Source organism: Salvelinus namaycush, chromosome 32 (assembly GCF_016432855.1).
Source record: "Salvelinus namaycush isolate Seneca chromosome 32, SaNama_1.0, whole genome shotgun sequence".
In the NCBI taxonomy this organism is placed as follows: Eukaryota; Metazoa; Chordata; class Actinopteri; order Salmoniformes; family Salmonidae; genus Salvelinus; species Salvelinus namaycush.
Genome location: NC_052338.1, coordinates 13903799 through 14192156, shown reverse-complemented (window position 1 = coordinate 14192156; position 288358 = coordinate 13903799). Strand labels below are relative to the sequence as shown.

The following is a 288358-nucleotide window of genomic DNA, read 5'->3' as shown; positions in this document are numbered from 1 at the left end:
AGTAAGTAATGCAAAAAGTATCAAGAATGCAACAACAACAAAAGAATTACGTAAATGCCAAAGGTGTGTGAGTGCTCAGACGCTAAATGCCAAGTGAATTTAAACACATTTAATTATCTAGGATGTCATCCTCTGTAAAATCTCTCCACGGAATTATACATCTTCACTTAATGCCTGAGTGCTGTCTGCATTATAGGTGACAATTGTTTTATTTAAATGTTTGTCTATACACTCCCCAGTTTGAAAAATTAGACGGTAAGACTAACAGACATGCCTCAATGTGATTGGTCTCAGCATTTGAGGCAAATACTGGGTAGCGCTAGAAGTCTGAGTGGCCACTAGAGGTCAGCATTTACCTTCAGTTTGTTTCTCAGGCTCATTCTGTACTCAGCATCTTCATATCTCGCTGGGATGCGTGCCAAATGTCACCCTATATGGTAGGGATGTGCATCTTTCCCTTTCAAAACTATCCGGTATGTACAGTTGAAGTCGGAAGTTTACATACACTTAGGTTGGAGTCATTAAAACTCGTTTTTCAACCACTTGTTAACAAACTATAGTTTTGGCAAGTCGGTGAGGACATCTACTTTGTGCATGACGCAAGTAATTTTTCCAACAATTGTTTACAGACAGATTATTTCACTTATAATTCACTGTATCACAATTCCAGTGGGTCAGAAGTTTACATGCACTAAGTTGACTGTGCCTTTAAACAGCTTGGAAAATTCCAGAAAATGATGTCATGGCTTTAGAAGCTTCTGATAGGCTAATTGACATCATTTGAGTCAATTGGAGGTGTACCTGTGGATGTATTTCAAGGCCTACCTTCAAACTCAGTGCCTCTTTGCTTGACATCATGGGAAAATCAAAAGAAATCAGCCAAGACCTCAGAAAAAAATTGTAGACCTCCACAAGTCTGGTTCATCCTTGGGAGCAATTTCCAAAAGCCTGAAGGTACCACGTTCATCTGTACAAACAATAGTACGCAAGTATAAACACCATGGGACCATGCAGCCGTCATACCGCTCAGGAAGGAGACACGTTCTGTCTCCTAGAGATGAATGTACTTTGTTGCGAAAAGTCAATCAAAAATCAATCCCAGAACAACAGCAAAGGACCTTGTGAAGATGCTGGAGGAAAGAGGTACAAAAGTATCTATATCCACAGTAAAACGAGTCCTATATTGACATAACCTGAAAGGCCACTCAGCAAGGAGAAGCCACTGCTCCAAAACCGCCATAAAAAAAGCCAGACTACGGTTTGCAACTGCACATGGGGACAAAGATCGTACTTTTTGGAGAAATGCCCTCTGGTCTGATGAAACAAAAATTGAACTGCTTGGCCATAATGACCATCGTTATGTTTGGAGGAAAACGGGGAGACTTGCAAGCCGAAGAACACCATCCCAACCGTGAATCACGGGGGTGGCAGCATCATGTTGTGTGGTGCTTTGCTGCAGGAGGGACTGGTGCGCTTCACAAAATAGATGGCATCATGAGGCAAGAAAATTATGTGGATATATTGAAGCAACATCTCAAGACATCAGTCAGGAAGTGAAAGCTTGGTTGCAAATGGGTCTTTCAAAATGGACAATGACCCCAAGCATACTTCCAAAGTTGTGTCAAAATGGCTTAAGGACAACACAGTTGAGGTATTGGAGTGGCCATCACAAAGCCCTGACCTCAATCCCATCAAATGTGGACAGAACCTGAAAAAGCGTGTACGAAGTAGGAGGCCTACAAACCTGACTCAGTTATACCAGCTCTGTCCAGAGGAATGGGCCAAAATTCACCCAACTTATTGTGGGAAGCTTGTGGAAGGCTACCCGACACGTTTTGACCCAAGTTAAATCATTTAAAGGCAATGCTACCAAATACTAATTGAGTGTATGTAAACTTCTGACCCACTGGGAATGTGATGAAAGAAATAAAAGCTGAAATAAATCATCTACTATTATTCTGACATTTCACATTCTTAAAATAAAGTGGTGATCCTAACTGACCCAAGACAGGGAATTTTTACTAGGATTAAATGTCAGGAATTGTTCAACTGAGTTTAAATGTAGTTGGCTAAGGTGTATGTAAACTTCTGACTTCAACTGTATCTAGATATATGGGCTCCGATACGATACATGAACGACTCGGTTTGATTAAAGGAACAAATCGTTCAATTCGAAGCACTAACATTTGTTGCATAAACGTATAGATTTCCTATTCTAAATTAAAATCTGATGGTGCTCATGAGCTGGGCCTCTCTAGGATGGATCTGTCTGAGCTGACCTCTCTCTCTGTGTAAATTATGTATGTGGGTGTCTGAGCGGTAAGTCTAACGAAGCCAAATGTAGACGAAAATCAGCGAGGGAAGTCTGGGGAGGTGCATCTGTGATGTAAAGCCGGACACTAGTGGTTTTCTAACAGCAAAGCTCAGATCAATATGGCGGTGTCAACATACAGTGCCTTTGGAAAGTATTTTTACCCTTTTACTTTTTTCATATTTTGTTACGTTACAGCCTTATTTTAAAATGTATTAAATTGTTTTCTTTCCTCAATCTACACACAATACCCCATAATGACAAAGCAAAAACAGGTTTAGAGATTAAATAGAACACGGAAATATTAAATTTACACAAGTATTCATACCCTTTCACTCAGTACTTTGTTGAAGCACGTTTGGCAGTGATTACAGCATTGAGTCTTCTTGGATATGATGCTACAAGCTTGGCACACCTATAATTGAGGAGTTTCCCCCATTCTTCTCTGCAGATCCTCTCAAGCACGGTCAGGTTGGATGGGGAGCGTTGCTGCACAGCAATTTTCAGGTCTCTCCAGAGATGTTCGATTTGGTTCAAGTTTGGGCTTGTCCCGAAGTCACTCCTGCATTGTCTTGGTTGTGTGCTTAGGGTCGTTGTCCTGTCTCCCAATCCCTGCTGCTGAAAAACATCCCCACGGCATAATGCTTCACCGTAGGGATGGTGCCAGGTTTCCTCCAATCGTGACGCTTGGCATTCAGTCCAAAGAGTTCAATATTGGTTTCATCAGACCAGAGAATCTTGTTTCTCATGGTCTGAGAGTCCTTTAGGTGCCTTTTGACAAACTCCCAGCGGGCTGTCATGTGCCTTTTACTGTGGAGTGGCTTCCGTCTGGCCACTCTACCATAAATGTCTGATTGGTAGAGTGCTGCAGAGATGACCAAGGCCCCTCTCTCCCGATTGCTCAGTTTGGCCGAGCGGCCAGCACTAGGAAGAGTCTTGGTGGTTCCAAACTTCTTCCATTTACGAATGATGGAGGCCACTGTGTTCTCGGGGACCTTCAAGGCTGCAGAAATGTTTTGGTATCCTTCCCCAGATCTGTGCCTTGACAAAATCCTGTCTCGGAGCTCTACAGACAATTACTTCGATCTCATGGTTTGGTTTTTGCTCTGACATGCTCTGTCAACTGTGGGACCTTTTATATAGACAGTTGTGTGTCTTTCCAAATCATGTCCAATCAATAGAATTGACCACAGGTGGACTTCAATCAAGTTGTAGAGACATCTCAAGGATGATCAATGGAAACAGGGTGCACCTGAGCTCAATTTCAAGTCTCATAGCAAAGGGTCTGAATACTTTAGTAAATAAGCTATTCCTGTTTATTTTTAATACATTTCTAAACCTGTTTTCGCTTTGTCAATGTGAGGTATTGTGTGTAGATTGCTGCGTATTTATTTAAAAAAAAATTAGAATAAGGCTAACTTAACAAAATGTGGAAAAAGTCAAGGGGTCTGAATACTTTCTGAAGGCACTGTAGCTGCTATTGTTCATGAAGGTTTTTCTGTAGAAATAAGCTTTTCTATACCTCATATCACACACTCACGAACTGAAAACATAACGTGTGTTCAATTAATTGGTTAGAGAGGTCTGAAATATAATTTGTATCCAGAATACTTTCATTTGTATCCAGAATCGTGGCAAAGTTGGCTCATGTTTTAGTCACGTCTTTGGCCAAGTTCGCGTGGGTCAAACAAACCACCCTAATGTTTGGTTGACAAATAGTGACTCCTATGTAGTTGCAACACACTTTGAAAAGTGGTCACCGACTTGACAAAAGTGATCCGCTCGAACGTGCCCAATGTCTATTTAGGAAGCTGAGCCATAAAGGGAACTGGAAGTCTACCACCCCACAATCAGTTGGGGCGGGCGGGCAATGTTTTGATCTGAAATCACCATCACCCACTAATTAATTAGTTGTTTTTGCAGATTAAAAGTGTTAGAGCTAGTAATGTATCAATATTTATTTGAGTTAGTATATAGCACCACTTTTGCTTTCACCCCCGTCTCATAATCAAGTGGTTTAGACCGTTTGGAAGTTTTGACAGACTGAGTGAGCTTCTCTTCCATGCAGTGCGGTTAGCACAAGTGACTGCTTGTCCTCGTTACGAAATCATCAACTTTACCCTGTATATTTAAAAATGGACATATACTTATGATTGTTTCAAGTAAAACTATTGCTGATGGTGAACCTGAATAATCATAATGTAATGTGAGCCCCGATCAGCATGTAGCCTACCTATAGCCAGATTAGTTGTCTCTGATGGTAGCTTTTATTTCAGTAAAACACCATTTTCAACAACAAAATAACATAGCAAAATACATTGGTTGTCACTCAACTAATAAAGCTTAATATTGCGCAAGCCATTACAAACATTTTGAGTTCTAAAGGTGACGCGCAGATGTGCCGGATCAAGAATAGGCCTGCCTCTCGTTAATCAGCGTGCAAAGCTGCACACAGCGTACAATTTGACTGATATCGCCTGGGGTTGTTCGGCATGCAAAATGATTTGTAGCTCAATGACTGTCAACATAGTTACATTCTTAGTTCGACACAGGTGAGAGGAATTTTCGGAAGATGGAAAGTAATTTGAGCAAAAACATTTTGTGAACCGGCGATTTGTAACGTTTGAATTGATTTTCAGACTGATGCATGCTACATTTGGGTTGGGTTCCCTCATACCGATGCACTCATATCTTAAACATTTGAACATATTGGTGAATCGTTACATCCCTACGATATAGTGCACTACTTTTGACCAGAGCCATGTGGGCCCTGGTGCACTATATAGGAAATAGAGTGGAATTTGGGATGCCTCCTCACTGGTCAGTTTACCAGCCTCTCACAGAGAATAATATAGCCACCTCATACTCAACCTTACTTTTCACCATATCTCACTTTACATTAAGTTATAATGAAAGGTTGAGCATTTTAGTCATCTAAATATCAGCATTTTGGTTATAGAGATGAACATTGGATCTTTTTAAAGTTTGGAAACGATATTTCGCTACCAATTAGAAGTTATTCTATAATGAATGTAAACGCAGAACGTTGGAAGCAAATAAATAGTGAGTGTGTAATGTAGTACTTACCTCAGTCTGTGGAGCAGAGAGGTCACTGTATCTGTCTGTTTCTCCATGTAGATGGGTTTGTGTGCTTTAGTAGACGCCTGCCCTCCTGCCTGCCCTCTTCTCTGGGGTTTAATAGCAGCCAGGTAGCAAGGTGTTTGTTGTGAAGTGGGGATGTCGCTGCTCCATCAAAGCCAGGCTTTGTTGTTCCTCCAGACACACATTATTCTGCAGCTTTTAAAGAGGAACTGAGAAGACCCAGCTTGCATTTAGTTCTCATCTCAAAGCTTTGAGGTTTTAATGAAAGCCTACTGAGTATACAGAGATGTCTCACAGCGATGCCTGCAGTTTCATTTGAGTTCAAATTGAAAATTTTGTGTAACAAAACATGAAAACGTCCAGATAAAGAAAAAACATGAGAATTGTCTCTAAATGGACTCAAAACCTGTTAGCGTTGTTGTTGGACAGCTACCCTGTGTATCGCCAGGCGGCCGGGGAGTAATGGAGATTGGCGGTTCGGTAAAACTGCGCCTTTACTTTTGTGAATACATCCTGCTTTTCCACAGTGCTCTTTTAAATAGGATGTCTAATGTAGTTTCTCATTCTCTCTCTCTGTTTCTCGTTCTCTCTTTCTCGTTCTCTATCTGTTTCTCATTCTCTCTCTCTGTTTCTCGTGCTCTCTCCTATAATTTATTGAGTCCATTTTTAAGATGTTTTTCTTGTGTGTTTCTGTGACTGTAGGCTTCCTGGACCCTGAGATGAAGCTGTTCTCCCACAGGATCCTGTCCAGAGACGAATGCATCGACCCCTTCTCCAAGACAGGGAACCTGAGGTCAGACCTGGCTCTCTGTCTGGCAGAGCTGCTAGCACACACTGCTTTATGAAGCCCACGCATTACACGTTGACACATACCAGTAGCATCTTCCGCCAGGACATTTTCTAAGAAAAATCTGTCCAATATGAAAAGGACACCGCTGATATGTTATCTTTAATTTAGACACTTTGGAGAAAAGGCATTCATTCAGTCAAGGAGAAATTGATTTCCACTCAGCCACTACTGCTGAAGAATTCAACTTAGAGAATTCCTGTAATGATTGGAGCTACTAGACCTTAGTGTTGATTAAAACCTGGCATCAGTCAAGTCATCTGAAGTCACTTGGTTGTCCCCACAGACAATACGGCACTGTAAAACTGAGCCATCCAGCTCTAGCATGATGGCGCTATAGATGAGCGGAGGGAATAGCCAATAGCCATGCAGTATTCCTTCTAATCAGTGACTCCTGTTATAGAAGCCTGCTAGAACATCATTCTCTTATTAAATCAAAGTCCTAATGGTAGAAAATGTGCTTCTTGTATAGTTATGAAGTTCAGATAATGATTAGTAAGCGTGACAGACAGAATTAATTTCTACCCTGAAGGGATTCTGAGAGTTCTTCCCAAAGGGCACCCTATTCCCTTTATAGTGCGCTACTTTTGACCAGGGCCCATAGGGAATAGGGTTCCATTTGGGACGTAGCCTATGACTGGGAGATGGCGAGAGAGCATAGCATTGTGCTCTGTTACTGTGGGACTTTGTTATTCCCCAAAGACACACTGCCTAGGGTGTTACACGTGTAGGGAGTGCCAGTTTCACTTATATTTAACTCTCTTTCTCTCATTCTCGTTCTTTTCTACCTTTACTCTCTCTCCCCCTCTCTTTCTCTCCCCCTCTCTATATCTCTCTCTCTCATCTACCCCTAAGGAATCTGTTCCCGTGTGGAGACTCGATGGTATGTATTATAGATGATCGGGAGGACGTGTGGAAGTTTGCTCCCAACCTGATCACTGTGAAGAAGTACATCTACTTCCAGGGCACAGGAGATATCAACGCTCCGCCCGGGTCTAAAGAGGCCCAGCAGGCAAGGAAAGGTACTGTATACAGGGTCTGAAGACAATGAGCTTAACATGGCACAGTGGGCACTGTTTTGAAGTGGTCATTACATGACGCACGGTGATCTATTAAAACAACCCTATGACTTAGAAAAACAAGCCCTCTGAAAAACAGTCCTCACTCCCTTATAAGGGCATTCAGTGTTTTGTCAGTTTTACACGAAAGAAAAAAACACTACCTTCTAAAAACCACCGCGTGACCAAAGTTCAGAGAGGAAGAGGGAGTGGTTTGATGGTTACTTCAGGGATGTGACCTCATCCTGGTACTCTGGCTGCAAATGGAGTCTCACTGTTTTGATTTCATTTGCATCAACCGATGCACCGCTCTCCTGCGTGGCAGACTGCAGCACCGCTCTCCTGCGTGGCAGACTGCAGCACCGCTCTCCTGCGTGGCAGACTGCAGCACCGCTCTCCTGCGTGGCAGACTGCAGCACCGCTCTCCTGCGTGGCAGACTGCAGCACCGCTCTCCTGCGTGGCAGACTGCAGCACCGCTCTCCTGCGTGGCAGACTGCAGCACCGCTCTCCTGCGTGGCAGACTGCAGCACCGCTCTCCTGCGTGGCAGACTGCAGCACCGCAGAGGGAGGGTGAAGCTTTTTAAGAGAAATGGTTGTGATATGTAAATGTTATGATCCACAACAGAAGGGGTGGCAGGGAGGCAAGCGAGTTTTAAGTTTGGTAGTTGTGACGTGTTGTTACAATCCTCTCAACACAGAGGTGAGAGGCAGGGAGGTGACTGGGGGACCTCTCTGTGAAAATAAGGTCCAAATTTAACATTTTAGAACCGTGTCAGGCAAATGATCGTCCCCAAAGGCCAGGGTTGACCAGAATCCAAATACTACATTTATCAATCTGATAAAGATAGAATTAGAGCTACCAAGCCTTAACAGCACCTCATCATCATCAACACCTGATTCATACTCCGACACCAAGCCTGGGTAGCCATATTGAGATTGGGTTCATCTGAACCGTGATTACCCTCTCAGGCTTAGTCTCAGGAGGGCGTGGGTTCTTTTCTCTCAGAGAGCCTCTCACAGTAGAGAGCTTTTTTTGATTAGCAGTAGAGACAAATAGGACAAGCTACAAATGAGGCAGAGTACTTCTATGGGCTCCCAGGAGAGAATGACACACAGGCTGTTAGATCAATTAGGGAAGTGCTGCTGATTTCCGTGACATCACATGGACAGCTGCCAGACCCATGTATTTCTTTATTCCTAAGAGTTTGTAGATGACCTGAGAGGATAAAGTGCTATGAAGAACATTGTTCTTGTTGAGGCATGCACCATGGTTTAAACAGACCGTGTTTTCAACGCTGATTCAGTGCCTCAGTGGCCACAGGTCAACTTGCCTTCATTCGGTTACACCTCCAAAACAACTTCAGTGAAATGTATTCACAGACACCCTCCAGTCTAGTGATTTAAGTGACAAAATGTCTGCTCATGTGTTTTAATGTGCTAACGAATCTTCCTGTGATGTTGCTTTACCCCAGCCGGCAGCCAGGCCAGCCGACCGGCAGAGGCCTCGGAAGCAGCAGTAACGTCAGGGCCTACAGCGTATGGGAGGTCGTCTGCGTCAGAGGAGCTGAGTAACGGCCGTAAGAAACAGCGGGCTAAAGACCACAACGGAGGGAGGGTGGAGTCAACAGCCCCCTCAGCCACTCAGAAAGCAGCAGCCAATGAACGGACTCAACCGGGCGAGGCTGTGGAGAAGGGTCAGGGCGTGGGGGCCGAGGCCAGCACGGCAGCACAGGTGAGCGACAGGACGAATGTGAAAAAGGCGGTGCACGGAGAGGAGGAGGATGGCAGCAGGACAGTGGGCTCAGGGGAGGAAGCTCCTCCTACATCCTCCACTCCTCCAGACCTCCATGAGCCCAACAGCAACCTGGACTTTGACCTGTCCAGTGACTCTGACTCTGTTACGCGTAAACCACCCTCATCAGACAGTGAGGGGGAGTACAGCCAGACCAGGAAGTCCAAACAGGAAGAGGCGGAGCAGGCGGCAGTAGAGGAGCCATCAGGCAGGGCTGGAGGAAAGGAAGAGGGGGGTATTAAGCAGAAGTGCACCGGGGAGAACAGCTCCGAGGTAGGAGGGGAGACGTCTGTGCTTGTCCTCCCTCCTGAGCAGGAGAACGGGCGCTCAGAACGGAGGAAGGCTGAGACAGAGTCCCAGAACAGTGAACAGTCAGGAGTCACCATGGAGGAGGTGGACAAGGATAACCACCTCATCTACCTACAAGAGGTGTTGGAGCGTATCCATAGGGAATACTACGCCCGCTACAACGCCTTCCTCAGGAAGGAACGCCCAGAGACGCCTGATATCAGGAAGATCGTCCCGGAGCTGAAGGCCCGGAGCTTGGAGGGCACCACCATTGTGTTCTCTGGGCTGTACCCCACCAACTACCCCATGGACAGAACCAGGGAGAACTACCACGCCAAGGCCCTGGGAGCAAAGATAGGAAAGGACCTCCTGCTCAGCTCAAAAGACCCTTGCAGAACCACACACCTCATTGCTGCTAGAGCAGGTGAGTTACTACATACATTGCCTTCAGAAAGTATTCACACCCCTCGACTTTTTCCACATTTTGTTGTTACAGCCTGAATTTAAAATTGATTATATTGAGATTTTGTGTCACTGGCCTACACACAAAACCCCATAATGTCATAGTGGAATTATGTTTTTAGATATTTTTAAGTTAATGAAAAGCTGAAATGTGTTGAGTCAGTAAGTATTCAACTCCTTTGTTATGGCAAGTCTAAATATGTGCTTAACAAATCACATAATAAGTTGCATGGACTCACTCTGTGTGCAATAATAGTGTTTAACATAATTTATGAATGACTACCTCATCTCTGTACCGCACACATACAATTTATCTGAAAGGTCCCTCAGTCGAGCAGTGAATTTCAAACACAGATTCAACAACAAAGACCAGGGATGTTTTCCAATGCTTCACAAAGGACATCTATTGATAGATGGGTACAAAAAATATACCTTTGAGTATGGTGAAGTTATTTATTACACTTTGGATGGTGTATCAATACACCCAGTCACTACAAAGATGCAGGCGTCCTCCATCTTCTTTTTATTAAGTGGGGAGCCAATTAGCTTTCAGCACTTATTTCCATGACTGATCAACTTGATTTCTCATGGCTCTCTCTTGTCCCTCTGCGGTAGACCTATGGTGAGCAATGTGTTTGGAATATCAAATCGCAATAAAATCACAATACATATGGAATCGCAATACTTATCGTATCGACACCAAAGTATCGGGGTAATACCGTATCGTGAGGTCCCTGGAAATTCCCAGCCCTACTGGTTATGCCGTTGTTAATGGAAGTCTGAGTGGTGAGGTAAAACTACAGGCTGAACACCACACAGATGGATTAAATAATAATTAGTCTCTGTCAACACAGGGAGAATCTCAATTGCATACTCCTTGCGTCCTCGTTCCTCACCTCCTCAAAGCCCATTGGAGGAGGTCAGAGAGGATGGATTTTTCTGGATCTTCCTCGTAGCCTGTTGATCCAGCAGGTCAGAGCAGCACTAGAGGGCCAGCATGGTCTGACTCATTACATCCATAATGACATGATGATCACCTCTCAAATGCATCAGTCTGACCCCGGTTCATGCCTCAAACACATAAGAGCCTGTCCCCATGGTCCATACATAATCCTCTCAATCACATAAACTATCCCATTTTTACCGGTTTCCGGTTCACTGGTCCAGGTCATTTCGAACGTCTGTTTATGCGGTTGTTAATTGCTCGTTTGGCAGAATAAAACAGTTGGCTCATTCACAATCATTATCAGATACTGACTGGACTACTGAGAGAGAGGACCTGTGTACTCTGCCAGGGTGCTAGGTCTCGGTTTGTCTGTTTCGTTGGGTCCTGAGACCAAACAAACTAGAGAAGAGCAGAAAAAACAGCCTGAAGCATTATGTTTTCACTTGAAAGTGAAGTGATTTTCCTCCCCAAAGTAAATAACCATTTGCAAAGGAAAAAGCTGCTAACAGCATTGCGCAACTGTCTTGTTAAGAAACATCAGGAAGAAGAGTACAGTATAATGGTTGTTGCTGACGGAGTAAAATCACAATTAAACAAGGCAACAAGTAAACATGTCGTCCCCCACGAATGATGCATTGTCCTCTTTAGGCCAATTGAGATCGTGTGTGACTGACACATTTCAGTTCGTTACTATAGGTCCCACCTCGGGCCAATCAGTGTCATTTTGTTAATGCCGGATCTCTATTGCAAGACGCGTCATTCACCCAACTTTCGTCAAAATAAAGCCAGTGCTATCTGAGATATTTTGTGTGACGAACGTACTAACTGACAGAGACAGGTCCACTGTACCCTCCCCAGTTTTCATCACAATACATCAACATAATAGACCAGTGGTAGGCAGCCCTGGATTACCGCAGGCACTTCATGTTTTTGATTTAACTGACCTGGAAGACCAGGTGTGTTGAATTCAGGCTTGATCACTGAGCTGATCAATTAGCTCAGTTGGTCAGGTGTGGTTCCTAGTTGGAACAACATCCTGCAGTACCTGTGGCGCTCCTCCATGAACAGTGTTGCCTACCTCTGTACCAGGCTATTGATCCCATCAGGCATGGATGCTTACATTGATTTAGACGCGGGTCCTGAACTGCTCTGACTGAAAAACATAAACTATAAGATATTAAACTCAGTCGGCGTTCCAATTCTGCCCAAAGGTGTTCGATGGGGTTGAGGTCAGGCCTCTGTACAGGCCAGTGAAGTTCTTCCACACCAATCTCGACAAACCATTTCTGTATGGACCTCGCTTTGTGCACGGGGACATTGTCATGCTAAAACAGGAAAGGGCCTTCACCAAATTGTTGCCACACTGTTGGAAGCACAGAATCATCTAGAATGTCATTGTATGCTGTAGTATTATGATTTCCCTTCACTGGAACTCAGGGGCCTAGCCCGAACCATGAAAAACAACCCCAGACCATTATTCCTCCTCCACCAAACTTAGAGTTCGCACTATGCTTTAGGGCAAATTCATCCGTCGGACTGCCAGATGTTGAAGTGTGACTCATCACTCAAGAGAACGCGTTTCCACGGCTCCAGAGTCCAATGGCGGCAAACTTTACACCACTCCAGCCGACGCTTGGCATTGCGCATGGTGATCTTAGGCTTGTGTGCTACTGCTCGGCCATGGAAACCCATTTCGTGAAGCTCTCGACAACCTGTTCTTGTGCTGACGTTGCTTCCAGAGGCAGTTTGGAACTCGGTAGTAAGTGTTGCAACCGAGGACAGACGATTTTTACGTGCTTCAGCACTTGGTGGTCCCGTTCTGTGAGCGTGTCTGGCCTACCACACAGCTGAGCCGTTGTTGCTCCTAGACGTTTCTATTTCACAATAACAGCACTTACAGTTGACTGGGCAGCTCTAGCAGGGCAGAAATTTGACATTGACTTGTTGGAAAGGTGAAAACCTATAACAGTGCCACTTTGCAAGTCACTGAGCTCTTCAGTACGGGCCATTCTACTGACAATGTTTGTATCTGGAGATTACATGGCTGTGTGCTTGATTTTATACACCTGTCAGCAGCGGGTATGCCTGAAATAGCCGAATTCCACTATTTTGAAGGGGTGTCCACATCCTTTTGGCCATGTAGTGTATGTACTGAATTTCGTGACTTTTGGTCAAACTGGGTGAGGGGCATGACCTTTCAAAGTTAGCATTTTCATTCTCTTGTAGAGCCACCATCTGGCCGATGTGTCATTTTTGTAAAGGCCGGATCTATGGCAAGAAATATGATTCACCCAAGTTTCGTCAAAATCGTGCCAATGCTGTCTGAAATATCGCGTAGGAAAAACATACAAACGTACTAATGTACTGAGACCAGATCCACAGTCATCGTGGGGGACAATTGTGGTTGGAAACTAATTCAACACAGTGTTCCGTTTAAGGTATCAGGTTTCTAATGGGGAAGGCAGGGATGTGTCCCAAATGGCACCCTGTTCCCTTTATAGTACACTACATTTGACCAGAGCCCTATGGGCCCATTTGGGACGCAGGCCATGTCGGGAAGAAACAGGCTGGAGTGGGAGGAGAAAAGACTTCAAACTGCTCCAGTGACATCATCTGCTCAACACATTCAACCTCAACATCTAGCAGAGAGTAGGGTTTTAATGGGATGGCGAAGTGATACTATGATGTTTTCTCTCTTCCCTATTAAACAGGCCAGAAGACTCTGTCCTCCATCACTGTACATCTAGATTCTCTAGCGAGCTGAACCATCACGAATATTAGGCCTACTTAAGTGATGAAACCAGAGAGCCATATAACCTACAGTACATATTCTCTCCTGAATTTAATCCATTAAAGAAATCCAAACAGAGACTAGCCTAAGCTGTTTCTGAATTGCTTTTCTCATCTTTAGCTTTCGCATATTCCGGTCCCTAATGGGTGTAGATGATATCATGCTTTGCTATTAGAGACATTGCACTGTCATTTGGATTGTAAGATGGATTCTAGTGAAACGGATCATCACACTGAGGGTCTATGGCTATTGAATCTGTACATGGCTAGTTATGGCTTGCACAGTGAAGCCCCACAGTGACCAAGTATGCTGTACTATTACCAAGTGTTTTGATGAACACGTACAACTATAAGACAGACACCATTAGCTTGTCGCTGTTCCATTTCAAATTCTGTCGCTGTGTAGCCGTGGTTTCAATTTGGCCTCGCTAAGCACTTTGCTGGCGTTCAATCAGATGGCACTGTCAGAGTTCCTACTGACTGAAATGAGGTCTGGTTTGAATTGCTAACATGACCCATTCTTCTAAAGATAGAAGCCCATTACCAGGGTTCTCTTTTCAGTTCTAAAGGGGTGAAGATTCCATTAACAAGACCTAGACAATGAATACAACTGTGTTCTTAGATTCTCCTTTAACATTCATGTACTTTAGGATGGGGGACTGGTTTCACATTTCGAGTATGCAGAGTGGCAGACAGCCCCTTTCAGTCCTATTTTAAATGTAAATCACACAGGCACCTCTCTTCAGCCATTAGAGACACATGGACGGTCTGAGAGACACAGGCTTTATAGGGTCACCTTACCTCCTGACATTCCAAATGACTTCAGTGATGCTACTCTGAAAGAGGAGCAGGGAATAATTGTCTGGCTTGTGCCAAACAGATGATTACTTCCCTTCCATCTTTCAGAGGAGCATCATTTAAGTATGTGGGGCTGTCTGACTGGCAGGCGAATGTCATGTCTCTCTAAAGGAAGGCGCAACAATAGCCCAGCATGATGCTGTTTCTCATCCAATCCAACGTGCCCTCAGACAGCAGGCAGTGTTGTCGTGGAACTGGCTCTCTCGGAGCTGCACTTTGCAATCAACGGTCCGTGGTCTGTATGTCAGAACCGGACAAAATTAACCACAGAGAGAAGGAGCACTTAACGGCACAGCAGCATACAGTAGCCCACTTCATGTGAAGAGGCAATGTTAAGAAGCAGCCATTGTGTGGGCTGTCGGTACAAGAGCATAAGACAGTCTGGCATTCATTGTACTGGGATTTATATAGCTTCTTGATTAGGTGATTGGTTATTTTAATTGCATCTTAAGACAAGTCTGGTGGTCAATGGTCAGAACCACCATGCCATGAAACACCACAGTCCTGAGTCTCCCCTGTTTTCTCAGCATCTCATTTTTTTTTCTCCCGCTCAAGGGGACAAAGCCACAGGGGACAGTATGTCAGCACTGTAGACAGCAGTGAGATTAAGAGCCTTCACATGGTTGTTCCTCTCCATCACGCTGACATGCCGCTGATCAATACCTGTCTGTCTGAATAGCCTACATGTCTGTCTCTGCTGGAGGGAGAGGGGACATCTGACTCACCACTCAGGTAGCGCTGGGAGGCTGGGAGGCAGGCGAGGCTGGGAGGCAGGCAGGCGAGGCTGGGAGGAGTTCTCTGGAGCAGCCAGCTGAGAGCACGCACAGCATGAATAGAAAAGCACTGCTGGTGGCCTATGGGAAATGGTTTCTTTTGTAGTGATTTAAAAAGAGAAAATGGGGGGGGGGGTCGTCGGGCTCACTTGGGATGACAATGTCTTATAGTGATTGTCTTGAAGGTCTATGTCCCTAGAGTTGAAAATGTGTGATAGCAGTGCAGCAATGGCAGCTTTCTGTGTTCTCACTCTTTCTTTCATCCCTCCATCACATTCATTTTCCCCATAGGGATATTCCCATATGAAAATGTCATTATACAACAAGTAATTGCTCTCTTACAGTGCCTTCAGAGTATTCACCCCTTTTACTTTTTCCACAATTTGTTGTTATAGCCTGAATTGAATTGTTTCACTCATCTACACACAATAACCCATAATGTCAAAGTGGAATTATGTTTTAAAAAAGCTGAAATGTCTTGAGTCAATAAGTATTCAACCCCTTTGTCACTACAAAGATACAGGCGTCCTTCCTAACTCAGTTGCCAGAGAGGAAGGAAACTGCTCAGGGATTTCACCATGAGGCCAATAGTGATTTTAAAACAGAGTTTAATGGCTGTGATATGAGAACTGAGGATGGATCAACAACATTGTAGTTACCCCACAATACTAACCTAAATGACAGAGTGAAACGAAGGAAGCCTGTACAAAAATATTCCAAAACATTCATCCTGTTTGCAACGAGGTACTTTTATATACTGCAACAACAACAAAAAATGGATACAAAGCATTATGTTTGGAGCAAATCGAAGAGGAAAACCAAGTTCTATCTGCTTTCCAACAGACACTGTGAGATGAATTCACCTTTAAGCAGGACAGTAACCTAAAACACAAGGCCAAATCTACACTGGAGTTGCTTAGCAAGAAGACATTGAATGTTCCTGAGTGGCTTAGTCAAACTTATCAAACAACATGTAAAATGTATCAGGGTTTCCTTTTTAAAGCAATTTATACAGGCAATTCTGATATGTCAAAGTTCTGTTGACCTGAACATTCTGGAAATGTCTGATGGATAGCTGTGAATTATAAGCTTTCCAATGATATATGATCAAAGGGTATACGTGACCAGTAACTTGTATACTGACAATGTTTGTCATATTGTAAAATTCCTATGGGGGGAAATGAATGGGCAAAAGGGAGGAAGCTGCCATTGCTGCACTGCTATTGCACATTTTCCAACTCTGGGGACAAAGACCAAGTGAGCTCGACCGCCCAAATTGTGGCGTCCTGCTCACGGACTAATGTATTAGCTTGTATCCATATATTTTTTTTTATTTTCAGTCATCTCAAATTTCAGCATTGCCTGTCAGATCATATTCAGAGGATTTGTTTGTCTGGTCGCTGTTGCTATGCAGTCTCAGGGCTGACCTCTTCTTGTTCTGGATCCCTGGCTTATCGCTACAGTCAGAACAGAACAAGCCCGTTTCAGTTTCAGACGCACCAGATACATTTGGGGAGAAAATAAGGCCAAAAAGGAAAGGCTGTTGATGTGCAGAGCAAGGTCAGTACTTGTTGCCGTGAGATGGGCTAACCTTGCGTTAATTGGGTACGGTGTTCTGATGAGGTACACTGCTGCTCTTAGATGCAGTTCTCTGTGTCTGTGTGTCAGACATCAGTAGCCCCAAGTCAAGTGGAAATTGCTGCTCCCACCCCTCGTCTGAAGTGACGTAATGCCAATAAAACAGAAACTGATTGTCAATGGAACCTAATGGTTTGGTGAAAAATTAAATGCTTCAGGACAATTGTTAATTGGCTTTGGATGTATGATGGAGGCTACAGCCCGACAGTTGGTTTTAACAATAAAATCTACTTCCATTGTCATCTGAGAGTTGCTGGATATTTCTCTCTTCAGTTTGCTCTCTCTGGATCAAATCCCCGAGCTGACAAGGTAAAAATCTGTCGTTCTGCCCCTGAATAAGGCAGATACCCACTGTTCCCCGTGCGCCAAAGACGTGGATGTTAATTATGGCAGCTCCCCCGCACCTCTCTGATTCAGAGGGGTTGGGTTAAATGTGGAAGAGACATTTCAGTTGAACGCATTCAGTGTTACAACTAACTAGGTATCCCCCTTTCCTTTATTTATGCAGCTTGGGTGTTAAGACGACAGACAGTATTAATTCCTCTTCTTGATTGGTTGATTGATCCTTGCTCTCCCTGTCTCTCTCCCAGGTACAGAGAAGGTGCGTCAGGCCCAAGGCTGTAAACGTCTCCATGTGGTGAATCCTGACTGGCTGTGGGGATGTCTGGAGCGCTGGGAAAGGGTGGATGAATCACTGTATCCACTGAAGGAGGACTACACCAAGACCCAACGGTATACACACACACACACACACACACACACACACACACACACACACTTGCACATTTTATCTGATGGTGTTTCTCTGTCTGTCTTTAGGAGCAACAGCCTAGCCACGTTCCCTGACCACCAAGGATCCTTCCAGAACCCCCTGTTACCCCCCGCCCCCCTCCACCTCCCCCCTCCAGCTGCCCCTGAGGTGCGGACGTACGACCCGGTTACGGGGAAGCTGATACGCCGCGGGCTTCAGGCCTCCAGACCACCATCTTACCTCCAGGCCTCCATGTCTGCTGCCCACGGTGACCAGACATCCCTGAGGTACTGACCTGGCTATTCAACCGTGTTCTCAACTGTGCGTGACGTGTACTTTTTTGGCTTTGTAACAAAGTGCACGCATAACATTCAGATATGTCCTCTTCTTCTGTGGCACTCCTTCAGATATCAATATATCTGGGATAGACGGTTGGCTTTTCAGTGCTTCTAAGTACCTGGTAAGCAGCTCCTCCTAAGTCCTCTTGCCCCCCCCCCCCCTCATACCTAGATGAGCAGGGACACCTGGTCTCGTACCAGTTAGAACGTTCTGGAACGCAGCTTGTGTCTGACCTGTCTATCCTGTCTGCTCTGATGGCTACAATAGGGCGGCAGGTAGCCTAGCAGTTAAGAGTGAATACCTGAGCCGACTAGGTGAAAAATCTGTCGACATCCACTTGAGCAAGGCACTTAACCCTAATTGCTCCTGTAAGTCGCTCTGGATAAGAGCGTCTGCTAAATGACTGAAATGGAAATGTATTGCCTCACCTTTTAGTAGACATCGGCCCTGTAGACAGAAGAGCACTGAAAACCCTGGCAATGCTTACAGCTGTAACATAGAGAACAGCGTCTGGCCTGTTAAGCATATTTCTATTTGGAGGCCGGAGACCACCTATCTGTCTAGCAGCAGAGCAGCAGCCGTTTACGCTGCTAGGCAGCTCCCCTACCGACCTGGCCATGCTCCCTCTGAGCTCTGACCCAATCATTTAGAGCTGTGTCGAAAGGGAGAATATATTGTCTGCTAGAGGGAGAAGTGCCTGTTCAGCACTGCAACTCTGGAGATGCATGTATATTTCTATATCTAATGCCCTGGTCTGAGTGGCCTATATGCTGTGTGCGGCCTTTCCCTTCTTGTGCCAAATTGGATTTTCTCCTCAAATCCATCTATACATTAATCTCAGGCTCTAAATAAAAATGTGAGCATCGTAAAGTCAGGCGGGCGTTGGCAGCTTTTGGATTGTTCTCCTGGAATTAAATGATTAGCCGATTTGCTGCTGGAATTTCTGCCTGTTCACTCTGCTATACAGCTAGAGGTGAAGATGAATTAGCATGCTAATGCTGGAATGGAGGTGATATAAAACAAAATAAAAAGCTGGGGCTGTGATGAATGTGACGGGAAACGGCTCGTAAGTCAGCAAGCAGCTACAAGAAGTTGTAGTTGTATTAACTGAGTTCTACTTCCCAGTCCAACGTGAAGGGTTTATTACTTGCGGTGTTTGCACGTATTTCTGTTTTCAGTAGTGTAGGTAGCTTCTTTACCCAGAGTTTGTTGAGATTCATTCTCTCATATTAGAAAACCCTCTGTCCTTCCTATGTGAGTCACCAAAAGCATATCTGTCACACCTCAATTGCCAGGTACAAAAAGGTTAACATCCTAGGCTTGGTGATTGATTTCCTGATTTCCTTTTGAGCTGGCTCAAAATGTTGTGAAAAATGTTTTGTCTCTAAATTGTCTGGCATCTGTTTACCGGACGATCTCTGCCAGTGGCTCCATAACTTTATGCTTTCAGCCAGATACTTTTGTGTATATATAGTCTTTGTGGACAGCCCATCAAATTAATGGATGTTGCTGACAGGTGTATAAAATTGAGCACACAGCCATGCAATCATGACACACATTGTCAGTAGAATGGCCTTACAGAAGAGCTCAGTGACTTTCAACATGGCACCGACATAGGATGCCACCTTTCCAACAACTCAGTTCGTCAAATTTGTGCCCTGCTAGAGCTTCCCCGGTCAACTGTAAGTGCTTTTGTTGTGAAGTGGAAACGTCTAGGAGCAACAACGGCTCAGCCACGAAGTGGTAGGCCACACAAGCTCACAGAACGGGCCACTGAGTGCTGAACCCTGTAGCATGTAAAAATTGTCTGTCCTCGGTTACAACACTCCTTAGAGTTCCAAACTGCCTCTTGAAACAACGTCAGGACAACAGTTGTTCGTCGGGAGCTTCATGAAATGGGTTTCCATGGCCAAGCAGCCACACACAAACCTAAGATCACCATGCGCAATGCCAAGCGTCGGCTGTAGCGGTGTAAAGCTCGCCGCCATTGGACCCTGGAGCAGTGGAAATTAGTTCTCTAGAGTGTTGAATCATGCTTCCTCATCTTGCAGTTCGACGGACGAATCTTGGTTTGGCGGATGCCAGGTGAAGGCTACCTGCCCAACTGCATAGTGCAAACTGTAAAGTTTGGTGGAGGAAGAATAATGGTCTGGGTCTGTTTTTCATGTTTCGTGCTAGGTCTCTTTGTTCCAGTGAAGGGAAATCTTAACGCTACAGCATACAATGACATTCTGTGCGCTCACATTCTGTTATTCTGTGCTTCCAACTTTGTGGCAACCGTTTGGGGAAGGCCCTTTCCTTTTTCAGCATGACAATGCCCTAGTGCACAAAGTGAGGTCCATACAGAAATGGTCTGTCAAGATCGGTGTGGCAGAACTTGACTGGCCTGCACAGAGCCCTGACTTCAACCCCATCAAACACCTTTGGGCTGAATTGGAACGCCGACTGCGAGCCAGGCCTAATTGCCTGACCTCACTAATGCTCTTGTGGCTGAAAGGAAGCAAGTCCCAGCAGCAATGTTCCAACATCTAGTGGAAAGCCTTCCCAGAAGACTGGAGGCTGTTATCGCAGCAAAGGGGGGACCGACTCCATATGAATGCCCATGATTTTAGAATGAGATGTTCCATGAGCAAGTGTCCACATACTTTTGGTCATGTAGTGTATGTCATGTTATTAACATCACAATGACGCTTCGCAGCAGAGCATGGTGAGCCACACGGAGGAATAGTTTTGGTCACACACACACACACACACACACACACACACACACACACACACGCACACAGTGAGGCAGAAAGCTGAGTTTTAGAGTGGAATCATCACATGAAGCTCCTCACCAAATTGGAGACCGCCAGGAGGAAGTGCTGCCGCCTGCAGTGCATCCTGGGTGATGCGGAGTGTAATTCACCACTTAATCTCTCAATACTTACTTTCTCAGTTTCTGAGAAACATTCCTCTCTACATCACCACTCAGAGGGCCCAGCCAGTCTCATCTGTTTATCCTCAGCTAGATACACCCCTGTTCTCAATGAGGTCCTCCAACATGATAGTTGTGAGACGTGCCAGTCTTCCTAAAGAGCAATTCTTTTTTTTTTTTAAAGCCCGACTGGTGTTTCTTTTGGGGTCGGATTCCTATTTTTGCGGGGTACTAAAACTTACCGATATCTGCCGATACGATGTTTTACTGCGGGGAAATTAAAAAGCATACTTTCCCCACACCGAATTCTCATTAAGTTGCTATCCAAAAGTGCAATTGTCCAGTAACCATGCTTCAAATGTTGATTTCATACGTTGTGACAATAATGACACATCATGAGAATGGCCACTAGTGTTCAGAGCCGCATGAGATTCCCTTTTTTCATCCTAGTTTATTTGTTATTGGTCGGGCTCTAATTATTTTCCCAGCCTCACCTTGGCTCCATACACAGCCTCAGCTTGGCTGTCCTAAGATATCCTATAGCCTAAACATTTAGCAAAACATGTTCTCTAAGCCTCGCTTCTCAGGAGCTCCTTGTAGCTTATTCAAGGACAGGCCGCTTCTGGGTTCTCCTTTATCTGTATAATGCGAAACAGTAGCAAATACCAGCCATTGGGAGAAGTGGCTGTGATGTCCAAACGTCCTTCACAATGTGACTGGCCAGGAGGACCTTGCTGAAATAGACCAATCAGGTTCATCAATGAAGGGCTATATTATTATTTTGAGTAGACTTCATTTAGAACATGTTATGTATCCTGCTTGGTGTAAAATGAAGGGAATATATCTGTAATTTCCTACAATCCCAGTAGATCTCTCCTCCCTACTTGTTCTCCCCCTCCACTCTGTGGTACACATCACAGATTGTGTGTCCTGCTACGTGTCGACGTTGTCCTAGATTAAAAACGGAAAGTTTAATGGGTAGCATCTGTCTTTTTGATTATATGAATGTATAGTTTTACTGTATCCTTCCTACGTAACACCTGTCCTTGACTTTCTCCCATATCTTTGGAAACGCACACAAACTTGGAGACAAATGGAGTTGGGGGGTAGATATATATGTGGCCGACCACATTTCACCTGCCTTTTAACAGGACTTGTATAAATGTCTAGTATGGTTGTATATTATCTGTATACTCCAGCTACCCTCTAAGGCCGTAAGCCTGAGCCTCTACTAGGAGTTGAGAACATAATGGAAACGTGTGTCTGTTCTGGAGGCTGAATGTAATTATAATCACACAAAGGGTGTTTGTCTCTTCTTCTTTCAGACCACCAGTGTTAAGAAGGCCCCAGTTATCTCATGGGGATTCACAATGAGTTTATGGCTAATTAGGTAATAGTTGGAGATGTTTGTGTCTGGCTGATGGTTGTTTGTTGTGATGTGACCAGGGGGGGTCAGAAGGACCAGCAGGGGGAGACGGCGGGTCCCTCCAGTCGAGACGAGGAGCAGCCTGGACCCTCCTGCCGCCGGAGGGAACGCCAGCCCAGCATGTCAGAGACCAACCCTCTCTACACATTCTGTAAAGAAGACCTGGACAGCATGGATAAGGAGGTGAGGAACACACACACACCCACACACACATATATATATATATATATATATATATATATGGTATATACTAGTGGCCATATATATATATATATATATATATATATGGTATATATATGGTATATATATGGTATATACTAGTGGCCATATATATATATATATATATATATATATATATATATATATATGGCCACTAGTATATACCATATATACACACACACATTGTACCTACCACAATTTAAAAAAAGATGTATGCACACTGAATGAAATACTTAAAGATCTGGTTCGAAGGACCATGAAAAATACATTCTGCCATGAACACTACCTGTACTGTGTCTCACAAGGACTCTGTGACAACAGATTCTATAGTCTCCTGGCCGGGTTACAGCAGTGCGGTGGGCTCTCTGCGCTATGTGCTAATCTGAGCTTCAATATCTGCCATACAAACAGAACTATACACACACATATATACACACACATAACTACACTCAGACATAAAAACATCAGTGCACCTTTTGATGTTCCATCTCTCTCTTTAAGGAAAGGATACACGCATACACACACACACAGTGATTATAGTGCTGTTTTTCCTTGTACATCCACTAATGTGTGCAGGCTGTGCACCTCCAGCCTCGAAGCTAGATAATGGTGTTTAGTGACGTCTGATGGCTGCTAATGTGTCGGGACAGACTCCTGGGTCCTCTCCAGCAGCTTTCTCTTTTCAGGCTGTCCAGAGTCTGCCTGAAAAAAAGAATCGGTCAGTTCTCTGCTTGTTCAGAAAATAGAGTAATAGTAATGGTGTCTAACTCTGCCATGGTTCGTTGGACAAAGCATATGAGGAAAATGAATGCCGTTTTTGGATAAACGTGGAAAGTCTGTGATAAACACAGGTGTAGGAGATCTTATACATTTTGTTCTATGAGAATCTTCATCAGCTAATGCCACTTTGTGAATTTTGAAGAGTTTATGTAATTATAAAATGCACCAAGCATATCATTCATAAAGATCTGCTATTATCTCATAGGACAGAACATCTCCTAAGCCTGTGTTAACCTCGGCCCTTATTTCCTGCGTTTATTCCAAAACCCTATTCATTCCCCATTCATTTTTCCCATGGAGATGCCTGAACGAATCTGAGGTAACTTATTTCCGGGTTTTAGGACTACAAGCTGGCGCACTCTGACAATGGACAATAAAAGTATTGTTCTTCTAAGTCAAGTTTCTCTACCTCCGCGTTGGTGCTTATGTTCTCTGCTCTCTCACTCACTGGTCTCGTGTGTTGTAAGACTCTGCTGATTGCATTGCTAATGATTTAAATTGTATTTTTATTAAACTTTTTAACTAGGCAAGAACAAATAAGAACAAATTCTTATTTACAATGACGGCCTACTGGGGAACAGTGGGTTACCTGGCAGAACAACAGATTTTCACCTTGTCAGCTCGGGGATTCGATCCAACAACCTTTCGGTTACAGGCCCAACGCTCTAACCACTAGGCTACCTGCCGCCCCAAATGATGACGGCACCACAGAGTTTAAATTGATTCTCCAGGAAGCCCAACTCTCAGTCCTCCTACATTTGGCTGGCTGGTAAGAGAAGCTCCTCGTCACCCAACACGTTTTAACTGAATGGGCTGTTTAAAACGGAGTCTGTTTGATGCCTCGACGTCTGTTTTTGAGGTTGAGCTGTCTGGCATTCAGCCATTATTATTGACCCACACACAGTCAGACAGAAGTAATTTGTATATAAAGGCTAGTGTTTTATTGAGCTGTTCTAATCGGTATTCTGTCCCCTTACACTGGCTGAATGCCTCTTGTCATTTTGTGGACATGTGGCTTTTCAAGTTATTTGGAGAGAGACGAGGTGAAAGGAATGAGAATCTGATGAATGATGGGCTGAATAAAAACAGGAGCGACGCTCATGATGGAAATCTGTGTGACGTTGACCTGGGTTTTATTATTGCCATATAGAATATGACTGAAGGCACTTTTATGATACTCTTCTTTTATGAAGTTTCTCTCGCTCTCTCCCTCTATCCTTCACGCCACCTCTCTTTCTCTGTCCCCCTGACCTTGACACTAGCACAGGTCAGACGGCTTGTCACGACAAATGGGTTCCAGTTATGAGTTTGGATCTGTTTTAGATGTTACTGATTGGTCACGCTGTGATTGATGAAGGGCTTGTTGTGAACCAGGAGACTGCAGAAAGGGATCATGGCTGTGTCTAGAATAGCACCCCTTTCCCTTTATTGAGTTTGCCTTTAGGTACGTCATTGAGAACACATTCTCTTTAGAGGGGTACCCTGAGCTCTGGTCAAAAGTAGTGCACTACATAGGGAATAGGGTGCCATTTCAGACACGCATCAAGAGAGACTGCAGACATTCACTCGGTCTGTTTATGAGTTCAACTGAACGACGATGTTTGGCAACCCTGGTCGCCACGGGCTACGGTTCTCCACTGCTGCTGCGTCAGAATCTTCCATGAGGAGATCTTTCTTTCTTTCGTTCTTGTCTTTGGTCTTTTTTAGTTTAAAGTGTTGAATGGAGGCTCAGGCTGCACCACAAATAAAATGCCAAATCAAAACCAAAAGCTCTTCTTACTTCTGTATTTTGGATTGGTACCCCTCTGTTTCTGTTTTCCAGTTCCTGTCTAAATCTCCTTTCTGAGAAGGTGCTCAGAAGGGCTGTGTGGGGATGTGGATCACTGTTTTCCACAATGTTATTACATTACGTCTATGAACCATGAGGCCTTCCCATCAGTACATTTTGCTCCTTTTTTGTCACATGCTTTTTGCATGTACAGATATCAGTAACAACTAGATGTTTAATGGTATATTATACATCCCATGTCCAATATCGTACCATGTTCGTTCATCTCCATGTCTCTGAAGTCATTTCAGTATGGCGTTACTAACCCGTTTTCTCCTAGTTCGCTGTGTTATCAACCATCACAACTTTCACATTCCATCCTTTTAACTGTTGTTCTAGTCTGTTATCTAACATCACTGTTATCTAACATCACTGTTTTCAGTGTTCTCTCCTATCGGGTCTCTGAACCAATTGGTTTGTTCTTATCAAGCTTCACTGAGCCTGTGTTAGAATGGTCATTAAGCCTCTCCCATCCTTCTTTAACGTAGCCGTTTTCTCATTCAAAGAATATATCACCCTCCCTACAATCAAACGCAGGGAGGTTTGATAATGCTGTGGCGTTGCTTTGCGGCCTCTGGAGCTGGGAGCCTTGAACGTGCGCAAGGCATCATGAAATCAGCAGATTATCAGGTATTGTGTAGTCCGATGTTTAAGCCAGTGTCTAAAAACTGGGTCTCAATTGACTGTTTTTGGTCTTCGAGCAAGACAACGACCCCCAAACACACGTAAAAAAGCTCCTAGGCATGTTTAGGAATAGTGGCTGGACTGTTCTGGTGTGGCCAGGGAAGAGTCCAGTTCTGAATCACATCCAAAACCTATTGCGAGATCTGAAAACAGCAGTTGGTGGAGGGAACCCCTCAAATATTGAAGAATTAGAGCAGTTTGCTGCCTAAAGGTTGGTCAATTGTCAGTAGAAAGGTGCACCAAGCTCATTGATGGCTACGAAAATGCATTTGTCTGCGGTTATCGTGGCCAAAGGCTGTGCAACCAAGTACTAGCTCCGGGGTGCCAATTTTGTCCATGACATTTGTCTTTTCAAAATGTTTACAATTAAACTTAAGTTTACAAAAAAGAAAATTGGTTCCGCAATGTTAAATCCAGTAAGGTGTGGTGACCAATTTTAGTTTTATAAATGTCAGCTTATTTTAGACTTGAGTCCTGCAGGAGTCCCGATTTGAATATCAGTTAGTGTTTATAGCAGGTAAATGAGTGGTCAAAAACATCCATATATCAGGAAGTCTTGGTGCCCTGTCACTGAGCTACCAGCCATTTTCATTACTGTCAGTAATCTGCCTGCATTGATGTGTTAAATATTAGTGGTTGGCCTGAGGGAAGTCAAACTTTTAATGATGAAGTCAAATCTTACCTGATTTGACCAGACTTGATGTTGCCAGGGAAGCATGTTAGTGATCGATTACTACAGCCGAACCGAGAGGAGGAGAGTTTTATTAAGTCTGTTCTCAGCAGCATATGGCATCAGGTCTGTCAGACAGGCTGAGGAATGGGCTTGCTAATGTGGTGATCACTGATCTACAGGACGCTCCTACAGAGAGACGGGTACTGAGATCCTATAGAAATGGAGAATGAGTAACGGGTCTATCCATCTTACACCATCTATCGTTCCTTAACGTGGGAGACGGTCAAGAAGCAGGGCTTGGTTACATGTAACAGACAAAACAAAAACATGTGCTTAGGATGTTCAGGTTAATTTGCAATTAATTTACTTGTGTCTGTATGAGACAGGCTAACTCCCACGTGTGACTTGAGTGGAATAAAATATTTCCCCCCCTATATCAAGCATTCTGGGGCTTTTTGCTACTTTGGCGGTCACCTAAAGGTTTTTTCATGGTAATCGATTCCATGGCGGCATTAAAACAATTGAATGGTCATTCAAGAGGTTCAGACCTGCCGTTGATTTTTCTATTGTGACTCAAAGGCCAGTCTTATCTGCTCACAAACCTCAGTTATCACTGTAGATGGAGTGCTGTGATTTGTTGTGTGATGGCCCATGAACAGGAAGGAATGTGGGTATTGTTTCCTAAAGACCAGCGGTGTTGTTGTGTAAATGTGACATTTTGGATGGTAGGACTTAAAGCTCAGAGGGCTTTAGAAGCCAAACGCCAGAATTGTAGCAGACAGACACATTCTCCCAAACCGTAGCTGCATTATACTGTATATTTTTCAGTCCCTCCAGGATTCTGCGATTGCATAATTCAATGTAAAATCAACCAATCCACACACATTATGCGAGAGCTCGCAATTTTGACCAATCACCACACTTTTACCGCATAAAATAGTCCAATCAAAAGAGGGTTTGCAATTTTGAGCACTGTTACCGTGGGAAACCACCCAATCAAACCACATATGAACAAAAGTTATTTTCCGCATGTGAAGCTGACATTTGATGACAGGCAGAACAATGAACAGGAATCCATCTCATTTACCAACAGTTGGCACAGCTGAAGACCGTGCAAAACTATTTCCAAATGTTTTACATCAGAGATGTGCAATTTGGAAGGAGGTCGGGTCCACAAAAAATATGAACTCATCTTGAGGGGCTGCAGTGGTTCGCGGGTCTGCAATTCTACACGTTTTGTCATGGATCGGAGAAGACTTTGCAATTGTGCCACTAATTTTCTGAAATTCTACAAATTGTTCTATATGGAGGAGAGAAAGAAATGTTTGCAGTTTTTAATATGATATCTGAGTGAGATTGACTAATGTAATCGGCATGACTAACGGAATCGGTAATTTGACGACGATTACTACAAATTTAGTCTAGCCAGCTAATTTATCAATCTAAAATTATTTTAGCTGACATTGGTAATTGAGTGACATAACGAGAGAAACTGCTTATGCACAACCACATTTACTATTGTAACTCTCAACAGTAAGTGTTGTTTTTTTTCACCTTTATTTAACCAGGTAGGCTAGTTGAGAACATGTTCTCATTTACAACTGCGACCTGGCCAAGATAAAGCAAAGCAGTGCGACCAAAAACAACAACACAGAGTTACACATGGGATAAACAAAAGTACAGTCAATAACACAATAGAAAAATCAATGTACAGTGTGTGCAAATGGAGTAAGATTATGGAGGTAAGGCAATAAATAGGTCATAGTGGCGAAATAATTACAATTTAGCATTAACACTGGAGTGATAGATGTGCAGATGATGATGTGCAAGTAGTTCAGACCCTGACTGAGTTTGGAAATTGATCCGCGTGCCTACAAAATGGCGGCTGCCAGTTGCCCATCCCTATTTTACATGAAAGTGGGGGCGAATTGTTGTTCAGGAACACAAGAGGAAGTTCGAATCAGCAAGGCATGTGCAAAGAATGTCCGTACAGCCACCACAGCAGCGGAAGTCGGCAGATAAGCATGGCCAAAGCGATAGCAGGGAAATCTGTGGTAGGGATGTGCAGTTTGCAAACGATTCATTCTTTTTGAACAACTATTTTTATTGACTCGAGAATAATCATTTCTTTTTTGTTTGAACTGCTGGCCGCAATGAATCAATAAATCACAATGAAGGATTGAGCCACGCTCTCCGGCTGAGCACAGCGGCTTCAGAGACATTTTGCTGGACCCCAGGAAGAGTAGCTTCTGCTTTGGCAGCAGCTAATGGGGATCCATAATAAATACAAACTGTCTATCATATGTGCGTGCTAGAAAATTGATCATGCTGCAGACAGCATCAAGACATATTCTGCTTAAAATCCTACTAGAACTGAGCACATGACTTTTTATTGCTTTATATGAAATGAACATAATTTTTTTTTTTAAATGTAAAACCACTGCAGAATCAAGCATTATTTGGAGCATATATCACACAAAAAACATGTCAACATCCTGGAGGTACGAAGTAAATTAATATCAGCTCCTTGTGGGTGTGGCTGGGTGAGTGTCAATTCACATAAGTGTATTTCTCTTTTTTTTTTATATATACAGGGAATGCCTGTGTGGCAATAATGAACATGGAGTGAACCAAGGTTTACAAGAATGTCTTCAACCTTCAGCCGTGTGTGTGTCATAAAGAACATATGGCCTAACTAACGTTCTCTTCGAAGTCCCTTCGAATCTCAGTCTGATGCTTATTCTGTCCCCTGTGTTTTAGCTGTGTATTCTGCTCTGTATTAGATTGGTGTCCCTTAGGAGGTACTCTGTGTAGAAAGTGTCTTTCATTGTTCAGTGGTACTCTGGTACTTTTTCTTTCAGCAATATTTTTTTTTAACTGGATTTCAAAATAAAAATAATGGATTTATTGTGAAGGTGTAGGCTATATTACATGGATTTATTAGACTTTAATTAACGGTCAATTACCATGAGACTGACTATTTATTTGCTTGACAATCACCGGCTGACAAAATTTCGTAACGTAACAAAATGTGGAAAAAGTCAAGGGGTCTGAATACTTTCCGAATGCGCTGTATACAGGGTATAGGGTGCAATTTGTGACGCACACTGAGTCTTCTCTGTCAGGTAGGCTGGCTGCTGACTCACATTTAAAATGTCAGGGCTGGTTCCATCCCTGGATGTCTCAGTTTACGAGAAGCAGCCAAATGTATACGGTTGCCTGGTGGTGTGTCGTATGCCAACTGGGTGACCTTTACTTTAGAACTCATGCAGCCTTGTTACCACTGTGATTAGCGAGGCTTTAGCATTCTGCCAGAAACCCCTGCTAGCAGTTATGCCGTCATCCGCTTTAGCCTATCTATCTGGAGTAGGTGAACTTTATGTTCTTTGACCATTCAGCCTTGTTGGCTTCTTAGCGGTTTAGTTATCCAGCCCTTTAGCATTACGCCACAATTTCACTGTCCTTGTGGTTTGTGTCCGCTCTGAGATTGGAAGGATGGGAGTTCGATTCCCGGCCGAGTCATACCAAAGACTGTAAAAATATGTTCCGGTGTGTCGCTGCTTAGCACTCAGCATTAAAGAGATATATTTGTGGTAAGGCCCTGCGATTGACTGGCATCCTGTCCAGGGAGTGTGCTTGTACATCAAGCTGCCTCACGCTACAGAAACAGGAGAAAGGCTCCTGCTCCAGTAAGTCGTTCCAACTTGCACAACCCAAGGCTCATGGAAGACTACTTAGCATTATGCTATAGGACACTGCTTGCACCTCCCGGCCATAAACTCCTATAACCCGGTTGGCATTGTGTACCTGATCAATCCTACACTGCCTGCGGTCATCCTATCTGATCTGATAGGGTGTTTACTGGCGTGTAGTCATGGCTGATCAGACATTTGTTTTATGTGTCAGTAAAAACCAGAGGACAGACAGGATTCATCCCCCAGTGTCTAATTGGATCAGGAGGTATTCACATTTATTTATATAGCCCTTCTTACATCAGCTGATATATCAAAGTGCTGTACAGAAACCCAGCCTAAAACCCCAAACAGTAAGCAATGCAGGTGTAGAAGCATGAGATGTAAGCATCTCACCAGTACGTGATGTCTCCGTGTCCTCAGAAGCTCTTGGGTTGAGTTCTAATCTGATTTGACTGGCTACAGCAGCAAGATTTCAAATACTATTTGAACCCAGGTATTTTCCCTCTGACTAATTAGAACTGTTCTGGACTGAGTTGCAGTATATCCTATGTTTTCCTCCAGTCAGCCATGTCACTTGGCACATCTTGTACTAATGAATGCTAACGAACTACACTGTCGTTATGTCCTTCAAGGCCAGAGTTTCCCTTTGACTTACTGAGTGTTCAGTCCCTTTTGACTCCCTCAGGAGAATTGACTGTTACTGGTCGCATCACATCAGTTACCCAATGGTGAGTCAAGCTGCTCATTAGTCTGTGTAATGAGGGGTACAGTTGAAGTCGGAAATTTACATACATCTTAGCCAAATACATTTAAACTCAGTTTTTCACAATTCTTGACATTTAATCCTAGTAAAAATTCCCTGTCTTTGGTCAGTTAAGATCACCACTTTATTTTAAGAATGTGAAATGTCAGAATAATAGTTGAGAGAACGATTTTATTTCAGCTTTTATTTCTTTCATCACATTCCCAGTGGGTCAGAAGTTTACACACTCAATTAGTATTTGGTAGCATTGCCTTTTTAAATTGTTTAACTTGGGTCAAAGGTTCTGGGTAGCCTTCCACAAGCTTCCCACAATGAATTTTGGCCCATTTCTCCTGACAGAGCTGGTGTAACTGAGTCAGGTTTGGCGGCCTCCTTACTTGCACACGGTTTTTCAGTTCTGCCCACAAATTTCCTATAGGATTGAGGTCAGGGCTTTGTGATGGCCACTTCAATACCTTGACTGTGTTGTCCTTAAGCCAGTTTGCCACAACTTTAGAAGTATGCTTGAGGTCATTGTTCATTTGGAAGACCCATTTGCAACCAAGCTTTAAGTTCCTGACTGATTTCTTGAGATGTTGCTTCAATATATCCACAGAATTTTCTTGCCTCATGATGCCATCTATTTTGTGAAGTGCACCAGTCCCTCCTGCAGCAAAGCACCCCCACAACATGATGCTGCCACCCCCGTGCTTCACGGCTGGGATGGTGTTCTTTGGCTTGCAGGTCTCCCTCTTTTTCCTCCAAACATAACGATGGTCATTATGGCCAAACAGTTCTATTTTGATCCAGAAAGTACGATCCTTGTCCCCATGTGCATTTGCAAACTGTAGTCTGGCTTTTTTATGGCGGTTTTGGAGCAGCGGCTTCTTCCTTGCTGAGCAGCTGTTCAGGTTGTCGATATAGGACTTTACTGTGGATATAGATACTTGTGTACCCGTTTCCTCCAGCATCTTCACAAGGTCCTTTGCTGTTGTTCTGGGATTGATTTGCACTTTTCGCACCAAAGTATGTTCATCTCTAGGAGACAGAACGCGTCTTCTTCCTGAGCAGTATGACGGCTGCGTGGTCCCATGGTGTTTATACTCGCGTACTATTATTTGTACAGATGAACATGGTACCTTCAGGCTTTTGGAAATTGCTCCCAAGGATGAACCAGACTTGTGGAGGTCTACAATTTATTTATTTTTTTGAGGTCTTGGCTGATTTCTTTTGATTTTCCCGTGATGTCAAGCAAAGAAGCACTGAGTTGGAAGGTAGGCCTTAAAATACATCCACAGGTACACCTCCAATTGACTCAAATGATATCAATTAGCCTATCAGAAGCTTCTAAAGCCATGACATAATTTTCTGGAATTTTCCAAGCTGTTTAACGGTACAGTAAACTTAGTGTATGTAAACTTCTAACCCACTGGAATTGTGATACAGGGAATTATAAGTGACAATTGTTGGGAAAATTACGTGTCATGCACAAAGTAGATGTCCTAACCGACTTCCCAAAACTATAGTTTGTTACCAAGAAATGTGTGGAGTGCTTGAAAAATGGGTCTCCTCCCTTATCAGCTTTGTTCCAGGTCGCTGTCTGCCTCTCGCCTTTCACACCTCAATACGAATTAGACAGATACAACTGCGCCTTCCTGTGATAAGCATCAGACAGACACAGCCTCGCCCACCCGGTGTAAACACGGCCCACCCTCCCGGTAATGACCACCACTGTATAGTACTCCCTCTGATCTGGAGGAAAGGGAAAATTTAAGCCACAATCCACTTTTCCCCTCGTTTATGCATTTTGTTCCCCTCCCCTTCCATCTTCTTCACGCAACAAAAATCTTTCCGACTGTCTTGAATAAATCATGAAAGGGAGAGCCAGACAGCCGAAGGGCGTAAATCTGCTCTGCTCCCAACAGCCTAACTTTCAGACTGCGTGCCGCGACTGATCAACATTAATCAACAACGCTACACAGATTGATATTCGCATGGGCTGACTACTCATACTTTACTCAGGGATTTTTGTTTGTGATCAGAATTGAGATTATTCCACCCCCTCCATTTAGTCGTGGACAACAACAAAAAAGGCTAGAACCTATTGAAGGAGTAGTTCACTATTTTACAACATGGTAGATGATTCCTCACCCTGAAAGTAGTCTATGGGTCAGGAGAAATTGCAATCCATGGCTTGGTTTTTCTTAAACAGCCACAACAAACTTCAGCTAACTATAGCCACCGCTAGCTAAAACTCAATGGTAATGATGGGGGCATTTTTTTAATGGCCAAATCACCTTTAAGAAACATCCGAACCATTATATGGTGTTGATTTTGCTCATGGGGAATCACATGACCCAATCCCTTCCATAGGTTTTTAGCTAGCGGTGGCTAAAGTTAGCTGAAGATTGTAGTGTCTGTTCAAAGAAAGCCAAACTATGGATTACAATTTATCCTGCCCCATAGCCTACTTTCAGGGTGAAGAACCTGACATCATGTTGTAAAATAGTGGCCTACTCCTTTAAGGTATATATTTCAGTGTTGAAGGTGGTCTTAGCATAGGGCATGTCTTTTTGATTCATCTTGAACTTATACCATGATTGCTTAAATGCACAGTATCATGACAGCTGAATGTACACTAATGTTGTGGATATGCAGTAGTTACTAGCTACATTACAGACATAACAAGATTATTACCATTCTTCTAATGGTCTCTTATAGAGGTAGGGGGCTCCATTCACACATCACTGGGTTCTCACTATACCCTGTGCAACACTGTTGCAATTCTTTACATTTATTTAAACAGCTATATTACAAGACATGGATAGTTAATTTTATGCCTAGCCAGTATTGCCAATTTGTTTCAGATTCTCATCAAAGAGCTGATGTTTTGATATCATTTAACATATATTTGAATACTTTCCTGATTTAATGTAGTTTCATCATGTAAGCCTGTTACTTGTGTTAAGTTATAATGGCAATGATCAAAAGCATGAAGTCTAGATATGTAAATTGCGTGAGTGCAATGACAAAAAAAACGTGGTGACCTTTGAAGAGATACTTCGGGATTTTGACAATGTCTCTGCGTCCAGTATGAAGGAAGTTGGAGGTAGTTTTGTGAGCCAATGCTAACTAGCGTCAGCTCAATGACAGGAAGTCGATGGTAACAACTAGCATGCTAGCTGTTACCATAGACTTCCAGTCATTGCACTAACGCTAGTTAGCATTTGCGCTAACGCTAGTTAGCAACTTCTTTCCTTAAGATGTGGTTGTAAAGTATTGTAAGTCCAGTGATGATGCTAAGAGACTTCTTTGAGACCTAATAGCACATCAACATCTAGTAGAACTCATCGGTCACCATGGTGATTCATGCTCACCCAATGATCTCAATGCTCCAGGTTATTGATCACATAGTGACCAGATCAGTGGGGTCCGACCCTAGTGGACAGCCGTCTGACCTGAAGGAGAAAGAATACGGTCGCTACTTCACAACCAGAAATAACCCAATGAAGGCTAGATGCTAAGATGGTTTGCTATTAGCAAAAATAAGTTTAAATGGAGAAATGATTTTACACTGCTGCAGTGCTATGGGAGGGAATGGACATGACACAGCTCTTTCTTTACTTTGATTGATAGAATCACATTATGGTTGAAATTAGCCAGCTAGTCCATGCTCTCTGCAATGAATGCTCTACCAGAATACTTTCTGTGTACGTTTTTCGGAGGAGAACTAATTTTGTCAGTGTGAATCTGTCGGATGTTTGATTACACAACCAGACTTGATAATGATTCTTTAGAGTTCGTCCTTGTTTCAGTGGACGGCCAACTCCTCTTTTCAGCTTTCAGCCCTCGCCTCTTCAAACCAGCACAAAAGCCCAGCATGACTAAGAGAAGAGACAGCCTTGTGAAAAATAAATGAAAAACATGACCAGTGCTCAGAATGCCGTGTCCCCGAAAAACTGACACATCATCTGGCTCCAAGCGAATGAGAAGCCTTTATCTTTGAGATTAGGCTCATTGTATCTCCTCTCCGTACAGAAGAGAAGGGAACGGGGCAGTCAAGGAATGTCTCCCCCGGAGTTGGTTGTAATGAGATGGCCATTGTGTCTCTGCCTTCACAGGATAGAGACAGAGAAGCTTTGGAGATTGGGCTACTGTCTTCCGCAGATGACAAGAACTGAGCCCCGTGCTTCCCCTCGCCTCCTCTCTTTTCACCATCCCCTCTTTTCCACGCTACCAACCGAGTAGGAGGCTGCCAGAAGAAGACATCAATGTATCACATTTGACAAGGGCCAGTGGGGGGATACAAATAATTCAGCATGGATCATCCAAGATTTCCATGTTTCTACAATGGGAAGAAAAAGCTTTTTGTCTGTGAAAATGTGTTGTTTCTAGCTTTCTGAGTAATCTCTTTAATCAGACATAATGAATGCCTGTGAGTGGCTCTCCCTCCCCTTCCTGGTTGGCTTTGTCCCAGCTGGACTAGGTTCAGATTGTTCCAGGATTGGGCTGTGTTCTGAGTTCCGGCCTAGGGACCAAGCTAGGCTGTACCAATCAGCCTATGCCAGCCAACCAACCTGTCAGACAGGCAGTGGGAAAATCTTGATCACTCTGGGTGCCTCTGACTGAAACAGGTCCCAGGTTGTGGGTGGGGAATCGTAGCAAAGCAGAAGAGTTTCCCATCACCTTGAGAAAAATGGCAGACGATCCATAGACCAGTCGCCTGCCTGTGATGAAGAGTTTGAGGCTCTGTTCATTTGGTTTATTTGCCTGCATGCAAACAGGCTGCTTGGTTTTATTTAGGTGCTGGTCTAAAGCCTCCCTCTGAACTGACCAAGCTGCCGGGGCCAGATAAGAGAGGCTGCTATTCGATGTGTAACGCCAAAGGCTCTTTAATCAATGGGTGTCTTTTAATATGTAGTTGTGGCGTGAACTGTCCTATGGTTGGCCATGCAGTGATGTGGAGAGGATTGCCTTGCAACTGAAGAGCAAGATGTGTTTCTCCATTTTGAGAGCTTAGTCAAGAAGTTGTACATTTTACATCTTCTTCACTATTGGGTTTATAACTAGCAAAGAAATAGTCTATGGAAAAAGGTTTACTGATTTTACAAAACACCAACCAACCCCTCCTATACACCTTGTCTTATTGTATCCCAACATCAATATTTTCCTATCAGTTTCCAGTCTCTAAAAGGACAAACCCAGCCATGACAGTCTCTCATGTTGACCCTTAACATCAAGCAGACAGACTTCACAGTGGATTAGAGCAGAGCCGATGCTAAAATACCACACCACTGTATGTCTCACCCCATAATCCTTTTGTGTCTGATCAGATTGAGGTGATGGTGTTTGCTTCACTGCTTGCTTTGTTCCTAACTCATTCTGACCTTTTTCCTTCGTCCACATCAGAAATCAGATGTCCTTTTTTAGGACTGACTGATGTGTGTTCAGGAGTAGATTTGTAGAGGTTTCACTTTAATCTGTTTCCCTGTAGGTGTTGGCTACAATTCTTATCTTCTCCACCTTCTATTGTGTGTGTGTGTGTGCTGCAGAGAGTTTAAGCACAGATGGAACAATGAGAGATATTTCACTGGATGTATAAATGTGAAGCATCCTCTTGGCGTTTCCACTCACTACCAAATATGGTAGTGAGAGGAAGCCCACTGGCGGGCAGCGGGAGCTGATGGAACGAGATGGATTTGGCCGACATTCTGCTCATTTTCTTACCTATGAAACATTTGCTCTCAATACAGTTTTTTGTTCCCAAAACTATAATCTGCTATGAACAGAGTGGACTAAGTGTTTTTGTAGACTTTACCCTTTGAAAAAGTTTTTTTAAATTGCGCTGTGTAGAAGGAGTGCAAAGGCAAATTGAGTTATTGGACATGTGCACTTCACAGAATAAGCGTTCCTTCATGGAAATATACAGACGCATGCTAGAACGCGCCAATAGGATTCTGCTAGCGCGTGCTTGGCTCTGCCCATCTCCTTGCTTGTTCTGCCCACGATGACTCCTTTGTTCTCATTGGAAACGACAGGCAGTGGTCTATCTTGGTTTAGTTCTAACTCTGTGGTATAAGTATTACTCTCTGATGAAGTGTTGATCTCGCTGTCCAAGGTGCTGAAGCTGGCCATACAGGGTTAGCTGTCCTCTCACAGACTAATAACCTCACACCAGTCTGAGTTATGTGAGGTTTGTACTGTAGGGTCAGTTGCCGTCAGTGATCAGTAAATTTACAAAAGTCCCTGGGCCATTCCAGGCCACTCCATCACCAGGGGAGCGACGCTGTCATCTGTCCCAAAACCTGGAACCATGAATATTCCCTCTGATCAGTTCCTCATTTACACAGTCCTTGGCAACCTGACAGCAACACTAACAGTCACTCAACTGTCTGTCCGGGCAACATACTAGGAGGTGGGACTGTTTGGAGCTGTTACTTGTGAGGAGGGAGAGGAGATGGGCATGGAAAGATGGCCCCTTTCAATATTTAGATGTTCATATTGGTATCTGTTTTAGTAGGTGTTAGATGTCAAGTGAATTAATCCTTGTCGGTTACATCTTTCTTTTGATTTTCTACAACTTTTGATTTTCACATAAACCATATTTTGGGATTTTATCAGATGTAACAGTCCTTGCTTAACCTATAGCACTGCAGCTGCTTTCTTATTTCTCTTGGTAAAATGGAGAAAATAAGTTGTCCTGTCCTTTGCTGTTCATCTGTGCCTCTTAACAAAATCCCATCAGACAGCGAGGCAGAGTTACATGCCCTTTAATTTGAGATATTTGTGTATCTCTGCACCTGAGAGCAGAGTCCCTGTGAGGGTTGGACTGGAATCTAAGAGCAGACAGACAAGACGATCCTGAGCTGCTTTGAAGATTTAACTTCCTTCTGGGGTAATTGCTCCGATCAGGATTGGACTGGCGCCAGGCTGCTCTTGGCTGTGTTACAGAGGAGGCATACCGCCTTTGATCTGACCCTGACCCCGAGGAGCACAGTGAGAAGACTGATGGAGAGAGAAGTGGAGGTCTCTGTCTGTCAGAGAGGCTCAGCTGTAGCGTGGGTGTCTGTCACCTCACTAGTCTCACTCTACCTCAGGTACATTTTCTTCTTCTCTTCTTTCTCCAGTATGTACTTGTTGTGACTGACAGGTGGTAGTTAAAACTTTCCTGAGTTTGGGGAAGTGGACAGTGAAATCTATTAAGCGCCCTTGTAGTATCTAGTGTGATGCCCCTGCTGGGACAAGCTCTTTCTGTCTGTCGTTTGGGAGTGAACTATAGGAGCTAAACAGAGAGACTGTGGGAGATTGTTTTTAATGAGTTTACGCTGCATGAAAGAGTTTGATTATCTACGATAATTGTCTAAGCTGGCGACTTGCAAAAAAAAACGTATGTTCTTTCCTTCCAGTATTTACTGTTTTTCTATCAGTAATCTTCTCCATCACTGCATTTGGGCTCTTCCCCTGCTCACATCAAGCAACCAATCATCTGGGCGGCCAGTGAAGGTTGTATATTCCCCTCAATGAAGTATGTTGATGTTTACATTTCCCTTTTAGACTGCTCAGGGCAGAATCTCTCTCTAATAACCTAGAGCAAACAGCAGTGGGCCAGGAAGTTGAGCTCTGATCGACTGACCCTCCTGAATTCTCCTTGGCCAGTGTCAGTCAATCAACCTCTACCCAGTCAGTCTATCCACCTTACTATGTCTGTAGGAGAGTTCAATCTACCTCTACCCAGTCTCTCTCGGTCTTTGTCAAACCTCTGCCTCTAGCAGGAGTATTGCCCAGTCTGTGTGTAAATGGCTTAGCCAGTCCAGTCTCTTAACAAATAGCAATGTTTTTATCTCTCAGCCAGACTCCACAGTACTTCAGATTACCTCCTGAAGACATTGAAAACATTTCCCTCCATCTGAAACGGTTTCTTTTCAACTCCAAGGACAGCGTTTTTAAAGATGGTGTTGCTTTTGATTTGAGCCCCATTGTGAAGGAATCTCACCACCGCTGTTGAATGGATAATGATTTGACTTGCGTTAACGATGTGTCCTCTCTCTGTGGCGCTGTACAACCGTGGCTCCTTCCCTTCAGCACACTCACCCCCCCACCCCTTCACGAGCCGAAGTTAGACATTAAACTACACTCTCTCTTCCATCTTGAAGTTTATCTTTACAGTCATCCATATTTCTATTGTAAATATAATGGTAATTCATTGTGCTTCTTTTGAAAAGCAAAAGTCTGCCAAGACAAACTGAGCCAGGGCTTCTGCCTTTAAACTAGAACCGCTGGGCCTTGAGGGACCCTTCAAGTGAACCAGCATTCAGACTGGAACATTCTAACAGTGTAATTAATACATTTCATATATGCTATTGCTAAAATAATAATTTGCTTGTGTTCATGAAGGTGTTAAGTTTCATTAGTTTATGTTACTGTAGGCTATATGTAAAAACAAAACACTAGAAAAACCACAAATTAAACTGTTCAAATGTTTTTCTTTGTGGAGTGCTTTTGTTACAGTATGTTTTCTGTTTCATAGTTGTATGTGTTGGAACATGGTAACATGGTAAATCAGAGCAAAGGTGCTTACATGGTGTGTGTTTTCACGCAGTGGCATCAGTTGGATTTCATTTAGCGGTTATCCCTTGTCCGAACAGTCGACACATCTTCACCACTTTCACTTGCATGACACACTTCCCACGAACATGTCGCTTGCAGGTGGTACAGGTCTCTTGGTTTCTGTTCTTTGTGCGCCTGGCACTGTCTCCTCCCCTGGAGCTGTGTGCAATTTTGGCTCGCTTGGAATCTTTGCTGCTGCCTTGGCCCTGGTTTCTCACGTAGCCCATATGCCTGACTCATGATGAAGTCTCTCCTGGCCATGGTTTTGTTGATGCACTGCTTGAACAACACTTGTGTGTTGATAGCAGCCAAGTCAAGCTTGTTGTAGAACACCGCAACAGGCCAGCGGTGGGTGCCTCCTTTCAGAGTACAGCCGTGCCATCTGATCCAAAACATCCAAACCAACATATGAAACAGAATAGAGGAGAAAACATGAGGATTATTTCCCCATAGGAAACCAACACGTGTTGTACAGAAGAGCATAATGCATTGCAGAGCTGTATCTATATATGGTAACGCGTATTATGTACTATTGACATACCTTTGTTTGGTTGTAGTTCATAATAGTGTCCGTTTTTCTTTGTGTCCCCGTCACCGGCAACTATCGTATGCGTGGTGATCACGATCTAAACGTTCTTTCTTGCCTTGCATTGGTAAAGTGTGTTTTTTCATTCTTCAGCACCGTTGTGGAGTGCAGGTGCCTTGTTTTGCGCAGAGGGAAGGAGCTCGCTTTGTTCATGGTGTCAACTAGGCTTGTTTTATTTGTAAGAAACTTGTTTGCCAATGACAGTGAAGTGAAGAAATTGTCCATGGTGACATTTCTCCCCTTGCCATTGTAAGGTTCCACAAGCCTCATCACCACATTCTCCGAGACTTGCTCACCTGCTGCCCAATGTGGATCCCAAACGTTGCCGTCCCTTCCCCTCCTGTCTCACCGTTTCATTTGGTGGTGGCCCGGGTACCTGCTCGGTGTGTACCGTTTGGACGTTTTTGGCGCTCAGTCTTCGGGGGGTTCAGGCTGAGGCTCAGAATCAGAAGAATCTCATCAGAGATGTCATGGTTAATTTCTTCCCCACCATCTGAGTCGTTTTCATTTGGATTTTGTAGCAACGCTAACGCAGCATGTGCATCCATTCGTCTTGGTCTTCTTGCCGTTGTAAATTCTGCACGCTCTCACTGTGTATGTACTCCAAGTTGGCCAGAGTAGACTGATAAAACTGCGTGGATTTGGTGGACTGATATAGGGTAAATACCATTATGAGATTATAACTAGAATATATTAATACAATAGCATGGCAAGCCCTGTTCTTCATTCACAATTGGTGATTACATAATTTATGCATCGTTCTTCCTCTCTCTCGTCAACGCACCCATTCTCCCCCTTTCTCCCCCATCATACTTTACTTCATTTATTTAATCTGTTATATGTGTGAAATTAGTTTAGGTTCAGTTTCGAGGCAATTATTGGGGTTATTATCAACTGGGCACGGCACCTTCATGTCGGGAGAAGGAGCGGAGCAGGCCCCACTGTCGGGAGAAGGAGCGGAGCAGGCCCCACTGTCGGGAGAAGGAGCGGAGCAGGCCCCACTGTCGGGAGAAGGAGCGGAGCAGGCCCCACTGTCGGGAGAAGGAGCGGAGCAGGCCCCACTGTCGGGAGAAGGAGCGGAGCAGGCCCCACTGTCGGGAGAAGGAGCGGAGCAGGCCCCACTGTCGGGAGAAGGAGCGGAGCAGGCCCCACTGTCGGGAGAAGGAGCGGAGCAGGCCCCACTGTCGGGAGAAGGAGCGGAGCAGGCCCCACTGTCGGGAGAAGGAGCGGAGCAGGCCCCACTGTCGGGAGAAGGAGCGGAGCAGGCCCCACTGTCGGGAGAAGGAGCGGAGCAGGCCCCACTGTCGGGAGAAGGAGCGGAGCAGGCCCCACTGTCGGGAGAAGGAGCGGAGCAGGCCCCACTGTCGGGAGAAGGAGCGGAGCAGGCCCCACTGTCGGGAGAAGGAGCGGAGCAGGCCCCACTGTCGGGAGAAGGAGCGGAGCAGGCACCACTGTCGGGAGAAGGAGCGGAGCAGGCCCCACTGTCGGGAGAAGGAGCGGAGCAGGCCCCACTGTCGGGAGAAGGAGCGGAGCAGGCCCCACTGTCGGGAGAAGGAGCGGAGCAGGCCCCACTGTCGGGAGAAGGAGCGGAGCAGGCCCCACTGTCGGGAGAAGGAGCGGAGCAGGCCCCACTGTCGGGAGAAGGAGCGGAGCAGGCCCCACTGTCGGGAGAAGGAGCGGAGCAGGCCCCACTGTCGGGAGAAGGAGCGGTTCTAGTGTTGAAGAGACAGACCATATGGGACTCTGAGACACGTGGTACAGTACAATAGGTGCTCCGTCCTATCTGGCACAAGACACTGAATGATTAGGATAAATGTTTCAGGTTCCTGTTCTCAGATTACTATTGAGGAAGTACTTTATCAAACACATTTCATGGCGACACCTCACCAGTTCTGCTTTCACAAGGTACTACTGGTGACACCTCCCCAGCTGAAGGTATTATCACAATGATAACGCTGAACCTGGAGTTCCCTGCAGCTCCCTGGGGAGCCACTTGTGCCCCTGTTGAGCATCATGATCCATCAGAATCACATTCACTTCTGCCTATAGCAGCATATTATACGCTTTCTAAGGCCTTCTTATAAGCCTTCATTCTTCTTCTATACCGATAAGGGCTTGGTTAAGTGCTTGTAAGCATTTCACCTGTTGTATTTGGCGCAAATAAAATGTGTTTTGTTCTTGCAATTCAATTCTGATATGAATTAGAAAGGTGCATTATGTGTAATGCGGTCAAAACCGAGGTGACAAGTCTCATAACTCTTTGTAAAGCCATGCTGTTTCCAACCCCAAGGTTGTGTAGCAGTTTAGACGGCTCAGGTCACAAACTCAAGATCTGCATGTAGATTCCTATGAGTAATTTGCTTTGAATTTCATAGCAGGATTTTACATTTAGCCTTGGGTGGCGATTTTTCTATATCTGCCTCCTCATTTGACTCTTAAACATATATTTGCAGCTCTCGTGTCTAGGAGTACTCTGTGATACTTTTCCTCTCAGTTTTGGGTCATCTCAGTTTTGGGTCATTGTTCCTGTTAACTGAAGTTCATAAAGGAGACATGGACAGCGATGTGTGCCTCAGCCTGCTCTCGTCTGCCTGTCTGTCAATCACTCTGATTGACATGTCCTCCGACCAATAACTGACCAATAACTGTGTCACTCGCATTACAGGTTTGGCTGTGAGCCTTCCCAACTTTTTAAGCCCAATCGCAACACACTAGTAGACAGTGGGTGGGTGCGAAATAGCACCCTATACCCTAACTGGGTCCTGGTCAAACGTAGGGAATAGGGTGCCATTTCGGACGCGACCAGTGTTCTCTAAGGGATAGATCAAAGCGATGCAGTGTTGTCTAGAACATGTTCAGCTGATGTAGTTTTCTTCTTATGGACATTGACGGATCCAACTGATCTGTTCTGCTTGTGTTTCATCAATACACATCCATCCACACGTCGACTGCTTTTCATTCACGTCCTTTCATTAGAATTCAAGCAGACCGAAGTGAATTGACTGAAAGGAAATCGTAATGAGTCCAAGGGAGAACGAGAGGCGGGAAGAGCTGTACATCTCTTTGTCTGTGTGGGTGTCAGATAATTCTAAAGTCCTGCTGTCAATTATCATGTCTGTCCCTGTCTGGATCGTTGCGTTTGAAGTGGCCAGTAACCAAGGTAACTCATGCAAAACAGATTGAGTCTTGAGGTGTGTGCGTACCTGGCTCATGGTCATATCTATACAGGGGACTGAAGGTAGCCTGACTGAATAGATTCTGAGAATGGAGTCCAACAAGTGGATACAAGCTCCAATCCAATCCATCTACACTGAACAAAAATATAAATTCAACATGTAGCAATTTCTGAGATTTTACTGAGTTACAGTTCATATAAGGAAATCAGTCAATTGAAATTAATTAATTAGGCCCTAATCTATGGATTTCACATGACTGGGAATACAGATATGCATCTGTTGGTCACAGATACCTTTAAAAAAAATAAAAAAATAAGTAGTGGTGTGGATCAGAGAACCAGTCCGTATCTGGTGTGATCGCCATTTGCCTCATGCAGCTTGACGCATCTCCTTCGCATAGAGTTGATCAGGCTGTTGATTGTGGCCTGTGTAGTGTTGTCCCACTCCTCTTCAATGGCTGTGCAAAGTTGCTGAAGCCGTAAGTACTCTGATGACATGGCTCTGGTAGGACTCTTCTTTTTCTTTTTTAAACAGACCAACAACCTTCAAGAATGGTGTCGGTCGCCTCCCGGGTGGCGCAGTGGTCTAGGGCACTGCATCGCAGTGCTAACTGCGCCACCAGAGTCTCTGGGTTCGCGCCCAGGCTCTGTCGCAGCCGGCCGCGACCGGGAGGTCCGTGGGGCGACGCACAATTGGGCTAGCGTCGTCCGGGTTAGGGTGGGTTTGGCCGGTAGGGATATCCTTGTCTCATCGCGCTCCAGCGACTCCTGTGGCGGGCCGGGCGCAGTGCGCGCTAACCAAGGGGGCCAGGTGCACGGTGTTTCCTCCGACACATTGGTGCGGCTGGCTTCCGGGTTGGAGGCGCGCTGTGTTAAAATAGCAGTGCGGCTTGGTTGGGTTGTGCTTCGGAGGACGCATGGCTTTCGACCTTCGTCTCTCCCGAGCCCGTACGGGAGTTGTAGCGATGAGACAAGATAGTAATTACTAGCGATTGGATACCACGAAAATTGGGGAGAAAAGGGGATAAAATTTAGAAAAAAAAGAAGAAAAAAGAATGGTGTCGGTCAAGTGCCCTCCACATCAATGTGGAAAAGACAACGGAGCTGATCATCAATGGCAACAACTTACCAATATCCCAACCACTCTCTCTGAACGACCAACCAGAGGAGGTGGTTGAGTGTTTTAAATATCTAGGGACACAAATTGATAATATGCTGAGTTTTACAGAGAATGCAGACTGTATTTTTTTTTAGAGCAAGCCCAACACCTGTTCTTAATCAGGAAATTACAGGGGTTTGGGGTCAGCCAGGATGTTCTGGAGAGGGTGTACAGCAGCTTGGTGGAGTGCATCCTCACGTTCAATATGACAGTCTGGTATGGTCATCTGAGCGTGAGGAGCAAAAGCAAACTGACCACAATAGTAAACACAGCCAGCAAAGTAATTGGTTGACCACAGGCACGTTTGAGCATTCTATTCCACAAGGCAACCAAAAAGAAGACACTGGCTGTCATTGGTGACCCCTCCCGCCCTCTACACCCTCAGTTGGAGAGGCTTCCCTCTGGCCGGCGCTTCAGAATGCCCATGGCCAAGAAGAATGTGTTCAAACACTCATTCGTTCCTTGTGCTGTTGGACTACTAAATGCAAAGTAAATTGTATCGGTATATGTACTTATCTATCTAGTGCAGTTGGGACAGTTGTGAGTGAATGTATTAATGTCCTCTGTTAGTGGATGCAACATGATGGACTGACTGGTTTAAATGTGTCTGATGTGAGAATGTATGTGTATGTGATCCTTTTAATGAAGGTGATGCCAAAGAAAAATGTCCATCCTGGATGGACAATAAAGTTTGATTTAATTCTATATTGCTGGGAACTGGAACACACTGTTGTACACGTCGATCCAGAGCATCCCAAACATGCTCAATGGGTGACATGTCTGAGTATGGTTGATAGATTATCTTGGCAAAGGAGAAATGCTCACTAACAGGGATGTAAACAAATTTGTGCACACAATTTGAGAGAAATACTTTGTTCGTATGGAACATTTCTGGGCGCTTTTATTTCAGCTCATGAAACATGGGACCAACAATTTACATCTTGCATTTTATATTTTTGCTTAGTATAAATAAACATTCAGAGCGTTTTATGGCTCTGTTAAGCACGGTGTACCTGTGGAGTGCCCCAACCTCTGCTTTCTTCAGCTTCTTACTAAAGCTTCTAGACCACTGGTGTAGAGCTGAATGAGCATGGCAAATTACAGCAGAAACAGCAGTCCAAACCCTAGAGTCATCGTTTTCTTAAGGCACTAACACTTTACTCTTCACTGGTGCGCTTCACTCATTCAGGGGTAGAGAGGTCAGTGCCTTTAGCCAGCAATAGAAAAGTTCTGAATTGCCTTTTATATTCGAGGAGCTTCACTGCTCCTCGTAATAGCGAGGCCTCCGAAATACTCTGGCTCCCTGCAGCCTCCCTTTGGTGTTCTGAGAGGCTGTGCTGCTGCTGCGGCTTGTTTCTCTCTGCTTGGGCCCTTATTACCAGTGGCATAAAGTACTTAAGTAAAAATACTTTAAAGTACTACTTATGTCGGTTTTTGTACTTTACTATTTATATTTTTGCCAACTTTTACTTCACTAAATTTTTCCTGACACCCAAAAGTACTTGTTACATTTGGACAGGAAAATGGTCCAATTCACACACTTGACCAAGAGAACATCCCTGGTCATCCCTACTGCCTCTGATCTGGAGGACTCACAAAACACAAATGCTTTGTTTGTAAATTATGACTGGGTGTTGGAGTGTGACCCTGGCTGTCCGTCAAAACATTTTCTTTTTAATTGTGCCGTCTGGTTTGCTTAATATAAAGAATTTGAAATGGTTTATACTTTTACTTTGACTTTTGATACTTAAGTACATTTTAGAAATTCCATTTACTTTTGAGTATATTTAAAACCAAATACTTTTAGACATTTACTCAAGTAGTATTTTACTGGGTGACTTTTACTTGAGTCATTCTCTATTAAGGTATCTGTACTTTTACTCAAGTATGACAATTGAGTACTTTTTCGACCACTGCTTATTACTCACAGAAACATGACATTGTGTGAAGAGAGATGCCTCTGGAAAAGGTCATGGCTATACTGCAAATGGCACTATTTCCTTTGCATTGCACTACTTTTGACCAGGGCCCATATGGTCTGGTCTAAAGTAGTGCACTATGTAGGGAATAGGGTGCCATTTCCGACACACTCCACTCTGGTTCTGGGGATCGTTAAGACTGCCGCTCTGCAGGAGACATATGTGAACCACTCTGACGTTCTGAACCGCGTTCTGGCTTCTGCAGGGTAGTGATTTGAGCCCATCACAAGGCAACCGTGGGGGCACGGCCACACTGCCCACTGCAGGTACAGAGATGGATTATGCTGAATGTATTCAAGTTAGGCATATGTTTTTGCAAACAACAGGTAGTAGTAGGTGAAAGAGAGGAGCCTGTTTGGTTGTCTGTGACTGTCTGTTCAAGGATTACAGTGGTTGTGTTTATCAGCCATTTTAATAAAAGCCAGAGACCATTGTATTTGTTTTGTCAGTCTCTGTAATCCCTATTGATCTCAGCATGACTCTCCTTGGGGATTTTGGGGTTTGTTTGTGTTATTGCGAATGCCGTCTTGCCTCCGAGGGACCAAACACAGCCAGAGGGGATGACTGTTCTGCAGGGTTCTTATTGACTCAATGCAGTGTGTGGAGAAGATTCTGTGATGTGAGGGTTTACATTGATTTTAAGTTGTCAAAAATGTTTGTTGATGAAATGTGCTTTAGCGGTCAAAGAAATACGTGTTGATGGTAGTTTATGCTTTGTTTGACATTGAATATCTGTATATATATACAAAGTATTTGATACACTGCCGATTTTGCAGGTTTTCCTACTTACAAAGCATGTAGAGGTCTGTAATTTTTATCATAGGTACACTTCAACTGTGAGATGGAATCTAAAAAAAAATCCAGAAAATCACATTTGTATGATTTTTAAGTAATTCATTTGCATTTAATTGCATGACATAAGTATTTGATACATCAGAAAAGCAGAACTTAATATTTGGTACAGAAACCTTTTGTTTGCAATTACAGAGATCATATGTTTCCTGTAGTTCTTGACCAGGTTTGCACACACTGCAGCAGGGATTTTGGCCCACTCCTCCATACAGACCTTCTCCAGATCCTTCAGGTTTCGGGGCTGTCGCTGGGCAATACGGACTTTCAGCTCCCTCCAAAGATTTTCTATTGGGTTCAGGTCTGGAGACTGGCTAGGCCACTCCAGGACCTTGAGATGCTTCTTACGGAGCCACTCCTTAGTTGCCCTGGCTTTGTGTTTCGGGTCGTTGTCATGCTGGAAGACCCAGCCACGACCCATCTTCAATGCTCTTACTGAGGGAAGGAGGTTGTTGGCCAAGATCTCGCGATACATGGCCCCATCCATCCGCCCCTCAATACGGCGCAGTCGTCCTGTCCCCTTTGCAGAAAAGCATCCCCAAAGAATGATGTTTCCACCTCCATAATTCACGGTTGGGATGGTGTTCTTGGGGTTGTACTCATCCTTCTTCTTCCTTCAAACACGGCGAGTGGAGTTTAGACCCAAAAGCTCTATTTTTGTCTCATCAGACCACATGACCTTCTCCCATTCCTCCTCTGGATCATCCAGATGGTCATTGGCAAACTTCAGACGGGCCTGGACATGCGCTGGCTTGAGCAGGGGGACCTTGCGTGCGCTGCAGGATTTTAATCCATGACGGCGTAGTGTGTTACTAATGGTTTTCTTTGAGACTGTGGTCCCAGCTCTCTTCAGGTCATTGACCAGGTCCTGCCGTGTAGTTCTGGGCTGATCCCTCACCTTCCTCATGATCATTGATGCCCCACGAGGTGAGATCTTGCATGGAGCCCCAGACCGAGGGTGATTGACCGTCATCTTGAACTTCTTCTTCCATTTTCTAATAATTGCGCCAACAGTTGTTGCCTTCTCACCAAGCAGCTTGCCTATTGTCCTGTAGCCCATCCCAGCTTTGTGCATGTCTACAATTTTATCCCTGATGTCCTTACACAGCTCTCTGGTCTTGGCCATTGTGGAGAGGTTGGAGTCTGAGTGTGTGGAGAGGTCTTTTATACAGGTAACGAGTTCAAACAGGTGCAGTTAATACAGGTAATGAGTGGAGAACAGGAGGGCTTCTTAAAGAAAAATTAACAGGTCTGTGAGAGCCGGAATTCTTACTGGTTGGTAGGTGATCAAATACTTATGTCATGCAATAAAATGCAAATTAATTACTTAAAAATCATACAATGTGATTTTCTGGATTTTTATATATATATATATACACAGTACTTTAAACTGCATCTCTGGGATGTATACAGTACTTTAACATCATGTCTGACAGAAAGATGTCCCTGCCTCCTTGAAATGCATCCAGCTGCCACAGGCACTGTTATCGATCATGTGAAAAAAGGGAGACGATATTGTCTGTCAACATACTCCTGAGGTATTCTGCAAAGTGCCGTTAGGAAGACAAACTTCTTCAAAGACAAAAACAGACAGGGCAGTGTGTGTTTGGGAAACATAGCAGTTCTGCAACAGGAATCCACAGGCTTACGCTTGGTGTTAGGTTACTTTCTGTCAGTGAGAAACACACACAAAACCCTTCTACCAACCGTCATTTCATCATTTCACCTTGTGCTGGGGACAATAAAAGGCCACTCTCTAAAATATGCTTTTTTGTCACACAACACAATGCCACAGATGTCTCAAGGGAGCATGCAATTTGAGGGAGCATGCAATTGGTATGCTGACTGCAGGAATGTTCACCAGTGCTGTTGAATGTTCATTTCTCTACCAACCTCCAATGTAGTTTTAGAGAATTTTGCAGGATGTCCAACCAGCCTCACAACAGCAGACCACATCTCAGCCACCGCACCTCAGCCACGCTCAAGGTACTAAACGATATCATAACCGCCATCGATAAAAGACAGTACTGTGCAGCCGTCTTCATCGACCTGGCCAAGGCTTTCGACTCTGTCAATCACCATATTCTTATCGGCAGACTCAGTAGCCTCGGTTTTTCTGATGACTGCCTTGCCTGGTTCACCAACTACTTTGCAGACAGAGTTTCAGTGGGTCAAATCGGAGGGCATGTTGTCCGGTCCTCTGGGGTACCACAGGGTTCAATTCTCGGGCTGACTCTTTTCTCTGTATATATCAATGATGTTGCTCTTGCTGCGGGCGATTCCCTGATCCACCTCTACGCAGACGACACCATTCTGTATACTTCTGGCCCTTCCTTGGACACTGTGCTATCTAACCTCTAAACGAGCTTCAATGCCATACAGCACTCCTTCCGTTGCCTCCAACTGCTCTTAAACGCTAGTAAAACCAAAAGCATGCTTTTCAACCGTTCGCTGCCTGCACCCGCCCGCCCGACTAGCATCACCACCCTGGACGGTTCCGACCTAGAATATGTATCGCTACATATTCGTCGCCAGACCCACTGGCTCCAGGTCATCTATAAGTCCATGCTAGGTAAAGCTCTGCCTTATCTCAGTTCACTGGTCACGATAACAACACCCACCATGTAGCACGCGCTCCAGCAGGTATATCTCACTGATCATCCCAAAAGCCAACACCTAATTTGGCCGCCTTTCCTTCCAGTTCTCTGCTGCCTGTGACTGGAACGAATTGCAAAATTTGCTGAAGTTGGAGACTTTTATTTCCCTCACCAACTTTAAACATCTGCTATCTGAGCAGCTAACCGATCGCTGCAGCTGTACATAGTCCTTCTGTAAACAGCCCACCCAATTTACCTACCTCATCCCCTTACTGTTTTTATTTATTTACTTTCTGCTCTTTTGCACACCAGTATCTCTACTTGCACATGATCATCTGATGATTTATCACTCCAGTGTTAATCTGCTAAATTGTAATTATTCGCTCCTATGGCCTATTTATTGCCTACCTCCTCATGCCTTTTGCACACAATGTATATAGACTATTTTTTCCCCCTACTGTGTTATTGACTTGTTTATTGTTTACTCCATGTGTAACTCTGTGTTGTTGTCTGTTCACACTGCTATGCGTTTATCTTGGCCAGGTCGCAGTTGTAAATGAGAACTTGTTCTCAACTAGCCTACATGGTTAAATAAAGGTGAAATGTAAAAAATAAACATCTAACAACGCCAGCCCAGGACCTCCACATCTGGCTTCTTCACCTGCGGGAACGTCTGAGATCAGCCACCCGGACAGCTGATGAAACTGTGGGTTTGCACAACCAAAGAATTTCTGCACAAACTGTCAGAAAACATCTCAGGGAAGCTCATCTGCGTGCTCGTCGTCCTCACCAGGGTTTTGACCTAACTGCAGATCGGCAAATTCTCACCTTCGAACTGTGCTAGGCAGATGGCAGACAACGTGTATGGGGTCGTGTGGGCGAGCGGTTTGCTGACGTCAACTTTGTGAACAGTGTCCCATGGTGGTGGGGTTATGATATGGGCAGGCATAAGCTACGGACGACTGTTACCACCAATTGTATTTTATCGATGGCAATTTGAATGCACAGAGATACCGTGACGAGATCCTGAGGCCCATTGTCGTGCCATTCATCCGCCGCCATCATCTCTTGTTTCAGCATGATTATGCACGGTCTCAATCAACAGCCTGATCAACTCTATGTGAAGGAGATGTCGTGCTGCATGAGGCAAATGGTGGTCGCACCAGATACTGGTTTTCTGATCTACACCCCTACCTTTAAAAAAAAGTATCTGTCACCAACAGATGCAAATCTGTATTCAGTCATGTGAAATCCATATATTAGGTTTTAATTAATTTATATAAAATTACTGATTTCCTTTATATGAACTGTAACTCAGTAAAATTGTTGTATGTTGCGTTTAATAATGTTGTTCAGTGTGTAACGTTTTTATTGCTTGTTTCCTGCTGGTTCCACATCAACATCATGCCTCAGGCTATTCTGTATTTGCTCTCTGTCTGTCTAAATTGATGTTGTCAACAACAGTTTGTACCTTAATGAACCTGGCCAGACCCCAATAATGAGCCCAGCTCTAGGGATGTTCTCTCTGCCATGATCCCAGATCTCCACTGCTCTGACACCGTGTAGTGCTGTGCTTATGACTTAATGGATGAAAGTCTACATGCTAGTTCTTCTGGAAGCTCTGCTTCTCTCCTTCCATTTAAGGAAAAATCTCTCCCTCTGTTTCCATATCGATTTAATTTTACCTCTGTAAATGTGGGAGGGGTCTCACCCTATTTTAATTGACCCAAATGGCCCTCGGGGGACAGGGGATAATGAAGACTAGAGGACTGCTGTAATAGGAGAGTGTGAGGGGGTAGGACATCAGGAAATTAGTAATTTGAGTGTGCTTTTCAAATTTGTGTAGGTCCTTTGTCCAAGGCCTGGGTTTCAGTTTGTAGCCCAAATTCTGGCTTCTCGTTGAGGTGTACTCTCTAAAACTGGGTCCCAAATGGCATCCTGGTCAAATATAGAGAACAGGGTGCCATTGGGGAATTAACCTTTAATCTATCTACATCCAGGTTAGGAGTGTAATTCTTCATGACCTCAACAGATGTCTATTAGGAACCAGCCTTTCTCTTGACTGTAAAGTATTGATTGATACTATTCCTCCTAATAAATATACCTCCGGCCTTGTGAATGTTAACCTATTTATAGGTCTTACTCACATCGGCTAGGGAGAGCGTGATCCTACAGTCGTCTGAAACAGCTGATGCTCTCACACATGGTTCATTTTTGCTTGCCTCGAAGCGATCATCAAAGGCATTTAGCTCATCTGGTAGGCTCGTGTCGCTAGGCAGTTCTCGGCTGGGTTTCCCTTTGTAATCCGTGATAGTTTGCAAGCCCTGCAATATCCGACGAGCGCCAGAGCCGGTGTCGTAGGATTCGATCTTAGTCCTATATTGACTATTTGCCTGTGATGGTTTGTCAGATGGCATCCGGACTAATGTCCAATATCTTGAAATCTGCAGCCCTAGCCTTTAGCTCAGTGGAGATGTTGCCTGTAATCCATGGCTTCTGGTTGGGATATGTATGTACGGTCACTGAGGGGACATCATCGATGCACTTATTAGCCTGTGACTGATGTTGTAACCTCCTCAATGCCATCGGATGAATCCCAGAACATATTCTAGTCTGTGGTAGCGAAACATTAACTTAGCATCCGCTTCATAGGACCACTTCTGTATTGAGCCTGTCACTTATACTTCCTGTTTGAGTTTTTGCTTGTAAGCAGGAATCAGGAAGATAGTTATGTTCTGATTTGCCTAATGGAGGGTGGGGGACAGCTTTGTATGTGTCTCTGTGTGGAGTAGAGGTGATCTAGAAATTTTTTTTTTCTCTAGTTGCACAGGTGACATGTTGGTAGTAATAAGGTAAAATGTATTTCAGTTTTCCTGCATTAAAGTCGATGGCCACTAGGAGCGCCGCCTCTGGATGCTTATCGCCCTATACAGCTCGTTGAGTGTGGTCTTAGTGCCAGCATCGGTTTTTGGTGGTAAATAGACAGTTACGAAAAATACAGAAACTCTTGGTAAATAGTATGGGCTACATCTTACATGAGGTATTCTAACTCATGCGAGCAGAACCTAGAGACTAGAGGTCGACCGATTATGATTTTTCAACGCCGATACCGATTATTGGAGGACCAAAAAGGCCGATGCCGCTTTTTTTTTTTTTTTTTTAAATGTATTTATTTATTTATTTGTAATAATGACAATTACAACAATACTGAATGAACACTTATTTTAACTTAATACATCAATAAAATCAATTTAGCCTCAAATAAATAATGAAACATGTTCAATTTGGTTTAAATAATGTAAAAACAAAGTGTTGGAGAAGAAAGTAAAAGTGCAATATGTGCCATGTAAGAAAGCTAACGTTTAAGTTCCTTGCTCAGAACATGAGAACATATGAAAGCTGGTGGTTCCTTTTAACATGAGTCTTCAATATTCCCAGGTAAGAAGTTTTAGGTTGTAGTTATTATAGGACTATTTCTCTCTATACCATTTGTATTTCATATACCTTTGACTATTGGATGTTCTTATAGGCACTTTAGTATTTCCAGTGTAACAGTATAGCTTCCATCCCTCTCCTCGCCGCTACCTGGGCTCGAACCACGAACACATCGACAACAGCCACCCTCGAAGCAGCGTTACCCATCGCTCCACAAAAGCCTGCAGAGCAAGGGGAACAACTACTCCAAGTCTCAGAGCGAGTGACGTTTGAAACGCTATTAGTGCGCACCCCGCTAACTAGCTAGCCATTTCACATCGGTTACACCAGCCTAATCTCGGGAGTTGATAGGCTTGAAGTCATAAACAGCGCAATGCTTGAAGCATTGCGAAGAGCTGCTGGCAAAACGCACGAAAGTGCTGTTTGAATGAATGCTTATGAGCCTGCTGGTGCCTACCATCGCTCAGTGAGACTGCTCTATCAAATCATTGACTTAATTATAACATAATAACACACAGAAATACGAGCCTTAGGTTATTAATATGGTTGAATCCGGAAACTATCATCTCGAAAACAAAACGTTTATTCTTTCAGTGAAATACGGAACCGTTCCGTATTTTATCTAACGGGTGGCATCCATAAGCCTAAATATTCCTGTTACATTGCACAACCTTCAATGTTATGTCATAAATACGTAAAATTCTGGCAAATTAGTTCGCAACGAGCCAGGCGGCCCAAACTGTTGCATATACCCTGACTCTGCGTGCAATGAACGCAAGAGAAGTGACACAATTTCACCTGGTTAATATTGCCTGCTAACCTGGATTTCTTTTAGCTAAATATGCAGGTTTAAAAATATATACTTGTGTGTGATTTTAAGAAAGGCATTGATGTTTATGGTTAGGTACATGTTGGAGCAACGACAGTCCTTTTTCGCGAATGCTTACTGCATTGATTATATGCAACGCAGGACACGCTAGATAAACTAGTAATATCATCAACCATGTGTAGTTATAACTAGTGATTATGATTGATTGTTTTTTATAAGATAAGTTTAATGCTAGCTAGCGACTTACCTTGGCTTCTTACTGCATTCGCGTAACAGGCGGGCTCCTCGTGAGGCAGGTGGTTAGAGCGTTGGACTAGTTAACCGTAAGGTTGCAAGATTGAATCCCTGAGCTGACAAGGTAAAATTCTGTCGTTCTGCCCCTGAACAAGGCAGTTAACCCACCGTTCCTAGGCCGTCATTGAAAATAAGAATGTGTTCTTAACTGACTTGCCTAGTTAAATAAAGGTGTAAAAAAAAAAAAAAAAAACGGCGTCCAAAACACCGATTTCCGATTGTTATGAAAACTTGAAATCGGCCCTAATTAATCGGCCATTCCGATTAATCGGTCGACCTCTACTAGAGACGTCCTTAATATTAGAGATTGCGCAGCAGCTGTTGTTCATAAAGAGACACACCGCCCCCATGATCTTACCGGACTCTGCCGTTCTGTCCTGCCGATACATAAAAAACGCATCTTGATGTACTGTGCATTTGGAAGGTATTCAAACCCCTTGACTTTTTCCACATTTTGTTACGTTACAGCCTTATTCTAAAATTGATTAAATCGTTTTTTCCACCCTCATCAATCTACACACAATACCCCATGATGGCAAAACAAAAAAATAAAACAATTTATTGAAATAATACATTTACATAAGTATTCAGACCTTTTACTCAGCACTTTGTTTAAGTACCTCTGGCAGCGATTACAGCCTCAAGTCTTCTTGGGTATGACGCTACAAGCTTGGCACACCTGTATTTTGGGGAGTTCCTCCCATTTTTTTTTCTCTGCAGATCCTCTCAAGCTCTGTCAGGTTGGATGGGGAGTGTGGCTGGTCTCCAGAGATGTTTGATCTGGTTCAAGTCCGGGCTCTGGCTGGGCCACTCAAGGACATTCAGAGACATGTCCCGAAGCAACTCCTGCGTTGTCTTGGCTGTGTGCTTAGGGTCGTTGTCCTGTTGGAAGGTGAACCTTCACCCCAGTCTGAGGTCCTGAGCGCTCTGGAGCAGGTTTTCATCAAGGATCTCTCTGTACTTTGCGCCGTTCATCTTTGCCTCGATCCTGACTCATCTCCCAGTCCCTGCAGAGATGGTTGTCCTTCTGGAAGGTTTTCCCATCGCCACAGAGGAACTCTGGAGCTCTGTCAGAGGGACCATTGGGTTCTTGGTCACCTCCCTGACCATAGCCCTTCTACCCCAATTGCTCAGTTTGCCAGGGCGGCCAGCTCTAGGAAGAGTCTTGGTGGTTCTGAACTTCTTCCATTTAAGGATGATCTTGAAGGTCTTGGGGAAATTCAATGCTGAAGAAATATGTTTGTACCCTTCCCCAGATTTGTGCCTCGACACAATCCTGTCTCGGAGCTCTACGGACAGTTCCTTCAACCTCATGGCTTGGTTTTTGCTCTGACACGCATGGTCAACTGTGGGACCTTGTATAGACAGGTGTGTGTCTTTCCAAATCATGTCAAATCATTCGAATTTACCAAAGGTAGACTCCATTCAAGTTGTAGAAACATCTCAAGGATGATCAATGGAAACAGGATGCAACTGTTTTGCTTTGTCATCATGAGGTATTGTGTGTAGATTGAGGATTTATTATTTATTTAATTACATTTAGAATAAAGCTGAAATGTAACAAAGTGTGGTACAAGTGTTCTGAATACTTTCTGAATGCACTGTATATTATCCATGTCCTTGTTCATCCATGACACTGAGAAGCATAGTATATTACAGTCTTTAATGTCCTGTTGATAGGATAGTCTTGAACGGAGCTCGTCCAGTTTATTCTCCAGCGATTGCACATTCGCCAATAGAACAGAGGGTACAGGCGATTTGGGCCTGCTCCAGGATAATCAATATGTCTTTCGTCTCTGACTCGTCCAAATTGAGGTTAGTGTTAGCTGTTCTGATGTCCAGAAGAACTTTTCGGTCATAGGAAACAATGGCGCAAAAAAAATACACAAAATGGCACAATTGGTCAGGAGCGCATAAAAACGTCCGCCATTCCATCCAGCACCATTATATAAGCTAATAATGTATCAGATTAAATTGAAAGAAAATATTCTCAGCTGTTTTTCTATAGGAATATAAAGCCTTCGCCTAATGTGCATTCCTATAGACTTTCCAGGTAAATGATCCTTTCTGAATAACGGAGGTCCAAACAGCATCTAATTGGTGTTCCCTGCAGGCAGAGAGGCATCTGATAGGTTATTCCCTTCAGAATAGACAGTAATTAAACTTGTTAACAGGCCAGAGGAATCCATATGTGAAGAGCTATTATGTCATTTGCTCCTGGGCCATGTTAACTGCTGTTGCCACCTGATGTGCAAGAGGACAAACTGTAAGTAAAGAGTTAGTGAGGGGTTGGTTAAGTGTGTTCTCTAATCATCTGATGGGATCTATGTGAAGAGTTGAGGTTTTGTCTACTGTATGTTGCGCTCTGGTGGACAATGAGAGGCCTGCTGTACTGTATAGACCACCCTACCCTGGGGGAGCCAAGCCTCACCAACCCACCTCTCTGTTGTCAGGTGGACGACATGCTAGATGAGGAGAGCGACGAGGAGGGAGAAGGCCGGGGGAAGAAGACGATGGAGGAAGTAGAGGGGCAGCGGCCAAAGGGTAGTGGACAGAGCACTGAGGGAGAGAAGCACCACCAACGGCACCACCATCACCAGCTGCAGCAGCAGGGTCTGGCCACCGTTGAAGAGGAGACGGAGAAAACACAGACGCCACCTAGTGACCAGGGCGGTACGACGACGGCGGACAGCGTGCCAAGGTAAGGCCACCACAGCACCACCACCTTTAAACCAGGCAGTGAAGTGTTATGTAACCCATTACCAGATTAGCTGTTTTCTAGTGGAAGAGGTATGTGTTTCATCAAGCAACTTAATGATGAGAGTTTAAAGACGTCTGTAGCTATAAAGGTAAGGACTATGAAGGTAAGTGATGAGGTCATATTCACGATCGCAGGTTTGTTTCTGATTGGTGCTCTGTGACTCACCACAGAACCACTACAGTCTAGTGGGGGTAATACCGAAGTAGCCATCCATCCTTCAATATTCCAGGCTTGGTCTGTTTCCATGGTGATGTTTCCATGCTGGAAACATTTCCAGCCAGATGGAGGGGGTTAGGGTTACAGTCTCCCACTTCTGCGGGACAGGGTAGCGAGTCTACACTTCCAGAAATCTGCCTCCCAGATGCTTGTCTTGCTCTGTGCTGACGCTGCCCAGTTTAGAGCCTGGAAACAGGGTGTAAAGGCCTCCATCTGTGTCCTCCACCCACACCACAGGGAAGCCAGGTGGGACAGGTCCTCAGTCATATGGGGTCCCGCCTAGGGATGTGCACGCTTATTCAATTATCCGAAGGGAGGGTAGTATTCGAATAATTGTGATTTATTTTTTACAAAAAAAAATTTATCTTAGGCCTATTTTAACACTGAAAAGGCTTTTTCTAAATTAGCTCAATGTGGAGTAAGTTCTCTAATGCAATGCAGGATGGAATAAAATTACGGAATTAAATGTTAGTGAAATGAGAAGGAGTAGGCTACAACGGGAAACCAACAGGTAGGCTGTTGTTTTATCGGAATGGGGATGGGGAGAAGGCTCAGCATGTAGCCTCAATTAGCCTACAGTAGCTAGCTATAGCTGGCTAGCTTACCTAGCTAGCTTCTCTAGCTAGCTTCTCTAGGCTACTCCAGTCAAAACAGGCACTGTTTGGGATGGTAAATAACATTGTGGCTGCTACAAGTTAGCTAATATTGGCTGTAGCTGAGTTGCCTTTGCTAGTGGCTACTGCGTCTCTCTCTCCATCTGCTCGCCCCCATCTCACACACACACACACCGCCCCCGCCGCAGCTGCAGCAATAGAGCGCCAGCCTCTCTCCCTCGCGCAGCAGTGCTCAGGTCAAAACATAAGTTTATTTCAAATATCCGGATATCTGACAAATTCATGATACTATTCGAATAGTGAAATTATTTCAAACCGTCATCCCTAGTCCCGCCTAAATGAGGAGTGGAGGAGCTTGGGCTTAGTTTTATACCTTGAGGAAGAGAGAGGCATGGACAGATGCCTTGTTGAAGTCTGCTGATCTGACAGTTTGTGTGTTACAACTCAAGGCTACTGAAGGCCGAAAGGTACTAAGCACCGCTGCCCAGAATGTCTGCAGTACATGTTTTGTTGTTCACATAGCACAGATTTTCCGTCTGATTCTAAATTTGTAGATGATGAATGTAAGCTAACTAGCACGCTGCGCTAATGTTGTTGCTAGCAACCTAGAATTTGTGGTCCTTGTTGATACTACACGACCATCTAAAATGAGTTAATCACATATAATTGCTTTGTAGATTAATCTTTATATGTCTGTGAAGATATGTATTTTTTAAAGTACATTTTAAGTGGCGGGAAAATAACTTTCTAGTTTATTTTATCTCCATAAAGCCATTTGAACGTGGATATCCACCACTAGCTTTTCTACTGGTGTTCAACCTTTTAAACTCTTGTAGTTGACTGTTGTAGTACATGTGTTGTGTATATTTGTCATGGGACGGAAAGCGAGACGGGCACAGAAACAGGCCCAAGGAGAAAACAGAAGGCCTACAGCACCATTCTGTGACTGTCTGCCTGTGTACAAGCACACAGAACCTGCAAACAATGAAAGCATCTCCTTAATGCAGCCAGGTTGGACTCGGAGAGAGAGAGAGCAGGATGAGAAGACTGATGGCCAGGAAAATAGGAGAGGCGGATAGGAGGTGGAGCATTAGGGCTGCTATCATAAGATCTATTGCTCCTTGTTAGACCCAAGAGGTCAGTCACAATGTGAAATCTGAAGGCCGATAGGTACTTAGCACAGTAGGAGGCCTTTCGTTCTCTTGCCTTTCGTTCTCTTGGCTCATCATTGCAAAAGATTGGCTAAGCAGGAGGCAGACAGGTAGTCAACGAGGTAGTGTTATTTTTTCAGGAACTCTGGCTAGTGGCTACATTATGGCAGCAAATATAGAGATTAGCCAACATCACACAAAAGCTGATCGTTTTTTATATGGTAAATAACATGTGCAGAACGTGACCCGGATCTTTAGCTTTGAGAAAGTGGTTTCCGGGAGGGGTGGGGGCGAAAACTTTGTATTCGCAGACACGGTATGGAACAAAAGACGAGGCCTGCTGGGTACCAACCTGAGAGGGGAGCCGAAAGGAATGACGATTAAAAAAAAATAATTAAGGCACTTTTCCCAGTCTAATCCACCCCCTTTTCATCTGAATTGTTCTAACTAAAACAATAAAGCTGCATAATATATATTTTTTACTCAATCAAGTCTCTTGATGTTAGTTTGATAACTGAGCCAGGCAGTCACACACTTCATATGAAACGAATGGGGCGGTAAGTGCAGCACAACGCACACAACCCTAAATGCTTTACCACCCTAGCTATCTAGCAAGATGAAATAAATAATTTTATTAACACAAGCCAGTTTGCATGCAGCTAACGTTAGCTAAACAGCTATCATTGTCATTTGCAGTCTGCACATGGCTAGTTAGCTGCTGAGAGTCAGTGGAATAGCTAACAGGCAGCTGCTTCGTTCAAAAACAAATCCGTTGTGATTGAATTATGTTGCTAGTTATCTAGTTGTGGCCATCTGGCTAGTTGTGACTATAAAGGTTCTATCTGGATGAAGCATAGTTCTGAGATATTGAGCATCAAAGTTTCCACAATCCAGCTAAGAACTGTTTTGCAGTGAATTCATATTTTATAACCCATTAAGGTCCTCACCTTAAAGGTCCCTAAAGTGCTGAGTATAAAAATCCTGAAATATTTGTAAATCCATTTTAAAAAAATTGGTAGTGTGCAATTGCAGATGGCACCATTTTTATAGCTCTGAAATGTCAATCTGGGTTCAGACATAAGGCTCTGACACTTCTGAATTGACATGTTCAGTTAAGAAAACTGTAGCTGGAATAATACAATTTTATCAAGATAGTCAGATCACATCAACTACATTTAAGAAATGTATTATGAGCTTCAGACGAATTACTGTCATCACTGAACAACGATGTGACATTTACTTTCAGATTTCTGACAGTGTTGTTTTTTTACTTGCTGGCTAGACTAGCCTAGACAATACTTAAGAGGGAGATGGGTTCTGATTGGTCCATCTGTATATGTTCAGGCTTGTGATTGCAGATAGAACCGGGCACTGGTCTGTTGGGCACCTGGGCCGTGTTCAGCAAGGTACATTTTAGCAGACATTCTTTTCCAGAGCGACTTACAGGAGCAATTGGGGTTAAGTGCCTTGCTCAAAGGCACACCGACAGATTGTTCACCTAGTCAGCTCGGGATTTGAATCAGCAATCTTTAGGTTACTGGCCCAACGCTCTTAACCGCTAGGCCACCTGCCCGCCCAACATTTGTGAAGCATTCAGATATAAATAAATGATGTAGAACATGCCTCTGACATGTAGAATAAGGAATCACGCTAGCCGTTTTCATGAAAGAGCGTTCTATCAGTGCCACGTCTGGCAGACCGTGCTACAGTCGTTCACTCTACCAGCGTCTCCTCAGAGCCCTGACACTGCTGATAGACATGCAAATGAAGTCCATTAAACAGACCAGGGATGAAGAGCAGCTTGCCTTGTTAACGCTAGCTTTCTCTCTCCCCGTCTATCTGTCCACCCATCCCTCTTTCTCACTCTTTCTGTCTTTTTCCCCAATCTTTGCATCCACCCCTCTCTCCGTCTCGCTCTCCCTTTATCTCCTCTATGGATTTAATGTGTAAAGCTGTCTGTTTGCAGGGCATTTACAGTAACCTCAGGATACAGTACCTCTGAATACTATATTTGAAGAAGCCTGGCATTTATATGAGTACTTAGTTTAAGACATTCATACAACATTAAATATCCCTCACTGCTAGTATAAAAATGGTGTCGTACTGTTAAATAAATAAGAAAAGTGAGTCTGGCAAAGTGAATATGATAGTTCTGGGCCACTTTACCATCTACGGAATGACCGGATGTACATGGGACTGAATTGGACTGGTTCTATTTTGGACTAAGAGGTGAGCATGCCTCCATCTCTTTCTTCTCCATCTTTACATCCCTCACCTCCACCACTTCTTCATTTAGCCTCTAAACTGACAGGAACCTGTTGCTAAGATACAGTAGAACTAGAGAGCTGTAGAACCAGCGTCTGTTCTCTTGAGAATTTCATCCCCTCTGGCGTCCTGGTCCCCTGAAGTTATTTAATCAATCAATTAAAAAGGTATCTAGGCCAATACCCCTTACCCCAGCTCTATCTTTTCAGTAGAATGAATGACAGCTGATGTTTACTTTTTTTTTTTACATGGAGGGATACAGAAGAAAATAGTGTGTGTTCATCCAAGTATGAAAACATCAAAAACAGAGATTGAGTGAGAAACAGAGTTTTCAATTCGTTATCTTGAATAAAAGTATGTGTTTGCACTGTCATTTCTTTGTGCAGCTTTTCATTCAGTTGAATGCACACAGGCATATGTGGGATGCCAACAGAACTGAAAACTAAATGAAGAATGCACCTTGCCTTCCTCCGCTCCTTTTGGTCATTCTCCTTCACCACAGGAGTAGATTTCTCCGAATCCGTGTGGGATATAAGCCTACTGTGCCCTCTGTTTACTAAATGGCTGTTCAAAAAGCTGCCATTGACTAGGACTTTTGCGATCTGCGATATTTAGACTATATTTAGACAATACTGATTAATGTTCCCGACTTTCGACTACTTAATTTTTCCATGGCCAGTTGCCATGGATACCGTCAGGGCAGAGAACAGTAATATGATGTTGTCAAGTTCTGTAATTAACAACTGGGAGAGAAAAAGACAATTTCAACACTGCCCTTCTAACCATTTAAATCAGCTTTGAATGGCTACTTATGTAACCTCCAACTTTTCAGCACATCTATACTCCCTCCCTTATCTGCTCTTTCAACTTGATTTAAATCAGTCATTCAGGTAGGTTAAGGTCAGCCTCAGAAGTCATGAGCTGAATATTGCGGTTTCATTCTGACGGCGCGTTAGTACCTATTACCCATAAGTCATTAACAGTGATTTATGTGGATGATTGAATGTGAATGGTCGTAGTTAAAAATATATATATATATTTTTTTTTAACAGCAGTTTCAGGTAGTTTTTTTTTGTCAATGAAAAGTACAGCACTTTCACCTCTGCGGGAGATGGTCTATCTTTGGAGGAGGTGAGAGGCAGCCTAGCGGGAGGAAGGAGGTGGGAGGTACCCTCCTCTACCCCACTCTTCATTCTGCAATGATTGCAATCAGCCACCACTCCACGCCATGTTATGCTACTCTTGACATCTGGAATGGTGTGGTCGGATGCTTGATTTCCGCAGCGGCTAAGAGCTTTCTTCAGGAAGTCGAGGCATTTTCAATGTAATAATAGAGACTTGTGATTGGCTACTAATGCCGTCATGGTCCCTAGCTGTGTTGATGTAACATACAGGAAGGAACATCTCTGGCCATGAAGTTGAGGGGCTGTAATAGTGGGTTAGGATGGCAATGACGCACAGAATCGTCAGCAATCAATTCGTCTAGAAAATTAATAATCTTCCCCCCACACTGCAACTGAACTGCCTGAGCAAAATAGATGTGATATGTGTGACATTTGTCACAAAGTTGAGGGGTTTTTACTTGAAGCACAGAGGGATGGAGAGCCCTTGAGTTAATGCCACCATCTTTAAAATCCCTGAAAAGTTATTGTCTGAATTTTTCTCCAACTCTCCGTTCATGTTCTGACTCTCCAATACTACTTTACTGGGCAGAGTTTTGACCTTTCTTCCTTGCACACTCTCTTTATTTATTTTTAAGCAGTTGAAAATATCGCTTAAGCTACCGTCTAAGCTGGAGCAAGTAACGTGAGCGTACAAAAAAAAATTGGGGGGGGCATTTGTACTGTAATTAAGTTTGTGTATTCAATCCATTAAGTTCTGTTTTGTCTTGGCTTCACTGCCTCCCATTTCTCTCAGGACAAATGGAGGAGAGCAGAGTCCTTTATCATGCTGTTGAGTTTGGCAACTCTGTTTTTTAAAGTCTAGAACCACTGTATACAAAGTATGTAAGCACTACAGCAGAGTGAAATAATTTCACTGACTCTGAGCTTTGGAGGTTTCAGACATGCCTAGCCACCACCAGTGATGTTAAGTAGTACTTTCAAGTATTTTTACTCAAGTCGGTTTTTTTGGTATCTGTACTTTACTATTTATATTTGGACTACTTTTACTTTTACTCCAGGACAGGAAAATTATTCAATTCACGCACTTATCAAAATAACATCCGCGGTCATCCCTACTCCCTCTGATCTGGCGGACTCACTAAACACAAATGCCTCATTTGTAAATGATGTGTGCCCCTGGCTATCCGTAAATTAGAAAAACAAGAAAATTGCGCCATCTGGTTTGCCTAATATAAAGAATTTGAAATTATTTATACTTTTACTTTTGATGCTAAATAATATTTTAGCAATTACATTTACTTTTGATACTTAAGTATATTTAAAACCAAATACTTTTAGACGTTTTACTCAGGTAGTATTTTACTGGGTGACTTTCACTTTTACTTGAGTCATTTTCTATTAAGGTATCTTTTGCTTTTACTCAAGTATGACTTGAGGAATCTCAGTATAGAGCTGCTAGACAACCCAGAGTCATTGACACAGATCACGCATCTCCATGTGGGGTTAAATGTCAGTCTGACGCTGTCAGAGACGAGTCATGCCTGGCTGTCTGCCTCAGGGTAGCAGGGATGAGTAAGATGACGGCCGTGTGTGTGTGTGTGTGTGTGTGTGTGTGTGTGTGTGTGTCTCTGTCTCTGTCTCTGTCTCTGTCTCTGTCTCTGTGCGGCGGGAGCCTGTTTGTCTGCGTAAACTGTCAGTCGTCCGCAAAGAGCTGACGGCCTGCCGCAGGCCTCTTTCTGGTCTGGAGACTCAGCATGCCAGACAGGGGTCTCAACAGGTCACTGGTGCCTCAGCAGTCATGAATATGCATTAATATGTGTAATAAGTAATGACATCTTGAGCGCAACATTGAACAAATAATGGCTCGCTCTTGCATTTTCTATCTAACCCTCTTCCCTTTTCCTTTGTGACATTCTCCTTCCTCTTACTTTGTGTATTATATGTCATACATTGACTTTCGGCCCATGGCTCTTACAACAGTTAGGCTAACCTTATTAATTTCCTGTTGTCTGCTGTCTTTCCTTATTTCTCTCTCTCTCTGCTTCTCTCTCTCTCTCTCTCTCTCTCTCTCTCTCTCTCTCTCTCTCTCTCTCTCTCTCTCTCTCTCTCTCTTCTCTCTCTTCTCTCTCTTCTCTCTCTTCTCTCTCTTCTCTCTCTCTCTCTCTCTCTCTCTCTCTCTCTCTGCCTCTCTCTGCCTCTCTCTGCCTCTCTCTGCCTCTCTCTCTCTCTGCCTCTCTCTCTGCCTCTCTGCCTCTCTCTCTGCCTCTCTGCCTCTCTCTCTGCCTCTCTGCCTCTCTCTCTCTCTCTCTGCCTCTCTCTCTCTCTCTCTCTCTCTCTCTCTCTCTCTCTCTCTCTCTCTCTCTGCCTCTCTCTCTCTCTCTCTCTGCCTCTCTCTCTCTCTCTGCCTCTCTCTCTCTCTCTGCCTCTCTCTCTCTCTCTGCCTCTCTCTCTCTCTCTGCCTCTCTCTCTCTCTCTCTGCCTCTCTCTCTCTGCCTCTCTCTCTCTCTGCCTCTCTCTCTCTCTCTCTCTCTCTCTGCCTCTCTCTCTCTCTCTGCCTCTCTCTCTCTCTCTGCCTCTCTCTCTGTCTCGTCATGGTTGTGAGAGTCTAAAGACAGCAGTGAATGGTCTGTATCTAGAGTGGTTCTTAACACCTGGCACTTTTCTTTTAGCCCTATGGACTGTACCACCCTCCTGCGATATAGTCAACGTAACCAGGACTATACATATTCATACATGCATTCAAAAAGATTTAGCCTTTGATTAATTAGCCTGTGTAGATGTTTTAAGATTCTTCTCATCTTTCCCCTTTTAATCTTCTCATTTCTATTATTTGATGCACTTTTGTTAATAATATGTGTGTCCTGGATGTATTCAGCTGCTTGGCTCTAATTAAAGACTCCGTCTTATAGCCGATCAAAGCAGCGCATCACCAGCCGTGCGTGTGCGTGACTGTGTGTGTTGACTAGAGGGGTGTCACCAAGCCTCATAATTGTTACTTGTCGGATTGAGTGTGTGTCTAATGTAGTTTTGCTTTAATTTTATCCTGCCTGCAGTTCCCGTGTGTTCCGCTCCTCATCCCAGATTACACACCACAGTGCCTCCCATTTCACACAGCATCACAAGAACATCACAAATCCTACCAACACATGCCTAAAATACAGCTACAAACAATGGCACTTATCACAACTTAAACCAGTCTTTATACAGTGTACTGTATACACCGAGAGATAAGGAACAGCAGGGAACATGGAGGCTACAGCTCTTACCAGGATTTAGCCTAAAACTCTTTCTCTCTGCTGAGGAGGCTGTCTCTCTGCCTTCAGGGTGTCTTGACCTCCAGAAGGCTCTGCGGAGGCCTGGTCATTGTTTCATCTTGTTAGCTCCTCTGTAGGTGGTGTGTTTGGAGCCATGAGGAGATGAGCCCCATGCAGTGTCCTGGCCATGTCTGACTCGATCAGGAATAAAAATGGAACTGACCGACGTGCTCTCCTCTGAACAGTGCTGTTTTATCTAACGCTGCTCTGAAATGGACTGATTTATGAAAACGGGACTTTGGAGTAGGGTCAGTGCTGATATACTGTATATCGAGGTTATGCTCATGAATTACTACAATGATCATGTTTCACATCTAAAACCAAGGTATAGGCCTACTGTTCAATATGTTTGGCAATCTGGATTTGATGTATTCCCCCTCCTGCTGTTGTCGTGGAAATTCAGTACTGAGAGAGACTTTCTTTCATGAACCAGACCTTAAGTCTGGTTCATCCTTGGGAGCAATTTCCAAATGCCTGAAGGTACCACGTTCATCTGTACAAACAATAGTACACAAGTATAAACACCATGGGACCACGCAGCCGTCATGCCGCTCAGGAAGGAGACTCGTTCTGTCTCCTAGAGATGAACGTACTTTGGTGCAAAAAGTGCAAATCAATCCCAGAACAACAGCAAAGGACCTTGTGAAGATGCTGGAGGAAACGGGCACAAAAGTATCTATATCCACAGTAAAATTAGTCCTATATTGACATAACCTGAACAGCTGCTCAGCAAGGAAGAAGCCACTGCTCCAAAGCCACCATTAAAAAAAGCCAGGCTCCGGTTTGCAACTGCACATGGGGACAAAGATTGTACATTTTGGAGAAATGTCCTCTGGTCTCATGAAACAAAAATATAACTGGTTGGCCATAATGACCATTATGTTTGGAGGAAAAAGGGGGATGCTTGCAAGCCGAAGAACACCATCCCAACTGTGAAGCACGTCATGTTGTGGGGGTGCTTTGCTGCAGGAGAGACTGGTGCACTTCGCAAAATAGATGGCATCATGAGGCTGGAAAATGAGGTGGGTATATTGAAGCAACATCTCACGGCATCGGTCAGGAAGTTAAAGCTTGGTCGCAAATGGGTCTTCCAAATGGACAGTTGTGGCCAAATGGCTTAAGGACAACAAAGTCAAGGTATTGAAGTGGCCATCACAAAGCCCTGACCTCAATCCTATAGAACATTTGTGGGCAGAACTGAAAAAGTGTGTGCGAGCAAGGAGGCCTACAAACCTGACTGTTACACCAGCTCTGTCAGGAGGAATGTGCCAAAATTCACCCAACTTATTGTGGGAAGCTTGTGGAAGGCTACCTGAAACGTTTGACCCAAGTTAAACAATTTAAAGGCAATGCTACCAAATACTAATTGAGTGTATGTAAACCTCTGACCCACTGGGAGAACAAACACTGAAATGTTTGTTCTATTCCTTCAGACTATCTCTGTCTCGTCTATCAAATGCAGGCCCAGTTAGACCGGAGAAATACGTCTCACACGAACCACTAATGATAGACTGGAATGTGGCTGTAAAGTTTTATCATCGAGACATCAATCAATTGTCAGCTTCAAGATATCTCTAGTAAAACCCCTGTCCTCGACACCCAGACTAGCTGCAGGAATCTAGAGTGGACCCCATTAAAAGCTCAGCCTTAGCAGGCCAGTCTTACTCTTAGTTAAATATATAATAGTTTACTATTAATATCAAACAAATCTGTTAAGTATGTAATTTTTCTATCACACGGTTTACTATCTCCACCATGTTGCAAACTCCCAGCCCAAAGGGTAGCTAAGCCTATGTGTTCCTGTTTGTTTGGCCTTAGTATGACTGCACAGGATAGGCTTTTCCAAAGGGTATACTGTACATCTCTCTCGTTGGGCATGGAGGAGCCGAGAGCTGCCCTGGGGCAGTGGTGTGATGTACAGTGGGGATCAGTCTGTGTGTCTTCATTGACTGGTTGTTGACATCGAAGCAGCTGTAGAGCCACACCATGTTTTACTATCTGATAACCGATTAAATATGAATCACTGCTAAAGCCCACCGGACAGTATTAAGGCGCTTGATCGCTCACTCACTCGTTCTTTCTCTTGTTTGCTCTCTCTCTTTTACACATTTATACTAGAGGTCGACCGATTAATCGGAATGGCCGATTAATTAGGGCTGATTTCAAGTCTTCATAACTATCGTAAATCGGTTTTTTTTTTAAATCTACACCTTTATTTAACTAGGCAAGTCAGTTAAGAACACATTCTTATTTTCAATGACGGCCTAGGAACGGTGGGTTAACTGCCTTGTTCAGGGGCAGAACGACAGATTTTTACTACAGATTGTCAGCTCGAGGATTCAATCTTGCAACCTTACAGTTAACTAGTCCAACCACCTGCTTTACATTGCACTCCACGAGGAGCCTGCCTGTTACGCGAATGCAGTAAGAAGCCAAGGTAAGTTGCTAGCTAGCATTAAACTTATCTTATAAAAAAACAATCAATCATAATCACTAGTTAACTACACATGGTTGATGATATTACTAGTTTATCTAGCGTGTCCTGCGTTGCATATAATCGATGCGGTGCGCATTCGCGAAAAAGGACTGTCGTTGCTCCAACATGTACCTAACCATAAACATCAATGCCTTTCTTAAAATCAATACACTAGTATATATTTTTTACCCTGCATATTTAGTTAATATTGCCTGCTAACATGAGTTTCTTTTAACTAGGGAAAATGTGTCACTTCTCTTGCAACAGAGTCAGGGTATATGCAACAGTTTGGGCCGCCTGGCTCGTTGCGAACTGTGTGAAGACTATTTCTTCCTAACAAAGACAGCAAATTTCGCCAAACGGGGGATGATTTAACAAAAGCGCATTTGCGAAAAAAGCACAATCGTTGCACAACTGTACCTAACCATAAACATCAATGCCCTTCTTAAAATCAGTACACAGAAGTATATATTTTTAAACCTGCATATTTAGCTAAAAGAAATCCAGGTTAGCAGGCAATATTAACCAGGTGAAATTGTGTCAATTCTCTTGCGTGTCAGGGTATATGCAATAGTTTGGGCCCCCTGGCTCAATGCGAACTAATTTGCCAGAATTTTACGTAATTATGACATAACATTGAAGATTGTGCAATGTAACAGGAATATTTAGACTCATGGATGCCACCCGTTAGATAAAATACGGAATGGTTCCGTATTTCACTGAAAGAATACACGTTTTGTTTTCGAGATGATAGTTTCCGGATTCGACCATATTAATGACCTACGGCTCGTATTACTGTGTGTTATTATGTTATAATTAAGTCTATGATTTGATAGAGCAGTCTGACTGAGCGATGGTAGGCACCAGCAGGCTCGTAAGCATTCATTCAAACAGCACTTTCGTGCATTTTGCCAGCAGCTCCTCGCAATGCTTCAAGCATTGCGCTGTTTATGACTAAAGGCCTATCAACTCCCGAGATTAGGCTGGTGTAACCGATGTGAAATGGCTAGCTAGTTAGCGGGGTGCGCGCTAATAGCGTTTCAAACGTCACTTGCTCTGAGACTTGGAGTAGTTCCCCTTGCTCTGCAAGGGCCGCGGCTTTTGTGGAGCGATGGGTAACGCTGCTTCGAGGGTGGCTGTTGTCGATGTGTTCCTGGTTCGAGCCCAGGTAGCGGCGAGGAGAGGGATGGAAGCTATTCTGTTACACTGGCAATACTAAAGTGCCTATAAGAACGTCCAATAGTCAAAGGTATATGAAATACAAATCTTATAGAGAGAAATAGTCCTATAATAACTACAACCTAAAACTTCTTACCTGGGAATATTGAAGACTCATGTTAAAAGGAACCACCAGCTTTCATATGTTGTCATGTTCTGAGCAAGGAACTTAAACGTTAGCTTTCTTACATGGCACATATTGCACTTTTACTTTCTTCTCAAACTTTGTTTTTGCATTATTTAAACCAAATTGAACATGTTTCATTATTTATGTGAGGCTAAAGTGATTTTATTGATGTATTATATTAAGTTAAAATAAGTGTTCATTCAGTATTGTTGTAATTGTCATCATTACAAATACATTTTAAATACATTTTAAAAAACGGCAGATTTAATCGGTATTGGCTTTTTTGGTCCTCCAATAATCGGTATCGGCGTTGAAAAATCATAATCGGTCGACCTCTAATTTATACACACACTCACAATCTCTAAAGCACCCATGCTTTGAACTTGCCCCATTGGAAGCCTGGATTACTATATCCCATCCTAGAAGCACCTAGTAGCTGTGAGAATCTCGTATTGATGCAGGGCCAGGAGTCATAGTCCAGATCTGTCTCTAGAGATGAGGCTTCATATCACACTCATACCTCTGGAATATTATCAAATCCAATTGTATTGGTCACATGCAGATGTTATTGCGAGTGTAGCGAAGTGCTTGTGCTTCTAATTTCGACAGTGCAGCAACATCTAACAAGTAATATCTAACAATTCCACAACCTAATACACACATCTAAATTAAGGAATGGAATAAGAATATATAAATATATGGATGAGCAATGACAGAGCGGCATAGGCTAAGAAGCCATAGTATAGAATACAGTATATACATATGAGATGAGTAATGCAATGCAGATATGTAAACATTATTGAAAAGATAGTGGCATTATTAAAATGACTAGTGTTCCATTTATTAAAGTGGCCAATTTTTTGATAGCGGGGTGAACAGGCAGTGGCTCGGGTGGATGTTGTCCTTGATGATATTTTTGGCCTTCCTGTGAAATCGGGTGCTGTAGGTGTCCTGGAGGGCAAGTAGTTTGCCCCCGGTGATGTCTTGTGCAGACGGCACCACCCTCTGGAGAGCCATGCAGTTGTGGGCGATACAGCCCGACAGGATGCTCTCAATTGTGCATCTAAAAGTTTGTGAGGGTTTTAGGTGACAAGCCAAATTTCTTCAGCCTCCTGAGGTTGAAGAGGCGCTATTGCGCTGCCTTCACCACACTGTCTGTGTGGGTGGACCATTTCAGTTTGTCCGTGATGTGTGTTTCCACCTTCTCCACTGCTGGCCCTCTGCGGTTTCCTGAAGTCCACGATCATATCCTTTGTTTTGTTGACGTTGAGTGAGAGGTTATTTTCCTGATACCATACTCCAAGAGCCCTCATCACCTCCCTGTAGGCTGCTTCGTCGTTGTTGGTAATCAGGCCCACTACTGTTGTGTCGTCTGCAAACTTGATGATTGAGTTGGAGGCGCGCTTGGCCACGCAGTCATGGGTGAACAGGGAGTACAGGAGGGGGCTGAGCACGCATCCTTCTGGGGCCCCAATGTTGAGGATCAGCGAAGTGGAGATTTTGTTTTCTACCTTCACCCCCTGGGATGGGCCCGTCAGGAATCCAGGATCCAGTTGCACAGAGCGGGGTTTAGATCCAGGCCCTCAAGCTTAGTGATGAGCTTTGTGGGCACTATGGTGTGGAATGCTGAGCTGTAGTCAATGAACAGCATTCTTACATAGGTATTCCTCTTGTCCTCTTATTCCTCTTGGGATAGGGAAGTGTGCAGTGTGATGGCGATTGCATCGTAAGCAAATTGAAGTGGGTCTAGGGTGACGAGTAAGGTGTAGGTAATATAATCCTTGACTAGTCTCACAAAGCACTTCATGATGACAGAGGTGAGTGCTACAGGGTGATAGTCAGTTCAGTTACTTTTTCCTTCTTGGGTACAGGAACAATGGTGGCCATCTTGAAGCATGTGGGGACAACAGACTGGGATAGGGAGAGATTGAAAATGTCCGTAAACACTCCAGCCAGCTGGTCTGCGCATGTTCTGAGGATGCTGCTAGGGACGCCGTCTGGGCCGGCAGCCTTGCGAGGGTCAACATAAATGTCTTACTTTCTTCGGCCACGGAGAAGGAGAGGGGGGGCCTGCAGTCCTTGGTAGCGGGCCGCGTCGGTGGCACTGTATTATCCTCAAAGCAGGCAAAGAAGGTGTTTTAGTTTGTCTGGAAGCAAGACGTCGGTGTCCGTGACGTGGCTGGTTTTCCTTTTGTAGTCCGTGATTGTCTGTCTGTATTATCTCTACTTCAAAGTGGAAATCGTTGGGTTGGGACTTACTGGGTGTTATTGGTATCTATCTGCCCCTCTCGTGTCTCATCACATCTGGAGCTTCCATCAGAGCATAGCAGAGGCCTACATATAGATGAGGATATCCCCTTACTGTAGGTTTCTCCTCTCGCCTCCTCTCAATGAGACAGTGACTTGGAAAGCTGCTGATAATGAAAGACATCCTCTGTCTGATAATACATTGACTACTTCTCCTCTCCTCTCTCTGTTTGATAATACGGTACCTTCACTCATTTTCCTCTCCATGAAATATTCACCAAGTAAAACCTTTTAGATAGGCCTGATGGAGAGTATGTCTGATGATTCACTTCTGATATGTGAGTGGCAGGTAGCCTAGTGGTTAAGATGTTGGGCAGTAAACGAAAGGTTGCTGGTTCGAATCCCCAAGCTGACTAGGTGAACAAATCTGTCTGTGCCCTTGAGCAAGGCACTTAACTAATTGCTCCTGTAGGTCGCTCTGGATAAGAGCATCTGCTAAATGACTGAAATGTAAAAATCTATGGTGTGTTTAACAGAGAGATGGTGTGTGTGGCACTGTGGACACTGTTAATTTAATGTCTGTATATAGAATAGTATATTCTCCCCTGCTGTTTCTAATATAGATGTCTTATTTTTTTCCCGGTGAGACTCCTTCCGCTCCCCGATGTATTAAATCACTCAGCTGAGTTTGCACACTAATTTAGCACGGCCTTCAATTGCATCGCTTGCGTAATGTACTGACTGCTCTCTTTTTCCTGTGAGCATGACCGGTATTGTTTTACATGTATGAATATTGACATTGTTATTTCACGCTTGTGAATCTGACTTAAATGTCTTGAAGTCAGTCCTCCCGGCTCTATAAAACAGAGAGGGGAGATGGAGAGGATGGATTTTTCAGAAAGTGCATATTAAGCGCTCACATATGAAAGCCTTGCTGCTGTTATTCTTTTACGGGTGCTTTGTCAGCTAGGGCTGTTGGAGGGAGGTTCCATGGCGATTTTAGCATGTAAATCTTGGTGGGGCAAAGATTTATTTTTATGCATGCCAGCGAAGCCACTAAACAATGCATGAATTGCACTATAACAGTGACAAACGGTGCCCACAAACTGTGAGGGCCTACATAAAGCTGTCCAAACAGCAGAGTCCCAACGGCAGTCCCCACACCTTACGGCAGTCCCGTGTGGCTCAGTTGGTAGAGCATGGCGCATGGAGCATGGTAGAGCATGGCGCTTGCAACGCCAGGGTTGTGGGTTCGTTTCCCACGGGGGACCAGTACAAAAAAGTATGAATGTATGTAAGTCGCTCTGGATAAGAGCGTCTGCTAAATGACTTAAATGTAATGTAAATGTTAGCCAGGTGTAGCAGTGGTATCAGCGGAGCCTGGTCTGGCAGCAAAACAGTTAATTCAGCCTCATTTACTGCCTTTTTGGAGAGTAAAAACAGCTGATATGGCTGACTTGCTTAAACAAATGTAGTTTCTACTGACAATTGAGATGTACAAACTATGGCGTAAGGGAACGAGGAGTGGATAATATAGTAGTCAATATAACTATTTGTTAAGGGACAGAATTCAGAACATGGGCCGTTCTTACTGTATCCTCCCTGTTCACCAAGTCTAAACAGTAGGTGAAATGAAGAGGGAGAAAGGGACCAAATTATTAGGGTGAGGCACAGGGGCTACTAACAGCTTACTACACAACATTCACTTAGTATGACTTTCTTAGCTACAGTATACATATCTCTCTGGTATATTACATCATTTATGCAGCAACATACAAGACATTTTTGGACTCACCGTGCTGTGCTCACTTGAACAAGACAGGAAGGTGGCGTGGCGGTCGTTCATGGGTAAATTGTGTCATCAAACTTTGTCATCTAAGTCTGGCTTTATGGTGCTTTCAACACAAATGGGAATTCTGGGGGAAAACAGGGTTGAATGACGATGACGTCAGCGATTTCTAGAAAGAGGCATGAGTTCCCGGACTGCAATTCCGAGTTGGATGACCGTTCAAAACATATTTTACCAGTCGGAGCTTGTTGCCCCCCCCCCCCCCCCCCCAATTGTCTTGAACTCACAGAAAACAGATTTCCCAGTCTTGAGTTTCCAGTTGTTTTGAGCGCGGTAGACGTCATGCTGGATTGACAGCATGGCCAATATTGAATGTTTATCCTTTTAAGCTTGGAAACGAGACCCTTAAACCCAGACATGGGAACACACATCCACTCCACTGAATAACAGGCTAGTGATTGCTTTGAAATGTTTGCAGTTAGCCACTGATTCCTTCCGAACCACTCATTTGCGATTTCCAACTTGTGTAATGTTTGTGTCCAATGCCTGATGAGCACTGATACGTTTTATATATTATTTCTCTTCATATGACAAGGATTAAAAAGGATTTGCCAGTAGATTGCCGACTTGATTCATGATGATGACTGCTAGCTAAGATTCTGAAAGTATGACGTTGACATGATCAGTCCAATCAAAGATACTGTAGATATAACATGATTTGACATCATTTTATCTGTGGTCAATGACCTTGAGCCTTCTTGGATGGGTACTTCTAATGTAACTCCATGGCAGCACCCAAGGAGCTTGAATTTTTTAGCTCTACCCTTAGATTTGGCGGTGACGGAGTGGCCCCAAGAGTGACAGAACACTGAGCCAATCACGGCGCAACTAGAGAACATTACCAACCCCTATATTCCACTGGCTGCCCCACCACCACAGAAAACACTAAACTAGGCTGAAACACCTGCATTTTGGAGCTGACTTACAAACTTGGCCTGTTTTTTGTTTTCTTGAGTATGTGGCTTTATGATTTTTTTTCCCGTTGCAAACTGGTATGTGACACGCATTAATACCAAAATAGCATGCAAAACAGCCCCCCAAATAAAAGGTGGGTCTCAAAACAGGTGGGACTCAGCTCCACCTGCCCTGAATGACAGGTCGCCACTGCAGAGGTTGTTGTGTTAGTATTCTACCAAGTAGGCGAATACCCAGCTCTCTAAGGGGGATATTGTGGGGAGTAGAGGAACCTAGCCCTGAACTGAACAGCTTAGGGGTATGATGGTAATGATGGAGTGGATTTCTATATTTGTATACATTGCTGAACATTCTTTAATGTAAATGATGATGGATAGCCATCACATGTCAAACTCCAGGCAGCAGAAACCGGCCCGGAAGCCCATTCAATCCATCCCACGGGTGGTTTGAGTAACAGAATGTTGTTGTTTTGGGGGGGCGGGGAACAAATCTCAATCAACATTGAAATGTCTAAAACCAAATCAAAATTGTGTAGAAATGATACTGGACCTACATTTATAGTCTCTTCACTCTGTCCAGCTTGCTTACAGTCATCGAAACGAAAGCTAGACAGTCAGGGAGCATCAAAAATTCCAAAAGCAATGGATAGAGGTCTATTTTTTGCCAATTCTGACGGCAAGGAAATATAATCACATTTAAGTAAGCCCCTCCAGACTTCAGTGAAGACCAAATGCTGAGGAAATTAGTTTGACACTCCTGCTCTACATTCATTAGTCAACGTCAGCTTGGTTTCTCCTGGGATACAAAACAGAATAGAAAAAGTTACTTCTAAAGCCTTCTCCCTGGGGCTTTGGTTGTTTCAGAAGAGTTAGTTGAATGTCCTAGATGTTTGACCTGAAATGCATTTTGTCAGTTCCGTCTCTTCGTCAGTTGTGTGTAAAGGGGTACTGCACCCGCTGATTTGGCCTCGTTTTTTGGTTTGCCCTTAAGAAATACTGGTGGCCATGACAGAAGCCAAACGTGAGTTGGCTTGGAGGTGTGGTTTGATGTGGGTGTTTCTTGGGTGTGTCCTTGCAACCACCAAGACACACCCATCTGTCAGAACCTTGTCCGCAGCTGTTTCACCCCACTCAATCACAACAAACAAACCACCTGCGGGTTGAATCAACTATTGGCAAATGTATGGTGAGATGCCGGAGGAAGCGTTGGATAGGTCAGTAACCAGCAGAGTAATATGAGAACAATACTATTGCTGAATTTATGTAGATCAAATCAAAAAAGAAATGTTCTAATTGTATTTATGACATGCATCTTCAACAGGTTTAGAGTAACAGTGAAATGCTTTACATACGGACCATTCCGTAAGTAACGCGAGGAATAAATACCAAGTGACAAGGTATTCTAACTTTCAAATGTAGTAACAGGTCCATGTAGAATTTTAACTTGACATAGTACCATAGAAGCAGTGTCCTGCTAATATAACGGTCTGTACCTTTCATTGTCATTCCCAGCCAATACATATCTTGTGCCTATCTGCATTTTGTGTGGTGGTAATGGGTCTACCTTGGCAAACGTGGTCATGCCTTCCTGTGTGGTATCCCGTATGCAACATGAGTTCCCTGATCCTGGAGCAGAATGCACAGAGTTTCTCCCTCCCCATATTGACTGACATCATTCAGTTCACATACAATACAAGTAAACATGTCCATTCAGAGACATTAGTATCAAGCCCGTCTTTTAGTCTGGACTTCATCACATCATCTTGCAAGTTTTCATGTGCTGGCTCCATACAATTCTGTGAACACATACACACATAGTCATTGTTCTATAGGGATAGGACAGTTAGGGATAGGTGATATCTGACACCCAAACATATACTATGTTGAAATTTGAACAAGTCTCCCCATCGTCAACCGTTGCTGAGCAGGCAAGAGGTGAGACTGGAGGTGAGGTCTTTGCCAGAGCCATGTTGCTGGGCATAGCAGCGTAGATCAGCTTCTGGCCCCTCATCAAAGATACTGGTCTGTCACAGACACACAGACACGGAGCACTTATTACATTATCAATGGTGGTTATGATTAGCATGGTGGAACCAACCGGATCGCTGCGTTCACCTTTCTATTTCACTTCAAATATAATAAAATGTGACGTAAAATAGAATGGTGAACACAGCGATCAGGCTGGTTCCACAAGGCTAGGTAATACCCTGGACATAATTTGTACAGATACTGAAGGTAACCCACTTCATTACTCTGGTACATAACCCAATTGTGAAACATTTATGTAAACTGACATTATTTGTTGCTTATTTTCTACTTCTTAGATGCATATAATGAGCCTGTGAAAGCGGTTGCAGCTGACAGGTGAAGGTTGCTGGCCGGATACTTGCTAACGTGTGGCTGATTGTTCCATTCATAGGAGTGAGGGCATGTCTGCATGAGGCTGATGTGGGCCTCCTTGCTGGTTTTCTCTATGCTGCATGTTCGGCTGCAAACGGGACATCTCTCAAACAACTGCAGCAGGCAATCTTATGAGGTGGTGTTGACTGGGAGGGCCTGTGTCGGGGTGATATAAATAGACAGCCAAGTGGTAAATTGCATTTCGTTTAAAAGAAAGGACAAAGCTTTTTGCTAATGCACTTCACAACCAAAATTGCTCTACTAGTTGTCTCTGCTTGGCTGGGGAATTAGCCTACTATTTTATCAAGCCGGGTATTTTTGAATACAACATTTCACATTTTACATAACACACATTACCCGTCGTTGTTGATGACGCCGTCTGTCATCAGGGCAGTAACTCGGGGCAACTGTGCACTTTGTCTAACAGAAAAACAGGATCAACAATTGTCATCATCCCTAAATATTAAACACAGCTTGAGAAATAACAATCTAGATTGGAAGCTAATTCTATGCTTTGCAGGTGTAGACTGACTGGCTCCAGATTGGATTAGATTCAGGCCGGTGATGCTGTTACATACACTATGCAACCAACTGTGACATGTTTTGCTATGGCCCTGGATTGGTTTGAGTTTGTTGCTGCTAGTTACTACGCTGTTGTAGTCAGACATGAGTTAGCTACTCTAGTACCACCATTTCTGCATCCAATATTTATTTGTGCCCTAGGCATGGGTTGCACCTCGGAGGCTAATGTGACTGTCTCGTCTAAATTACACAAATTTAGAGTGGCATGGAAATACGATGACATTGCTAAAGTATGCAAACACTTAGTAGGAAACAACTTTGCCATGTTATGATGTCGTCAAATTTACTTTAAAGAGATGCAATGTTGCCATTACTGTTACTAGCAAAGTTAGTTAAAAATAGCTTGCAATGCTAATGTTAGCTAGCTAAAATAGTGGTTCCCTCAATCTTAGTTAGCTGGCAAAAATTATACTGCATCAAAAGTCAATCTGGCGACAACACAATCATAACAAAAGGTTTTCCTACATATTATTTGCAGCCTTTTTAAGATATTATTGTGTTTCCAAACCAAATCAGAGTTGTATTGAAGTAGGCTAACATTAGCCAGCTAGCTAGCAAGCTAGCGATGATAATGATTATCAAAATATACATAACCAGCAGTCTATGGTCTAGTGACTAGGGCTGTCTTGGTCGACCGAGAGTCGTCTTTTCTTTCGACCAATCAATTGGTCTAAATTTTAAAACTCAAACCTTGTTCTCTTTACGTGACACAGGTAGTGCATTCGGAAAGTATTCAGACCCCTTGACTTTTTCCACGTTTTGTTACGGTACAGCCTTATTCTAAAATGGATTAAATTGTTTTTTTCCCCTCATCAATGTATACACAATACCCCATAATGACAAAGCAAAAACAGTTTTTTGGATATAAAAAAAACTAGCACATTTACATAAGTATTCAAACTCTTTCCTCTGTACTTTGTTGAAGCACCTTTTGCAGCGATTACAGACCTGAGTCTTCTTGGGTATGACGCTACAAGCTTGGCACACTTGTATTTGGGGAGTTTCTCCCATTCCTCTCTGCATTGCTGCACAGCTATTTTCAGGTCTATCCAGAAATGTTCGATCGGGTTCCAGTACGGGCTCTGGCTGGGCCACTCAAGGACATTCAGAGACTTGTCCCGAAGGCACTCCTGCGTTGTCTTGGCTGTGTGCTTAGGGTCGTTGTTCTATTGGAAGATGAACCTTTGCCTCAGTCTGAGGTCCTGAGCACTGCTGGAGCAGGTTTTCATTAAGGATCTCTCTGTACTTTGTTCTGTTCATCTTTGCCTCGATCCTGACAGGTCTCCAAGTCCATGCCGCTGGAAAAATCCCCATAGCATGATGCTGCCTCCATGCTTCACCGTAGGGATGTACCAGGTGTCCTCCAGACGTGACGCTAGGCATTCAGGCCAAAGAGTTGAATTTTGATTTCATCAGACCAGAGAATCTTGTTTCTCATGGTCAGAGTCCTTTAGGTGCCTTTTGGCAAACTCCAAGCAGGCTGACGTGCCATTTTACTGATGAGTGGCTTCCGTCTGGCCACTCTACCATAAAGGCCTAGAGCTCTGTCAGAGTGACCATCGGGTTCTTGGTCACCTCCCTGACCAAGGCCCTTCTCCCCCGATTGCTCAGTTTGGCCATGCTGCCAGCTCTAGAGTCTTGGTGGTTCCAAACTTCTTCCATTTAAAAATGAAGGCAACTGTGTTCTTGGGGGACCTTCAATGCTGCAGAAATGTTTCCAAATCATGTCCAATCAATTGAATTTACCACAAGTGGACTCCAAGTTGTAGAAACATCTCAACGATGATCAATGGAAACAGGATACACCTGAGCTCAATTTCAAGTCTCATAGCAATTGGTCTGAATACTTATGTAAATAATGTTTTTGTTTTATTTAAAATAAATGTGAAAACATTTCAAAAGCCTGTTTTCTCTTTGTCATTATGGGGTATTGTGTGTAGATTGCTGAGGATTACAATTTTAAAAAATCTATTTTAGAATAAGGCTGTAACGTAACAATGTGGAAAAAGTCAAGGGGTGTGAATACTTTCCGAAAGCACCGTATGCATCGAATGCACATGACCAATAGGGCCTGACCTATAGCATATCATAATCATAGCAATAAATTGTTTATAACAAACTCTGAACACCGTAACACGTGACATAAAATGGATACAGATGACGTGACAAACTCGAAACGGGGCAATTTTTGGTTGCTCAGGAGGTAAAGGGAGGAGTCGTGTGTAGTACAAAAAAAGTACAAAAAAAGTATGAATGTATGTACTTGTAAGTCGCTCTGGATAAGAGTGTCTGCTAAATGACTTAAATGTAAAATGTAAATGACTTAAATGTAATAAATGTTATTAGTTGTAGAAAATACTGGAGATCAAGAAAGAGAAGGTAAGGAGCTAGCGCTGCATATTATGTGTGCCAAACGGGTGCTGTTCAATTATATTGTAATCTTTCAGAACATTTAGAACAATGTAAACAAGCGTACCAGAGAGCCTAAGGTTTATTTAATGTATTTTGGAAAGACTACAATCTGTCGCAAGCAATCGTGAATGCAATTGCCCACATGGAGCGCTTTATTTAATGTTTACACTAATTATTCAAGTGTCGCTTTATTTTAAAACTAGAATGTAAAATGCTTGATTCCATTTCAAATAATGAACGACTCGTATGCTGTGTGATGACATGAATGATTGATTGATACAGTAGCTTACATAAGTATTGAAATATAGGCCCAAGTAAGTTACGCTATTAGGACTAAAAAGGATGCGCACTTAGGCCTACAGCTTGATAGTTGTTATACGAAACTGCTATACAAAGCCTATTAATGATGATGGCATTACTTATTATTATGATGATCATAATAGTAATGATAACAATAAGGAGATCAAGAAAGAGGGTTATTATTTTAATAAATATAATTCTAATGACAATATGGAACTGTGTAAACAACACTAAATAAATGATGTAATACCAGAGAGGCTGTTCTTACAGCATAGCAAAGATTTTAAAAACAGACTAAATTGTTTATACGACATGTTGGGATTGAGGCTTGGTGCTCAATGAATCAGTAGGCTATTAAACAAACTCTCAAACGGCAACACACGCAGGATCTGACTTATTTCTCTGTGTGTGTGTACAGTGGGGAGAACAAGTATTTGATACACTGCCGATTTTGCAGGTTTTCCTACTTACAAAGCATGTAGAGGTCTGTAATTTTTGATCATAGGTACACTTCAACTGTGAGAGACGGAATCTAAAAAAAATCCAGAAAATCACATTGTGTGATTTTAAGTAATTAATTTGCATTTTATTGCATGACATAAGTATTTGATCACCTACCAACCAGTAAGAATTCCGGCTCTCACAGACCTGTTAGTTTTTCTTTAAGAAGCCCTCCTGTTCTCCACTCATTACCTGTATTAACTGCACCTGTTTGAACTCGTTACCTGTATAAAAGACACCTGTCCACACACTCAAACAGACTCCAACCTCTCCACAATGGCCAAGACCAGAGAGCTGTGTAAGTACATCAGGGATAAAATTGTAGACCTGCACAAGGCTGGGATGGGCTACAGGACAATAGGCAAGCAGCTTGGTGAGAAGGCAACAACTGTTGGCACAATTATTAGAAAATGGAAGAAGAAATTCAAGATGACGGTAAATTACCCTCGGTCTGGGGCTCCATGCAAGATCTCACCTCGTGGGGCATCAATGATCATGAGGAAGGTGAGGGATCAGCCCAGAACTACACGGCAGGACCTGGTCAATGACCTGAAGAGAGCTGGGACCACAGTCTCAAAGAAAACCATTAGTAACACACTACGCCGTCATGGATTAAAATCCTGCAGCGCACGCAAGGTCCCCCTGCTCAAGCCAGCGCATGTCCAGGCCCGTCTGAAGTTTGCCAATGACCATCTGGATGATCCAGAGGAGGAATGGGAGAAGGTCATGTGGTCTGATGAGACAAAATAGAGCTTTTGGGTCTAAACTCCACTCGCCGTGTTTGGAGGAAGAAGGATGAGTACAACCCCAAGAACACCATCCCAACCGTGAAGCATGGAGGTGGAAACATCATTCTTTGGGGATGCTTTTCTGCAAAGGGGACAGGACGACTGCACCGTATTGAGGGGCGGATGGATGGGGCCATGTATCGCGAGATCTTGGCCAACAACCTCCTTCCCTCAGTAAGAGCATTGAAGATGGGTCGTGGCTGGGTCTTCCAGCATGACAACGACCCGAAACACACAGCCAGGGCAACTAAGGAGTGGTTCAATTGCTGTGAAGGCGGCTTCAGGGCGCCCAAGAAAGTCCAGCAAGCGCCAGGACCGTCTCCTAAAGTTGATTCAACTGTGGGATCGGGGCACCACCAGTACAGAGCTTGCTCAGGAATGGCAGCAGGCAGGTGTGAGTGCATCTGCACGCACAGTGAGGCGAAGACTTTTGGAGGATGGCCTGGTGTCAAGAAGTGCAGCAAAGAAGCCACTTCTCTCCAGGAAAAACATCAGGGACAGACTGATATTCTGCAAACGGTACAGGGATTGGACTGCTGAGGACTGGGGTAAAGTCATTTTCTCTGATGAATCCCCTTTCCGATTTTTTGGGGCATCCGGAAAAAAGCTTGTCCGGAGAAGACAAGGTGAGCGCTACCATCAGTCCTGTGTCATGCCAACAGTAAAGCATCCTGAGACCATTCATGTGTGGGGTTGCTTCTCAGCCAAGGGAGTGGGCTCACTCACAATTTTGCCTAAGCACACTCATGAATAAAGAATGGTACCAACACATCCTCCGAGAGCAACTTCTCCCAACCATCCAGAAACAGTTTGGTGCCTTTTCCAGCATGATGGAGCACCTTGCCATAAGGCAAAAGTGATAACTAAGTGGCTCGGGGAACAAAACATTGATATTTTGGGTCCATGGCCAGGAAACTCCCCAGACCTTAATCCCATTGAGAACTTGTGGTCAATCCTCAAGAGGCAGGTGGACAAACAAAAACCCACAAATTCTGACAAACTCCAAGCATTGGTTATGCAAGAATGGGCTGCCATCAGTCAGGATGTGGCCCAGAAGTTAATTAACAGCATGCCAGGACGGATTGCAGAGGTCTTGAAAAAGAAGGGTCAACACTTCAAATATGGACACTTTGCATCAACTTCATGTAATTGTCAATAAAAGCCTTGGACACTTGTGAAATGCTTGTAATTATACTTCAGTATTCCATATTCACATCTGACAAAAATATCTAAAGTCACTGAAGCAGCAGACTTTGTGGAAATTAATATTTGTGTCATTCTCAACTTTTGGCCACAACTGTATATATACATATACACACACATATATAATGTGTGTGTGTGTGTATATATATATCATCTACTTTGTGCATGACAAGTAATTTTTCCAACAATTGTTTAGACAGATTAATTCACTGTATCACAATTCCAGTGGGTCAGAAGTTTACATATACTAAGTTGACTGTGCCTTTAAACAGCTTGAAAAATTCCAGAAAATGATGTCTTGTCTTGACATCATGGGAAAATCAAAAGAAATCAGCCAAGACATCAGAAAAAAATTGTAGACATCCACAAGTCTGGTTCATGCTTGGGAGCAATTTCCACACGCCTGAAGGTACCACATTCATCTGTACAAACAATAGTACGCAAGTATAAACACCATGGGACCATACAGCGGTCATACCGCTCAGGAAGGAGACGCGTTCTGTCTCCTAGAGATGAACGTACTTTGGTGCAAAAAGTGCAAATCAATCCCAGAACAACAGCAAAGGACCTTGTGAAGATGCTGGAGAAAACAGGTACAAAAGTATCTATATCCACAGTAAAACGAGTCCTATATCGACCTAACCTGAAAGGCCGCTGACCATGGAAGAGGCCACTGCTCCAAAACCGCCAGAAAAAAATCCAGACTATGGTTTGCAACTGCACATGGGGACAAAGATTGTACTTTTTGGAGAAATGTCTTCTAGTCTGATGAAACAAAAATAGAACTGTTTGGCCATAATGACCATTGTTATCTTTGGAGGGAAAAGGGGGAAGCTTGCAATCCGAAGAACACCATTCCAACCGTGAGGCACAGGGGTGGCAGCATCATGTTGTGTGGTGCTTTGCTGCAAGAGGGACTGGTGCACTTCACAAAATAGATGGCATCATGAGGCAGGAAAATGATGTGGATATATTGAAGCAACATCTCAAGACATCAGTTGGGAAGTTAAAGCTTGGGTCTTCCAAATGGACAATGACCCCAAGCATACTTCCAAAAGTTGTGGCAAAATGGCTTAAGGACAACAAAGTCAAGGTATTGGAGTGGCCATCACAAAGCCCTGACATCATCCTATAGAAAATGTGTGGGCAGAACTGAAAAAGTGTGTGCGGCAAGGAGGCCTACACACCTGACTCAGTTATACCAGTTCTGTCAGGAGGAATGTGCAGAAATTCACCCAACTTATTGTGGGAAGCTTGTGGAAGGCTACCCTTCGTTTGACCCAAGTTAAACAATTTAAAGGCAGTGCTACCAAATACTAATGGATTGTATGTAAACTTCTGACCCACTGGGAATGTGATGAAATAAAAGCTGAAATAAATAATTATCTCTGCTATTATTCTGACATTTCACATTCTTAAAATAAAGTGGTTATCTTAACTGACCTAAAACAGGGACTTTTTACAGGGATTAAATGTCAGGAATTGTGAAAAACAGTTTAAATGTATTTGGCTAAGGTGTATGTAAACTTCTGACTTCAACTGTATGTGTGTGTGTGTGTGTGTGTATGTGTATGTGTATGTGTATATATATATATATATATATATATATATATATATATATATATATATATATATATATATATATATATACTCAGCAAAAAAAGAAACGTCCTCTCACTGTCAACTGCGTTTATTTTCATCAAACTTAACATGTGTAAATATTTGTATGAACATAAGATTCAACAGCTGAGACATAAACTGAACAAGTTCCACAGACATGTGACTAACAGAAATTTAATAATGTTTCCCTGAACAAAGGGGGGGTAAAATCAAAAGTAGCCGTCAGTATCTGGTGTGGCCACCAGCTGCATTAAGTACTGCAGTGCATCTCCTCCTCATGGACTGCACCAGATTTGCCAGTTCTTGCTGTGAGATGTTACCCCACTCTTCCACCAAGGCACCTGCAAGTTCCCGGACATTTCTGGGGGGAGTGGCCCTAGCCCTCACCCTCCGATCCAATAGGTCCCAGACGTGCTCAATGGGATTGAGATCCGGGATCTTCGCTGGTCATGGCAGAACACTGACATTCTTGTCTTGCAGGAAATCAAGCACAGAACGAGCAGTATGGTTGGTGGCATTGTCATGCTGGAGGGTCATGTCAGGATGAGCATGCAGGAAGGGTACCACATGAGGGAGGAGGATGTCTTCCCTGTAACGCACAGCGTTGAGATTGCCTGAAAAGACAACAAACTCAGTCCGATGATGCTGTGACACACCGCCCCAGAGCATGACAGGCCCTCCACCTCCAAATCGATCCCGCTCCAGAGTACAGGCCTCGGTGTAACTCTCATTCCTTCGACCGATAACCGCGAATCCGACCATCACCCCTGGTGAGACAAAACCGCGACTCGTCAATGAAAATAACTTTTTGCCAGTCCTGTCTGGTCCAGCGACAGTGGGTTTGTGCCCATAGGTGACGCTGTTGCCGGTGATGTCTGGTGAGGACCTGCTTTACAACAGGCCTACAAGCCCTCAGTCCAACCTATTGGGGACAGTCTGAGCACTGATGGAGGGATTGTGCGTTCCTGGTGTAACTCAGGCAGTTGTTGTTGCCATCCTGTACCTGTCCCGCAGGTGTGATGTTCAGATGTACCGATCCTGTGCAGGTGTTGTTACACGTGGTCTGCCACTGCGAGGAGGATCAACTGTACGTCCTGTCTCCCTGTAGCGCTGTCTTAGGCGTCTTACAGTACGGACATTGCAATGTTTTGCCCTGGCCACATCTGCAGTCCTCATGCCTCCTTGCAGCATGCCTAAGGCACGTTCACGCAGATGAGCAGGGACCCTGGGCATCTTTCTTTTGGTGTTTTTCAGAGTCAATAGAAAGGCCTCTTTAGTGTCCTAAGTTTTCATAACTGTGACCTTAATTGCCTACCGTCTGTAAGCTGTTAGTGTCTTAACAGCCGTTCCACAGGTGCATGTTCATTAATTGTTTATGGTTCATTGAACAAGCATGGGAAACGGTGTTTAAACCTTTTACAATGAAGATGAATGAAGATGAAGATCTACATGAAGTTATTTGGATTTTTACAGATTATCTTTGAAATACAGGGTCCTGAAAAAGGGACTTTTCTTTTTTTGCTGAGTTTGTGTGTGTGTGTATAGATAGATAGATGATTTATAAAGCCAGGCACATTTAAAAGTTAGGCTATTGATTATAGAAGTAATTAAGTTGGTTTCTCTCCTCACTTTTCTTAGACAATTAAGGCATGGGCTATTTTCTTGTCTCCTAACTCCACTGCTGCCTCCGCCACATTGTTCTCAACACCAATATGCAGGGTAACTTTGCAATTATGCACATAGCAACATGGTCTTGGAAAAGGCGCCAATTCAACAGCACCACACTGATCTTTCAGAACCGTGGACTGCGACCGCTATCGAACGCGGGAGAAAGCACGTTTGTTATAAAATTATATTATTTTTATTAGTGTTGCACCATTGTTCTTATGTAATATAACCATATACAATTTCAGTAGCTCATGTCTTAGAGTGATTGACTGTACCATCCCCACGGCCTCCACAATTATTTATGTTTGCGACACTGCTCGACTAAAGAAATCTTGGTCGACCAAACAATCGACCAGTCGACTAAATGGCGTCAGTCTTACTAGTTACCGGTATACTCACCATCACTGAGGACCAACAAACTCCAACCACCTGTCCAGCATGATAGGGTCCTACCGCAGGGCATGAAAACCATAAGTTGTTGGCTGTGCATCCTGCTGGATGCATACATTGCATGGTCAATCCGTATAGGGCTTTTCAGTCTCAAATGGCATTGAATGCATTGGTTTGGGGCTATGAAACAACAGAGACCCATTCGATAAAGGGAAAGGAAGTGGGCGAAGGGGTGATTTGCATGTGGTGCTTTGCAAAAGCATTGTGTTGACATAATTGAAATCCAAACCAAAACCTTAATTTAGGTTTCAAACTGAGACTGATCCTATTTACACTTTGTAGTCAGGTTTGACACTGGAATAAATGTTTCTGACTCATATCGATGACACAGGCTGTTTTCAAAGGGATTAGTTGTTTTTTAGGGGCAGTCGGCAGCCCTGTAAAGGAATGAGAGTAGTAGCCCTACAGTCTCCTAAACTCTACAACTAACGTTACTCTCTCTGCTCACCAAATCGTGTTTGTGTGTGCGCTGTCCTCTCATCTCTTTGACGGCGGGTGTTTTCAGGGTCTCTGTCCCAGCTGTCAGTCTAGCCGCCTGTCATTTCCTGATTTCTGTGTCTCTAGCAGACCCCGCCCCCTACTGGGAATGAAGACCAATGCCAATACAGAGCAGGGATTGGTTCTTCTGGTGGACCTTAGCCAATCACTGAGCAGAATCAACCTCCTATAGCGAGTTATATACTGTAGCCTTCAAACTCCATTAATTTGTCCACTCTTGTAAAACTAGCTATTGCTCAAGCTGTTCCCAATTTGACTGAAACGTAAGCATTTTAAGTCAGTATTTCTGTCTCCATGTTGGTTAGTAATAATAATCATTCCTCTGCTCCACTGTGAGCTGTAGTCTCCTCCAGGGTAGAGGAGAGGGACCTGCTATCTCCTCACACACACACGTTGCTCATTTAAAACAACCGTGTGTGTGGTTGAGCTTATTTAACACCAAATCCACCCTCCCTTTTCACATAGAGGGTCTGCTGTTCTATTCTTTGTTTCTCATTTAGCCTTGTGAATGTATTACACCAGCCACAAATGAGTGACTTGTGTTGAGCGACACACCAGAGCAGCTACGGTAGCTAACTATGTGCTGTAATGGGTTACTTCATGTTAATCGATGTCTATTTCAATTTCGGGTTCAATGTGTTTTTGTGTGGACCCCAGGAAGAATGGCTGCTATTTCGGCAAAAGCTGATGGAAACCCGAATAAACCAATAAATAAATATTGAAAGCGTCAGACTTCTTGCTATGATGATATGATATAGACATCATCAAAACCCTACGTGCTGCTTTCTGCCTTCCGCAGCATATTCGTTTTGAATTAATCCAAATTAATCTCCTGCATTAATTGGCTGGCATTATGCAAAACTAAGCTTAGCGTTAATATAGATGAAAGAAGTTAGTGGGACACATCTCAAACTTAAAACACTGTGCTCATCGTACTGTTGCTCAAGCTATTCTCTTGATAAATAGGTATCCAGGTTTAGGGTTTTAGTGCTGTGAGTTACTGTTGAAAAGTAGTGATCAAGAAGGAATGAGACATTTTTGGATATACAGTATGTTGATTTTTCTCTACAATAGCAGGACAGTACGGTTAGTAAGAATGATTGGGGTTGGGCGGAATCATGCAACATTTGTATATTTTTCTATGTACAGTACCAGTCAAAAGTGTGGACACATCTACTCATTCAAGGTTTTTTCTTTATTTTACTATTTTCTATTCTTCTAGTGCAACTTTGAAGAATCTAAAATGTATTTTGATTTGTTTAGTACTTTTTTGGTTACTACACGACTCCATGTGTTATTTCATAGTTTTGATGTCTTCACTATTATTCTACAATCTAAATAATAGTTTAAAAAAAATAAAGAAAAATCCTGGAATGAGTTGGTGTCCAAACTTTTGACTGGTAGTGCATGTCAACGGATAGCTAGCTCATCACTATTTAGATAACTTTTGTGTAAACTTTGCTGTAAACACTCATGGAGCAAACCACACCATGCTTTTACTGTACTGTATTGTACTAGGGTGCTTTTCTATATCGTCATTGCCTTCCTTTCCTTCCCAACCACCTCAGCCCTCAGGAGTAGAGGGGGTTTGTTATGTAATGTAATGCAGTATTTAGGTTTTAGGTGCTGCATGCCCTACTTAGCTACTGTATTCCTCCTCACTGTCTGCATCAGTTATGAGGACCACACTGTATCAGTTTGGATGATCACAATGCATCTGTGTCAGTTTGGATGATCACAATGCATCTGTGTCAGTTTGGATGATCACAATGCATCTGTGTCAGTTTGGATGATCACAATGCATCTGTGTCAGTTTGGATGATCACAATGCATCTGTGTCAGTTTGGATGATCACAATGCATCTGTGTCAGTTTGGATGATTATACTGTATTTATTAGGATCCACAGTCTCATCTGAGCATAATAAAAGCACTTATATAGAGAATCATTATGAACATATTACCAGAACTTATCCACCGAATCATAATCAACATATTTACCAGAACTTAACCACTGAATCATAATCAACATATTACCAGAACTTATCTACTGAATCATAATCAACATATTTACCAGAACTTAACCACTGAATCATAATCAACATATTTACCAGAACTTAACCACTGAATCATAATCAACATATTTACCAGAACTTAACCACTGAATCATAATCAACATATTTACCAGAACTTAACCACTGAATCATAATCAACATATTTACCAGAACTTAACCACTGAATCATAATCAACATATTTACCAGAACTTAACCACTGAATCATAATCAACATATTACCAGAACTTATCCACTGAATCATAATCAACATATTACCAGAACTTATATACAGTGTATCATAATCAAAAACTAGAACAAAGTAGAACAATTAATACAGCGTCAAACATTTTCATAATAAATAAACATGTTGGGCATATATGTCTTTTCTTTTGGGTAAAATAAGACTACGGAGACAGCGGGTTATTGACATTTTGCTGCTGCTTTGGGCTTCTTCACTCTGCTCTGTGCAGAACTAAAACACAGAGACAGGCAGTCATCAGTTTCTCTTCTTTTTGTCAAATGTGTTCCTTTGACTGGACAGACGAGGTAAATATATCGCAGCAGCATGCTTTGGCTTTTTTCTGTCACTCTTTCTCTCGTTCTTTCTGTCATCGGGTGGCAGGTAGCCTAGTGTTAAGAGCGCTGGGCCAGTAATGAAAGGTTGCTGGTTCTAATCCCCAAGCCGACTAAGTGAAAAATCGGTCTGTGCTCTTGAGCAAGGCACTAAACCCTATTGGCTCTCCTGTAAGTCACTCTGGATAAGAGCATCTGCTAAATGACTATATATATATATGTATTTTTCTTTCACTCTCTCCATCCTTCCCTCTCCACCTTCACATATGTCTTATTCTCTTTATTTTGCCTCTCTCCCTTCTTCCCTCCCCCTCTCTCTGCCCCCCCCTCCTCCCGCCCTCCCTCCCTAAGCTGTAGCTAGTGTTGCTACAGAGAGATGTGCAAGTCTGGCACTCTGTCCTCTGTACAGTGGATTAACTAAACGCCTCATATTCATGTTCTCATGAAATATAGAATTTCAAATATGAATGCTCCTCATTTACATATTTGTTATCTCCCCCCTCCCTCCCCCAAAAATCCATACAAAGTGAAACGTGGATCACCTCAGGGGTTTCTATGCGGTGTTATATAATTGGTGGGATAGCTAATGCTTTTTGTATGTTCTCCTCTGTTCCTAAATTAAACTGGCCCACGTCCCTTTTAGTGCTGTTAGTGAATGAAGTTGTTTATCAGGGACAGTCCAGTACTTAATGCGTAGGTGTTGGTGTCTGCGTCCAGTACCTGGATGTAGTCTTTAAGCGTAGCCTGTAGCTCTTACTTAATCGCTACGCTTCAAACGTGAGACTTAATACACAGCAAATTACTGAATCCAGAAGAGCCACCTCATGTCACTTTGGATAGGTTGTGTATTTGAATAGGACTTCCAAACAATTTTGGGAGAACTTTTAATTGATTGGTTTTGTATTCATTGAAAAGTAACTGGGTGTGATGTCTTTAAGCATATACGGTTCTTTCTGAAGTGTTAGGTCTAGCATTATTAATACCATAACAGGCCGAAATAAGAGTGCAGATCACAAAGCTACTTCAAGCAGTTCCTCATCTTAACCACTTTACACGAGTTCTCTAAAGAGAGAGAGAAACCCGCTGCGTTCATCTTGTCGAGCACCGATGTTTGAGTTCAAATGAGTTGTTCTGCTTAATTTCGCCGCGTGATAATGTAGAGCACGTCAGACTTGTTTCCCATGATCATTTCTCCCTCTGTATAATGAAAGCCAAACTGCATCACTGGTCTGTCTTCCACCCATAACTGTATAGCATCCTCTTTCTCTAGCAATTGTCTCTTATGGTCCAGTTGAGTTAGATATGTAGAGGCTCTGGAATGGTTTGTTCAGCATCAGGGCTTTACTACGACAGAGGGTAGACTCTTCATGTGGCTAGTCAAGTCTTTCCTCACTATGAAGAGAATAGCGTTTCAGTCAGGGAGTCAAATAAACCACATTAATGTTGAAATTAAATAAATTTACTAAATCATTACACTACTCATGGTAAAGCTCTGGTCGGTGCATTTTGAAAAATATTCCCTCTAAGGAGAAATAAGCAAAATCAATTTCTAATTGAAGATATTACCTAGAATAGTAGTGTGAATCGTAGGCTAACATTTAAGTAGGGTTCATCCCCACAAGACTTCAGTACTGTTAGACTACTGTAATAGTAACTGTAACTCTCAGATAAGACGCTAAGAACAGGATAAACCATGTTGAATTGTTTGTCTTCAGGTGTTGTTTTCCTTAATACTGCAAAAGTCGAAGCTCTCATATCTTGCTTTCCCTGCCAAGCGTTCTGTTGTCAACGCTCCGCTACGATTACTTCAATATTCCGCAGTATAAAGGAAACTCTGCAGGTGACTGACGCTTCAAAGGAAGAGGATTTTTTTTGGAAAAACAACAACTAATTAAAAGGAGTTTGTAAAAGTGGTGCGTCAGCACTTTTACCGCTATACTTATGCTCACGTTACTGTGCAGTTGATTTAATTGAATCCTATGTGTTCTATGTGTACTGTAGGTACACCCAGTGTGTTGTTCTGGGCTCTGCTGTGATGTGTTAGGTACAAATATTCTCTGTCAGCCTTTACTGCTACGGTTGATTCAATACCGCTGGTGGTTCAGTAACCCTCCCACTCCCTCCCTTTCTAGTGCTTTTACTGCCCAGAGCTGCTGTTCAGATGGAAGGTCGGAGGAGAGGGAAGGTGTGGAGGAATGTATACAGGTAGTTAGAAGGTCAGCTGTCAAATAGAGTGTTCTGGGAGAGGCAGCTAAGATGAGAATGATCTTTGTACAGGAAGTGTGTGCGCGTGCGGGAGAAAGCTTGTGTAGAGAAAGCTTGTTGCTCAAGCACTGCTTTGCCCACAGAACATGTCTCGTGTACTAATGGATCCTGTGGAGAGGAGAGCATTTTCCCTGGGGATGTTTTAGCAGGTAACACACAGCCTTGCTCTGTGTGTACGCAGCCCCAAGAGAGAACTCTCGGTCCCTCATGATGAGTTCAGATGTTTTGTGGCCCTCACCCCCATCAAAGTTTCCCATCCCTGCCCTATTTATTGCATTTATTTTGACTAGAGCCCTATAAGAAAGAGGGTACCATTTTGAGAGACAACCTGAGCCTCTTGAGCCCTGCATGGTGCTGCTGCCCCGAGCAGACAGCAGAGACGTGACGGGCTTTTTCTCACCAGAGCTGCAGAGCAAACCATGGGCCTGCAGCAGACCAGGGTAGTCCAGCAGGAAGATGTAGTATAGCGCTAGGCAGCATGTCCAAAGTTATTCACACTGCTAGCCAGGCACTCCTTCTCTCCTTCTGAGTTGTTGCTGTAGGATGAACAGAGCTCTATGTAGGGGAGGAGAGAGATGAGGCAGACTGACTGTGAGAAATGGGAATGCTTACTAAGGCTTTTCACAAATACTAAAAAGGAAGAGACAAAAATGCACAAAGATGAAAACTGCAAGTAATCTGACCTAGTTTCCAGTATTATTCTCTTCTCTCTCTGTTCCAAGCCGTGGTGCAGGAAGCAGATTCCTTTTTCCCCCTCTTAATTAACCCTATCATTCCTGAGACCTCAGCTAAAATCTGCTTTTCATTTATCTGCACGTCCAGCCCTTATATTTAGCCTCACCATGAAGTGTTTTACCATGTTCTTTTCGGGACGAACAGGGCTACAAATAGACCACAAAGCAATTTAACATAAACAGTTAAAATGAGTTTTATTGACAAATGTCAGTGACAACTGTGTGGAGTTTGTGACGGACACTATGTCCTGGGATTTCCTATGATCTTCTATGTAGAAGAACCCCTTACCCTTATAGAGACTATTGTGTAGCTTGTGAGCGTCATAGAGCAAAACATGTTCCACGTGTCGTGTCTCAGCTTTTCATAGTTTGTAGCTCAAATCATTCTGACTCTACAGACACCTTCATGTGTCAGGCCAGGTTACTCATTACACAAGTGTGATTCACCGAACCACCTCCAATGCACATGATTGGGCCACATATCAAGGAAGGACAGTATGCGATTTCTCCTTCCCACATGGTCAGTGGGAGCTTGCCATTAGTATGACTGGTGGCGCCATGGTTACTGTAGAGAGGACTATCTGATACCATGGTATAGAGGAGAGTGTCAGAGAGCCCATGGTGACTGTAGAACAGTGTCTGTCAGAGCCCTCATTAGAGAATGACACATCACACATGGCAGAACAGGGCAATTAGCTTTCTGATGAAGGACACCTCAGAACTCCGAGACCAGGCTGCTCATTTAACCAGCTCTGCTCACTACCTGGCTGGGGTGTGTTGAAGTAGCAGGGTGGTGGTGGTGGTGGTGGTGGGGGGCATGTTCTTGGCTGAGTGGTGTTATAGGCTGGTGGTAGAAGGGTGGGTGGTTACCACTCAGACGGTACCGTCATTATGTCTACAAGCCAAGTCTTGCGTCTGAGAATATACCGTTTTCCCATCGTCGTTCCCTTTCCAATATTTACTTTTCTTTTTTTTCTTTCTTTTTTTTCTCTCTCTCTCTGTCCTCCGGAGTGGCGCAGTGGTCTAAGGCACTGCATCGCAGTGCTAGACGTGTCACTACTGACCCAGGTTCGAACCTGGGCTGTATCACAACCGGCCGTGATCGGGAGTCCCATAGGGTGGCACACAATTGGCCCACCGTCGTTAGGGGAGGGTTTGGCCGAGGGCCTTTACAAGTAGGCCGTCATTGTAAATAAGATTTTGTTCTTAACTGACTTGTCTAGTTAAATAAAGGTATATAAAAATAAAAAAATCTAATCTGAGCAGCATTCTGTTGGTGTTATTTTGCCAGTTTCACCACCTGCGTGAGATACTGAGTACTGAAGTTGAAAAACTCTTTCAAGTCAGCGTCTGAGATTGGATCCAAGTATCCAGTGGGTGGGCCTAGTCATGTGAAATCCATAGAATAGAACCGAATAGATTTTTTTCAATTGACTGATTTCCTCATATGAACTGTAACTCAGTAAAATTGTAAAAAGTGTTGCATGTTGCATTTTTTATATTTTTTGTTCAGTGAATATATATATATATATATATACACACACATATGTAGACACCCCATCAAATTAATAGATTCGGCTATTTCAGCCACACCAATTGCTGACAGGTGTATACAATCAACCGCACAGCCATGCAATCTCCATAGACGAACATTGCCAGTAGAAGGACCTTACTGAAGAGCTCAGTGACTTTCAATGTGGCACCTTCATAGGATGCCACCTTTCCAACAAGTCAGTTTGTCTGCCCTGCTAGAGCTGCCTGGTCAACTGTAAGTGCTGTTACTGTGAAGTGGAAAACGTCTAGGAGGAACAACGGCACAGCTGCAAAGTGGTAGGCCACACAAGCTCACAGAACGGGACCGGCGAGTGCTGAAGCGCGCAGAGCGTAAAAATTGTCTGTCCTCGGTTGCAACACTCACAACCGAGTTCCAAACTGCCTCTGGAAGCAACAAGAACTGTCAGCACAAGACCTGTTCAACAGGAGCTTCATGACATGGCTGAGCAGCCGCACACAAACTTAAGATCACCATGCGCAATGCCAAGCGTCGGCTGGAGTGGTGTAAAGCTCAGTGACCATTGGACTCTGGACCTGTGGAAACGCGTTCTCTGGAGTGATGAATCAAGCTTCACCATCTGGTATTCCAACGGATGAATCTGGGTTTGACGGATGCCAGCAGAATGCTACCTGCCCGACTGCATTGTGCCAACTGTAAAGTTTGGTGGAGAAAGAATAATGGTCTGGGGCAGTTTTTCATGGTTCAGGCCCCTTAGTTCCAGTGAAGGGAAATCTTAACACTACAGCATACAATGACATTCTATACAATTCTGTGCTTCCAACTTTGTGGCAACAGTTTGGGGAAGGCCCTTTCCTGTTTCAGCATGACAATGCCCCTGTGCACAAAGTGAGGTCTATACAGAAATGGTTTGTCGAGATCGGTGTGAAAGAACTTGACTGGCTTGCAGAGAGCCAGTCGAACACTAAACCCCATCAAACACCTTGGGGGTGAATTGGAACGCCGACTGCGAGCCAGGCCTAATCGCCCAACATCAGTGCCCGACCTCACTAATGCTCTTGTGGCTGAATGGAAGCAAGTCCCCTCAGCAATGTTCCAACATCTAGTGGAAAGCCTTCCCAGAAGAGTGGAGGCTGTTATAGCAGCAAAGAGGGACCAACTGCATATTCGGGGGGGGGTGAATGAGAAGTCCAGCGCGATAGCTTTGAAGACATGGCAATATGGATGATGGACCAATCAAATGTTACAACTGTTCCATCTTGTTTTTTACCTCTGTTATTTTAGGGTATTTTTATTTGTCCACATGCTTTACATGGAAGCCAGTTTCCATTACATAGCCTAATGAAACATTCTGACCTGATGTTGTGGCCAGTCTAAACCCAGTACAGCCATGTTAACAGCATCATTACAGAGCAGAGTCAAACAGCCACAGCTTAAATATTGAGTTAGACAGGAGACAATAAATAAGTATTCGTTTAATTTCCCTCCATCTTGCAGCTGTGATTGGTCCTCAGGGAAACCTCTGATTGTTCAGTCGTCATGGAAGCCAGCGGAGTCGAGTGTGAAGTGAAACATCTAGGCTATTGAAAACAAACGACTTGAAAGCAGGCGGTACGTGTTGCATTGAAACAGGACTTTGTGTCCTAAGCGGTTGTCAGTGATGTCGCTCATAAAAGTCACTGCTTAACGCTTAGATGTCTTTATCATGCCTGTAAAAGAAAAATGAAAGCGGGTTGTGTGAGCACAGATTGAGGTTCCAGTCTGATTCCGTTCCCCTATAGGGTCTTGGTTAGAATGCTGATTGTTTGTGGCCTGCATCTAGCCTTGAACGCTTCATCTTCCTTTATAATGATGAGGACTTAGCACACTGGAGGTTTTAGACTTCTGTTCTGTGTATCAATGGGTGCTAATCTGAAAGCTGAGCAAAGCTACACATGTTCGCTTAAATAGGCAGTAAGGCCAGGGTTAGACACTACACTAGTAGTAATGAGAGTGGCCAGGGTTAGACTCTACACTAGTAGTAATGAGAGTGGCCAGGGTTAGACACTACACTAGTAGTAATGAGAGGGGCCAGGGTTAGACTCTACACTAGTAATGAGAGGGGCCAGGGTTAGACACTACACTAGTAGTAATGAGAGGGGCCAGGGTTAGACACTACACTAGTAGTAATGAGAGGGGCCAGGGTTAGACACTACACTAGTAGTAATGAGAGGGGCCAGGGTTAGACACTACACTAGTAGTAATGAGAGGGGCCAGGGTTAGACTCTACACTAGTAGTAATGAGAGGGGCCAGGGTTAGACACTACACTAGTAGTAATGAGAGGGGCCAGGGTTAGACTCTACACTAGTAGTAATGAGAGGGGCCAGGGTTAGACTCTACACTAGTAGTAATGAGAGGGGCCAGGGTTAGACTCTACACTAGTAGTAATGAGAGGGGCCAGGGTTAGACTCTACACTAGTAGTAATGAGAGGGGCCAGGGTTAGACTCTACACTAGTAGTAATGAGAGGGGCCAGGGTTAGACACTACACTAGTAGTAATGAGAGTGGCCAGGGTTAGACACTACACTAGTAGTAATGAGAGGGGCCAGGGTTAGACTCTACACTAGTAGTAATGAGGGGCCAGGGTTAGACTCTACACTAGTAGTAATGAGAGGGGCCAGGGTTAGACTCTACACTAGTAGTAATGAGAGGGGCCAGGGTTAGACTCTACACTAGTAGTAATGAGAGGGGCCAGGGTTAGACTCTACACTAGTAGTAATGAGAGGGGCCAGGGTTAGACTCTACACTAGTAGTAATGAGAGGGGCCAGGGTTAGACACTACACTAGTAGTAATGAGAGGGGCCAGGGTTAGACACTACACTAGTAGTAATGAGAGGGGCCAGGGTTAGACTCTACACTAGTAGTAATGAGAGGGGCCAGGGTTAGACTCTACACTAGTAGTAATGAGAGGGGCCAGGGTTAGACTCTACACTAGTAGTAATGAGAGGGGCCAGGGTTAGACACTACACTAGTAGTAATGAGAGGGGCCAGGGTTAGACTCTACACTAGTAGTAATGAGAGGGGCCAGGGTTAGACTCTACACTAGTAGTAATGAGAGGGGCCAGGGTTAGACTCTACACTAGTAGTAATGAGAGGGGCCAGGGTTAGACTCTACACTAGTAGTAATGAGAGGGGCCAGGGTTAGACTCTACACTAGTAGTAATGAGAGTGGCCAGGGTTAGACTCTACACTAGTAGTAATGAGAGGGGCCAGGGTTAGACACTACACTAGTAGTAATGAGAGGGGCCAGGGTTAGACTACACTAGTAGTAATGAGAGTGGCCAGGGTTAGACTCTACACTAGTAGTAATGAGAGGGGCCAGGGTTAGACACTACACTAGTAGTAATGAGAGTGGCCAGGGTTAGACACTACACTAGTAGTAATGAGAGGGGCCAGGGTTAGACTCTACACTAGTAGTAATGAGAGGGGCCAGGGTTAGACACTACACTAGTAGTAATGAGAGGGGCCAGGGTTAGACTCTACACTAGTAGTAATGAGAGGGGCCAGGGTTAGACACTACACTAGTAGTAATGAGAGGGGCCAGGGTAAGACTCTACACTAGTAGTAATGAGAGGGGCCAGGGTTAGACTCTACACTAGTAGTAATGAGAGGGGCCAGGGTTAGACACTACACTAGTAGTAATGAGAGGGGCCAGGGTTAGACTCTACACTAGTAGTAATGAGAGTGGCCAGGGTTAGACACTACACTAGTAGTAATGAGAGTGGCCAGGGTTAGACACTACACTAGTAGTAATGAGAGGGGCCAGGGTTAGACACTACACTAGTAGTAATGAGAGGGGCCAGGGTTAGACACTACACTAGTAGTAATGAGAGGGGCCAGGGTTAGACACTACACTAGTAGTAATGAGAGGGGCCAGGGTTAGACACTACACTAGTAGTAATGAGAGGGGCCAGGGTTAGACACTACACTAGTAGTAATGAGAGTGGCCAGGGTTAGACACTACACTAGTAGTAATGAGAGGGGCCAGGGTTAGACACTACACTAGTAGTAATGAGAGTGGCCAGGGTTAGACTCTACACTAGTAGTAATGAGAGTGGCCAGGGTTAGACACTACACTAGTAGTAATGAGAGGGGCCAGGGTTAGACTCTACACTAGTAGTAATGAGAGGGGCCAGGGTTAGACACTACACTAGTAGTAATGAGAGGGGCCAGGGTTAGACTCTACACTAGTAGTAATGAGAGGGGCCAGGGTTAGACTCTACACTAGTAGTAATGAGAGGGGCCAGGGTTAGACTCTACACTAGTAGTAATGAGAGTGGCCAGGGTTAGACTCTACACTAGTAGTAATGAGAGGGGCCAGGGTTAGACTCTACACTAGTAGTAATGAGAGGGGCCAGGGTTAGACACTACACTAGTAGTAATGAGAGGGGCCAGGGTTAGACACTACACTAGTAGTAATGAGGGGCCAGGGTTAGACTCTACACTAGTAGTAATGAGAGGGGCCAGGGTTAGACACTACACTCGTAGTAATGAGAGGGGCCAGGGTTAGACTCTACACTAGTAGTAATGAGAGTGGCCAGGGTTAGACTCTACACTAGTAGTAATGAGAGGGGCCAGGGTTAGACTCTACACTAGTAGTAATGAGAGTGGCCAGGGTTAGACACTACACTAGTAGTAATGAGAGTGGCCAGGGTTAGACACTACACTAGTAGTAATGAGAGGGGCCAGGGTTAGACTCTACACTAGTAGTAATGAGAGGGGCCAGGGTTAGACTCTACACTAGTAGTAATGAGAGGGGCCAGGGTTAGACACTACACTAGTAGTAATGAGAGGGGCCAGGGTTAGACACTACACTAGTAGTAATGAGAGGGGCCAGGGTTAGACTCTACACTAGTAGTAATGAGAGGGGCCAGGGTTAGACACTACACTAGTAGTAATGAGAGGGGCCAGGGTTAGACTCTACACTAGTAGTAATGAGAGGGGCCAGGGTTAGACACTACACTAGTAGTAATGAGAGGGGCCAGGGTTAGACACTACACTAGTAGTAATGAGAGGGGCCAGGGTTAGACTCTACACTAGTAGTAATGAGAGGGGCCAGGGTTAGACACTACACTAGTAGTAATGAGAGGGGCCAGGGTTAGACACTACACTAGTAGTAATGAGAGTGGCCAGCGTTAGACACTACACTAGTAGTAATGAGAGTGGCCAGGGTTAGACTCTACACTAGTAGTAATGAGAGGGGCCAGGGTTAGACTCTACACTAGTAGTAATGAGAGTGGCCAGGGTTAGACTCTACACTAGTAGTAATGAGAGTGGCCAGGGTTAGACACTACACTAGTAGTAATGAGAGGGGCCAGGGTTAGACTCTACACTAGTAGTAATGAGAGGGGCCAGGGTTAGACTCTACACTAGTAGTAATGAGAGTGGCCAGGGTTAGACACTACACTAGTAGTAATGAGAGGGGCCAGGGTTGGACACTACACTAGTAGTAATGAGAGGGGCCAGGGTTAGACTCTACACTAGTAGTAATGAGAGGGGCCAGGGTTAGACACTACACTAGTAGTAATGAGAGGGGCCAGGGTTAGACACTACACTAGTAGTAATGAGAGGGGCCAGGGTTAGACTCTACACTAGTAGTAATGAGAGGGGCCAGGGTTAGACTCTACACTAGTAGTAATGAGAGGGGCCAGGGTTAGACACTACACTAGTAGTAATGAGAGGGGCCAGGGTTAGACACTACACTAGTAGTAATGAGAGGGGCCAGGGTTAGACTCTACACTAGTAGTAATGAGAGGGGCCAGGGTTAGACTCTACACTAGTAGTAATGAGAGGGGCCAGGGTTAGACTCTACACTAGTAGTAATGAGAGGGGCCAGGGTTAGACACTACACTAGTAGTAATGAGAGGGGCCAGGGTTAGACTCTACACTAGTAGTAATGAGAGGGGCCAGGGTTAGACACTACACTAGTAGTAATGAGAGGGGCCAGGGTTAGACACTACACTAGTAGTAATGAGAGGGGCCAGGGTTAGACACTACACTAGTAGTAATGAGAGTGGCCAGGGTTAGACTCTACACTAGTAGTAATGAGAGGGGCCAGGGTTAGACTCTACACTAGTAGTAATGAGAGGGGCCAGGGTTAGACACTACACTAGTAGTAATGAGAGGGGCCAGGGTTAGACACTACACTAGTAGTAATGAGAGGGGCCAGGGTTAGACTCTACACTAGTAGTAATGAGAGGGGCCAGGGTTAGACTCTACACTAGTAGTAATGAGAGGGGCCAGGGTTAGACACTACACTAGTAGTAATGAGAGGGGCCAGGGTTAGACTCTACACTAGTAGTAATGAGAGGGGCCAGGGTTAGACTCTACACTAGTAGTAATGAGAGGGGCCAGGGTTAGACTCTACACTAGTAGTAATGAGAGGGGCCAGGGTTAGACTCTACACTAGTAGTAATGAGAGGGGCCAGGGTTAGACACTACACTAGTAGTAATGAGAGGGGCCAGGGTTAGACACTACACTAGTAGTAATGAGAGTGGGAGTGAAATGTGTTTTTGCGTGTCTTTGGAACATGAACTAGATTACCTCCAGAGACCAAAACAAATCTTTAATATGTTCAGGAGAGCGTCAAGAGGCTGAGCTGATAAATGAATGAACAGGGTTTGGCACGGTCAATCTCAATGAATATTTAATGAGTCATTAAAGATAAGGAGCTGACTTGACCCTGGTGCTGAACCGTGTTAGACCTGCATCAGGTATAGTGCAATCCTCTGGGCTCAGCTCCCAGGGTACATCGCAATGGCACCCTATTCCCTAGTGCACTACTTTTGGCCAGTTTCATTTTGGACACAACCCAGTGAGGAGAAACCACCACATCTGTTAGCGACAGAACTGTGACAGTCCTGACAAAGATGTCTGTGTCTTCAGAGAGGAAAAAACAGACATATGAAAGGAAGCCCGGAGCATTTAATCTGGTTGGGACGGGGAGGGCTAAGGGACTGGAGGGACAGGAGATAGTGACACTAATGTGAGGACACACTGGTGACTCCACACACATCTCTCACGTTCAGCTGAGACTGAGATGGCTTTGCTTTGGCAGCTTAAGCAGTTTTTCACTGAGTTCAGTCTGTGATGGTCATCGATGAAACAACTTTGTGGGGAAAGAGAAAGCACTTGGGTAAAAAGAAATGTCTGGGATGAATGTTTTTATTATGTGGGTGCGTGTTGTCGTGCTGTTTTGCATTTCTGTGTTTTTCATTCCCCTGCTTCTGTATTGAAACAGTGATTGTGGTTTCAGCATGGCTAAGCAAAGCTCCCCAACACATCCCTCACAACTTGTCCACTCCTTCTCCTTGCCAAATTACCTTCTTTCATCTTCCTCTGTGTGGCTCTTTAATTAGGTTACAGAAAGAGCCAGGCCCTATGGGCTTGGGCAAAAGTAGTGCACTATAAAGGGAATATGGTGCCATTTGGGACGCAATGTTGATAGAACTACTTCCTGCATGGTATTAGTGTTTAATCCGCTGTTAATATGGTGACTAGTTAGAGGAACTGCTGGTGCACTGTGATAAGTTCTGCATTCTCCATTTGCACTGGCAATACATCTTAGCAGATGAAGAGCTTCCATTTTCTCTTTAGACTCTGGTGTCCTTGAAAAGATTCCATTTGTCTCTTTCTCCCCTTCCTCTCTGTATTGTCTTCCCTCTTTCTTTTTCCCCTTAACTTTCTCACTCACTCTCTCTCCCTCACACACACCACAGGCCACACCACACACACACGTCTTTGTTCTCCTTTCTCATTCCCTGGATCTTCCTCTCTCTCTCTCTCTCTCTCTGTGTCTGTGTCTCTGTCTCTCTCTCTGTCTCTCTGTGTCTCTGGCTCTCTCTCTGTCTCTCTGTGTCTCTGTCTCGCTCTCTCTCTCTGTCTGTCTCTGTCTCTCTCTCTCTGTCTCTCTCTGTCTCTGTCTCTCTCTCTCTGTCTCTCTGTGTCTCTCTGTCTCTCTCTCTCTGTCTCTGTCTCTCTGTGTGTCTCTCTCTCTCTCTCTGTGTGTCTCTCTCTCTCTCTGTCTCTCTGTGTCTCTCTCTCTGTCTCTCTGTCTCTCTCTCTCTCTGTCTCTCTGTGTCTCTGTCTCTGTCTCTCTCTGTCTCTCTGTGTCTCTGTCTCTCTCTCTGTCTCTCTCTGTCTCTGTCTCTCTGTGTCTCTGTCTCTCTCTCTCTGTCTCTCTGTCTCTCTGTGTGTCTCTCTCTCTCTCTCTCTCTCTCTCTGTCTCTCTGTGTCTCTCTCTCTCTGTCTCTCTGTGTCTCTCTCTCTGTCTCTCTGTGTCTCTGTCTCTCTCTGTCTCTCTCTGTCTCTCTGTCTCTCTGTGTCTCTGTCTCTCTCTGTCTTTCTGTGTCTCTGTCTCTCTCTCTCTCTGTCTCTCTCTCTGTCTCTCTGTGTCTCTGTCTCTATCTCTCTCTCTGTCTCTCTCTGTGTCTCTGTCTGTCTCTCTGTGTGTCTCTCTCTCTCTGTCTCTCTGTGTCTGTCTCTCTCTCTCTCTCTCTCTCTGTCTCTCTGTGTCTCTCTCTCTCTCTCTGTCTCTCTGTGTCTCTGTCTCTCTCTCTCTCTCTCTGTCTCTCTCTCTGTCTCTCTGTGTCTCTCTCTCTCTCTCTCTCTCTCTGTCTCTCTCTCTCTGTCTGTGTATCTCTCTCTCTCTCTCTCTCTCTCTCTGTGTCTCTGTCTCTCTCTCTCTCTCTCTCTCTCTGTGTCTCTGTCTCTCTTTCTCTTTCTCTCTAAGCAGTGTCAAACTCTGAGCTGTCAGATGTGTTCTCAAGAACAGCTCGGAGCTGCTTGAAGTCTCTGCTGTCGTGTCGGGGCTTCCCCCACACTTCCTTTTACTCTTTCGCTCTCTTTCTTTCTCTATTCCCTCGTCTCGCTCTCTGATGCTCTCCCTCCTCACTTACTCAATTCAATTTGCTTTATTGGCATGACGTAACAATGTACATATTGCCAAAGCTTATTTTGGATATTTACAATATAAAAATGAGAATCAAAATTGTCAACGAGACAACAGTAACAACAATAACCAAGTGTCAAAATAACCATACATTCAACAATAACAATAAACATACAGTAGAGGACATGTGCAGGTTGATTGGTCTGTCAGACACTGTCCCTCAACTTATGGCAGGCAGCAATGTAGTGCACTGCCAACCCACAGCTCTCTGCGTCCTCCCCCAACAGGACGGGTAGCCTATCCTCATCAGAGAGGTCTTTGAAACATTGAATAAGGGTTTCAAATTTGGGGAAATGACACACTCTAATTATTTTATATTTTTGACATTTTGTCAGGAAATGCAGCTCCGTCTCAGGCTCTGCTGTTGTGCAGTGGTTGCACAGCCTTTCCTCTACAGGGAGACAGGTTTTCCTGTGTCTACCCTTCTCAATGGCAAGGCTGTGCTCACTGTGCCTGTACTTTGTCAAGGTTTTTCTAAGGTTTTGATCAGTAACCATGGTCAAATATTTAGCCGGTGTACTGTCGATTTAGGGCCAGATAGCACTGCATTTTGCTTTGTGCTTCCTAATAAGCAATATAGTTTTGTTTTGACTGTGTTATAATTTGGTTTATCCTGATTGATTGGATGTTCTGATCCTGAGGCTTCAGTGTGTTAGTAGAACAGGTTTGTGAACTCAGCCCCAGGACCAGCTGGATGAGGGGACTCTTTGTTCAGCTCTTGGCATTGCAGGGCTTGGTGATGATATGAGAGGGGGTCACTGTATTTTAGATGTTTCCAAAACTTAATTGCTCTTTTTTGAGTTTTTATTATTAGTGGATATTGGCCTAATTTTGCCCTGCATGCATTGTTTGTAGTTTTCCTCTGGACATGTAGGAGAATCTTACAGAACTCTGCATGCAGGGTTTCAATGGGGTGTTTGTCCCATTTGGTGAAATCTTGTTTTGCAAGTGGACCCCTCACCTCGCTGCCATAAAGTGCAAATGGTTCAATGACACATTCAATTAGTTTTAGCCAAATTTTAATAGGTATTACTCACTCACAGACACACCTCGCTCTCTCCTTCTGTATCATCGCCATCTCTTCCTCTGTGTAAACTGCATATACTTTAAAGAGACCGATTCACAGACGGAGAGAGAAAATAGAGTTGTATCTAGTCTTTTTTTGGGGGGGGGGGGTATTTAGCATAGTCTTTAGCATTTGGCACCCACCTCTTCTCCTCTGCACTACCCATCTCTCTCTCCTCTTCTCCCCCTTTCTCATCTCCTCTTCTCCCCTTTCATCTCTGCTGGTGTTTCCCCTTAGCGTCTCCCTGCGCCACAGGATTGTGGGAAGTATTTGGAGCCCAGGAGACTCACACAGAGCTTCTACTGCTGCTGCCTGCTCCTAACTACTGGCTGCCCTGCCTTTATCTGTGGGGGAAAATACCCAACACAGAAACACTGGGTTGTGTACTGCTGCAACACGCCAGCTTCTTCAATACCTTCCCCAGCTCATCTAGTCTATCCGCAACATGTAGGCTGTGTTGGTGCTGTCTGGACTGTATGTGTGACTAAAATACACAGCTCTGAGACCAGACGGAGCGCTTCAGGTCATCTTTATCCTCCCAATCCTGTTTTCTCTTCTCATTGTGTGCCATTCATATCAGTTACCATCACACTAACACCAGTGTGTGGAGCTGGAATGGCCTGGTGTGGCCTACGGCTGTTAGTTCACCGTCACAATGGCAGAGGACTGGGGAGCATGTCCTATTGACGCCCTGAATATAATCACAACACACACACACACACACACACACACTGCCTCAGGGGACACACCGCCTCATCACAGCCCACAGATGATAGCATTAGGAAGTGATTTCGGATGTGCCTTGTGTCCGTAACACCAGGTAATTAGAGAAAGTTGATTGTCTTCTGTTCTGAATCATCCATGCATGAAGCAGCGTCTGACAGTATGTTAATTAAATCAACCAGACCATAATGATATTGACATGTGGGACAGACACGGGTTCAGCCGATTCCATTCAGTCGAATGCTTCAATCTCATTTTAAAGATGACTGATGTTTTGATGACATCGGTGGAGAAAGCCATCTTTCTAACAGTGGTCATTTAAAGATGCATGTCATGCAGAATGAGTTGTTAACAGTTCTGTAAATTACCGTGATAATAGCAAGCTATTTCTATTCAAGTGTTCATTTGACAGTCTGGTCTTGTGATCTCTCTAAGGCCATTACAGAACGCTTCATATGTCTAACTTCTCTCTCTCTGGGCTGAGAGCCAATCAATAGTTTAGCCTTTTAGCCCAGCCTGCTCCTTTCAGCATTCACCACAGATCTGCAGCGGGACTGCTAGAACACATCATTTCTCTCCCTGGATAGAAACGTTGAATTCGATAGAGTTGGTGCTCTGAGAGTAAGTGCTTCGAGGAAATGTAAAGAATCCACTTGTGGCCGATTTGGCCCCTGCTGCTACTACATTACATAGTGATTTCTAGGAGTTCGATAGTGTTAGGCCAGATGTTGTTTAGAACAACTTTGATGTAGGTGTTTCTCCCCGAGTCTCTTCCTCCCCGAGCTGAGTGATTTCAGAAACACATCAGACCAGTCGTTCTCTGTTATTGGCTGATCTCAGAGGTTCTAATGAGAAAATGCAAATGAAGGAGCTGTTTCAGAAGGTTCCGTCATCTCCGTGTTCTAGCGGAGTCTAGCAGGGAATCATGGGAAAGTCTCCGTTTAGAGAGTTGCTTAACCCTGCTGCAGCACAGCAGGCTGTGGCACTAGACCAGACAGAACGACAAAGAGAGATCTGTCCTCCACCTCTTCTCTCCATTCTCTTTCTCCCCCGCCCCCCTCTCTCTCTCTGGTTCTCGTTCCTTCTCTCTCTCTCTCTGCCTCTGTTCTCTCTCTCATAAATATATATATGAATAGAAACCCTAGTGTCTTTTTAATAGAATCTTCCTGCTCAGTCATCTCCCTAAGTTGATATGCTGTATGTAATACAGAGGAAAGAGACATTGTGTTCAACTGAATTGAAGTCTCTCTGCTCTGCCTGGATGGAATCCTCAGAGAAACCAGAGTTAGACTTTAGCTCCTGGCCTTTCATTGGACCTTCAGATGAATACAATACTGGACTTTTAACCGTAGCCACTCCACACTTTCTCCACGCGTTGCAGGCAGTTAGAGCTGAATACCGGTGTTCCTGAGGGCTACTTAAGGAGTACTTTAAGCCCCAGGCTCCTCGCTAATTTGAGACGCTAATGATGAGAAAGGGATAGGGAGGAAAAGGAGAGGAGGAGTTGGAGAAGGATGATCCGAAGGTTGAAAATGCAATATTGTCTAATGAAACAAAGTACATTCCTGATAAAAACCTGATTAATTGATGAGGAGTTTGTTTTAAAGGGTGAGATGGTGCGTGTGTGTCTTGGCACGGTGTGTGTGTGTTGTATTCATAGCCATGGTGCTTGTGTCTGAGATTGGTGGTAATCATGTGGAGAGGAGAGCAGTGAAGGAACTCCCCACTGCTGCTGACACACACACACACACACACACACACACACAGCCTCCCCCTGAGTCTGACTATTAATGTAGAGCTGTTACACACAAATAAACACACACACAGAGATAAACACACACACAGATAAACACACACACATTCTTCGCTGTCAGCAGCCAGCCTTCACTGATGATATCAGTTTGATAACTCCACTTCTCAGATGACAGCCTGCTGAGATGGTCCTGTTTTGATAAGACAACCATAATAAAACGTAATGTAACTGCTGTGATAATACAATACTAGATATAATTCAACTCTGCTCTTAGCCACTACATGACCTTGTTATTACCTCCTAATATGTGTTCTATGTTTACAAACCAAACAGCCTGATGCCAGTAAGTCATTCAGTTGCAAGCATGACAAGACTATTCCATAGTTAGGCCTACACCATTAGGCGACACCTGAAGGTTCAGTTTAGAGAGACAGTAACGTTTCACACACAGCAGGCTACTGTACTAGACCTGGGCTGCCATTTTAGGAGTTTTTCCTAAACTAAAGTTTGATGACCTCTGACCTTTAACAGTAGAACCGCTGGGCTTCTCAGGATCATTTCACAAAGTAAAAAGGATATCAACCCACAAGCGCGAACGGTCAAATGATTTGCCATAAACAAAGGTACCAACGCTTGAGAAATAATTCAAAACACAAATATAAAAGATGAATTGCATACAGAAACCTTTGTGGAAATATATCATTGAAATGATATAGAAAGAAGAGTTGTTCCCGCTTCATTTGAAGAGCATCTTATGGGATTCATTAGCACTACATAGATGCTTTACAAATCACCATATATCATGCTCTCTAAAGATTCAGAATGTGTCATAACTGTGTGACATAACATCCGTTTATTTGTTCACATTTATTAAACCTATATAGAGCATGAAATATGTTTTATAGATTTGTGGCTCATTTATGTAGTGCTTATGAAGCGTATATGATTGCTTTAGGAAGTCTTCATAAGATGCACATCAAGTACAAAAGTGATATGATGTACAAAAGTGATTTGTTGATACATGTAGGCTACGGATACGGTTTGTATTTGCCTACTCTACAGGCCTGAAACGCATTGAAAACATCACAATGTCATACATTTGATATTTTTTTTAAATGGTAGATTAGATTAGTTCTAGAGTAATACAGTCCAGTAGCCGTTTATTTTGAAGTTTCTCGTTTCCAGATGTCACATGCACAGGATACAGCAGGTGTAAAACAGTACAGTTGAAATGCGTAACTTGTGAGCTCTTTCCCGATAATATGCAATAAAGGTAGTAATATAGATAAGAAATACAACACATGAAGTGTGAGGGAAGAGAAAAGGTCCAGTTATATACAGGTAGGTCAGTGCCCGTACTTTTATTCCAGTGTGCAGCGGTACTGGAGGGATTGTAAACAGGGGTAAAAGTGGCTGGTAGCAGGATGAATACACATTTGTTCCACCTGAGCGTGTCTGACCACAAGTCAGACTCACCAAATGTTTGATGGATCCTTTTTGTCGTTTTCTAAGGCCTCTTAAGGGGAGAAGGTAATCAGATTACATTACTGAGTTTAGGTAATCCAAAAGTTACCTTACCTGTCCAAAATTGTAATCAGTAACTGTAACAGATTATATTTAGAAAGTAACCTACCCAACCACGAGTAAGTAATAAAGTCCATTAACAGCTTTTTTGTTGATGAATTCAAAGGAAAAGAGTTGTCAACCCACAAGGCGTGTGGTCAAATGATTTGCCGTGAACATAAGCGCCACCACTTGTGGTTCATATGGTGCACCACAAAATCAAACGGCAGTGGGCGTCGGCCTTCGGCGGTTCTAGTTTTAATGAACACACTAATCAAGAGTGTTGCTGCTCTGTGGAGGGTAGGGGATTGGTGAGAGGGTTAGGAGGACAAACTGACAGAAGACCACTAATGAGAAAGCCCCCTTCTCTCTCTGTGGAGGTGTGTGTGATGTAATCCTACTGTACACGCTCCCCTACCTGCCTCATTAGCATCATGCTAACGAGCCCTCTGCTGCGGAGGTGTCACTGGGGGGAGAGGGGAGATGTCACAGAGCCAGGGGTGGAGGAGGGGAGAGGTGGGCATGTTTAACCCTTCACCCTCCTGGAGGGAGTCCCTTGGTCTCTTGAATACATGTCCTATCCTCTCTCCATTTGGTTTCACCTCTCTCAGTTCAATTCAAGGGTCTTTATTGGCATGGGAAACCTATTTTAACATTGCCAAAGCAAGTGAAAGGGATAAACAAAAGTGAAATAAACAAATAGTGAACCGTAAATATTACTCACACAAGTTCCAAAAGAATTAAGACATTTCAAATGTCATATTCTGTCTATATACAGTGTTGTAACAATGTGCAAATAGTTCAAGTAAAAAAGGGAAAATAAATAAATATGGGTTGTAATTTACACTGGTTGCCCTTTTCTTTTGGCAACAGGTCACAAATATTGCTGCTGTGATTGCACACTGTGGAATTTCACCCAATAGATATGGGAGTTTATCAAAATTGGATTTGTTTTTAAATTCTTTGAGGGTCTGTGTAATCTGAAGGAAATATGTGTCTCTAATATATCATATATTTGTTAGGAGGTTGGGAAGTGTAGCTCAGTTTCCACCTCATTTTGTGGGCAGTGTACGCACAGCCTGTCTTCTCTTGAGAGCCAGGTCTGCCTACGGCGGCCTTTCTCAATTACAAGGCTATGCTCACTGAGTCTGTACATTGTTTTGGGTCAGTCACAGGGGTCCGGTATTCTGCCACTGTGTACTCTCTGTTTTGGGCCAAATAGCATTCTAGTTTGCTCAGTTTTTTTTGTTCATTCTTTCCAATATGTCAAGTAATTATATTTTGGTTTTCTCATTTGTTTGGGTCGAATTGTGTTGTTGTCCTGGGGCTCTGTGGTGTTTGTTTGTGAACAGAGCCCCAGGACCAGCTTGCTTAGGGTACTCACCTACAGAGAGATGAACCTGGAGAAGTTGGCTTTATGGAAGGTTTGGGAATCACTTCCTTTCAGGCAGTTGTAGAATTTAACAGATCTTTTCTGGATTTTGATAATTAGAGGGTATCGGCCTAATTCTGCTCTGCAAGCATATTTGGTGTTTTACGTTGTACACAGAGGATATTTTTCCCATTTAGTGAATTCTTGGTTGGTGAGCGGACCCCAGACCTCACAACTATATAGGGTAATGGGTTCTATAACTGGTTGAAGTATTTTTAGCCAGATCCTAATTGGTATGTCAAATGTTATGTTCCTTTTGATGGCATAGAAGGCCCTTCTTGCCTTGTCTCTAAGATCTTTCACAGATTTGTGGAAGTTACCTGTGGCGCTGATGTTTAGGCCGAGGGATGAATTGTTTTTTGTGTGCTCTAGGGCAACGGTGTCTAGATGGCATTTCTATTTGTGGTCCTTGCAACTGGACCTTTTTTGTAACACTATTATTTTTGTCTTACTGAGATTTACTGTCAGGGCCCAGGTCTAACAGAATCTGTGCAGAAGATCTAGGTGCTGCTGTAGGTCCTCCTTGGTTGGGGACAGAAGCACCAGATCATCAGCAAACCGTAGACATTTGACTTCAGATTCTAGTAGGGTGAGGCCGGGTCCTGCAGCCTGTTCTAGTGCCCTCGCCAATGTGTTTATATATATGTTGAAGAGGGTGGGGCTTAAGCTGCATCCCTGTCTCACCCCACGGCCCTGTGGAAATAAATGTGTTTTTTGTCCATTTCAACCGCACACTTGTTGTTTGTGTACATGGATTTTATAATGTCGGATGTTTTTCCCCCCAACACCACTTTCCATCAATTTGTATAGCAAACCCTCATGCCAAATTGATTCAAAAGCTTTTTTGAAGTCAACAAAGCATGGGAAGACTTTGCGTTTGTTTGTTTGTCAATTAGGGTGTGCAGGGTGAATACGTGGTCTGTTGTACGGTAATTTGGTAAAAAGCCAATTTGACATTTGCCCAGTACATTGTTTTCACTGAGGAAATGTACAAGTCTGCTGTTAATGATAATGCAGAGGATTTTCCCAAGGTTGCTGTTGATGCATATCCCAGGGTAATTATTGGGGTCGAATTTGTCTCAACTTTTGTGGATTGGGATTATCAATTATTGGTTCCAAATATTGGGGAAGATGAGGATTATTTTAAAGAGTTTAAGTATAGCCAATTGCAATTTGTGGTCTGTATATTTTATCATTTCATGAACAGGATACCATCAACACCAGAGGTCTTTTTGGGGTTTGTATTTTGTCCTGTAGTTCATTCAATGTAATTGGAGAATCCAGTGGGTTCTGGTAGTCTTTAATAGCTGATTCCAAGATTTGTAATTGATCATGTATATGTTTTTGCTGTTCTTTTTTATAGAGCTAAAAAAAAAAAATGAAGAAGCAGTTTATCCACACATCTCCGTTTTGGATAGATAACTCTTCGTGTTGTTTGTTTAGTGTGTTCCAGTTTTCCCAGAAGGGGTTAGAGTCTCTGGATTCTTCAATTACGTTGAAATGATTTCTGACGTCCTGCTCCTTCTTTTTCCGTATTGTATTTCTGTATTGTAGTAATTCACCATAGTGAAGGCGTAGACTCAGGTTTTCTGGGTCTCTATGTTTTTGGTTGGATAGGTCTCTCAATTTCTTTCTTAGGTTTTTGCATCAAACCATTTGTCATTGTTGTAAATTTTCTTAGGTTGTCTGCTTGACATTTTTTGATTTGATAGAGAAGCTGGAAGGTAAAATATACTGTTTAGGCTTTCTGCCAAGTTTACACCTTAACTATTACAGTGAAATGTTTTGTCCAGGAAGTTTAGTGTTGCCTAATAGTTTTTTGGTTAGTTTTTACACTACTTTTCTTCCATCTATACCATTTCTTAATATTATTCAGTTCCTTTGGTTTGGATGCCTCATGATTGAGTATTGCTCTGTTCAAGTAGACTGTGATTTTGCTGTGATCTGATAGGGGTGTTAGTGGGCTGACTGAACGCTCTGAGAGATTCTGGGTTGAGGTCAGTGATAAAGTAATCTACAGTACTACTGCCAAGGGATGAGCTGTAGGTGTACCTACCATAGGAGTCTCTTCGAAACCTACCATTGACTATGTACAGACACAGCGTGCGACAGAGCTGCATGAGTTGTGACGCATTTTTTGCGTTGTTTTGTCATAGTTGTTTCTAGGGGGGCATATTTGGGATGCAATACTGTCTCCTCTGTACCATGTTTCTTGTAGGATGACAATGTCTGTATTTCCAATTTCTTTGAAGTCTTGGTTCCTGTTCTTTAGGCCAAAGGCAGATGTCCGCAGACCTTGTATATTCCAGGATGAGATAGTAAAAGCTTTGTGTTCCATAGTGTCTAGTGTTGTTTTCGTGTGGTTTAGGCCACGACTATTACAGTAGGTGTGAGCAGAGCATGTTGAGCATCTGATACATAGCTCTTAGGTTGCAGGATGGGGCTTGGGCAGGAGTAATAGTGGGGGTTGGGCCTGTTTCTCTGCTCACGGCCTGGGCATATGTCCTGCTGTCCTATTGAGGTCCTTGATGCAGGGGCGGGGGGCCAGAAGGGGCATAGGCCTGATCTGGGGGGGTCCTGTATAGGGTGTGGCCAGGGTTTGTTTGGGGAGGTCTCAGCTGGTTGGGGTGTGGCTGGTGACACTGTGGTCTGGGTGTAGGCTCTCTTGCCGTGGGTTCTCTTGGTGCTGGTCCTTTTGGGAGGGTGTCTCGCTGGTCTGGGCAGGGTGTACGTTGCTGGGGCTGCATCAGTCTCTCGCTCTGTCTGTCTGTGTCTGTCTCGCGCTCTCTCTCCTTTAACTGGAATAGAAAGGAAAGGCTGATGTATCACATGCTGTGTGCTCTGTCTGTGACTTTCTCTCTCTGTATTTCTCAGCCTTTTGTGAAGGCTGAGAAATAGAAGCACAGCGGCAGTAACTAGACAGCTCCAGTAGAATACGACTTGCTGCAGCTCTGTGGAGAAGAGAAGAGTCCTACTCTCTCATTACATCAGACTGTTCTCAGGGGTGTTATTGTTAGAGCAGTCTTGTGTGGAACAAGGCAAATTATGAATCTTCAATATAGTGGTGAGTCCTTTTCATCTTGGATAGGGATATAGGAGATTTGGTACATCAGTAACACCCTGTTCTGTCTGAATAGCGTTGTGATAGTTACCAAAGACCCCCACATGGCTGTAATACTGTTCAGATTTCATGTCTGGTTGTTTACTCAAATAGTGTTGCTGTTATGTTTCGCTGTATTGCTTTTTCTGCTAATGGCTAAATGACATGCCTTCAGTATGATCTATACACATGATGTAACATCATATTAGGAGACCATTCCCTTTGTGTCAATAGCAGTAAGTGTCAAGACAAAAGGTTTTACTCATCAACCATTCTCTCCCTCTCTCTCCAGGGGACAGAAGCGCAAGCTTGCTGAGGCCAAGGAGGAGGAAGAGGGGGAGTCGGCGGACGAGTCCACCAAGGATTCTAATGAGGAAGAGGAAGGAAGCTCAGAGGCTGATGAGATGGCCGCTGCCCTGGATGCGGAGCTCAACGACTTCATTTGACAAGGATCAATTTGATTGGACAAATGAACTGGGCATTTGATTGGACGTTTGTGAACGATGCGTCACAGAAACACTGTAAGTTACCCCAGCAGATTTACGTCCAGGTGGTACCTGAATCTTTGTCTCTACGCTGTGTGCTGGTGTGTGTGTTTTAACGAGGTTGAATGTGTTGTACAGAATGAAAAGGTAGGTTAGTACGGTAGGAAAACGTCGGGGTGTAAATATAGTTGTAGATCATTTTTAGGGTTAATGTAGAAACTTTCGACAGTTGTTTTATTGTAAGAGAAAAATAGGAGAGATTTTGGCTAATTTAGTATTACTTGAGTTTGTTTTCATATTAAGACTTTTATATAAATTCAACAAATTACTTAATTCATTGGTCGTATGATGCCAAAGAGTTTGAACTAGGCCAATCAAAGCCTGCAGCTAAGCATTTTACTCTGACGTCACATCCTGTGTTCCTATTTCCTGTTGTTTTTTAGGGGTTAATCATTAAAACATTGTTACCAGCAGAATGACTAAGATGCCTGAATGTGTCCCATTGGATCTTTTCCTCTCTGTTCTTCTTTACCGTGGCGTTGGTACCAGAGCCATATATAGAGATCGATATGTATATATGACTCTGGTTGGTACCTTTATGAAGTCAACTGAGCTATCTGAGACAAACACCCAGGATGCACTGCAATATCAACATCTTCATTATACAACCATTAGTTATCACCAGTTTATCTTCTGGCTGAAAGCTCAAAGCAGGAAGTATATAAGCTGCACTGTGGCAGCAGTCCTGGCTCCACCAATGAGAGGTGCCGGTCTTCCTGGCTCCACCAATGAGCAGTGCCTGTCCTCCTGGCTCCACCAATGGTCTTGATCAACCTTTCCAACACCAACTTCAAAAGTTAACTGGTCGAGAGAGAGGATGCTAGTGCCCAAAAGGCCATTCTGACATGGGCAGTGACATTGATGACTTTCACCATTTTAAAGTACTTAGCTGGGTGGGACTTCCTATGGGTTAAGGAAGGATCACATAATTCCATCCAACTCCTCAGTAGGGATCAGCCAATGAATTACACTTGTGAGCAAACATTTCATAACTGCAGGTGGTAGTAAATCGCCACCTTTGGCTTTATACCTGTTCAAACAACACACTCCTGGTGGCAGTATACACCCTTTCAGTTTTTTGCTAACTCGTAGAAGAAGAAAATTGACTACTTCAAAATGGAGATGACCTCATTGGTGCTGCCCGTGCTCTCACAGACGCTATAATGGGCCAGATGCAATGATGCCATGTCTATGGTCGAGACTAATTCACCTGTCAAAGGGTTAGGTTCGAGACCCACCAATCAGGTCACTGTCTCAACCGCCACTCACTGGAGCCTGTGATTGGTGGAGCTATTTTGTTTTGCTTTATTACCATTCTTCTTATTAGCTCTTATAGCTACTTCTAGCAGGTGATTTATGTTTTAGCCACTTGCGGAGGCATTGATTTACTAACATTTCAGCCAGGTTCAGGAAGTGTCCCAGTCTCAACTGCTCTTAGTAGGAACGTCAAACGTTCAGGCAGCTGCACAGACACTATGGAGGCTCTAGTTTAGAGCGCCCAGTTAAATTGTGTTTGAGAGCATTTTTAAACTCTAAATGGTTAAATGGGTGAGAAATAGATGTCATTGTTCAATAGTTTGAGTGGGCAACATATACTATCACCTTAAATTGACATGTTGAATTATTTTGACATATACAATTATTTTACACTGCGCAAATTTCCCTAATGTGGACAGTTTGTGTTGCTACTTTACACAAGCTTGCATTTTCACTTCTTAACATTTTGTGGAATTACATGTCCTTTTTACATCAGATTGGTGGTGATAGTATAAAACTTTATAGTCATCACGATGACATAAGATAAATTGCTTAAAACAAATAAATATCTTTGATTTTATACTGTTGATTTTTATCACACGCACTAGCCTGAATTTAAAATTGATTAAATTTAGATTTTTTTTGTCACTGGTCTACACCCAATACCCCATAATGTCAAAGTGGAATTGTTAACAAATGTATTACAAATGAAAAGCTGAAATGTCTTGAGTCAATAAGAGTTAAAGTCCTTTGTTATGGCAAGCCTAACGTTCAGGAGTAAAAATGTGCTTAACAAGTCCCATTAAGTTACAATAATAGTGTTTAACATAATTTATGAATGACTACCTCATCTCTGTACCCCACACATACAATTATCTGTAAAGTCCCTCAGTTGAGCAGTGAATTTCAAACACAGATTCAATCACAAAGACCAGGGAGGTTTTCCAATGCCACGCAAAGAAGGGCACCTATTGGTAGATTGGTAAAAAAACAGACATTGAATATCCCTTTGAGCATGTTGAAGTTATTAATTACACTTTGGATGGTCTATCAATACACCCAGTCATTACAAAGATGCATAACCCTAACTCTGTTGCCAGAGAGGAAGGAAAGAGAACTGAGGATGGATCAACAACGTTGTAGTGACTCCACAATACTAACCTAATTGAAAGAGTGAATAGAAGGAAGCCTGTACCAAATAAAAATAATACAAAACATTAATCCTGTTTGCAACAAGGCACTAAAGTAATACTGCAAAAATAAGACAAAGCAATTAACTTTTAGTCCTGAATACAAAGTGTTATTTTTGGGGCAAATCTAATACAGCACATTACTGAGTAAGTACCACTCCATATTTTCAAGCATAGTGGTGGCTGCATCATGCTATGAGTATGCTTGTAATCATTAAGGACTGGGGAGTTTTTCAGGATAAAAAATAATTGAGCTAAGCACAGGCAAAATCCTACAGGAAAACCTGGTTCATTCTGCTTTACTTCAGACACTGTGAGATTAATTGACCTTTCAGCAGGACTATAATCTAAAACACAAGGCCAAATCTACACTAAAGTTGCTTACCAAGAAGACAGTGAATGTTCCTGAGTGGCTAAATTACAGTTTTGACTTAATCTACTGGAAAATGTATGGCAAGATCTGAAAATGGTTGATCAACAACCAATTTGACAGAGGTTGAAGTATTTTGAAAATAATAATGGGCAAATGTTGCACAATCCAGGTGTGGAAAGCTATTAGACTTACCCAGAAAGACTCACAGCTGTAATTGGTGCTTCTACGAAGTATTGACTCAGGGGTGTGAATACTTATGTAAATGGTTATTTCATCTCCCCCCTCACGCGATTGTTTTCAACATGATAATATGAGTGATTGATAAAACATTGTTGCGTCTCTGTAGCTGACTGTGTTCTGGTTGTCAGTGATGTAAACATTTCTCCGCTTCCCCCCCCACCCCTAATCTATAAGTGAGTGTTTTTTCGGTGTAGTTAAAAAAAAAAAAGTAATATGATTACTATTGTTGCACATGCATGTGTAGATGCTTAGGTTTTCAAGATATCACAAAGGGTGTATATTGGTTATTGATTTGGGCACTTTAAAACTGTTTTGACATTGGGCTATTTATTCAAATGTCTTGTCAACAGAAAGCAGTGACAGCATAATTTTCAATTGAACTTTGAACTTTCATTTCCAATTGCACTTAAGGTAAAAACTGCTGAATGAGTCTAAAAACGTGCTGTGATTGATTTATTTTGATGATATACCAGAAATCACCAAAGCGGGTTTTCCCTGCCTACTCTTACACGGAACCCAAACCGGCTGCGCGCATAAATGTATTTTGTCCCCCTACACCAAAAGCGATCACGACACGCAGGTTAAAATATCAAAACAAACTCTGAACCAATGACATTAATTTGGGGACAGGTCGAAAAGCATTAAACATGTATGGCAATTTAGCTAGTTAGCTTGCTAGCTAATTTGTCCTGGGATATAAACATTGAGTTGTTATTTTACCTGAAAAGCACAAGGTCCTCTACTCCGACAATTAAACACACATAAAATGGCCAACCGAATCGCTTCTAGTCATCTCTCCTCCTTCCAGGCTTTTTCATCTTTGAACTTATATGGTGATCGCATCCAAACTTTCATAGTATTACCACGACCACCGGCAAAACAGTTCGTCTTTCAATCACCCACGTGGGTATAACCAATGAGGAGATGGCACGTGGGTACCTGCTTCTATAAACCAATGAGGAGATGGGAGAGGCAGGACTTGCAGCGCGATCTGAGTCAGAAATAGAAAGGAGTTCTATTTTAGCCCTTGGCATCGCAGACGCTCGTTAGCGCGCGTGAGCAGTGTGGGTGCAATAATTGAATAACATGGATTTCTAAATTTATTTTGTGACGCTCCCGCACGCGATGTGTCCGGTCTGGTCAGCATGTTAGGTAGTGTTGGAATCCAGGGCTGCGATTGGTCAGGGGTGAGAGGTCATGGGTCAGGAGTTAAACGCTGTGCCACTGTGATGCTGGGTCCTCACCCAGAACATGAACTGCCACTGTACAGTGTCTCCTTAGATTCTGTCACATTATTAACCTTATTAGATGGATAAAGATGAAATAGTTTGTGGTTGGGACATTCACCCCACCCTTGGTTTTCTCTATTCAATTTTTGTTTGTTGTGTTTTTATTTTCAATGAAGACTATGTAAAGTATTTATATATTCTATTTCATACTTGACCTGACAGAAAATACTTTTCATTTAATAAAGATTTGTTTATTAATTTGTCTTTGAAATGATTGTCTCTCTCTCTCTCGGTGTGTCTGTCTGTGTGTGTATGTTGACAAGAAGAACAAGTAACGAGTTCCCAGAAGAAAAGCTGGTTGCTACCCAGCTCAGTGGTGGCATTTAGCAGCAGTCGATAGAGATTTGTTCAGCCAGTCAGACGAACAACAAATTTACAAACAATGTCTCTGTTGGAGGGACAGCCGACCGTCCATTACCTCTGGATGAACTGCTGCTGGCCCAGACATGGAGTGTACACACACACACACACCCATACACACTATATTCATCACACACACACACATCTCTGGACCTCATTTCCCCACCACCATGTTACAGGAAAAAATGATTACTTCAACATACGATCATAAGAGTGAGTTGATAAACTGGCAGTGAGCCACGTGACTTTACGATAAGATGATTGGATATGAGCTGAGACTTTGTTGCTGTGGCTTCTTGGGATGTGAATGAATTCTCCCTAGCTTCACTGTCGGTATGTCTACTAAAGCTCTGTAGACTCTAACATTTCCATTAGACAGACGTCTATCTACCTATCCATGGTACTGAAAAATGCCTTGACAGAAAATAACTTTTCCTCCATTATTCTGATGTTCGGCTGGCTATAAGTATTGATTTGGGACATTTTTCATGAGTAATATTAAAATCAGTCTCCGAGATGCTTACTCACTAGTAGAACTATATTCACACGATTTTAATAGCACCTATGACATTGATCATTGGAAAATGTATTGTGTCTGAAGAAACCCAATCCCGGCCACCTTTAGGCCCTGTGCCAGACATCCCTCACACAGAACTTATAATTGATACTTGTGTAATAATGTGTAACGAATGGAGTGTATTGTATCGTGTGCGTCCCTAATGGCACCCTATTCCCTATATACACTACCGTTCAAAAGTTTGGGGTCACTTAGAAATGTCCTTATTTTTTAAAGAAAAGCAACATTTTTTTGTCCATTAAAATAACATCAAATTGATCAGAAATACAGTGTAGACATTGTTAATGTTGTAAATGACTATTGTAGCTGGAAACAGCAGCTTTTTAATGGAATATCTACATAGGTCTACATAGGCCCATTATCAGCAACCATCACTCCTGTGTTCCAATGGCATGTTGTGTGACCAGCGTTATGATTGGAGGAAAAAGGGGGAGGCTTGCAAGCCGAAGAACACCATCCCAACCGTGAAGCACAGGGGTGGCAGCATCCTATTGTGGGGGTGCTTTGCTGCAAGAGGGACTGGTGCACTTCACAAAATAGATGGCATCATGAGTAGGAAAATTATGTGGATATATTGAAGCAACATCTCTAGATATCAGTCAGGAAGTTAAAGCTTGGTCGCAAATGGATCTTCCAAATGGACAATGACCCGAAGCATACTTCCAAAGTTGTGGCAAAATGGCTTAAGGACAACAAAGTCAAGGTATCGGAGTGGCCATCACAAAGTACTGACCTGACTCCGTTACACCAGCTCTGTCAGGAGGAATGGGCAAAAATTCACCCAACTTATTGTGAGAAGCTTGTGGAAGGCTATCCGAAACGTTTGACCCAAGTTAAACAATTTAAAGGCAATACTACCAAATACTAATTGAGTGTATGTAAACTTCTGACCCACTGGGAAAGCTCAAATAAATTATTCTCTCTGCTATTATTCTAACATTTCACATTCTTAAAATAAAGTGGTAATCCTAACTGACCTAAAACAGGGAATTTTTACGAGGATTAAATGTCAGGAATTGTGAAAAACTGATTTTATATGTCTAAATGGCTAAGGTGTATGTAAACTTCTGACTTCAACTGTATATAGTGCATTGCTAGTGCACTAAATAGGGAATTAGGGTGCCATTCTAGACACAACCATCCTTTCATTGTAATGTATGGAACCTGTAACGCACCTCTGGGTTTCTCCTTCTCATCATCACAGAGACACAGTCTCCTTTTCTGTATGAGCGTCACACAGCAGGAGTCATCATGTAGAAGTTGATTAGTAGTTTGTAATGTTGACATGGGATGGAGACTGAGGGACTGTAACAGGGGAGAAATAATAAATGAATACCTTTGTAGTAGAATGCTTTGCAAAAACATGACTTCCAAAGTATTTTAAAATAATTTTCCTTTTAACTATATTCTTATTCTCCATGCAAAGAGCATAGAATATAACATAGTTTGTTTTTGTGGCTGATACATTTCTTCAGAGATTATATTCAGTGTCAAATGATTGTTTTCCATTAGGAGTGATGTAAAATACAATATAGAAATCTCTATACAGATATATTATGCAGGCTTTACAGATGTCTGTTTTATGCCATTAAATCATTTAAATGGGAGTCCAGGTGAGATGTTGGGTATGGTTTTCCATCTCTCTCCCTACATCCCTGCCTCCATTGCTCCATTTCTCTCTCCCTCCACCCCCTCAGTCAGGAGGTCTTAGAGTGGCAGGGTAGATGAGGAACCATCCCTGAGACCTTGTCTCCTAAGGTCGAGAAAATGTTTCCTGTTCCAGCTGATTGATAGATAGTTAAGTCCGTGGTGATCCCTTCATTTCTCATTTCACGTTTCTGCCGAGTTGGCTTTTCCTCTCCTATCTTCTGTTCTGCTGCATTGTCTCCTGTTTTAGGTGTCACTCACATCTGTCTCCAGCCAGACTGACATAAACTGGATATACAAAAGTATGTGGACACCCCTTCAAATGAGTAGATTTAGCTATTTAAGCCATACCGGTTGCTGACAGGTATCAAATTGAGCACACAGCCATCCAATCTCCATAGACAAACATTGGCAGTAGAATGGCCTTACTGAAGAGCTCAGTGACTTTCCATTTGGCACTGCCATAGGATGTCATCATCAAATTTCTGCCCTGCTAGAGCTGCCCCGGTCAACAGTAAGTGATGTTACTGTGAAGTGGAAAAGTCTAGGAGCAACAACGTCTCAGCCGCAAAGTGGTAGGCCACACAAGCTCACAGTACGGAACCACCGAGTGCTGAAGCGCGTAGGACGTAAAAAGGTCTGTCATTGGTTGCAACACTCACAACCGAGTTCTAAACTGCTTCTGGAAGCAACGTCAGCACATGAATGGTTTCTTCTGGAACTTCATAAAATGGGTTTCCTTGGCCGAGCTTAAGATTACAAGGCACAATGCCAAGCATCGACTGGAGTGGTGTAAAGCTCACCGCCATTGGACTCTGGAGCAGTGGAAACATGTTCTCTGGAGTGATGAATCACGCTTCACCATCTGGCAGTCCGACGAACGATTCTGGGTTTTGCGGATACAAGGAAAACGCTACCTGCTCGAATGCATAGTGCCAACCATAAAGTTTGGTGGAGGAGAAATAATGGTCTGGGGCTGTTTTTCATGGTTTGGGCTAGGCCCCCGTGATAAAGCGAGGCCCATACAGAAATTTGTTGAGATCGGTGTGGAAGAACTTGACTGGCCTGCTCAGAGCCCTGACCTCAACCCCATCGAACACCTTTGGGATGAATTGGAATGCCGACTGCGAGCCAGGCCTAATCGCCCAACATCAGTACCCGACCTCACTAATGCTCTTGTGGCTGAATGGAAGCAAATCCCCACATCAATGTTCCAACATCTAGTGGAAAGCCTTCCCAGAAGAGTGGAGGCTGTTATAACAGTAAAGGGGGGACCAGCTCCATATTAATGGACATGATTTTGGAATGAGATGTTCGACGAGCAGGTGTCCACATACTTTTGGTCATGTAGTGTACTGTACCTCCCAGCCAATGGTCATTCTGGTCTGGTTGACAGGTTAAAACCAGCCTATCTCAGCCGCTCCCTGGGGGCGGGAGTGTTTGAGACGTTGAATCGCTGTGGAGAGGAGAGAGAAGAGGAGACCACAGAAGAAGAAGAGCTTCTAACCTCAAGGTCTTTCCTGGATAAAGACTGGTAATATAAGAGAAGAGGAGACCAAAGAAGAAGAAGAGCTTCTAACCTCAAGGTCTTTCCTGGATAAAGACTGGTAATATAAGAGAAGAGGAGACTACATAAACTATCATTGATGAAGGTTCGGTTTCACAGATTAAAAGATGAAGTCTCACAGGCCGTCTCTGTTTCAACGTGGAGTGAAGCCTTCTGCTTCTTCCTGTTACCTGACCTTCTGTACTGCCTCATCACCCTGCTGCTGTCTCCATGTACAGTACCTGTAGTTGTAAACTGGACAGCTTGCCATTTCAGAGATTAGTTCAAGGGAGGCAGGTTTGCTACATGAGCTGTAGTCTCAGGGTTCTGGGTTCCGAGATTACATGAGCTGTCAACTATGATATGTTTAGCTTCTGTAACAAGTAGGTATCTCTACTCTTTTTATAGTATCTTGTCCTCTACTCTTTAAAGGTAGCGGTTTCCCCCTGTGAACATAGACATTTCCTGAAGGTGCAGACATATTGTTGGTGAGCAAGTCGGCCATCCTAACGCTCTCCTACATCCTGCAGCTCTCACCTCTTCCCACGATACCACCCTGGCACAAGGATGTTAGAGTGTCTGGCTTTGCTCTTCTGTATGTAGGCCAGCAGGAGGAGGCTGAACTGGTTGTTAGCGGAAAGGTCTTCAAACAGAAAGTTTCTGTTAACGGGAATTTGAGGACGACAAATCATCCTGAGTTCACCAATGTAGCAGCAGGAGCATCAAAATGATTGCTTGAATCCATTCAAATCAATGTGGCTTGTGTGACATATACTTTTGATTGAAGCATCATTCTTCTTTACTGTCAATTATCAAAAAGTGCACGACTTCAAAGTGGAATTGATGACCCAGTGAGAAGGAACAGGCGTTTCGCTTCACGGAGCGATCACTTCCTGAGACAGAGAGGAACTCAACCATGTCTTCAGATACTCACTTCAGTAACTCTCTGTCAACCATTCGTTCGATCCTAAAGTGTGTTTGTAGAAAGTTTGAGTTTGGAATATTTACAGCGTCTTCAGGATCCATTCCCAGTGCGGGCGTCAGCAGGGAGTTGGCAGGGGTAAGTGAGGGACCTACCGTAAATCAACTATTAGTGTTGCTTCCTTAACACAGCAGATGATGGTGGGATGCTGTTCAGACGCATGACAGAACACATTCAATCATCATGTGATAGTGTTCAAACTGCCCGGCCGGGCTTTACTGTCATAGATCAGTAATATACTGCTGCCATGCAAGTTTCTCAAATTCTGATTGTTTTCTCAAGTTAACTTCAGGATTAGACTGGTTTGTGAGTGAACCTCCAGCTGCCTCCCAGGGGACTGTCTGTGTGTCCCAAATGGCACCCTATTCCCTATATAGTCAAATCAAATGAAATTGTATTTGTCACAAGTGCCAAAAACAACATGTTACAAGCCCTTGACCAACAATGCAGTTTTAATAAAATAGAGTTAAGAAAATATTTTCTAAATAAACAAAAGTTAAAAACAGTAACAATAATATAACAAGAATGAGGCTAAATACAGTGGGTACCGGTACCGAGTCAATGTGCAGGGGTACAAGTTAATCGAGGTCATTTGTACATGTAGGTAGGGGTAAAGTGACTATGCATAGATCATAAACAGCGAGTAGCAGCAGTGTAAAAACAAAGGGGAGTGATGTCAATGTAAATAGCCCAGGTGGCCTTTTGATTAATTGTTCAGCAGTCTTATGGTTTGGGGGTAGAAGCTGTTAAGGAGCCTTTTGGACCTAGACTTGGCACTCCGGTACCGCTTGCCGTGTGGTAGCAGAGAGAACAGTCTATGACTTGGGCGACTGGAGTCTTTGACACTTTTTTGGGCCTTCCTCTGACACCACCTAATATATAGGTCCTGGATGGCAGGAAGCTTGGCCCCAGTATTGTACTGGGCCGTAAGCACTACCCTCTGTAGCGCCTTACGGTCAGATGCAACCGGTCAGGATGCTCTCGATGGTGCAGCTGTAGAACTTTTTGAGGATCCGGGGACCCATGCCAAATCCTTTCAGTCTCCTGAGGGGGAAAAGGCGTTGTCATGTCCTCTTCACGATTTTCTTGATGTGTTTGGTCCATGATAGTTTGTTGATGATGTGGACAGGAAGTCTAGGATCCAGTTGCAGAGGGAGGTGCTTTGTCCCAGGGTCCTTAGCTTAGTGATGAGCTTTGTGGGCACTATGGTGTTGAAAGCTGAGCTGTAGTCAATGGACCGCATTCTCACATAGGTGTCCTTTTGTCCAAGTGGGAAAGGGCAGTGTGGAGTGCGATTGAGATTGCGTTGTCAGTGGATCTGTTGGGGCGGTATGCGAATTGGAGTGGGTCCAGGGTTTCTGGGATGATGGTGTTGATGTGAGGCATCAACATCAGCCTTTCAAAGCACTTCATAGCTACCAACGTGAGAGCTATGGGGCGGTAGTCATTTAGGCAGATTACCTTCACTTTCTTGGGCACAGGGACTATGGTGGTCTGCTTGAATCATGTAGGCATTACAGACTTGGTCAGGGAAAGGTTGAAAATGTCAGTGAAGACACTTGCCAGTTGGTCCGGGGAAAGTTCTGAGTACACGTCCTGGTAATCTGTCTGGCCCCGCGGCCTTGTGAATGTTGACCTGTTTAAAGGTCTTGCTCACATCGGCTATGGAGAGCGTGATCACACAGTAGTCTGGAACAGCTGGTGCTCTCATGCATACTTCAGTGTTTTTTGCCTCGAAGCAAGCATAAAAGGTATTTAGCCCGTCTGGTAGGCCTGCGTCACTGGACAGCTCATGGCTGGGTTTCCGTTTGTTGTCCATAATAGTTTGCTAGCCCTGCCACATGCGACGAGTGTCAGAGCCGGTGTAGTAAGCATCCAGATTAGTGTCCCGCTCCTTGAAAGTGGCAGCTCTATCCTTCAGCTCGGTGCGGATGTTGCCTGTAATCCATGGCTTCCGGTTGGGATATGTACATACGGTAACTGTGTGGATGACGTCGTTGATGAAGCCGGTGACTGAGGTGGTATACTCCTAAATGTCATTGGATGAATCCCGGAATCCCGGAACATATTCCAGTCTGTGCTAACAAGACTGTCCTATAGCGTAGCATCCACGTCATCTGACCACTTCTGTATTGAGCGACTCACTGGTACTTCCTGCTTTAGTTTTTGCTTGTAAGCAGGAATCAGGAGGATATAATTATGGTCAGATTTGCCAAATGGAGGGAGAGCTTTGTACGCGTCTCTGTGTGTGGAGTAAAGGTGGTCTAGATTTTTTTTCCTCTGGTTGCACTTGTGACATGCTGGTAGAAATGAGGTAAAACAGATTTAAGTTTGCCTGCATTAAAGTCCCTGGCCACTAGATTGCCACTTCTGGATGAGCATTTTCTTGTTTGCTTATGGCCATGTACAGCTTCTTGTGTGCAGTCTTAGTGCCAGCATCAGTTTGTGGTGGTAAATAGACAGCTACAAAAAATATAGATGAAAAGTCTCTTAAATAAATAGTGTGGTCTACAGCTTATCATGAGGTATTCTACCTCAGTTGGGCAAAACCTCGAGACTACCTTAATATTAGACATCGCGCACCAGCTGTTAATGACAAGTAGACACACACCCCCACCTCTTGTCTTACCAGACGTAGCTGTTCTGTCCTGCTGGTTTACGGAAAACCCAGCCAACTGAATATTATCCGTGTCGTCGTTCAGCCACGACTTGGTGAAACATAAGATATTACAGTTTTTACTGTCCCGATGGTAGGATAGTGTCGAACGGAGCTCATCCAGTTTATTCTACAGTGATTGCACGTTGGCCAATAGAACGGATGGTAGAGGCGGGTTACCCACTCGCCGACAAATTCTCACAAGGCACCCTGATCTCTGCCCCCTGTATTTCCTTATTTTCTTCATGTGAATGACAGGGATTTGTGCCTTGTCTGGGCGCAACATTATATCCTTCACGTCAGACTCATTAAATAAAAAATCTTCGTCCAGTTTGAGGTGAGTAATCGCTGTTCTGATATCCAGAAGCTCTTTTCAGTCAATGTGAAAAAAACACACAAAATAGCACAATTGGTTAGGAGCCCGTAAAACGGTAGCCATCACCTCCGGCGCCATCCCCTCTGGCACCCCTATGGGACCTGGTCAACAGTAGAGGTGGTGCCATTGGAGATATAGCCTGTGTCCTAGTTGTTTTGTTTATTGACATAGTAAAGCCAACTTTAGAAAACAGGGTTTTGAAGCTATTGAGCGCATTCCAGTCTTAGGTTCCGAAAATAACTCATGGTTGTATTTCAATAGCTGCAGTGTAAATCTGATCATGTGTTTAATGCTGCTGGTAATAACTGGGTCAGTTCAACAAGACAAGACAGCTCCTCCTCTGGTGTGTGTGTGTGTGTGTGTGTGTGTGTGTGTGTGTGTGTGTGTGTGTGTGTGTGTGTGTGTGTGTGTGTGCGTGTGCGTGTACGCTTCTCAACACTCATTTTAAAGTGCTGGTTCAGGAGCAACTATTGGGTGCCAGTGGTGCTACTGTCAAAGTGAATATATACTCTGTAACTCAATCATGTCCCTCTCACATGCTTATAACATATCCCCCTTTGTCTGTCAAGCCGTGACTCTGTCCCTTGTGTCACCCGTAGTGACGGGCCATACGATTCAGAATCCCAGACCTCAGCAGCCAATTACCCACTGCTCCAGTCATACAGCGGTCGGTTGTTAATGCCGTGGGTGTTTTTGGAATAACACTAGATATTGTTGCATTATAAATATTTTATCTGAACCATACTGTGTACAGTAAGAAATAGCTGGAGATTTGACAGTTGTGTGGAGATACCATTCTTCTCCATCTCTGAGACATTGGCCTCAATATCACCTTCTAGGAACATTAGATGTATTTATAGTAGCTATGTATATTTTCAGCCGATATAGTCTGGATGATTTGGTTGCTTGAAAATCTGTTAAAAAGTGCCTCTGGTCTTTCTTTGTACTATGCACTATGCCCTTTAAAATGAGAGATTATTTTCTAGCCTTGAAACAAAATACCAGGAAACATACCAGGAAGTATTTGATGCCCCTTCTGAACATCAGCTTTAGAATCATGATGTTTATTTCAAAGCAGAACCAGAGGTCTGAGGGGTCCTGTACATGATGTCCATATCCATCAGAGGAGGCTGGTAGGAGGAGCTATAGGAGGACGGGCTCATTGTAACGGCTGGCACAGAATCAATGGAACGGAGTCAAACATGTGGTTTCCATATGTTTGATGTGTCTGATACAATTCCATTCCAGCCATTACAACGAGTCCTAATTGCTCCTCCCACCAGCCTCTGATATTCATGTTCCTTCCACCACACAACAACAAGTAGCCAATCACCTCTCTCGCCATGCTTCCCTTGGCTGCTTCACAAGGGCTAAGGATTCTGACAGAGCTAACAAGCTATACAACAACCTTCCCTTTAAAGCCCCTCTCTCTCAGATGGCTACTGTGTTTTTAGCTGCTAGCTGTTATGAGGCTAGCTCATCACACACAGACAGTCAAAGAAGACCATTTCATTTTATAGTGTATATAGTAGCTGGCTTATATTTCAAGATTCCCTGTATTATAAATTAATAGTGGGAATAATCATATTTTCATTGATAGTGAGATATTATACATCGAGGGAAGCGCAATTTTACTTACAGTGCCTTCGGAAAGTAGACAGACCCCTTGACTTGTTCCACATTTTGTTACGTTACAACCTTATTCTAAAGATAATTAAATTGTTTTTTTTCCCTCATCAATCTACACACAATACCCCATAATGACAAAGCAAAAACATTTTTTTATAAAAAAATTATTATAAAAAAAATAACTGAAATATCACATTTACATAAATATTCAGACCCTTTACTCAGTAATTTGTTGAATCACCTTTGCAGTTATTACAGCCTCAAGTCTTCTTAGGTATGACCCTACAAGCTTAGCACACCTGTATTTGGGGAGTTTCTCCTATTCTTCTCTGCAGATCCTCTCAAGCTCGGTCAGGTTGTAGGGGGAGCGTTGCTGCACTGCTATTTTCAGGTCTCTCCAGAAATGTTCAATCAGGTTCAAGTTCTGGCTCTGGCTGGGCCACTCAAGGACATTCAGAGACTTGTCCAGAAGCCACGCCTGGGTTGTCTTGGCTGTGAGCTTAGGGTCGCTGTCCTGTTGTAAGGTGAAACTTCGCCCCAGTCTGAGCTCCTGAACGCTCTGGAGCAGGTTTTCATCAAGGATCTCTCTGTACTTTGCTCTCTTCATCTTAGCCTCAATCCTGACTCGTCTCCCAGTCCTTTCCGCTGAAACATCCCCACAGCATGATGCTGCCGCCATGCTTCACCGTAGGGATGATGTCCTCCAGACCTGATGCTAGGCATTCAGGCCAAAGCGCTCAATCTTGGTTTCATCAGACCAGAGAATCTTGTTTCTCATGGTCTGAGAGTCTTTAGGTGTCTTTTGGCAAACTCCAAGCGGGCTGACGTGCCTTTTACCGAAGAGTGGTTTCCGCCTGGCCACTCTACCATAAAGGCCTAATTGGTGCTGCAGAGATGATTGTCCTTCTGGGAGGTTCTCCCATCTCCATAGAGGAACTCTAGAGCTCTGTCAGAGTGACCATCAGCCCTTCTCCCCCAATTGCTCAGTTTGGCCGAGCGGCCAGCTCTAGGAAGAGTCTTGGTGGTTCCAAACTTCTTCCATTGAATGACGGAGGCCACTGTGTTCTTGGGGACCTTCAAAGCTGAAGAAATGTTTTGGTACCCTTCCCCAGATCTGTGCCTCGACACAATCCTGTCTCTGAGATATACGGACAATTCCTTCGACATCATGGCTTGGTTTTTGCTCTGACATGCACTGTCACCTGTGGGACCTTATATAAACAGGTGTGTGCCTTTCCAAATCATGTCCAATCAATTGAATTTACCACAGGTGGACTCCAATCAAGTTGTAGAAACATCTCAAGGATGATCAATGGAAACAGGATGCACCTGAGCTCAATTTCGAGTCTCATAGCAAAGGGTCTGAATACTTACGTAAATAAGGCATTTCTGTTTTTTGTTTTTAATACATTTGCAACATTTTCTAAAAACCTGTTTTCTCTTTGTCATTATGGGCTATTGTGTGTAGATTGCTGAGGAAATTGTTTTATTTAATCAATTTTAGAATAAGGCTGTAAAGTAACAAAATGTGGAAAAGTCAAGGGGTCTGAATACTTTCCGAAGGCACTGTATATCTGTAATTTAGACACAGTAGGTCCACGTCAAGTAGGGAACTTCTAACAGCAACATTAACAGTTGTAGGGATTTATGAATTATCATAGAGATGCTGATCTGTGTGACTGTAAAATGCATCCCCAATCCAATCAGACAGATCTCCAGAGCCATGTGATGTGTCTTTCTCTCTTTCCTTCTCTCTATCTTCCTCTCTTTCCTTCTCTCTATCTGTCTTCCTCTCTTTCCTTCTCTCTATCTGTCTTCCTCTCTTTCCGTCTCTCTATCTGTCTTCCTCTCTTTCCGTCTCTCTATCTGTCTTCCTCTCTATCTGTCTTCCTCTCTTTCATTCTCTCTATCTGTCCTCCCCTCTTTCCTTCTCTCTATCTGTCTTCCTCTCTTTCCGTCTCTCCATCTGTCTTCCTCTCTATCTGTCTTCCTCTCTTTCATTCTCTATCTGTCTTTCTCTTTCCTTCTCTCAATTTGTCTTCCTCTCTTTCCTTCTCTCTATCTGTCTTCCCCTCATTGCAATGTGAACTAAGGTTTTGTCAATTTCATGAAGAGAATTTATGGACTTCCTAAGATTCCAACTCTAGCCCATCTATCTGTGGTTGTATGATTTATTACAGTCATAAGACCTCTCACAGGGCCCCGAGCCTTACTGCGTCCGGTTTGTCTTTGTTTGCTCTTTGTTTCCAGTGTTGAGAGGACATGATAACATTTAGCTACTATATGACATGATAACATTAAGCTAAGATAGGAAATTATAACATTTAACAACTATAGGATAAGATAACATCTAGCTACTATGGGAAATTATAACATTTAGCTACTATAAGACGTAATAACATTTGGCTACTATAGGACGTAATAACATTTAGCTACTATAGGACATGATAACATTTAGCTACTATAGGACATGATAACATTTAGCTACTATAGGACGTAATAACATTTAGCTACTATAGGACATGATAACATTTAGCTACTATAGGACATGATAACATTTAGCTACTATAGGATAAGATAACATTTAGCTACTATAGGACATGATAACATTTAGCTACTATAGGATATGATAACATTTAGCTACTATAGGAACTTATAACATTTAGCTACTATAGGACATGATAACATTTAGCTACTATAGGAAATTATAACATTTAGCTACTATAGGACGTAATAACATTTAGCTACTATAGGACGTAATAACATTTAGCTACTATAGGACGTAATAACATTTAGCTACTATAGGACGTAATAACATTTAGCTACTATAGGACGTAATAACATTTAGCTACTATAGGACGTAATAACATTTAGCTACTATAGGACGTAATAACATTTAGCTACTATAGGACGTAATAACATTTAGCTACTATAGGACGTAATAACATTTAGCTACTATAGGACGTAATAACATTTAGCTACTATAGGACATGATAACATTAAGCTAAGATAGGAAATTATAACATTTAACAACTATAGGATAAGATAACATCTAGCTACTATGGGAAATTATAACATTTAGCTACTATAAGACGTAATAACATTTGGCTACTATAGGACGTAATAACATTTAGCTACTATAGGACATGATAACATTTAGCTACTATAGGACATGATAACATTTAGCTACTATAGGACGTAATAACATTTAGCTACTATAGGACATGATAACATTTAGCTACTATAGGACATGATAACATTTAGCTACTATAGGATAAGATAACATTTAGCTACTATAGGACATGATAACATTTAGCTACTATAGGACATGATAACATTTAGCTACTATAGGAACTTATAACATTTAGCTACTATAGGACATGATAACATTTAGCTACTATAGGAAATTATAACATTTAGCTACTATAGGACGTAATAACATTTAGCTACTATAGGACGTAATAACATTTAGCTACTATAGGACGTAATAACATTTAGCTACTATAGGACGTAATAACATTTAGCTACTATAGGACGTAATAACATTTAGCTACTATAGGACGTAATAACATTTAGCTACTATAGGACGTAATAACATTTAGCTACTATAGGACATGATAACATTTAGCTATTATAGGACGTGATAACATTTAGCTACTATAGGATAAGATAACATTTAGCTACTATAGGATAAGATAACATTTAGCTAATATAGGAAATTATAACATTTAGCTACTATAGGACATAATAACATTTAGCTACTATAGGACGTAATAACATTTAGCTACTATAGGACGTAATAACATTTAGCTACTATAGGACGTAATAACATTTAGCTACTATAGGACATGATAACATTTAGCTACTATAGGACATGATAACATTTAGCAACTATAGGACATGATAACATTTAGCTACTATAGGATAAGATAACATTTAGCTACTATAGGACATGATAACATTTAGCTACTATAGGACGTAATAACATTTAGCTACTATAGGACGTAATAACATTTAGCTACTATAGGAAATTATAACATTTAGCTACTATAGGACATAATAACATTTAGCTACTATAGGAAATTATAACATTTAGCTACTATAGGACATGATAACATTTAGCTACTATAGGACGTAATAACATTTAGCTACTATAGGACGTAATAACATTTAGCTACTATAGGACATGATAACATTTAGCTACTATAGGACGTGATAACATTTAGCTACTATAGGAAATTATAACATTTAGCTACTATAGGACGTGATAACATTTAGCTACTATAGGACGTAATAACATTTAGCTACTATAGGAAATTATAACATTTAACAACTATAGGACGTGATAACATTTAGCTATTAATGGAAATTATAACATTTAGCTACTATAGGACATAATAACATTTAGCTACTATAGGACGTGATAACATTTAGCTACTATAGGACATGATAACATTTAGCTACTATAGGAAATTATAACATTTAACAACTATAGGACGTGATAACATTTAGCTACTATAGGACATGATAACATTTAGTTACTATAGGACATGATAACATTTAGCTACTAAAGGAAATTATAACATTTAGTTACTATAGGACATGATAACATTTAGCTACTAAAGGAAATTATAACATTTAGCTACTATAGGACATGATAACATTTAGCTACTAAAGGAAATTATAACATTTAGCTACTATAGGACATGATAACATTTAGCTACTAAAGGAAATTATAACATTTAGCTACTATAGGACATGATAACATTTAGCTACTATAAGAAATTATAACATTTAGCTACTATAGGACATGATAACATTTAGTTACTATAGGATAAGATAACATCTAGCTACTATAGGAAATTATAACATTTAACAACTATAGGACGTGATAACATCTAGCTACTATAGGAAATTATAACATTCAACAACTATAGGACATGATAACATTTAGTTACTATAGGATAAGATAACATTTAGCTACTATAGGACATGATAACATTTAGCTACTATAGGATAAGATAACATTTAGCTACTATAGGACGTGATAACATTTAGCTACTATAGGACGTGATAACATTTAGCTACTATAGGATAAGATAACATTTAGCTACTATAGGATAAGATAACATTTAGCTACTATAGGATAAGATAACATCTAGCTACTATATGATAAGATAACATTTAGCTACTATAGGACGTGATAACATTTAGCTACTATAGGATAAGATAACATTTAGCTACTATAGGATAAGATAACATTTAGCTACTATAGGATAAGATAACATTTAGCTACTATAGGACGTGATAACATTTAGCTACTATAGGACGTGATAACATTTAGCTACTATAGGACATGATAACATTTAGCTACTATAGGACATGATAACATTTAACAACTATAGGACATGATAACATTTAACAACTATAGGACATGATAACATTTAGTTACTATAGGATAAGATAACATCTAGCTACTATAGGAAATTATAATATTTAACAACTATAGGACATGATAACATTTAACTACTATAGGAACTTATAACATTTAGCTACTATAGGAACTTATAACATTTAGCTACTATAGGACATGATAACATTTAGCTACTATAGGACGTGATAACATTTAGCTACTATAGGACATGATAACATTTAGCTACTATAGGACATGATAACATTTAGCTACTATAGGACGTGATAACATTTAGCTACTATAGGACATGATAACATTTAGCTACTATAGGACATGATAACATTTAGCTACTATAGGACATGATAACATTTAGCTACTATAGGACATGATAACATATATCTACTATAGGAAATTATAACATTTAACAACTATAGGACATGATAACATTTAGCTACTATAGGAAATTATAACATTTAACAACTATAGGAAATTATAACATTTAGCTACTATAGGACATGATAACATTTAGCTACTATAAGACATGATAACATTTAGCTACTATAGGAAATTATAAAATGTAGCTACTATAGGACATGATAACATTTAGCTACTTAAGGAAATTATAACATTTAGCTACTATAGGACATGATAACATTTAGCTACTATAGGACATGATAACATATATCTACTATAGGACATGATAACATATATCTACTATAGGAAATTATAACATTTAACAACTATAGGACATGATAACATTTAGCTACTATGGGAAATTATAACATTTAACAACTATAGGAAATTATAACATTTAGCTACTATAGGACATGATAACATTTAGCTACTATAAGACATGATAACATTTAGCTACTATAGGAAATTATAAAATGTAGCTACTATAGGACATGATAACATTTAGCTACTTAAGGAAATTATAACATTTAGCTACTATAGGAAATTATAACATTTAACAACTATAGGACATGATAACGTTTAGCTATTATAGGAAATTATAACATTTACTACCACTGCACTACTCAAGTGGAAGTCAGGGGGTAGATATTATTTTGCAGAACTGTGTTAAACAAAGTATTTGGTTTTCTTTCAAATTCTTTAGCTGGGCTTGTTTTAGCCTTCCTGGTGAAATGGAACCAACGTGATAGCCCCCTAAGTGAAAACCACTCCAGACAGGCTCAATCGCAGAGCAGCTCCTTGGGTAGTGTTGCGCCTGGAGATATTTCGAGAAACTGTGAGGCTTTAATGTTTGGACATACAAATCATCATGACTTAAGATGTTCCTCTTCATGTGCTGTAGCCTCTTAATTAATGTTGGCTTCCCCAACTTCTTGGAAACTCACAAAGTGTATGTTTGAATTCTTGAGCCTCACTGAAAAACTAGCAGTTCACAGTGCTGAGGTCTAGGACGCTGCTGTTGTGACACTTTGACACTTCATAACAACAACATGCCATACAGTACAGAACCTTATGGCGGATGGGCTGCTGACAGGAAGACAGGCGGAAGAGAAAGAAAAAATGAAAAGAGAAAGAAAGACAGACTTCTCTAACATCTGCAGCCTGCTTTGTTTATAAGACGTGTCGTAATAATCATGACAGAAGGTGTAGTATACAGTTAATCTATGGACAGACGTCTCAGCCATGTAGCACATTTAAAACAAGTTGCATTTTTATTTAACTAGGCAAGTCAGTTAAGAACAAATTCTTATTTACAATGACAGCCTACCGGGGAACAGTGGGTTAACTGCCTTGTTCAGGACAACAGATTTTTACCTTGTCAACTCGGGGATTCAATCCAGCAACCTTTCGGATACTGGCTCAACAGTGTAACCACTAGGCTACCTATCGCCCCCACATGCAACTCTCTATTTTATGGCTGTTTTCCCCGTTGATGTTCAATGATTTGCTGTTGAATGTGAGGCACATTAACCATTAAGATGGTTAAGGACATGAGAGGCGGGGAAGGGGGAGGGGGAGTGGGAGGGGGAAGTCGCCCACAGCAGCCTACCAAACAGGCTGGGACCTTTCCTGTGACTTTGTCTTTTTGTAGAAGGTGGAGGGTCAAAACTGCCTCTCGTCAAAACTCCCTCTAAGCAGCAGTCATGAGTAAATAGTGGATTTATTTCATTGTAAATACTTTACTGTAAATAAAGTTGGGTGAGTGAATTACTATCTTTCCTTTTTAGCTGGAAGTGAGTTATGATTCCTCTCAGCAATATCATTGATTTGCCAGCCACAGAAATATCTTGATGTCCATCAAAGGATCTACTATAATGATAGCCAGACAGTACAGTGCATTTGGAAAGTATTCAGACCCCTTGACTTTTTTCCACATTTTGTTACGTTACAGCCTTATTCTAAAAAAAATTTTTTTTTAAGTGTCTCATCAATCTACACACAATACCCCATAAAGACAAAGCAAAAACAGTTTTTTAGGAATTGTTGCAAATGTATGCAAAAAAAAGGAAATATCACATTTACATAAGTATTCAGACCCTTTACTCAGTACTTTGTTGAAGCGATTACAGACTTGAGTCTTCTTGGGTATAACGCTACAAGCTTGGCACAGCTGTATATGGGGAGTTTCTCCCATTTTTCTCTGCAGATCCTCTCAAGCTCTGTCATGTTGGATGGGGAGCGTTGCTGCACATGTATTTTCACGTCTCTCCATAGATGTTAGATCGGGTTCAAGTCCGGGCTCTGGCTGGGCCACTCAAGGACATTCCGAGACTTCTCCCGAAGCCACTCCTGCGTTGTCTTGGCTGTGTGCTTAGGGTCGTTGTCCTGTTGGAAGGTGAACCTTCACCCCTGTCTGAGGTCCTGAGGTCTCTGGAGCAGGTTTTCATCAAGGATCTCTCTGTACTTTGCTCCGTTCATCTTTCCCTCGATCCTGACTAATCTCCCAGTCCCTGCCTGCCGAAAAACATCCCCACAGCATGATGCTGCCACCACCATGGTTCAGGTGCCAGGTTTCCTCCAGGCGTGACGCTTGGCATTCCGTCCAAAGAGTTCAATCTTGGTTTCATCAGACCAGAGAACCTTGTTTATTATGGTCTGAGTCCTTTGGTGCCTTTTGGCAAACTCCAAGCGGGCTGTCATGTGCCTTCTACTGAGGAGTGGCTTCCATCTGGCCACTCTATCATAAAGGCCTGATTGGTGGAGTGCTGCAGAGATGGTTGTCCTTCTGGAAGGTTCTCCCATCTCCAAGGAGGAACTCTGGAGCTCTGTCAGAGTGGCCATCGGGTTCTTGGTCACCTCCCCGATTGCTCAGTTTGGCCGGGCGGCCAGCTCTAAGAAGAGTCTTGGTGGTTCCAAACTTCTCCCATTTAAGAATGATGGGGGCCACTGTGTTCTTGGGGACCTTGAATGCTGCAGAAATGTTTTGGTACCCTTCCCCAGATCTGTGCCTCGACATAATTCTGTCTCGGAACTCTACAGACAATTCCTTCGACATGGCTTGGTTTTTGCTCTGACATGCACTGTCAACTGTGGGACCTTATATAGACAGGTGTGTGCCTTTCCAAATCATGTCCAATTAATTGAATTTTCCACAGGTGGACTCAAATCAAGTTGTAGAAACATCTAGATGGAAACAGGATGCACCTGAGCTCAATTTCGAGTCTCATATGTAAATAAGCTATTTCATTTATATTTATATATATATATATATATATATATATATATATATATATATATATATATATATATACGTTTGCAAAAATTTCTAAAAAACGGTTTTCACATTGTCATTATGGGGTATTGTGTGTAGATTGATGAGGAAAAACATTAATTTAATCCATTATAGAATAAGGCTGTAACGTGTAAAATGTCAATGGGTCTGAATACTTTCCAAATGCACTGTATACCTTCACCTTCATACACTGTACATACTGTACCGTATATCCTGGTAAACCTACCTTCAACATAATTCTAAATCAAATAAAATGTTATCGATCACATACACATGTTATTGCAGGTATAGCTAAATGCTTGTGTTCCTTGCTCCAACAGTGTAGTAGTATCTAACAATTCACAACAATACACACAAATCTAAAAGTAAAAGAATAGAATTAAGAAATATATAAATATTAGATCGAGCAATGTCGGAGTGGCATTGACTAAAATACAGTAGAATAGAATACATATGAGATGAGTAATGCAGTATATAAACATTATTATAGTGACTAGTGTTCCATTATTAAAGTGGCCAGTGATTCCAAGTCTATGTATATAGAGCAGCAGCCTCTAAGGTGCAGGGTTGCATAACTGGGTGGAATCCGGCTAGTGATGGCTATTTAACAGTCTGATGGCCTTGAGATAGAAGCTGTTTTTCAGTCTCTTGATCCTTCCCATGTAGGCCTACCTTCTCTTTCTCTCTCCTCTTTTCAGTCATTGTCTTACTTCAGATGGCATCACTCCTACGTGACAGTCGTCCCTCAGTGCAGACAATGCTCGTCAGTATTTCACAACACGTCTCCCTGTCAGACAGGACCAATCAGGAGATAAAGTGTTCTGACATCACACAGATACTCTGTCAGATGCTGCCTTATTGAATTTCTCTTGCACCTTCATGTTTACTTTACAAACTACACACTATACTACTATACTTCTCTCTGAGATGTGCTACAAAACTGCACACACACACCTCCCTGAGACATACCATACTCCCCTTCTCATCTCTCTCTTTCTCTCATCTTCTCTTCTCTTGCTCTCCAACCCATAATGCTGAGCCTCACACAGTAAAACAAACACACACTCCGTAGCGTCTCACTAGTCATTTCTACTGTACATTTGCTCTTCTATTCTCAGGTTTGACAATATGGAATCTATACATGGTACCATGTTAGTGAAAGTGTTTTTGAATGAGTTCACCTACTAATCTAATTTAATCTGATCAAGTCAAATTTCATGGAATTGGATGGAGTTCATTTTTACGACGGTCATGGATTTATATGCAAAGCTGGTCTCTGTTAGTGGTTGGTCCCTGTTGGGTCTTTATCAATATAATCAGAGAGGAAGAGGCGAAGTGAGATATTTCACTCTCGTCAAAATCTGTCCAAAATAAACCTAATGCCTTTCTATGGACTTATTTTGGACCTAATCTTGTTGCCTGCCTTCCCGTCTTTGGGACAAGAACTCCCATTGTTGAGCATCTCATCATACAGATCTCAGCTGTAACCTACAGGGGATTCTCTCTAAGACCTCTATAGTAGCCTGGTTGCCAGTCTCTGTTTAGCTAACATTCCACTGCTTGTACTCCATGTCATGTGACAGAGTACAAGGAGTGACAACCCGGCTTCATCTATAGACCTACAGTATGTCTTTGGATTAGATCCTAGTTGAGCTACAACCTCACAGCAGGCAATGGAAGGAAATACATAGTTTCATGTATACATCTCTCTTTTCTCTTCTCTGCTATGGAGAGGAGAAGGTTAATATGACTAATACAGCTGACTCAGAGCCTGTCAATCACATTACTTGTTCTTTCAGCACCCTTACATTTTTCTCTGATGGACGGAGACCTTGAGTAAAGAGCAGGGAGGAACATTTCTCGCCTCTGCTCCGCTCCACTCAGCTCTCTCCTCCAAGGTCTGTCTATGAATGATCTCTGCTGAATCCACTCCCAGCTCCAAGTCATCACAGAGGCAACATTTCAAAGGAGAACGATTGAAAGGAGAAATGTTTTATGATTCCGACTTCCATTATCCAAATGGGCACTTTATTCAAATGGATGTGACTATTATGGGTAATTATCTTGTAATGATTAAGTTGAATGCTGCATTTAAGTGATAGTTTCTCTCCATGCTTCTCCAGAGGAAATATTATTATTTTAATGAAGGGAGAAGGCAATAAGCTTGAAAGCTTAGCCAGAATAAAAGGCTGATTTGGGAATAAATGGTATTTAGAGTAGACATTTGTACTTTTTATGTTTGTGTGGGTGTTGGTTTATATGTATGAATATTTCTTATTATTATTATGTGTGACCATGAAATGCATTTGTGAAAGATAGACTATGTGTGTGTGCGTGCATGTGTGCGTGCGTGCATGTGTGTGTGTGTGTGTAAGCGTGTGTACAACATGTGTACGTAGACAATAAAGTGTTTTGATTAATATGGCGTCTGGTCCACAGTGAAATCACATCAAATTTTACTTGTCACATCCACATGTTTAGCAGATGTTATTGCGGATGTAGCGAAAGGCTTGTAAAAGCTTAGAAGCTAGGAGCAGAGCTGCCCTGTGTCAGCACTACTCTGAAGATAATTGTGATTGTGGCCATTTTAAATATGGGTCAAGAGCCCCATTGTCACGATCGCGTTGTAAGCATACTCGGACCAAAGCGCAGCGTGATATGCGTTCCACATGTTTTTTGAGTGAAACGCACAAAAACAATAAAGAATGAACGAAACGTGACGAAAATGAAGTGCTCACAGGCAACTACACATAAACAAGATCCCACAAAACACAGTGGGGAAATGGCTGCCTAAATATGATCCCCAATCAGAGACAACGATAAACAGCTACCTCTGATTGGGAACCATACCAGGCCAACATAGAATTAAACAACCTAGATTACCCACCCTAGTCACACCCCGACCTAACCAAAATAGAGAATAAAAAGGCTCTCTATGGTCAGGGCGTGACAACCATAATTACACTGATATGTGCTCATCGTGTTTATGTCTCTCTCTTTACTTCCACAGAACAGAACTGAAGAAGTACGTGCCCTACTAATGAGGGCAGAGTATACCAAACATTAGGAACACCCCCCCCTTGCCCTCAGAACAGTCTCAATTCGTCAGGGCATGGACTCTACAAGGTGTCGAAAGCGTTCCACAGGGATGCTGGCCCATGTTGACTCCAATGCTTCCCACAGTTGTGTCAAATTGGCTGGATGTCCTTTGGGTGGTGGACCATTCTTGATACACACGGAAAACTGTTGAGCATTGCAGTTCTTGACCGGTGTGCCTGACACCTACTACCATACCCTGTTCAAAGGCACTTAAATATTTTGTCTTGCCCATTCACCCTCTGGATGGCACACATACACAATCCATGTCTCAAGGCTTCAAAATCCTTCTTTAACCTGTCTCCTCCCTTTCATCTACACTGATTGAAGTGGATTTAACAGGTGACATCAATAAGGGGTCATAGCTTTCGCCTGGATTCACCTGGTCAGTCTGTCATTGAAAGAGCAGGTGTTCATAATGTTTTGTCTACTTAGTAGTGATGGTTTCTCCAAACACAATATCTTGTGGACAGACTTCGTAAACGTCTGATGAAATTACACAAGATTTTAGTTCTGGGTTAACCGAGATTAGTCCAAACAGCAAGGGAGTGTGGTGGTTCAGTGAACAAAGCTGTTCTGCTGCTCATCCTTTCCCGTGACCTGCATACTGGCAGGTAGTCCCATTCTAAAGGTTTAAACCACCCTCCTCCTGTGTATCACTGATCCCTAATGGCTGGGAGCAGCCTAGTCTGCTTAATCAATACCTGATACTGAGAGCGGCATCACTATGAATCATTAGCTCAGAGCAAACAGAGCTGCATTTTTAACCTCAGTGGAAACACACTGGTTTAAATGGCACCCTATTCCCAATCATGCACTTCTTTTGTCCGGCCCTCTGGTAGTACACTGTATAGGGAATAGGGTGCCATTTGGGACTCACAGCAGACTCACAGGTCCTGCTTGTCAGAGTTCCAACAGTCTTCCTGTCTTCTATACTTTATATGTATGGGTTTCCCTTTTCATCCTCCTCCATCACTCTATCCTAAACCATCGACACAACCCGGAGAGTGTGTAAACATAATCATGGGTTTATAAACTCATTACTCACAACCCTGATGGAGTCAGTAGATTCTCCCTCAGAGGGGTTGGTTGTACAGGAGGACTGTAGACAGAGACAGTGGAATCAGTTGATGTTGGACATTCTGAACACGGTAATTCATCAACGTCACAAACTATAGCGGCCGTTTAATAGCACTGTAATGTAATTCACGTTTACTCATCTTAGACAGTGTAATCTAGTTGCTGCTGATTTGTTGCTTTCTCGTACAGTGTGGTAGGAAGAGGTAAACCTGTAATGTGCACTCAGAAAACCTCCTGAGGACATAAAAGCATTTAGAAGTGATTGACAATCAATCAATAGACTATAGCTCTTTTTAACACAACTTCCTCTCTTCCCACTTCATATAGTTCAAGGCTAATCTCATCCACCAGTCAGCTCTCTCTCAGCAATTCGAGCCAAGGTAAAAACCAAACAAACTTTTATTTTAGGGAACAATCTCTGGAACTTTCTTACTCTTTCTTTCTCTATCACCATGAAGTTAAAGAGACATTTTAATGTCTGAGGGACATTATGAGAGAAGGAATGGAGATGAATGACCTTTAGCCTAGACAACAGGAGTCATTTGCTCCAGATCTTTTCTAAATACATATTATCTCTTGCTGGAGACTTCTGAGGGGTGTTTTCTTTGGGATGAGACTTTGAGATGTCCCTCACAATGTAGAAAATCCAATGAACTTTTTCCACAACAAATTATTACACTGGGGCTCACATCCTCAGGTGAAGCTGAATCACATCATAACCTGAGGCATCCTTCACTCACAAAGGCTTTTGTGTCATTGATATGGCATAGCGATGACAGCTAGTTGGCACTTTTAATCATGACTGAATGGTAGGACAGACTCCTCCTCTAGAGATGAGGGTCTAGGTGAGGGTCTAGGACCTGTCACCTGCTGACTGGTGACTTTACAGTGAATGGTACCAATGCTCAGGCTCTCATAGTTAGACCTCATCATAACTATGGTCCAGAGTTTTACCTGGGTCACCTGGTTAGGAAAAACTCCTGGCCCCAACTCTCTTTTGCTATATTTGTATTTACCGTAATATTACTTGAGAGGCGAACTCAATCCAGTCACCAACTGACTGTGGCAATTGTTCATTCCAGTCAGTGGTGTGCTGGTGAATAACAGTATCAATGTAAACATTAGAATTGTAGTGGGCCTAATGTAATCTGTTACATCTGTTACTAGGCTGTTCATCTATAGAGGTCCTTCCATCAGACCCTCATTAGTGATGTTATCATTACCACGTTTGCTTTGTTTCTTCATTCAAACACATGAAGCAATTACAGCCTTGTGACGCAGATGGGTCCTATAGTATTGATATATGTTGTGACAGACACTAGCACTGAAATGAACAGACAAATGATGCATTGCTGTGCCTGGCTGCTACCTGCTTTATAAATGAGACACCTATCATCACACCAGTCAATCAAGAAGGACCAACTGCCTAGTCTTCCTTTACGTCCCCTCATCTTTCACTTTCCATACATTGTATGCACAATCACTCTGAAATCATTTCTTTCATAGGCCTACACCACAGCCTATGGTAGGCCCTACACCATCATAGGAAAACGAGAGGAGGCTATAACCATGTAATAATGCAGTAGCGTCATTGTAGTAGTCCTAGCTGTGTTTATCCCGTCGATCTTTTATAACACAAAGAAAATTCCAAACTCAAATTATGTGTAACCTATGTTTTATTTATGCGCATACATTCATTTGTGCGCATTTAAACATGTGTATGCCTCGTGATTTTTTTCTTCTTCTGCAATCACAGTGTGAGCTACTTGAAATGGCTGTTGGAAGCAGGATTAAATTCGAGGAAGAAGCAGAGCATGGCACAACCCGCACAGCGCGATTTTGCGCGTGAGCGGAGTAGTCTCTGTCGGCATCCTAGACAGTCAGAGCAGAGCCCTCAAATTGGAGTTCTCACAGAGCCGCAACACCCAGTCATTCACGCTGGGCTCTTCTCAAATCCGCGGTGTCTTTTCCAACTGTTCTCTCGTGAGTCTATTTTGTTGAATTTGGACGGATTCCTTTGCAATTATTGCAGTTCATTCGACTTAAAACAATCAAAGTAGTTTTCAGTATTTTGATTCTCCCCTTGATCTTGCTAATGCGGGTGCGCAGCAAGTTTACCGAACCTTCAAACTTGCTCCATATGATTCGGAAGTAAAGCACGTGACGTTACCTGGGATTGAGTGCACCTGGTATAAAGTCAATTACCATGTTAGGATAATTTATACGGAGGACGGAGTCGATTGGAGCATGTATTTCATGTTGACCAATATGCGCTTTCATAACTGATATCGAAATGTGGGGAAGTTCTCTGCCGATGGACACAAGCCGAACACAGCGGGTAGGTGTGGTAATAATGAATGGTATTTCAATGTTTGTACAGAGACTTTGAAAAATATTTATTCAGCATTTATTACATAGTAGCCATAACATTTTTCTAAATGTTGGAGTGCGCGGCGCACTTAGGTTAGACGGCTATTGTCACAAATGAGTCTATGCTCTAATGTCCATCCATATAAACTGGCTAGGCGAATGTTAATTCACGATGTATGCTGTGTGGAAGAAATTGTGATGCATTTGAAACCTTCCCTTACTATGAACTACTTGTCCAACGGTGTCTCTCTCATATCCTAAAGCACTGTAGGCTATGGCAGCTGGTTCTTTTTTGCAAGATGTGCAAAATCTGACAGAGCCAGGTTTAAAGTTGTCTCCTAGATAAGATTAATCTATAGGTGATTTATTTCAAATATAGGCTTTTGAACCTTTGAATATTGGATTTTTGGCCGTCTTGGCTCAGTGCAAGCGTTCTGATTGACAATAATCAATAATTGTATAACCCCAAAACAAATGGGGCTATACTTGTATTAAACAAAAGGTTTCTATTGTAGAATTCAGTAGACTACCTTCTCAGCTAAGCTCTTTCTTGAACCTATCATGGACTGTGATTGAGTTCCATACAAGTCAATGGGTTATACACCCTTTTAAAACAGCTCCTACCCTCTCAAATGGCTCTCCTTTTACTGCCTGTATGGAATCTCTATATATAGGTCTATGCATTCCTCCCACATTTCATTCACTTGTTGATGTGTGGACTGGACTGGGGGTTGGTTAGGGTGGAGGTATAGGGATATGGACTGGGGGTTGGGGAGGTTGATGCTGCTACACATGACAGTATTCTCCCATTTCTCCTATATGTCCTGGAACCACACACAGACATGTAATATCTGAGGACATGCAGGGAGAAATAATTATCTTCGAGACAAATTCTAAAGGCGAGAGAAACATTATTGCCCTCAGGGGGGAAATGTGTCTTGGACATTGTAGCTGCACTATTTCCAAACTACATGAAGGACATGATACAGCCACTATAGACCACATACATTGCATAAATCATGTTCTAACAATAGAAAAGCAACCACTGCCTTGTGTGGTTGTGTAAAGATGCAAATGTATGGAAGAATAGAGAGTGTTATTGTGGATGGACTTCTCATACCGATGCCTGTACAGAAACAAGTGCTCTACTGTACATTTCAGTGGGCATCAAACAGCCTCTAAGTCTCTACCTTGAGGCTATTTATCTGATACTGTACCTTGCATTTTCTCTAAAGCCCTTTGCAAATTAACAAAGTACAGCACTTTTAATAAAAAAATGACCCAACCTTAGTAAGATTTCATGCCTTTCTGTTTGAATAGACCATCAAGCTCTTTTTACAGGAGCTGTTGTGTCTTCCTTATTGGGCATGAATCCCTCCCTAAATGGCTATTTTCTGTTACAATGTCCTATTTTGATGTTGTCATCCTCCTCTCCACCTTGAAAGTATATCTCCCATCTACGGCTGTAAGGATGAACTATCCTATGCTTTTTACATCCACGTTCTCCAGCTTCACATGCAGCTTGACGCATGGGATATCAGATTTGAGCCATCTAGTGGACCAATACTCGGAACAGTCCTGACCAACAGTCCTGATCCTTGCCAAGGTCCCGCGACTGTTGGTCAGGACTGTTGGTCAGGACTGTTGGTCAGGACTGTTGGTCAGGACTGTTCCGAGTATTGGTCCACTAGATGGCTCAAATCGGATACACGTCACATTTCAGAATACCTCTAGATTAGGGCTACCTTCATCTGCCTTTTTGTTGTTACTTTTCCCTGGTGTAGTTTATAATTGCTTTCATTAAAGGGCTGCATAAATAGGTCACAATTACCTAGCCGTTGAAAATAAGAATTTGTTCTTAACTGACATGCCTAGTTAAATAAAGTCCGGACGATTTTCATGAACCCATCTTTGGGCTTTCAGAATGTTTATGGTAATGAAATATGTATTTATGAAAGTGGTCAGTGAAGCAGGACTATGCTTCCATGTTTCAGTAGTTCAGTCAAACACACCAGCAGCAGCAAGAAGGGAAGAATCAATTCCACAATGTTACAACAGCCATGACTGAAAGGGCAGCGCAGCAGCCATGCTCTGTTCTCAGCAGATAAAAGTTCTCATTCAAATATGGATATTGTCTTCATCCCCAAACCATCCGAGCACTGTTAGACATTATCACAGATTAAACTGGAAGCCCACATCACTCTAGTATGGCAGGATATGTAGAGTAGACATAATGCTATGATACAATATCCTACTACAGAGACTACACAGGACCTTTTTTTTTTTTTTTAGAAGGATAGTGTAGTCCCTCCAGCGGTCACCACTGGTGAGCACTACTGGAGAGAGGCTACCTATAGTTTGAAGTCATATCTCTCAGCAGTCCTGTATGTAGGACCAAGCATTGTACTATCCTCTGTTTTCCAGCAAGACGGCACAAACGGATCTGGGACCAGGCTACTGTCTCAGCATTCATTATGTTGACAACTAGTCAAAGGCCCTATATGTATGATTACGTGGGCCATCATACAGATGTAGGATCTTAATTTGACCAGTATTGTCGTAGCAAAAATAATCCTGCAGCAACAGGATTTTAACGTTTAGTCCATAATGTTGTTTGATCAGTGGTTAGGCTGTTAGCTGGTCAAAAGTAGGCTACATGAAAAGTGCAATACTGTTAATATAATTGTGTGGGTTTTCAGTGAATTTATGTAAATCACAAAGCTCATCTGCATTTCCTGTGGAGCTGGAAAATTCTCAGCAATAAAAGTGATCAAATTTAAGATCCTACAGCTGTTAGTGATTGTAAATGATGGCACTGTATGGTGCCCTCTAGGTCTCCTGGGTGTTATGTCACCTCCTCTCAGGGGTGGTGTTCTGTGCGTTTATGGACCTGAGCCCCCAGAGACAGATGTCATGCTAACCAATGACATCTGATGTGTAGGATGTTTGCAGAAACAAAAATACATTGACACCTTTCTGTTTTGTCGATGACATTCAATTCAGCATTGAAAAAAGGTGTAAATGTGTGTTTGTTCCACTTGAGTGAGTCAGACCACAAGTCAGAGACCACTATTATGACACCAAATGTGCTTGATGGGTTGTTTTCTTCTAAAGGGAAATTTCCAAATTGTTCAACTTCATATTCATCTCCAGCATCACCCAAACATGAACATATGTGAAAATGGTGCATTTCTATGTTTTGTAGTAAAAAATATGAAGGTAAGCGTTTCCAAAGACATCAACCAATTAGTAGGCCATGCCTACTCACAATTGGTCAAAATCACACGATGCACACAGATTATGTCATTGGAAACACCAATCTTTTTTTAATAAAGTGTAGGTTTCATGATCTGAAATAAAAGATCCCAGAAATGTTTCATACGTGCAAAAAGCTTATTTCTCTCAAATGTTGTGCACAAATTTGTTTACATCCCTGTTAGTGAGCATTTCTCCTTTGTCAAGATAATCCATCCAGCTGACAGGTGTGGAATATCAAGAAGCTGATTAAACAGCATGATCATTACACAGGTGCACCTTGTGCTGGGGACAATAAAAGGCCACTCTAAAATGTGCAGTTTTGTCACACAACACAATGCCATAAGTGTCTCATGTTTTGAGGGAGCATGCAGTTGGCATGCTGACTGCAGGAATGTCCACCAGAGCTGTTGCCAGAGAATTTAATGTTCATTTCTCTACCATAAGCCACTTCAAACTTCGTTTTAGGGAATTTGGCAGTACATCCAACCACCCTCACAACTGCAGACCATGTGTAACCATGTCAGCCCAGGAACTCTACATCCGGCTTCTTCACCTGCGGGATCATCTGAGATCAGCCACCCGGACAGCTGATGTAACTGAAAAGTATTTCTGTCTGTAATAAAGCCTTTTTGTGGCAAAACTCATTCTGATTGGCTAGGCCTGGCTCTGCCCCTGCCCAGTCATGTGAAATACATAGATTAGGGCCTAATTTATTTATTTCAATTGACTGATTTCCTTATATGAACTGTAACTCAGTAAAATTGTTGAAATTGTTGCGTTTATATTTTTGTTAGGTATAGTAACTATCGGATTACATTTAGAAAGTAACCTACCCAACCCTGGACATACGCACCATAGGAAAAACACTCAATTATCTGCACTTGACCTTGGATCCATCCCTATTTTTGTGCCCCCTTTTGTACATTGTAAAATAAACCAAAGAGAATGCGGTAAATACATTAGAACACAAGGCTTCAGCAGAAGATGTGACATTTTTTCTGGAGTTTATTTTCCCCTTGGTTGTCACATCAGTATGAAAGGAGCATTACTGAGCCAATCGAGCCAGGCACTGGAGTGCACTGACACGTTTTACTGTGTTTAATCAGCAGGCGATGGATACTCCTGGCTCAACCTTGTTTTTTTTAGGTTTCCTAAATCTGCAGTTGTCTTTCATGCATACGAGTAACAGGTAGGTAAAATCATTGTCGTCTGTTTGAAGTCTCCTCCCTAGCTCGTTAGGCTGTCATCTCTGTCATTAGGCTAGCGTCTTTCAGCGCTCTACTTTAGTTGCAGTAGACCGGACTGAAATGTTTTCACCCATCTGCAGCAACATAATGTAAAACACATCACAATAAATCAATACCTCATCAAAGCACTCTGGTCTCTGGAGACTTTGGAGTGGACTTGTATTATTGGACACGAGAGATTAGGGTTTGATGAAGGACATATACATTCTATAATTTCTCGAAGATTTCGTCATGTTTTCCTCTTATCCACCAACAGCCACAGTGTCCTGTTTTTAATTTGACATTTTATTTAACTAGGCAAGTCAGTTAAGAACAAATTTTTATTTAAAATGACGGCCTACCCCAGCCAAACCCGGACGACGCTGGGCCGCCCTATGGGTCTCCCAATCACGGCCGGATGTGATGCATACTGACTTCGAACCAGGGACTGTAGTGACGTCTCTTGCACTAAGATGCAGTACATTAGACCACTGATCACTCTTGTGAATGACTTCTCTTAATTGAAACTGATACAAGTTTTAGAGTGTAATGCTGCATCATGAAGAGGAGTATTGTGGCTGATAGTAGTTCACTGTGATCTCATTTGGCTTGGTATGAATCATTTAACCGTCGCTACGCAGAGCTGCATTATGTCAGTTTTAAGACTGGAAGGTGCCCTTAGAAAGTGCCACATCTTAGGGGTTTGTTCCTTTGCTTGAAGCTGTGGTTATACTAACTTAAAAATATATATTGGAAGAAGAAGATTAAATCAAGATATTATTGCTGCAGAATTAATTGCCCTTTTTCTGTTGTTGTAACAAAGTCAATGGCCCATGAAAGATGAATCACAGGAAGTTTTACTCCGGTATAGCCAACCTGTTAGTTATTTTCTTTGTCGAAATTCCGTAGTTAATTGGTCTGTATTTATTGTAATTTAGTGAACCTTGATAAACAATACTTGAAAAAGAAGCACCTCATTTAGGGCCTCAGCGACATTAAATACCACAACAACTTAACCAATTCCTCTCTCTGCATCAGGGTTTCTGCTGATGTAAGACTTGTTGGGGTGTGATGAGAGAGAGGGAGCATGAAGAGTGATTTAGAAACTGCTTAACCTTGTTATTCTGACCAAATTTGTCCCAATAAACCTGTTGAGTTCGTCTAAAAAAAAACAGAACATTCTTTCCTCTGCTTTGTTTCCACAGAGACCAGCCCTGCTCCTGGATGGGTGAGGTCCCTGCCAACCCAGTCGGCCAGTGAAACATCCCCCCCCCACCCCTCTCTTCCCAACCAGGGTCCCCCAGAGGAGCAGCAGGGATGTACCAGGAGGTGGCCTTCCTAGCGGGCAGCACGGAAAAAGAGTTTACGCCCTTCCACTTCCCCCTGGAGAACCAGCAGGAGGTGGTCACTAAGAAGGGTGTGTTCTTTAAACGGCAGCGACTGCTGCGGAGGCCCAATGAGGCGCAGGAGGAGAACGACCAGTCAGCCGTCATCAATGTAGGCGGGATCAGGTACCGTATCCACAGAATCAGGAGTTGGCGTGTTCAACTCAATAATCAATGCGATGCAGTGCCTTAGACCGCTGCGCTACTCAGGAGGCCTCTGGTGCAAGGTTTAAAAGGCATATAAACCGAGGACAGAAACATATGTTTTCCTCTCCCATCAGGTACCGTATCCCCTGGTCCGTTCTGGAGGAGTTCCCTCTGACGCGGCTGGGCCGGCTGAGGAGCTGCAGCTCATTGGACGAGATCATGAAGGTGTGTGACGACTACGACGACGGGCGCCAGGAGTTCTTCTTTGACCGCAGCCCATCTGCGTTCCGCACCATTGTGACGTTCCTGGCGGCAGGGCGGCTCCGACTGCTGAGGGAGATGTGTGCCCTGTCCTTCCAGGAGGAGCTTGTCTACTGGGGCCTGGAGGACACCAGGCTGGAGTGGTGCTGCCTCAGGAAGCTACGCATCAGACAGGAGGAGCTCAAGGAGCAGCTGAGGATGGAGGAGGAGGAAGCAGAGCTCACCACCACCCTGACCCCCCAGAGCTGTGAGGATGGGCTTGTGCACTCCGGGGCGGGGGGGGAGGAGGAGGAGAGCCGCATGGCGGGGTGTATGCGCAGGCTTCACGACATGGTGGAGAACCCTCAATCTGGACTTCCTGGGAAGATCTTTGCCTTTCTGTCGGTGGTGTTTGTGGCCATCACCGCGGTAACACTCTGCATCAGTACCATGCCTGACTTCAGGGAGGAGGAGGAGAGGGTGAGTTCACTTCCTGTTTATTCTCTGCTCACAGGCTTTTACTTCCGGGTCACACTCAGTTGGGTTATATATTGGGCCAGGGGTTTGACCTGACCGAGTTACAGACCTGGAAAAACTCTGGGTACATCCATATCTGCATTCTGCTGTTAGTCGGATGATGTTTGAGGGACAACCTCCGCATAGTGAGTCTTCCCTCTGATAGTAACTCATCATCACAGAGGTAGTGTGATGGCTCAGGGATGTTGTCAGGGACGACCGCTACAACTTCAATTACATGAATACCAGATTATTCCCTTTGCCAGGTCACTGCTGCTGCACTCTGGTCTTGCTCTTATGGTCTTAGTAATTAACATGGTCTTAGTAATTAACATTGCCTTCAGAAAGTATTCATACCCCTTGACTTATTCCACATTTTGTTGTTACAGCCTGAATTCAAAATGGATGAAATATAGATGGGGGTTTTTCTCACCCATATACACACAATACCCCATAATGACAAAGTGAAAACATATTTTTAGAACATTTATCAAATGCATTGAAAATGAAATACAGAAATCTCATTTACATAAGTATTCATACCCTTGAGTCAATAGATGTTAGAATCACCTTTGGCAGCGATTACAGCTGTGGGGAAAGGAGTTTGGGCAGGGTGGCTCGTTCTCTGTGGAGATGAATCTTTGATGGAGGAGAGGTTGAGATGGCTGAAGCAGAAGTGTTGTTTGAAGCTGAAAGTGAGTCAAGCACAGTAGGTGAAAAAGATGAGTAGATAACAATGAAGCCCAAGAATTGAACAAAAAGGGCAAAAAATTGTTGTTGAAAATGAGTCGTTCCTTGTTGAAATGCGTTTTTTGGACAAGGATAAGCCCACGAAGCTCATCACTAAGCTAAGGACCCTGGGACTTAACACCTCCCTCTGCAACTGGATCCTGGACTTCCTGACGGGCCAACCCCCAGGTGGTACGGGTAGGCAACAACAAATCTGCCACGCTGATCCTCAACACGGGGGCCCCTCAGGGGTGCGTGCTTAGTCCACTTCTGTACTCCCTGTTCACCCACGACTGCGTGGACAAGCATGACTCCAACACCATCATTAAGTTTGCTGATGACACAACGGTGGTAGGCCTGATCACCGACAACGATGAGACAGCCTATAGAGAAGAGGTCAGAGACCTGGCAGTGACCTTGTTCCCTCAACGTGAACAAGACAAAGGAGATGATCGTGGACTACAGGAAAAGGAGGGCCGAACATGCCCCCATTTACATTGATTTACATTACTTGCCCTTTGTGCTGTTGTCTGTGCCCAATAATGTTTGTACCATGTATTGTGCTGCTACCATGTTGTGTTTCTACCATGTTGTTGTTGTGTTGCTACCATGCTGTGTTGTCATGTGTTGCTGTCATGCTATGTTGTCTTGGGTCTCTTATGTAGTGTTGTGGTGTCTCGTCGTGATGTGTGTTTTTGTCCTATATTTTAAAAATGTTTAAACCCAGCCCCCGTCCCCGCAGGAGGCCTTTTGGTAGGCCTTTTGGTTATTATTTATAAGAATTTGTTCTTAACTGACTTGCCTAGTTAAATAAAAATATACTCAAAGTTCTACAGCTGCACCATCGAGAGCATCCTGACCGGTTGCATCACCGCCTGGTATGGCAACTGCTCAGCATCGGACCGTAAGGCGGTACAGAGGGTAGTGCGTACGGCCCAGTACATCACTGGGGCCAAGCTTCCTGCCATCCAGGACCTATATACTAGGTGGTGTCAGAGGAAGGCCCCAAAAAATGTCAAAGACTCCAGTCACCCAAGTCATAGACTGTTCTCTCTGCTACCACACGGCAAGCGGTACAGGAGCGCCAAGTCTAGGTCCAAGAGGCTTCTAAACAGCTTCTACCCCCAAGCCATGAGACTGCTGAACAATAAATCAAATGGCCACCCAGACTATTTACATTGACACCCCCCCCTTTGTTTTTACACTGTTGCTACTCACTGTTTATCATCTATGCATAGTCACTTTACCCCTACCCTACATGTACAAATGACCTTGACTAACCTGTACCCCCGCACATTGACTTGGTACCAGTACCCCCTGTATATAATGTAGCCTTCTTCTTCTTATTATTATTATTTTTTAGTGTTACTTATTTTCAAAGTTATGTTTTCCTTTAGTTTTTAGTAAATATTTTCTTAACCAACAATGCAGTTAAGAAAATTTAGGTAAGGGTTGTATACGCGCATGTGACAAATAACATTTGATTTGAGAAACCCTATTGAAGTCATGAGGATGGTGAAGAAGGTGCTGGATTTCTTTTCAGGAGTGGCTTCGGGACAAGTCTCTGAATGTCCTTGAGTGGCCCAGCCAGAACCCGGACTTGAACCCAATCGAACATCTGTGGAGAGACCTGAAAATATCTGTGCAGCGACACTCCCCATCCAACCTGACAGAGCTTGAAACTCCGCAAATACAGGTGTGCCAAGCTTGTAGCGTCATACCCAAGAAGACTCGAGGCTGTAATTGCTGCCAAAGGTTGCTTCAACAAAGTACTGAGTAAAGGGTCTGAATACTTATGTAAATGTGATATTTCCATTTATTTTGGAATTTTTTAATACGTTGTCATCAAGGCAAAGGGTGGTTACTTTGAATAATCTCAAATATAAAATATATTTTGATTTGTTGAACACTTTTTTTGGTTACTACATGATTCCATATGTGTTATTTCATAATTTTGATGTCTTCACTATTATTCTGCAATGTGTATATCTATCTTCTTTTTTTTAACCTTAAATTATTTAATTTGGGGATCTTTATTGTCCACCTGCACAGTAGATGGCAGAATCACATAATTATTGCAAATAGGTGCCATTCTTTGTGAGGGATTGGAAAACCTGGTCTTTGTGGTTCTGTTTGAAATTCACTGATAATTGTATGTGTCATTAAAAATCATGTTAAACATTATTATTGCAATTCCGTGCAATTTGTGTCCTGTTAAGCACATTTTTACTCCTGAACTTATAGGTTTTCCATAACAAAGGGGTTGAATACTTATTGACTCGAGACATTTCAGCCTATAATTTTTAATTAACTTGTAAAATTGTCTAAAAACATAATTCCACTTTGAAATTATGGGGTATTATGTGTAGGCCAGTGACGAGAGGCCAAGGGGTGTGAATACTTTCTGAAGGCACATTGAGCCAGAGATTGTCCTCTTGGGGGTCGCATAGGGGTTAGAAATTGGCCATTGGCCACTTAATGCTATTGCATCAGTTACACTGGAGGCCTGAGAGTTAAGTAACTGCAGTATATGAAGTAATTATATCATAATCTTTTCTGTGATTTTCAGAACTAGTAGTTGTGCCTCTGAGACCTCAGGGTTTCTGCTGGAGTGTCTTTGTGGTGGAATAAACAGACAACCTCCTGAATGACATCAAAAAAGCTTTAAAATGATTAAAGAGAACCTCTGCAGGCTTCTCCCACTATCAAAGAGACCTCCACGTCGGGGTGAAAGAACGATGGAGTGAGGGGGTGAGGGGACTGAGGAAGTGCTGTATCTTCAAAGGGGAAATCAATCGGAGTACAAGGAGGGTTAGCGAGCTACTGTAACTATGAGGGTTATCGCACTACAGTAGCTACCAGGAGGGTTAGAGAGCTAACTACAAGGAGGGTTAGCTAGTTACAGTAGCTACAAAGAGGGATTGCAAGCTACAGTAGCTACAAGGAGGATTAGTGAGCTAGCAACATAGAGGGTTAGCTAGTTACAGTAGCTACAAGGAGGGTTACCCTTACAAAACAAATTGCAGTCAGAGTGCAGTATAACTGCAGTATGCTGCAATCACTGCAGTTTCAAAAATGCTATCTTTTTTTGTAAGGGTAACACGCTACAGTAGCTACAAGGATGGTTAGAGAGCTAACTACGAGGAGGGTTAGAGAGCTAACTACGAGGATGGTTAGAGAGCTAACTACAAGGATGGTTAGCTAGTTCAAATCCAATTTTATCCGATGTCATTGCGGGTGTAGCAAAATACTTCTAGCAGACATTGCAGTAATATCTAATAAGTAATATCAAACAAATTACACAACATATACCCAATACGCACAAATCTAAGTAGGAATGAATTAAGACTATATACATGTATGGACGAGCGATGTCAGAGCGGAACGGACTAAGATACACTATATACATATGAGATGAGTAATGCAAGATGAATGAAACAAAAATAGAACTGTTTGGCCATAATGACCATCGTTAGGTTTGGAGGAAAAAGGGGGAGGCTTGCAAGCCGAAGAACACCATCCCAACCGTGAAGCACGGGGTGGGAGCATCATGTTGTGGGAGTGCTTTGCTGCAGGAGGGACTGGTGCACTTCACAAAATAGATGGCAACATGAGGAAGGAGAATTATGTGGATATATTGAAGCAACATCTCAAGACATCAATCAGGAAGTTAAAGCTTGGTTGCAAATGGGTCTTCCAAATGGACAATGACCCCAAGCATACTTCCAAAGTTGTGGCAAAATGGCTTAAGGACAACAAAGTCAAGGTATTGGAGTGGCCATCACAAAGCCCTGACCTCAATCGTATAGAAAATGTGTGGGCAGAACTGAAAAAGTGTGTGCGGCAAGGAGGCCTACAAACCTGACTCAGTTACACCAGCTCTGTCAGGAGGAATGTGCAGAAATTCACCCAACTTATTGTGGGAAGCTTGTGGAAGGCTACCCGAAACGTTTATCCCAAGTTAAAAAATGTAAAGGAAATACTACCAAATACTAATTGAGTATGTAAACTTCTGACCCACTGGGAATGTGATGAAAGAAATAAAAGCTGAAATAAATCATTCTCTCTACTATTATTCTGACATTTCACATTCTTAAAATAAAGTGGTGATCCTAACTGACCTAACACAGGGAATTGTTACGAGGATTAAATGTCAGGAGTTGTGAAACATTTAAACTCAGTTTATTTGGCTAAGGTGTATGTAAACTTCTGACTTCAACTGTACATTTGTAGTCTTACACTAAGAACTGGCATCCTCAACCATGTTAAATGTTAAATTCTGTTCAGGAATTTAGCTTGTTCCTCCGTCCAGAGGACAGGCTTGTCTCACCTGCTCAGAGATGTTCTGACAACCCTTGCTTCCTGTCTCCAGTTAGGCTCTAACTTTTACATCCCTTTGCCTGTGTGCAGGTGTGGATCCATTAAAACAGAAACAATGTTGTGGTTTGTGTAAAAGCGTCAGAGGACAAATCCAAGGTGATAATGGTGATTTTAAAGCACTTAGCTTGTCTGTTCTAATATAGCTCTGAGAGTGATTCGGGGCCACATAACAGCCTCATGCACACACACACACGCGCACGCGCACACACACACACACACACACACACACACACACACACACACACACACACACACACACAGACACACACACACACACACACACACACACACACACACACACACACACAGACACAGAGTTTTATGGGTCTGCTTATGTCTCTATCTGGATGAATAGAGGATTAAAAACTGTGTGTGTCCTCTATGTAATGTGTCCTCAGAGTTATTTCCTCAGAGTAGTAGAATTGGGATGTCAATTTCATCAATGTCAACGTCTGTAGAAATGTAGGACTTGTTTTATCCTTTTTCATCTCTCTGATAAATAACTGGGGAGATCTCTAGCTGATTTAATGGAGAGCTGAGCTTTCAGGTTACCATCTTTACAGGTGAAAGAGAACAAGGGGAAATTACTTTAAATCTTTAAATGGTTCTGCCTTGAATTGTTGCTTTTCTGTTCGTAAATGGAATACTAATAACTCATATTCTTTACTCTGAATCCTCCTCAAGAGACTTTGGGATACTTTAGTTTTGAATTATTAAAATTCTTGCTTGTTCCCTCACTCAGCTACTCTGTCTCCTCTCTTGCATACAGTGCCGTGAAGAAAAATTATTTGCAGATTTTTCAAGCATGAACTGCTCGTTTCAAGTCCTTCTACATTTCAATTGGGATTAGGTCTGGACTTTGACTAGGCCATTCCAAAACTTCAAATGTATTGCTTTTTAGCCATTTTCATGTAAACTTGATTGTATGTTTTGGATCATTGTCTTGCTGCATGATCCAGCTGCACTTCAGCTTCAGCTCAGACAGATGGCCTGACATTCTCCTGTAGAATTCTCTGATGCAGAGCAGAATGCATGGTTCCTTCTATTAACGCAAGTCGTCCAGGTCCTGAGGCAGCAAAACATCCCCAAACCATCACACTACCACAACCATGCTTAACCGTTCGTATAAGGTTCATACTATGGAATGCAGTGTTTGGTTTTCGCCAGGCATAATGGGACTCATGTCATCCAAAAAGTTATACTTTTGACTTATCTGTCCATGGAACATTCTTCCAAGAGTCTTGATTATTATCCAGGTGCTTTTTGGCAAACTTGAGTCAACTTTTTGGACGAGATGGGTCCCATTTATGTCTGGTGAAAACCAAACACTGCAGTGAGATGGCTACTATCTCTCTCTGCTCTAATCATACACCAGGATCCTGAGGCCATCTAGCCTCAAGCAATTTCTCTCACACACGCACACAGTGTCAGCCAACAGTCTACATATACTACCAGGTGTGTCAGCCCACAGTACATATGCTACCAGGTGTGTCAGCCCACAGTACAAATACTACCAGGTGTGTCAGCCAACAGTACAAATACTACCAGGTGTGTCAGCCAACAGTCTACATATACTACCAGGTGTGTCAGCCAACAGTCTACATATACTACCAGGTGTGTCAGCCCACAGTACATATGCTACCAGGTGTGTCAGCCCACAGTACAAATACTACCAGGTGTGTCAGCCAACAGTCTACATATACTACCAGGTGTGTCAGCCAACAGTCTACATATACTACCAGGTGTGTCAGCCCACAGTACAAATGCTACCAGGTGTGTCAGCCAACAGTCTACATATACTACCAGGTGTGTCAGCCAACAGTCTACATATACTACCAGGTGTGTCAGCCAACAGTCTACATATACTACCAGGTGTGTCAGCCAACAGTCTACATATACTACCAGGTGTGTCAGCCAACAGTCTACATATACTACCAGGTGTGTCAGCCCACAGTACAAATGCTACCAGGTGTGTCAGCCAACAGTCTACATATACTACCAGGTGTGTCAGCCAACAGTCTACATATACTACCAGGTGTGTCAGCCAACAGTCTACATATACTACCAGGTGTGTCAGCCAACAGTCTACATATACTACCAGGTGTGTCAGCCAACAGTCTACATATACTACCAGGTTTATCTTCTCTGCTATTTAAATCTAAAATCAGTATTAACATACAGTGCCATCAGAAAGTATTCATACCCCTTGACTTATTCCACATTTTGTTGTTACAGCCTGAATTCAAAATTGATTAAATACATTTTCTTTCTCACCCATCTATACACAATACCCCATAATGACAAAGTGAAAACATGTTTCTTTTTTTTTGTGCAAATGTATTGAAAATTAAATACCGACATATTTAAATTAAATATTCACACCCCCGAGCCAATACTTTGTAGAAACCCTTTTGGCAGCAATTGCAGCTATGAGTCTTTCTTGGTAAGTCTCTAAGAGTTTTCCACACCTGGATTGTGCAACATTTGCCCATTTTATTCTTTAAAAAATTCTTCAAACTCTGTCCAATTGGTTGTTGATCGTTGCTAGACAACCATTTTCAGGTCTTGCCATAGATTTTCAAGTAGATTTAAGTCAAAACTGTAACTCTGCCAACATTCACTGTCATCTTGGTAAGCAACTCCAGTGTAGATTTGGCCTTGTGTTTTAGGTTATTGTCTTGCTGAAAGGTGAATTCATCTCCCAGTGTCTGGTGGAGAGCAGACTGAACCAGGTTTTCCTCTAAGATTTTGTCTGTGCTGAGCTCCATTCACTTTCTTTGTTATTCTAAAAAACTCCCCAGTCTTTAACGATTTACAAGCATAACCATAACATGATGCCATCACCACTATGCTTGAAAATATGGATAGTGGTGCTCAGTGATGTGTTGTGTTGTATTTGCCCCAAACATAACACTTTGTATTCAGAACAAAAAGTTATTGGCTTTGCCATGTTTTTTGCAGTATAACTTTAGTGCCTTTTTGCAAACAGGATGCATGTTTTGGAATAGTTTTATTCTATTCAGGTCTCCTTCTATTCACTCTGTCATTTAGGTTAGTATTGTGGATTAACTACAATGTTGTTGATCCATCCTCAGTTTTCCACAGCCATTAAACTATGTAACTGTTTTAAAGTCACCGTTGGCCTCGTGGTGAAATCCCTGAGATGTTTCCTTCCTCTCAGGCAACTGAGTTAGGAAGGATGTCTGTATCTTTGTAGTGACTGGGTGTATTGTCACACCATCCAAATATTTTTTTTGTTTGTTTACCTTATCAATAGGTGCCCTTCTTTGTGAGGCATTGCAAAACCTCCCTGGTCTTTGTGGTTGAGTCATTATTTACCTTACAGATAATTGTATGTGTGGGGTACAGAGACAACGTAGTCATTCAAAAATCATGTTAAACCCTATTATTGCACACAGAGTGAGTCCATGCAAGTTATGTGACTTGTTAAGCACATTTTTAATCGTGAAGTTAATTATGCTTGCTATAACACATGAGTTGAATACTTACTGACTCAAGACATTTCAGCTTTTCATTTATTAATTTGTAGGCCAGTGACAAAATATACATTTAATCCATTTTAAATTCAGGCTATAACACAACAAAATGTGGGAAAGTCTCGGGATGTGAATACTTTCTGAAGGCACTGTATACGACTAGGTGTGTCAGCCCACAGTCTACATGTACTACCAAGTGTCAGCCTATAGTCTGAAATTGAGCGAACAGTGTTAACATTTTTTCAATAAGGGAAATGACAGAGCGATTTCCACTAGATACCACTGCCACATTCAGAACAGCTTTCCCATTTTGAAATGTCAACATATTTTATACACGGTTTCTCTGTTGCACTTGTGTCTTTAAAACAACATCAGATCTTCAATATTATATCCAGTATCAGAAAAAATAACAATAGGCTGGGCAGCACCACCTACTGGAGAATTGATCTATCTACATCTACCTTTTGTCTCCCATCCAGGCTTTTAACCAAGCCCAGCCCTGCTTAGATATGATTTTGTCACTGACTGTGCTATCATGAGAATAATTAATGAGATCCCCACTTAAAACTAAATAGATTCACTGTTGCTATCAAAGTCATTCCAAAGGGTAGGTTTAACACAGCAAATGAAATGTAACCATACTTAATACATCATTATCATCAATTATACTAGTTATAGCATTTGCAAAGTCATCAACAGCTATTGTTTCAATTTAACCCAGAGTTCAACTAAAAATAGACAATACTTAGGCCTAGGGCTTCAAGCTGGTTGATTTCAAAGGGTTATGATATTTAGTAATATTGAATTGTTTGGTTGTCAACGCAATCAAATATCAACATTTTGAAGGAGTTTGTCTACAAATGAATAATTGATATGTTGGATTCACATCTACATCTTAACCAAAAATAGTTCAAGAATAGGACTAATAGTTCAAGAATAGGACTAATAGTTCTAGAATAGGACTAAATCAAATTAAACATTATTTAAAGTGTATTTAAAGTTTGGTTTGATTTAGCCCTATTTTTTAACTTAGATTTTTTGTTTAAATGGAGACGTCAATCACTTTTGAAATACAATAAATATCCTATTAACTTGTCGTCAAGTTAACAAAATATTTGTTGGATTCATGTCTGCAACTCAACCAAAAATAAAAGTTAAAGAATGGGATTAAGCCAGTGGTACAGATGGAACTATCCAAGTAGTAGATACATTTCCTTTTAAATGTTGATATTTACATTGTCAACCAAACACACTTCAATATTACTTTTATAACACAGTAAATAGCCTAAAGGTAAAGTCAACTTACATACGAATGTAACATTCAACCTTAAAATGAGTAATGCATCCATGACCACATTGAGGTTACTGTAACTTTAAATTCCTTCTTATGTAATCCTATAAAGCGTGCATCTTCAAGATAGCATGCATAGGTCGTCTTAGGTCTGTGGAGATCTTCACAATTGCTTTTATAATCTGCGCAAATTCTCGAATGGCATTAATCACTTGCACCATATTCTTTTTAATGTAATCTCAAATGCAATCCAGGTCATTTGGTTCTGCTATTAAATGAAGCAAAGTGTTAACACATTCATCTGTTGTATAAATAAACAAAATATCTGACATTGCATTCCCATTTAAACTTTGCTGTGCTTTTAAATGGTTGAAAGCATAGTGATAACACATTGGAAATTCAACTAACTTTTAGCTGACTTTTTTGAGTGGGTGAATATAGGCTGTAGTCATTGATCGTCTCCACCAAATATTACCCAATTATCCATGTTGAAATGACGTGGTGTGCCCAGAGGGATTCCACTCAGTCTAACATTAAAACAAACAGGAAAAGGTTGAGCTGACTGGAAAAGATCAATTAACTGGAATTACATGTGACAAATAATTGACATTTTATCATCCTAGTTACAGTATATTAACACAAATTGTAAATATGTTTTACACGTGTGCACACACACACTTCCCACTGGGAAAAAACTGGTTGAATCAACATTGTTTCCACGTCATTTTAACAACAACAAAAAAATCAATGTGATGACATTGAATCAACGTGGAAAATTGATTGGATTTACAAAAGTCATCAACTCAAGGGAATTTCCTCTTTTTTTTCTTTTTTACCCAACTTTGAACCTAAATCCAATCACATGGTGGCATCCTTTGTTAACTTCATGTTGAATTCACGTTAGTTGATAACTCAACCAGACGTCTGTGCCAGTGGGTTTATTATTGTGCTCTGTGAATAACCAAGCATAGTGACGTGGTTGCATGTTGTCTGAATTAGTAAACATGGAAGAAAGGTTGTTTTCTGAAATGTTTATTTCTGTTCTGCCTTCTAAGCCTTTCAGATACACAGATTTGCTTTAATGAAATTATATTTCCTAGAATAATGTGAATCTAAATGGTCCCCCAGCTCTGTTCTTACTCTCCCTCCTCACTATGCCATGTTGTATGTTTCCAAGGATACACTGGATTGGCTTTTAACCACCTCTTGCATCTTATTCACAAGTGATGATTCTCTAACAGGTTAGAGCTCAACCGCTGCTCAAAGACACATGTTCCCTAATAACATTCAAGGAGTAATTTGGTAGAATATATAATGAAACGGAAGGAAACTAGAGGAAAGTCACAAAAAGTTGGCAAAAGTAATTAAGACATTATTTTATGCTCACTTGTTCTTAAACATGTTAATGAAGCGTAGCTAGGTTTCCCAGAGTGAGAGTGCAATGAAAGGAGGACCAACAGCTTGGGTTATTTCTTTTATAAAACATAAATAATTATAGATGGCTTTACGCATCCACCCCCTTCTCCCCCTTTCTCCCAGTTCTCCTTCTGGGCCTGTTTTCATAATCACATGTAATTACAGTTATATAATATTTATGGACCAATTTAGAGCAGACGGAAAATGTATTACGCTACAGGAAGTAAGGATATTTCAGCATGTCAGAAGTAAATGAAAGTATTTATAATATATTTATAATGTAGTCACAGTTGGCTTTAGCTTTGTCCCTGCTGATCCCAGGAAGGAAATCATTTTCACTTAATGGAGAGAGAGAGATTACTGGTGTGGATGGACACCAGTCATTTATATCTTGGGCACAAAGATTCTGTTATGTATGACCAGATATTGCTACCAGGGTGGTTTGTCTAAAAGAGTTGTACATTGTACTGTATAGCCCAACTGTCTTGTCAATTAAAGGAAGGAAATAGTGTTTCCTCAGTCAGTGTTCAACCTCAATGAATCATCAAAGCCTCTCCTCTTACCTTTATAAATCATGTAAAGTACTGCCGACAGACTGCCTGTGTATTTTATAATACAAAGGAAGACAAATTGACATCTCCCTCTGGCTGTTTGATCAAGAAACGGATCTCTTTTCCTGTTGATCCCAATCAACTAACAGGGACATTCAGATTTTTTTGTGTGCTGCTCCATCAGAGTACAAAACCCTCTCCAGCTCTCCCTCAATCACTGCTCTGGCACCCTCCCTCTCCTCTTCTCCCCAGCCCCCCCACGCTGGTGTAGAGGAGTTTGGCACCACTGGTGGCTCTTGAACTGGTCCTTCGAGCCAGATAGGAACAACTGACTTGTGTGATTTAGGAGACAGTTGTCCATAGTGTTTTATAATAGTGAATGTATTGTCCTTTCCTAACAATATCTTGCATTATAATTGTTGCTCACCTTAACACTTTTACCCCTTAACTTTTTCAACAACACTTTTTAAACCCTTAACACTGTTCTCTCTCCTCCACTGTGTTTTTCTTAACACGGTTTCCTCTGTCTTCCAGGGTGAGTGTTCTCAGAGGTGCTACAATATCTTTGTCCTGGAGACGGTGTGTGTGGCCTGGTTCTCTCTGGAGTTCCTGCTGCGCTTCATCCAGACGCCGAGTAAGTGTGTGTTCCTGAAGACGCCTCTCAACATCATCGACGTGGTGGCCATCCTGCCCTACTACATCACCCTGATCGTAGACTCTCTGTCTGAGGGAGGGGAGAAGCCCAGCGGCGGGAACAACTACCTGGAGAAGGTGGGCCTGGTGCTGCGGGTACTCCGGGCCCTGAGGATCTTCTACGTGATGCGTCTGGCGCGCCACTCCCTGGGGCTGCAGACCTTAGGCCTGACGGTCCGACGCTGCACCCGTGAGTTCGGCCTGCTCCTCCTCTTCCTGTGTGTTGCCATGGCACTTTTCTCCCCTCTGGTGTTCCTGGCGGAGAGCGAGATGGGCGCCAAGTATGACTTCACCAGCATCCCTGGCACCTACTGGTGGGCGGTGATCTCCATGACAACGGTGGGGTACGGGGATATGGTGCCGCGGAGCATCCCGGGTCAGGTGGTGGCGCTCAGTAGCATCCTCAGTGGGATCCTCCTGATGGCGTTCCCCGTCACCTCCATCTTCCACACATTCTCTCGGTCCTACCTGGAGCTGAAGGAGGAGCAGAACAGAACGCTGAGACAGAAACCAGACTTCCAGGACTCCACCAAGTCTCAGAACAGCGAGGACTCGGCCGAGACCGACAGTTATCATGGCATCACTGAGGCCGCCGCCTCCGCATTACGCAAGAAGTCCATCGCCATTGCGTCACAGAGGAGGGCCATGCAGACTCAAGACTGAGTGTGTGTGTGCAATGTGAGAGCCTGAGGTTGTGCAGTGCTCTACTAAAGCTAGAGGACTACTAAAGCTAGAGGACTCTAAACAGGGATTGGATGTTTTTCTCGAGCTTAAGAAGAAAAGGAGCTCCGACGTTTGTGATCCTCATAGCTCTGTCCATCAGACGTCAATAGAGTTTCTAAGATTTTATAAGACAGCTGCAAAAGTATTTTTGCTGACATTATTGGTGAAGAGCTGACCAGAAGATAAAAAGACAAGTTCTCTGTGGTCAAAGGACATTTCACCCAGGAGAAGAGCCCTACAACACAACATGGGGAGAAAGCTTCTCTCTCACAAATATTCAGTATGGTAAAGATATTATTTTAGAGGAAAAACACCTTTCATTCAAATATTATAATGTTGGTATATATTTAGGATAAGAAAGATTGCAATAAGAAAGATTGACTATAAACACATTTTACAGATTTCTGAATGCTTAGTTTGCTTCTATCTAGACTCAGGATCTGCATATTTTAATAAATGTAAGGAAACTATGACCTCGGCTGATGTAATGTATGTTTCTACACAACTTTATAGAATGAATTTCAGCCCATGATTCTGTTACGTTTCCCTCCAGTTTCACATCTCCTCTGACTAATAAATGGTTCTGCTTTCAGGCATGTTTACATTACACGCAAGAGTCATTGGATGGATAGGGCAGTTTTGCATAGGGCAGTTTTGTTAGCTATCTAGCATGCACCAAACACCGGTGTGTGTAAGCGTAACTTGGGAAGTGTAGCGGAAGTGGTTTCATTGGATGGAGGCACCCATAGCTGTATGGATCTGTGCAAAACTGCTACAGTAAATGTATATTTTTGCTCGCTGGTGAAAGATAACGGCCATATGTTTTGAAAGCTGTATCGCAAGCGATGATTATTGACGTTTCTAAACGTTAAAACATCGCGTCGGAATTGTAGTTCACATGAGCCAGTCGTGGGCGAAGCTAATGGCTGGAAACTGTAGGGAGAAGGCAGAATGCCTTCTAGAGTTTAAGAGCTAGGCGTTACCATCCTGTGTTGGTGGGCAAATGTGAAATCTAAACCCAACGCTCAAATAGCCAATGGATCTAGGGATGTAACCGCTTCCCTATGTCTCTCAAATCTCAGTTTTGGAAGATACTGACTTTATGAAAAATTATGCTATTTACACTTTATAAACTCAGCAAAAAAAGAAACGTCCCTTTTTCAGGACCCTGTCTTTCAAAGATAATTAGTAAAAATCCAAATAACTTCACAGATCTTCATTGTAAACTGTTTCCTGTTTCCACAAACTGTTTTCAATGAACCATAAACAATTAATGAACATGCACCTGTGGAACGGTCGTTAAGACACTAACAGCTTACAAACGGTAGGCAATTAAGGTCACAGTTATGAAAACTTAGCACACTAAAGAGGCCTTTCTACTGACTCTGAAAAACACCAAAAGAAAGATGCCCAGGGTCCCTGCTCATCTGCGTGAACGTGCCTTAGGCATGCTGCAAGGAGGCATGAGGACTGCAGATGTGGCCAGGGCAATAAATTGCAATGTCCGTACTCTGAGATAGCGCTACAGGGAGACAGGACGGACAGCTGATTGTCCTCGCAGTGTCAGACCACTTGTAACAACACCTGCACAGGATCGGTACATCTGAACATCACACCTGCGGGACAGGTACAGGATAGCAACAACAACTGCCCGAGTTACACCAGGAACGCACAATCCCTCCATCAGTGCTCAGACTGTACGCAATAGGCTGAGAGAGGCTGGACTGAGGGCTTGTAGGCCTGTTGTAAGGCAGGTCCCCACCAGACATCACCGGCAACAGTGTCACCTATGGGCACAAACCCACCGTCGCTGGACCAGACAGGACTGGCAAAAAGTGCTCTTCACTGACAAGTCCCGGTTTTGTCTCACCAGGGGTGATTGTCGGATTCGCGTTTATCATCGAAGGAATGAGTGTTACACCGAGGCCTGTACTCTGGAGCGGGATCGATTTGGAGGTGGAGGGTCCGTCATGGTCTGGGGCGGTGTGTCACACCATCATCGGACTGAGCGTGTTGTCATTGCAGGCAATCTCAACGCTGTGCGTTACAGGGAAGACATCCTCCTCCCTCATGTGGTACCCTTCCTGCAGGCTCATCCTGACATGACCCTCCAGCATGACAATGCCACCAGCCATACTGCCTGTTCTGTGCTTGATTTCCTGCAAGACAGGAATGTCAGTGTTCTGCCATGGCCAGCGAAGAGCCCGGATCTCAATCACATTGAGCACGCCTGGGACCTGTTGGATCGGAGGGTGAGGGCTAGGGCCATTCCCCCCAGAAATGTCCGGGAGCTTACAGGTGCCTTGGTGGAAGAGTGGAGTAACATCTCACAGCAAGAACTGGCAAATCTGGTGCAGTCCATGAGGAGGAGATGCACTGCAGTACTTAATGCAGCTGGTGGCCACACCAGATACTGACTGTTACTTTTTTTGACCCCCCCCCTTTTGTTCAGGGACACATTATTCAATTTCTGTTAGTCACATGTCTGTGGAACTTGTTCAGTTTGTCTCAGTTGTTGAATCTTATGTTCATACAAATATTTACACGTTAAGTTTGCTGAAAATAAATGCAGTTGACAGTGAGGGGGCGTTTCTTTCTTTGCTGAGTTTAGTACATTTTTACACTAGAATCAATGTCTGACTAATAATGATGCAACAGGCCGTTTTCAGCCAGCGAAGTTAGTTGAGTTCAGTTGCCCTTCAGTATGTTGGCTAAGGTTGGAAATCAAAAGGTGCATTGTGATTCGAACTGGCAACCTTGTGTTTAATGCCCTCCAACCTGCCTCCCTTTGAGACATTCCATTATTTGACTCTCACCTGCAAACTCTCACAAACTGACCTGTCACTAAGCTTTGCCCACAACTTTCATCCAACCAATCAATTCGTCCCCGACTACCTCCAGAAGTGGTCAGGAAGATGATCAATTAGTTATAATTGTCTACACCCGTCTAAAAATGTGGGCAGAATCTGAATGTGGACAAGTTCAGGACAATGGACGCATATGTTCGCAACAAGTAAACAGGGCTCAGTTAAGAAACACAGACCTCAAGAATTAAAAAGCAATACATTCCCACTGGGCACAAGCTGGTTGAATCAACGTTGTTTCAACATCATTTTGACAATGTATTGTGACGTGGAATCTTTATTTAACTAGGCAAGTCAGTTAAGACCAAATTTTTATTTACAATGACAGCCTAGGAACAGTGGGTTAACTGCCTTGTTCAGGGGCAGAATGACAGATTTTTACCTTGTCAGCTCTGGGATTCGATCTAGCAACCTTTCAGTTACTGGCCCAACATGGAAAATACAAAACTGTTGCTTTGAGGGTGACATTTCAACCACAGGATTATTTCATGGAAACCACATTTCAGACATCTTGAATTTGTACTTTTGTTTTGTTCATCAATTTACACACAATACCCCATAATGACAAAGCAAAAACAGGTTTAGACGTTTATTAAAAATAAAAAACAAATCACATTTACATAAGTATTCAGACCCTTTACTCAGTACTTTGTTGAAGCACTTTTGGCAGCAATTACAGCCTTGAGTCTTCTTGGGTATGACGCTACAAGCTTGGCACACCTGTATTTGGGGAGTTTCTCCCATTCCTCTCTGCAGATCCTCTCAAGCTCTGTCAGGTTGGATGGGGAGCGTTGCTGCACAGCTATTTTCAGGTCTCTCCAGAGATGTTTGATCAAGTCCGGGCTCTGTCTGGGCCACTCAAGGACATTCAGAGACTTGTCCCCGAAGTCACTCTTGCGTTTTGTTGGTTGTGTGCTTAGAGTTGTTGTCCTGTTGGAAGGTGAACCTTCGCCCCAGTCTGAGGTCCTGAGCAGGTGTTCATCAAGGATCTCTGTACTTTGCTCCATTCATCTTTCCCTTGATCCTGACAAATCTCCCAGTCCCTGCCGCTGAAAAACATATCCACAGCAGGATGCTGACACCACCATGCTTAACCTGGTACCATCCCTACGGTGATCTCCAGACGTGACGCTTGGCATTCAGGCCAAAGAGTTCAATCTTAGTTTCATCAGACCAGAGAATCTTGTTTCTAATGGTCAGAGTCTTTAGGTGCCTTTTGGCCAACTCCAAGCAGGCTGTCATGTGCCTTTTACTGAGGAGTGGCTTCCATTTGGCCACTTGACCATAAAGACCTGATTGGTGGAGTGCTGCAGAGATGGTTGTCCTTCTGGAAGGTTCTCCCATCTCCACAGAGGAACTCTGGAGGTCTGTCAGAGTGACCATAGAGTCTTGGTGGTTCCAAACTTCTTCCATTTTAAGAATGATGGAGGCCAACGTGTTCTTGGGGACCTTCAATACTGCAGACATTTTTTGGTACCCTTCCCCAGATCTGTGACTCGACACAATCCTGTCTCGGAGCTCTATGGACAATTCCTTTGACTTCATGGCTTGGTTTTTGCTCTGACATGCACTGTCAACTGCGGCGCCTTATATAGACGAGTGTGTGCCTTTCCAAATCATGTCCAATCAATTGAATTGACCACAGGTGGACTCCAATCAAGTTGTAGAAACATCTCAAGGATGATCAATGGAAACAAGATGCACCTGAGCTCAATTTCGAGTCTCATAGCAAAGGGTCTGAATCCTTATGTAAATAAGGTATTTGTTTTTAATTTTTAATAAATGTGCAATTTCTAAAAACCCGTTTTCGCTTTTTCATTATGGGGTATTGTGTGTAGATTGACGAGGAACAATTGTAATTTAATACATTTTAGAATAAGGCTGTAACGTAACAAATTGTGGAAAAAGTCTGAATACTTTCTGAATGCACTGTATATCCACTATCAGAAAAAAATAACATAGCTGGGCAGCTCCTCCTGGAGAATTGATCTACAACTACCCTTTGGTCTCCCATCAAGGGTTTTAACCAAGCCCAGCCCTGTTTAGCTATGATATTTGTCACTGACTTTTACCAATGTGCTATTGTGAGAATGACTGTTTGTTGAGAGATCTTCACTTAAACTAAATAGATTCACTGGTGCTATCAGAGTCATTCCAAAGGGTAGTTTTAACGGAGCAAATGAAATGTAACCATACTTAATACCTCATTATCATCAATTATACTAGTTAGGCCTATATAGCATTTGCAAAGTCATCAAAAGCAATTGTTTTTTTTTACCCAGAATTCAACAAAATGTACAATACAATAGGCCTAGGGTTTCAAGCTCTGGTTGATTTAAAATGTCATGATATTGAATTGTGTTTGGTTGTCAACACAACAAAATATTAACATTTGAAGTAGATGTATATTCTGCTTGGTCAGTTCCATCTGTGCCATTCACTTAATTCCAGTTTGTCTTCAAATAAAACAAGATTATATGTTGGATTCAAGTCCCCATCTCAACCAAAAATGTTAAAGAATAGAACCAAATCAAACTATATTTAAAGTGCATTTAATGTTTGATTCGATTTAGTCCTATTCGATAACTTAGATTTTTTATTAAGATGGAGACTTAAATCCAAGATATATTATTCATTTGTAGACAAACTGAAATTAAAGCCAGACAATTTTTTTAATTCATTTTTTTAAACGGGTTCACCATTGAGACCAGGGTCTCTTTCACAAGGGAGCCCTGCATATACAATTCAGGAGACATAATTAAGTCAAAATCAGATACAACACAAATATTCAAGAAAAACAGTTACACTCCTCAGTAAGAAGTTTCCCAATCAATATTTTAAATTGCCTGAGCAGCACCAGAACATCCAATTCTAATGTATTTTGTAGTTGGTTCCAGCAGTGAGGTGTATTAAAACTAAATGCAGATTTACCGAGTTCGGTGGATACTCGAGGAACATCCAGAGTTAACCAACCCTGTGAACAGGTTTTCTTATCTCATGTTTTATATTGGAAGCTTGTGTAGTCGAGCTTTGTTAACAAAAAAGGATTAATGAAGATCTACGGGACTTTAATGAGGACCAGCCAACCTTTTGATACAGGATGCAGTGGTGAATATGAATTAAAACTGTCACCTGTGATAAAATGAATGGCTTCATTGTAGACGGCATCCAAAGGCTTAAGAGTAGTGGCTGCTGCATTCTGGTAAATGGTGTCACCATAGTCAAGAACTGGCAAGAAAGTTGACTGTACAATCTGCTTCCTGCCACTAGGGAGACGCAATATCTATTTCTAACAAATAAGCTTTAAATCTTAGCTTTTTAACTAGATCATCCATAGGCTTTTTAAACATGATCTTTGTCAATCCAAATGCTCAGATATTTAGTCAGTGAGACAGATAGAACTATCCAAGCAGAAGATAAATCTCCTTCAAATGTTGATATTTGGTTGCGTTGACAACCAAACACAATTCAACATCACTTTTGAAATACAACAAATAGCCTATTAACGTGACGACGATTAAAACATTATATGTTGGATTCATATCTCCAATTCAATCAAAAATAAAAGTTAAAGAATGGGATTAAGCCAGTGGGTCAGGTGGAACGATCCAAGCAGTAGATACAGATGTAGGATCTTTAATTTGAGCCAGTTTGCTACAGCAGGAAAATAATCCTGCAGCAACAGGAATGGCTTGATGTGGATTATAATTAATATACATTTTTGTAGGGGTTGATGGGTTTTTCGTAAGGGAAAATCAAGTCCTAGATTCCATCAGATCAAGTGTTAACCGGCGATAGCAGACACCGGCATAGCAGATGTTTTGGCAGTGTTGGAGGTGGAACTGCGTTGGAGCCATCAAATCGGTGAGCAGCTGCTCTTGCGATCATTGTCACAAAGCCACACGTGTTAGAAGTTCAGAACAAGAAAGTGTAGGTCATAAATACAAATAAAATAAATTATTTCTGTAACTAGGCATGTCAGTTAAGAACAAATTCTTATTTACAATGACGGCCTAGTGGGTTAACTGCCTTGTTCAGCGGCAGAATGACAGATTTTTACCTTGGCAGCTCGGGGATTCCTTTCGGTTACTATCCCAACGCTCTAACAACTAGGTTACCTGCCGCCCCTAATGTTGCTCAAATGAAAAAAATAAACAAAACAATGAAGGTTTCTATCATGTAGATTACATCTCACATTCCAGTGTTCCAACTTGGAAATGAGGCTGCATGGGATTTCTGATAATGTGACTCCATGCAGCCAATGGCAATGTCGTTTCAGGTCGAATGCCAGGAGCCGCTCGTGGATTTGACAGCTCTCAGTTCCACCTCTCGACACCGCTATGCAGATGTTGGCTAAAGCGGATCTGATTGAATAGAGACGCAAGTGAAAATCACTAAATTCAGAAGGCTTTTAAAAAACCTCAAAGTTTAAAATGTCCTGCATTGAAAGTTCTCCTGAAACAGGGCGATCAAATTAAGATCAGACATCTGTATGTCTTCACATCTGTGGAGATCTTCACAATTTTTGTAATAATCTGCACAGAATCTTGGCATTGATCACTTGCACCATGTACTTTTAATGTAATCTCAAATGCAATCCAGGTAATTTGTTTCTGCTATTAGATGAAGCACAGTGAAATCACATTAATATGTTGTATAAATAAACACTGTGTATTCCCATTTTAATTTAGCTAAATGGTTGAAAGTGCAGTCATATACATTTGGGTGACAACTAAACCAAAAATCATACATTGTTTTTCCATTGGAATTTAGTTGTGCTTTCAGATGGTGGAAAGCATCATGATAACAAATTGGAAATTCATCTAACTTTTGGTTCTCTTTGAGTGGGTGAATATAGGTCGTAATCTCATTGATCAACAACTCAGTCAAATATTACCCAATTATCTACGTTGAAATGACGTAGTGTGCCCAGTGGGTTCTGTACACTAATTGAAATCATCCACCTCCCAAAATAAAGTTAATTTCATTTGCATGTTCAATATAACTTATTAGGACTGTGCAGTATGATGCTGTGTTCAGAACCAAGTGGGTAGGTGGTAATTACCAGTTGTGAAGTCGTAAATACGAGTTGGGTGCATTCACGTTTTGTACTGGGAAATACCATCATACATAGAGGTCATTAGAAGGCTTGTGATTGTGTTGCTCTTTTTTTGCCCATAAAAAGTATATCCAGAACTGTTCACTTTCTAAATGAAAAGGAAGATGAACAGAATACTTTTTGTATCAACAATGTATTTTGTTCTTACCATAAACAACTGCTGAAGATGCTGTTATGTTTGCTCTGCAAGTAGGAAAGATGCTGCCATGCTTCCCCTCTGCAAGTGGGAAACTCTGAGCACATGGATGATAGTTGGAGGGGCGTTCAAGTGGATTTTCCCCAGTAGTATGCGGGTATTTACAAAATTACGAGATGTGATCGCAGCATTAGTCCAACCTCATCATAGGAGGAAGAAGCAGTTCTTTTGTTCCTCCCAGTTGTTTTCCAAAAGGGAACACTATATCCTATACGGTGCACTACTTTTGACCAGGGCCCATAGGACTTTGGTGAAAAGAAGTGCACTATGTAGGGAATAGGGTACCATTTGGAACAGACTCCAGTATAATTTTCTCTGGACTAGTTCTGCTGAGGCTGGCCGCCACATTCCTGTTTGTTTAGAATACGCTTTACATAAACCCTTTTGACTAATGCTGGTATTGTGTGGTCAACACAGTGCTTGTTGTGAAGACACAGCGAAGGTGCATTACCATGTATGTTGTTGATAGCTGTTGAGGCCACATGCCTGGAGCCCAAACATGGACTGTGGTTGGTGAGCCAGTGGTTCCTCTGACAGATGATGCTAACCAGGTCTCCACTGCTGGTGGAATAGTATTATCAGGACAGGTGCTAATAGGCCTGTGTCAGAAATGGTACCCTATATTGCACACTACCTTTTTCCAGGGCTCTAGTCCAAATGATTTAGGGAACAGGGTGCTATTCCAGATGGACCCTGGGTGTTCTGATGTAACATACACCCTTCACACAAACATCACTAGCATAATGAATTTACACAAAGCACAGTAGAATACAAGTTCTCATTTTGGCCTTTAATGACAGCGCCACAGAGCTTTCATGAATACTGGCAACAAGTAACAGCATATCAGACAGAGGTTGATTTAAATTGTCTATTGACGATGAACTGGCAATTCTATAGAAAGAACTGGCCATTCCATGGAAAGAAATGTGGTAATGTACTGTGTAGAAAAACAACAAGTCACAACGTGGTAATAAAAGGTAATGATAAACATAAAAAAAAATTGGGGGTACATAAACTGAGGCTGTGATTCTGTCCAAGGCGCCTTACAGAGCAGTGCACTGGACAGCCGACAATACGCTTTTTAAAGGCAATTTCCCCCGAGTTCGCAGAGATAGAATTCCTGGTATGGACACTGCGAAAGCCGGTTTTGGTGTAAACTGCCTTTAAAAAGGGGCATTGTCGGCAGTCCAGTGCAGTGTTCTATAACGCAACTTAGATTGAATCCTGACCTAAAACTATGTCAAAAAATATTCAAAAATCACAAGGATTGGCATTGTTTGATCAGCATCTCCATGAACAGAGGAATAGTTCTGCAGTTTTACCCATGAACAACTAAAACTGAACCACCACCAAAATAATACAACTACATCAGAAACAGTGAGTCATTTTGGCCCGGTTGATGCTACACAACCAGAGTTTACTAGGTGCACAACTTCTTCATACAATGACAACAACGGTCACCATTTGACATGCGTCACCGTCCTCCTCATCATTGTAAAAAAGAGCTTGATAAAGGGCAAGTGTACAAGGTTTGTGATTATACAAGCGTTTCAGGATTAGAAAAATATGGATAGCATAACAAAACAAATATTCTGCATCGCCAGTGATTAAAATAACGTTTCCCAGAGTATCCAGCGTAAAAAAAAATATATCTGCGTCTGAAATGGCACCCTATTCCCTATAGAGTGCACTACTTGGTCAAAAGTATTGTAATAAACAGGGAATAGGACGCCATCTTGGACGCAACCACCAACTACGTTTTAGCCAGCAGTTCAGAAGTGAATATAACAGCTGTAGTGCTGGTATCGTCTTGGTTACACCCAGAGAGATTCAACTTACCATGTGGTCAAACACTCCAAGAGGTTGAGTCTGGACATGCCTACTACTTGGCTAGAACAAAACCCTGCACCCACACCAGCCCTCAGCAGAATAAGATGTCTCCACCAAAAGCACACATCTAAAACATTTGAAGAAAGCTGAAGAAAGAAATATTCCTATAAAATTCTAAAGGTCCTATTTAAACAAATAAAAGGTTTCTAGGGGTGCTTGAGGCTGAGAGGAGCAGGGAGATGAGTTGAGTTGTCCATAGACCAGCAAACAGACTGTCACTAGGTCCTCAGAAGCCTTGTTTATACCTGGCGCTAACATGCGACCTTTGTCCTGATCTTGTCCACATTCGGATTGTGCCCATATTTCCAGAAATATGTCTACACATGGTACGTACATGTCTTTAAATCGTCTACACCTGTCTGAAAATGCGGGCACGATCAGAATGTGGACAGGAGAAAGGATGCATGTTAGAACCATGTATAAACAGTGCTAAAGACAGGAGCTTTGTACTTAATGTCCTTCCCGATGCATTGTTGTTGTTTTCATTTACCATAAAAAACACAGAACATAGAAAGTCCTTCCAGTTCCCTGGCCTACGAACATGGCTGCTACTCCTTTAAATGAAAACAGTAACATAAACATAATATTTGTTTCACAAAATGTCCTACCTCCCTCGCTCCACTGACTCCCTTACTGTCCGTAATACCAGCAACACAGTGGTCCACTGAACCACTGAGTGCTTAAGCTTTACCTCAGAGTCATCTGAAGGAAATGTGTTGGAGCTCCCAGGAACCAGGCCTCTGGCCCAGACAGCCTTTTTCATTTTTGGTAAAACTGCTGTTGCTTCCAGTTGAATTAATCTGGTGAATTTTCCAACAAGCAGCAGCAGCAGTCGGAGGTCTTCCAACCAGACCAGAAGAGGCCTAAGTGATCAGACAGACCCGACCCGTGGAGAACTTAGAACAAAGAGCTATCTAAATTAAATGTAGAATCTAATTTCCCCCAAAATAATAATTCCATTGTACATTCAGTAAGGTTTCTGTTAAGTTACTTTGATGATCGGTTGTACATTGTGATCAATGGCTGAGTAAACAGCCCTTTGTGAAAGTCTTAAGTTTTTTCCATGCAACAATCATCAGATCTATGGACAGGAAAGCTGGTCCACACTTCCTTGAGTGTCCATCCATACACAGTGCATATGACTGCAATGTAGATTGATGCATGTGCATAAGATTCTGTGTGTATGCTCAGGTATATTCATATACAGGGATATATTCTTAGGGATATACTTGTATAACCATCTGCACAACATACAAATACATACATATAACTGGAGGTCCTATCCGTTTTGAAATGAAATGTAACAAGTGTCATTCAGCAAAATCCTTCAGGCAAAGTAACTCTAACTAGTTTGTGTGCTCATGACCGATTGGTAACGATGTGTGTGTGTGTGTGTGTGTGTGTGTGTGTGTTAGGGGGTCTCAGAGTGCCTTGGTGCTGGTTGTGTGTGACACGGTGTGCGAGACGGGTTTCTGGGGGTAGCGGCTGTAGTAGTAGACCTGGAATAGAATGGCAATGTCCACTCCCACCTGCAGCAGACCACAGGTCCAGAACTGGACAGGAGCCTCGGTCAGCAGGAAGTAACCCGTCTTAAAGGTGTCCCCACTCGTCCACATCATCACCATTTTTATACTGCAGGGAGAAAGAAGGGGAAGATAAACATTTCAATGTTAGCAGAGCTAGAGACAGTGGTTGTCCAAAATCTGTCTTGCCTACTACTTACTAAAATGACATACTGTGTACTAAATCATACTACGTACTATGTATTATGTACTGTTTAGTATAAATGCATGCAGTAAGCAACAAATCAACATACTAGGCTCACCCATACTAAGAATGCGTCACCTAATGCACAATTGCGCCGTTTCCCGCCATCCGTTCCTTTTGTTACAGCCTGTTCTCTTATCAGCCGATTATCAGCTGTTGTCAAAACACACGTGGGTCTGAAAATATGTTTCTCTTCCTCCATAGAGTGCAGTAAATACTAGATGAAGTCTAAACGAGTATGACATTCTGGCATTTAAAGGATACAACAAATTTCACACTATAACAAGTTATATTTTTGCATTGCCAAAAAGCCTACTATTTAGAACGTAAGTACAGGTATTCGGACACGGCCGGTGACACACCTGAACACTACCTTGCATCATGACAGAAAAGAGACAGGAAATCATGTAACACAATAACAGACCAAATACATCGTTAGTGGTGGGGATACTGACCCACTATTTCCAGAACAAACTATTAAAAGAAAAGAAATGGAATTCATTCAAGTTCATTTGCCACAACTCTTCTGGAGTTGAGAACTCCTCTCAGGGAGGTTTATAAATTCAGACTCGTTGTGCGGTGAGTTCACCCGTCTGCTCTCTGCAGCAGCTCTTCACCCTCCTCTCTCAGGGAGGTTTATAAATTCAGACTCGTTGTGCGGTGAGTTCACCCGTCTGCTCTCTGCAGCAGCTCTTCTCCCTCCTCTCTCAGGGAGCTGCTTAGGCTGACTTCTCAGGAAGTCAGAGTAAATAAACAACTATAGTTCTGTTGTTCAGCTGTAGCTTTTAGAACAACTCTGTGGTTAGAATCAGGTGTGCTAGATTAGGGTTGGAGTGAAAACCTACAGGACAGTAGCGCTCCAGGAACAGCGTTGGAGAGCCCTACTTTAGGCTGTGGCCCCTCCTCTCTGTGTTACTCTGCAGCATTATGAACTATAATGAGCCAATAGGGAAGTAACACACTAACAGTAACCGTAGAAGGGAAGTACAGCAGGAGGTCTCTAGGTATGTTGTCTACTGTACAAAGACCAAGCTTTGAAAGCCCTCTACTTTTTAGATGGAGAAAACAGCATTGCTTATTATAAAAGGGTATATGCAAGGTTTCTTGGCATGCTGGGCTCCCAGGATCTCCGCTCCATGTTTCTAAAACACCCAAGTTACTTTTTATAATGAGAAAAGTCTTGACAGTGTTGGTGATTATGGATAAATCACAACAGACAAACAGTCTCCCCAGCTACTGCTATCCCTCTCCTCCAACCTCCCTCTCGTCTTTGGGACTCTTTGTTTTTCTCCCCGGGCTTTGTACTGAAGCCAAGGACGGAAGGTAAACGCTGACAAAGGAAGGACTGAGGCACAAACACAGTTAGCTAACAGCATTCAGAAGTGTTTACAATAAACCGCCTACCACAACAACATTCCCAAAACACTCCCCTCTGAACGCAGAGGCATCCTCTATCTGCTGTTCTTAATACTACCTGCCTCGTGTCGTGACATTTTGGAGTAGGGACCCCTGCTCGGAGTGCCAGAGCCAATCCTGACATGTCAGCGCTTTCCATTCATGTGTAAATAACACAGGTTAGTCAAAGGACAGAATGCTAATCTGAATATAAACACATTTAAAGGGTGAGGGTGGGGGAGAGGGAGATGCCTAATCTAATTGGTGTCAAGGGAAGACCTGTCAAATCAAATCACATTTTATTTGTCACATGCGCCAAATACAACAGATGCAGACCTTACTGTGAAATGCTTACTTACAAGCCCTTAACCAACAATGTGGTTCAAGAAATAAAGTAAAGAAAATATTTACTAAATAAAATAAAGTTAAAAATAAAATAAAAAGTAACACTATAAAATAACAATAACGAGGCTATATACAGGGGGTACCAGTACCGAGTCAATGTGCGGGGGTACAGGTTAGTCGAGGTAATTTGTACATGTATTACAGACTCGGTCAGGGAGAGGTTGAAAATGTCAGTGAAGACACCAGTTGGTCCACGCATGCTCTGAGTTCACATCCTGGTAATCTTTGTTAATGTTGACCTGTTTAAAAGGTCTTGCTCACATCGGCTACGGAGAGCGTGATCACACAGTCGTCCGGAACAGCTGGTGCTCTCACGCATGCTTCAATGTTGCTTGCCTCGAAGCAAGCATAAAAAGGCATATAACTCGCCTGCTAGGCTCACATCACTGGGCAGCTCGTGGCTGAGTTTCCCTTTGTAGTCCCTGTATAGGGTTTTGTATGGTTGCTGTGTACGTTGAAAATTCCAAATAATTATTCAGACAACATTTTCTAGGTGTTTCAGGGAAAGGGTTTTTGCACTAAGCAAATACACTGATGGCATATTCCATCATGGTATGCAGTAGTAGGCACAATAGACAAATCCATAATAAACACAACACATATCCTATGAATATTATACTGCATCTGTGACGTTACGACTGGGTCATAACCATACAGTACTGTCAAGTATTGACTACACTGCCAATACCTCTAATATGGTACCACTCTCCCTATGTCATTTGTCTGACCCTGTATCATTGTTATTGGCAAGGCAACATGTTCAATGATCCATACAAGTGAGCTGATGAAGATTTGCTGCATTGAGGGTACAAATGGTGGCTTCAAAGTACGAAGACTATCGTCTAGCAGGAGCCACTTAGCAGAGGTAATTGTCTTCAGGCTGATTACAGGGTACAGGTTCACCCCGTCTCAGGCTGTCTGCTAGTTGAAGTTGGAAGTTTACATACACCTTAGCCAAATACATTTAAACTCAGTTTTTCACAATTCCTGACATTTAATCCTCGTAAAAATTTCCTATTTTAGGTCAGTTAGGATCACCACTTTATTTTAAGAATGTGAAATGTCAGAATAATAGTAGAGAGAATGATTTATTTCAGCTTTTATTTCTTTCATCACATTCCCAGTGGGTCAGAAGTTTACATACACTCAATTAGTATTTGGTAGCATTGTCTTTAAATTGTTTAACTTGGGTCAAACGTTTCGGGTAGCCTTCCACAAGCTTCCCACAAGCTTCCTGGCTCGCACACGCTTTATCAGTTCTGCCCACAAATTTTCTATGGGATGGAGGTCAGGGCTTTGTGATGGCCACTCCAATACCTTGACTTTGTTGTCCTTTGGGATGGTGTTCTTCGGCTTGCAAGCCTCTCCATTTTTCCTCCAAACATAACGATGGTCATTAAGGCCAAACAGTTCTATTTTTGTTTCATCAGACCAGAGGGCATTTCTCCAAAAAGTACGATCTTTGTCCCCATGTGCAGTTGCAAACTGTGGTTTGGCTTTTTTATGGCGGTTTTGGAGCAGTAGCTTCTTCCTTGCTGAGCGGCCTTTCAGGTTATGTTGATATAGGACTTGTTTTACTGTGGATATAGATACTTTTGTACCTGTTTCCTCCAGCATCTTCACAAGGACCTTTGCTGTTGTTCTGGGATTGATTTGCACTTTTCGCACCAAAGTACGTTAATTTCTAGGAGACAGAACACGTTTCCTTCCTGAGCGGTATGATGGCTGCGTGGTCCCATGCTGTTTATACTTGCGCACTACTGTTTGTACAGATGAACGTGGTACCTTCAGGTGTTTGGAAATTGCTCCCAAGGATGAACCAGACTTGTGGAGGTCTACATTTTTTGTCTGTGGTCTTGGCTGATTGTTTTTGAGTTTACCATGATGTCAAACAAAGAGGCCCTGAGTTTGAAGGTCGGCCTTGAAATAGATCCACAGGTACACCTCCAATTGACTCAAATGATATCAGAAGCTTCTAAAGCCATAACATCATTTTCTGTAATTATCCAAGCTGTTTAAAGGCACAGTGAATTTAGTGTATGTAAACTTCTGACCCACTGGAATTGTGATAGTGAATTATAAGTGAACTAATCTGTCTGTAAACAATTGTTGGAAAAATTACTTGTGTCATGCACAAAGTAGATGTCCTAACCGACTTGCCAAAACTATAGTTTGTTAACAAGAAATGTGTGGAGTGGTTGAAAAACGAGTTTTAATGACTCTCTGGTACAAGTGGCACGCTAGCGTCCCACCTCGACAACAGCCAGTGAAATTGCAGGGCGCCAAATAAAAACAGAAATCCCATAATTACAATTCCTCAAAATACAAGTATTATACACCATTTTAAAAGATAAACTTCTTGTAAATCCAACCACAGTGTCCGATTTCAAAAAGGCTTTACTGCGAAAGCACACCATGCGATTATGTTAGGCCAGCGCCTAGTCACAGAAAACCATACAGCCATTTTCCAGCCAAGGAGAGGGCTCACAAAAGTCAGAAATAGCGATTAAATGATTCACTAACCTTTGATGATCTTCATCAGATGGCACTCCCAGGACTCCATGTTAGACAATAAATGTGTGTTTTGTTCGATAAAGTTCATCTTTATGTCCAAAAACCTAATTTGAAATTGGCGCGTTATGTTCAGAAATGCATTGTCTCAAACAAACATTCGGTGAAAGTGCAGAGAACCACATCAAATTACAGAAATACTCATCATAAACATTGATCTAAGATACAAGTGTTTAACATACGATTAAAGATAAACTTCTCCTTAATGCAACCGCTGTGTCAGATTTCAAAAAGGCTTTACGGCAAAAGCACACCATGCGATTATGTTAGGTCAGCGCCTAGCCACAGAAAACCATACAGCCATTTTCCAAGGAGGTGTCACAAAAGTCAGAAATAGCATTAAAATGAATCACTTACCTTTGATGATCTTCATCTGATGGCACTCCCAGGTCTCCATGTTCGACAACAAATGTTTGTTTTGTTCGATAAAGTTCATCTTTATGTCCAAATACCTCTGTTTTGTTGGTGCGTTCAGAAATTCAAAAGGCACAATGCGCGCTCTCAACATCAAGACGAAAAGTCAAAAAAGTACAATAAAAGTTAGTAGAAACATGTCAAACGATGTTTAAAATCAATCCTCAGGTTGTTTTTGTGATAAATAAATCAATAATATTTAAACCGGACAAAAGCTTCCTCAATAGAAAAGGAGAAACAAGAAAGGCGCGTTCCCGATCACGCGCAGGACTCATGGCGTCTCATTGAAAGTGCTGTATCTCCCTAATTTTTAGAGTAAAAGCCTGAAACAATGCCTAAAGACTGGCCACATGTAGAGGAAGCCATATATATCGTGAACTGGGTCCTAAGTCTTTGTATGGTGGATAGGCTTTCAATGGAAAAACAGCCTTTCAAAATAATAGTACTTCCTGGTTGGATTTTCCTCAGGTTTTCGCCTGCCATATCAGTTCTGTTATACTCACAGACATTATTTTAAGAGTTTTGGAAACTTCAGAGTGTTTTCTATCCAAATCTACTAATTATATGCATATCCTAGCTTCTGGGCCTGAGTAGTAGGCCGTTTAATTTGGGCACGCTTTTCATCCAAAATTCCGAATGCTGCCCCCTACCCTAGTGAAGTTTTAAGTGTATGTAAACTTCCGACTTCAACTGTAGCACCCACAAGATGAGGGGAGGAAAGAGGAAGGGGTGAGACCTGTCAAACCTTCTATATTATTCATGTCTCCACCTTCACCTCACGCCCCTTTACTCATTTCATTTGTAACACCCTTTTAAATAACCTTCCCATGCATCTACTCATACTACCTCCCTCCTTGCATCTTTCTCTCTCTCCCTCCATCCTCTCTCTCTCCCTCCAAATACATCCAAGGTAGGAAGCTTGTTAGTTCTGGGGAAGAGGAGAAACATTTATTTATTTCTCTCCGAGTGCTGACGTAGAGTTTGGGCCAGCTTTGTGTGTAATGATGTGAGAGCAGGATTGAGGATTTGATCAGCCCTCCTGAGAACTCGGTCTGCGTCTCCAATGGCACCCTATGTACTGCACTACTTTTGACCAAGGCCCATCTCTATAGGGAATAGGGTGCCATTTGGGACGTAGCCTCAGAGAGAATGCTGGGAGGTCAGGGATGGGGTCAGAACATGCCTGGGAAATGATTCTAAAAGTCCCCAGCCACTTACAGAAGACTAACTGGGAGGTAAAAAAAGCCTGTATGCATCGGAGGTAGAGGAGGATGGAAGACCCTCTGCATTTCATCAGGTAATCAGCAGCTCCACAGCCCAGGTGGGTGGGCAAGTTGTCATAGACTTGTCTGACAAGGTAGTGATGCAGTGTTGTGAATGCAGAGACAGACTTGTATACTGACTGAATTTAAAATGGTCAAACAACAGCTAGATGGCAGGCTAAATAAGGCACTCCCTCTGAGCATGTTATCTGTCCATGGGAAACAGCTCACACAGAGAGGACTTATAAGGACAGTCAGTCAGTAGGCGGTCTGCAGAGCCTGTCTCTCCATGTTCCATTACCTTTATCTCAGGCCAGGGGCCCAGACATCAACGCCAGGTATCCCCCGCCTAGCTACCATCCCCCGCCTCCCACCCCAGTCATTAGTTTGACTGCTCATGTCGGTTTATGTTCATTGCTGCCCTGCTACACACAGACGCACACCCACACACCGCTGGAGACCTGACATCATGCCAGCACACCTAGACCAAAGTGCCATTAATTCTGCACACAGAGGCTAATACGGGGGGGAAGCCACACACAGAAAGGATAGGAGGGAAGACCACAATAACTAAGTACATCTATCTCCAAAATCACTGGGCAAACCAACCCCACGCTAAATCACCACACCAGGAAATATTCACAATATAATACATCTCATCCAAGGTGACCACAGGGGATAAATTCAGCAGGATTACATAATGTGTGTTTCGTAAGTTCTCAACTTCAAACAGTTCACACAGCCTTATAATTAAGCCTCAAATTCGAATGAATTGTCTTTGACCATGGAGCTACGTTTGACAATGTATCTTGTTTTGACCATGGAGCTACGTTTGAGAGAGAGAGAGAGGCAGAGAGAGAGAGAGGCAGAGAGAGAGAGAGGCAGAGAGACAGAGAGAGACAGAGAGGCAGAGAGAGAGAGAGAGATCTTTTCTTTACTGAGGTTGACTTGACATCCTTGAAGTAAATATGTGATTTGGAGCTGTACTGTAACTATAGAACAAGAGGACTACATTTACATCCAATTTGAACTTCATTTCCCATCAAACCATGACAAGACAGATCAGAATACACTTCCTGTATACAAGCTTCCCCCATCATCTCCTCCCCACCCAACATCCACCATTAGAGCAACCATGTTGTGTCACCCACAGCCCCCAGTCGCCCTCCTCTTTGTGTTGTAGTAATGTTCTGTTTGGTAACTGTCTGCTAGAGGGGTCTTGCGCCTGGCTCTGACAGGTCAATATAAACAGGAAGTGATGGAAAAGCAAAGGCATGCCTTCAGCCACCACTGTGACCTGTATGCTCAAGTCAGCTGGCCCTCGCAACATATTCGTCGCCAGACCCACTGGCTCCAGGTCATCTATAAGACTTTGCTAGGTAAAGCTCCTCCTTATCTCAGCTCACTGGTCACCATAACACCCACCCGTAGCACGCGCTCCAGCAGGTATCTCTCACCGGTCATTCCCAAAGCCAACACCTCATTTGGCCGCCTTTCCTTCCAGTTCTCTGCTGCAAATGACTGGAACGAATTGCAAAAATCGCTGAAGTTGGAGACTTATATCGCCCTCACTAACTTTAAGCATCACCTATCTGAGCAGCTTACCGATCACTGCAGTTGTACACAGCCCATCTGTAAATAGCCCATCCAACTACCTACCTCATCCCCATATTGTTTTGATTTACTTTTTTGCACACCAGTATGTCTACTTGCACATCATCATCTGCACATCTATCACTCCAGTGTTAATTTGCTAAATTGTAATTACTTCACCACTATGGCCTATTTATTGCCTTACCTCCCTAATCTTACTCCATTTGCACACACTGTATATAGATTTTCTGTTGTGTTATTGACTGTACTTTTGTTTATCCCATGTGTAACTCTGTGTTGTTGTTTTTGGTCGCACTGCTTTGCTTTGTCTTGGCCAGGTCGCAGTTGTAAATGAGAACTTGTTCTCAACTGGCCTACCTGGTTAAATAAAGGTGAATGAGAACTTGTTCTCAACTGGCCTACCTGGTTAAACAAAGGTGAATGAGAACTTGTTCTCAACTGGCCTACCTGGTGAAATAAATCAAATCAAAAATTAGCATCAAGTGTCCCAAATGGCACCCTTTTCCCTAATAGGCCCTGATCAAAAGTAGTGCACTATAGTGCATTCGGAAAGTATTCAGACCCCTCGACTTGTTCCACATTTTGTTACATTACAGCCTTATTCAAAAACGTCAAAAAATAAAAATGATTTACACACACACAAAGCAAAAACAGGTTTTTAGGAATTTTAGCAAATGTATTAAAAATAAAAAAAGGAAATATTACATTTACATAAGTATTCAGACCCTTTACTCAGTACTTTGTTGAAGCACATTTGGCAGTGATTACAGCCTTGAGTCTTCTTTGGTATGACGCTACAAGCTTGGCACACCTGTATTTGAGTTTGAGTTACTCTGAGGAAGTACAGTTCCCGCTCAGCCCAGTCAAAACTGTTCGCTGCTCTGGCACCCCAATGGTGGAACAAACTCCCTCACGACGCCAGGTCAGCGGAGTCAATCACCACCTTCCGGAGACACCTGAAACCCCACCTCTTTAAGGAATACCTAGGATAGGATAAAGTAATTCTTCTAACCCCCCCCCCCCCCTTAAAAGAGTTAGATGCACTATTGTAAAGTGGTTGTTCCACTGGATATCATAAGGTGAATGCACCAATTTGTAAGTCGCTCTGGATAAGAGCGTCTGCTAAATGACTTAAATGTAAATGTAAATGTAATGTATTTGGGGAGTTTCTCCCATTTTTCTCTGCAGATCCTCTCAAGCTCTGTCATGTTGGATGGGAAGCGTTGTTGCAAAGCTATTTTCAGTTCTCTCCAGAGATGTAAGATGGGGTTCAAGTCTGGGCTCTGGCTGGGCCACTCAAGGGCATTCAGAGACCTCTCCCGAAGCCACTCCTAAGTTGTCTTGGGTGTGTGCTTAAGGTCGTTGTCCTGTTGGAAGGTGAACCTTCAGATCCTGAACACTCTGGAGCAGGTTTTCATCAAGGATCTCTCTGTACTTTGCTCCATTCATATTTCCCTCGATCCTGACTAGTGTCCCAGTCCCTGCTGCTGAAAAACATCCCCACAGCATGATGCTGCCACCACCATGCTTCACCGTAGGGATGGTGCCAGGTTTCCTCCAAATGTGACGCTTGGCATTCATGCCAAAGTGTTCAATCTTGGTTTCATCAGACCAGATAATCTTGTTTCTCATGGTCTAAGAGTCCTTTAGGTGCCTTTTGGCAAACTCCAAGTGGGCTGTCATGTGCATTTTACTGAGGAACGGCTTCAGTCTAGCCACTCTACCATAAAGGCCTGATTGGTGGAGTGCTGCAGAGATGGTTGTCCTTCTGGAAGGTTCTCCCATCTCCACAGAGGAACTCTGGAGCTCTGTCAGAGCGACCATCGGGTTCTTGGTCACCTCCCTGGCCAAGGCCCTTCTCCCCCTATTGCTCAGTTTGGCTAGGTAGCCAGCTCTAGGAAGAGTCTTGGTGGTTTCAAACTTCTTCCATTTAAGAATGGATGCTACTGTGTTCTTGGGGACCTTCAATGCTACAGAATTTTTTTGGTACCCTTCCCTAGATCTTGTGCCTCGACACAATCCTGTCACAGGTGGACTCCAATCAAGTTGTAGAAACATCTCAAGAATGATCAACGGAAACAGGATGCACCTGAGCTCAAATTCAAGTCTCATAGCAAAGGGTCTGAATACTTATGTAAATAAGGTATTTCTGTTTTTCTAAAAACCTGTTTTCACTTTGTCATCATGGGGTAGTATGCGTAGATTGATGAGGATTTTATATTTTATTTAATCCATTTTAGAATAAGGCTGTAACGTAACAAAATGTGGAAAAAGTCAAAGGGTCTGAATACTTTCCGAATGCGCTGAATATATGGAATAGGGTGCAATTTGGGATGCAGATCTGTTGTCATTAACCATCTCTGGACCTGACTGGCATGGCATGTTCTGGGGTTTGGCTTAACACATTCATTATATTATGAAGGCATATTTTTTATTATGAGTCTTTGATAATCAATATGATAATGAGCTACTCAATCTTTCTATTTTTAGTGATGTTATATTTTTAGTCTGTTGCATGATCATTCAGAGACTATTTACATTGTGTCGTGTGTGCGTACAGTGCTTTCAGAAAGTATTCACACCCCTTGACATTTTCCATATTTAGTTTTATTACAGCCTGAATTTAAAATTAATTAAATTGATATGTTGTGTTACTGGCCTACACACAATACCCCATAATGTCAAATAAGTGGCATTATGTTTTTGGAAACTTTAACTAATTAATTAAAAATGAAAAGATGAAGTCTTAAGTAAATAAGTATTTAACCTCTTTGTTATGGCAAGCCTAAATAAGTTCAGGAGTAAAAATGTCCTTAACAAGTTACATAATAAGTTGCATGGACTGTGCGCAATAAGTGTTTAACATAATTTTTGAATGACTACTTCATCTCTGTACCCCACACATACAATAATCTGTAAGGTCAAAGTGAATTTCAAAACAGACTCAACCAAAGACCAGTGAGGTTTTCCAATGTCTCGCAAAGAAGGGCACCTACTGGTAGATGGTTAAAAAATATCCCTTTGAGCATGGTGAAGTTACTAATTACACTTTGGATGGTGTATTAATAAACCCAAAGACGCAGGCGTCCTTCCTAACTCAATTGCCAGAGAGGAAGGAAACCGCTCAGGGATTTCACCATGAGGCCAACGGTGACCTTAAAACATTGCAGTTCCTCCACAATATTAACCTAAATGACAGAGTGGAAAGCAGTGATGCAAAGTAGTTAAGTAAAAATACTTTAGAGTACTACTTAAGTCGTTTTTTGGGGGTATCTGTACTTTACTTGACTATTTATATTTTTGACAACTTACTTTTACTCCACTACATTCCTAAAGAAAATATTGTACTTTTTACATTTTCCCTGACAACCAAAAGTTCTGGTTACATTTGGAATGCTTTGCAGGACAGGAAAATGGTCAAAATCATGCACTTATCAAGAGAACACGTGGTCATTCCTACTGCCTCTGGCAGACTCACTAAACACAAATGCATATTTTGCAAATAATGTCAGTGTTGGAGTGTGCCCCTGGCTATCCATACATTTTAAAAACAAGAAAATGGTGCCGTCTGCTTTGTCCCTTTACCCCTACCTATATGTACATATTACCTCGACTAACCTGTTCCCCAGCACATTGACTTGGTACCTGTACTCCCTGTATATACTGTAGCCTCGTTATTATTATTTTATTGTGTTACTTTAGATAATTTAGTAAATATTTTTCTTTAAACTGCATTGTTGGTTAAGGGTTTGAAAGTCAGCATTTCATGGTAAGGTCTGTACCTGTTTTATTTGGTGCATGTGAAAAATCAATTTTGATTTGATTAATATAAGGAATTTTAAATGATTTATAGTTTTACTTTTGATACTTAAGTATATTTAAAACCAAAACATTTTAGAGACTTTTACTCAAGAAAGACAATTGGGTACTTTTTCCACCACTGGTGAAAAGTAGGGAGCATGTACAGAATAAAAATATTCCAAAACATGTATCCAGTTTGCAATTAGGCACTAAAGTAAAACTGCTAAAAATGTGGCAAAGAAATGTACTTTATGTCCTGAATACAAAGCGTTATGTTTGGGGGAAATCCAAGAGATCACCGAGTACCGCTCTTCATATTTTCAAGCAGGGTGATGGCTGCATCATGTTATAGGTATGCTTGTCATCGGCAAGGACTAGGGAGTTGTTTGGGATAACAATAAACAAAATCGAGCTAAGCACAGGCAAAATCCTAGAGGAAAACCTGGTGTAGTCAGTTGCTTACCCAGACGACACTGAATGTTCCTGAGTGGCCTAGTTCCAGTTTTGGCTTGAAAATCTATGGCAAGACTTGAAAATAGCAGTCAAGTAATAATAAACGACCAACTTCACAGAAGTTGAAGAATTAAAAAATAAACAAAGTGTAAATATTGTTAAATCCAGGTGTGAAAAGCTCTGAGACACTTAACCAAAAAGACACAGCTGTAATCCCTGCCAAAGGTGATTCTAACATGTATTGACTCAGGGGCGTGAGCACTAATGCAAATGCGATATTTCTCTATTTAATTTTCAATACATTTGGAAAAATGTCAAAACACATGTTTTCACTTTGTCATTATGGGGGTTGTGTGTAGAAGGGTGAGAAAGAAAATATATGTAACACATTTTCAATTCAGCCTGTAACACAAAATGTGGAATAAGTAAAGGGACGTGAACAGTTTCTGAAGGCACTGTATGTGTGTGTACACACGTGTGTGCGTCGGTCATGACTCAGTCACAACTGTGTGACTAATAATAGGAACTTGGAACACTACTGAAGATCCTCAATTAAAACTCCATGATGATGACAGCAACGGCACTAAATGGGTATAATATAATCATCATCATAATAACAGCATTAGAATGGAGCGTTAACAATGAAGCGTCATGTTTTATATATATTTAATTGTCTGTGCGAATCCTGCCTAAGGATTCATTCGCTAGGGAGAATGAAGGCAGTAAAAAGCCAATAAGTTCAATTAAAAGACAATCTAAGGAGGCATCCTGTTCAAAATCAGGTCTCAGTTTAAATAATACACTATATATTCACAAAAGTATGTGGGCACCCCTTGAAATTAGTGGATTCGTCCATTTCAGCCACACCCGTTGCTGATAGGTGTACAAAATCGAGCACACAGCCATGCTGTCTCTATAGACAGACATTGGCAGTAGAATGGCCTTACCGAAGAGCTCAGTGACTTTCAACGTGGCACTGTCATAGGATGCCATCTTTCCAACAAGTCAGTTAGTCAAATTTCTGCCCTGCTAGAGCTGCCCTGGTCAACTGTAAGTGCTGTTATCGCGAACTGGAAATGCCTAGGAGCAACAACGGCTCAGCCGCGAAGTGGTAGGCCACACAAGCTCACAGAATGGGACTGCCGAGTGCTGAAGCATGTAAAAATCTTCTGTCCTTGGTTGCAACACTCACTACCGAGCTCCAAACTGCCTCTGGAAGCAATGTCAGCACAACAACTGTTCGTCGGGAGCTTTATGAAATGGTTTTCCATGGCCGAGCAGCCACACACAAGCCTAAGATCACAATGCGCAATGCCAAGCGTTGACTGAAGTGGTGTAAAGCTCGCTGCCATTGGACTCTGGAGCAGTGGAAACGGGTTCTCCGGAGTGATGAATCACACTTCACCATCTGGTAGTCCGACGGACGAATCTGGGTTTGGTGGATGCCAGGAGAACGCTACCTGACAGAATACATAGTGCCAACTGTAAAGTTTGGTATAGGAGGAATAATGGTCTGGGGATGTTTTTCATGGTCTGGGCTAGGCCCCTTAGTTCCAGTGAAGGGAAATTGTAACGCTACAGCATACAATGACAGCCTAGACGATTCTGTGCTTCCAACTTTGTGGCAACAGTTTGGGGAAGGCCCTTTCCTGTTTCAGCATGACAATATGCCCCTGTGCACAAAGCGAGGTCCATACAGAAATGGTTTGTTGAGATCTTTGTGGAAGAACTTGACTGGCCTGCACAGAGCCCTGATCTCAACCCCACTGAACGCCTTTGGGATGAAAAGGGAACACCGACTGCGAGCCAGGCCTAATCACCCAACACCAGTGTCGGACCTCACTAATTCATCGTGGATGAATGGAAGCAAGTCCCCGCAGCAATGTTCCAACATCTAGTGGAAAGCCTTCCCAGAAGAGTGGAGGCTGTTATAGCAGCAAAAGGGGGGACCAACTCCATATTAATGCCCATGATTTTGGAATGAGATGATCGACGAACATGTGTCCACATACTTTTGGTCATGTAGTGTATAAACCAAAGAACATGTTCACTTCTAGTAGAAAATCCTTTCACTGAATAAACTAAAGTCAGTACCAGTTAGGCGTCTGAATTACATATCCAAGTATTTAAGTGTTCCATAAATTAGACTGAATTTATACACAGGTGTCCAAATGAAAAGACCAGTTTGAGGTCATAGGTCTCATAATAAACCACTGAAGGTCAGCAGCTGGGCTATGAGTAGTATGGAAGCAAGAGATGGGATGAACGACAGCGAATGTCAACTGAGATAAAGGGGAGACAATTGAATGGCAACTGTGGTGTCTTCAGTGTGTATGTGTGACGTCCTCACCTCATCCCCTCAGTACTCTTGTTCTGGTAGTTGCAGTAGAGCTGTGGCATCCCCAGCATGGCCTCAGTGAAGACAGCCAGGAAGCCCAGGCTCTCTACGAACACAGACGAGTCCAGCAGCAGGTAGGTGACGTAGGCCGCCAGCAGGGTGAACGCCAACACACACTGCAGGTAGTCCACGAAACGACTCCACGACCAGAAGTGGCTCCAGTCAAAGTCTGAGGCAGACAGACATGCGGAGAGAAAGTAAGACACAATACTAACACCGATAAACTGACGGTTCTTACCTTTTTGAGGTCGATCTTCCTCCATCATGATACGCCTGTAATAAAAAGCATTGCATGTGACGTGAAACAAGGAGGCATAGCTGCATGGAAAATTAATTTGGAACGAATTTGGAAAATGCAGAATGATTTACTCCAATGTTCCTGCCTCACTGACTTCCCAAATGTTCCCTAAAGGTTGAATGTTTTTTTCATCAGGGAAATAAACAAAAACAAGTGCCGTTCAAGTTCACTGAAGAAGGAGCCATATGAAGTCATGACTTCAAGAAGAAAATCGTCGTACAACTGCAGGCCTGCAATACAATCTCTGGTGATCCGACAACATCTCAGCTAGGAGACTGGCACCTCCACAATACATTGTGCTGCTACTACCTGTCATCTCCAACCTATAGGAGTAGCTAAGACAACCGTAACACGATCAGCGTATGAATAAGGTTAGTGATGAGGATGCCTCCTTCTTTGGCATGTTGGCGATTATGTTACGTTAAACTGTCAAATGTTAGTCTTAATCGATTCATTCCCTTTCCCTGCGGTAAATCAACGAAGTCACCACTGAGCTGCACGTAATGCGTTTTAAAACTTCACTGAGACAACACACGGAGCCTGACCGCGCTCTAAATTACGTTAGGGGAGAGAAGAATAAATGGAGGAAATTAAATCACCACGGAAAGGAGGGGGAGAAGAGGTGGAGGGGAAACACGCTGTGCAGCATCTTCAATAGGATTTTACACAAACCTCTACGTTGTACAGGGGTCATGCTGAAAATAGATTCTACTCATCTAAAAAGACACATCGGAACATCAATCTCCTCTGAGGAGGCCTGTGGAACAGAGTATGAGACGAGAGCTTCAGAAGGACTATGGAGAAAAACTGTTTCAGGAGCTACTGGTGAACCTCGCGACTCAAACACACTTAAACTGAATCAAATAAAAAGAGGGCGCAAACTCATACATCTCATCTAGAATAACATGGTTGGTTTCCTACCATTCTCCATAATCACATTTCCTTTTGACAAACCACAAGAAGAGGGATGACACATTACATGACGTGTCCTGCTGACTTACTGAGATTGAATTCTGAAGTGCATTCTAAATTACAATGGAACGTATTTTACTGAAATATTGATGTTCACCGGACCTGAGATTTAGATGGCATTTCTAATACGCATGGCAGACAGGTGTATGTGTGTATGTGAGGAAGTCAGGGTGTGCATGATGGATTATCATGTCTACGGTCTGCAACTAAATCGCCTAATCATGGAGTGGGGTGAGTCCGTCTTGCCCTCACTGATAACAGCAATGCCTTGAGGGGGGTGAGGATATCTCAAAGAGACACACACGGCTTATTTTAATGATAGAAGAGTGTTGTTACAGGGTGTTTACAGCAGCACCTTTGCATGCTACACCACACTGTGCCCCTCCACCTCTGTGCCATTCATCTACTCTGGGGCGCTCTCGTTCCATCGCTTCCCTCATCCCCTCTCCTAGTTCCTCCCTCTGTTAAATCTGACATGGAGCCACTGTGTGTGTGTGTGGGAGAGAGAGCTGGAATCATGTCATATTGCTTTGCATGTGTTGCTCTCCTCAGAACATTAGTTTAGAAGCTGTCATTTAGCCTGTCAGGTCTACACTTCCCACAGTTACATGTTGTCATTCATAGTCTATAATCATGCAGGGAAAACAAAAGCCACCTAAAATAAAAATGGTCCAGGAAAAAGTAACCTGCTTTTTGGGGCTAAAATCAAAGCTAGAAGTATGAGGAGAGTAGGAGGTGATTCATTGGAACCGGTCAGATTCACGCCATACAGGAGAGACTGTGATGACTAATAAGCATCGAAAGAAGAATATAGACTATTCCCAATGCCCAGTTCCCCTGTCCTCCCTGATTGTCCCTTTAACAGTACACAGGCCGAACAACCAACCCCCCCCCCTCACATATCTGGTACTGCTAAATACTGCTCAACGTTCTTTGTTTGAACTCAGAGGGAGGCAGCTTAACGCACCTGCCCTCCGTGGTTATTTCTCCAGAGTGATTGGGAACCTGCTGTCATAATGGATCTAGGATGAGGTGCCATAGAGAGAGGGAAGCCAGCTCTGAACATCACAGAACATTAAACAGTTCGGTACAAGCACAGAACACACAACAGTCTCAGGAATATACAGAAATCTACTGGTTCAACAGGTCCGTGTGACCGTCCGATGATAACGTGTCAGAATACTGTTGTTTCGTCTGTCTCAGTTTGACACTCATGTTTACAACTTCAGTGAAAGCAGGTGAAATTATATTTAAATATTCAATTGTAACCAACCTCATCAAAGCCTGAAACCCCAACAAAGATAAGGAGACGTCAGAACTATTTGTTACTCCCAAACTACATTTAGACAAACCGCCCTTTAGGGAGTTCGCCAAAGAGTAGTTTGTTGATGAATTCCTTCTTTTACATCCCATACATACATAGCACTTTCCTTCCCTGTTTTATTACTTTACCTCCACCTGTACCCTTTCATCCTTCCAACAATAGTGGATTACAACATGCCTCTCCTTCTTATCTCCTCCTGGACTAATCAATAGAGGAACAGACCCGTGTCTATGCAACAGACAGACGAGCAACAGACACATACACTACATGGCCAAAAGTGCTCGTCGAACATCTCATTCCAAAATCATGGATATTAATATGGAATTGGTCCCCCCTTTGCTGCTATAACAGCCTCCACTCTTTTGGGAAGGCTTCCCACTAGATGTTGGAACATTGCCGCGGGGACTTGCTTCCATTGAGCCACAAGAGCATTAGTGAGGTCGGGTACTGATGTTGGGTGATTAGGCCTGGCTCGCAGTCGTTGTTCCAATTCATCCCAAAGGTGTTCAACGGGGTTGAGGTCAGGGCTCTGTGCAGGCCAGTCAAGTTCTTTCACACCGATCTCAACAAACCATTTCTGTATGGACCTCGCTTTGCGCACAGGGGCATATTGTCATGCTGAAACAGGGAAGGGCCTTCCCCAAACTGTTGCATTTGAGGTTCCTGTTCTGTGAGCTTGTGTGGCCTACCACTTCTCTGCTGAGTCGTTGTTGCTCCTAGATGTTTCCACTTCACAATAACAGCACTTACAGATGATCAGGGGAGCTCTAGTAGGGCAGACTTTTGACTGACTTGTTGGAAAGATGGCATCCTATGACGGTGCCACGTTGAAAAAGTTACTGAGCTCTTCAGTAAGGCCATTCTACCGCCAATGTTTGTCTATGTGGATTGCATGGCTGTGTGCTTGATTTTATACACCTGTCAGCAACGGGTGTGGCTGAAATAGCCAAATCCACTCATTTGAAGGGGTGTCCACATACACTATATATACAAAAGTATGGCTATGGAACAGGCAGGGGCAAATAGTGAGGCTGAGGGAGACGGAGCCAGGGAGGAGAGGAATAGGGTCTGGGAGACAAAGAACCAGAGAGCCAGGGAGGCAGAGCTCCAGATCCAGACCTGTGCAGCCCAAAGCCAGGAAAAGGCTAGGGAGAACACACCCTGGTTCCAGCTCGAATGCCAAGAAACATGACAACTGAACTCTGGTTCCGCTGCCAAGTACCAACAGTTTCATGTACAGACCAAAACAGTGAACATACACGTGGGACACAAAATGCCAGCTTTTGATGAGGTAAGTTGAAGCCAAAATTAAGCTTTTTCTACTGTGATGAGAAGAAAGCCAGCTTACCATACCACTGGAGTTGTGCTGTAGAACATCATGCTGGGTGGAAACAATTTGACAAGTTGTAAGAAGTTGGCAGCAACTCTGCCAGTCAACTCCCAGTTCCCAATGACACAAACACACAACACTCAATTCCAAACACAGAGGCTGAATAAAAGGGTGGCAAAAATCATTTTGATTGCTGAAATGAATATCTTCAACAGTCTGTGCCTTTCTCTACAACTATAATTGTATTCTACAATGCACAATCAAATTAAACAAACAGATTTTGATGGGGATTTTTGAATTGTGTTACTCAGAATGAAGCATGGATTTTAAGAGAGAAGACGATTGAACCCAATAAAGTGTGTGATGGATAGCAGTTCTGAGAAGGTAAACTTCATCACCGTCAGTGAGGACTCTGGACAATATACAACACAGAGCATTATTCTATCTTCACAGGTACTGTAAGCCTTTGTTATTTCCCAGCACCACCTACTGTCCACATGGAGGATAGCAACTCCTTCCCAACTACAAAGCAGCAGTGCTAACCAGAACTAACCACAACATTGAGATCCATTGTTAGTAAAAGCATACTTATGATGGGCATCACACGCTATTCACAAAAACAAAGTTCTCAGCACAATGAAACAGGTACAATTGATTGCTGGTCATCAGCCTCTCTCAACTGGCTGGGTGAGGGGCTCCGTACAGTAACAAGAAGAGGGAGTTGAAACAAAAGGGCAAAGATAGAGGTTGAATAACCAGGACAGAGTTAGGAAGTCTACAGTCTCATAAACTGTCACATCTGCGAGCTGTCTGTGCATCTTTAGCAAGCTGGTGTGAATCCAAGTCATCATCATTGTTTTACCAGACAGGACCACAGAGCAGAGGGCAGTGCACATTAGCTTTCACATGCAGCATTTAATAGAATTGTTGCTGTAGCGCTAACAACATAATACTGAGCATAGTTCATTTCAAACCAAGAAACATAGCCGAGCAATTAGTCTATCAAGGTCAATAACATAGCAAGTAAATAGCAACAATCAAAAGTCTTAATACATATGCTTAATCAATATATGAGTCTAGAATGCATGCATTTTCATTTTCTGAGTAAGAATCTGATAGTCATTACAATCAGACAACTCAAAGAACTGAAGCAAAATGAAATGTCCATGCACAATCACTGCAATACAGTAGATGCATGCTATAGTAAACTAATATCAGTAGCATAAAAAGCCTTTTACAAACGGAAACAATTCAAGCTATTGACTATAGCTAACACGCATTGTGAACTTCCATGCGAACACTATAACAACTATATTGGTTCTTTAGGAATCACAAATGGAGATATAACGAGGGTGGATCACATGCGATGCAGGAGGATCCATGCCAGGTTAAGGCATGATGATGAGTTAGTGCCAGTTAATACTGTGAATGGAGCAATGTGAGAGGCAGAGCCACACAAGACCATGCGGTAAGGAAAGAGAGAGAGATGAAGGGAGGAAGGCAGAGAGAGAGAGAGACAGTACCTACCCAGAAAGAACTTCTTAGGGACTTTGATCTCCTCGTCCTTACTGTCTGTTGCTACAGACACAAAATCAGAAGAGGGAACAGAGAAAGAGAGCTTGGTTTCTCTTGTGCTACAGACCAGAACTGACCCACAGTTTGAAGTCAAGAGAAGTTTATTTTTGACATAAGGTTCGTGATTTCAAATGGACAACCCAATAACTACCCTGTGGGAATTAACATAGTTGAAACCTCAACATTTGGATCTGACTGAGTTGAAACCTCAACGTTTGTTTTAAGTTAGAGTTGAAACATCAACGTTTGGGTCGGACAGAGTTGAAACCTAAACTGTTGGCCAGAGTAGGGACCTCAACGTTTGGCCAGAGTTGAAATCTCAACGTTTGACTAATCATAAACAGCCTGTTTTCTCAAATCATCTGACCCGCCTACCCTGATCCTGTCAACTTCATTGGCTACCAAACTCTGAATTGAGGCCACATGATGGCAGCACTGAGCATTCAATGTTCTAGTATTCCGTTGGCAGGGAAACTGGTGTAGGTCAGTCAGTCAGTCAGTCAACCAACAGGCTGAGGAAGGGAGTTATGAACTAGATTCAGCAGCCAGCCCACTCTAGTTCCGTAAACAGATTATCAACATCCTGTTATGACTGCAATGGGAATATTTAGGATGAATAAAGTTAATGTTTAGCATGCTACATTTTTCACTTTCTTTAATACACGTGATTCTGCCAGTGTTCTGTTTGTGCAAGGTGTGGGTTGAATTAGAGATGAATAATCTCTTTCAAAAGAGAGACCTGGCCAAAATAGCAGCACACAAAGTTTCAGACACATTGACAACTTAAAACACAAAGCACTAGAGTTTATATACATACATTTACACATTGAACAGCAAGATTTTAGGGGAAAGTGTGGTGCAACTAGGGGTCAAAACACTTACATTTTCCATCAGTGTGAATGTTATGGATTGTTCTCGTATCTGTTGATAGTGTTTGACGCCAGACTGGAGGTGCAAAAGGGCCGAGGACACACTGATTATCACTGTATTATCACTGTAAGATTATGTAGGCGCTAACAAAGTCACTGGCTTTATGTTTTCCTACAAGCCTCTCGGGCTGGTGTTTACAGAACATGTGGTCAGTGCTGTCTGATTAGTATATTAATAAGGGCAGTTAGCCATTCTCTCTGCTCCTGTGTGGGATATTGTTCTCCTTTTTGCAAACTCTTTTATTCACATGGAAATTACAAAGACAAACTAGAGTTGTACAGTACAAGGCCACATTCAGTAGGTAAATGTCAAATGTTGCAGATACAAATGTTTGACTTATTTAACCTTTATTTAACTAGGCAAGTAAGTTAATAACAAATTCTTATTTACAATGACAGCCTACCCCGGCCAAACCCAAACCCGGACGACGCTGGGACAATTTAGCGCTGCCCTATGGGTCACCCAATCACGGCAGGTTGTGATACAGCCTGGAATCTAACCAGGGTCTGTAGTGACGCCTCTAACACTGAGAGGCAGTGCCTTAGACCGCTGCGCCACTCAGAAGCTCATGAAATGTCATGAAGAGCCAACATGATTCATTATTCTACATGTCAGAGAGGCATGTTTGATCTACATAACACATTTCTATCTGACCGTTCCACAACATTATGCCCTGCTGAATGCACCCCATAGCACTGGGTTGGTTTAGATTGTCAGATTTGAGTTGTGTGTTTAAGCTGTAAAGTATATTACGAACATGAAGGAGTTCCTTTGAGAGGAAGGACAATTGGGCAAGTAAGGAATGTGTAACACACACACACACACACACTCTCCAGGTGTTGGTGATACAACCAAGCACTATCAGTAGTTCACACCATGATGTGAACGGAGGTTATAAACTGATTATAAAGCTATAAAGAGTAGGGACAGGCCAGGGAGGAGGATACCGACCTGTGAATGAACGTCGCTTAGTCTGGAGTTCGGTGGCTACGCGGACGTTGGTACACAGGTTGAGCATGATCAACATGGTGGCTATCATGACAATGCTCTGCCACAGGAGTGGCGTCTCAAAGTAGCGCCCAAACCTGGAAAGAGGAGACAGGGAGTAGTCAGGGCACAGACTCCAGGGTGGCAATACTATTCTGCATGGAGACAATAGGCTTCTGTTGGAACCAAACAAAAACGGTGCTATGCAAACCAATACAAGGATTCCCGTGAGGGGCAGTATCATTTTCAAACACTAAAATCTGAAGGGCCAAATAGTTGGAGTCTGTCTGTTCTTCAAATGCACTTAGGCTACAGCCTTCACATGCATCAATGCACATTTGAATAACATGAAACTGCAAGTTTACTGCACCTATGGCAAAACCTACCTGAACAGTATACGCAGAATATTGGCCACCAGTAGGACGAGGCAGACATAGGTGGAGAATCCCTCTGCGTTCTGTGTCCGTCTGATGTCCCTGTACTGGGGGATGTAAGGCACCACTCCACCAAACACCATAGCCCCCGCAGCAATCCATGTCACCAGTTGGTTCAGGACATACATGAGCTGCTCAAACATCTCATCTTCCATGTTCTCTCTCTGTTATCTAGTCTACCAGGGCACAGCAAATCATGGGAAGTCCCAAAGGGGCTGCGCAAAGTTCTAGTGAGCTGCACTTGCCTTTCAATAATGTGGTGTAGCCTAGTCAGAGAATGTGAATAGACCAGTGCCTTCGTATGCTTATTGACAGTCAACTATTGGATCAATAACCAATGAAGGGGACAAAATGATGTGTTCCTGCCATTAAAAAAAGTTCCTTCTTTCAAACCGGATGTAAAGCAGAAATAACTATGTCCATCAATGATGTTCTATTGAACAGTTTACAGTAGACTCCAGAGGTTCTACCTCAGCAGAAATCCCGAGTTGCGGCGCTACTGTTTCATATTACTGTAACTATTTGAGATGTACAATGTAACAAGTTGAATGTTAGGCTACAATTGAGAACATCAACAGTCGGCCAGAGAAATCTAACTTGTCGGTCGACCAATCAAATGAATGCAATATTATTCAATAACAGTTTCAATTGCCTGAATTTTTCGCGATTTGTAAAGAAAACTAAAATAGTCAACCCTCGACATTTGCTTTCCAGTTGTCCCCAGTCTAATCGAAGCGACTCAAATCCCCAGTCTTCCGGATGGGTTTGTAGTTACAACCGGACAGCAGCATGAATCTGTGCATCACATGATTGTCATTTACAAAACAAATCCCGTTTGTCTGGAAAATATAATTCCAGCAAAAATCGAAAGAGCGTGAATTTACCGGAAAGTGCAAAAACCCCTGCGTCCACTGCTCTCCCCGCCACACAAACAGAAAGCTAGAGCAGCACTTCCTTCTACGTCAAAATCGTCGCTCCCTGCTTTGGCAACATCTGAGTTTGGCTGCATGGTCCTAGACAGAATCGCGTTTAAAGGGGGCATCAACCACTTAGTGTATTTATGTATATCCTATTGTACTTGTCCTATTTTGAGACATTGAACATAGGCCTATATATGTGTTTTTGTATTTTTATTTTCTTCCATCATTATCATGATGAACAGTTGACATTCTGAGAATAAGGGATGATTGCAGTGAGTCCGGATTAAGACATTTTGCCGAGGTTACATAATCGTGATGACTGTAATCTGTTTGTCACAAAACAACGTTCTAAATGGATGGTCTCTTACATAAAGAAATGGCAAGGATCTGAAATACCTATTGAGCTTAGTTCAACACAAAAAGGTGCATCATGGGTTAACTGGGTGTCATGAGGGAAACGCCTACAGCTCAAAGCTAGAACATCTCGGGAAAAGTCAGAAAATTCAGCAACAGAAACTAATTGGTGTTTTAAACGATACAAACAGTAGCAGGCATGTCGTGAAACAGTAAGTTCAGCCTACCGTTCTGTAGTCCATTCTCATAAAACTTAGTTTCAGTTTGACTACCATTATGTGCTATTTAACCACGCCTATTAGGATTACACAATGCTTTATTAAAGTTTCTGAATTATACATGTATTTAATCTAAAAACATCTGATTGATCTGATTGTTAGCCTACTTAATGATTTATGAAAAAGGTACACACTATAGTTTTTATGGAGGCTACACACACTCTTTAGTAAAGTTCTCCGAAAGTATTGTTTCACACCTACTTGTGCATTTCAGTTGAAACTGTTGCCAAGAACGACCCGCAGCGACAGGGACGCACAGCTAGCTTCAAAGACAAATCCCATTGATTTTGAAACGACAGCTGAATCAGGATGACGGAATCCAACTCAAAAGCCGCAAAAGAATTGACAGAAATTGTACGTTTATTTTCTGTATAGCTTTTTTCTTACACCGGTGGTAACATTGGTATCTGAGAAATGATCGTTTGTGTTCTCTCCCACAGGTGGAAGCGACTATGCAGAATCTTCACAGTAAATTTCAAAGCATGTCTGACCAGATTGTTTCAAAAAATATCCTTTATCACAACCTACTACTAGCAACCGTCTTATTGAATGACTAGCTGCTATTGAAGAACGGTATCTAATAGCTACCAGTTGAGATTATAAACAGAAATCATACATATTCAAGCAAGACCGAATCTCAAAATTGCAGCTATTTAAAAAAAAAATCAGATTAAAACAAGGCTTTATATGAAATTCCTAATCTAGTGAATTTTAGAATAAAATATGAATTTAATTTATTTTCTCTATAAAGAAATGTTTAATGTACAACCTAGACACAGTGTATAATAATAACTACATATATTGCAAGACTGCCCTTAACCAACCCACTGGATGACATGGGGACTCGAATTGATGACCTGGAGAAGAATGTTGCCGACCTCATGACCCAGGCTGGTATGGATGAGCAGCAGACTTCTAAGTGACCAAGCCATCAGGTTAACACATATCAGATCAGCTAACTTCACTTGATTTCTGAGGATCCACTAAAGACAGATGTGGCATGACAAAAGGCCACACATAGGCAGGTTATTACTGATCTATTGTTATGTAACAGCCTATGGCATTTGCTTTCTCATTTAACGGGATGTCATTTGTGGGGGATTTTACCATGTAAACACAATACATCGTTTTTTCTATAATAAAACAAAATGTTTATTCAACCGTTCATAAACAATACGATGGGGTTGAATAATTCCAAGTCTTTCCTCCATCTTCCTGTCATCACAGCACTACCCATATCATTTCAGAAGAAACAAATCACATATACATACAGATTAAACATATGGGCCAATTTTCCAGACCCAGATTAAGCCTAGTCCTACACTAAAAACACACTTTCAGTGGAGATTCCTTATTGACCAAAAAGAAGCTAGTCCTCGACTTAATAATCAATCTGGGTCCAAGAATACAGGCTGTGAATTGATAACTAAATGGCAATATAAAATATGAGCATAACATTTATTAAATCAAAGACACCAAATGATGGTTTTTATAACTGCTGTTGAAAAAAGATGGCTTGGCTATAACATAAAAGAGAGCAGGACACCTCGATCTGAGCCTTTTTGTAGTCCAGCTGTATAGAAAGTCTCATGAAAGGACAGATTTGCTCCCATTGGGCTTCACACAAAGCAATGGAAAGGGAAGAACCAATCAGTATCTGTATTTTGTGGAGTAGTCCTTAGGAGATACAACCAGACCTCGTCCTTTTCTCGCCCCTCGGTAAACGGTCTCAACAATGTCAATCATCTCCTGCTTGTCCTCCATGGTCCAGTTGATCTTGTTGTTGTTACCTGTCCCCAGATCTATCATGATGTGCTTGTTCCTGGAAGAGTACAGAAGGAATATTTCAGTTTTCACAAAAAGAGGGCAGCAAAGATGGGAGCAGGCTGTCCACTGAAGCAGCTTGGAGCTGTTGTATTAAAGACATGATCAGGAACCTGGGCGACTAGTATTTTTTAAACCTCCCGATTTGGGCTGGATGTGTCAATGTGTAGCTCATACATGCATTAGATTTTTACATTTTAGTCATTTAGCAGACACTCATCCAGAGCGACTTACAGTAGTGAGTGGATACGTTTTTGTACTTTTCCCATACTGTATAATCTAGGAGCAGAATTCCTGTTTTTACCTCAATTAGCTACGAAATCCCTAGTTTGAAAGCAACGTTGTGCTGCGCCATTTCCACCTACATTTTACCCCACGTGGGCCAGCCCCCTAGCAATTTGAGTTCTAGCCAATGAGCTTCAGTCCCTCGTCATTTGAGTGACAGCTAACAAGATGCACACAGCAGAGCAATGACAGTGCACATACGCGACGTAGTAATGGAACAAGGAAATCCCAGCCAGCCAAACCCTCCTCTCTAACCCAATTGTGCGCCGCCTCATTGGTCTCCAGGTCACGGCCAGCAGGGTCTGTGTTTACTAAACCCATTTTTGGAACCTGGTAAATGTTTGCATCAAAACTAGCGATTGGTTTAAAATGGAGGTGGAACGTGATGACAACGTGAAACTCACCTGAAGAAGAACATAACTGCAAGGATCATACAACTCGTACATCTTGTTGAAGTCCGGCACCGCTGTGATGTCCACCAAATAGATGACTGCAAAGTTTTTCACCTGTAGGGAAGAATAGTGATGTTTGTACAGTAAAAATAGCAACGTTCAATTAAATGTCTTCACAAATGTGAAATCCAAACATCAACAATGGTACAGTAAAATACATATTACCTTTTCAGCTACGCTGTACAAGACCTCGTCCATTTTCATACATGTTGGGTCCCAATCGTTGCCAAACCTAATAACCAGGACTCTGTCCTCCTCGGATAGAATGGCTTGGTCGACCTGCCAGCCGTTGTGGAGATGCGGCAGCATGTACGACATCTTGATGCTGCAGTGTCAACACGTATCCTGGGCGAGTAATACGTTTGGTTAGCTAGCTAGCTAACGTTATAGCGAAATACTTGATATCTGGGCTGGATCTTGACAAAAATGTTAACTGACCTAAGCTACATATACTGTGCACAACGTTGTTCTAAAAAAAAAAGTAACAAATGCCGCTAACAGAAGACCACTTTCTTTAGATATTAACTAAGATATTGAAAATGAAAAATTATTGGAAGCCTCGCTAGCTAGCTAGAAACATGGCTTAACTAGCTAGCAAACGTTAACTAGCATGCCTGGCTTGGGATTTGCTAGAAAGTGAGAGTTAACATTTTTATTTAACTAGGCAAGTCAGTAAATAACTAATTATTATTTACAATGACGGCTTACGCCGGCCAAACCCGGACGACGCTGGGCCAATTGTGCACCGTCTATGGGACTCCCAATCACGGCCGGTTGTGATACATCCTGGATGAATGGACTCATATAAATTGTAATGAAACAGCAGGGAGCAGGTCTCGAACCCTCGACCTTCTAGCCCGAAGTCCAGCGCGCTATCGACTGTGCCGCAAAAGCATGCTCGTGCGGCAGAGTCGATTTCCGCGCTTATAAGCCCAGGGTCGTTACACTATATATATATATATATATATATATATACACACACTGCTCAAAAAAATAAAGGGAACACTTAAACAACACAATGTAACTCCAAGTCAATCACACTTCTGTGAAATCAAACTGTCCACTTAGGAAGCAACACTGATTGACAATAAATTTCACATGCTGTTGTGCAAATGGAATAGACAACAGGTGGAAATTATAGGCAATTAGCAAGACACCCCCAATAAAGGAGTGGTTCTGCAGGTGGTGACCACAGACCACTTCTCAGTTCCTATGCTTCCTGGCTGATGTTTTGGTCACTTTTGAATGCTGGCGGTGCTTTCACTCTAGTGGTAGCACGAGACGGAGTCTACAACCCACACAAGTGGCTCAGGTAGTGCAGCTCATCCAGGAAGGCACATCAATGCGAGCTGTGGCAAGAAGGTTTGCTGTGTCTGTCAGCGTAGTGTCCAGAGCATGGAGGCGCTACCAGGAGACAGGCCAGTACATCAGGAGACGTGGAGGAGGCCGTAGGAGGGCAACAACCCAGCAGCAGGACCGCTACCTCCGCCTTTGTGCAAGGAGGAGCACTGCCAGAGCCCTGCAAAATGACCTCCAGCAGGCCACAAATGTGCATGTGTCTGCTCAAACGGTCAGAAACAGACTCCATGAGGGTGGTATGAGGGCCCGACGTCCACAGGTGGGGGTTGTGCTTACAGCCCAACACCGTGCAGGACGTTTGGCATTTGCCAGAGAACACCAAGATTGGCAAATTCGCCACTGGCGCCCTGTGCTCTTCACAGATGAAAGCAAGTTCACACTGAGCACATGTGACAGACGTGACAGAGTCTGGAGACGCCGTGGAGAACGTTCTGCTGCCTGCAACATCCTCCAGCATGACCGGTTTGGCGGTGGGTCAGTCATGGTGTGGGGTGGCAATTATTTTCTTTGGGGGGCCGCACAGCCCTCCATGTGCTCGCCAGAGGTAGCCTGACTGCCATTAGGTACCGAGATGAGATCCTCAGACCCCTTGTGAGACCATATGCTGGTGCGGTTGGCCCTGGGTTCCTCCTAATGCAAGACAATGCTAGACCTCATGTGGCTGGAGTGTGTCAGCAGTTCCTGCAAGAGGAAGGCAATGATGCTATGGACTGGCCCGCCCGTTCCCCAGACCTGAATCCAATTGAGCACATCTGGGACATCATGTCTCGCTTCATCCACCAACGCCACGTTGCACCACAGACTGTCCAGGAGTTGGCGGATGCTTTAGTCCAGGTCTGGGAGGAGATCCCTCAGGAGACCATCCGCCACCTCATCAGGAGCATGCCCAGGTGTTGTAGGGAGGTCATACAGGCACGTGGAGGCCCCACACACTACTGAGCCTCATTTTGACTTGTTTTAAGGACATTACATCAAAGTTGGATCAGCCTGTAGTGTGGTTTTCCACTTTAATTTTGAGTGTGACTCCAAATCCAGACCTCCATGGGTTGATAAATTTGATTTCCATTGATAATTTTTGTGTGATTTTGTTGTCAGCACATTCAACTATGTAAAGAAAAAAGTATTTAATAAGAATATTTCATTCATTCAGATCTATGATGTGTTATTTTAGTGTTCCCTTTATTTTTTTGAGCAGTGTATATATGTTTTTAAACGCTTACCGAACGAAATTCTATTAAGCGCCAAAGCCTTAACTAAACCAAACTGTTAGTACAGTCTGAATAGACCCAAGCGATCTTTGATCCGTTGTGTGTGAAAAGATGAAGGAAATAAAAACCACTTCTGTTGTTTACGCTTGCGCATTACGTCATTAAAAAGCGACAAAACGAGCATACCGCTAGCTGGCTAAACATAAAAATAAGTATGCGTCAGTCTTTTTTACAATAGCGCAGTTTGGTTAGAGACCACCTAACTCACAGATAATTCTCTTAAATATAAGTTACAGCAGTGAAATATTCATTCATAAGAAATAAATTATTCTGCACAATTCAGCAACAACGCATTTGTAGGCTCAAACCTTCAGGTCTAAATAAATGTTTTGCTTCGCAAGGACTGAACCCGAATAAAACCCAACAGGTATAACGTTAGTTTTCGTATGTACTGACAATCAAGTGACACAGGAAGAAGTAGAAAAAAGAACAGAAATAAACAAATCAATAGAGAGAAATTAGCATATTAAAATAAAGTTCAAAACACCAGGGGAGGTTGTTTTTTCCACAAAAATAATATTTTACAAAATGACTCGACAAAAACAAAGAAAGAAACAAAACGCAACATAACAAGGGTGAGGAAATTAAAGGTGAATGTTAGTATTTCTTCAGGAAATGTACCTTTTCTAGTTTAGTCATATTTATCTTATCATATTTATTTAGTCATATTGGTCCCGTGTGGCTCAGTTGGTAGAGCATGGCGCTTGCAACGCCAGGGTTGTGGGTTCAATTCCCACGGGGGGACCAGGATGAATATGTATGAACTTTCCAATTTGTAAGTCGCTCTGGATAAGAGCGTCTGCTAAATGACTTAAATGTAAAATGTATCTTAGCCTGTACCCTGATGAAGACAGTTTGGCTGTCAAAACGTTCAATTATTGCATCTGAGCTTCTAGTGTGCGGCTCTCCTTTTTCAATTATTTATTTTAGCTACCTTAGAAGTGTTTACTTTGGAGCCTGACTATCATCTATTGAGTAGCAATGTCCCATACATTGAATGCCCAAATAAATTGGAGGCATCTACAAATCAAGTGCTGAAGCCACATTATCCAAAAGAAAGGCTACATCTAATCGTTTTTCCTCAAATTAAATGTTAATGATTCACATTATTCTATTCACCACGATTGAACTGGATCCCAACTAAAATAATGGCGAAGTGAATCATTCGTTTCGTCAAAAGAAGAATCGTTTAACTTTTTTGAAGGATTCATATGATTAATTTAATCAAATTTGTATGGCCTTATTGGCGAGTGTCGGTGGAACGTTTTTTGGGACATGACGAAAACATGAATACATGCTACCAATCGCTAAACAAACTAGAGAGTACAATATATGTTTTGAATTGGCTACCTAGTTAGTCTATTCTCTATCATATTGTATAAACTAGGCCTACCTGCTACTGCAATGTCCGACTGCCTCTCTCTCCATGAGCAACGGCCCACTCGTCTCGCACACACGCAGGTGATGCTTGCAAACATTTTAAGTGTCATACCGATCCTAGATGATATGCTGATTATTTGATAAAAATAAATAACTGTGCCTCAATAAATTGCATTAACAGAAATTATCATGGGAAAAGGCACAATGCTCGCTCACCATTTAACATTCTTAGTTTTATTAAGCAAGTTTAAAAACATTGACGTTTCGGCCTTCAGAATAATCATAGAGGGAATGGACATGGGGAAGACAATTAGGGAGAACTCTTCAGCTGATGGTGCTGAGAGACTGTGTGGTAGACCATACACGTCGGTACTCAGGGTGTGGGGTACTATGGTCAATGTCTCCACCTAGTGATGAAATTCAGAAGTGGAACCAGTAAAAAGCAATTGGAAAACTGGGCAAGCTTTTTTCAACTACAGTAGGTGTAATTGATATACAACCATTACTATATAATACACCTTGAATATGTTGGGTATTGAAAAAATAAAAACAGTGCTAAGCAAAACTAGAGATAGCAACAAATATCAAAAGATCAGGCAAATAGGTCTAACTGATTTAGTTAGTGCACTAGTAAGCTCCCTCCGTGTGTGGCACTGGACCAACAAACGGATGGGCCCTTCACAAAAGCATACTATAGTCCTTCTCTAGGTTAAAACCTCTGGGAACTAAAATATCTAAGGAATGGATCCAGAACGTCTCTCTGGGCCTTTCCAAAATAAAATAACTCACAAAGCAAGTGTCCTCGCTCTTTGAAATGGAGGGCCCCTGGGCTGTTCGGGTCAGCACATCGAATGGCCGACACTTCGATTGCTCACACGGGCAATGAATCACATAGATCACATTGCGAGAATTGAAATTGATGGCACTTTTGATTTTTATGTCTCGGCCCAATCTGGGGTCCGATTAACTTGTATACGTTTGGTGTACTGGCATTGCATACAATTGCCACATGTAGTTGCAAGGGGGAATAATGAGGAGACTGGTCTTGTTTGCGCTTTGGCTGACTGCGGATCGGCCAACTTTGTATTTAATATTTTTAGCTCTATGGTAAGCGGCCGCAGGAGGCTGTTGAAATTAATTACCTAGAGCTGAATTTGAGTGTAAAATATGCCAATGTTTTTTTGTGATGCCTAGTAGTTCTGGACTTTAGTGTAGGTAGTGACCAGTTGGATGGAATGTCTATCGCTAGGGCTTACTCAGTAGTTGTGCTCTAGGAACATCAGTTCTGAGTGTGGAGGAAATTGTTTTGTCAGTGTTCTTTCTGAATAGATCAGATGAGAGGAAGGTACCTGTTTTGGTGATGCATACATCCAGGAAGTCTAGTCCTCTCTCATCAAGTTCCATAGTGAAGCACAGGTGTCCTTTAATGGAATTATTCTGAAGGCTATTGAAGGCCAAAACGTCAATCTTTTAAACTGGCTTAATAAAACGACACATTTTTAATGTAGAGAGAGTTGCGCCTTTTCCTTTCCAATGACTTCTAACATTTTTAGGTTGCACCTCGACACTATGATTGAGCACCCTCCATTACTTTTCCAGGTCTGGAAAACAAGGATTTTCATGACCGTATGAACCCTGTAAATACTATTCATGCAACATTTCATTTAGAGCTTAATTGAGGAGTGCAACAATTAGGGCCGGCACAATTACCGTATAACTGTGTAACAAACGGTTATGAATAAAGACCGTCAATAAAATAAAATCATTGTAACCGTAAAAAAAAAAAGCTTGTTGGAACTAACAGCTGATTTAAGACGGGACAGCAGGGAAGTCGTGTGTCGATTCGAATGGTAAACTCTTGGGTACCCTAGCAATGGCTACTTGGTTTTGTGATGCAATAATTTCCATTGTAGTGTAGAATGTTCATTCAAATTATGTTAACTGATGTGCCTCATGGAATGGAATGTATTTTGTGTAATGTCAATGGGGTTGAAATAACAAATCAGATGGATACACTTCCTGCTTTTACTTCGTGCAATGGCTGCTAGTCCAACCATTATGCCATCACTAGCTACGTTTCAATGCATTTTTCCAGTGATTTGTCGACATTTTCAAAGTTAACATAGAAAATAGATACACAACAATTGCTTACTGCGGTGAGTTTCCATTGAACTATCTTGTGTCGATAAAAACAGCTGGACTCAATGACATCACACCTAAAAATTAAAACGTCGCAAAAACCTAAGTGTCAAATAAAAATGAAGTGATAAGTATTTCCTTTACCCTTTTAGACACATTCTGCATTAATAAATTAGCGACAGCATACAGTATCTGTTTCATGTCTCCGGTATCCAGTGTAAGCCAGAATGGATATAATCGATTAATAGGCCCATTTGCCATAATTATCATGTGCCAACAAATCGCCACGGTGAAATCTGCTCTCCTGTAGATCTGAAATAATTGGATGGTGAAAATTGCATCCACTCAAGCAGAAAAGCAAGGTGAAGCAATTAAGGCTTTCTTGAACTGCAAATAAAAATGTTTATATTGAAGAAAAAAAAATAACTTCACAAGCAGTAGGCATTTAGAATGGACATGGCGGCACCCCACCCTACGGGAGGTAAATCATTGGATCTGATTCAATACAATTCAATCTATGAGGACTGCAACCATATATTTGATTTATTTATGCCTAAGTCATGTTTTTACTTCCATCTGGTTATTTAGCTCACAGTCACCCTGTTTACATATAGGCTATGGATTTCGTACAGAAAAAGTAAGTTTGCAAATGCAACTGGGGCCATGACATTAAGTGCCTCGCGTACCTTCAACATTATCCAGCAATCATTTATTTGAAAAGAACTGCTGTTCCCATTACACGTAACAATTTTTGTTTCTGCAGCATTGCTTTTGTTGAATAAACCTGAGTCAATGGAAACCTGCCTATAGACATGAATGCGGACGGCAGTTCTATTCATTATATTTTATTGGCAGCACATGCAGTCAGGAGCGGCGGGGAGGAGAAGATGTACATCAATATATTGTTTTGTTATTCAAACGGGTATTACGGTGCCCGTGGTCATTTGGCTGGCCAATTACCATCATCCAAAATTCCATGACTGTTACATGCTGACCAGACCAGACACGTCGCAAAATAAATTTAGAAACCCATGTTATTCAATTATTGCACCCACACTGCTTGCGCGCGCCAACGAGCGTCTGCGACACCAAGGGCTAAAATAGATGTCGTTCCTATTTCTGACGCAGATCGCGCTGCAAGTCCTGCCTCTCCCATCTCCTCATTGGTTTATAGAAGCAGGTACCCACGTGCCATCTCCTCATTAGTTATACCCACTTGTGGGTGATAGAAAGACGAAAACTGTTTTGCCAGTAGTCGTGGTAATACAATGAAAGTTTAGATGCGATCACCATATAATTTAAACGATGAAAAAGCCTGGAAGGAGGAGAGATGACTAGAAACGATTCCGTTGGCTGTTTTATATGTGGATTAATTGTCGGAGTAGAGATCCTTGTCCATTTCAGGTAAAATAACAACTCAAGGTTTATATCCCAGGACAAATTAGCTAGCAACAGCAAGCTAGCTAAACAGGACAAATTAAAGTTAGCTAGCAAGTGCAAGCTAACTAGCTAAAATACCATACATGTTTAATGCTTTTCGACCTGTCCCCAAATGAATGTCATTGGTTCAGAGTTTGTTTTGATATTTTAACCTGCGTGTCGTGATCGCGTTTGGTGTGGGGGGGGGGCAAAATAAATTTATGCACGATAGCGCACGATGGCAGTTTGGGCAAGGTGTTACAGGCCTAGCAACAATAGGAAGCCTATCGTCTCACAGCCACAGGCTATATTAATGAACATACAGCTACTGTAATAACGCAGCACAATCATTTCACATTTGCCAAAACGCAATTTGCGGGAAAACACTGTTCTAAAAGCGAACCTGATGCAAGCGGTTTATGTGACAGATGAAAATCACTGTTAGAAATGTAGAAAGAGGGGAAATATGAAGATGCAACAACTAGGATAAGGGTTGCTAATATGACTAGGATTGTGCTTTTAGTTTGTGGACAACGAAATAAAGTTCATATGAAAATCAAAATAACAGGAGAGAAATGCTGGTTTCAATGAGTAAGCCTTTATAAAATAATTCCATAAATGATTCTATGGTCAGATTTTGGCAAGGCTACTTTGAAGCAAGGTAAGCCATGCCTCATATCAGGTAAAACATCCAGTTTTCCAAAAATTAAGTATGTTTTAAACATGCAAACTGCCTGCAGCTCAGAGGGGTGGTGGGTGATGCCCTGTCTTTCATTGATAATTATTTTTAATAAAGGACTAGCCTTATTATAGGAAACTGGCCTATGAAGTGATAACATAAAATATGAACATGACATTTATTAAATCAAAGAACTAAATGGTGGTTTTCATAACTGCTGTTGAAAAAATATGACATGGCTGTAACATGAAAAAAAAAAAGAAGAAGAGCAGGACACTTCGATCTGAGCCTTTTTGTAGTCCAGCTGTATAGAAAGTCTCATAATGAAAGGACAGATTTGCTCCCATTGGGCTTCACACAAAGCAATGGAAAGGGAAGAACCAATCAGTATCTGTATTTTGTGGAGTAGTCCTTAGGAGATACAACCAGACCTCGTCCTTTTCTCGCCCCTCGGTAAACGGTCTCAACAATGTCAATCATCTCCTGCTTGTCCTCCATGGTCCAGTTGATCTTGTTGTTGTTACCTGTCCCCAGATCTATCATGATGTGCTTGTTCCTTGAACAGTGCAGAGGAAAAGGAACATGTTTCACAGAGTCATGCAGGACTAAAAGAGGGGAGTGCTCAGTCAACTGAAGTAGCATGGGGCAGTTGTTGAGCATCCCTTAGCCCTGATTTAGACAACTTTATTAATAATTTAATGTATTAATAAGCCGGGTCTAAGGGCAATCCATAGCAACAGCTTGCGAAATTTCGGCCGACCCTTTGCTGTACCTGTTTAGCAGCATGTGTCCCGTGTTGGATGGTATTCATAATTGGTAGATGGTTTTGATGGAAACGTCATTGTTTGTATTGCCAAGCAGTGCCCAAGAAAGTATTAAATCAAATTGTTTGATGCTACCACCACCCACTCAAATCTTGCTGCAATGTTGATGTTTGATGTTGATGGCTGATGTTGATGTTATTTTGTTGACCAGTATGTGGCAGCACTGTGCCCATTTTGTGTGGCTACTGCATGTGAACCACAGACAGGAAGTGGCATGACTGCAAACAGTCTGTTTACTTGTCTAAAGGCGAAAGCATGCCATCCGTGTGCAGTCACAGATGGAACAATGAGCCAGATATTTCACCAGATGTATAAATATGAAGCATCTGGTTGCCATTTCCATTCACTACCAAATACAGTAATGAGAGGAAGCACTGTGACTGGCAATAGGAGAAGATGGAATGAGATGGATTTTGGCAGACATTCTGCAAATTCTTTAATTGATGAAACATTTGAGCTCAAACAGTATTTGGTTCCCAAAACTAGAATGTTAGAAACAGAGTGGACTACATTTTGTTGACTTTACCAATTGCCAAAGTTTTTAAAAATTGTGTTGTTTAGGAGTGCAAGGGCAAATTGAGTTATTGCACACGCGCACTTCAGGGTAGGCGTTCCCTACCGGAAACATGCAAATACATGCTAGAACGTGCCAATTGGATCTCGCTAGCTGGTGCTTGGCTCTGCCCCTCCCCCCTCTTCTGCCCACTATGACTCATTTGTTCCCATTGGAAATGACAGGCTGTGGTCTATCTTGGGTTAGTAAAAAAATATATATATTTGGCACAGTTGTGGAATGCTTCTGAAAATAGATTGGATTTAATACTTTCTTGGGCACTGCTTGGCGATGCAAACAATGAGCTTTCCATCAGAAATGTCTACTGATTAAAAATACCATCCAACACAGGACACATGCTGCTAAAACAAGTACAGTCATTGGCCGAATACTAATCTCACATGTTTCTCCTATGGTACGCCATAAGGTGGAACACATAACTGTACTGCCTGTATACATGACGTCAAACTTCGTAGGGCTAAGCATCCCTGTTTTCACAGCTAGCCTATATGGCATGAGAACCTGTATTTGCTACACCCATTTTTGTTGAACATTTGCAACAATTTAGTAAGTAAAAAATAGATTGGTTTGCAGGGCTAGGTCAGACATGATGACAACTTGAAACTCACCTGAAGAAGAACATGACGGTGCAAGGATCATACAACTCGTACATCTTGTTGAAGTCCGGCACCTCTGTGATGTCCACCAAATAGATGACTGCAAAGTTCTTCACCTGTAGGATGGGATAGTGATGTTTGTACTGTAAAAATCACAACGTTCAATGAAATGTCTCCACAAGTAGAACTGTGGCGGTCACGAAATTGTCAGCTGGAGATTGTCAAGCTACCTGTCAGTCTCACGGTAATTGACCATTAATTAACAAACATTTAGCATCTCCTGATTTCCACAAGCAACTGATGCAGACCTTTGGAACATCTACAATATAAAACGTCTAATACATCTGTGTAATATAGCCTACACCTTCACAATAAATCCATAATTTATTTTAGACAGATCTAAAGAAGCATGATATGAAGAAAATGTAGTCCATTTCAGAAGAACAGAATAGCATACTCAGACTTGTCTTTATGTTAGGTCCTGATCTGGCTATGCCAAATGGCTGTGGGCTACACTAGTTAATTTAACAGACAAGATTTGCTTATAATACCGTACCATTATTTTATAGTATGAAGAATACAATTGAACAAAGCTGAATAAAATAGAAAGGCTATTTTCGCCAAATGATTTGAGGGAGTGCCACAAGCAGCTATTCTGTGTTGAGCGGTTAACAAAATAGGTACTCCTATATGCTTAATTTAGTTATTAATGTAACTTTAGTTCTACAAATGTTGGGCTATATGTTTTGATTTTTAATACATTGTAAGGCTGCATGATGTGACTAATGATGATTTGAAAAAAAGTCACTTGAAAAGGCATGAGCTCTGCTTTGTTTTTGTTTTTTTGCGTAGGCTGTACACACTTCATCAGTCTCATTCACAATTTGACAAGCACTTGATAATGCCTCAAATTTCAAATTTCCAACGCACCCCTCACTCATGACTCTCCATCACATGATTGGGTATTTCTCACAGGCTATAAGTGATGACAGTAACACGTCAGTAATGCAACTGTGCGTGTCCTTATCCAGTTCTGAAGTGCATATTGAAAGAACTGTCCACATTTAGTTTGTCAGCCAACAAGATGAGTAGGCCTAACAGCAAAAGCACTAGCCTATGTCAATCTACTATCCCCAAGAGTACATAAGTAGACCTATTCTATGCTAAAAATAAATATTCCAAACATAGTCTGGGACAGTTGTGGGATGCAATAGATCCCAAATTAATACTTTTAATACAAAAAAATATTTTTTTACGCAAATGTGGCTGATGCAACAGATCAGAACGTTTAGCTTAAAATGTTCATAAACTACTAGGCTATTTCTTCACATTATAAGCTCAGCAATGCTCACACGACAGTAGGCTATAAGCACAAATGTTCCATTAGCGGGAAAACATTAAAAGTGACCGCAAAACTGATTATGCATGTAATGCTTTTATTATAAAAGGTGCATTTCTACGGTGAAAATGATCTTCCCCAAACTTGAAACTCACGCGGCGCTTATTAATGCCAGTTAGGCTCTACACCCCTTGTAAAGCGGGTTCATGTGCTTCATTTTAAGAAGTTATTTGGCCACTTTAGTTGTGATACAAACCTTATCAAAACATATAGCCCTATGGGCTAGGCTACATGAGGTGTGCGACCGATTTGAGAAAGTCGCCCCAAAAAAAAGCATTGTTTGTTGCCTTACACTGGGCATCATTCACAAGTGAAAATATATAATTCACAAGTGATAAGCTAATATTGTCACAGACTATTCTTGATTTAATCTTGTCTTTACATATACTAAATAATGGGTGAAATTTGTTTTGGTTTAGAAATGACCATTATCATGCACCCGTCTCAAAACATCTATGCACTTAAATAGCAAATGGAGGACGCTTTTCCCGTGGTTCATTTTCATGCCAGCCAGGTAGGCTATACTCCTGTTGTAAATACAAGCAATGTGCTTAATATTTGGAAAGTTGAGCAATAAATATAGTAAGCCTATAGAAAGCTGATGTGCGCCTCTTTTTAAGAGGCCATCAGCCGTTCTCTCGTGCAATTGCATAGCCTATAGAAATGTTGTGCATCATGTGCTCTCATTACTTGTTTGATTAGATTTTCAATTACAATTACATTTACATTTAAGTCATTTAGCAGACGCTCTTATCCAGAGCGACTTACAAATTGGAAAGTTCATACATATTCATCCGGGTCCCCCCGTGGGAATTGAACCCTGGTCCCCCCGTGGGAATTGAACCCACAACTCTGGCGTTGCAAGCGCCATGCTCTACCAACTGAGCCACACGGGACCACAATCACTCTGACCATTACATTGTCAGAGTGATTAGAGGGACAATAGTACTTGAATACCAAGCAGTTAGCAAGTTTGGAAGGCTACTAATGACCATCAGCAGCATCAGATCTTGGAGAAGCCTAATTACCGTGACTAAATGGTCACGTGAAATTTGATTGCCGGTGTCGCGATAATACGGTCACGCAACAGCCCTATTCACAAATCTTTAATACAAACAGCAACAATGGTATAATAACATACATCTTACCTTTTCAGCTATACTGTACAATACTTCGTCCATTTTCATACATGTTGGGTCCCAATCGTGTCCAAACCTAATGACCAGGGCTCTGTCCTCCTCGGATAGAATGGCTTGGTCGACCTGCCAGCCGTTGTGGAGATGGGGTAGCATGTACGACATCTTGATGCTGCAGTGTCAACACGTATCTTGGGAAAGTATAATAAGATTAAATGTTGGAAGTCACATTTGTTTGCAACTTGTTACAACTGTTTTTCTGAGCTAAATGTTGTTACTATCTCGAACAGCAGAAACCCCGTTTCTTTCGATATAAATCAGAAGCCCAGCTACTAACTAGCTAAGTTAGCTAGATAGCATGGCTGGTTTGGACATTTACAGAAAGTCAAAATTGAAAGACCTCAACTAATATTAAAGAATAGAAAATATATGTGCTTAGGTTTCAAAACACACTTACCGTAAGAAATTCTCAAACTCCAAAGCCTTAAACTGAAGCAAACGGGTAGCCTGGGCCTGTGGTGAAAAGACGAAGACCAGGAAAACGTCGTCTGTTTACGGTCGCGCACTGTCACTTATAAAGCGACAATAAAAACGGACGGCGCATACCAATCGCGTCAATGTCTGCCACTGGCTACACAGAAACATAATTATGATCTTTATAGATAGAAATACAGGGACTAACTTTCTTTTACAATAGCCCACTTTGGTTAGACAAGCGTTCTCAGACAGACACCCATTAGTGAGCAAGTTGCAGCAGTGAAATATTTATTGGAAAAAGTTTATTCTGCACAGTTCTGCCACAATGCATCAGAAGGCTCAAACCTTCCAAGTCTAGACATTTTAGCTTCTGAAGGACTGAACCCATCTAAAACCCAACAGGTATATAGTACATAAAAACCTGACAATCAATTGCAAGTGACACAGGAAGAAGTAGAAACAAGGAAGAAAAACCCACAGGGGAATTAGCATATGAAAATAATGGTAAAACCACCAGGAGAGGTTGTCCGTTTTCACCAAATAACTTACAACAAAATGAGTGGACAAACACACATAAAAAGCAACAAGGGTGAAAGTGATGGAGGCTACAGCAAAAATCAGTATGTTTTAGCGAACTCTGAACAATCCACTACATAGTTCCAATAAGGGAAGAATAGCACTCAATACACATTCTGAAAAGAAAAAAGATGGACAATGTCTTACAGTTATGAATATACTCAGTCTCATCTGGTCAATGGATTCATACAATCACATAATAGATTTGAGTTACTATTGAGAACAAAGGACAATAACTATTATACAGAAATTAAGTCTTATGATACAGAAACACAAAATTGACAAATACTGTTCATTAACATTCTGAATGAGAGTTAATGGTGTAGTTGTTTGAAAGTCAGTCAATGATCCCAGTTTGAATACTTACACAATACAGGTGTCTTTATATAGCTTTAACATTTGACAGCATTTCAAAATATTATTCAAACTGAATCATGGTCGTTTGGCTGAAAACACATCTTAAAGATGCCGCCTAGGTGGAAATGGTGGATTTAACCGTGCTGTGGTTGTATGAAACAAACCCCTGAAAACAGTGTCTAATACTAATACAGTCCTCACTTGGCTTTACTTTTTTTTACACTTGTATACAGAAGTTTGTTTTAACATGTAGCCTGTGAGAATGCCAACATTTGATTTACAGTTCTATGAAAAGGAGAATAATAAGTCAACATCTAAAATTGAGTTGACAATTACTAGCAGGGAGACTAACATCAATATAAAAGTATACATTTCAGGGCACTGCAGTCTGTTGCAGTCATCCAGGTAAAAGTATCTATACAGACTGTACATGCACTCTGAAGTGACAACTTAGACAGCCATTGCCTGTGGTTCTAAAGGATCCATCTCTGGAACATCCATCTGTGGTTCTAAAGGATCTTCTTTTGGAACAGAAATTTCTGGTTTCTCTCCTTCTGGCGAATCCGTCTGTTCTGCTTCGTCGGGTTCCACTTCCTGGTCAGCCATCTTTTCTGGTTCTGCAGGTTCCACCTCTGGGATGAGGAGGTCATGCTTAAGTTTCTTCAGCTCTGTCATGTTGAAGCCCATGAAGATGGTAGGGCTGTTCTTCTGAATGGCCTTCATGCACTTGGTGCGCTTCATTCCAAACAGGGTGGACACCTCAGTCCGGGTCAGCCACAGTCTCTTGGAGAGCTCCTCAGACTCCTTCTTGGTGGGGTACGGCTTGGTGTGGAAGTATCTGGTGAGGAAGTCTTTCCGCTCCTCAGAGGGGCGTTTCTCCATCCCACTGGGGTCCAGTGCCAGCTGAATATAGGGATCCATCTTGGGTGCCTGCTCTCGTTTTTCCTTCTCTCGTTGCTTACGGAAAGCTGCCCGCGCATCCCTCTCTTTCTTGTTGGCCTCCATGGCCTCCCTGAAGGCCGCCTCCAGCCTCAGCTTGCTCTGTAGCTCAGCTGGGGACTCAGAGGGCTGGGGGACAGGGACGGAAGCCTGCGCTGCCATGGGGACTGGAGGGAGCTGGGCAGAGTACAGACCTGGCACCTGGACCATCTGCTTAAAGGCCATGACCTGCTGTTGGCGTCCGTTGGTGGGGGCAGGCTGGAGTCTGTCTGCGTCTTTAGGGGTCTTGGGGGCACGGCGGCAGCGCTGTAGATGGATTACTATAGCTCTCTGCGTGGTCTTGCCTGTGTAGACGCCGTTGCAGTAGATGCATTTGAATGCTGCGGTCTTGAGGATGGCGTGGACGGTGGGTGCGATGCAGTGCTTCCCACTCAGATGGGCCTGGTAGTTCTCCACTGTGACACACTTCTCTTCACAGAAGGGGCAGTCGGTCCGAGTCGTTTTACTGGGGTTCCGACACACTTCCTGTTTACCACCAGGCTGCATCTTGAGGAAGATCAGGTCTAGGGAGTTGGTGACCAGAGCCAGTTTCAGCTCTGCGTCTCCCAGGATCTCTTTGGGGGCCATGGTGTTGATGTCAAAGTAGGGGAACAGAAGGTTACCGCTGTCATCTGTGTACAGTCTGTACTCCCGCCTCATGAAGTCACAGTTGGCCTTCTGTGTGGGGTTGTGTTGTGTGTTTGTGTGTTCAACCAGTTGTTGGATGGAGTAGAACATCCCAGGACAGTAGAGGCAGTTGAGCCCGTGCAGTAGGTGTTCAAAGAGGCCCTTCTCAGACAGCAGGATCTTACACTTCAAACACTTGACTGTCTTATCAGGCATCTTCCTGAGGAAGGGAGCGCGGGCAGCCAGGCCCTGCTGCTTAGCTGTTCTGGGCTGGGCCTTGTGGGCAGCCTGTTGGTGAGCCTCATAGACATTGGAAGGGAGCAGTTCATTACAGATGGGACATGTGATCCACTTCTTGGCTTTGGAGTTGAGAGCAGGATTACCTGCCGGTTTGATTGGTTGAGGAGCCTTGCTGATCAGCTGAATGTTACTCGTTTGGCTGGGCATGCCTACCGGCGTGGCGAAGGTGTAGGTGGGCATGCCGTTGACCTTGTTGCCCGTGGGGAAGAGGTGGCTGAGGAGGGACTGGGAGGTCAGCATGGTGCCCTGAGGGTTGCTCTGGAGCATTGTACCCTGGGGCGTCCCCTGGTTCAAGGGGAGGCGCTGAGTCACCATGAGGGCCTGGGACATCCCTGGAATGCTGATTTGCACCCTCGGGGGCAGGAAGACCTGCTGGGGCTGCTGCTGCTGACCTTGGACCCCTATGGTGAAAGGCACCTGGTTGTGAGGAGCACCAGGTAGTGAGGCGCCAGAGGGCAGTCTGACCATGGTCTGGCCGATGGGCATGGTGGCTGAGATGGCCCCCTGTGGCAGAGCACTCTGCATCTTGACAGTAGCACCAGGCTGGACGAGGCCCTTTGCCTCAGCAACGGCCAGCTGAACCAGGGCCTGGGGGGGGAGGAAGCTCTGGTTGGGCCCTGCCAGCTGCTCAGGACTGGATACCTGTGGCAGCTGTTTTTTAGGGGCCAGTGTTTGGTAATTTGTGGGCTTGACGTACTGAGTGTTCTCCAAGATCCAGGTCCTTATCTGAGCGCAGGCCCACTGGTGAGTGGGAGAGGCCAGGATGTGGTGCAGCATGTGCTCCGTGCTTTCAATAGCCATCTTACACACCTTACAGAACTGCCTGGAGGCTGTATGGGGGAACTTAGTGTCTGCTATCCGTCCTGAGAAGTGGTGCCACAGTTTCTCCAGGTGGTTCAGCAGGACGTGCTTCTTCATTGAGAACAGGTTTGAGTCCACATATCGGCACTTACGACACTTAAACCGGTCTCCTTTCTTGGTAGTTGAATGCAGAGATGCTGCATCTTGGTCTACATTTGGAGAGCCATGGAAGAGGAGAAGGTGCTTCTTGAGGAGTCGGGGGTGGGCGACGAAGGAGCAGATCTGGCAGGGAGCCAGGACACACAGTTTCCTCTCATACTCATGGCTCCGCTGTAGATGACTCTTGTAGGAGTACCAGTTCCGGGTGGAGTACTTACAGAGGGAGCAGCACAACAGCCGCGTGCGATACGGCCACTGGGGGAAGGAGACGCACAGATAACAAGCGTGATTAGCAAAATAAAACAATTTTAAATTGATCCGTCACTTCACTAAGGAATGCATGTTATATTTTTTTGTACGGAGTGTGTCCCTACATAGCCATTTCAGATGCTGATTAAGTGTGAACTGAATTAACTGATGCATATTCATAAGTGGCTATGCATTTCCAGAGACCAGAAATATTGGCACATTTAAGCAATCACTTGATTTCAAACACTGTTGGTTTGTTGACATCCCTTTCAGACTAGCTCATCTTTCCAGGTGCCATTTTACCTTTTTCTTCCTCTTGCCTGTGAAGGGCTCACTGAGGTCCACCCACTCAGTCTCCTGGAATGCCTCATCAGAATCAGAATCTTCATCAGAGTTCTTCTCCTTCTTCTGCAGCTCCTGGAAGTTGGTGACAGACAACACCATACAGTTAAGGACAACAAACAGCTAAGTATCATGGGAAGAAAACACTGATCAATGATCTCTGAACATTCACTATCATGTGTACCAAATGGCATCTTATTCCCTTTACAGTGCACTACCATTGACCATCGGGAATAGGGTGCCATTTGGTACAGAGTTATGGGAAAAGTACAATCCATGCCTATAAACAATGGGTAATATGGCAATAATTAGGCCTCATCTAGCCCCCAAACAAAAGTTCCTACAATGCTCTGATACCGATAAAACAGAGAGTTTTAAACATAAAAATTGCACAACAAAAACATACTTCCAGAAGGTTTTTGCAATCCTCCAGTCCAAAATCACTCAAAATATGTTTCACTCTTCTCCTTGTTTTTCGGATGTTCTCCAAGTTTCCAACCGGGACCTGATACATTGTTCCTCAGCTTCCTGAAAGAGAGAGGCATGTTAGGCCAGGTAATATTATACACATCCAAACTAGGGATGGGATTTGACTGAGTACTTGCATGATTCTTTTTCCTAGTACTCAAAAAAATGTAAAATTAAGAAATAGGCCTATGTGCACATATGTCTACGCCAAGAGTGACAATGACTAATTTATCATATCCATTACATATAACAAATCCTAATTGCCCTAATAAATATTGTGCGTTCAGAAAGTATCGAGACCCCTTGACCTTTTCCACATTTTGTTATGTTATTCTAAAATGGACTAAATAAAAACAATTCCTAAGCAATCTACACACTTGACCCTATAATGACAAAGCGAAAACAGGTCGTACATTTTGGATTTTGTTTTTTTGGGGGGTATACAACTGTCAGTTGTACAACTGAATGAGTCTTCCGCATTTAACCCAACCCCTCTGAATCAGAGGTGTGGGGGGCTGCCATAATCGACATCCATGTCTTTGGCGCCCAGGGAACAGTGGGTTATAACTAGCTCAGGGGGCAGAACGACAGGTTTTTACCTTGTCAGCTCAGTGATTCAATCCAGCATCCTTCCAGTTACTGGCCCAACGCTGTAACCACTAGGCTACCTGCCACTCCTAATTTACACAAGTATTCATACCCTTTGCTACGAGACTTGAAATTGAGCTCAGGTACATCCTGTTTCCATTGATCATCCTTAAGATATTTCTACAACTTGATTGGAGTCCACCTGGGGTAAATTAAATTCACTGGACATGATTTGGAAAGGCACACACCTGTCTATATAAGGTCCCACAGTTGACAGTGCATGTCAGGCAAAAACCAAGCCATGAGGACGAAGGAATTGTCTGTAGAGCTCTGAGACAGGTCTGTGTCGAGGCACAGATCTGGGGAAGGGTACCAAAAAAGTTCTGCAGCAATGAAGGTTCCCAAGAACACAGTTGGCTCCATCATTCTTAAATGAAAGAAGTTTGGAACCACCAAGACTCTTCCTAGAGCTGGCTGCCCAGCCAAGCTGAGCAATTGGGATGAGATGGGCCTTGGTCAGGGAGGTGACCAAGAACCCGATAGTCATTCTGGCAGAGCTCTAGAGTTCCTCTGTGGAGATGGGAGAACCTCCCAGGAGGACAACTATCTCCGCAGCACTCCACGAATCAGGCCTTTATGGTAGAGTGGCCAGACGGAAGCCACTCCTCAGTAAACGGCACGACAGCCCACTTGGAGTTTGCCAAAACCCACCTAAAGGACTCTGACCATGAAAAACAAGATTCTCTGGTCTGATGAAACCAAGAATGAACTCTTTGGCCTGAATGCCAAGCGTCACGTCTGGTGGAAACCTGGCACCATCCCTATGGTGAAGCATGGTGGTGGAAGAATCATGCTGTGGGGATGTTCTTCAGCGGCAGGGACTGGGAGACTAGTCAGGATCGAGGCAAATATGAACGGAGCAAAGTACAGAGAGATCATTGATAAACATTCAACGAAGTACTGAGAATAATAATAATAAAAAAAAAAAAGTATGCCGGCACTGTCAACTGTGGGACCTTACATAAACAGGTGCGCTTTTCCAAATAATGTCCAATCAATTGAAGTATTCACTCCAATCAAGTTGTAGAAACATCTGAAGAATGATCAATGAAAACAGGATGCACCTGAGCTCAAGTCTCATAGCAAAGGGTCTGAATACATATGTATTCAAATCTGTTTTCGCTTTGTCATTATGGGGTAGTGTGTAGATTTTTTTTTAGAATAAGGCTGTAATGTAACAAAATGTGGATAAAGGGAAGGGGTCTAAATACTTTCCAAATGCACTGTCGACTAAACCCTTCCATTGTTTCTGCAACTAGCTACCCCTAACAAGCAAAGTTTGAAGTGTGTAGTGACTCTTGTCAAGGAGTGAAATGTAAACTTAAAATATACAAGAGTTTGCACGAGATACTTGTGTATATAAAGTGTATGTGGATACTCCTTCAAATTATACACCCGTTGCTGACAGGGGTATAAAAATCAAGCAGCCATGCAATCTCCATAGACAAACATTGGCAGTAGAATGGCTTTCCTGAAGAGCTCAGTGACTTTCAACATGGCACCGTCATAGGATGCGTGGTACCTCAACGTGGCACCTCACTACAGAGTTCCAAACTGCCTCCGGAAGCAACGTCAGCACAATAACGGTTTGTCAGGAGCTTCATGAAATGGGTTTCCATGGCCAAGCAGCTGCACAGATGCCTAATATCACCATGCGCAATGCCAAGTGTCGCCTGGAGCGGTGTAAAGCTCACCGCCATTGAACTCTGGAGTGATGAATCATGCTTCACCATCTGGCAGTCCGACGGACAAATCTGGGTTTGGTGGATGCCAGGAGACTGCTACCTGCCCCAATGCATAGTGCCAACTGTAAAGTTTGGAGGAGAAATAATGGTCTGGGGCTGTTTTTCATGGCTTGGGATAGGCCCCTTAGTTCCAGTGAAGGGGAATTTTAACGCTAACGCAAGAACTTGACTGGCCTGCACATGATTTTGGAATGAGATGTTCGATGAGCAGGTGTCCACATACATTTGGTCATGTAGTGTACATTTGGTCATGTAGTGTATATTCAGTCTTTTTTTTGCCATTTAAGATACATTTATTGAAACTGTAATAAACTGGTTATATTATATGGTGGAATACAATCTCTAAAAAGGAGGCAGTAACTGCACCAGCAGCACTTGCTTGTAGAAGCCTATGGCTGTGCAATGGTATAGCCTTGCTTTGTTTAGCCGACATGACGCTCTTATTTCCCGAGCCCTTTCAAGGGCATTCAAGACACATTCAAGACACCCATTTCCTAGTAAAAAAACAAAACATGTAATAAAATAGAACAGAATATTTTTCCATAAGGAAAAAAAAAGAGTCACTGCGAAGTGAAGTGCATTTTGCATATGGAACTGTTATTCAGAGTGATCGTTTCAAACGTGGCTCAATTTGGCCATTTTTCAGGATTACAAAATAATTACGGCCACGACATCTGTTTGAGGCCTAGGCTTTATGATTCTGATGAAAATACACTCTGTCTTTATCAAACTAATGTTGGTCTTCAAAAAAAATGTACAGCACAATTTCACTTGTCCGTTCGGGCAGCCACAAAGCACATTCCACAAAATAGTTTTACAGTATATATAGTGATCTTTGGTTAAAGATCAAGCTTTGACATCCATGAATGTAGCCTATGGATTCATGTGTTTATGGCTCATAGGTTATTGGTTTACATTTACGGCCTAATTCTTTTACTTTTAGATGTGTGTATTGTTAGATATTACTTTTGGAGCTAGGAACACAAGCATTTTTCTACATCCGCAATATTCATCTGCTAAATATATGCGTGCGACCACTAAAATGTGATTTAGTGACAGGAATTGGAAATTCCTTTCATGTTACCCTCACCCAATACCTAATACTGCTTCTCTTGCCAAATCTAGCACCATGCGCCGCACAGCAAGATAACATGAACATTTGGGTAGTTGCCATACGGCCAAAACAAAAGTAAAAAAAATGTACGATTAAAAGCCAAACATATTTCTGTAATAAACTGTCTAAACAACTCAATGTTATACAGCCACCTTGTATTTTTAAGTTTATTCAATTTAAGGAACCATTTCATGCATTAGTGCCTTGAACGTGTCCTCTGGTGTGACATTACAAATGCATGTTAACAAAGGTTGAATGATAAAATAATTGACTATTTCATTAATTATGTCTTTAAAATCAGTAATCATATTCTGGCATTTCAATTAAAAAACAATTTGCATGTATAAGGATGATAACCAAGTGTCTCGCTATTACATTTTGGGTAAGATTCAGTGATTTCACTAAACCTCGATTAAAAAAAAGCAATTCTTACTTGTGTATTGATCGAATGTTAACTGCCTCATGCTTAACAATTATTTGTTAAGCATGAGGCGGGACATTACGTCGCACCGATGGACAATATACAACTGGCAGTCAAATGTGACCGTTAAAACATCATTAATAGCACTTTCACGAGTTTCTGACCACTGGAAAAATGCTTCTAGACATCAGTAATGGATCCTAATTAAAGTATTTGACGTGTACAGGAGCTGCCAACTCACGCATTTGACCCGCCTCACACCACATCTTTATCACACGCATTGAAAAGTACTGCTGTTATTTATATAATTAGTCCATTGTATAGTAAGTGCGTTAACTTTTAAACTGTGCTCCAAATTGTTTTTGAAAATCAGACCATCTGCACCTGCAACTTATCACGAGCAGAACCTCTATCACTGGCCTGTCTTGCAACAGCACTGTGAACCACGGCACATTGAAGCATATGATTGGTTTAGTTATGTAAGGCAGGGGTTCCCAATCTTTTTCACTCTGGGTCCCCCTTCCAAGCATTGGAACATCCCACGCCACATCTATTTCTATGGGCACAAGAACTGTTCATGACAAACTGTTCACACCGCTCTTCTTGGTGCAGGTTTAAAGCTTATTACCTGCAATTCTACACATTTTGTCATGTGGTGCAAAGAACCTTTTGCAGTTTAAAGCTAATTTTCTTGCAATTCTATACATTTTGCCACATCTAATGTGTAATTATGTGATATACTTATTTTCCACCATAATTTGCAAATAAATTTATTAAAAATCCTACAATGTGATTTTCTGGATTTTTTTTTCTCATTTTGTCTGTCATAGTTGAAGTGTACCTATGATGAAAATTACAGCCCTCTCATCTTTTTAAGTGGGAGAACTTGCACAATTGGTGGCTGACTAAATACTTTTTTGCCCCACTGTATTACAACATCTATGGGCAAAAAAACCTAAGTAAAAAAACATCTGACATAGGCTAGTTGATCTGGACATTTCTGACAAGTTATAAATAGTTCTAAGGTATACAATGACTAACATGACAAGATGAACTGATGATGCGCTACCCACTTTCGAAATTGCACCTTGTGCATTCTACCATTACAACCTTCAAGAGTAAGTTTAAAGCCGGACTGAGCTCCTTAAGTGTGTATTATTATTTATTTATTTTAATAAACCTGCCCCCCTCCCTAGGAGGCACAACACAGTTTGGGAACCACTAATGTAAAGGATCAACGGGATTGGATGCAGGTTTTAAATTTTTATTTTATTTTTTATAAACGTCCCTCAAGATTAGAGTGGAGCTGAATAGAGAAAGAGAGAATGTACTCCACTGCGTTAATAAAACTGTTAAAAGAGCAGCACGGTAGCTGTTTGATGTACAATTTTGCCAAAACTAGGTTGCTGTTACTCCCGTCCCCATTGCAGAATGCAGCCTTTTGACATGATGTACTTAAATCGATTTAATCCACACTTGCATTAAATCTCCTCATTTGGCGACTGGCATTAGGCTGTGACAACGAAAAGGCAGCAGACAGACCTACAGTATGTTTTAGCAGGGAAGTTTGGTAGGGTGACATGATTTGAAACTATGAAAATTATTTTGTCAAGATTGTGACCCCAAAAGTTTAAGTTTGATTCTGGAGTGGGGACAATGAATATTGATATATTTTTTGGATAGGGTGTAGGGGCAGATTTATGGCATCCTGTATTCAGGAGATTTTATCGACTTTATTTAGCCTGATCAGTGGAACAATTCTCATTCTTAACAATGAGCTAAAATATAGGGTAATGTGTGTGCTTGTCAGCAAGAACACTTATTCCCCAAACGTATTTTATTATTCCACTTCTTCCCAATTTTGCCAGTGTAATCACATATTTGAAATCAGATATGCCTACGTGTCTTTGAAAATGAATTATGAGGCTATGTATTTTTGCAGCAATTCATGGACAGTTTTGAATAAACCATACAAATAAGCATTGGATATTAAATACGCCAAGCCTCAAAAATAAAAAAAATGTATTGTGCACATGCTAGGCAGATGGTAGGGGGACTCACAATGCAAACGCATCATATTTCATCTCAGTAGAGTAAGATTATGGCAAGGATCTTCAACTAGTAGACATAAACCACCTGAATATTGATATTTAGTCAATTGTGGGTGATTGAAAATGTTCTTGTTATAATTCATTTCTCAAACACCCAGCACTTGGGAAACATAGATCAGAGGTGGTGAACCCTCCTGGAGAGCAAGCAGGATTTTTTCAAGCCATATTTTAAAGAGTTCACCCAAATTACAAAATGTTTGTATTTACCATGAAAGCAGTCTATGGACAAGGAGACTGCAATCTATGATTTGGTTACCCACTGCTATCAACCATTAAAGTGTTAGTATTTTCTGTGCAGAGCCTTGGTGTAGTGGTAACACTACCCTGCAGGTGTCACATACTTTCCATCTGAGAATAGGGATCAATCCCCGTTTCCAACCTTTATAGTGTTTTCCCCCCCAACTTATTTATTTACTGTCTGAATAAAGTGTCAATCCACCTAAATAAGGTTACACAAAAATATGCATACTTTGAGATTTGGAGGGGTGAAATTTTAAAGTCGACAAATTGAGTTAATTTCATGTTCAAAGTATCCTTAATACACCGGACCTGTGGTTTTATTATGTTTTATTTTCCACCCTGGTCATAGGCCCAAGCCATGTCAAAATACGTAGAATTGCAGGAAATTAACGTTAAAACAGTAAAATGTCCCTAATGTCTAGGGGTTGTGCCAGGGAAAAAGGAAATTCACATAGCAAATCTCACTCTAAACTTTCTTAAAAAGTTGGCAGTCCTGAGTGTACTCGTTCAAATTACAGGCACTCGAAAGAGTCCTGTATTGTTCTTTTTCGTCACTAGCTAGCTAACGTTAGCTGGCTAGCTAAGTAGATCCCCGACACAGGAGTTGAACATTTGCGTGCCTTCCTTGGTTGTGGCAGCCGTTTCAGACTCCCTCTCCGGAAACAAATCCTGAATCCCCCCTCACCCGTGGTCACAATGCCCCATGGTGGTCACAATGCCCCATGGTAGGCACAGAAATTACCATCGAAGTTGAAAGGGCAGTCATTCGAATGGGACGCCTATGCCACGAAGGGTCACCAAAAGCGGCCGGTGGACCCGACAGCAAAAATATAGCTAAAACCATCTAATTGTAAGCATTGGCGGGAATAAAAATATAAGCTAAAATGCTAACTAGCTAGCTGTGTTGATCTCAATGATCAATCATTGGTTGAACTGCATACAAACATGCCTGGTTGGCTGATTTATGAAAGTGGATCTGCGCAAATATCGACAATGGCTACAATAGGTGTAAATTTGTGATGAACTACTGAAGATGTGGACTGACCGGGCTACATACAATTACCTTGCTTCTCCGGTTATAAAAGGATGGCTGTCGCGTCTTTTTTTTCTTTCTTTTTTTTTACCGTGTATGGATAGTTTCACCAATCCGCCAGCGCTTCAGTCTCGGTGTCACGGAAGTGTGCAATCAATCCACCTGGACGATACTCTGCCACTCACCTCCCCGGACAAGATGCAGCCGCCAAAGTTAATTCAGGAAATAATGATTCACATTAAAGTGAAATAATTGATGTATTGTGCTGTTTCACCCTCCTCCTGAAGTAAAAAATGGCGCTTGTGTTCAGGACATGACGTTTGGGTCCTAATTAGCATATATGGAGGATGACCAATGAGATTGAAGTTAGCTATGGACTAAATTGGGGAACTTTCCAAACATAATTGAAGTTTCGTAGTGATTTCCTTCCATTTCACTCTTAATTGATGAGTTAATTGGGCTAATAAACATTATATAAGAGCACAAAAGAGGTGTGGGTGTGGCTACAGGCAGAATAAAGGCTCTGGAAAAAGCTAGCTAGTCACATGGTACAATTCAAAACAACCAATAGGCTGTCAGGAAATTGAGGCAAAGGGGAGGGCCAAACAGATTTTATGGTGACCTCATATCATGCCACTGTTCATCAGCCAATGGTAGACTACCCTTCCAGTCCATTATTTGAAGAAAAAAACATAAGAATTTAAGTACATGCTACCTTTTATTACAATAAAGTAGTGTGTTAGAAATGTCTAAAATAAAATTGCAATGGTATTTGAAAGGTACAAATCAAGAATAACAATATTTCCTATTATCGTTATATTTTATATGTTACGCAAAAACAAATACATCTACTAATTGTGGCCAAAGGTGTAGCCACAGTGAAATTTGGCTCGCCAGCTAAAGCTATTCAATCAACTCCATTCTGTAAAACTATAAACTATCTTCAGGAACGAGACATGAACACAGATTTACACATTGTTAATTGGGTCATCATATATGGTTGTCAATGTATTGATTGGTGCCCTAACGCCATGGTCTACTAGTGGCTGGGTAGTGACTATCTCTTGAAAGCCCATTGCCGATACATTTCTTATTAAAGCTGAACTTTCCTCAACTTTCACTCCTATAGTCAGGTTTGCATTGTCAATATTTGCATCGTGACAGTAGCCGTTTCCAAATACCCATACTAGCGTACTACATATTTAAATTGCATACTCATTTCGGCATTTGATCTATTGACAATTCAAAACGTATTTTTTCACGTACTATTTAGTACGCTAGTATGAGTATTCGGACACAACCATTGTCTCTTCAAATCACCACCTTCAGGTGAAAATAAATAACTTCTGGCGAATTGTCGCAAAACTGTGATCGCCCCCTAAAGGCCAACAGTAATATTGCAGACCTATCCTAAAACTGTTACAGGCTTGTTATCCTCTCAAATAAAAACTGTCAGTATTCTTTACTCATTATTGTATTCCTCATGATGGAAATATATTTTCAAGAGCAACACTCAGAACAATGGCCTTGAACGTGAAATTGCTCAATATGCACCTTATGTGAACAAGGTGCCAGTGAAGATAGCGAGAATACAGTGTACATTGTTTCAGAAGGGACAAACTAAGTACTGTAGCAGAATGCGTTCACAAAGTTTTGCACATCTTTCTGTGAGAGGATTTGGGTTGCATTTGCTATCAGGGTCAATAGGTCATCTGGGTTTTTAGTCTTGGTCTCAAGCTAGAGGGCCTGCTGTCATCATTTGCTTGTCTGCATCTGACACCCTATATAGGGCACTAGCCACAGTCAGAAGTAGTACACTAACCCTAGTCAAAAGTCATGCACTATATAGGCTGCCATTTCGTAAGCAGACATTTTGTGTTGCAGGACAACAGACACACAGCCTGGTAAACTTAGGAGTTTACATGATGAATGACATACCTTACTATACTAGTGTATAAGGGTCAAGGGCTCCTCATAACACAAAAAGAAAACAGCGAGGATGAAGCTGGCCGGCCTTCATTTGAACATGTGCCTCCTGGATCAGCATCAAACCGCTATGAGAAAGCAGCCATTTATGAGTCTGTACCTGGCTGGAGAATTCCCTATTGGAAGATCTCAATTGCACACGCCTCACGTCCGCTTTCCTCGTCTTCCCATTCGAGGTCAGAAGGACCTCTGGCTTTCTCATCCAATGGGTTTTGAGGAGACAAGGAGTATGCAAATGAGCAAGTCCCTAGTTCAGCCTGCATCTGAAATGACTCTTTATAGGGAATAGGGTGCCATTTTGGATGCATTAGCTCTGGTCAAATGTACACTATACACAAAGTATACAGGGAATAAGGTGCCATTTCAAATATGCAATTTATTGTTCACAGAATGGTAGCATTATGCCAAAAGCATCACTAAGAGGATCATCCATTCCCCTTTAAATAGAAACAACATTATTGTCCTAATAACAAGGCATGTATGAATGAAATGTTAGCCAATATTGGGAACTAATAGGGATAGTTTGAATAACAATAAGACAAATTGTACCAAATGTATTTGGGAATGAATTTATTCTGTTGTGTTCCTGTGCATCATTCACCACCGCTGTAACAGTTTGCAGTTAACTGTCCAGAACAGTCTTAAAATTGGTTAACATGAGTTTATTGAAGACAAAAAAATCTGACAAGCATTCTCTAACAAAACATACATGTAAAGTTTAAATGTAATATAAAAAGCTAACTCTCTCTGTGGAATGTACGTGATCCTTCCATTTCCTCCTACGCTCCAAAGTTATGTAGTGCCAATCTGAACATGTCGTTGGTGCAGATCCATTTGTTGTCCACGTTCTTCAGCAGGAAAGTTTGTTGAAATCCCATCACCTGGTCCGTGTCAGCCTTTAAAAGAAAAGAGAACAGATGAACATCATCCTCTACAAAGTTTACTCAACTACATTACATACAGTAGAATTAACCATAATAGGCCCCATCGATTTGATTTCTTTAAAGTTTATTATAGTTAAAGGGATACTTCGGGAATATGGCAATGAGGCCCTTTACTTCCCCAGAGTCAGATTAACTTGTGGATACCATTTTTATCTTTCTGCTAGCAGATACCATAGACTTCCAGTCATTTTACTAATGCTAATTAGCAACTTCCTACATAGTGCACGCAGACAAAAATGGTATCCACAAATTCATCTGACTCTACGGAAGTAAATAAAGGGCCTCATTGCCAAAGTATCCCTTTAAACGCAAGCATCTTCAGGTGCTATTGAAATTAAAACAGGAGCAGCTCCTTCCATGAAAAGCTACCGCAATTCATGGTGCACCGTTTCAGCCCCAGCGTGCAGATAGCAATACCCAGTGGAACAGGTCTCACTGTGCTAGCTTAGCAGCTTCATTTCTTCCCTCAACTTGCCACTGACTTCGTTTGAACTACGGTCCTCTGCCTCGCAAAAACAGTTAACACACGTGACCGCCAACTCTAAAACGTACACACCAGTTGTGTCACTGAAAAGGATGCAAAATCACTGGCGCCATCTCAAGCTGTGGGTGAGTTTCTGGTATGAACTCTGTTACACCAGCAAGTCACTGGACGTGCGTCCCCTACTTTTGAAACAACCTACCTTGAGCTGTCCCATCACCATGCTCATCACACAGCTGTCTGGTGTGGGCTGGTGGTCCTGTGCGGTGATGCTGTGCTGGATCGACTGGAACGGTAAACTCTGCAGTAAGGGAGACAATAAGGTCTATATGTCTGTACCATGTGAAATAATTACATTATGCATTATAATTAGTTTGATGAAGTGAAGCTTAAATGAAGATGTCACTTACAGTGATCTTCTCCATAATGGCTTTGTGCCCCTGGAAACCAACTCCTTCCCATGTTAAACATGACGCATCAGTCTGGAAACACGCAGTCATTTATTAAGACAGTGAGCTCGCACTGAACTTATCAGTTACACACTGAACAACATGAGCAGGGGTGTATCCATTAGTTTTGCAACAGAAACCTTTTAGCATTTACTCTAGGAACCAAACGGGGTGGGACCTACCTGAATTTGTCCAATAGAAACTCTTGTTTTCGTTGCAAAACATTTTCCGTTTGGAGGTAATGGTTACAATTGGAAAACATTTACAACGGAATCTGACTAATGAATACACCCTAGGGGTCCATCGCAAAAGTATTTCCTTGACTCCTTTTCATCCATGCCACTTTCTCAAAGTCCTTTGAAGGATAAACCTTGATCATCTCTCAGTTCCATTACGTTACACAAGAGTCATTGGACAAAGTCGTCTTCTATACGGGAGTTTTGTTAAGAGTCCAGACGCTTAATCTGAACATTAAAACGCGTCACTTGCAGTACAGTTTCGCAAGCATAAGTACCTTATAATTTTCAAAAATCTAAAAATGTACACCTTGATAGGGTTATCTCCATGTTACTGCGCTTGTTTACAGAAAACAGATGGATGACAAGAGGTGACCACCTGTGCTACCTAGCATGCCACAAACACTTGTGTGTAAGTGTAGCAGAACTGTAGTTTGGCCAGATGGAAGCACCCCTAGCTGTATGGATCTGCGGGAAAAAATGCAACAGTAAGTGTATCTTTTTTATTTGAAGGATGTGCTCTTGATGAAAGATAAGGGCCCTATGTTCATATGTTTCGAAAAATGTATCGCAAGCGATGATTGACATTTCTAGACGTTAAAACAGCGTCGGATAGTAGTTCACATGAGCCAGTCGTGGGCGAAGCTAATGGCTGAAAACTTTAGGGAGAAGGCAGAATGCCTTCTAGAGTTTAAGAGCTATTTGGAGAAGAGTCCAAGGGGAGGAGGCAAGGAATAGAGACTTGAGATTCACCCAAAGGTTTCCAGATGACAAAGTTGGTCCATGAAACACCGTTAAACATCTCTAAATGTGTTGAAATTAAAATACTCACATAGAGGTCAGCAAGTTTGGTTCTATCAGAATCAAACTGTTGGTAATAATGTTGCACAAAGCCTGCACCTATCTGCTCCCACACCGGTTTGCTTGCCATGGTTCAAAGTGCAGTTTGGAATCTGGAGAGGAAAACGCACCGTGAATATGAGGTAGCCAGTAGCACATCCTTTATTTTGTTATCCCTGATATACCTGGTGATGAGCACACCCCACGTGTTTCAGAATCACTCTGGATTATTGGAATTACAATCAATGGAAGTTAAACATTTATCAAGAGAACATCAGCACGAGAATGGCTTCCTATATCTCGAAAATATATAGGAAAAGCGCATTGGACCAGTAACCAAACGGTTGCTGGTTCAAATCCCCGAGCCGACTAGGTGAATAATCTGTCGATGTGCCCCTTGAGCAAGGCACTTAACCCTAATGGCACATATACGTATCTCTGGATAAGAGAGTCTGCTAAATTACTCAAATGGAAACGCTAGCTAGTTAGCTAGCAAGTTAACGTAGCTAAATAGCTAGCTCGCTAAACTCATTTAAAGTCAGTACATCATTCCACTCAGAAAATGACAGCTAAACTTTCACTTTGCGTTGCAATTAATAATTTCCCTTTATAAGGTAAACGCGGCTATTCCTTAATGGTTGTTTAAAACTTAATATGAAACTTACCTTAATATGCAACTAGCTAGCAATCCAATGTGGATGCACGCCTTTCCCGCTTCATCCGGAATACAGGTTGTGTTTTCATATACAGGACTAAACGACCAATAGAGGCGCGCCTCGGTTCGATTGACGGGTACCTAAGAGCGTGAATGCCCTCCGAAAGGGCGTTTTACTTCAGTGCAACCAACCTTGGTAGTCAATTATTTTCAGCCCATTGATAATAAAATGTATATCAATATTAAATTAGTTGTGTTCAATATTATGTCAGTAAATGTGGACAATTGTGAGTTAATATATGACAATGTATACTTTTGTATAACAATAATTTGAAGTTATTTTACACAGATTTTTGGAGCCAAGAAAGTGAAAGTGACAAAATTGTGCTTTATGTTGCAGCTAGCTGTGTATAACTATTACCTCTTATATATTTTGATATCTGTAGTGACACTCAATAACATCTTTCCAGATGAGGGTTTACTTAAAGTCAATCAAGAAGAAACCACTTTATTCGTAATTATTTGGTATGATGATCATTAGTGACAAAAGTAAAAAAAATAATATACAATTATCACAAAAGAGTATGTTAAACAAATACATGTTGCTTGGTGCAGTGTGTGGAGAATTACAAATAGCCAATTCCACTCCAGCATTAGGCCATACAAACAGGAAACAATAGCATTCTAAAAGATGTCTACAGACAGAATGCCACTAAAACTACCATATCATGTTAAGGTTTAGTCTAGCTTGAACATCATATACTCCAAATCATACTGTTGGTGAGAGCACAAGTGTGATGATTAATATAATTTTCCTGACAGCAATTCAATTCAACATGTGACCACAAGATCAGAAAAGGTGAAACACTTGGAGGAACTTGAAAAACTGTCTTAAAAAATAAGTCTTTAGATCAATAACATAATTTTCCTATTTCAGGTGTCCGCATCCAATAAGAGTCTGATTTCTTCAGCGTATTCACAGCCACTTGTGAGAGAGAAAGAGACAGAGCCAACACTATATTGCTAGTTGAAATTGTTGCACCTCAGATCCTCCAGTCCAGAGCACATTAGAATTATTGTCCCGATAGTCAGGTCCAGAGCCATATCCATCTCAATCTATGGCTCTGGTCCAGTTCAGACAGCCATGAAGACTGAAGTCCCCTGGCCTAGAGAAGGAGTTAGGCTGACCATTGCATGTGTGATGTGTGGGAGCTGCAGGCCTGTTTCAAGTTACCTTCTAAATGGCACCCTATATAGTGCACTATTGTTGACAAGAGCCCTGTGGGACCTGGTCAATACTATAAAGGAATAGGGTGTCATTTCAGACAAACTTTCAGTGTCCTGGGTGTTGGGTGAAATAATCATCTGTTTTGAACACTGGGGGAAGCTCCTGATCATGTTGCTGATGCCTTCTGGGGCTGGCTGGTTTCTGCAGAGATAAATAATATGGTTCATAATTTACATCCACTGAGAGCAATGTATAGGCCAGGAGACCTACCATTTAATACAAAATAAAAAAAACATTAAAGCAATTAAAAAGTTATATGATAAATCATGAATAGCAGATGATCATAGGGAGATATGAACCAGTATCTGTGTGTAAGAGACCTCTGTAATGGCCAGAAAGCTCCGGTTCAAACTACATTCACAAGCTCTGCAAGCATTATAATGTCAAAATACGTTCGTTGATCACCATATATGGAGATTAGCTGAGCAACCATTTTCATGTACTAAAGTTACGGCCGGTATTTATAAAAACATTTTTTTTTTAAAGACAAGCAATCGGGAAAAAAATGCCTCTTCGGCACCTTCAAATCAAATTTTATTTGTCATGTGCGACGATAACAACAGGTTATCGTCGCACGTGAAATGCTTACTTACCAACAGTAACTTACCAACTAACCAACAGTGCAATTTTTAAGTAAAAAAATAGGTATTAGTTGAACAATAGATAAGTAAAGAAAAAAAAAACGTAAAAAGACAAAATAACAGTAGCTAGGCTATGTACAGTAGCGAGGCTATATACAGGCACCGGTTAGTCTGGCTAATAGAGGCAATACGTTCATGTAGGTATAGTTAAAGTGACTATGCATATATGATAAACAGAGTAGCAGCAGTGTAAAAGAGAGGTTGGCGGGTGGGGGGTGGCGGGACACAATGCAGATAGTCCGGGGTAGCCAATGTGCTCAGAAAAAAAAGAAACGTCACTTTTTCAGGACCCTGTCTTTCAAAGATAATTTGTAAAAATCCAAATAACTTCACAGATCTTCATTGTAAAGTGTTTAAACACTGTTTCCAAAGCTTGTTCAATGAACCAATAACAATTAATGAACATGCACCTGTGGAACGGTCGTTAAGACACTAACAGCTTACAGACGGTAGGCAATTAAGGTCACAGTTATGAAAATTTAGGACTGAGAGAGGCTGGACTGAGGGGTTGTAGGCCTGTTGTAAGGCAGGTCCTCACCAGACATCACCGGCAACAACGGCGCGTATGGGCACAAACCCACCATCGCTGGACCAGACATGACAGTAAAAAAGTGCTCTTCACTGACGAGTTGCGGTTTTGTCTCACCAGGGGTGATGGTCAGATTCGCGTTTATTGTCAAAGGAATGAGCGTTACACCGAGGCCTGTAAATCGAGTACATGTACTCGATTTGGAGGTGGAGGGTCCGTCATGGTCTAGGGCGGTATGTCACAGCATCATCGGACTGAGCTTGTTGTCATTGCAGGCAATCTCAACGCTGTGCATTACAGGGGAGACATCCTCCTCTCTCATGTGGTACCCTTCCTGCAGGCACATCCTGACATGACTCTCCAGCATGACAATGCCACCAGCCATACTGCTCGTTCTGTGCATGATTTCCTGCAAGACAGGAATGTCAGTGTTCTGCCATGGCCAGCGAAGAGCCCGGATCTCAATCCCATTGAGCATATCTGGGACCTGTTGGATCGGAGGGTAAGGGCCAGGGCCATTCACCCCAGAAGTGTCCGGGAGCTTGCAGGTGCCTTGGTGGAAGAGTGCGGTAACATCTCACAGCAAGAACTGGCAAATCTGGTGCAGTCCATGAGGAGGAGATGCACTGCAGTACTTAATGCAGCTGGTGGCCACACAAGATACTGACTGTTACTTTTGATTTTGACCCCCCCTTTGTTCAGGGACACATTATTCAATTTCTGTTAGTCACATGTCTGTGGAACTTGTTCAGTTTATGTCTCAGTTGTTGAATCTTGTTATGTTCATACAAATATTTACACATGTTAAGTTTGCTGAAAATAACCGCAGTTGACAGTGAGAGGACGTTTCTTTTTTGCTGAGTTTATGTACATGAGTGTATAGTTAAAGTGACTATGCATAGATGATAAACAGAGAGTAGCAGCAGTGTAAAAAAAGGGTGGGGGGGGGGTGGACAATGCAAATAGTCCGGGTAGCCATATCATTACCTGTTCAGGAGTCTTATGGCTTGGGGGTAAATCTCTTCGGTGAAACATAAATTTTTTATGTCCCGTTGGTAGGATATTCGTGATCGTACCTCGTCTAATTTATTGTCCAATGACAGTAAAGGCAGTCGGCGGATCCTTACGAGGCACCCCGCTCTGTGTCCTCTGTACCTGCGTCTCCTTCTCTTGCCAATGACGGGGATTTTGACCTTGTTGGGTGTCTGAAGTACATCCTGTGCTTCCTGCTTGTTGAAGAGAATCTTAATTTACTCCCGTTACGGCCGGTTGAGCTGTTGTATATTTCCGACCTGTGTGTGGCAGTAATGAGTGGTTGGATGTGCCGAATAGGCATTTTTTCAGTTGCTTGTACATTTTTATTTAGACCTTTTTTGGACTTACATACCAGCCGTAACGGGAGCAAATTAAGATAGTAGTTGCTCAGCGAAACTCCATATTTGGTGATCAACAAATGTATTTTGACATAACACTTGCAGAGCTGGTAAATGGGAGTTTGAATCTGAGCTTGCTGGGCGTTAGAGAGGTCTCTAACGCACAGATACTGGTTCAGGGGCAAAGGAGGTTGGTAGCACCTTAATTTGGGAGGACGGGTTCGTGATAATGGCTGGAACGGAATAGTGGAATGGTATCAAATACATGGTTTCCATGTGTTTGATGCCATTCCATTCACTCAGTTTCAGCCATTATTATGAGCCGCCCTCCCCTCAGCAGCCTCCTGTGTTCAGGGGAGATGGTGATTAAGTATAAGAATACAGATTTCACACTTCAAATAGAAAATGCCTTAATTGACTGAGATGCAGATTGATTGGTTGGTTGATTAAATCCTCACATTTAGAAAGCCTGGGACATTCATGGTGCGGAACATCTTTCTGAAGGCGCCCGGCAGGGTTCCTTGTTCCCTCTCTGCCTGAGTGACCTGTTCCTCCATGACATTCACGTTGGCACCTACAATCTTCACAAATGCCTAGACACAACACCAGGGAACAGGGTCAGATACAGTACTACCATATCAGTGTCCCAAATATAGTACATAGGGTGCCATTTGGCACACAGATCATGTCAATGAAAACATCCTGGTCGTTATCAATCACATGAATTAAATCACACTTACATCCAACTTGTCAATCTTTCTGTATATTTGTCTCATCTCTTCTGATTTTCTATGTATTTGAGGTAAGTTCTCGTTGACAATCTGTGATGTGTCGTTGCGGATCTATAACCAGAGGAAGAAAAGTTATTAATTTCTCACCCACTTTCACAGACGAGGACATGAACACCACATACAGGGTTAGGCAAAAATGACAAAATACAATGACAAAATACCATAAAGATCAATGTGTCAAAATAAACTACAAAATACTTGTAATTTGAAATGTATTTAATTAAAATACATGTATTTTAAAATACAGAAATACATTTGCAAGTAGCTGGCCCGAACAGCTACAACATTCCCAGTAACGGTTACAGAAACATTAAATCAATTTTAATTGGTCACATATACATGGTTAGATGTTATTGCGAGTGTAGCGAAATGCTTGTAACTTTTTACTTGCTAGAACTGTGATATGTTGTAATTTATCTCCCTTAGTTGAATGCACTGACTAAGTCACTCTGGATAAGAGTGTCTGCTAAATGATAAATGTATATATGAAAATGAACACCAAAATGAACTGCAAAGCACACTGGATACTATTGGCTCATTAGAATAATAATCAGCATGCTTTGCAATTGTACATTTTTATATCTACAATTATATTTCGTTAATTTAGCAGATGCTCTTATCACACCATAGTGCCATCAGACACCAATGCAGGGTGAGAAGGAGCCACACAATTGTGAACCGCTAAAAAAATAAATGGTATACTTTGAAAAGTATTATTGTATTTTGAAAATACAAATTACAGCTCTCAAAAGTATCTTCTTAAAAAATCCATTGGCATGTAGTTCAGCCCAGTGTAATACAAATTACACAGAAGTAATTGAAATGCATAACGTTATTTCACATACATTTAACAGAAATACTGCACATCTCTTAACACGTACCATGTCAAGCATTCCTACAAATTCATCCACCCTAGTCAGCATTTCCTCCAGACTTTTCTCCAAACACAGGATCTGGGGTATGGAAAGGACATGGTTATAACCACAGTCAAGTGACATTTAACTTGGTTCACGCGTATCCAGTTATAGCTAGCATGTTGCTATATTGCACCTCGGCATAGATAGGATGCTGTATTTTACCTCGATCGGAAAGGTTGATAAATTCTAACCTCATCTCCAGCAGTAGCTCTGATGTAGGAGGAGTAACTGAGAGCAGTGTGTTTCAGGATCTCATCCTCCTGGTTGTGGTCTGGGTCGGGCTCCGCGGAGTTGAAGCTCGGACTCTGCGAGACTGCTGCGCCGAAGCTGGGGCTTTGCGACACGGTGCCACTGCTTAGGGCCTCGCTCAACATGGATAAACTGCTCGCACTCTGCGACACGAAGCCACTGTCTCGACTCACCTCGGCACTGGACTCCTCCAGCGGGGAGAGAAAACCTACCCTATTTTCCATCCTAGGCTCCATCTCTGCCCAGTTTGCTGATGTCGCTTTCTGCTACAGTATTATGATTGTCAGATGATTAAATCACGTCGTTGAAACTGTGGATGGCGGCTTACAAGGGTCAAGTAGAACTAAGCGAAAAGGCGCAATTTTAAAATCAGGGCCGTTTCTCCCTCAAATTGACCGCTGAACTAGGTCTGATAAATGTTTCTAATGGAGATTTTGAGTTATCACACAGGAAACGTTCATTTTCTTTCTATATCAGGCAACTGCAACAATGTTCTACAATATGAAAAACAGGACAGCAAGTGCATTTAAAACCTTTATTTCCAAAAATTCTCCCCCCCAAAAATGACAAAACAGTAAGAAAATAATATGAACACAATATTCACAATACATTTCAAATTAATTGCATAAAGGGTTTGAATTTCAATTGTGGGAATTAGTTGAAGTGATACTTACAGTTTACTACGTTGAAAGAGCAACTAGGCCTACAAAATAATGATTGAGCAGTTACAGATCAAGCCCTAATATCCATTCAACTATTGTTTACATTTGAGTGCTCAGTACATATCTGGGCTAAAATGAATTAAAAAAGGCACCAAGTGTTTTACAAACCTTTTCTCCAATGTATGTGTGGAGAATGTATTGAAATATGTACATCATCATAACATAGAATAAAAACAGTAGAGTTTACATGATATGCAGAAATATTCCCAATCATAATTATCCTCGTACCATTATACCTAATGGAATCACTTGTTCATAGGTCATCGTTTTTCCTTGTAAAAATCTATTATAAAATCATTATGTACATTAAAAAGATAGTAAAAAACAATAGACATTATTCCAGAAAAAATCTAGACGTTTCTGTAATAAATATAAAACCTGTAATATTTCTTAGGTGTGAATATGTGGGCCCACACTGAGTCGATGGTACTACCAGGAGGGGGCAGTGACCAATACATTATAGCACTACTCAACAGGGTTAAACTGACTGTCCATAGTGAAGAAATGCAGAGAATAACCTCAATATGCTCAGAAGACCACATTGTCAAGGTAACCGGAGCAGCCTTTGGTGAGAGGAAAAGGAAAGAGCAACAAAAATGACATGTTTGTGAACCAAAATGGGGTGATAATCCTATGTTAATCCTGGGAGTACTAACATGGCGATTTAAAGAGTTGAAACAACAAGACTGTTTAACAACAAAAAATGTGCAAACCTTGACAGCTTAAAAGCTTTGAACTAAAATGTGAATAATGGTGAGAAGAATCCCATACAAAAATCAAACCACAGATGGATGGCTTAGTGTCCCACATAATCCATATACTTCAAAGTTTACCATATCATGGATGGATGGATGGATGGATAGATTGTGCTTGTAAACGAAAGTACCACTGGATCCGAACATGGATCTCAATGTGTGTGCCCAATAGTGTAGGAAAGTGAATGAGAGGTTAACACCTGAATTTGCGTCTGCTTATCACCTTCACACTCCAGCCTGGTGTAACAGGGTTCACATCCCCCTCCCTGCCGTAACAGGGTTCACATCCCCCTCCCTGCCGTAACAGGGTTCACATCCCCCTCCCTGGTGTAACAGGGTTCACATCCCCCTCCCTGGTGTAACAGGGTTCACATCCCCCTCCCTGGTGTAACAGGGTTCACATCCCCCTCCCTGGTGTAACAGGGTTCACATCCCCCTCCCTGGTGTAACAGGGTTCACATCCCCCTCCCTGGTGTAACAGGGTTCACATCCCCCTCCCTGGTGTAACAGGGTTCACATCCCCCTCCCTGGTGTAACAGGGTTCACAGCTGAGCCGAGGTGTCTTGAGTAAACAGTAAAGATAAGAGCAAAGAGCACGTTGCATTCCTGGAGAACATTTTAGGAGCTTCACAAACAGAACTGGTGGAGTAGAGGAAACAGGATATAGACTAGGCCCATATTCAGTGTAGGAAGTATTCCTTGATAGCGGTTCAAAACGTACCAGGTATAAATGACTGCTGGTAAGGGAAGTAAGAGTTTTAGTACATGTGATGATCCAACACTTTCTCATTAAAGCTTAGAATAATTTATTGGAATAGATACAGATGAGAATCTTCCAGTTAAAATACAGAGATAGAGGATCAGTACAGACAGGCAGCATTTTACAGACACATAATTGTTCTTAAAAACAAAAGCTCAGGGTTGGTCCCAAAAAGAAGATGGCAATTCAGATTAAAAGTGGTCACTAAAGGATAGCAGGTGAATCCCATCAGGACATTTACAAGACATAGAAAACTTTCAAACAATACAGAATAAACTCTTCCTTGTTTCCTGGATTATTTGTCTTAGAAAACTTTTAAAGAAATTAGGAGGAGGTTTGAGGAACAATGTTCATTCTCATGGTGGATATACCGGGCAGGGGATGCTCCAGCTCACATCCAAGTGTGTGTGTCTGTGTTATAAAAGTGTAGGTGTGTGTATTATAGGGTGATGACGGTGCCGTCCTCTTCCACCCCTCCCCGGGGCAGGGCCAGGCTGTGTCGAGGGTCCGTCCTCATGGTGCTGAGGATTTTGTGGAGGCTGCCGTTGCTCTCCCGGAGGGCTGGGTTGCTGCTGTGGTGCTGGGAATGGTGGTGCTGGAGGGTGTGGGGCTGGTACTGTGGGTGCTGTAGGTTCAGGTCCCTGTGCAGCATATAGCTGAGGCTGCCGTGGTGGGAGAGGCCGTTGAGGCTGGGCTGGGAGTGGAAGGAGGGTTGGGAGTGGAAGGAGGCGGTGGAAACCACAGAGAGCGGTCGGGTAGGGGGGCTGGGGTGTTCCACGGGTGCTGGGGGAGGGGCTTGGGTGTGGCAGCGTGATGTTGATGCCACAGACACCACTGATGTGTTGGAGCGCCGCGACGGCCGCTTGAGGCTGCTCTCGATGACGATGTCTGACTCCTCGTCGCTCTCCAGCTCGTCGGCACCGGTCGCCATGGCTGTGGTGGACAGGCTGGGGTAGCCGGTGGAACCGCTGCTGTCTGACGACTGACCGGAGCTGCCGGAGATCCGGCTGGATCGCACCACGTTGTTCCGCTGGTTCACCGGCTTCACTGTGACAATCAGGTTGTGGCTGTTGGCAATCATCATGTCAGTCACCTGGTCCAGTGTCTTCCCAGTAACCTCGATGCCGTTGACCTCCAGGACCTCGTCGTTAACAGCCAGCAGGCCTGTGCTCTCAGCCAGGCCGCCAGGTACCATGCGGGAGATGAAGATCCCAGGAACCTTCTCCAGGCCATGTGGTGTCACCCGTACGCTGGTCCCGTCCCGGATGTAGAACCCCAGGGGTTTGTCGGAGCCGTGACGGTAGAGACGAACGCGGCGGTGGGACTCCGGCAAGATGTCCACATCGATGATGGAGGAGACTGGCCGGAAGTCCTGCGGCATTCCGATGCGGATGTGAGGTCGCTTCCTGTTGACGTCGTTCCTCAGCGCCACCACAGCCTTCTTCTTCCGGGTCAGAGAGTGGGTCCCGTAGCTGCTGTAGTCGACCTCCTCTGAAACACATAACATGAGAAATAGAACTGTTTAGAACCTTTTCTGAAACCCAGAACAGAACTGATAAGAACTGAAACACAGAACATAACTGATTAGAACTGAAATACAGAACTGCTAAGAACTGAAACACAGAACAGGAGAAACAGAACTGCTTAGAATCTCCTCTAAAACACAGAAAATATAGAACCCATTAAGACTTTCTCTGGAAGACAGGAGAAAACTGCTTAGAACCTTGTCTGAAACACGGAACAGAACTGCTTAGCTCTCAGGAACACTACATTTAACTGGAAGCATATGAGCCTCAAATGGTGAGCAGATGTTGCCTTTGAAAGAACACATCATACATAAGGTTTTATTTGCAGCAAGACATTTATGCAGCTCTCATTACCATACACATAAACAGGCCTTAGTTCAACCTCCTCTAACTCTACCCTTGGGTAAAACAAGTTTACCAGTCCCACTCTAAAGAAACACCCACACAAGGAGTTGAGGACAATGGGAAGTTTCTCATTAAAACCCTTCAGTTTGTTTACGGTGAAATCCTTTCCCTCCACTCCAGAACCAAAGATTTAACTGGGCTGAACTTGTAGCTGAACCTGTTGCACTCTGGGCCATAGAGAAAGCCTGATTGGTGCTGTGCTGGTCTGGTGTAGCTCTGCAGTCAGTGGGGTGGAACACAGAGCCATAGGAGGAACAATTGTAATCAAACCAAACACCAGGATGGGATTACAGTTGGAATACCAATCATTCTGATCTTCAGTTATACACAACACAGTCTGCAAGCAAGTGTGATAATGCAAAACTATTTTAAAAGATTTAAAAAATAAAAATGTATTATTTAAACCAACCCAATATGTCAAGGCTGTATACCGGGGTATTTGGTTTTTCAATACCGTTGAAACGATTTAAAGTTTTTCAATAAATGTGAATATTTATAGCTGCTTTTTAAGTTAATACCTGCAGTCAACTTGTGCAATACATTCAGAGATCATTTCACCCGTCACATTATTTTACATTAGAAAGCTTACAGTAGTTTCCAAGAACAGTTGCGCCAGTCACGTGTTTGTTTGTAAATAGCACAACGGGAGAAAGTGGGAGCTGTTGCGCGGCACACGAGGTGATGCATTTACACTTGTATGCAATTCACTACCTAAGGTTTGGTATGAGACATCTTAGAAATGACCTTCTGACATGTTGGAGCAGCCAAAGAGCTCTGGATGAGTTCTGCACAGCTGCCATATTCTCCTTGTACTTCCTACTAGTGTTTTTTCCCCTCTGTACTCCTCTGCTCCTTCCTTCAGAAAAGCATGCATCACAACTTTGTTCATTTGCACAATCTCTCGTTCACTTTCGCTTTTAAAATGTCCACACCCACCGATAATTACATTTGGTTAGCTATTAGCTATGCTTCAATAACTTAACGAGCTGGATTTATTTAGTTTGTTCGTTTTCGCTCGTTAGCATATAGCTAATAATGTGATTTCGCTATTACTTGTACTACATTTTGTTAGCATTCTGGTAATATAGGGCCAATATTTTTTGCTGTAGCGTTTTTAGCGCCCCTTGTGGGCTAAGACGGTAATACCAGAAATCTCAGTATGGCAGAAAAACGGCATGACTGTATGAAAATCTGGATACCGCCCAAGCCGAAAAGGTCACCACTTTTCTCAGACCATGCATTCACAAAGACAGGAAGAGAAAGAGAGCGAGATGGAGGGAGATAGATACAGTATGATAGTGAGAGGACTGCTCAGGCAAAATAAACTCATCCTGTGACCTTCCTCTCAGGACATGTCTGTTGTGTGTTGAGCCACAGCCAGGGATGAAGTTTGTCTGTACAGGAACTAGAGGTCCTACTAGGGGGGATGGAACGACACACAAACACACACCTGCCACTTCCATGGCACAATGGGCCACGAGTCATAGTCCCTACTGGGGTGGACCCCTGCCTGGGAACTCGTGTATGGGTGTGTGTAACAATATAGCATATGGATGTTGGATAACCATATAGTCACATGGTATGGATGTGTTCCCTCTGCTGGAAAAGTGTGCCACTTCCTATGCTAAAGTATTTTTTGGGGCCAATTCTCTCTGTGCTAATAGTTTCCGTGGTAATGTGTAGCAGCACCGCAGTGGGAGTGTTTTATGCACTACTGTACTGAACCATAATTCCCAGGCAGACTCTGTCGACTAATGACTTTCCCCACTCATGAAGGAAGCTAATGACAGGACACAACACACCGTTTTAATAATGCTGTTCTGAAAGCAAACTGCTGCACTCCTTGCTACAGATACAGAGGGCCACAGCTATCGAAGGTACGGAACCACAAGCCACAGAACCCAGTCTGGCCAGCTCTACTGTTGATTTTCACATAGAACCCACACTGCCAGCTCCAGCCCTGCACAACCAGTCAGAGAGAGGCTGGAAAATACCTGTAGACACCTGTTCCTGTTTCAATGCTGATTTCAACTGTTGTATTTATGAATGCTTCCCAAAGCTCCTGAATATCAAAGTATGGTGCAGAAGTTATTCTTAGTTGTGGATCGAGGTAACATGGAGCTTGATCATTTAGATTGAAGCCAGACAGGATTTTATTATGGGGAGGAATGTATGCCACAAGTGCAAGTCTGCTGATGGGAAACACATTGAGGCTGCACTGAGCCATCTCATTACCAAGGTGGACTGGTCTACCAACATGTCCCTTCCGTTCCAAAATCATTGGCACACCTCGCCCCTGGGCAGGCCTGTGTCCCAGGCATACCTCATGCGACACGCTCTGATGGAACTACATTCCCCCGGTAAGGAAACCCTTTGACCCAGACCGCCCCAGGATCCAATATTCCTAAAAAGAGAGATCTATTCCCAATAACAAGAGAAGTTGGCAGCTGATCTATTGGGATCTGAGTCCTGGCACTAGAACCAGGATTTATATGAGGACGTTATTCTGTCAGCTTGCCTCCTGGCTGGCTGGCCCCACAACCAGCCGGCTGGAGTTTCCATCCCAGGACTGCATGCCGTGGTAGAGGCCAGTTTGGACCAGACAACACCTGACCAGACCAGGGACTGCCTGTTGTGCCAAGAGTGGATCAAAACAGGATTCTTTCCCCTTGACTAGGCCCAGTACTGTCTGACTGGCATGGAGAGAGACAGGCAGAGGATGCTGGGCTTGTGGTCTCAGTCTGTGTTTCATCTGCCCAACGTGCCCAGTCACGCAGGCTGCCGTAACAACTCCTGACAAGAATAATCCCGCTGCACTGAGGCATGATGGGAAAGCAAACGTGAACTCATTGATCAAAGGCTCGCCAGTCGTTACCAGACATCAGAACTAACTGACTCCCAATGTCCTTTCCGAACTAACAGAACGTTGAGGGTCAAAAAAGAGTTGATGAACATTCTAAGAAACACACGAGAGACAGAGAGACAGACAGAGAGACAGAGAGAGCAAGAAACGGGTGGCGTCTCACCAAGTTCCAGGACGGATGAACAGACTGCTGACTGGAATGGAAAGACAATTTGTTTCAAACCCAAATACTTGGAGGGTAAGATGGAAGGAGAATAAGCCCAGTAATGTGAGAGCTGCAGCCCTGTTGGATGAAATCGAATGATCAGAGCATGATGATGTGGCTTCTAGAGCTTCGGGGTAAAAGGAATTTAGAAAAAGTCTGAATGCTTCTAGAGTCAATAAACTGCAGCTCGATGTTGACCGACACACCACAAAACATGTAATAATGGTACTAATGCTGAGTGAAGAGAACACAGCTGAATAGTTGTGCATGGAACTGAAAAAAATGACATGAACATCTTCCTCATGAGAACTAGTCTGAAAACAAACTGGGAGGCATCTGAATTGGCATCCCCATAGGCTCTGGTCAAAAGTAGTGAACTATGTAGGGAATAGGGTGCCCTTTCAGATGGAGTCACAGTGAATGAAGTGCGCAGGTACAACAAAATAACAGCCTCAACGAAGCCGTGTGATGCTGGCCAGTCACCTGACTCTCCCATCCCAGCACAGTTCAGGGTTTAGGGGTGAAAAGTAAAGTGCCTACATTCCTCTGTGTGTAAGAGGGCCGAGAAGGCCCTCCACCCACGATCTGGTCAGACTGCAGGCTGGCTCTGTGGAGTTTCACCAGTCAGGAATGTGGCGCTTGATGGATATGGAGATATCTCTGGACAGGTTTAACTTAACTCAGTGTCTGTAGCTACTCTAGCTACTTTAGCCTTGCCTGTCTGTCAGCTAGTCCTAATCCTCTCTATAGGGTGGGCTGAATCCCAAATGGCACCCTATTCCCTACATTTCTCTCCTCTTGTTAACTGGACCTGTGAAAAAGAGCCTCCTTTCAAGTCCTACTGGGTTTTTACTAAGTCCAATAAAAGCAGGAATCTAAAGAGTTTTATGACCAGTCATTAGGCCTCCCAATGTGCTTTGATCTGAAACATCTTGTAGTAAGTTTAGTACTGAATGTATGTATTCACCAGCAAGGTGAATGTAGCCTACTAGGCAGCACAAAGCACAATGAAAAACACAAAGTAGAAAACAGTTTCCATTTGAGCCACTACTTTTAAGCCCATTTTTTTCAGTTCAGATCTAGGAACAGTGTTTATTGTGTGATGTAGTGTTGTTGACATGTGATAATAAAGACTGGTACAGACTAGTACAGATGACACAAAGACTGGTGTATAAATGGGAACATGCTACACCTCTGACAAACCAATCATTAGTCTGGCTTTACAGAACATTAATAAACACCAAACACTAGCTTTACAGAACATTAATAAACACCAAACACTAGCTTTACAGAACATTAATAAGAAACACCTTTGCTGCAACATAAATCACATGTTGACTTGTTCTGTTGCGTAATCTGTTTAGTAATTAGTCTGACGTAAGACTAACGATCTGAGCTGGGGGTTAGTTGGTATTTGTGATAGACGACAACATGTGGCATGTCACACCTACATTATGCAAAAGTTATGATGCAGAGATTTTTGGGACTCTCAGCACCTCTGTTCGCCATGTGTAATGTAGTCCTCTAGGATGTCCTCTGTTCACCAGGTATACTGTAGTCCTCTAGGATCTCCTCTGTTCACCATGTGTAATGTAGTCCTCTAGGATGTCCTCTGTTCACCATGTGTAATGTAGTCCTCTAGGATGTCCTCTGTTCACCAGGTATACTGTAGTCCTCTAGGATCTCCTCTGTTCACCATGTGTAATGTAGTCCTCTAGGATCTCCTCTGTTCCCCATGTGTAATGTAGTCCTCTAGGATGTCCTCTGTTCACCAGGTATACTGTAGTCCTCTAGGATCTCCTCTGTTCACCATGTGTAATGTAGTCCTCTAGGATCTCCTCCATTCACCATGTATACTGTAGTCCTCTAGGATCTCCTCTGTTCACCATGTGTAATGTAGTCCTTAGTATACCCGGTGAACAGAGGAGATCCTAGAGGACTACTATACTGTAGTCCTCTAGGATCTTCTGTTCACCAGGTATACTGTAGTCCTCTAGGATCTCCTCTGTTCGCCATGTGTAGCCTACGGGATCCAGACCCTGAATGTTCCTTCAGTTTGAGTTAAATACTTAACAGAGACTCGTCAGAACTATGTTGGACAGCCAGCAGCAGCCACACAAGAACAGAACAGACCATCAGGTTTCTGTCAGGCTGGTGTGGGAGGTCGGAGGTTAGAGTTCACGGAGAAAGGGTGAGAACATCCTTCCTCCAGGCCAGGCTTGGGTTAGGGTTAAGGTTGGCAACTGGGTGTGACCCCTGGAAGAAATGTTAGTATTTAGATGGGACCTTGCTACAGACCCCTGCTAGGCCTGAACAGCCAGCTCACTGAGGAACACATGACCCCAAAGATCAAGAGCCTCCTCTAAAAACAGCATGGGTAAACACTACTCCGGCTGTACTCCGGCTACTGCAAAGACTGCTCACGCAACACAGCTAGGCTATCGATCTGCCAGAGAGACAATACAAGGGGTCTTTCTTACACCACCACAGGAACAAAGTGGCTACACAGTGACTAACTGTACTTACTGCCAGTACAGACCAGAAACACCACAGAGCATGTATAGAGGGTATAGAGGGCACGGCACACCGCTGCCTTTCCCATTATGTCCCTGGCTGCTGTGGTTAGCCTGGGCCTGGTCAGAGATTACTGGACAAATCCCCCATCCACATCTCCAGAAAGCACACCACCAGCCACCAGAGGTTGTGCATCACCTGCAGGGAGAGGGCCAGTTAGAGGTTCTAAAACCTGTGTGATCACATCTGTCCATACCGCATCAGGAAGGTCTGAGTTGCAGCAGAGGACATGCCTGATTCCTCTAACACTAACATGGAAAAAGGGAATCACCTAGAATAAAAAGGAGCATTTTATTTGATTTTTTTAACAGTTGACATTCTTGCCAGGGTAGCAGCGTCAGGGAGGAATGTTTAGGGGCCTAAGAACATACATAGTCAATGGCTGGTGGGGGAAGAAACCCTTTAAGTTCCACCCCCCCCCAATAAACACACATAAATATCCTGTCTCCTCACACAAAAAAAAGTGCCCGAAAACTATTAGTCTGAGCCTTTACAACCAGAGCTAGAGGCAGGGGAAGACAGAGGAAAGCCTCTGGAGATTTGACTATATTCAAATACTCTCATAAGACTGAGACGGGGAAAGGAAGAGAGGAGGAGCTCTAGCTCCCTGAGAGCACACAGTCAGCAGCACGCCCCCCCCCCTGCCTGTTACCACCAGACATCTGGGACCAGTTAGGGGGCTGCTGCTGAAGAGATCAGGGTGGAGAATAGGAATGGCAACACTACGACAGAGGATTAGCCTTCTCTCCTACTCCTCTTCAGACGCATCCCAAGAGAGAGATGAGTAGACTGAGTGTACTACATACTACTACTGTTTGTAACTCAGCCATCTTCCAACCGCTCTGATAAATGGTCACCCTCAGAACACCGACATCCATATGTCCCAAAAGTACGGAAGGAAAGTCTTTCAGCAGTAAATTGGAAGTTCAGGGCCCCATATTCATAAAGGGTCTCAGTTTGCCTTTTAGATCATAATGAATAAGAGGGGGGGGGGACTGATCCTAGATCTGAGGCGCTCTGAATACAGGCCAGAGCTTTCCTGTTTTGTCCACTTCACATTTACAGCAGCAGCCAGGCACAGCAGATTTTAGAAACAGAGGGGATTGTGGCAGCGTATCGGAGCAGGGTGACGTAAATCACAGTGGTATGCTGGGAGTCAGGGCCACAGGCCACCTGTCTGTTCACAAACAAGAGAAAGAGGATGAGAGAGAGAGAGAGAGAGAAAGAGAAAGAGAAATAGGATAGAGGGATAGGGAGCGAGAGACTGGAAGGAGAGAAAGAAGAGAGGGGGACACGGAGAGAAAACACAGGAATACATCTCTCCTAATAGACATCCCTCAGAGTCTGAACCTCTCCAGGGAGGGAATTTATCTGAAGGCCACTTCATGTCAAATGGCTCACTCCACCGACCCCCTACTTTCCAAAATGGGAGAAAAGTGATTTCTAATAGCTTCCGAAAAGCATGGCCCAAATAGTCTGGGAAAAAATAAGCCTTATTTAGAGCCCATTGCCTTCGTAGTCCACTAGAGAATAGGAGTGAGGGGAGACATGGTGGATTAGGGACAGATGTTATTTGAACCACAACAGCAGGAGACTGCTGCCGTTTTTAGCCTGATTCCGCCTGCGACAATAGAGCTTTTAGCTTAAGGAAGAGACAGACTGCACTACAGAGTAAGAGGAGACGGACATAGCACGAGGACAGTTAGAGGTGAAAGAGCTTCAGACTTTAGTTTTTCAATAACCTTTAACCAGCTTCAGGTTGAAAGACTGGATCTGGTACACTGTTCGTTAGGAGAGAAAATGTACAGTAGGATTCCTTAGTGGATACATTACAATTCATTTACAGGAGCAGTAGCTTAATACAGTGGTTCAGACCGGCTTTCAACTTACTCTTGAAAGTTGTATTAGTAGAATGCACAAGGTGCAATTTCGAAATTGGGTAGTGCATCATCAGTTTATCTTGTCGTTAGGGTCGCAAAGGGTCGGGAACTTTCCGGGAAATTTCTGGAATTTTTCCGGGAAATTTTACATGGGAAGTTAAGCCGGGGAATTTTGCTTGAATACATCAAAAGAAAGTGCGCTTTTAACAGTGAACCTTTTTTTTGGGATACACAAGGCAATTCTAGGTCTTGTGGCATATTTTGGTTAAACTATCCCCAATTCAATGGAATTGCAACCCTCTGCATACAGTGCATTCTTCCATCACATGTACAGCTGATTCTCAAGATCTTGCACAGTAATGAGATGCTATTGAGCCCACACTACTAGACTGTCTGAGCCAAGGACTATATGCTTTCTGGTAAGTTTTGATGACAATACTGGGTGGGGTGAATATATTTTATATGATATACATAATTTTTTGTTAACTAGTAAATAGTAGCCTACAGCCAAGTGTGTTAAAATAATTTCTAACTTGTTAATTTCTGCTGGGTAGTTTTTACTTAGCTTGCACCTGTTTCCATACAGGTTTCATTTTAAAACATTTATCTTACAAAAGGAGTTGTTTAATATAACTGCTTAACTACACTGCTCAAAAAAATAAAGGGAACACTTAAACAACACAATGTAACTCCAAGTCAATCACACTTCTGTGAAATCAAACTGTCCACTTAGGAAGCAACACTGATTGACAATAAATTTCACATGCTGTTGTGCAAATGGAATAGACAAAAGGTGGAAATTATAGGCAATTAGCAAGACACCCCCAATAAAGGAGTGATTCTGCAGGTGGTGACCACAGACCACTTCTCAGTTCCTATGCTTCCTGGCTGATGTTTTGGTCACTTTTGAATGCTGGCGGTGCTCTCACTCTAGTGGTAGCACGAGACGGAGTCTACAACCCACACAAGTGGCTCAAGTAGTGCAGTTCATCCAGGATGGCACATCAATGCGAGCTGTGGCAAAAAGGTTTGCTGTGTCTGTCAGCGTAGTGTCCAGAGCATGGAGGCGCTACCAGGAGACAGCCCAGTACATCAGGAGACGTGGAGGAGGCCGTAGGAGGGCAACAACCCAGCAGCAGGACCGCTACCTCCGCCTTTGTGCAAGGAGGTGCACTGCCAGAGCCCTGCAAAATGACCTCCAGCAGGCCACAAATGTGCACAACAAGCAACCTCTGACAAAAATGCCTCTACTTCTATTCAAGGTGAAAATGATGAATCAGACGCCTTATCGATAGCAACAGCTCACGGTCCTCCTGGAATCAGAAGTTGTTTTTGACTCAATGGAGGAACGTAGTCAGAGAAATGCTGATGAATGTCTTGCTCGAGCTGTGTATGCAACTGGTTCACCACAGTCTGCCGATATGGAGAGCCCCATCAAGAGGATCCTCCTGGATGATGTATTTTGGGAGAGAGTAGTAAGCAGCCTGAAACTCCTGAAACCTATAGCAGTAGCCATTGCACGGATTGAGTGAGACAATGTTATCCTGTCTGATGTTCAGACTCTGCTTGCAGATGTAAGAGAATAAATCCATACTGCCCTGCCCACTTCACTGTTGCTCCAAGCAGAGGATACTGCAGTTCTGAAATACATCAAAAAGCGTGAAGACTTCTGCCTGAAGCCCATCCACGGCGCAGCGTACATGTTGGACCCCAAGTATGCTGGCAAGAGCATCCTGTCTGGTGCAGAGATCACCAAGGCCTATGGTGTCATCACTACCGTGTCTCACCACCTTGGCCTGAATGAGGGCAAGGTTCTTGGCAGTCTGGCGAAGTACACTTCCAAGCAAGGGCTTTGGGATGGAGATGCAATATGGCAGTCGTATCAACATATCTCATCAGCCACCTGGTGGAAGGGACTTTGTGTATCCAAGGCGCTTTCCCGTTGCCTCCATCCTCCTCCAAATCCCACCAACATCAGCCGCCTCAGAGCGCAACTGGTCCTTGTTTGGGAACACACACGCGCAACAGGCTGACCAATACAAGGGTTGAAAAATTGATGGCCATCCGGGCAAATTTGAGGCTTTTTGAGCCTGACAACGAGCCATCCTCAAGGTTGGAAAGTGACCGCGACGATGAGGCCTCAGAGTTTGATGTTCAAGAGGTGGACATTGAGGAAGTCCAGGGAGAAGACATGGAAGCCTGAGAGGAAGACAACCAAAGCTTTAGTTTCTAGACTATCATTTTACAGATGCATGTTGAAAACGTTTTTGGGAGATGCGATGGATCATTAGGGATCATTCAATATTCCTTTTCTTTTGTTGTTCAGTGAAATCATCCCATGTGAAGAGTCAACTCACTTAATTAAAGTTCAATTTGTCACTAAATTGTTTGTCTTTCTATTAGAACTATTTAATAATTTTCAATTGTCTACCTATGATAAGGTAAAAGGTTTATGTTTGTCTCCATATGATAAATATATCCAATGCAAAAAACATCTACATTTAAATGGTATTAATTTGCATATATTTCCATTAATTCCCATGGAAAGTTTCCACCTCTGAATATTCCCCATATTGTGCAACCCTACATGTCATGTCAGTCATTGTATACCTTAGAAAGCAAGAAACGTCCAGATCAACTAGCCCTTGTCAGCTAATGTTTTTTAGCTAGTTTTTTTTAGCCCATAGATTTTGCTGTAATGTTTGAGTCACAAATATCACATGAAAACATAATGCTGTTCATTGACTATAGCTTAGCATTCAACACCATGGTACCATCCAAGCTCATCATTAAGCTTGAGGCCCTGGGTCTGAACTCCGCCCTGTGCAATTGGGTCCTGGACTTCCTGACGGGCGGCCCCCAGGTGGTGAAGGTAGGAAACAACATCTCCACTTCGCTGATCCTCAACACCGGAGCCCCACAAGGGTGCGTGCTCAGCCCCTTCCTGTACTCCCTGTTCACCCATGAATGCGTGGCCATGCACACCTCCAACTAAATTATCAAGTTTTCAGGCTTGATTACCAACGACGAGACAGCCTACAGGGAGGTGAGGGCTCGGAGTGTGGTGTCAGAAAAATAACCTCAAAACAAAAAGGAGCTGATCGTGGACTTCAGGAAACAGCAGAGGGAGCAACCCCCATCCACATCGACGGGACAGCAGTGAAGAAGGTGGAAAGTAAAGTTCCTCTGTGTACATATCACGGACAAACTGAAATGGTCCACCCACACAGACATTGTGGTGAAGGCACAACGGCGCCTCTTCAACCTCAGGAGGCTGAAGAAATTTGGCTTGACACCTACAACCCTCAAACTTTTACAGATGCACAACTGAGAGCAACCGATCGGGTTGTATCACCATTTGGTACCGAAACTGCACCGCCCGCAACCGCAGGGCTCTCCAGAGGGTGTTGCAGTCTGCCCAACGCATCATCGGTGGCAAACTACCTGCCCTCCAGGACACCTACAGCACCCAATGTCACAGGAAGGCCAAAAATATCAAGAACCACCCGAGCCACTGCCTGTTCACCCCACTATCATCCAGAAGGCGAGGTCAGTACAGGTGCATCAAAGCTGGGACTGAGAGATTGAAAAACAGCTTCTATCTCAAGGCCATCAGACTGTTAAATAGCCATCACTAACACAGAGGCTGCTGCCTACATACAGACTTGAAATCAATGGCCACTTTAATAAATGGAACACTAGTCACTTTAATAATGTTTACATATCTTGCATTACTCATCTCATGTATATACTGTATTCCATACTATCTATTGCAGCTTAGCCTACACCGCTCTGAAATTGCTCATCCATATATTTATATATTCTTATTCAATTCCTTTACTTAGATGTGTGTATTAGGTATTTGTCGGGAAATTGTTAGATATTGCTGCACTGTCGGAACTAGAAGCACAAGCATTTCTCTACACTCGCAATAATATTTGCTAAACACATGTAAACTACTGGTCGAAAGTTTTAGAACACCTACTCATTCAAGGGATTTTCTTTGTTTTTGCCAAGATTGTGCAAAGCTGTCTTCAAGGCAAAGGGTGGGTATTTGAAGAATCTCAAATATATTTTGTTCTGTTTAACACTTTTTGGTTACTCCATAATTCCATGTGTGTTATTTCATAGTGTTGATGTCTTCACTATTATTCTACAATGTAGAAAATAGTCAAAATAAAGAAAAATCCTTGAATGAGTAGGTGTTCTAAAACTTTTGACCTGTAGTGTATGTGACCAATAAAATTTGATTCGATTTAGATATGACAAAAATGTGTAGAATTGCAGATAATATGCTTTAAACCTGCAAAATTCTCTCCACCAACAAGAGGGGTGTGAACAGTTTGTGTCATGAACAGTTCTTGTGCCCATAGAAATAGACGTGAGCTGGACAGGGGGTCCCCGAGTGAAAATGTTTGGGAACCCCTGGCCTAATACATTACACTCATAAAGCCTGGAGGAGTCAGAGCTGTATTAGTCATAGACAGTCTCAGACTGTAAACCAAGTGCATCATTGGATGTTCCAGTAATGGTGAAATATCAGAAGGCTTTATTAGCGCAGGGGGGTGGGGTGAGAGGGTGACATTTGATTAAAGCCCAATAGAGTTTCTGAACTCCAGAGAGAAGTCTATCCACCACTGTCTCAGTGAGACCAAATTAGACAAGACATCTACATTGGCAGCAGAGGGGGGTTTGCTGATAAACTGTGTCTTGGTGAATGAGGGTATACCCATCCCATCCCATCCCTGCCTGGACACTAGATACAGCCTCTTCCTGGCCTGGTCTGGTCTAGCCTGGTATCTCTCCACCCCCTCACCAGCCTGCCTGTCAGTGAGCAGAGCCAGACCTCCTAAACATAACCTCCTCCTCCTAACCCTCTCTCTAATCTCCCCAGGTTCTGGGTGACAACTAACAGGCCCTGAGAGAAGGATAAGGACTGTACCTTCACCGACAGACACTCCATATCTCTTTATCCCCATCCCACATCTCCTGACCTCACTTCTCCCCCTCATTACAGAGAGGATCCGGGGAGTCTGACTCCCAGATCACATGGCGCTCTATACCAAGTGGGGATGAATATTTTCCAGAAAATCTACAGAGTTTTAATACCGGGAATAATTCATATTTATACCGAGAGTCCCAGGAAATACCACAAAAATCTGAAGTGTTCATTTAAAACCAAGATATGGTCACTATGCCAGGGTTCTCCACAAAAAAATAAAATAAAAATCACACACACACACACACTTTGTAATAGCAGTCAAACAAAATTCAAGTGACCAAAGTTGTTAAGCTTGCTAGATAACCTCCTTTAATGAATGACAGAATATCTCCTATAATTTGGCAAAATCGAGTTGATGATTATACAGATAGCAGACCAGCTCATGAATAACGGGGAGATGAGTGGAATTAGTAAAAATCTCAAGGCATCTTAACGGTGACCAGCTGTATATTTAAGTATGCTCTCTGTAATTCTCTTTCTTTCTCTCGGAGGACCTGAGCCCTAGGACCATGCCTCAGGACTACCTGGCATGATGACTCCTTGTTGTCCCCAGTCCACCTGGCCGTGCTGCTGCTCCAGTTTCAACTGTTCTGCCTGCGGCTATGGAACCCTGACCTGTTCACCGGACGTGCTACCTTGTCCCAGACCTGCTGTTTTCAACTCTCTAGAGACAGCAGGAGCGGTAGAGATACTCTCAATGATCGGCTATGAAAAGCCAACTGACATTTACTCCCGAGGTGCTGACTTGTTGCACCCTCGACAACTACTGTGATTATTATTATTTGACCATGCTGGTCATTTATGAACATTTGAACATCTTGGCCATGTTCTGTTATAATCTCCACCCGGAACAGCCAGAAGAGGACTGGCCACCCCTCATAGCCTGGTTCCTCTAGGTTTCTTCCTAGGTTTTTGCCTTTCTAGGGAGTTTTTCCTAGCCACCGTGCTTCTATACCTGCATTGCTTGCCGTTTGGGGTTTTAGGCTGGGTTTCTGTACAGCACTTTGATATATCAGCTGATGTAAGAAGGGCTATATAAATAAATTTGATTTTTTAAAATATATATCCATATCGGGCCTCCCGAGTGGCGCACCGGTCTAAGGCACTGCATCGCAATGCTTGAGGCGTCACTACAGACCCGGGTTCGATCCAAGGCTGTGTCACAACCGGCCGTGACCGGGAGTCCCATAGGGCGGTGCACAATTGGCCCAGTGTCGTCCAAGTTAGGGGAGGGTTTGGCCTTTACTTGGCTCATTATGCTCTAGTGTCTCCTTGTGGCGTTCCGGGGGCCTGCAGGCTGACTTCAGTCGCCAGTTGTACGGTGTTTCCTTCTACACATTGGTGCGGCTGACTTCCGGGTTAAGCGGGCGGGTGTTAAGAAGCGCGGTTTGGCAGGTCATGTTATGGAGGACGCATGACTCGACCTTCGCCTCTCCCGAGCCCGTTGGGGAGTTGCAGGGATGAGACAAGATTGTAATTGGATATCACGAAATTGGGGAGAAAAAGAGGGTAAAAATATATATCTATATATATTGAAGTCGGAAGTTTACGTACACCTTAGTCACATACATTTAAACTCAGGTTTTTCACAATTCCTGACATTTAATCATAGTAAAAATTCCCTGTCTTAGGTCAGTTAGGATCACCACTTTATTTTAAGAATGTGAAATGTCAGAACAATAGTAGAGAATGATTTATTTCAGCTTTTATTTCTATCACATTCCCAGTGGGTCAGAAGTTTATATACTAATTGAGTGTATTTGGTAGCATTGCCTTTCAATTGTTTAACTTGGGTCAAACGTTTCAGGTAGCCTTCCACAAGCTTCCCACAATAAGTTGGGTGAATTTTGGCCCATTCCTCCTGCCAGAGCTGGTGTAACTGAGTCAGGTTTGTAGGCCTCCTTGCTCACACACGCTTTTTCAGTTCTGCCCACAAATTGAGGTCAGGGCTTTGTGATGGCCACTCCATTACCTTGACTTTGTTGTCCTTAAGCCATTTTGCCACAACTTTAGAAGTATGCTTGGGGTCATTGTCCATTTGGAAGCCCCTTTTGCGACCAAGCTTTAACTTCCTGACTGATGTCTTGATGTCTTGCTTCAATATATCCACAATTTTCCTTCCTCAAGATGTTATCTATTTTGTGAAGTGCACCAGTCCCTCCGCAAGTAAAGCACCCCACAACATGATGCTGCCACCCCCTTTGCTTCACGGTGTTCTTCGGCTTGCAAGCCACTCCCTTTTTCCTCCAAACATAACGATGGTCATTATGGCCAAACAGTTCTATTTTTGTTTCATCAGACCAGAGGACATTTCTCCAAAAAGTACAATCTTTGTCCCTATGTGCAGTTGCCATAAAATAGCCAGGCTACGGTTTGCGGTTTTGGAGAAGTGGCTTCTTCCTTGATGAGCAGCCTTTCAGGTTATGTCGATATAGGACTCGTTTTACTGTGGATATAGATACTTTTGTACTTGTTTCCTCGAGCATCTTCACAAGGTCCTTTGCTGTTGTTCTGGGATTGATGTGCACTTTTCGCACAAAAGTACATTAATCTCTAGGAGACAGAACGCGTCTCCTTCCTGAGCGGTATGACGGCTGCGTAGTCCCATGGTGTTTATACTTGCGTACTATTGTTTGTACAGATGAACGTGGTACCTTCAGGCATTTGGAAATTGCTCCCAAGGATGAACCAGACTTATGGTGGTCAACACATTTTTTCCCTGAGGTCTTGGAAAGAGGCACTGAGTTTGAAGGTAGGCCTTGAAATACATCCACAGGTACACCTTCAATTGACTCAAATGATGTCAATTAGCCAATCAGAAGCTTCTAAAGCCATGACATTTTCTGGAATTGTCCAAGCTGTTTAAAGGCACAGTCAACTTAGTGTATGTAAACTTCTGACCCACTGGAATTATGATAGAGTGAAATATAAGTGAAATAATCTGTCTGTAAACAATTGTTGGGAAAATTACTTGTGTCATACACAAAGTAGATGTCCTATCCGACTTGCCAAACCTATAGTTTGTTGACAAGAAATTTGTGGAGTGGTTGAAAAACAAGTTTTAAATGACTCCAACCTAAGTGTATGTAAACTTCCGACTTCAACTGTGTGTGTATATATATATATATATATATACATACACACACACATATACACATATACACACACACACAGCTATGGGCAGAAAATACGAGACAGCGCAGAGAAGCAGGGGAAATCTTTGTAGTGGTATTTTGACATACATAAACGAGAGACGTGCTTTGATAATGCTACCTATGGAGTACAGAATAAAGTTAGGAACTTTCATGTGAGACAGGAGTCAGGATTTGGGGTGTCCGTGGGATTGGGTATGAAAATAGCCTAGGCTCTAAGACAGGAGAAGATGGACAATTCTATCATGCCTCTGAATTGTTAACAGACTTCATGGTCTGTGACAGACGCCCATGTAATGAATTGTGCATATGGCTATCAAATTTGTGACCGTTTGAAGAGTCACGTGTTATTTTATAGGCTATACTGTAGGGGTTTCCTGTAGGGTTTATTAACTGCATACGTGTGCACTACGGCAGTATCCATTATGTGTGTGCTTTGAAATTATGGCAAATACGCTACATTTTGGCTGCTATGCTACAACCTGTTTGGATAATGTGCCATTTTATTTTTTGCTAGTCTGCTGCTACACATGTTGTGGAATTGCATTAGTGCGACATTGGGGAAAATGTTTCTAATTTCTCAGGTCTTGTCCCAGGAGCCCAGTTAGCCCTAATACCCAGCCTGTCCAATCACAACAGTCCAGGTTGACATTCACACACCAGCCCTCACAACTTACACACACGACTCACACCGGCAAACACAAACTCACGTACTAGTGAGAATTACACCAGTGGCCAAGTGGAGTTGGGATTGCAGCCTTGAGGTTTTCCTGTCAGGCACAGGGAGAAGTGAGCTAGCTACACATCATTAAATGATGGTTGGGGAGGTGGAATGGGAAAGAAGGGATTTGGACAGGTAACTGCAGACTAATGGTGACAAAGCGTCAAGGTTTCATCCACCATTAGAGAAAGACAAAACAGAGAGAGAGGCAGAGAGTCTCACAGTAAGCTAATGCTTTGGAGGGTTTCACTCAACCACAGTAAAAAACTGTCTTCACTGTGATTTCCTCTCAGAGAGACAGATCTTATTTTGTGGTTGGCAAGAATAATATGAATTTTAGCTTACTGTACATAAATCAGATCTACATAACAATGTGAGATAACATGTGCAGGATATTATCAAGTTAAATCAATGTGCAGGGCACATATTTTATAATGTGCCTTAGCCATAATATTATTTCACATTGTGAAATTCCTTTTTCACATTGTGTAAGAGCCAGCGAGAGGCTGGTTCTGTCCACACGGGGCAGTGTCAGCCCCTCTCCTCCCCAAGTAGAACCTCTGTCCTTGGGTGTTGTTGGGTAACTGTTAGGCAGGCAGGAACAGGCCCGGGCTGGAACTACACCTGAAACAACAAAAGGCCTGGTCTGAAGCTCTGCTGCTACACCTGAACCATCCACACAACCAGGCTGCTTCCTGTGTGTTGCAGACATGTGTGTCAGGTTCTCCACGCCTGCCTGCCTGCCTCCTGCCATCTCCACAGACTCTGTTTTCAGACGGTGACACACAACGAGTAGCTCATACCCTGCCCACAACTCAATTTCTCAAACAAAGCAAAACATCTAAGTGAAATAAAACTATTTCATTACAATGGGCCCCCTGAGATAATGCACAAATACTTTAAAGTCAGGACTGCTTGCAACAGTGATAAGGTAGGAACACAAACTGTATTCAATAAATGGTGGTATTATACTATAGATTGACCGCTGAGCCAAACTGTCTGTCTGGTGAACTGAAGTGCTTCCACTCTAGCTGTCAGTATCTATAGTCTACAAAACTAAACTATTTATATTCTAGTATAGTCTCCACTAGTCATCTGAGAAGAGTTGGAACTCCTTTGCTCCTCCTCCCATCCCACCGCCCTGAACTGTTGAACTGCTGAGCTGGCCTGATTGGCCGACAGCCCACATGTTTGTTGAGGGGCCCGTCTCCTCCATCATCTCTCCCTCCCTCCCTGCGTCTGTCTGCTGTCAGTTATTGGGCTGCAGTCACAAAGCCAATAAGAGAGAACTAAAATCAGACCACATACCCTCTATAAGCAAAGGACCACAGAGAGGCATGGGGGATGTTTATATTAGGTAAACAAGGGACGGGATTAGGCCTAACCTATTGAAATTGCTTTCCTCTAAAAAAGCATTTTCTGCAATATGAGGTGGGGCATCATAGTTTAAAAAAATAAATAATAATTAAGTTCATGCTCAGGTTTGTAGCCCGCCTGCATGTCACAGCACAGCCAATATCATTTTATGATTGACAGTTCTCCTAATCCTCTGCAGCCAATCAAACACTCCACCGTCAGTTAACATTGACCAAGCGCCTCCCTGGTCCTGGTGGATGTTAGATTTAAGAGAGGGGGGGGGGGGGGGGGGGGGGGGGGGCACAGCAGGCTGTCTCACTGTTTTACATGATGACCTATATCTGCCTCTTCTCTGAACACATTCTCAACTCAGATGAATTGTTCCTTTATTCCCCTTCAGCAGATTCAGCACACCCCAAACACCAACTGTGGACTGGAAGTCCTACTACAGTCAGAAGAGTGTTGCGTGTTAGCCTGTTCATAATTTATCTACACAAAGCACCATTTGGAGATCAGAGAATCAGAATTGAACATGCTGTCGCCATGGTGATGAGAATAAAACAGATGAACATTCCCCCTCCCACCCTAAACATGAAAGCCACAAAATAATGTCACATTCAGTGCGGTTCTTTCACAGGGGGATTGACAGAGTACTTAAACAAGAGTGAAACACCCTGCAAAACACAATTCACAACTGAGCCTTTCTAGGAAAAACATGCCAACGTTTACATGATGTGCAAATATAAAAACACAGACATTGAGTGATGCCCTCGTGTGCCCACCGAACCGCTGCATCGGGGCTAATTGTGTTAGTTCACAGAGGGGGAGGAGGGGGAAAGAGGCTGTAGCGAGAGTTTGGCCAGAGCAGAGAGCCTGTCTCTTGGTTGGGTTCCACAAGACAGACAGACACAGATGACACAGACACAGCAGCTGGAGGGCTTTATCAGGCAAAGTGAATTTGGGACCATGCAGAGATAGTTTTTTGCTTCAATGATGAACTTATGACCGAGGTCAAAAGGTCATGGACTAGATAATGATTGCCGCCAACATTTCCGCAGGGTGGCTGATCTCGTGGATGACGATCTGATGGCTTTCAGGCAACAGGATTTGTGGATCCCTACATGCTAGGTAGTGGGCAATACTGCAACCAATATATGTGGATATCCCTAAATAGGAGAGAACCAATTACCAAAAAAAACACAAAAAAAAGCGCTTCCTAGAGCAATTATGGTTCTTCTAAATACTTGTGTCACGGTCCGTACTTCATCGGAGGTGTTTACAGTTAGGACTACGTGGACAAAGACACATTTGTGCTTTGGACCTGTTTGTAACATGGCTTCCCAGATAGACCAGTGTGTTAAGGTGGTGAGTAGCTGAGGAGGAGAGGCCCTCCTTGGTAATTATGGAGTCCAGAAATAAACGGTGGCAGAGGCGGCAGTGGTGATGTTCAGAACACAACGTTCCCTGCACCGCTCTATTCACTCTCTCACTGCTCTGTTCTCGCGGCTCAACTCCATGTGCTCACAAGCGGCTGGGACTATTAAAGGGCCCAGAAAGTGTAGCACATGTAGCCGTGTTGCCTGAGAGGGAGAGATGGGGCTGATTACGACTGCTACAGAACGCTACTCTGATCCCTGGTCATCAACCACCACAACTATACAGGATTCTACAGGGGACAGAGTTTGGAATGTTACGGCAGTCCAGAATTGTTTAGAGATACAAAACATTTATTATGTGAAAGACAAGAAACTGCTTAAATTAAAAGTTAACCTTACCACAATGTATGAGTAAAACGCTCGAAAAAAAAAAAAAAAATTGTTTATTTATTTTTGTGAGTGAACTACACTGACCAAAAATATAGACCAAAAATATAAACACAACATGTAATGTGTTGGTTGGTCCCATGTTTCATGAGCTGAAATAAGATTCTAGAAAATGTTCCATACACACAAAGCTTATTTCTCTCAAATTTTGTACACAAATTTGTTTACATCCCTGTTAGTGAGCATTTCTCCTTTGCCAAGACAATCCATATACCTGGTAGGTGTGGCATATCAAGAAGCTGATTAAACAGCATGATCATTTCACAGGTGCACCTTATGCTGGGGACAATAAAAGGCCACTAAAATGTGCAGTTGTCACACAACACAATGCCACATGTCTCAAGTTGAGGGCTCATGCAATTGGCATGCTGACTGCAGGAATGTCCACCAGAGCTGTTGCCAAAGAATTGACTGTTCATTTCTCTACCATAAGCCGCCTCCGTCTTTTTAAATAATTTGTCAGTACGTCCCACCGGTCTAACTGCAGACCAAATATATGCCGTAGTGTGGGCGAGCGTTTTGCTGATGTCAACGTTGTGAACAGAGTGCCCCATGGTGGCAGTGGGATTTTGGTATGGGCAGACAACGAACACAATTGCATTTTATCCATGGCAATTTGAACGCACAGATACTGTGACAAGATCCTGAGGCCCATTGTTGTGCCATTCATCCGCCGCCATCACCTCATGTTTCAGCATGATAATGCACAACCCCATGTAGCAAGGATCTGTACACAATTCCTGGAAGCTGAAAATGTCACAGTTCTTCCATGGCCTGCATACTCACCCGTTGAGCACATTTGGGATGCTCTGGATCGATGTATACGACAGCGTGTTCCAGTTCCCGCAAATATCCAGCAACTTCACACAGGCATTGAAGAGGAGTGGGACAACATTCCATAGGCCATAATCAATAGCCTGATCAACTCTATGCGAAGGATATGTGTTGCGCTGCAAGAGGCAAATGGTGGTCATACCAGATACTGACTGGTTCTGATCCACACCCCTAACTTTAAATATATATATTTTTTTAAAGGTATCTGTGACCAACAGATGCATATCAGTATTCCCAGTCATGTAAAATCCAGATTAGGGCCTAATTTATTTATTTCAATTGACTGATTTCCTTATATGAACTGTAACTCAGTAAAATGTTGCCTTTATATTTTTCTTCAGTGTAGAATAAAGGATGCCATTTCAGCACTCGACAGGAGACGAGGCAAGTCCCGCCCAATTTACAGTGAATGCAGCAAGCAGCGAGGCTTTAAAACAAGGTAACCTATTTCCTTCTCAAAGGGCATCCTAATTCCCAACACAAACATGCACTGGTGTTCACAGCTGTGACACACACATGCACACACACACACACACACACCCCACATGTCTGGCCTTGTCCTACATTAGATCAGTATTTAGAGGAACTGGAGAGAGATGGTTTCTGGTCTGCATAGAGACACTGCCTGCTCCCAACCCTAACCTCACCTCAAACAGCCTGCGGTCATAAAGTAGGCTAAATACTTCCCTCCCCTCCCAGCACCCACAATTAACCTCTTCCAGGGTCCCGCCCAGCACAGGGATAGTTCTCTCCAAAACCACATGTGACTGGGTTGGGTCCAATATTCACTAAACACCGCCTGGCTGGGACTATAAACAACGATAGCCTTGCACTCGGCTAAACCTCCTCTCCTTTACCTGGTCTAAAAACACACTCAAGGTTCAGGCTGCTGCAGGAATGGGCTGGGCAGACAGATGTATTTACAAGTTGTTTTTGTGAGGAGCTGGTTGTTAAGTCTCTGGAGAACTACAGCTATCAGAATCACAACAGGTAAGCTAACAACATGTAAGCTAACATGCAGTGGTACAGACACAGTCTCGGATCATGTCGGAGAGAAACTCACACAGGAATCATGGCAGTGTGTCTGGAAACTTAGGTTGTGGGGGCCGACTCAGCCGAGGCCTTTTCAAAGCAGGTCATAAAGCAAAATGAAGCAAGGCGAGGGAGAAAAAACCCCTGACGTTTAGAGTTTAATTAAAGGGAACAGACTCCTCCTCCACTCTAGTTTAGAGAGAGGATGGAAAGAGGTGTGTGTGATCTCTAGAGCAGACAGAGGAGACCAGGAAGGAGGGATCCAAGGAGGGGGAGATTAATAAAAGGAAAGAGTGCAGATTACTCTCCTCCTCCAACCAATCCTCCGCTCTGCTCTCCTCCCAACCATCCTCCGCTCCTGTGAAGCTCCCAAACAACAAGCTGCTGTGTTATTGCCATGACCGTATACTGACTCCACAAACAACCACTAAACTACAAATACCACCAAACACCAAGACACAAACAGGGGAAGTCATGGAAAAAGCTTGCTTGGGTAAACTAAACTACTGTATCTGGCCCTATTAATGGGAAGAGCGTGGGTGGAGGAGGGGGTGGAGTGGCATTACTGACACCCAAACAAGTGGGTTCATTTAGGGCCCATCTAAAGACTGTTCATAATAGTCCTGCTTCAACAGAACAGGCAGCCTGAGGCAGACAGAGAGGGCCAGCCCCAGTCAGGCATGGTGCTAACCCTTCATGCTGCTCCTAGCAGGCAGCCACAGCTCCATCACACTCCAACTACTGCACTCTCTGTGAGGACCACAGGAGGAAACGACCACACACACCACTTTTAACTGCTCTGGTCAGGCCAGCATACCACCGTAGTGTATATACACTTGGCATGGTCCAGGAACACACACAGGACAGCCTACTACGGGAAGCAGGCAGGATAACCAAATATACTGCAGAGGGAAGCCAAACACAGACCAGCCAGCCAGGCCAATCATCCCCCTTCAAAAGAACTGCTATAGCAACCTACAGGAAGGCAGAAGCTATTTCTATAAACAGCATGTTGGTGTGTTCAGCCAGCCAGTGTCCCCCCTCTCTGGGAGTTACTGGTCCAGCATAGTGCTGTGCTGCTCTGGCTGTCTCCCCTCTGGATATGACTGGGATTACCAATGACCCAGACAGGGCTGTCTGATGTCTGACAGTGGAATAACAGAACCACAGCAGACTGGACTAGCCCAAACCTGCAGACGCCTTGCTCTCCCTTTCGGTTCTCCCTCTTTCAGACTTTCTCTGAACTGTCATTCTGTCAGCTTCAGCACTTTCACCAAAGTGAGAGGAAAGAAACCCCACACTGGGGAATGGAGTGGTGGAAGTGGAGGAGGGGCAGAGGGGTTACTGACAGCTGGTTCCCTTCCTCCCCTTTCAAGAGCCTGTTTGTCCAGAGAAACATGTGGACCAGCACATACATTTCCCATTTCATAACCACTCTATCCCAAACAGAACCAGGCGTTTATCCCTGAAATCTGAGCAAGAGATGGACAATACGACAAGTCAACTGCACAGTTAATGCATTCCCATGGCCGATAATACAAGGGATGCTGCAGTCCTCTCCTCTGACCAAGCAGCATCGAGGTTGTGTACTTACATAAGGCCAGGAGAGGAGGAGAAAGGCAGAATTCTCACATGAATAAATAATACATTAAACTAAAATCAGACATCTAATCCGATCTCAGCATGGGAGTGACATCCCTAAGCCTGCTCTGCTGTCACTGTTCTGACTGGGGGGATAAAGGGCTGACGCTAAATGACTCTACACCCCGGTTTAAAATGCTCAGGGGACACAGCTTTTTACACAACACTGGTGGAGAGGTGAAACATCTGTCATGTGGGTCTCTCTTCAGGAGGAGTCTGCAGTGCAATGTGGTAACACAATGTGTTCCTGTTCCAGGGGGGGGTTCTCAGAAGCCCTGTGGTAATGAAGGGTCTGGGTGGACCAGAGGTTCAGACAGTACCCCGTGGCTGGCTGCTGTGGTAGACAGACACAAACAACACCCAGCATACATAGGAGGGATGCAATGACAGACTAATAGTGTAGCGAAGCTACAGGCAAGTCTTAAGGAGTCGGTCAGGATGTTTTGTAAGTTGCAGCCAATGGCTATTAGTCACATACCTCGGGGGGGGGCTACACCTGGGGGAAAGGAGGTGCGTGTTGCTAACAGAGACGTTTGCTAACAGACATGCTAAATGGTCTCTCCTCCAACAACAACCCATCATCATAATGAGAGGGAGAACGTTATGGATCTAAGAAACATTTCTCAGAGGATTAACTTTGGATAAAACTCAAATCTAAAATGGCAATACTAATGAAAGTTCTACCTCGTTATGACTTCGACTCAATTAGATCTCATCTGAAAGACTATTTGTCAGTCTGGGCTTTCTCTACGTCTCCATACAGTCCGCAGACTGGGCTCAGCTTTCTGTAGGGACTTCAGAATTGACTGACTGGCTCTCTTCAATACTCTGGTCTGTAGTCACATCCTCTCTGGGGAATTAACTTCTACTTACTGGAGAGGGTTGTTTGTTTCAATGCTTAGTAAAGCACCACCCCACTTTGTTTAGTAACGACAGAAATACAGAAAGGCAGCCGGTTCACTATATAATCAGTCCAGTCCAGACAGTGCCCCACGGCAGGGTTCTGTTGCAGTGTGAATGACATTCCTCTATTCAGACCATGCCAAGTTTTATTCCTCAACAGATTTATACTTCAAATAGAGTCTACAATTACAATAACACTTTCCCCGAACGTCTGTTGTGAAAACAACTCGATTCCAAGTCAAAGCAGTAAAAACAATAATACCAATTTGTTCACTATGATCCTTGCCAAATTAAGTGATAAACTAAGAGACAAACTTGGACAAAGCTATTTCCTTCTGACAGCCGGTCCTGTGGGTTTGTACTAAGTAACAGAGCCACTGTTTTGGCTAACACCATTACCTGTCTCTAGTTGTCACAGGTGAGGTTCCAGAAGGTTATTGAGGTTATGTACACAACACCACATGCCACACTGCAACGACCTTGGCCTAACTCACCCACCTCCTCGTTCCCAACTTCACAGTATTTATTTCAACTGGGGGTTTTGCGAAAGAGGGGCTGTCGTCGTCTGTTTAAAGTTTAGGTCGGTGTTCGGCGCTGGCATTGTCTTCAAAAACAACATTTCCCCCCCGAAACTAAAGTGTGAAAAAAGTAACGTATTTTGCTTGGTTAAAGGCAGGAAGTCTGCTACATTAGTGTAGTTGAAGGTAGGATTCTGATGGAGCACATTCAACATGACATTTTCTAACTCTACATGACTGTTTGTTTTAATTAATTACGTGCACTGGGGGGATTCAGGTACATCAAACAACACTTGGCTGTACCTGAAAATTGAGATAAATGAGTCTCCTAAGGTAAACTTATGTTGACTGTGGCACCCCAGTAACATCTTAAGTGAAATGCATTCCCAATTTCTGCCTATGGGCATTTCCATCTGAAAGGACCCATGAGCACCAACATGAGAAGTTCATAGGAGCATGTCGAATTGGGTGTCAAATGAAAGCTAAGTCTATATTTTGGGGAAATTAAGGCATGGAAAATGCATTTATCTTTTAAAAAATGTGGCATTGGTTAGGGCTTTGATTTCTGGATAAGATGCATAAGGTCTCTTAGAAAACATCTACCAGAAAAAAAAAGTATTCAAAAAGGTATGGGTAATTCCACGGTTATGGAATTGCGCTGAGACTCATATTTTTCCCTTAAAATGTATGCCAAACAAAAACCTGAGGGAGATTTTACCATAATTCTGTGACCAAAGTTTTCATCTGCACAGTTCTTCTTTTAAATTAGTTTTTATAAAAGTTCGTGGAAATTGTTACAAGTAGTCCTTGTGCATAGAGTTGTATGGTTTGTTAAACTTTGAAATCAATGGTTTTTGTTTGGCATACATTTAAGTGAAAGAACTGAGTCAATGCGTAATTCCGTTACCGTGGAATTGTCCCAACACAAAACAATAAAAACCCATCTATGCTTTGCTTGTATACCAGTGGTTGGCAACAGGTGGCCCATGTGCCAAAAACGGCCCACGAGGGATTTTTATCTTGGTCCCCAAAAAATATCAACAGTTTAAATTCAGGAAATCTGTTCAAGTATTCACACAAATAAAAAAAACTAGACGTGATCGTGTCTATATGTAATCAAGGTAAAGTGCCTTCAGAAAGTATTCATACCCCTTGTCTTTCCACATTTTGTTTGAATATAAAAATGTATTGAGATTTTGTCACTGGCCCACACACACACACACACAATACCCCATAATGTCAAAGAGGAATTATGTTTTTCCAAAATTTTACAAATTAATAGAAAATGAAAATCTGAAATGTCTTGAATAAAACAGTACTAAACACTTTGTTATGGCAAGCTGAAATAAGTTCAGGATTAAACATTTCCATAACAAGCCACATAAGTTGCATGGACAGTGTGCGCAACAATAGTGTTTAACATGAATTTTGAATGACTATCTCATCTCTGTACTCCACAGATAATTGTAAGGTCCCTCAGTTGAGTGGTGAATTTCAAACAGATTCAACCACAAATACTAGGGAGCTTTTCCAATGGCTCGCAAAGAAAGAAGGGCATCTATTGGTAGATGGGTAAAAATGTAAAAACAGACATTGAATATCCCTTTGAGCAAGGTGAAGTTATTAATTACACTTTGGATGGTGTATCAATACACCCAGTCACTACAAAGATACAGGCATCCTTCCTAACTCATGAGGCCAATGGTGACTTTAAAACAGTTACATAGTTTAATGGCTGTGATAGGAGGATGGATCAACAACATTGTAGTTACTTCAGAATACTAACCTAAATGACATTGAAAAGGAAGCCTGTACTGAATAAAAATACTACAAAACATACATTCTGTTTGCAACAAGGCACTAAAGTAATACTGCAAAAAGTATGGCAAAGCAATTAAGATTTTGTCCTGCATAGAACATGTTATGTTTGGGTCAAATTCAATACAAATTCAGTACCACTCTCCATATTTTCATCAACTGTGGTGACTTCATCATGTTATGGGTATGCTTGTAATCGTTAAGGACTGGGGAGTTTTTCAGGATTAAACAGAATGGAGCTAAACACAGGCGAAAACCTAGTTCAGTCTGCTCTCCACCAGACACTGGGAGATTAATTGAATTTTCAGCAGGACAATAACCTAAAACACAAGGCTAAATCTACACTGGAGCTTACCAAGAAGACAGTGAATGTTCCTGAGTGGCCGAGTTAGTTTGGAATTAAATCCGGTTGAAAATCTGCGGCAAACCTGAAAATGGTTATCTAGCAACCAATTTGACAACACTTGACGAATTTTGAAAAGAATAAATGGGCAAATGTTGCACAATGCAGGTGTGAAAAGCTTAGACTTACCCAGAAAGACTCACAGCTGTAATCACCGTCAAAAATGATTCTAACATGTATTGACTGAGGAGGTTGAAGACTTATCTAATGAAGATAGTGTTTTATTTTAATGTTATAATTTCTCTTCCACTTGGACATTAAGAGTATTTTGTGTAGATCATTGACAAAAAGTGACAATTAAATCCATTTTAATCCCTCTTTCCAACACAACAAAATGTGGAAAAGGTCAAGGGGTGTGAATATTTTCTGAAGGAACTGTATGAAATTGTTATTTTCAAATAACATTTGATTTTGGCCTTAGTTCTGGTCAATTCACAGTGTACAAATTATTCTAATTATGTTCCGGCCCCCAGACAATTCCCTCTGAAAAAGAAATAATACATTTTTTTTAAATTAAAAATTGCGGCTGAATCTATTGCCTACCCCTGACAAAATCCATGCGTGCCAGCTATTTCATTCTGTATTTATAATGCAATTAGAATCAATTTCACTGAAAAGTTACAATTCACAAGTTGAACCTTAACCCTATGCAGCCATTATCATCAGCTTGGGCTACATTAGAAGTTGTCAGGCCAGAGCTGGTCGAAAGACTAAAGCCTGTGACGCTATATGACCCTCTTCAAAAGCAGTGCACTATATAGTGAATAGGGTGACATTTCAGACCCAACCTAAAGCTCCACCACTGCAGTGCCATGGAGGCCACACAAAGCTCGCCCACTACAGCTCTCTGACCCAGAGCTAATGTGAGTGACCAGCAGGGCCCCATGACTGGACAGCTACAATCACACCCACACATGGTCTCAGGCAGGGAGCCTGAATACAGGCCTGCTTTCCACTACTCCTTTGCACAAACTATTTTTCCTCTGTCCTTATACTCCTGTTGCATCTTCCCCAGCTCCCAAACTGTAACAGTCATACACTAGAATAGACTGTTCCAGAGTTCCCCACTGTCTCTGCTCTATACGTCTACAGGACCATGCTAATACTGTTCTTCCTCCGTGACCAGCTTACTAGTCGAGGCCACAGCTTCAGCATCTCGGCAGTTTATTGATCATTAGTTTGCAAAACAGACGTGGTTCCAGTAACAGGATGAGCTAGGAAATGACATCAGGGAATTATTCCAACTTCCTGGATCTCCCTGTTTTCCAGGAAAATATTGTATAATAGCAGGTGGAGAAAGATCCTTAAGCCTCTCCCCCTCAGTCTGAGTTGATCATCCTACAACCTCATAACTCACTGAACAAATGGACAGCACAGGCAGGACGGGTGAAAGCCAGCTGCACCGATGCATGTGGCTACTGACTGATCCCTCTACACTAACGACAGGCCTTGTTACCGGTCAGAGAGACAACCTTGTAAAAGCAGCAGCAAGGTCCCCACACTCATACGGGGAGGGGGGTTGGGAAAGGTAGTTGGGGGGAGAATTCGAATTAAACCAAGAGGGGCCTCCCGAGTGGTGCAGCGGTTTAAGGCACTGCATCGCAGTGCTGGAGGCGTCACTACAGACCCGGGTTTGATCCCAGGCTGTGTCACAGCCGGCTGTGACTGGAAAACCCCATGAGGCGGCGCACAATTGGTCCAGCGTCATCCGGGTAAGGGTTTTGCCCGACCGGGATGTCCTTGTCCCATCCCCCTCTAGCGGCTCCTTGTGGCGGGCCGGTCACAAGTTGTACTGCGTTTCCTCCGACACATTGGTGGGTCTGGCTTCCGGGTTAAGCGAGCAGTGTGTCAAGAAGCAGTGCGACTTGGGAGTGTTGTGTTTCGAAGTACGCATGTCTCTCGACCTTCGCCTCTTCCGAGTCCGCACGGGAGTTTCAGTGATGGGACAAGACTAACTACCAATTAAATACCACGAAATTGGGGAGAAAAAGGGGTAAAAATACAAAAAAAATGTAATGTAAACCAGGAGGAAGTGGAACCTCTGCGGGGCTCTTCCATGTTCAGTTCCCCCCCTGGACTCAGTTTAGTCATTACCCAGAGATCTGAGGGTCTTCGTAGATCCCAGGAGGAGGGGTGATGGGCACCTGTGCAGCAGCACATCAATGGGTCCTTCTCATGGCAGTGGACCATGGAGGCGATCTAGTTATCCCCCCTAACCTGGCCCTTGGGGCCTTGTCTGACTATGTCTACTCTGGTTGGCTGGGTCAGATTTCATGTGGTGAGAGAGAAGTCTCTATAAACTGACAGGCAGTGAAGGGTTCTGGGCTGTGGAACTCCATTGTCAGGGAAATTAACCTGCTCTGTTCAGTCTTATAAACCGATTCCAGAGTTTCACTCAGAGGGTTGTTTTGCATAAATAATTTCCTTTCCAGCTTTCTCCAAGTGAGGTGACACAAAACAGAGTGAAGAATGTTTAAGACTGTTGCTGTTGTGAGCAGCATTGTTGTCTCTGAGGTTAAGGTCTAGTTAAGTGTTTGTTCAGTCAGTCTGTGGGTCCAGATGACCCATACTGCATTAGAATAGGACAAGAGTGACAGAGTCGTGACTCTGAGTCAAACTAATGTCTCTGTGAGAGGCCCTGACAGAGGCCTGTTCTAACTACTGACCGTCTCTGAGAGATGCCTGTTCTAACTACTGACCGTCTCTGAGAGATGCCTGTTCTAACTACTGACCGTCTCTGAGAGATGCCTGTTCTAACTACTGACCGTCTCTGACAGAGGCCTTGATTGTTCTCCAGGTGGTCCGGAGACGCTTGGACAGCGTGACTGACGGGAAACCTGTGGTGCTTGTTAACACGGTGCTCCTGGTGCACTGGTGGTAGGCTGGTACGACCCAGCGCCACCACAGGGACCTAGCCACCACAGGGACCATTTACTCACAGATACACAGGCAGGAATACACCTCAGTACGACTAGAAGTTAGTAGAACAATGGCCTCAATACTCATCCCCAAAGAAACTACAGAGCAAAATCCCATAAATACTACTCATGCTTACACCATGAGTTATAATGCAATAAGTTCACCTTACCCTGCTATCTTTACTTAACTCTTCAAAACACCCAATAAAACCTTCATTCTTTATTAGGAGAGGCTGTGTATAATCTTCCTGTGGCTTCTTCATTCTGTATAAAATTATAGACTACTGGAGAGGCATCATTTCAACAGACAAATCCTTTGTGTCAGCAATGTGCTATGATAACACCCCGCTTTGTTCAGCCTCTTGTATTACAATCAGTGGGAGTATTGTCATAACATGGACTGTAGCAGTATGTAGTGAGACAGCACACCAGGAAACACAACACAGCCAATGACGTGAACATTCCACTGAGGATTTCACATGAATGATGGAGTCACTTGTATGCTGGGGCCCGCTGCAGTGGGCTCCCCATGCCTGGTATACAGGGGGAAGCAGCCTCCACATGCCTTGTGTATACGGTGGGTGGGGGTCCCATTCAGTGTTTAGGAGTGTTGCATTTGGATGAGCAGCGCTCAGCTCAGCCCTACACAGTGAGGAACCTCTCATTCAAGCGGGGCTTTTGTTCTCAGTAATGTCTGGTATGTCAGCACACTGGCTCCCATCGACTTCTTTCTATTGGCTGCATTTTCCTGCAAGCATTTCCTTTTAAGATAGCACACAGGACTAAACCATCCCCCCCCCCCACCACACACACAGAGGGCCAGCAGTACAGGACAGCCACCCCTCCAGTTTGAGGCAAACAAAAGGATCCCGACAGCTAGTGGTGAGAAAACAGACCCTATTCATTACATAACCACTGACGACGTAAAAGAAAACGATTGTTGCTGATAGAGAAAAGTGCAACACCATACAGGTCTAGTCTAGCTCCTCCTCACCTTGTCTCTGTATGAAGACCCGGAGCAGTGGGTGGGCCGTAGACACCGCCTTACAGAAGTTGTCGTCGTTGTTGATTGGCAGCAGGTCTCCGTGGATGTCAGCGTAGCCAATCATGACCTCCATGTTGGAGATGCGGTGAACGTGCATGATGAGCTTATAGAAGTCCTCGAACTTCCCCGGTTTGAAACGGTCCACGGAGAACCTCCGGAACTCTGCTCCGTACTGCAGGGACAACACATAGGGATGACTTAGCAAGAGTTGCTATGGGTGACAGAGCACAGCACTGAGCCCCGTTTGAGACTCAGGTAGAAGGTCGGCTCAATCTAATCGATCTGGCCTATAAACTTATAGTAAGACATAAATTAACCTCGATGGAAGAGAGTCCTAAAAAGCTAAGCAATCACAGTCACAGGATTGAGGGATGTAACATGTAAGGGTGACATTTTTGGCACACTTAACATACTGCAAGTATGAAGAGAAGTGATTTACAACGGATTCACATTGGAGAACAATCTACCACCACCAAGGTTATATGACGTTCAGAATTGAATTGGCAGACAGACACAATATTCATTCAGGACGTCAAAACAACATGATGATTCTGACCTTCACAGACAGTCTAACCAATATTAAACTGTCTACACAATGTAACACAAGTGATGACACGGGTAAGAACATAGCCAGATTGTTACAATGTGACTGCTACGCCCAGGTCTTTGATTTATCCCACTGAAGCAGAGGGAAGTGGATGTTTAGGCTTGTCCCAAATGCACCCTTTCCCCTATATAGTCCACTACTGTTGACCAAGGTCCCAGGTAAAATGTAGTGCACTTGCACTATATAGGCAGTAGGGAACAGACTTCGACAAAAGAACAATGTAGGTGAATGAGTCAGCAGTAAACCGGCCTATCTGGATGAGATGACGCGAACACAGTTACATTTTGTTCTGACGTTTACACGGTCTTCTGTCTGAGCAATATTATATGGACAAACTGACTACGTGCACACACACACACACATTTGCTCAGACAGGATGCCTAGAGGCGTGATTGTCTGTACTGGCCTGTCATTGTGTGTGTGTATGTGTGACTGGACCACCACGGAGAGCAGCTGGGTTGACCTAGGGGTCACAGCTGTGGTCATGTGACTGACACGGCCAGTAGAAACTCTAGCACTGTATGCGTGGGCACTGGGCCTGCATAACACAAGCCAGGCTTTGTCTCTGACAATAGCACTGTCACATTACAACCTCAGTCATTTGTGAATGGTGGCGCGATGTGCTTCACTCTGCGATGGTCCGGTAATTATTTGCTCAGAGACGAAGGTCTGAATGGCAGTTTGTCCTAGAGGGAGGCCTGGGTTAGACTGCTGGGAGACCTTTGTTAGACTGGGCCTGTCATGAAGGCTGCCATTACAATGTGAAATATCATCGGAGCATGTTGGTGAGGCAGTGCAATGCCAGGTGTGCCATCCAACTCCTACTGATGCCAAACACAAATAAACATACACACAGGCAAAGTCGCATATGAGCACACACTAAAATAAATCAGCAATTGATCCTTCCATTAAGCAATGAGATTGTGACAGACTGTTCTCTCTCAGCTTCTGGGCTAATGAGGTCTTGTGAGAAAAAAAAACCTAGCATGACTCAACAGTTATGAAAAATGTCAATCAGAAATCTAGAAGTGCTAGATATGTTAGTCGTTGAAAAGTAGGTTGTCACTGTATCCCCCCCCCCCCCCCCATTTATGTAGGTTACTGTGTCATCCATGTGACTGAGCTGTTAGAACAGCCTGTGTATTAAACCTGAACAGGCCCTAAAGGGTATCAGCCAGCTACAAGTCTAGACAAGGCCATGAGCTAAATTTGAATCAAAACCTGAAAGTAATACATCACACTAACAAAGAACCCCCCCCCCCCCCCCCCCCACAGGAGAATGTCAACAGGTCCAGGCAGGTACAGACTGCACTGCTCAACCATTAGGCCAACACACTGACTGACATGGAGGCTAGACCAAGCTCGCCAACGTCTTCGGTCTTATCACGTTTCTCCCGTGTGACAGTCTAAACTGCTCGGCTGACCTATGGGCAGTTTTGCATGGAGATGAAAATGCCAGTGGTTGAGAGATGAACCATGATGGGTGAGGGAGGGAGGGAAGAGGGTGAGGTAGATACTGCCGGGTGAGAAAAGACATGCTAACAGTATCATCTTACACCTCTGCAGATAACACCTGCTGCAGAGACAAACCAGCCCGCTGCAACACAGCTCGCCTTTGAGAAGCCCTGTTGTTCTAGTCTGGGGTTATCAGAAACAGAACAATTCCCCTGAGAACAGGTTCTCATCCTGGGTCAGTGAGAAGCAGGAACTAAAACCCTTTATGACATAGCCAGGAGACTGATAGCGACTCACTCCATCAGATAGTGGTGAGAGACGGTGCCTGGCTGATGTAACACTCCAACAGGCCTGAATAAAGTGGTGACGGTGAGTATGTATGTTGTGTCACTAGAGGACACTGGTTGACTCACTATCACTACTACAGACAGTTCTGTGATGACACGTTTAGTCCTGCCCAACCTAGCCCATCCCACTATGGCTCTCGATGACACATTTCTCCTAAAGTTTCCCCCTCAACCTGTCCGAGGTTGTGTTTTAAAACACACAACACCCAAAAACAAAACTTTAAACTGCTTGATCCTTAAGGGGTTCCCAGGCAGGAGAGAGAGCCCAGAAGGGGGGGACTAACTCTCTCCTAGGGCTCCTGAAACAGATCCTCCTTTCACCACAGACAGAGAGACAGCAGGTCATCAGCATTCCAGCCCTGGTATGAATTAGAGTGAGGCTGAATACTCACACAGCCCTCTGAGACAATGGAGGGGCTCTGCAGTGGGCATGGTGCCATGATGCACTTCACCAACGAGAGCCTTGAGCCTTCATCAAAACACAGCCAGCCACAAATTCCAATAATGCACAACAAAAATTATACAACCTGCCTAAGTGGACAGGCTGTGAAAGACAGCTGCAAATGCACTAGACTCCAGTTCCATCTTAAACCTTGCTTATACGAGAGGAGGATAGAGAGGAATGACGGAGGAACCTGAGCAACATATCATAGTAGTAGTAAAAGAACACACTATCAGTACAATATATTGACATGTCAGGATGGAGGAAAGGCAAGACATGGGCCAGTAGTTTAGAGATCAGGTATCTGAACTTATCTATTCCAATCAAACAGTTTCAACAGCACCTTTTCATCTTATCACCAGTCTGTCTGTTGGTTGGTAGGTAGGTAGGCAGGCAGCTGGCACATACTCTAGACTTAGAGTGATGTTTACAGTGTGAGAGGAAGAGGTAGCTTCACACAGAGTCAGACCCCCCAGCAGGTCAAGAGATGCTTGTCCTAATAACTAAAACACTAAATGTCTCGGGTTTCTGGCATTGTTGCGGGAAGTAGTTTGGGGCTGGAGCTGCAGATGGCTATATCGGTCCACTAATACAAGACTATTAAAGCCCAGTACACTATCTTTGTGAATACTCCCCCCCCCCCCCGTTTCTGGCCCAAATCGATTGATGACTAGATTGTTGTTCTGCAACAATGAGAACAGATTTGTTAAAATAACTGAATTAATTGATGTTAGGACTTGTATTGGAATGTTATTTGTTTGAGAAAGCACAGCTATGATAAATATTGTAAAGTCGGTCGGTGTATTGCCGTGGTGCTATTGAAATCCACACGCTGTCAGTGTCAACTAGGTTACTTAGTAGCAACAACAACAAAAAAGTGTCGTTTCAGAAAGTATCCATGTCTTGACTCTACTTACTCTCTTGCAAATTAACAGGAGTCTTTCGTTCTAATAATTAACACGTTTAAAAAGGACTTTCCTCATTTCAAAACCAGTTTTTCGAGAAAATCGTGACAGTAGTGAAAAATCCTGCTGCCATGGCATAAGGATTTACATGATTAGTCTTCAGCAGGTTTTTCGCCAGAAGTTGCCTTGTGAAAACCACAGTTTACAACCAATTCTTCATTTAGACAACTGGCTTAATTGTTGAGAGTGCAAATTTTCCCATAGCATGTGCCAGGTCAAATCTAGACAAGTAGTTGTATGGTCTGCAGTCTCCACCACCCCCGAGTCACTTTTGCCACAAACCCCATTCCAGAGTATGTGAAGCAGTTTAGGCTGATTTAGCCTAATTTAAAAAAAAAAATGCCACGATGGTGTCTAAATGGGTGCCATCGATAGGGTAGTCTGCTTACCTTGCTTTTCACTTCAACCGCGATGCAGTCCAAGTATTGCAGGGAAGACTGAGATTTATTAAAACTCCGATTCATTTTTGGGGTTCGAATAAAAGTTGACGCGCTCGCCCACAGAAAAGGGGCTGTTTGGTTCTATGTCCAGTCGCCAAACCCCCTTAGTCCCGCGTCGTTTAGACAGCAAAGCTTATCTACAGTTTAACTTCAGTTATTTGACTACCTCGTTATTTGACTACCTTTTGTGCTGTGGTCCGCGACGCATTGGAGAAACTCTAGGGCGAAAATAAAAAAGAAGAGAACAAATCGGCGCCTTTGACTTGGGGGAGTGAGTTTTCAGATGACATCATCGAGCTCCTCCATGAATGTTTTCAGCGTTCAACCCTCCCAAACACCAGTCCTCCGAGACGCCAGGGACGCGAGGCCATCACAGTGTATAGATATCCATAAAAATACTGTCAATGAGAAAAAAACATCTCATTATTATTATGCAATAATGCCCGAGGAGGTGTGGCAAACGTTGGAAACCACTTTATAATAGCAATAAGGCACCTCAGGTGTTTGTGGTATATGGCCAATATATCATGGCTAAGGGCTGTTCTTAGCAGGATGCAATGTGGAGTGCACGGATACAGCCATTAGCAGTGGAATATTGGACATATACCGCAAAACCTTGAGGTGCCATATTGCTAATATAAACTGGTTACCAACGTAATTAGAACAGTAAGAACAGTAAAAAGTAATGGTTTGTCATACCCATGGTATATGGTCTGATATTCCATGGCTTTCAGCCAATCAGCATTCAGGGACGAGTTGCATCATCCCCAAGAACAGCTCTTAGCCTTCGTACAATGGCCACATACTCCCCAGGCCTTATTGCTTAAATATACCAGGGCTATGATGTAAAAATACTAGTTTACTGTTCTATTTATGTTGGTAATCAGTTTATAATAGCAATAAGGCGCATTGTGGGTTTGTGGTATATGGACAATATACCATGACTAAGGGCTGTGTACAGGCACTTTCGCGTCGGGCCTTGTATTTTGAAACTATTCAATCTGACTGAGAGCAATCTCTGACAATAACCTAGTTTATAAATCATGCAGCATTCACTCACTGAATAATACAAACTGGTTTACATCCCTTTGTCCTATTTCCTCACTAGAAATAATTTATAGATGTGAACTTAGTAGAGATCCATACAATAAACCAAGAAAGACACCAAGTTATTCAGGGCCAGCCATGAGGATTGAGAAGCAATATGGTCATGGTGTTTGTGTGTTCATTTTATTTTATTTATTTAACTAGGCAAGTCCGTTAAAAACAAATTCTTATTTAAAATGATGGCCTACCCCGGCCAAACCCTAACGACACTGGGACAATTGTGCGCCACCCTATGGGACTCCCAAACACAAGCGGTTGTGATACAGCCTGGAATCAAATCAGGGTCTGTAGTGACATCTCTAGCACTGAGATGCTGTGCCTTAGACCACTGCGCCACACGGGAGAGAGAGAGAGTGTGTGTGTGTGTGTGTGTGTGTGTGTGTGGGTGAGGGGGTGTGTGTGTGTGTGTGTGTGTGTGTGTGTGTGTGTGTGTGTGTGTGTGTGTGTGTGTGTGTGTGTGTGTGTGTGTGTGTGTGTGTGTGTGTGTAGCTGTGTCTGCAGGTTTACTGTCTGCATTCTGGCGGTATGGAGACGCCTGCAGAACAGAACAGCTGCAGCCCAGCCCTCTGGTCCAAGCTGCGAGGCAACGGGAGCATCTCTTGACCTGCTGGGTGTCTGTTGACTCTCTGTGTATGACACTACCTCCTCCCCTCACACTGTAAACATTACTCTAAACACAATATTTGTCTACTCTTGGCCTACTCTAGGCCTACTCTAGACCAAAAGGGAATATCAGTTCATTTTGATTAAGGCCTCAACAGAATGTGGAAATTAGGCCTGAAGTTACATCTGAAAAATATCCATAACTTTTATATTGCTATGTTATGTAGGATCTATACTATTTTATTATTTGAGATCATAACCGTTTTTTATAAATGCAGTATTATGGACTGATCAGAAATAAATAAATCAGATATTATGTAATGTAGTTCATATTTGTCTCGTATTGAACCAATGTACATACTACTCGACGATGTATCAAGAAATACGTGTACCCAGCTGAGACTGCCCTCCAATGGCCTCTGGATGTCATTGCACATGTGTCCATAGAGTTTTTTACGTTGGCATGAGGACGCAGACAGACATTGATAAAATAGCCTACACACTACAGACGGTATCAGTATGATATTCTATATAAACTCAGCAAAAAAAAGAAACGTCCTCTCACTGTCAACTGCATTTATTTTCAGCAAAATTAACATGTGTAAATATTTGTATGAACAAAACAAGATTCAACAACTGAGACATAAACTGAACAAGTTCCACAGACATGTGACTAACAGAAATTGAATAATGTGTCCCTGAACAAAGGAGGGGTCAAAATCAAAAGTAACATTTAGTATCTGGTGTGGCCACCAGCTGCATTAAGTACTGCAGTGCATCTCCTCCTCATGGACTGCACCAGATTTGCCAGTTCTTGATGTGAGATGTTACCCCACTGTTCCACCAAGGCACCTGCAAGCTCCCGGACACTTCTGGGGTGAATGGCCCTAGCCCTCACCCTCCGATCCAATAGGTCTCAGACGTGCTCAATGGGATTGAGATCCGGGATCTTCGCTGTTCATGGCAGAACACTGACATTCCTGTCTTGCAGGAAATCACGCACAGAACGAGCAGTATGGCTGGTGGCATTGTCATGCTGGAGGGTCATGTCAGGATGAGCCTGCAGGAATGGTACCACATGAGGGAGGAGGATGTCTTCCCTGTAACGCACAGCGTTGAGATTGCCTGCAATGACAACAAGCTCAGTCCGATGATGGTGTGACACACCGCCCCAGACCATGACGGACCCTCCACCTCCAAATCGATCCCGCTCCAGAGTACAGGCCTCGGTGTACCGCTCATTCCTTCGATGATAAATGCGAATCCGACCATCACCCCTGGTGAGACAAAACCGCGACTCGTTAGTGAAGAGCACTTTTTGCCAGTCCTGTCTGGTCCAGCGACGGTTGGTTTGTGCCCATAGGCGACGTTGTTGCCGGTGATGTCTGGTGAGGACCTGCCTTACAACAGGCCTACAAGCCCTCAGTCCAGCCTCTCTCAACCTATTGCGGACAGTCTGAGCACTGATGGAGGGATTGTGTGTTCCTGGTGAAACTCGGGCAGTTGTTCTTGCCATCTTGCACCTGTCCCGCAGGTGTGATGTTCGGATGTACCGATCCTGTACAGGTGTTGTTACACGTGGTCTGCCACTGCGAGGACGATCAGCTGTCCGTCCTGTCTCCCTGTAGCGCTGTCTTAGGCGTCTCACAGTTGCAATTTATTGCCCTTGCCACGTCTGCAGTCCTCATGCCTCCTTGCAGCATTCCTAAGGCACATTCACACAGATGAGCAGGGACCCTGGGCATCTTTCTTTTGGTGTTTTTCAGAGTCAGTAGAAAGGCCTCTTTAGTGTCCTAAGTTTTCATAACTGTGACCTCAAATGCCTACCGTCTGTAAGCTGTGTCTTAACGACCGTTCCACAGATGCATGTTCATTAATTGTTATTAAGCATGGGAAACAGTGTTTAAACCCTTTACAGTGAAGATCTGTGAAGTTATTAGGATTTTTACGGATTATCTTTGAAAGACAGTGTCCTGAGAAAGGGATGTTTCTTTTTTTGCTCAGTTTAGTATAAAGATTAATTTGCAGGAATATTTTATGACTTTTCTTGTAAGTGTTTTGTAACAGAGTAGATTCTGTCCGTATCTGACTGGGCTCCAACTAGCAATCTTCTGGTCCCCGCAGCAACCCCATGCAGTCGGTAGAGTCCAATGGTGGGTCCAATGATTATTAATAACGCTGTTTGTTCAACTACGTACCACACCTTTATAAATGTATCTAAAGGAAAGTGAAACAGAGGTAGACACTATACTATTAGGAGCAGGTATCTAGATAAGACTTAACTAAACTAATGATGGAAGCTTAAGTATTTTGTTGCATCATTTCTGCTGCATTAGTCTAATTTGTATATGAACTTATTATTTTAAAGTGACACTGTTATGGTATAACCTTGTCGGTCAGGACCAGCACTTTTCTTGTTACTTCTAAAGAAATACAAAGAAATTCAAAATGGAGGACCAGACCTGTAATCATCTAAACTGATAGTGTTTGTCTCTTTATCTCTTGGTCTGTATTCTATTTCCCTTCATTTCTACTTCTGCTTCTGCTTTATGTTCTCTTCTTACTGATCTCTCCTCTCCAGTTTATCTACTTATCAATCAAACAAACAATCTGATTAATTGCTAATTGTCTGTCTGTGTATCTGTTTACCAAGGTAGAGTGCTCAACTAAATCAATGTTGAAAAGTTAAATCAAGTATTCTTTCTCCCCAGAAAAGGCAACAAAGTTGCTCTCACCACTGGACTCTGAAGTATTGTTTTTAAGGTAGTATATGTCACCTTTACAACCCCTGCTCTCATGGGACTAGAAACAAAGTCTGCTCTAGGTGAAATTGGACTGGCTGCAACCTAGTCTCAAAGCATATTATTATGTATGTAAATCAGATGCAAATTTATTATGATATGTTACGTTTCGTATGGCAGGTATCAATTTGTCAATGTCTTTATTGGGTCTTCAGTGGGCTATACTCTGCCTTGTCTCAGGATGGTAAGTTGGTGGTTGAAGTTATCCCTCTAGTGGTGTGGGGGCTGTGATTTTGCAAAGTGGGTGGGGTTAATCCTGCCTGTTTGGCCCTGTCCGGGGGTATCATCGGATGGGGCCACAGGGTCTCCTGACCCCTCCTGTCTCAGCCTCCAGTATTTATGCTGCAGTAGTTTATGTGTCGGGGGGCTAGGGTCAGTCTGTTATATCTGGAGTATTTCTCCTGTCTTATCCGGTGTCCTGTGTGAATTTAAGTATGCTCTCTCTAATTCTCTCTTTCTTTCTCTCTTTCTTTCTTTCTTTCTCTCTCTCGGAGGACCTGAGCCCTAGGACCATGCCTCAGGACTACCTGGCATGATGACTCCTTGTTGTCCCCAGTCCACCTGGCCGTGCTGCTGCTCCAGTTTCAACTGTTCTGCCTGCGGCTATAGAACCCTGACCTGTTCACTGTGATTACTATTATTTGACCATGCTGGTCATTTATGAACATTTGAAAATCTTGTCCATGTTCTGTTATAATCTCCACCCGTCACAGCCAGAAGAGGACTGGCCACCCCTCATAGCCTGGTTCCTCTCTAGGTTTCTTCCTAGGTTTTTGCCTTTCTAGGGAGTTTTTCCTAGCCATCGTGCTTCTACACCTGCATTGCTTGCTGTTTGGGGTTTTAGGCGGGGTTTCTGTACACCCCTTTGATATATCAGCTGATGTAAGAAGGGCTATATAAATAAATTTGATTTGATTTTGATTCATCCATTTTGTATCATATGTTACGAATTACAATTCATATTATAAGTTAGGAATTTGGTAAATGTACTATATGTTCCGATTTGGCAAAAAAAATATGTTAATAATATGTTCCGAATTCTAGCTAGGTGGCTAACGTTAACTAGCTGGCTAGGGGTTAGGGTTAAAGGGTTAAGTTTAGGAGTTAGGTTAAAGGGTTAAGGTTAGGGAAGGGTTAGCTAAAATGGTTAAGGTTAGGGTTAGGGGAAAGGTTAGCTAAAAGGGTTAAGGTTAGGGAAGGGTTAGGTTACATGCCAAGTAGTTGCAAAGTAGTAAATAGTGGAAAAGTTGCTAAAATCGTAACCTTTGGGTTGCTAGATGTTTATGTTATTGCCTTAAATTACCATTTGTCTTATGTAACCATACACTACATAACATACTGTATTATACTAATAAGTGTGCCGGATTTACGTTTGTTATATTACGTGTAGTCTATGACACCAGGCTGTTGGGCTCTATTATGTCAGCACACCTGCCCCTAGCCCTCGACGTATGCTTCCCAGCCGAAACAGTTCGGAACAGTACGTGTGTAACCGATGTGAAATGGCTAGCTAGTTAGCGGTGGTGCGCGCTAATAGCGTTTCAATCGGTGACGTCACTCGCTTTGAGACCTTGAAGTAGTGGTTCCCCTTGCTCAGCAAGGGTCGTGGCTTTTGTGGAGCGATGGGTAATGATGCTTCGTGGGTGACTGTTGTTGATGTGTACAGAGGGTCCCTGGTTCGCGCCCGGGTCGGGGCGAGGGGACGGACTAAAGTAATACTGTTACATTGGTGCCGTGACTCGGATCACTGGTTGCTGCGGAAAAGGGGGAGGTCGATAGGGGGGTGAGTGTAAACGATGTGAAATGGTTAGCGGTGGTGCGCGCTAATAGCGTTTCAATCGGTGACGTCACTCGCTTTGAGACCTTGAAGTAGTGGTTCCCCTTGCTCTGCAAGGGCCGTAGCTTTTGTGAAGCGATGGGTAACGATGCTTCGTGGGTGACTGTTGTTGATGTGTGCAGAGGGTCCCTGGTTCGCGCCCGGGTCGGGGCGAGGGGACAGACTAAAGTTAAACTGTTACACGTGCATATATTATGAAGACATTTTATGACGTTTTTTGGGGGGTTTGGGCTTCGGTAAGGTTTTTTTTCGGGTGAGCACACAAACATTTTTCTCGTGGGAACCGAAGTCGGTTGCCGAAGTCTACGCCCCCTAGTCGGCGATTGGTCGACAGTAGGAATTCTTCAACCACGTACCTGTTGTGTTTCAACGACAGAAGACGTTTCGGGGGGAAAGTATCATTTCAAACGTGTAGCACAAGCGACGATGAGCACGAGAAGGAAGCTGTAGGGAGAAGCGAAATAGAATCCATAGTTGGCGGTATAGCAACAGCTGGACTGTGGCTGACAATGATGATAGTACTGATGGTATGGGTGGGGATGATGAAAGAGGGGCATAGAAGTAAAAGGCCATAAGTAGCCTACTATTAATGTTTGAGAAGGTTTTACCTAAGAAAGTACAGATGGGCTTCCTGGCTTTCACTGTTGGAGAGTTTGTCCCACAATGTCAAGGTTAGCGGTTGTAATTGTGGTGGGTGGGGGAGACACAGTGAAGCATTTGGGGAATGCCAGGTGCAGAAAGAGGCTAGAGAGGCCCAAAGATATAAAATCACTCATAATGTCTCTTATGCAGAGACTGCAAGGCAGATTGGTGGAACTATTAGGCAGAGTGATGGAGATAATAGGGTCCAGACATGGATACGAGACCTGCTCAGAAATCATGCTCACACAAATGTGTCATTTCAAAGGACACCTTAATAGTTAATCAGATTGACTTTATAGCCATCATTGGAAAGGTTATCAACCTGACTGCGTTTGTGCAAACTGCCAAGTTGAAGATCATTGTGGAAGCAGCAACAGAGTTTTTAGGAGTAACAGATGTGACTGTCGCCATGATTGTTGATATGTTGACTCCTAATAATACTAATGATGGAATGTATCAGTATGATGATAATTAGAGTTATGGTTTTTGTTATCCTTCAGTGGAATGCCAGAAGCCTTATTGCTAACGGTCAGGAGTTTAAGAAATATTTAATTGATTTAGAGATCAAACCTGATGTGATATGTGTTTAAGTAACGTGGCTTAGACCACATCTTGATTTGATTATTTCTGGTTATAGCTCAATCAGATCTGTCAGATCAATTGGACAGGGTGGTGGTGCTACGTTCATAAGGGAAGATCTGATATATATCGTAAAATACCTGTCCCATCTTAATATGAATGTGTGATGGTGGATATATACAGTGCAGGTAGTAATATTAAGTTACAGCATCTTTACAACCCTTGTCGTCAGCTATCTGTCGCGACGTTTGATGAAATATCAGGAGGATTAGGCTCCAGAGATATGGTGAGGTAACTTTAATACACATAACAGTTTATGGGGAAGCACACATACAGATGCTAATGGTACTATTGTGGAAGATATGATGTTACTATTCCAGATAGGGTATCATTCAGAAGATGGGGCTTTCATAAAGCAGACTGAGAACAGTTTGGTGATCATTGCTTAAAACTTCTTTGGGATAGGGGGCAGCATTTTCACTTTTGGATGAATAGCGTGCCCAGAGTAAACTGCCTCCTACTCAGTCCCAGATGCTAATTTATGCATATTATTATTAGTATTGGATAGAAAACACTCTGAAGTTTCTAAAACTGTTTGAATGATGTCTGTGAGTATAACAGAACTCATATGGCAGGCAAAAACCTGAGAAAAAAATCCAAACAGAGAGTGGGAAATCTGAGGTTTGTAGTTTTTGAACTCAGCCCCTATCGAATACACAGTGGGATATGGGTTATTTTGCACTTCCTAAGGCTTCCACTAGATGTCAACCGTCTTTAGAACGTTGTTTCAGGCTTTTACCGTGAAGGGGGCCGGATGAGAGCTGTTTGACTAAGGGGTCTGGCAGCAGCCTCGTTCTCAGACATGCGCGTTCACATGAGAGGTAGCTCTCGTTCCATTGCTTTTCTACAGACAATGGAATTCTCCGGTTGGAACATTATTGAACATTTATGATAAAAACATCCTAAAGATTGATTATATACTTAGTTTGACAAGTTTCTTCGACCTGTAATATAACTTTTTGATATTTTCGTCCGACTGGACCTGAACGGCATTTGGATTTGTTTACCAAACGCCCTAACAAAAGAAGCTCTTTGGACATAAATGATGGACATTATCAAACAAAACAAACATTTATTGTGGAACTGCGATTCCTGGGAGTGCATTCTGATGAAGATCATCAAAGGTAAGTGAATATTTATAATGCTATTTTTGACTAATGCTGACTGCGCAACATGGCGGATATTTATTTTGGCTGGTTTGCGCTCTGAGCGCCGTACTCAGATTATGCTTTTTCCATAACGTTTTTTTGATATCTGACACAGCGGTTGCATTAAGGAGAAGTTTATCTATATTTCCATGTATAACACATGTATTTTCAGTATTTCTGTAAATTCATGTGGCTCTCTGCATGTTTCACTGCATGTTTTGGAACTACTGAACGTAACACGCGAATGTTAAATGAGATTTTTGGATATAAATATGAACTTTACCGAACAAAACATAAATGTATTGTGTAACATGAAGTCCTATGAGTGTCATATGATGAAGATCATCAAAGGTTAGTAATTAATTTTATCTCTATTTGTGCTTTTTGGGACTCCTCTCTTTGGCGGGAAAAATGGCTGGGTTTTTCTGTGACTTGGTGGTGACCGAACATAATCGTTTGTGGAGCTTTCGCTGTAAAGCATTTTTGAAATCAGGCACTGTGGCAGGATTAACGAGAATTTTATCTTTAAAATGACGCCTAATACTTGTATGTTTGAGAAATTTGATTTATGAGATTTCTGTTGAATTGTATTTGGCGCCCTGCAATTTCATTGGCTGTTGGCGAGGGGTTCCCCAGTCCTAGACATGTTTAAAGTCTATTGGAGAGTTGTCTTTAGAGAGGCCGGTTGATGTACAGTACGTGCTGCCTCTGTGACCGCTCTGATTTTGAGTGCTGTGAATATATATGTACCAGTGAGTGAGAAAAGGAAAGTGGTTCCTTAATGGAATGAAAAGTGCACTGCGGCTATTGGAGAAAGAAATAGGGCTTACAGAGTGTTGCGTAGGAATATGACTCCTGAGGATCTCGTTGATTTCCAATGGAAAAGAGCGTTAGTACGTAGGGTCATTAAGTCTGTCAAGAGAAACGCCTGGAGACCGTTCTGCTCTACATTAGGCAGGTGTACTGAGCTGGGGGGATGTATGGTCTATGTTGAAGAAGTTGATTGGAATAAGCAAGTCAACTCGAATTCAAGTTTTGGTTGTGGGTAAAAAAAAATGTCCGTAACTGATCAAGAAAAAGCTGACTTGTTGGGGAAGACATTTGTTAGGGTACATAGTGGTGTTACTTTGGATGAAGTATATAAGCAACGCAGGTTTGAGATTTGAAATGCTCATGTTAATGTGTGTCTTTGGATGCTGTTTTATTAATGTCTTTGGATGCTGTTTTTACCATACATGAGATGTGTTCAGTCTTAATAGGCTGTGGATATACAGCCCCAGGTCATGATCAGTTGTGCCGTGTGATCAACACCATCATCTCAGAAACCCTTGACCCACTCCAATTTGCCTAACAGATCCACAGATGATGCAATCTCTATTGCACTCCACACTGCCCTTTCCCACCTGGACAAAAGGAACACCTATGTGAGAATGCTATTCATTGACTACAGCTCAGCGTTCAACACCATAGTGCCCTCAAAGCTCATCACTAAGCTAAGGACCCTGGGACTAAACACTTCCCTCTGCAACTGGATCCTGGACTGCCTGACGGGCCGCCCCCAGGTGGTAAGGGTAGATAACAACACATCTGCCACGCTGATCCTCAACACCCTTTGCCTTGATGATAGCTTTGCACACTTTTGGCATTCTCTTAACCAGCTTCATGAGGTATTCACCTGGAATGGATTTCAATGAACTGGTGTGCCTTGTTAAAAGTTAATTTGTGGATTTTCTTTCCTTAATGCGTTTGAACATATCAGGTATGTTGTGACAAGGTAGATGTGGTATATAGGGCTATCTTCTATTTGGTAAATTACCAAGTCCATATTACGGCAAGAACAGCTCAAATAAGCAAAGAGAAACGACAGTCCATCATTACTTTAAAACATGAAGACCAGTCAATATGGAACATTTCAAGAACTTTGAAAGTTTCTTCAAGTGCAGTCGCAAAAACCATCAATCGCTATGATGAAACTGACTCTCATGAGGACCGCCACAGGAAATGAAGACCCAGAGTTACCTCAGCTGCAGAGGATAAGTTTATTAGAGTTACCAGCCTCAGAAATTGGCAGTTAACTGCACCTCAGATTGCACCCCACAGAGTTCAAGTAACAGACACATCTCAACATCAGCTCTTCAGAGGAGACTGTGTGAATCAGGTCGAATTGCTGTAAAGAAACCACTACTAAAGGACACCAATAATAAGAAGACACTTGCTTGGGCCAAGAAACACAAGCAATGGACATTAGACTGATGAGTCTGGTCTGATGAGTCCAAATGTG

The 288358-nt window shown here is 42.9% G+C and overlaps 9 protein-coding genes and 1 pseudogene across 10 annotated transcripts in view; 3 read left to right on the top strand and 7 right to left on the bottom strand.

The window, feature by feature from the left end:
- Positions 1–113946, top strand: part of LOC120027250 (RNA polymerase II subunit A C-terminal domain phosphatase-like) — a 119337-nt gene extending 5391 nt beyond the window's left edge. The window contains exons 6-13 of one of the 2 annotated variants that reach the window (XM_038972151.1): positions 6116–6206; positions 7116–7282; positions 8792–9823; positions 17457–17598; positions 17686–17904; positions 22320–22482; positions 56884–57131; positions 113187–113946. In XM_038972151.1, the coding sequence (XP_038828079.1) occupies positions 6116–6206; positions 7116–7282; positions 8792–9823; positions 17457–17598; positions 17686–17904; positions 22320–22482; positions 56884–57131; positions 113187–113340 (2216 nt within the window). In that variant the 3' untranslated portion in view covers positions 113341–113946. The remainder of the gene's footprint in view (positions 1–6115; positions 6207–7115; positions 7283–8791; positions 9824–17456; positions 17599–17685; positions 17905–22319; positions 22483–56883; positions 57132–113186) is intronic. The other variant, XM_038972152.1, reaches the window with a different exon arrangement.
- A 28825-nt stretch (positions 113947–142771) lies between these two features.
- Positions 142772–163731, top strand: LOC120027348 (potassium voltage-gated channel subfamily G member 2-like). Its single transcript, XM_038972264.1, has 4 exons — positions 142772–143194; positions 148916–149221; positions 149377–149962; positions 162397–163731. Exons 2-4 carry the CDS (start codon positions 149028–149030, stop codon positions 163216–163218), a joined length of 1602 nt encoding a protein of 533 aa, XP_038828192.1. The 5' UTR covers positions 142772–143194; positions 148916–149027; the 3' UTR covers positions 163219–163731.
- An 8495-nt stretch (positions 163732–172226) lies between these two features.
- Positions 172227–197432, bottom strand: LOC120027125 (solute carrier family 66 member 2). The gene is made up of 4 exons (XM_038971970.1): positions 197230–197432; positions 196808–196941; positions 189380–189596; positions 172227–174979 (listed from the first exon to the last, which is right to left on the bottom strand). Exons 1-4 carry the CDS (start codon positions 197430–197432, stop codon positions 174769–174771), a joined length of 765 nt encoding a protein of 254 aa, XP_038827898.1. The 3' UTR covers positions 172227–174768.
- Positions 197433–198628: 1196 nt separating this feature from the next.
- On the top strand, positions 198629–200003 carry LOC120027382 (heat shock factor-binding protein 1). Its single transcript, XM_038972295.1, has 4 exons — positions 198629–198763; positions 199044–199183; positions 199270–199336; positions 199658–200003. Exons 2-4 carry the CDS (start codon positions 199139–199141, stop codon positions 199750–199752), a joined length of 207 nt encoding a protein of 68 aa, XP_038828223.1. The 5' UTR covers positions 198629–198763; positions 199044–199138; the 3' UTR covers positions 199753–200003.
- On the bottom strand, positions 199193–201914 carry LOC120027381 (annotated as a pseudogene).
- Positions 201915–209533: 7619 nt separating this feature from the next.
- On the bottom strand, positions 209534–214748 carry LOC120027436 (thioredoxin-like protein 4A). The gene is made up of 4 exons (XM_038972368.1): positions 214621–214748; positions 214176–214354; positions 211641–211744; positions 209534–210190 (listed from the first exon to the last, which is right to left on the bottom strand). Exons 2-4 carry the CDS (start codon positions 214326–214328, stop codon positions 210019–210021), a joined length of 429 nt encoding a protein of 142 aa, XP_038828296.1. The 5' UTR covers positions 214329–214354; positions 214621–214748; the 3' UTR covers positions 209534–210018.
- Positions 214749–214907: 159 nt separating this feature from the next.
- LOC120027006 (activity-dependent neuroprotector homeobox protein 2-like) lies at positions 214908–227118 on the bottom strand. The gene is made up of 4 exons (XM_038971848.1): positions 226840–227118; positions 219436–219557; positions 218991–219104; positions 214908–218693 (listed from the first exon to the last, which is right to left on the bottom strand). The coding sequence occupies exons 2-4, from the start codon at positions 219541–219543 to the stop codon at positions 216024–216026; spliced, it is 2892 nt and encodes a 963-aa protein (XP_038827776.1). The 5' UTR covers positions 219544–219557; positions 226840–227118; the 3' UTR covers positions 214908–216023.
- A 2230-nt stretch (positions 227119–229348) lies between these two features.
- Positions 229349–232495, bottom strand: LOC120027157 (nuclear transport factor 2-like). Its single transcript, XM_038972027.1, has 5 exons — positions 232411–232495; positions 231738–231858; positions 230631–230702; positions 230423–230521; positions 229349–229691 (listed from the first exon to the last, which is right to left on the bottom strand). The coding sequence occupies exons 2-5, from the start codon at positions 231834–231836 to the stop codon at positions 229575–229577; spliced, it is 387 nt and encodes a 128-aa protein (XP_038827955.1). The 5' UTR covers positions 231837–231858; positions 232411–232495; the 3' UTR covers positions 229349–229574.
- A 382-nt stretch (positions 232496–232877) lies between these two features.
- On the bottom strand, positions 232878–238497 carry LOC120026979 (biogenesis of lysosome-related organelles complex 1 subunit 4-like). The gene is made up of 5 exons (XM_038971798.1): positions 238131–238497; positions 237904–237975; positions 236972–237073; positions 236690–236824; positions 232878–233829 (listed from the first exon to the last, which is right to left on the bottom strand). Exons 1-5 carry the CDS (start codon positions 238422–238424, stop codon positions 233734–233736), a joined length of 699 nt encoding a protein of 232 aa, XP_038827726.1. The 5' UTR covers positions 238425–238497; the 3' UTR covers positions 232878–233733.
- A 218-nt stretch (positions 238498–238715) lies between these two features.
- On the bottom strand, positions 238716–277596 carry LOC120027467 (partitioning defective 6 homolog gamma-like). Its single transcript, XM_038972412.1, has 3 exons — positions 277250–277596; positions 272994–273216; positions 238716–241916 (listed from the first exon to the last, which is right to left on the bottom strand). The coding sequence occupies exons 1-3, from the start codon at positions 277322–277324 to the stop codon at positions 240865–240867; spliced, it is 1350 nt and encodes a 449-aa protein (XP_038828340.1). The 5' UTR covers positions 277325–277596; the 3' UTR covers positions 238716–240864.
- Between the last annotated feature and the right edge of the window lie 10762 nt (positions 277597–288358).

Bases quoted from the DNA above. Each gene is read 5' to 3' on its own strand.
- LOC120027348 (XM_038972264.1), top strand. From the start codon at position 149,028: ATGTACCAGGAGGTGGCCTTCCTAGCGGGCAGCACGGAAAAAGAGTTT. The intron at 149,222-149,376 runs GTACCGTATCCA...CTCTCCCATCAG, and splicing joins ATCAATGTAGGCGGGATCAG to GTACCGTATCCCCTGGTCCG. The intron at 149,963-162,396 runs GTGAGTTCACTT...TCTGTCTTCCAG, and splicing joins TCAGGGAGGAGGAGGAGAGG to GGTGAGTGTTCTCAGAGGTG.
- LOC120027125 (XM_038971970.1), bottom strand. From the start codon at position 197,432: ATGGAAGATGAGATGTTTGAGCAGCTCATGTATGTCCTGAACCAACTG. The intron at 196,942-197,229 runs GTAGGTTTTGCC...TCCTCTTTCCAG, and splicing joins ATTCTGCGTATACTGTTCAG to GTTTGGGCGCTACTTTGAGA. The intron at 174,980-189,379 runs GTGAGGACGTCA...TTCTCCCTGCAG, and splicing joins AAGAGTACTGAGGGGATGAG to TATAAAAATGGTGATGATGT.
- LOC120027382 (XM_038972295.1), top strand. From the start codon at position 199,139: ATGACGGAATCCAACTCAAAAGCCGCAAAAGAATTGACAGAAATT. The intron at 199,184-199,269 runs GTACGTTTATTT...TCTCTCCCACAG, and splicing joins CAAAAGAATTGACAGAAATT to GTGGAAGCGACTATGCAGAA. The intron at 199,337-199,657 runs ATATCCTTTATC...TAACCAACCCAC, and splicing joins TGACCAGATTGTTTCAAAAA to TGGATGACATGGGGACTCGA.
- LOC120027436 (XM_038972368.1), bottom strand. From the start codon at position 214,328: ATGTCGTACATGCTACCCCATCTCCACAACGGCTGGCAGGTCGACCAA. The intron at 211,745-214,175 runs GTAAGATGTATG...CCCATCCTACAG, and splicing joins TGTACAGTATAGCTGAAAAG to GTGAAGAACTTTGCAGTCAT. The intron at 210,191-211,640 runs GTGAGTTTCAAG...GCACTGTTCAAG, and splicing joins ACCGTCATGTTCTTCTTCAG to GAACAAGCACATCATGATAG.
- LOC120027006 (XM_038971848.1), bottom strand. From the start codon at position 219,543: ATGTATCAGGTCCCGGTTGGAAACTTGGAGAACATCCGAAAAACAAGG. The intron at 219,105-219,435 runs GTATGTTTTTGT...ACCAACTTCCAG, and splicing joins ATTGCAAAAACCTTCTGGAA to GAGCTGCAGAAGAAGGAGAA. The intron at 218,694-218,990 runs GTAAAATGGCAC...TCCTTCCCCCAG, and splicing joins CAGGCAAGAGGAAGAAAAAG to TGGCCGTATCGCACGCGGCT.
- LOC120027157 (XM_038972027.1), bottom strand. From the start codon at position 231,836: ATGGCAAGCAAACCGGTGTGGGAGCAGATAGGTGCAGGCTTTGTGCAA. The intron at 230,703-231,737 runs GTGAGTATTTTA...GCGTGTTTCCAG, and splicing joins CCAAACTTGCTGACCTCTAT to ACTGATGCGTCATGTTTAAC. The intron at 230,522-230,630 runs GTAAGTGACATC...CCCTTACTGCAG, and splicing joins CCATTATGGAGAAGATCACT to AGTTTACCGTTCCAGTCGAT.
- LOC120026979 (XM_038971798.1), bottom strand. From the start codon at position 238,424: ATGGAGCCTAGGATGGAAAATAGGGTAGGTTTTCTCTCCCCGCTGGAG. The intron at 237,074-237,903 runs GTACGTGTTAAG...CTCTGGTTATAG, and splicing joins TTGTAGGAATGCTTGACATG to ATCCGCAACGACACATCACA. The intron at 236,825-236,971 runs GTAAGTGTGATT...TGTTGTGTCTAG, and splicing joins GAAAGATTGACAAGTTGGAT to GCATTTGTGAAGATTGTAGG.
- LOC120027467 (XM_038972412.1), bottom strand. From the start codon at position 277,324: ATGAATCGGAGTTTTAATAAATCTCAGTCTTCCCTGCAATACTTGGAC. The intron at 273,217-277,249 runs GTAAGCAGACTA...TTGTCCCTGCAG, and splicing joins CGGTTGAAGTGAAAAGCAAG to TACGGAGCAGAGTTCCGGAG. The intron at 241,917-272,993 runs GTGAGGAGGAGC...TATGTGTTTCAG, and splicing joins GGTCTTCATACAGAGACAAG to AGGAGGTCGACTACAGCAGC.